The sequence below is a fragment of the Girardinichthys multiradiatus genome, chromosome 21, assembly GCF_021462225.1.
Source record: "Girardinichthys multiradiatus isolate DD_20200921_A chromosome 21, DD_fGirMul_XY1, whole genome shotgun sequence".
NCBI lineage: Eukaryota > Metazoa > Chordata > Actinopteri > Cyprinodontiformes > Goodeidae > Girardinichthys > Girardinichthys multiradiatus.
The window spans coordinates 25,343,015-25,631,372 of NC_061813.1; the positions used below are offsets into that span (position 1 = coordinate 25,343,015).

General features: G+C 39.5%; 7 protein-coding genes across 14 annotated transcripts; 4 read left to right on the forward strand and 3 right to left on the reverse strand.

Moving 5' to 3' along the window:
* Positions 1 to 417: 417 nt before the first annotated feature.
* Positions 418 to 54,178, forward strand: map3k22 (mitogen-activated protein kinase kinase kinase 22). Of its 2 annotated transcripts, none has more exons than XM_047349762.1 (18): positions 418 to 818; positions 15,320 to 15,403; positions 15,727 to 15,771; positions 23,943 to 24,040; positions 25,764 to 25,801; positions 32,247 to 32,346; positions 34,127 to 34,243; positions 34,427 to 34,541; positions 36,309 to 36,442; positions 38,057 to 38,130; positions 39,068 to 39,129; positions 41,144 to 41,215; positions 41,601 to 41,765; positions 43,229 to 43,377; positions 43,493 to 43,624; positions 46,085 to 46,214; positions 48,537 to 48,714; positions 51,753 to 54,178. In XM_047349762.1, the coding sequence occupies exons 2-18, from the start codon at positions 15,385 to 15,387 to the stop codon at positions 51,979 to 51,981; spliced, it is 1,857 nt and encodes a 618-aa protein (XP_047205718.1). In that variant the 5' UTR covers positions 418 to 818; positions 15,320 to 15,384; the 3' UTR covers positions 51,982 to 54,178. The 2 variants fall into 2 exon arrangements, with proteins under 2 accessions (XP_047205718.1, XP_047205719.1); XM_047349763.1 differs by lacking the exon at positions 418 to 818 and adding an exon at positions 10,675 to 10,906.
* Positions 54,179 to 56,340: 2,162 nt separating this feature from the next.
* cry-dash (cryptochrome DASH) lies at positions 56,341 to 66,228 on the forward strand. The gene is made up of 14 exons (XM_047349598.1): positions 56,341 to 56,555; positions 58,522 to 58,694; positions 59,588 to 59,681; positions 60,539 to 60,669; positions 60,785 to 60,933; positions 61,253 to 61,341; positions 61,445 to 61,518; positions 61,633 to 61,722; positions 62,818 to 62,897; positions 62,981 to 63,040; positions 63,148 to 63,305; positions 63,475 to 63,594; positions 63,733 to 63,909; positions 64,726 to 66,228. The coding sequence occupies exons 1-14, from the start codon at positions 56,493 to 56,495 to the stop codon at positions 64,831 to 64,833; spliced, it is 1,566 nt and encodes a 521-aa protein (XP_047205554.1). The 5' UTR covers positions 56,341 to 56,492; the 3' UTR covers positions 64,834 to 66,228.
* Positions 66,229 to 66,394: 166 nt separating this feature from the next.
* On the forward strand, positions 66,395 to 73,829 carry myd88 (MYD88 innate immune signal transduction adaptor). Its single transcript, XM_047349599.1, has 5 exons — positions 66,395 to 66,859; positions 69,609 to 69,740; positions 71,084 to 71,261; positions 71,655 to 71,746; positions 71,845 to 73,829. The coding sequence occupies exons 1-5, from the start codon at positions 66,550 to 66,552 to the stop codon at positions 71,997 to 71,999; spliced, it is 867 nt and encodes a 288-aa protein (XP_047205555.1). The 5' UTR covers positions 66,395 to 66,549; the 3' UTR covers positions 72,000 to 73,829.
* A 2,655-nt stretch (positions 73,830 to 76,484) lies between these two features.
* Positions 76,485 to 150,483, forward strand: oxsr1b (oxidative stress responsive kinase 1b). The gene is made up of 18 exons (XM_047349441.1): positions 76,485 to 76,622; positions 92,765 to 92,877; positions 107,680 to 107,788; positions 118,211 to 118,352; positions 129,239 to 129,294; positions 129,495 to 129,604; positions 132,155 to 132,256; positions 132,340 to 132,473; positions 132,772 to 132,820; positions 134,340 to 134,405; positions 134,494 to 134,616; positions 139,050 to 139,085; positions 139,264 to 139,440; positions 140,962 to 141,017; positions 141,110 to 141,162; positions 143,414 to 143,482; positions 144,335 to 144,399; positions 146,014 to 150,483. Exons 1-18 carry the CDS (start codon positions 76,553 to 76,555, stop codon positions 146,086 to 146,088), a joined length of 1,605 nt encoding a protein of 534 aa, XP_047205397.1. The 5' UTR covers positions 76,485 to 76,552; the 3' UTR covers positions 146,089 to 150,483.
* Positions 150,484 to 150,704: 221 nt separating this feature from the next.
* LOC124857880 (solute carrier family 22 member 13-like) lies at positions 150,705 to 161,191 on the reverse strand. Of its 2 annotated transcripts, XM_047349440.1 has the most exons (11): positions 161,049 to 161,191; positions 158,659 to 158,727; positions 158,314 to 158,571; positions 157,513 to 157,616; positions 156,467 to 156,615; positions 156,036 to 156,207; positions 154,152 to 154,373; positions 153,855 to 154,069; positions 153,654 to 153,762; positions 151,504 to 151,698; positions 150,705 to 151,414 (listed from the first exon to the last, which is right to left on the reverse strand). In XM_047349440.1, exons 1-11 carry the CDS (start codon positions 161,106 to 161,108, stop codon positions 151,351 to 151,353), a joined length of 1,617 nt encoding a protein of 538 aa, XP_047205396.1. In that variant the 5' UTR covers positions 161,109 to 161,191; the 3' UTR covers positions 150,705 to 151,350. The 2 variants fall into 2 exon arrangements, with proteins under 2 accessions (XP_047205396.1, XP_047205395.1); XM_047349439.1 differs by having other exon boundaries at positions 158,314 to 158,727.
* An 8,516-nt stretch (positions 161,192 to 169,707) lies between these two features.
* Positions 169,708 to 174,793, reverse strand: LOC124858230 (solute carrier family 22 member 13-like). Of its 2 annotated transcripts, none has more exons than XM_047350152.1 (10): positions 174,343 to 174,793; positions 172,619 to 172,722; positions 172,367 to 172,521; positions 172,080 to 172,251; positions 171,273 to 171,393; positions 171,102 to 171,196; positions 170,819 to 171,033; positions 170,539 to 170,647; positions 170,228 to 170,422; positions 169,708 to 170,150 (listed from the first exon to the last, which is right to left on the reverse strand). In XM_047350152.1, exons 1-10 carry the CDS (start codon positions 174,715 to 174,717, stop codon positions 170,075 to 170,077), a joined length of 1,617 nt encoding a protein of 538 aa, XP_047206108.1. In that variant the 5' UTR covers positions 174,718 to 174,793; the 3' UTR covers positions 169,708 to 170,074. The 2 variants fall into 2 exon arrangements, with proteins under 2 accessions (XP_047206108.1, XP_047206109.1); XM_047350153.1 differs by lacking the exon at positions 174,343 to 174,793 and adding an exon at positions 172,834 to 174,322.
* A 956-nt stretch (positions 174,794 to 175,749) lies between these two features.
* LOC124858240 (xin actin-binding repeat-containing protein 1) lies at positions 175,750 to 195,270 on the reverse strand. Of its 5 annotated transcripts, none has more exons than XM_047350171.1 (10): positions 195,189 to 195,270; positions 194,797 to 194,947; positions 194,603 to 194,690; positions 194,167 to 194,511; positions 190,580 to 190,658; positions 187,086 to 187,237; positions 185,582 to 185,629; positions 179,008 to 179,138; positions 177,671 to 177,854; positions 175,750 to 177,555 (listed from the first exon to the last, which is right to left on the reverse strand). In XM_047350171.1, the coding sequence occupies exons 2-9, from the start codon at positions 194,922 to 194,924 to the stop codon at positions 177,686 to 177,688; spliced, it is 1,140 nt and encodes a 379-aa protein (XP_047206127.1). In that variant the 5' UTR covers positions 194,925 to 194,947; positions 195,189 to 195,270; the 3' UTR covers positions 175,750 to 177,555; positions 177,671 to 177,685. The 5 variants fall into 5 exon arrangements, with proteins under 5 accessions (XP_047206127.1, XP_047206126.1, XP_047206122.1 ...); XM_047350170.1 differs by having other exon boundaries at positions 179,008 to 179,141; XM_047350166.1 differs by lacking the exons at positions 175,750 to 177,555; positions 177,671 to 177,854; positions 179,008 to 179,138 and adding an exon at positions 179,190 to 184,461.
* Positions 195,271 to 288,358: the final 93,088 nt, after the last annotated feature.

Consider the following 288,358-nt stretch of genomic DNA (forward strand, 5'->3'; position numbering starts at 1 on the left):
TGTAGCCACAGCTGCCCTGGAGCACACCTGGAGCAGACTGACAGAAGCAAGGCTGCCATACAATCGGCGCCACCTGGCCCTCTGAATACCCCCAGCAGGCAAGGCGGTAAAAGTATTTTGCCCAAGGACACAACGACTGAGAGGGACGGAGTGGGGGTTTGAACCGGCAACCCACCGGTTACAGGACGGACTCCTACTACTCAGGTGGATTTTTTTATTTAAAAAAAATGTATAGAGTTTAAAAGACTAAAACATCAACGATAATCCTCAGACTAATGAAAACAGACATGCAATGGTTGCAGTAAGTTAAAACGTCCATTGGGGGGCAGCACTAGCACCTGTTTGGCCCCGCTGCCTTGGTAACGCACCACCGGAGAGCGTCACCACTTCCCGGAGCTCACGTTGTTGCTGACATCAGAGAGTCGCAGCTCTGAGAAGAAACTCGCCTCTTGTGGATAGTGTGTTGAGACAAGCCGAGCGCGGGTCGGGAAAACTTTACTCTGCATCCCATCGGGTTCCCGGCGCAGTTTATCCCCCCCCATTTCCTTTGAAGACCGGGGCCGACTCTGGATTTGTGCACCTTTGAGAACAGGAGCTGTTTCAGCCAAAGTGCGGCTGGTTCGCTGTTATATCTGCGTGCAGCTGAGCGCCTAGTGCAGTTTCCGGATTTTATGCTCACTGTTTTTGGGAAGATTCGCTCTGCAATTGTTGGAAATATTCCGTTTTTTATCCTTTTTAAATTATAGCCAAGAACAAAGAAAGTCACCTTCATAAATCCTGCAGCCACATCCATAAAATGGGCACTCTGGGACAACAAGGTGAGGGTTTTGTATTGCTTTGGATTACTTCTTTATTGTTTATTTTCCTTTTTAGGGAATGAAATTCCTCGACACCAAAATAGATGTTAAGGCATTTGTTGATTTGTGATCAGTGTTAGTATATGGATTGCATTGGCAGCAGGATTACAGAGTAGCTCTTCTTGCAACTTGAAGCTATTAGTTGGACAGATTCCAGTTACTTTCAATGCAATTGTTACTGTGCTGAGTTTGAATTGGGGCAAGCCCACAGTTATGCTTTACAGACTAAACAATATTTGTCCTTGTCTATTTCACCCTATTTAGTTTTGTTTGCCGGAAAACGTGCAGACTTTCTTTCAGCACAAATGTCCATCAGTCTTAAATGGCATAATCAGGATGGGTTCGGATCATTTTGAGTTCATTTTTGCTCCCTTTACTTTTTCGTTGTCATCCCCACGAAATCTTGATTCAGGATTCCTACACAGTCTTGGAAAGTCTGGAGAAGCGTTGAAAACCAACTGAAATGTTTTCTGAGTCTGGGCAAGAATGTCGTCCTGCCATCTGTTTCCATCCATCCAGGTCCCGTATTTAAAACCTGAGCAATTTAGAAATATCCGCAATAAGTTCAAACTGAATATTTATATTGATCGAAACGTTTTCCCGCTGATCAGAGATCAGCAGTTCAAATACAAAAAACAAAACAGATTACCAAAATAGTTAAAAACATGAAAACTAAGAACTTTAATAGGGTGTTTAGTTTATCTTACTGAAAAGCAAGAATCTCATCAAAAGGTACATTACAAGTGATGTTTTAATCCCAACTGTCTTCCTGGTCCAATTCAGGCCTTTAAAAGGCAAAAGCTAGGAGATAGTGCTTCAACCTCATGCCTGAGGTTCATTGATCCCAGAGATGATGCTGTACAGTGAAAGAATCAGTCTTATGAGATGTATCTGGAGAATCAAACTGATGGATGAGTTTATCGGCACTTTGACATGCTCTTGTGCTCACAAATAGTCCTAAAGCCATAACTGAACTAATGGAAAAAGCTCTCAGATATGGCTGCTGTGCCTCTGGCAAAATAATCTGCAGAGCTGATAAAGCGACAGGATCTCACTGTAAATCCCAGCAAATACGGGTGTAGGGTGTTAATACGTGTGTTTTGGAGGCTGATGGAGAAAGAGCTCTGGCAGAGAAATTCATAACTGATCTTTATGTTGTATTTGTTAAATTGTTACAAATGTTGATGAGTAATGGAAAGGATTGGTTTGGAATGTGTTTTCTTTGTAGAGCGTTTGAGAGCATGGAAATCTGGCATGCAGATCACATTTTTGATTTCCCACTAGATTCCTTTCAAGAAGAAAAGCTCTCTTTAGTAAAGACTTGGTTCTTGGCTGAGTGGAATAATGGGAGTGAATGTGACCTGGTATCTTATGCTGCGTGGTAATTCGTCGGACGCCCACAAAGCAGACCTGTGGTCAAAGTTTACAGTGAATCATATGGAGGGAATGTTTATGTCCTCATAAAAGCTCACTTAAGTTGTTTCTTAAAGAGTTTAGAGCAGAAAACAAAAAGACAAATGTTTTCTATCCACTTATGAAAAATGCATCTTCTTCTATTATTTTGATTCTTGATTATCAGACCGTAGATACTATAAATCATTAGAAGAAAGAGAAACACCAGAGATGTGTTAGTATACATCGCCTTGCAACGTGTCAAACATTTTCATGTTTTGTTTCATTGCAACCACAAACTTCAATGTATTTTGTTTGGATTTTATGTGACAGACCAACATCAAGTGATGCATAATTGTGAAATGGAGATAAAATGATACAAAATGTCCAGCAAAAAAGTGACCCTCTGCCCAGTCCCAAGCCTCTAGTAGCCTCTAACCATCCATCTTTCCACCAGCCTCCTTTTTTGTGCTGTAGAAAAGCATCCCCACAGTGAGATGCTGCCCCTTTCTTCTCCTTCTACCACGTGTTTGCTGTGTCCTTTACATGACTTGTGAAAAATTGCAAAAATGACTTTTTTGTGGCTTTCTCTTAACAATTGCTTTCCTGGCACTCTTCCATAAAAGTCAGATTTCTGGAGTGCAAGTCTAAGAGTTGCCTTGTCAACAGATTATCCCACCTGAGCTGTAGATCTCTGCAGTTCATCCAGAGTTACCATGGGCTTCTTGGCTGCTTCTCTGATTAATGCTTTTCTTGCCTGGCCTGTCAGTTTAGATGGATGGCCATGTCTTGGTAGGTTTGCAGTACTCTCATACTCCTGGTGCAGTTTGTTGCAATGGATTTTGTTTAGGGGTATAAAAGTAAATGGAGCTGAATACAGAAGTAGACAGTTTTTAAAAATGTTTTTGTTGTAAAACATTTTGAAACAATGTGTCGTTTTCCTTCCCCTTCATGCATAATTTTGTGTGGGTCTATTACGTAAAATCCCAATGAAATAGTGTAGTTATTGCATATAAATAACAGTTTATTTGTGTTCTTGTTAACTAAACTATTTTTGGTGTTATAGAAGCTGGGGCACAATTCTATTCTGAGCTAAGGGATTATGCATAATTGTACCACCTTATTGACCTTTTTCAAAGTGTGCCATACTAGATGATGTGATTACAGTCCTTTTGAGGCGTCATGATGAATACAGAACTGGTTTGGCTGTTGTTCTCTCGGCAATTTTGATCGGACCTCTGGCCTAAACTCTGGTTACCCTGGAGAACTAGATGTCAGTTGAAGCCAAACATCATACCACTGATGTTTTTTGCATCACCAGATGAATGAAACTACCCGATTGGAATGTCAAAGTGTTATTTTGGTCAAAACTGTTGAATAAGCCGAATCTCTGTTTATTTATAGAAAGTAATAGAGAATGGTGAGATGGCACATATAGGATCAGTGAATCAATGAAAACAATATTTGCCAGAATTTTTCAGAGACCCAACGTTCATAACTGTTTTGTACAGATATGTAAATTTTCTGACTTATATTCCCTGTAAATCTTTTTGACATCATCTTACATAATTTGAGTGAAGTCCAAAAGATGCAAATGTAATCAAATTTGAACTGAGCCTACAACAGGGCTGCAAGTTGAAGGGTTTGTGTGCTCTGTAGAGTCAGTCTGGGTCTCCTTTCTTTATCTGTGAAAGGGCAGCGAGGTCCCAGCGAGGTCGGCGCCCCAGAAACTTAGAGGAAGTTGTCTCGATTGAGCTTTGTCTGTGAGGCTTGTCTGGCTGTTAGGACAATGCCATCAGCAGCAAATGGAGCCCTGAGGCTGCAAGGACAGCCGGATAGACTACATAGACTGTGGGTCACACAATAACATGGAGGACAAGCATGTCCTCACAGTCATAAAAAAAACCAGCAATGGGATAGGCATTGCAGTTGTTCAGGAATAGAGCTGATTTTTCAGCTCTGTGGTGCAGGACTAAAATCATCTTTATGGTTACAAAGCTCAAAGTTTTCCTCGCCTCTTCCTGAAGTGCAGCTGTTTTCAAACACTTTGTTTCGTGCAACGGGTTCAAGTCTATGAGCTGTGTCTGTGCTCTGCTTGGTCGCATTTGGGTGGAGAAACACAATGAGTGAATGTGCTTGTAATAGCACATCATCTCAATGGAAAAGACAGCTTACTTTACAGATTGCTCTGATTCCCCAGAGAGTTTCGTGATGAAGGTGAGTTGTGCACGACAGGAGCTGAAGAAATTATACATTTGGTTATTTTTAGATGTTCTTGAGCAGCTGTGATTGTGGTTCACTTTAATTTATCTCTTTCTGGGGCTTTGGAGTCTAATTGGGATCTCTGGTTGTTGTTAAGGTTCCATCTTTGGTATTGAGGTCATTGTAACTCCACTAAATCCAAATTCTCCTAATTTTGTTAGTTCAGAAAAAGACCTGAATAAGTTAATGATAAATTAAATAAGAGAAATGGATAAGAATGAGCATCATTTTCCATTTTGCTCACCAGCAAAACTGTAGATTTCAGTGTTTGTTATCATTTAAGTTGAGCAGAGAATAATGAGCAAAGTGCAAACAAAAGAGTTAGACCGCCTTTTGTCTTTAGAACTGCCTTAATTCTTCCTAGCATAAATTTCTTAAACAGTTTGAAATATTTCTCATTTAACATGACGGCATCTTTTACTCGCTGCAAATTTGTCGGCTGCACATTCAGGATGGGAACTTCGCGCTACACCACCTCCCAAAGGTGCTCTGTTGGATTGTCTAAGAAACCAGTTTAAGATAATTTGAGTTTTTGAATATTGTGCTGCTGGAAGCAGGCATTATAAGATGGGTACACTGTGGTCATAAAGGGATAGACATGGTCAGGGGCTAAAGGGGCCTAAAGAGCGCCAAGAAAATATCCTCCACACATTATACCACGTCCAGCAGCTTAAGCTGTTGTTACAAAGCAGAATGGATCTATGCTTTCTTGAGGTTTGTGGCAACGTTTATCCAATCTGTGATTGTCCAATTTTAGTGTGTTCAGAAAAGATTAGTAGCCTCTCATATCTGTAACACAAATGTTCTTGGTGCTACCCAAATAAAACAGCTTTTCTTATTCTCTGGTTTTGTGTGATTTACCTTCAAGAATTAATCAGCCAATCAGTTACAGAGTACATTTTGAAATCCCCCTGGCTTGTCAGAATTATATTTTACATCATAGATCCAAAGGCTGCATGTAGCATTAGATTTAAAATAAACAGAACAAGATATTTGTCCATTGGGTACTATCAATCTATGTCTAATTTGGTGATAAACCAGCCATATTGTCTGGTCATAACCAAACGCTGTCCAAACTGTCCAACTGAATATCCATTTTTGCCATCTCAAGTATTTGGGTCTAATCGAAAACGTTTTTCTGGTTCCAGCCAAGCAAAGATCAAAAAAAGGGGTTCTTATTGAGCTGGAGATTTAATGGTAGCACCTTCGTAATGCTGCTCCTCTTCCACCATAACCCAAAGGGGTTGGATGGGAAAGGAGGCTGAAGATTTTCAAACCTTCCCTTGAGTTTTCTGATTTCCCTTGATTTATTCCAACACCCCCACCGCCACGCTTAACCATTTATACAAGAATGGAAGGAATCAAAGCTTTAATGTTACGCCAAGTTCTGACTCCACAACATGAATGTCAAGACTCATTGGAGCATGCTGCATTTTCCAATGTGTTTATGTCCAACTTTGGGGAGTTTGAGTGAATTGTAGTCTCAGTTTCTTGTTCTTAGTTGACAGTAGTGCCACCCAGTGTGTTTTTCTGCTGCTGTAACCCATCATCTTCAAGCTTCAACATGTGTTGATAGATGGTATTCCACATACCTTTGTTGTACTGAGAGGTTATTGGAGCTACTGTTCTTTAATTTTATATCAGCAAGTTAATTTTTTTCTGACCTTAGATATTAACAAGGCAGTTTTGTCCACACTAGTGCTGCTCAGTGAGAATTACCTCTTTTTCAGACCTTTTTCTGTAAACTTCACTAAGTATTCATCATGTCTAGATGCCTAAATGTGTAGGGTTGCTGGCATTTTATTTGCTGTTTTCCTATTAGTGTTGGTGTACTTAATACCTACCTAAGTTGTTGATGAGTGTTTAAGTTTCAGTCTGAATAAGCAGCGGACATTACTCAATGGAAAATATATTTATATTAATGTCAGTCAAATCTTTTTCCTCTGACTTCATTTTGAAACACCTCGCTGACATTAGACACAGCTCAGTCTGTGTCTTCTCCAGACAGAACTGATATTACAGAAATGAATTGGCCACTTGGCTTTTGTTTGTTCACCCATTGTAAAAAAAATAAAACAAATCTGATTTTGGGTATCTTAACAGGTTCTGTCAACTGCTTTACATGGATTTTGAGTCCTAGTGTTAGAGCTTTGGGTCCCTGTACAGCAGTAACCTCTGTGGACAATGCAATGGGAGGAAGGGTTTAGACAAGAAATTAAAGCTTACACCACAAACAAAATCAGCTCCTCATAAATGTTTACATATATAAACACTTCATTGGGTTTATTAGTGAGTAAAAGGACATGCTGTACAGGTCCTTCTCAAAATATTAGCATATTGTGATAAAGTTCATTATTTTCCATAATGTCATGATGAAAATTTAGCATTCATATATTTTAGATTCATTGCACACTAACTGAAATATTTCAGGTCTTTTATTGTCTTAATACGGATGATTTTGGCATACAGCTCATGAAAACCCCAAATTCCTATCTCACAAAATTAGCATATCATTAAAAGGGTCTCTAAACGAGCTATGAACCTAATCATCTGAATCAACGAGTTAACTCTAAACACCTGCAAAAGATTCCTGGGGCCTTTAAAAAAGTGGTTCATCACTCAAAACCCCAATCATGGGTAAGACTGCCGACCTGACTGCTGTCCAGAAGGCCACTATTGACACCCTCAAGCAAGAGGGTAAGACACAGAAAGAAATTTCTGTACGAATAGGCTGTTCCCAGAGTGCTGTATCAAGACACCTCAGTGTCCTTCTGTGGGAAGGAAAAATTGTGGCAGAAAACGCTGCACAACGAGAAGAGGTGACCGGACCCTGAGGAAGATTGTGTAGAAGGGCCGATTCCAGACCTTGGGGGACCTGCGGAAGCAGTGGACTGAGTGTGGAGTAGAAACATCCAGAGCCACCGTGCACAGGCGTGTGCAGGAAATGGGCTACAGGTGCCGCATTCCCCAGACCTGGGCTACAGAGAAGCAGCACTGGACTGTTGCTCAGTGGTCCAAAGTACTTTTTTCGGATGAAAGCAAATTCTGCATGTCATTCAGAAATGAAGGTGCCAGAGTCTGGAGGAAGACTGGGGAGAAGGAAATGCCAAAATGCCAGAAGTCCAGTGTCAAGTACCCACAGTCAGTGATGGTCCGGGGTGCCGTGTCAACTGCTGGTGTTGGTCCACTGTGTTTTATCAAGGGCAGGGTCAATGCAGCTAGCTATAAGGAGATTTTGGAGCTCTTCATGCTTCCATCTGCTGAAAAGCTTTATGGAGATGAAGATTTCATTTTTCAGCACGACCTGGCACCTGCTCACAGTGCCAAAACCACTGGTAAATGGTTTACTGACCATGGTATCACTGTGCTCAATTGGCCTGCCAACTCTCCTGACCTGAACCCCATAGAGAATCTGTGGGATATTGTGAAGAGAACGTTGAGAGACTCAAGACCCAACACTCTGGATGAGCTAAAGGCCGCTATCGAAGCATCCTGGGCCTCCATAAGACCTCAGCAGTGCCACAGGCTGATTGCCTCCATGCCATGCCGCATTGAAGCAGTCATTTCTGCCAAAGGATTCCCGACCAAGTATTGAGTGCATAACTGTACATGATTATTTGAAGGTTGACGTTTTTTGTATTAAAAACACTTTTCTTTTATTGGTCGGATGAAATATGCTAATTTTGTGAGATAGGAATTTTGGGTTTTCATGTGCTGTATGCCAAAATCATCCGTATTAAGACAATAAAAGACCTGAAATATTTCAGTTAGTGTGCAATGAATCTAAAATATATGAATGTTAAATTTTCATCATGACATTATGGAAAATAATGAACTTTATCACAATATGCTAATATTTTGAGAAGGACTTGTATTGTCTGGCTTCCCAGAATCAGCTAGCATAAACCTTCTGACTCATGTGGGAAGCCACACTGCATTAATGGCCTGTGTTCAGGATGCAGAACACCCCCACCGCTGACCTTATTGAAAAGAGTAAGTCACTTAAATAGCCTGGCTTACTAATCACCCTTCACTTCCTATGTTGTATCTCCTGGATAAGCATGTAGCGACAGTGGGCAGCCGCTTGCATCGACTTTGCAACAATCCCACATACTGAGCATGCATGTAGCGACAGTGGAGAGGAAAAACTCCCTTTTAACAGGAAGAAACCTCCAGCGGAACCAGGCTCAGTGTGAGCGGCCATCTGCCACGACCGACTGGGGGTTTGAGAGAACAGAGCAGAGACAGAAAAAGAACACAGAAGCACTGATCCAGTAGTACTTTATCTATAGGAAAGAAATTGAAACATTAATTTGTATTGCTCCTTCAGTGGCTTCATCTAGGAGAAAAAGACAGCTAAGCAGATGAAGCCAGTTTTCAAGTCTAGAGTATGAAAGAGAGCACATACAGTTAGTCACAGTAGACAATCAGTGAGATGTCAAGCAACAGTCGCAGTAAAGTCTCATCCAATAGTTACATCTAGGGGACAGACAGGGTAAGAACTGAAAGACGTGGTAAAGTGTATCATCCGATAAAGGTTAGCATTAAGGTGTTGGCAGCAGCAGCTCAGCCGATGTCCACCTCCAGTAAGGTGCAACAGCTAAACACAGAGTCAGGCCAGGTGTAGCTTTCAGGAAGAGAAAATGCAGAGAGAACATAAAGGTGAAAACTTAAAAAAAAAAAAACATAAAATAAAGCAAAGTTGGAGAGTAGTATGAGAATGTAGAAGAGAGAGTCAACGTGGTCATTATGTCCTCCAGGAACCTAAGCCAATAGCAGCATAACTACAGAGATAGCTCAGGATAACCTAAGCCACTCTAACCATAAACTTTATTAAAAAGGAAAGTTTTAAGCCTAGCCTTAAAAGTAGACAGGGTGTCTGCCTCACGGACTGAAACTGGGAGCTGGTTCCACAGGAGAGGAGCCTGATAACTAAAGGATCTGCTTCCCATTCTACTTCTAGAGACTCTAGGAACCACCAGTAAACCTGCAGTCTGAGAACGAAGTGCTCTGTTAGGAACATATGGAACCATCAGATCTCTGATGTTTGATGGAGCTAGATCATTAAGGGCTTTATATGTGAGGAGGAGAATTTTAAATTCTATTCTGGATTTAACAGGGAGCCAATGAAGGGAAGCTAAAATAGGAGAAATATGATCTCTCTTTTTAATTTTCATCAAAACTCTATTTGCAGCATTTTAATTTGAAGGCTTTTAACTGCATTTTGTGGACATCCTGATAGTAAAGAATTACAATAGTCCAGCCTTAAAGTAATGTGGACTAGTTTGTCAGTGTCACAATGGGAAAGAACTGTAGAACTACTTCTGGCTTCTTATTGAAAAGACTTTAAACCCTAGTAAATCTATGACAAAACTTGATGTTTTTTGAATGTCTTTCCTTTACCAGCACTTACCAGTTTTCATGATTCTCTGTGGATCATCTGGTTTGGCCATTGCTGGGTAGTGGAAGCCCTAAGAGCCCCATGGTGTTCGGATGCTTGACCTCAGAAATGTTGATTACTCTGGGACTCCACAACAGTGATGTCAGATATGAGGCCATACTGCTCAGGCGGCTGGAGAGCAGGCTAAAGAAAGAGGGGGGGGGGGGGGGTTCCCTTGGAGACCAAGGCCAGTGTTACAGTGTTTGCTTGGTTGGAGGGTGATGTAAGAGAGCTGAAAGAGCTTAGTGTGTGCTCACAAGCATATACATGCTTACCCGCATACTCCTGGCTGCAATCTTTGCAACAAAAATAAAACTGGAGTGTGGAGATTCCAGAGTTTGGCTCCACTTTTTCTGTCTGGTTCAGAAATCCCATGCAATGCTGTCTTGTTTTTTTTTTTTTTTTCTTATTAACTTTGGATTGGTGTTTCATGCTACGACAAAAGGGAGAAACCTTATCCCATTGCCTGATTTTTTTTTTCCCATGTGAAATGTGTCAGTGTTTGAAATACTTCTGAAAGTGTTTATCTTTTGGTGGCTTGTTTCTCGGTAGCGCAGGGTGGGAGGGCACTATTTAGTATTTGATCTTCAACAAGCGGGGCTGACACATTGCCCACTTGTGTAGAGAACTGGGCTGGCGATCAGTGGGCACCTCCAGCTCGGCATCATGCTGTACAGAGGGCCGAAGCAGATGGACCATCTGGTGACTGGCAGCTGAAGGACAGAGGCCTGTGTGTGTGTGTGTGTTTGTGTGTGTGTGGATGGCATCGGCAGACTGAGCGGTATGGTGTTGGAAGACCACCTGTCATGTTCTTCATCTCTTTCATGCGTTGTCAGCAGCAGATATTTGCTATGAAGATGTCGGATTCCCTTTTCTATTCGCATTGTAGAACTTTTCGTCAGATGATGTGTTACTTTTCTTTATTGTCTTCACATTTACTCCTGAATACATTTTGGTGAGTCAAGTCTGCTCATGCTGTCTGTTTTTAGCTTTCAATCCATTTAGCCCTTCTGTTAATTGCTCGTGTGCCCTATTGCTATTGCTGTTGTGAAAAGTTTTCTTGCTGACCCAAGAAGAGAATGTTCTTATGCCTCCACTGACACCAGGGCCATTTTTCTGTCCTGAATGTTAGAGATAAACTCATGCAACAGTGACACTGGACAAAGCCAACCGATTTTGAGAAACTGAATCTGCCTGTACAAATTTAAGAACCACCCCTCCTTTGGTCACATTTCACAGATATTTCATCTGAATCAAATTTTGGATCAGCTTTACTTTTTTTGCTGCGAACCAACAGCAAAACCAATGCGAAGCTTTTATATGAAATATTTTTTTGAAAAACCAAACAAATGAGCTAAAAATAAAATGCGCCATAAAAAAAAAAAAAGAAGGTAATAAAAAAAAAATGTAGCCCTTTTTTTCAGTTTTCTGTATTTTACAAAAATGTAGTAGCCTTCTTTTGATTTTATTGTTGTGGTTTGTTAAAGAATAGTTCAACAACTTTATGGTTTACTCCCCAAGGCTCTTCTCCTAAGTAAAATATTGATTCTCATGTTGTCTGTAAAACTCTTATTAGTGTCTGAGTGACAGAGAAAAAATAAATTCATTACAATGTTTGAGCAGCTCTGGGTCAGTTCACCCCTTCTCCACTTTGTAGACCAATTTTCTACACACAAATTGCTCTTTTTTGTTCCCTTAAATAAGCTCTTTAATACCCATGCACTTAAACCATATCAGTCTATTTCTCTTTCTTGTGAAGTATTTTCATGAATCATGGAGATTACCTGTAATAAAAATGTTTAAGTCTTACATATAATTCAATTTAATTTTATATTCTGATTTTAAAACTTTGTATTACACACTGTTTATATTTATTTTGGTTCTGATCCCCGTTGGAGCTGGTTGAGTGACATGAAGTTTATGCCCCCCCATGAAAACCAATATATCTAAGTAACCTCCTCCTGGTAGATTTTGTTTATTGGAGTCCTAAAACCACATATATTTAAATTTACGCATGTGTGGCATGGTTCTTAAAAACCTTTGTGCCTCAGGAAGCTTGATGCAAAATGACCAAAACTGCATAAGTATGGCAAAGAGGTGAATTGTATGCTTTCATTGTGTTCACTGAAACGATTGCTTTATACACCGGTAGGCAGAAAACAAGCCTGGTTTGCCGCTACATATTTTTACTTTAAACAAGGCAAGAGTAATTCAATGTTGAAATGATTTGCATCACTAGGAAGAGTATAACAATATCATTTGAGTGATACCCGCCTCATCTACTTGTATGCAGTACAAAACATGATGGCATCACAAATTCATGAGACCTGCTGTGACTTATAAAAATGTGAAACTAAAGCTACACTCTACCCCCTGCTACAAAAATGAAAAGTGGTCAATTTTTGGATAAAAAAAAATTAGCAATAGATTAGCAAGAGATATTTTTTAGCCCCCAAAATACACGGCCGGTTATTTAGATGAAAGTATATGAAGTTTTCAAAACGTTCAACACTTTAGAATCAGATTATACCGTTCCTACAGTTTGTAGTCCTTCTAAGAAGATGCCAGAGAATCTGGAGGAGTGGCCAGAAAATTGTTTAACTGTATGGAATAACAGAAAGCTCCCCTCCCCCACCTGTTGCTATTGGGTTTCAGCTAACTGAAATAAGAATAGTACACTCTTCCAGTGCTTGAATGAAAGACAAATGCAGCTGTTTTGAAAATGGTTCGGGCCTTGAACAGTCCTGATGGAAAAAACATATGAACAGTCACATTTAGGAGAGTGATCTTCATTGCTTATGTGCAGATTTCCAAATCCTTTCATTTCACTCTCTGCTTTAGCAGGAACAGGAACGGTACAGCAGATGATCATGATGTCACACTAGAATCTTTACACATTAGATGAAGCAAAGTTACCTAAAACTAGGCTAAAAAGTGCTGCAGTATTTTTCAAGTTTAATAGAACAAAAAAATTGTGTTATTTGGAGTCAAAAGACGAAGATGAGTCTGTAGATTAGCTTTCCAACGTTTTATTTTGAGTTATTTTCATCTACATGTTTTACACAAATGTGTGTCGTTTTTAAAAGTGTACAATTGTTTAGCTGACTAAAACCATAGGAATAGATATTAAATATATCCAATATATTCAATATTTAGTAACAACTTTCATATTTTAGTCAAATGCCAAACTAAAGGAGCTAGACTACTTCTAATCATTTTGAATGAGGCTGAATATAAATGTGTTCAAGGCATGTGTCTGTATGAGACTCTTTGACATGGTAACCTTGAGTAAACACACAACGACTCACAGTTTCAATTTATTTATATACAAATTTAAAACAAGAATGTATAATGAGTTCCAATTTTTACTGTTTACAATTACTGCTGGGAAAATAAACAAAATAATTGGTTGCTGAATGTTTATCAATGTTATCGAGCATTTATTTTAAATGCTTAATTCGTAACATAACATTTATCTATTAAAGCAATCCAGATCAAAAACTGTCTCATCTTGGTAGTAAATCCCGAGTGAAAATGTTAATTGTGTAGAGTATTATTATTATATTTCCAGCATTGTGCTCTTTTTTATAGAGTAACCCCAGTTTAACAAGCTGATATTAGCTGATGAATTAGTCAGGCTGTCTGCTCAGGGAGAGAGCCTGCAGTTTGCTCTTAACAGACATATCACTCGTAGCGACTCTGCCTTTAAATTGGACTGGATCTAATTGTGCGTTGAAGTGTTGAGCTAAAGGTTCATCCTCAAACATTTTTGCATCAACATAACTGAGGTATTTCACCAAAGTGGCCCTGACACTGTGATTGAAACAACAGAAAAAAGTAGCTGTTATCCTGGGTGTTTAAACACAGGATAACAGTGGATGAGAGAAAAGCTGATCAGGATTGTGAAGCATTCATAAATAATATTTAATGTGTGGTTAAATTGTCTCCATGCATTACCATCCTTCATAAACACACAATAAAACAAGGGGAGAATCAGATATTTGTGCACACAGACAATGACTTTAACTTCGGTTCCACTTTGCTCTAGATGAAGACAAAGAAATATATAAAAAGGGAAAAATAACAAAAAAGTTTTTTGTAATTATGTTATATGTTATATACACTATTTTTTCAGAAGGTCGTGGTTGGGTTGGTGCGAACATGCAGGGTATCGATCTGATCATTGACTGTCAAGTGTTCGTCAGAGAGATAGCCTGGGGGAGCAAAATGTCTCTGTGGTGGCTGGTTTTTACAAATAGTGTCTGGAGCACCACCCTGAAGGTAAAAGTTTAAACAGTTTTGCGTCCAGAATGTGTGGGGTCAGCAGAGATGTTAGCCGCCCTTTTTCTGATCATAGACCTGTACATGTCCTGGATGGAGGGAAGGTCAGCCCCGATGATGCACTCTGCAGAACTAATTGTTCGTTGTAGTTTGTTCGTTGGTGTTTATAATGATGCAATGACACAGCACTGACCTGGCTCTTGGGTGGTGGAAAAACAAGCCAGTTCTTTTACAGAACCACCAGCCTTGATGCTAGAACCAGAACTGGAACCTGTTTAGTGAAAAACCCCTATCAGAGTATTCTGTTTTATCAGCCAGCTTATTTAGGTCTAGGATGAAGGGATTGTCTAAATACATGTTGGTTTCATCTGTAGAACCTGTGGTATTTTTCATTGTAAAAATAGTTCCACCCTAGGCAGTTTGTGGTGGCTGATATTGACTTTCACCTTGAGAATTTAATTTTCCGTAAATTAAAAATACATTTAGATCAGGTCTAAGCTTATAGATTGCTTCATTTGCTTTACCGAAGCACACAAAAAGCTTTGTGTGGGCCAGCGATTGATACTGTAATGAATAACATATAAACTCATAAACACAGCACTGCACTCTAGTGCAGCTGTTTTGTTTTTTAAAGTTCCTGTTCCCCTTTTCTGTTACTGCACTCACTCAAAACGCAGACAAATGTTTAACACACAATTTGCTGCAACATGGGATCGCATCAGCATGCGGCTCCATCACTAAACGAGAGTTATTCCCTCAATGAGGCTCTCTTGCAGTTTTGATGGAGGCAATAAAGATACGCATGCTACCAGCCAGCATCAGATGCACGTCTTGGCCGCTGTGTTGTTATTTTTCACAAAAGGATATGCCGATCTCAGGAGAACAGGTTAAAGAAAAGATTAAATAAATAACACAAGCTTGGAGAGCGATTTAGGAAATAAAACCTTTGTGTCCGTACCACCACCTGCATCCTGTTTAGCCATTGGTTTTGTGTAATCACAGAAATATAATGCAGTGAGCTTAAAGAGAAATGGCACAGTGCATTGATGTTGAAAATGTGTTTTTTTGTTTTTGTTTTTGCTCTCAGGGTGAAGTCTTCGTTTTCAGAGAGAAGTTGAGCTCTGTGCTCAAGTTCAACTGGGCCACTTCCTGATGATGACAGTAAACATGGGTGAGTTGCTTTTGAAAGCAGGTTGCTGGATGTGTGTTCATTTAGAAACTTCTACTTTTGCGCAGAAAACACACCCATCTCTTACGCTTCCTCTGGCAGTAACAGTGCAAATAAGAGCGATACAAAAATAGATTAAGAATTTTGTTTATTATTTGAAAATGTGAGTTTTATACTAGTACGTCCAACAGCTGTGAAGATTAATGAACTTTACAGGAAAGCATTTGACAGTTTCTTATTTAATGAATGAATGAATATAATCAGTCGTTAAACTAATTGCTTTGGAGCTGTTTATTGTGATCCTAAACCAGTGTTTTTTTCAACAGATGACGGTCTCCAGAATGGACCTGGACAGTACAGGAACACACAAGGTGAACTTTAAGAAATGAAGCAGTATTGATTAAATTAAAAGAAGTGGCCAATGTGTTTATTGCAAGGAAGGGTTAGGACTATTAACATAACACAATTCATACATAGGATAAAGGAGAAATGTGAAAATAAAAACCTTGTTAAGCATTGCATGCAAAGAAACAAATGTTAAAATGCAATTTATTCTCTTGCTTTAATCACCTATCAACGATCAGGGAAACGGTTATCAGTGAGACTCTTTGATCGAAAGCTGCAGTAAACATAATGCTTTCAGTTCTGATTTAAAGGAGCCAACACTTTTTGCACAGCTAAAGTTTTCAGGGAGTTTGTTTCTGAGATGAGGGGCATGAAAACTAAATGCTGTCTCCCCTTGTTTAGTTCTGATCCTGGTAACACTGAATTAGCCTGTTTCTGACCAGAGGGTTCACGTTTGAAGAATTATATTTCGACCCAAGACCATTCAGTACTTTATACTACAAATTTAAATACTAAATACAGTTAAAGTTGTCATTTGGTGCTACCTTTGTTTAGCTGAGCTTAATTTATCCTAATTTGGCTAAGTTTAAATTAGCTTAGTAAAGCTTATAACTATGCCTATTTTAGCTTAGTTTATCTTAGTTCAGGTCATGGTTCGTTCTCTTTGTGTTCGTAAGTTAGATATTTTCAATTCCTGGTTGTAAAAATCAACAAGAACGCCCCCTGAAGTTGGAATTCTGGCTTGAAAATTTTGAGCTTGCCAAGTACTGCTTGTATCCAGTATATATAAATATAGTAAATGTTGCCACTATGAGCTACTTATTTGCCCTTCTGATGCATTCTAATCTCATTAAACCAGTGGCATATACAGTGCTGCAAAATATCTGTATATCTTAGCTTAGATTAGTTTAGCATACCTCACTTTTTCTTTGTTTATCTTTGCTTAGCTAGACTTAGTTCAGCGTAGCTTAGCTTAGTTAATCTCATTTTGGCTTAATTTAGCTTAGTTTATCTTCACTTAGCTTAGTTTAGATTAGGTTAGTTTACCCTATCTCAGCTTATCCTATCTTGGCTTACATTGGGATGCCAGTGAAGACGCCAAATGAAATTTAATTGTGTTCCAGTTTGAAGTGGAACAGAAATTTTAAATTGTTCAGGCCATATACTACTACCAACAGTAGTATCAGTTGCCCCTTTTCCTGTAGTTCCTAATTATAGTTGTAGGTATTTATTGAATACAATTATTTGCACTCTGTAGGAATGTCTTCAATGTCTAGTGAACAGCGTAAGAAAGAGAAAAGTGAAAGGGAAACTGCAATGACACATTGTTGCTGATCTTTGAGAGTCATTGCCTGATGCTAAAAGCCCAAAGACAAATAAGATATTTTTTAATGTCAGTTCACTCTGGGAAAACAACCTTTTCTTTTTTATTAATATATTGTTGCACTACGCATTAAAGAAAGGAACAAAAATAAAAATACAAAAAATTACTAAGATTGATTATATAAAGGCATTATATAACAACATGGTGCACCTTGCCATTGAAAGGAATTACTTCCAGTATCAGGTGCTTGTTGAAACTTAGATAAAGAAGCCAAGGAGGTTAAGCAGGAGCTTTTAAGCATTAACTGTATGCACAATATTTAATTATCGACATTTAAAACATTGTCATGCAATATGTAGATCTGAAAAACCTTAGTTATTAAGCAAAAACTAGACTTTTGGAAAACAAACCTTATGCAAACATTGCTTGTGCAGCTAGTGTTATTTGCCTACAATACCAAGCATTACATCAGAGTTATCACCCTTAGTGAATGATTAACCCTAAACATTTAAGCATTACATCCATTACGCCTTAAATTGACTGTGTTTTATTTATCGGTAACTTCAGCAGAGATTTGTGTTTACAGTGGGCCTTGCTTATGATAGCTGGCGTGTGTGCATTTGAGCGTGTGTTGTGCATCAGAGATTGGACCTGGCTGCTGCTGGGGAGTGAGGACACATTTCGGCTCCGGATGCCCTTGCCATGATGTGTTTGTCAGCTCAAGGAAATCCCCTCAATGTATTTTCAGGCAGCTCAGCTTGCCTCACTCTTCACTAACTTACTGGTCTGGACAGAGTACAGACGTGCAAGGAACAATACTGGTCTCCTAAAGCAGGGGCTATTCTCCAGCCAGACCCGAGGCAAAAATGTGTGCCTGCATTTTCGGTTAGCTTGAGCTGCAGTTGCAAGCTAACATCTCATTTTATATTCATTGTCTTGGACAGTAGTTCCATCCACTTTCAATGTTTCCAGCTTAACCCTGAGAAAAAAAAGAAGATGCAGAACGATGATGCAAAGTCCTGAAATCAGTCTCCATTGTGCAACATTGCTCACTCTCCTCGGCTTCCTGGAATTCCCCCTGTTCTTTTGTGGGTCACATTTCACCCAAGACAGAAGGAGGAGCTCAGGAAGCAAACTCCAGGTGTCCTGAACTGTCAAGCATATCAGATCCAAATCCTTGGTCACACTCACGTGGCTTCCTTGGAGTTTCTACAGCTAGTTTCCGAGTCAGTGACACTGTTGCTGTGTGAGTTAGTGGCTTCCCACAGGGCTGGTGGTTAGCCTTGGCTAGCCGCTGCTTGGCGAGTGGCCGTGAATCAGGCCCGAGTGAGGTAATACTCTCACTTATAGGCCGGCTCTGTGCACCACCACTTATTTCTCACAAGCCGACTGCCCCCTGCACCCAACGCAGCCTCCTGCTCTCCCCATGCTGCTATTATCCGTAAGCAACAAACCATGCCTCATCCACAGAAACACACATTAATATACACTTGCAGGACTGTGTTTGTTTTGTATCCTTGACTGCGAGCTCTGAGCCTGTGCAGGCCCAACAAATCACTAGAGAGAGGCAGTGATAGTTAAGCAGCATAAAAAAAAATTTCGTTGATTTATTGAATGTTTATTAAATGAATGCATACAAAAAGACCAATATTTATACAATATATGGATAAATGATGAAGAAATTGGTTGTAACACCATTATAATGAAAAAAGCATTTGTTAAAAAGTGGAAAAAAAGCACATTTACAAATAATCTAAAAAGTGTGTTGTGCATGTCTGTTCAGCATCCTAAGTCAGTCTTTGTGCTACCTATTGCTGCAGTTACAGCTGCAGATCATCTGGGGAATGTCTTTTGCAGGCTCTAACAGCTTTTCTTCCAAGATTGCCTCATATTTAACTGCTTTCATCTTCCCATATGCTGTGACCGGCTTCCCTCTCCCTGCTGAAGAAAAGCATCCCCACGACATGATGCTGCCTCCACCATCTATCACCATGAGGGTTGCGGTTGCAATTTAGTCATATTCCTAAGTTTCACATGATGAATTGAACAGTACTCTTTGAGATGTTCTAAGTTGCTTTACAGTCTCATCCTTCTTTAACCATCTCAACAGCTTTATTCTTTTCCTGTCTGCTGGGTTCCTTGCTCTTCTTGATGCTGATGTTCTCTATCAAACCGATGAGGCCTTCAAAGAATTTAGATGTTAAATTATACACAAATGGACTCCATTTACCTATTAGGTGATCTCTGAAGGCAGTTAGTTGCAGTAGATTTTATTTAGGGATATCAGATTAAAAAGGAGCTAAATGCGTGTGTATCTCATAAATACATGGATGCTTTTGCTTCTATCATGACAAAATTTTAAAAACCTTAAGTGGTGTGAACACTTTTACAAGTGACTGTCTAAGCAGAGAGATTTGTGTAGTGATAGTTTAGGGTTGTCTTTTATTGCTGTGCGGTTTATTTCTTTACTGAAATAAGCCATTCATTGTAGAGAAAGATTGCACCCAAAATAACTGATGTACAATTAGAGTCGCAATGGAAAAAAAGCCAGTTTTTCCTGGAGTCAATCAGAAATCCATGAATTTCCTGCTGTGGAGTAATAAACCAGGTTTGTCCACTCACATTCAGAACACACAGTGATTCAGTTCCTTCCTGTTCGGAGAGGACAGGCTGGGCCGAGCTGTTAGTCCTCCACCTCTGCTGACATCGTGGATTATAACCTGCCCTGCCTCCTGTGTTCCTGATAGCATTGAGGTTTCAGCGCGTAGCGTTGCACAGTTTTGCAAGTAGGAGTATGGGGCTTATTAACACGTGTAAGTGTTATTTCCTTCCTTTCTTGTTGCCCTGTCTGTTAAACAGACTCGGATAGGAAGACATAGAATGTGAAATGTCTGTCTCACAGTTGGAGTTGTTTACACAAATAAACACTTAGGGTCGTAGGAGTAAAGTTGTCTGCTACAGGAAAAACACATAAACCTGGGCATATTTTCTGCACAACAGGAAACGCATCTTGTTCCATACTGTTATTTTTAGTGCCCTGACTTAATGAATCCACAACTGTTTGACTGGGTAATTATACAGTATTTTTCCGGACTTATCGCCATTTGCTCTAAGAATACCAGTCCACCCCTTGCACTGTTTCCACTATTTGCACTGAAGCTGAGATATGGTGGGTGTAACATTTCTTATCGCTCTGCATTATTTAGTTTGTCTATAAGTGAAGGAAGTGTGCTGTTAAGCAGAGAGCTGTGGGTCATTCTTTACCTCACTCCAGCTGCTATAAGGGGATTGGGATAAAAAAGAAATAAATAATGCAATACCAGATTGACTGAAGTACTGCTGACTTTTGACTGATAACCAACACAGCACAAATTCAGTGAGGTAGATCCATATTTCGCTTGTAAGACTTAACCCAGTAGGTCTGCTAGACCGATTGTGGACAGTTTGAGTTTCACTGTTTGACTTGAAAACCGAGAAATCGTTATATGTGGTGGGAACAATCGACTTCACAGTAACTCTGTAAAGAGATTGTCTTTTACTTTTACTTTAAAGTTAAAAGTAAAAAAAGAGCTGAAAAAGATAAACGAATTAGTGAAGTACTTAAAGAAAACATGAATCCAGGACTAGAATTGTGAATTTGTCTACATTATCTTGGTTTTTACACTTTTCCTAAACTGAGGACTGGGTAAAATAATTTGGACTGCAACTGTTGCTTTATGTTAAAGTTACACAGGAAGTATTTTAACTTTTAAGCCTGGCTCCAAACAGTATAGTGTGTCCAGTTTACAACGGGTATCCGACATAGCTTTTTGGTATGTAAAATTTGCGGACCAACACCATCTAGGCTGGGGTTTCTCAAGCCTGGCGCTCAGGGCCCCTCTCCTGGGTGTTTTAAGTATTTCCCTGCAGCCACACATCTGACTTAAATAAATAACTGATTACCAAGGTTCTGCAGAATTTGAGGGCAAGCTGAGGAATTAATGCAATCATTTTAATCAGATGTGCTGGAGCAGAGACGCATCTAAAACATAAGGGGCCGTGGGCTCCTGAGGACCAGGGTTAGGAAACACTGATCTAGGCAACTTTTAATTGCTTTGCAGCTTTGCTTTATTTACAGAAACAGGTACAAAGTCCTCTGCATTTATAGCCAGGGAAAGCTGTGTAAAAATAATTCAGATAATTTCATCTGTTTTTGCAGCAACTCTGGAAAAAGCTTTAATCTGAGCTGAATTAATCAATGGGAAAACATCCTGCCATGAGATTTATATATCTTTATACATTCAATCATGTGTACAATTATTTGCACCACTTTTTCGGGTACTTTTTAGATTCCCCGTTTCTTACAAATGGAGAACTAGCAAAGTTTGAGCTTACTGAGATAAATATCTTTGATTATTTCTCTTTATACTGGGGGCTGAAATAGCCTGAGGAGAAGGTTAATTTTGTGCCATGTGAACCATTTATGTGTTGATTTGGACATGTTTTTTTAGATAATTATCATCCTGACCCAGTAGTGACCCCTTTTCATTTTCTTAGTGAAGTCCACCAGAATAAAATCTCCTTGTAACATAAAGAGTTCTTGATGACATTCACTCTAACAAGGTTCACCAGGAGCTTTGGAGAAGAGATAGGCCCACAGTATCATCAGCATTCATTTGGTCACATGGGTAATCAGCAGTCATCCCTATATATGGTAGGAACCATTCTTTGTGAGGTTAGGTGTTCCACCCGCAAGGGGGGGAAACAGTTTTTGACCGCTGAAGCAACAAGGTGCCATACAGGTGTGGATGTTTGCTCTGTGTTGGAATTAAGTTGGATTCTGGATGAACTTTGCTGAGAAACAAGAGCAATAAATGGATGAATTGTTCAACTGGCAATGGCGAGTCAGATTTTAATTCATCAGTCAAGGTAACAATCAACATCTATTCTACTACTAGCGGTGCAGCACCTCAGGGACCTAAATTGTCGGCTTGGCTACTACACTTGTGGTTGTTAGTGTAGGACAGAAGATCCTTGTCCTAGCGTGTGTCCCATTGCTGGAGTTCTTTGACTGTGAGCTTTGGAGAATGTGTGTTGAAGGCATGCATGGTGACAAGATAAACTTAGTCCCTTATCCAACATTTATCCCAGTTTGAGTTTCTTGAAACACTTTTATATATTGCTACTGTAGATAACGACTGGTTTAAGCGAGTAGATTTTTTTTGTACACACATTTGTCTTATTTAAATGCCATGCTATCTTGTCTTTCCCGTTTTGATTGTTTCATAGAATTTGGCCTTTGTCCTTCATCATATTTATACTCCAACAAAAGAAGAAGTTATGATTACTTATTGACTCTGATCTGGTCCAGGAAGGAAACCTAGACACATCCCCTTGCTCACTCACACAGCATAGCTTATTTTGGGGAATTTTAAAGTATTCCAGGCCAGAAAAGATATACATAGTTCCTACAACATGTTCTGAGTGTACCCCGGTGTCTCCTACCAAAGAGGGATGTGCCCTGATAACCTCCAAAGGTAGGTGCATGAACAACCTCACCTGACTCCTTTGTTGTACAGGAACAGCAGCTCTACTCGGAGATGCCCCGTATGTCTCTGTCTATAAGGCTGAACCCACTCACAGTACAGAGGAAGCTAATTTTAGTTGCTTGTAATTGGGATCTCTCCTGTTGTGATCTCTACCTGAGAGTGAGAGTCTCACTTATAGGCTCAGCTCTTTTCTTTACCACAACAAACTTGATCAGCGCCTTCATTTCTGCAGACGAGGAACCAATCCCCTGTCCATCTTTAGCTCCATCCTACTGTCACTCCTGAACAAGATACCACAACTCCCTTAAGTGTAAAGCTCAGGGTGTGATTTCATCAGAAACATTCACTTGTATTCAGTCATACCTGGCTGCTTCTAGTCCCTCTGTGTTGTTATGTGAGAAAGTGTCATTGATGCCTCTGCAACATCATCCTAATGAAAGGGTGTCCCGTGACCTTGGGGTGAACCTAGTGAACTGAACTTCTGCCCCCGAACAGCCGGCTGCAAAGATGAAGCGAGATCAAATTGCATCTCAGCCCCCATCTGCTGCCTGAGTTAGCCGTTCTGCAGACATCCGCAGTGGTCTTCCACACAGACACACTCTTAAAGAGGTTTTCTTCATCTGAAAGAATGCAGTCTGTCCTGCAGGTGCTGTTTGTTCTGCATACACCTCGCCTGTTTTCTGCACCAGAAAAATAGGGTGTGTATTTTGTCATTGCTCATTCATCCAACAGGCAGGCTTGAGTGGAGGTCAACCACCTCTTTATATCATAGGCAGGGCTCGGATAATCGCTTCCATTAACCTCTCTTGTTATGGTAATGTCTGACATGGTCATCTGCATGATTGCTTCCTTTACATGTGAGAGTGTGTGTGTTTAAATGGCAGAAGACAGAGATTTTGTTCCATTTAACTTTTATATTAAGTGTGAGTTGTGCTTTTCATTCTTAATTTTGCAGCCATTCAGAATTTTCCTGACAAATGTCGCTGTTATTCAGAAAGGAAAAGCTCAGAACCTCACAGCCTTGTGCAACAGGAGCTCATGAAATACATATATGTAGTAGTCATCAGAGATAAAGATCCCTTTGTGTGAGTGTGAGACATTGAGAGACACATATGACTTCAAAAAATCTAAATGAGTGAGCAACCACTGGAATTTTCCCACAAGTGGAAACTTGGCACCTGGTGTAAGAACAGGAAGTAGCAGGCCAGGTGTTGTCTGATGACCCGGTCTGAGCCAACACAAACTGCAGCTCAAACTGCATGATAATAATCGAACCAAACTCAAACACAGCCATAAATGTCAAACAAATGAAACCTGAAGTTGCCTCTGTTTCTTCTGGCTGCAGACGACGAGGAGGCACTCAACTCCATTATGAAGGACCTGGCCGCTTTGGGCCGCTACTCCAGCCACAAGCACAAGAACAGAACCTTACTCTACAAACAGGTACACATCACATCTAAATGCACTCAGATCTCATCTGCTACTGCGGCTAAAATATCACTACTGGCATGAATCACCCAGAACCTCAGAGTGGCTTAAATCTAAGAATAAAATTGATTACATGTATTTTACACGTGCAGCTTCTCTTGAAACAGAATTGACTATGAGTTAATGGCACCTTCTAACAATAAAGGAAATTTCCATTTAAAAACCTGTTTATATTTTACAGAGGAGCTTCTTCGATTGCAGCTAAAATAATAATAGAAACCAGTTTAGTCGGTAAATGAGGATGGATGACCGATGGTGACTTACTAATGACGTTCACCAATTGACTTTACAAAAGGTTGGTTATTGCTTCTAAAGCTCACAGTTGTTGTTTTAGTGGTTTAATCCTCTGACTGTATTCCTACACAGTCTGGAAAAGCCTGGAATTTGCTTTATCAATTTTCAGATCTAACTTACTACAGAACAAGAAAGTTAAAATGTTTGAGTTTCAAGACTTTGTTTCTCATCCTATTATTTAAACAGAACCAGTCAAAACAGAACCAGTCCTTGACTTATAATAAAAAAGCATGAATGAAAGCAACTGAATCCGGCCAAACCTAGTATTGTTTCGTTTCACCGTTTGTTGAACGTTTATGCAGTAAAACCCAGATAGGTTAATGTGTTGCACTCAAATGCCCAGAATGTTACAGAAATTTAGAAATACAGTTAAGTCCACAATTATTCATGCGCCTGGCAGATTTAGCTTCAAAGCGATATTTGAAATTTACCCAGATTTAGGGAGGTGCTGTCCTTAACAGGCACACCTCAAGCAGCGAGGTTGGTTGATACTAAAATATATCCTTAGATTAAATCTGACAGTGATTCTTTTTCAATAGCAGTTTATTAACTTGTTCCTTTAATCTTCACTGTCGTTCATGTTCACTCCCAGCACCTCAGCCACTCTGGCGTTGTGATTTGTTTATCTAGACTGAGACGTTGTGTGCTGCCAAAGTCGGGTGAAGGTGACGCTCTGGCGATAGGGCCAGCTCAAAAAAATGTGCTTATTGTGGGTGCAATGTGAGAAATTGTTTTTACTTTCATTCAGAATAAAAAAAAAATCAACTCAGTAAATGAAGGATTGGTTTATTTTAGCAGTGCAGGAACCAAGCTGGCACGTTTTGGCCTGCTTATCATGGAGAAACCCACGTTTTCCTGAGATTTAATTTCCGTCATCTTGTGTCGCTCTCAGAAGTTACCTCCTGTCACGTTTGTTCCCCGTCCGAGGAATGATAATTGGCAAATCCTCTTAAAGCAGCAGTGTTTATGATGAGACATAAACAAGCTGTGAGGAGCAGAGAGAGTTTCCGCCTGGACAGCTGCTTTCCTCTGCGAGAAGGGGTAAACCAACCCCCACCCCTCCCTCTCCCATCCACCCCTTCCCCCTAATTTTCACCCAATCTCCTGCGCTGATATGATGACAGTTTTAGTTTATCAAAATGACCTCATGCAGACTTACAGGCTCCTCCAGATTCCTGCCCCCTTTGGTTACAACTTTCACAAGAACACACACAGACTGTGTCATGTCCTCCTTTTTATTCCTGAGCAAAAACAACCGACATAATGCTATACCTAATTTCTTTCCCCAGCTTTATTCTGCAGGCCAGATCCCTTGTAAAGCAATGAATCATTTTAACTTTCCACCTCTGTAACTTCTCTCTCTTGTTATTCTTCCCTTTAACAGGATTTAAGAGTCAAGCTGGAGCATGAGAGAGAAAAACGGTATGTTGGAAAACTCATTGTTTTTCTTTCTTGTTTTTTTCTTACTGAACTGTCCAAATCCAAACTGTAGTTTGGATCTCTTTTGTTTTGCTTTGCCATGCCGGGGATTTTGCGTCTAAGGGAGGAAATCGCGGTTACATGCCAGACTGGCAGAAAGAGAAGGAAAGTTCCTGCTTGGAATCGGGTTTTAGAGTGGAAAAGATGGAGGGAGGTCTGAAGGAGAGAGAGTGATCCATAAAAGAGCAGAGAGAATGGCAAGTGTTTCAGTTCACTGTCCTGTCTCATCTTCTGCTGTGTGTGCTGCGTCCATTCATGATGGCTTATTTTGGCCTTCGTTTCAACTCACATAAAGCTCTGGTGTGAAGCTTGCATTCAGTCAATATGAGTATTACAATATATGTAGCAAATGATAAATGCTACGTTTAAATTATTAGTTCCAAAATTATGCATTCTGATTTTTAATAGGAAATGACACAGACATTTCTCAAAACATAATAAAAAATGTAAAACCAGTATTAATTTTTAATCAAAGTAATTCTCCAGTTTATTTACATTTCATTAACAAATGGCATGACAAAAATTATTTATACCTTCTTCAGTGATAAATGGGAAACCCTTTTATTTGGCATTATAGCAGTCAAACCCTTCTTATATTTGCAGAGCAGCGTTTTGCAGGTTTCCACTAGTGTTTTGATCATTTATCTTCGGTGATGAGCTCCAAGTCTTCGAGGTTGGAAGGCCTTCTTGCCATTACCCTAATCACAGATTCTCTATCAGATTCAAGTAAGGACTCTGGCTGGGCCAAAAGTTTAATATAACTTCCAGTCAGACAAAACATGTTGGTCAAAGTAAAAAATTACCTTAAGCCTAACTCTGGTCGCGGTATGATAAATTTTGAGCTTAACTGTATTAAGGTCTCACAAAATAATTATTTTTATTAATCTTGAACAATCAAAAAATCAATCTGAAGAAGTAGATGCTCTTACGATTTATAGATTCTAAAATATGTTATTTTTAAAATCCCAGTATTTACAGTTCAGTTGGAAATTAAATCAATATTGAAACTATTTAATAAAAAAAATAAAAAAGTAGCCTTTTAGTAATCACACTAATATATGTTTTTATGATTAATTAAGAAAATAAACAAAAAACAAAACACACTCCCACTTTATCAAAAGTTCTATTAAAGTTAAAAAAATGTAGGTTGTGCCCATTATTTGAATTTCTTTTGGTGATTTAAATTTAAGGATCAGGACTATTTAAGGAAACTGTTAAGGAAAAGAGAAGAAGAAGGAATGTTCTCCAAGTTAGCCAACTTTTGTCCGTCACCTTGGCCACCACCGAACCACCACAGTAAAACTGATTGGAGGACTCCTTTCTTTGGTCTAGAATCAGACTGTTGTGTCACCTCAGTCTAATGACCAAAGTTGGACCTCAGTAGATGCACATCCCATACCTGTCTTGGGTGCGACCACGAAGAATATATAAACACACAGCTGTTGCTCAACAAGGAATATCATCCTCTGACTGACAAGTGGCTTCTCCACTGGAGCTGACCTCGCTGAGTTCCTCACTTGGACTTCGTAGCCGAAAACAGTACAAAAATAACTGGCTGTTAAAGCTGCAGGTGTGTGAAGGCAAACAAACAACATGTTGGAATTTAAACGGCTCATAATTTTTAAGCATTGTCCAGATATTTTCAATAGGATTGAGGGCAGTTTATTCTGTCAGTGCAAAGAAACACTGGAGGGACAACTAACCAAATCCTACTAGAATCCCCACTACCTTCATTCATAGTAGTATAGACCAAAGAAAGAGGCACTGGCTTGGTGATTAGAAAGCTGCAGGCTCACCGGAGTGGGAAGGAGAAGGGAAACAGCATGTTGTTCCAGCAGAATACGGATCCACAATGAGCCTCACCACTTTTTCACAGCTCTAATTGGCTGTTGCTGAGGAAAGGACAAGTTTTTCACGTTGCTGTCTCTGTGTTACAGCCTCCCTCTGTTTCCTAAGCCTCGCGGCTAGATGCTCTTCCTCATCATCCTCCTCACATCACTCTGCTCTCCCAGAACAGACAGCTCACTTTGGGAAGACACCATCCATACATTGAAAGAAGCCATTTCCTCTTGCGTTGTCTCTATACACGTTCACTAGGGGTGTAATGGTGCACAAAAATTTATGTTCAGTACGTATGCTCATTTTAATGTCACAGTGCGGTACATTTTCTGTAGACTTACGTGAAGAAAAATAAATAAAAATATATGATTTTTTTTTTTTTTTATATACTTTGGTTAGCAGGAAACAATCTTTTAGATTTTCTTATGTTCTAAAACTTAAAAAAGGAGAGCTTAGGAAAAAATTGAAAATATTTTTTTTTTTCAATGAATAAACTGGTATGAACAGACATAGCCAATGCCTGGATAGACAGATTATACAACAATATAACCACTTAAAAACAGTTATTGTTAATCTTTGGAAATCCTTAAATAGGACTGTTCCCATATTTAAGAATAAAACAGGTTTAAATCACGTTAAAGTTGTCTTGATGTTTCGACAGACTAGTGTCTGAGCTGTACCTGAATGCAGCATGAGCAGCTGTTGGGAAAATCTCCTCTCATCAGTGGAGATTCCTCCCACTTGCATCTCATATGATGTTTGGAGTTTGTGCTGATTGGATGCTAGAGGTAGCAGGATTTGGACGTCAGCTGATTTTCCTCCAGTATCAGTGATGTTTACATTCAGCTTGTAGTTGTTTCAGGTAAGTAGTTAAGTTCAGTGTAGAGCGAGCTTCTCTATGTATGTCGTCGCTGTTGAAAAACGCTGACGTAAAACTTGGGTTCAGTCCACCTTTCTTTCTCTATCGTCATTGTAGCTGAATAAGAAATGTTAATGTTTGTGAAGATGTGCGTACCGGACCAACAGGGCTGTACTTGGTACAAATACTTGTTACACCCCTAATGTTCATTCTCCTCATGTTTCTGGCTGGCCTGCTCCAGGTCATACACACCCGGATTTCACTTAGATTATCGGCTTTCTGGGTAAAATATTAACATGACAATGTAGCATCAGCAGGAAATACATATTTATTCAAAGGGAAGCCTGTCAATATTTCTTTATAGTAGCAATTGATCAGAAAATGGCAAGAATGCAAGAGTGAGAAGTTTCTTGTTAGGCAAACAGAACACATTTTTGTGTGATTCTGCTGTTTTTAGCTTCACTGCAGAGCGTTTTAATACTTCTTACCTTATATTTATAAAAAAAAAAAGGATATAAATTTGTTTTGATCAAAGTAGCATAATCTCACATTGAAGAAAATTGGAAAAGGCACCCTTTAATTTGCGTGCATGTATTTAAATGTATTTCTGTCGTTTCTTTTAAACAAAAGAAGCAGTGCCACTCTTATCGGCATCCTAACAATTCCTATAAAGTAAAGATAACAGAGGTATTTTTCTTGTGGCAACGTTTATTTGTGATCCACAACTTTTTTTTCCCCTGTAGTATAAATATTACCTGAGACAAAGAGCTATTTGTCTAAGAAACTCTTTAAAATTGTTAGACAAGAGAGCATAGCATTTAAGTGAGGCAGATGTACTGTATGTTGATTTTTATAGGTCATAAAACAGTTACAGCACTCCAAGCAAATATATAAAAGTTAAAATGGCTAGAAATGTGACTAACAAGACTGGACAAGGACCCAAGTTTATTTTCACACAAAGAGTGAAAAGAAGGGTAAGGGAAGTAAAAAAAAAAAAAAAACTTCCCGTAGCTCATTGTTGGATGATTCCTATAGAGAGTAGTATCTTCGAGTCACCAGGTCTCCATACCAAATTTGGTGGCCTCTGGCAGAAAACTGAAGATTGGTGTCTTAATGGGATACATGATGACCACATGGCAAAATCAACCCAGAAATGGTTCACCATAGACAAATTCAACCTTCTTCTTTGGATATATCAGTCCCTGGGCCTAAATCCTGTGGAAAACCTGTGGGGGGAAAAGAAGAGAACAGAATAGAACAGAAGAGAGTACCCCAGACTCTAGATGATCTAGAGAGGTTTTTACAAAGAATGGGCAAGGATCCCTCTCACTGTATGCTCCAACCTTGTGAAATGATGTAGAAAGGGGGTTGTATGCAAAGTATTACCAGCAGGGGGCAAATAAGTGTGGGGGGGGGGCCCTGTTTCAGGTTGGTTTTCGGATACTAAATTAAACATCCCTGTCTCATTCTTGCTTTCACGTCTCATTCCATACTACTGTTACTCTAGTTCTTAACACAAATGTTAATAAATCACAATAAATGGCAAATTCATCCTCATCAGTTTATCCATGTTCACAATATCAAAATTGCACAGAAGTGCTCAGACTACAGTAAAAATTATCTAATTATATAAACTCAATGCATCCATGCTCTGTATACCAGGAATATATTTGGTAACGTTTGTTACAAATCAGCAGAAAATGTTTTAAGAGGGTACTAAGTTGTTCTGGTAACTAATTAAGAAGCTGCATTGCCATGCAATCAGGTTGTTTCATTGCCAGTACAGGAGCTGTATCCAAATGCAAGTTCATCAATAAAATCATGTTGTCAGAATGGAAATAATGTATTTCATTTTTTCCTGTCGGGCTACACCACTCACTATCTGGGGCATGGGTTTCCCAAAGCAGAAAGACGTCACACCTGTAGAGTTAGCTTTTTGTTTAGCTATCGCAACATTTTTACCAACTTCATTGCATGTTTTCGAGATATAGTGAAGCCCTATTAATGAACCATCATTGACTGGCATTTGCCGTACAAACATAAAAGATTTTAGTAAACAGAAGCTTTGGTTACGCTTGCATTGAAAACATTAAGGCAATTAAACTGAGACGAAACTGAAACCACTTCGAGTATGTAAAGCCAAAGAGCATTTTTTTTTTTAAATCCAAAGATTTATCTGTTTTAGTTCGGGTTAAAAACCAGCAAAGTGCTACCAACCTGCAGCTGCAGACTTTACGAGCCAGCAACTGTGGACACATTTGAATAAAAGAGAAAAAAGAGCAAAACTTTCTTGTTAAGATAACTGTGTTGTGCAGAAACTTTGTAAATAGAATACTATATCCCAACAGCATCTGCAGCACTCGAGGTATTGGGAATCCATGAGTCAGGATAATGATGTCTGTCCACAATGGAGTCAAACTGGAAGGTTTCTCTTTGCATTGGCAGGCAGTGACGGTTCTAGGCAGGAAATAAGCGCTGCAGAGTGTCTCTCTCTTCCTTTGGCCAGAAAGTGAAGGACCAGAGCCAGACCTTTTCTCTTTTGTTTTCTTTTTGTGCATTTATGATTGTGACTTTGAGGGAAAGAAAAAGCCAGAGCGCTGTGTGAAGGCAATCTTTCATCTGCAAATCTGTTTTTTTTTCCTCTGCAAATGTGTTTCCACATGCTTGCTTGCAGAGGAAGGAAAGCCATATCTTTTAGTGCAACATCCCCTTTTTTAGTCCTCCTCCACATCCCCCCAGCTCTTTATCACACACATCATCGCTGAATCTAAACAGTCGGTGAGCGTTTATTTGCACCGCTGCTCGCCTCTGATCTGCAGGCCTCCTGATTCCCAGAATCCTCTCCTTTAAACGAGGGAACCAATAAGAAGTCATTATGATAGCCGGAGCTTTGGCCTCTGATGAGGAAGCGATGGGATAAAAACAAGCTCTTTTATCTGGATACTATAAAGAGTTAGGGGCGGGGGGGTGCAGATTCTTCAAAAGCAAAAGGAGACTGTCAGCAGGGAAAAAGAAGAAGACATGCTGCTGAGAATCTCTAATTTTCTCAGGCTGTCTCCTTTATTTTCCATCTCACAGTCTGTAAATATCTCCACGTCTCTGTATCTTTTGCTCTGTCACTCTCTAAAAGACGAGGGAAAGACACACATCCTGCTGCTTTAGCTGCCGCTCCAGATCTTTTTCACCCCCTTCTTCCCTCACAGGAAGTTTCCCATCTGCCTTTGTGCTGGCTTAGCGAAGAGACCCCGGTGGTTATTGAAACAGCAGTCGATGCACACACTGATTGGGAAGCACTCTCATGCATGTAGAGTTTTACAAACACACAAGTCCGTATATACTCTCTTGCAGTCAGACAGACGGACAAAGTGATTTCTCTGAGTAGATACGCGAAGATATACTGTAGATATCTCTCCGAAGGTTTATTCTTTCACTTTCTATTTCGTTGATTAATCTTTTGTCAGCATCTTACACGCCTTTGCTCACTTTTCTCCTTGACCCAGCTGACCTGAACATTTTCCACTCTCTTTGCCACAGAAACGCAGTCGTAAAATTCTAGAAATAAATGAATTATTCTGTGGCCACACAGTCCCACCAAAACACCAGAAAAGAAAAAGTTCATTCCTGCAGCCAGATACGACATAAATGTCTTCCCTTTGATTTCTAACACTGGTGGTGTTCTCACCATTTCAGGATCATCCCGTTTCAGAGGCCGTTGAAGATCAAGGAGCTTCTGCAGAAAGTCACAGAGGCCTTTGGTCAGCAAATGGACCTCTTCTTTATGGAAAAAGAGGTAAAAGAAGGAAGATTTCTCAAACTCTGGATGTCCTTATAATGACAAATAATATGACTTATTTACAATTATTTACAAATTTTCCAGCTAAGAAAACAGACAAAATGGATATTCTGTAGCTCTTTTATATCATTATGTTGTAAATCCTTGACTTTGTGACGATCTCACTGATTAACTCTGCAAAATGTTGCAGGATGATTTGGTTAATGATGTTGTAGGAGAGCTGTGTGACTTGCATAATCATGTTTTCTTTCTCCAAGCTGTTAACATCCTAATTACTCAGAAAAGCCTTGATTTTAGATTTTAATAAGAGACAAACAACCCACACAGAAAGTAGTAATCAGTACCAAGTTACAGAATGTGACTGAATAATAAACATTTATTTGTTAATATGTTCGTTTAAGTTGGACAACAGTTTAACACTTCATAAGACAATTCAAATCAAATTATATTTAATCCATTTCAGTCCAGAATCCATATTCCTTTCATGCATTCCAATACAATCAAATCACAGTCAGATTCATATAAAATCACATACAGTAAAATACAATACAGTATAGTAAACTTCAGTTGATCGTGTAATCAGTAAACAGTTATCTCTCTAAAGAGGACCATTCCTCGGGCGCCTGGTGGCTCTGTTTGTGGAGCGGGCGCGCCATGTGTGGAGGCTGTGGTCCTCGACGTGGTTGTCCTGGGTTCAGTACCCGGTCTCGGGACATTTGCTTCTTGTCTTCCCCTTCCCTCTCTGTCCTCTTTCCTGTCAAACTATTGTTTAGTGGGGGACGCTAAAAAAAATCTTTAAAAAAAATGTACCCCAGTCCTTAACCCCCAACAGGAAGGTACAGGAAGAAGCCTGGAAAAATGTGACTTCCTTATAGATGGTAGTCCTTGCTCAGTGCAGCAAAGGGAACAGAAAGTGTATGGCAACCACAGCTCCATCAATGGCTTTGTGCAGCAAGGAGACAAAACTAGGAGCAATGGGCCAGAAGTACTTTCCCAAAGAAATTATTCCAGCCTCAGTGCAAAGAAGAGAACATCTAATTAATGAGCCAGGAGTACTTTCCATAGGAGAGAAAAATAAAGAGAGTATACATAGTTAATCGCAGTAACAGTTCTGTCTTTGGCTTTGTCCATAAGAGACACAGTTAAACACAGAGGCACTAAGCTACAAGAACTTTCAATGAGAAATAAAAACAGAATGCACAAAATTAATAGCAGCACTGGCTGTCAATAGTTCTGTCTAAGAAAGAAAAACACAAAGGCATGGGTTTGGAGTATTTTCTGTAGGAAAATAAATAAAAAGAGTACACGTAGTTTATGGTAGCACATGGACTATCAGCGGCTCCATCCAGAAGAGAGAGACAGTGAAACACAAAAGATGGGGAGTCCTTCCCGTTTTATTTTGTTTCAGGTTAAAGGACTTAAAATAAATGCAAAAATGAAAATGTTTGCTTCTTCCGTTTTAATTTTGCTTCATCTCCCTGTTAGACTAATGTGCAGTGATTCCCTGAACAACTTGGAAACTTGTGTTCTAGCATTTAGAGGGAGACATCACAGTGCCAATACTTCAACAATACTTTCCATCAGAAAAAGAAAAATGGATGAAAACATTTATGTAGATCATAAAACTGAAACAACTACCAGCAGTTGAAATGCTTCCATTGTCAAACTCGACAAGGCATCTGCAACCTAAAGATGGATTTTGAGCTTAAGTGCATAGAAAAAAAGTCTGTTTACTTTTCTTTAAAAAAGTTGGGATTGTGTTTGCTTGTTCCTTTAGCTGATGCTGCCCCTGAAGACCCAGGAGGATCTGGATCAGGCGGTGCTGTCCCTGAGCAGCACTTCTGGAACTAACGGGCTGCTCAGGATACTGCTGAAGACCCCTAAAAACAACCATGTAAGTCGCTCACCACGTTCACTGTAAATGCAGATCATTAAAGCCTCTGATGCTGTCATGAATGTGAGATTTGAATAAGGTCATGTGTACCAAAATGGGTGATGAAACTTCCTGCTGTTACACAGTGACAATGTAATGCTGCCCTCACTTCCTCTTCTGATCCCTTCTTCTTCCTCTTTGCAGTATTTACAGGTGAACAGCCGGGACAAACAGAGTGAGATGAAGTCATCGCGATCATTAGGAGACCTTAAGGGTTCTCTGCTCAAAGGCTCGGAGAGGGTGCGCAAACACTCCACAGGTGAGCTACCATCCACCCAGACCAGCAAGTAGCTGGTCAAAACTCAAAAACCCATTTTTTTTTTCTGTTTGGTGAACGTCGGACACCTAAGCAGCACCAGGTCGCAGCAAAAGGAAACTGTCCAGTTAGCCTGCAAGTAAGCAAGAGAGAGCGAGACTCAAAGCAGATAACAGGAAGGCTGAAAGGAGTACAATAAATGTGTTTAATCTTATCCTTTGGAGTTTTCAACCTCTGTCTCTCTAAGAAAATGCTGATCTCAGAGTAAAGCTAAGATTCTACATTCCCTAGGGAATACACATGGAGACTGCTAGCTGAACTAACCACGCGTTTTTATAATCGATATAAGCCAGTTTAAAATCTAAACTCTGTAATCACTTTGTCTTTGTTGTAAAATAGTCAAATCCTGCTTGTCAGTGACTGCTCTCTGGCACACATGTTGTCTTTGCTCCTAATATAAATATGTAGTGGCCGCTCATCGCAGGAAGGCTAAAAAAATATTATAAATGCTGTTCTTACAACATGTCAAATTATAACTTATGGAGAAATCTGCGTTGGAAACTGGTCTCTGAGTTCTCTGATCAGTGCCTCTCTACTCATGGGATGTTAGGCTTAATAAATCAGAAGCTGTTATTAAGAAGCTGTTAGGTATAAAAGCTCAGATCAGTACAGTTTGCATTAAATTATGCGGATCACAGGATTTTATTCTATTATTGCCCATCACACGAATGTTAATGGAAAGATGAAGGCTGCTGCTGCTCAGAACAGAAGATGCAAACTGTGTGCAAAGGCAGGGAAACGTCATGTCAAAGCAGGGACACGTTTTTTTTCAGAGCAAGCAACCCTTAGCATCTCTTTTTACTTGGTTAATCCTTACGTATTAAAAATATTCGTTGACATTTTATGATTTTTTTCAAGGAAATATACAGCTGCTTACTGTAGATTTAATCTTCTAATATAACTTTAAACGAGACGGATGTTTCCCCAAAAAGTAATCCTTTCAGACAGATTGGTGTCATGTCAAACTCTGTGTGGCTAGATAGCACAGTGCATCCCAGGTCTGTTGTCCATCCTTGGCAGGTCTGGTAACACAGCATGAAGGTTTATTCTGCTCTGCGGAGCAGCTTTTTTCTCTCTCCTTTATATCGGTTCTGTTCAGAAGGGTCAATGCTTCAACTGCATGCTCCAAACCTTAAACACAAGCATGAACAAATCATTTGTATTATCCAACAGCACTCAAATTTCATGCCAATCTTTCTCCTACTGAATGTTGTTTCCATACCGAGTCCCACCAGTTATATCTGTTCTCCTGCTATAAGCCTGAAAGGAGAAGGAGGAGAGGAAAACAGAAGGAGTGGTGGGAGGTAGCGGTCACAGTCTATGCTTGAGCAAAGATATGATATGAGCCTGGGTACCTTGAAGACATTTAACAGCAGGAGAGGGGAGGGAGACAATGCAGTGACGGACACAGAGATGACAGAGCTGAACTATGCTAAACACAGATTTGTAGCTTTAGCATTTATGATGGTTAGCTGTAGGCATTTTTTTCTCTGTGAATTTCCTCAAATCCATCTTAGCTCAGTTGGTGATAGTTTCAGTCTCTGTTACAAGGACAAATCCTCAGTCTCTGCAGCAGCTTGGCAGGGGGAGCATTTGTCACAATAATTAAGGCTAGAATCCAAGAATAGCACACTGAATCTATTTTCTCTCCCTTCTTATCCATCTTTCCCTGATCCACACTCTTTATCTCCTCGCCTTCTCTTTTCTTAGGTTCCCTCCACACTGGTCGGACATCCCCTCCTCCAGGCAGCGTCCCTGAGGAGCAGCAGCAGATTGCTCGTCAGGGCTCATACACCAGCATTCACAGTGAGGGGGAGTTCATCCCAGAAAACCCGGACCAGAATGTAAGAGACAATGTTTATTTAGAAACATTTTTCACATTAACTGGGAAGTCTTAAAAGGTCATTCAATTTAATAATCTTTCTTTTAGGTCCTAAAAGCACTTCAGTGTTTTATGCTAGGTCTGAAATTACATTTAAAGAGCTGTGAAAAGTTGTTGACCTCTAACATTTCTTCTGTTGTACTTTTTTGTCACTCTTCAATGTTTCTGATCATCAACCAAAGCAGTTTTAAATGATGATTTCATTTATTAAGGGAAAAAGCTATACTGCTCCAACAGTGGGTTAAATCGGTTAGAAAAGCTACTATAACGTTGTTACAGTGCATCATCTAAGACACACATAGCTTTATCATCTGTTTCTAATTATCTATCTGACTGTAAAACATAGACCCACATTCTGCAGTAAACTCCTGTCTTGTTCCATCTGTTGAAATTGTTGGCGTGGCAGTTTGCTGAAGTGCTAGGCTAACGTTAAAATCTTCCTCTTTGCTTCGATATGACTCATTGATAATGCATGTAACATTGACAATGTAATGTAGTCCAGTGCCTGTTAATCATGTTTGGACAAAACTTAGAGAAAGAGTTGTTCTCCTGCTTCATAAACTTCGTGCTTCTTGTTTTTATCTGAGCAAAATGTGCAGGACAAGTTACATAACACAGACAGCGAGCTGCAGCGGTCAATACAGTCTCTGTTTCACTTTGGAAGCCACTATAAAGGGTAAAACCCCTTAGAAACGCTCAAGATTTGTTTAAACAACATGTGCACGGCCTATGGTGAAGTTTTGCGAGCTGTGCTGTCGCAAGTTAGCAGTGCGGGGGCTGCTGACATAATACAAAGAACAACAACGATTTTAGTTGTCAAGTTCATTTAGACTATAATATCAAACCTAATATGGCTCTACCAAGGCCTGGACCTGATACATTGGATTAGATCCAGACATAATATAAAAAAGATATGAAATATTAAGCTGCACTACTTCTGAAAACATGGTATATGTGAATTTATTAGTGAATGTCGCAATAATGAAATCACTTGCAATAAATAAACAAATACTGTACAGTGTTAAGGTTAGTCTGGTTTGGTTTTATTGCAATGACAAACGATAGATACTAAGTAACCTGCCATTTATATTAATTAGCTAATATTTACTGCCATCCCAGCAGTTTTTTGGGTTATTAATATATGCTGTGACCTTTACATTTATATCTTTTATAATATCAACATTAAATCAAAAAAGCCCTCAAAAATGTAGATCTAAATAAAGTTTTCTGATGTCCGCTTCAAAAGGTTCGTTTTTTTTTGGTAAGTGAAGGTGCGTTTTTTTTTCTTTTTGCTATTTCTTAAGTTTCTGAAACAGCATCAGTTGCATTTAATGCAAAGGAAAGCCAAACCCTCCATAGCTTCAGTCTTTTTTAAACTTACACAATGCTGTTTTTTTCATGCTTTCCAGAAGGAAATGTTTACTTTAAGGTATGTTCATTGAACAAAGCCTGCTGTGGTGAAAGTTGAATTCTGCTGTGCAATAAAATGTTAGACTCCAATCCATCTGTCTCCATCTCCACTACATGACTGTCTGCACTGTGACCCTTGCTCTCTCTGTGTCATTGTATCTGTCAGATGCTGGATGCCTTCAGCAGTGCAGGCAACTCGCTCTCGAGCAGCTGTCAGTCAATAGACCAAGCTCTGGATAGGTGAGTCTCGGTGCAGATGGTGGAATTCATGATCATTGTTTATGTAAATTCATATTTATCTTTCCAAACAAGGGTTATTTACAGAGACACATACAAACAAAAGCAGCCGGGGAGCCAAGTTTGTATATCTGACCCTTCCTAGGCTGACTGTGTGGAAACAAATAGGAATCAGATCATTTTGCTGTTGCTATAGTGACCAAACTTCTTATCTGGGCGCCTGGATTCCTCTGTTATCACGGGAGCAAGCGAAGTGGTCACTGGGCTGGAGCTGTGACGGAGGGTGCGACAAGATGGAAAAAAAAAAAAAAGCTGAGCAAGAAGACATGAAACAAAAAAGAAAAACTGACATGAGAGAGAAAATAAATCTGAGTCGACAGGAAAGTAAAAAGCAAGCGAGAGCGAGGTTTGAGAGAGCGGAGGACGGAAAGGCTTCTACCTGCACAAGGCTTATCAGTGCTTCGGGCTGCAGAACAATGGCAGGAAACAAGTGCATGGAACTTTTCCCCACAAGCGGGCATGCGTGCCCCTTATCCAGGGTCTCGTGGCCCCACGCCGCCCTGCGGTCAGCAGAGACGTCACTCTCTGGAGGGGCTGCTCACAAACACCCAGGGAAAGTGGGAGGCTTGGAGGCTAAAGAATGGGGGGATGCACATTTCAAAATATACAATACAGTTAATCTGGCAGCCAGTTCAGCAATGCAGCACCACAAACTGTTCTGTCATTGTCTTATTATTCCAAAGAGGTCCCAGCTTATCTGCTCTAATTAGGAACACTGTTCTTAAACACCCAGCTCAACCCAAGCAGTACTCTGAGGCTATGTTGCTGCACATTACTGTGAATCTGCCGGCCAGACTCTGTCTTGAAGATAAGGGGGAATTACCAACCAAACTAGCAAATGATTTCTGAATTTTTCCTACCATGTTCTTTATCTTTTCAGCCCTCCTTTCTCACAGAACAACCGGGACAATAATTACCTGAACCTCAACTACGAATACAAAGGTAAGAGAGACCCAATCTGCAGCAGTCTCTCCAATTCATAAAATAATATGCTTGTTTCATGCTGAGTTAATTCGCTGTTAGGATGCTGCAGAGAAATAAAACTTAGTGAAAGGAGCTTAAGTACGAGAAAGCTTTTTTTCCTTGTAAATATTATAACAGATTCAGTTCTACAGGAAGTACTGTGCTTTAACTACACAGTGATTCCTTGTTAAAGAATTCACATTCCTTGACCTCTTCCAAACTTTTAGAACCGCAAACCTAATTTATAGGGGATTGATGCACTAGACAACACAAAGTGGTACACGATTGTGAACCAGAATGAAAACTAAACAGGATTTTGTTCATTTTTACAAAAAAAATTTGAAAACTGTGGCTTTCATTTGTATCCCCTTTACTTTGATACCCCAAAATAAAACTAGTGCAACCAACTGTCTTCAAAGGAAGTCAGATGTTTTCAGCCCTTTTGAGAGATATTCTTCCAGGATTACCCTGTATTTAGCTGTACCCAACTTCCAAGAAATCCCACAGTATGATGCTGCCACCACCATGTCTCACAGTAGGGAGGATGTGATCAGTGGTGTGTAGTGTTGCTTTTTAGCTTTTTGCATGTTAGCAAAAAAGTCTCATTAAAGCAGAGTACCTTATTCCACATGTTTTCTGTGTTTCCTGCATAGCAAGTGCCAAACTGAACCATACTTCTTATGACTTTCTACAATGCTTTCTTTCTTACCACTCTTCCATAAAGGCCAGATTTATAGAGCACATGTCTAATCGTTCTCCTGTCAACAGATTCTGGCCATGTTTGGTAGATTTGCAATTGTTCCATTTGGATTGAACAGTACTCTGTGAAATGTACACAGGTTAGGATATTGTTCTATAATCTAATCTTGCTTTACATTTCTTCACAATTATACCCCTTACCTGTCTGGTGTGTTCCTTGCTCTTCTTCATGCTCTATGTTCACTGATGTTCCCTAACAAACCTCTGAGGCCTTCACAGAACAGCTGAGATTTATTTCCAAGGATGTTATTTACTGTTTATACGACTTCTGAAGGCAATTGGTTTCAACAGATTTAAATTTTGGGTATCAGGGGTGTCACATTTATGTGCTACTCTGTGTTTGGACTTAGTTAGTTGTATAAAAGTGGTGTACATTTGTACCTTTTCAGTACCCCTCATCGGCCCTTGAGGCCCCGCTGCTCGAGTCCCTTGAGTTCCCATTTGTTTTTTCAGAACGGGGATCAAAGAAAACAGGATGGCGGGTAACGCCACACTAACCCTTGTGAGCGGAGGAGCTTTCCCAATGTGCTCCGTTCTTTTTGTCTCACACTACTTGTTCCCCTCGTGCACTGAATTAAAAAAAGAAAGAAAAGCAGCAGATTGTGTGCACGGTACATGAACACACAACTGCACACACATGCTCTCCTCTCCCCAGATGTGAAGCCCAACCCCCTCCTGTTAGGGCCTACAGTGTTTATCATTCCCTGTGAGTAGATTTTTCCTCTCCATCCCATGTTGCCAAACTCAAAAAATAACTCCCGTCTCCATGGGGATGCAGTTAGAATAACAGCGCAAGAGCAGGCTGTTCATCTGACAGAACAGCTGCTTTCAATTGAGATGGGAGTCCCCCCTCCTATTCTTGCTGCAAGGCTCGGCACTCGCGTGCGTCAGCAGGGCTCCCCACCTGCCTTTAATACTCCTCCTAAGTGTGAGGGGCTGTTTTCAGTTTATGCCTCGGATGCAGCAGGGCGTGGCAGCATCAAGGCTCCGCCTCATTCTGCTGACACGCATGGATGAGCAGGAACAGTGTGTTAAGACTTGTCAGATATGATCTGTGGAGATTCTCTCATCAATACTCTCTATCAGTATGTCCGTGAACATGCGACTTTAAGCCCTTAAGAGAGCATAAACACTCGGTTTTAAAGTAAGAAATTCTGTTAGGGCATAGGTGAGATGTAAGGCAACACTAAATGCTCTGCGAATAAAGATTTTTCTTCTTTCCTGCCTTTTTTAGGTCGACACGGGAAAGGAGGAACTTTCCCACGCCAGTTCCAGTTGCCCAACCGCAGCAAGGATTATGGAGATCGTAAGAAATCACCTTTACTACAGATTCAACAGATTATTATGCTTAAATGAAAAAGCACAAAGCCAACTAGTCAGATTGACAATTTCTGAAAATGCTTCCCCATTTTGTCAGCCCCTGATGAAATGTTTTTCTCATATAGATTTGGTGCGTTAAGTGCAGCAGACAGCTGCAAGTAATTGCTCACTCAGAGGCTAACCTTGGCTAGCTGTGATTTATGTTTCCCTGTGGCGTATCCAAACTTATATAAAAACACAGCGGCCTTCTTCCTGTCTGAAGGGAAGTGGGACTGAGTGGCGAGAGACTGTGGCCAGTGTTGAGTCTTGGCCTCTAATAAGTAACAGAATGAGAGAAAAAAAAAAAGTCATCAATGTGTTTCTGCTTTCAGGTCGCAGGACACTCCCACGCAGCTTCATGCCCCAGGAGAACCTTTTCCAGTTGGTTCCCTCCAGCCGCACACGCAGTTATAACGGAGACAGCTCGCTGACATTCAGCGACCTGCGCTCGCTTGGCCGGACTGCTGAGAAAAGCTGCCAGCGGGGCACGGCCAAATGTAAGTTGATTTAACCTGAAAAGTTTTATGCAAAACGGTGTCCAACAGATCTAAAAAGACATCATGAAAACACTGCAGATAAAATTCTGATCAAATAAAAGGCTGTAATCTGGGTTTGTGCACAATATAAAAAAACTATAGAATTCCAGAAGTAGTTTTTAGGCCTGGAAAAGAAAGGGAAAAGGGCTAAGTATGTACAAATATTTGTATTTCCAGTTTGTATTCCACATTCCATTGTCTAAAAGTTTAATCTCTGCACCCATCCATTGTTATTCTATCTATTTACCATCCATCCATCCATCTCTGTTTTTTTTCAGGTGTTAATGGCGTATTTATATTTTAAAAACTGGTTAACAAGTTTCATCTACAGTTCCTGTTTGGTTAGGAATTTCAGGATAAATGTTGACAAATTGAACTTTTCCTCCTCTTACCAAAACTGAGAGACAAATCTTTTGGCTTTTTTGTCTACCTGCAGATCAGTTGATTATTAGTTATCCCAATAAAGTGATTGGCGGTTTTATTTTTTAAGGCAAACAAGTAGGTAACCTAAAGCCATGGAAAATGTTTGCACACGTTGTTTAAATGCACACAGTTTAAATGTTGTAATTCTAAACATTTCGGATATCTTAGCAAGTTCTTTAATAATTGCACAAGTCTTTGTTTAAACTCATAAATAAATATTATTTTACTCAGTGACTAGGCCAAGAAGCTTTATAAGCTGATCAACTTAACCTTGCTTTAATATTTAAACAGTTTTTTCAGCTAAACTCCTTTCATTAACACAAGTCACAAATGGGGAAAAAAAGAGTGGATAGTGCCAAATCAAAGATAATCCATTCTCCCTTCAACCTTCTGTCAGCCTTATTTTATTTCTTGATGATGCAGTGTGTGAAGGAGCAGCAGTGATGTACAGTAATACTGTAAGTCTCCCTAGGCATAATTCCCCTCTCATTACGCAGACCTGTCCATGTCGCAGGCTCACTGAACACATCTGCAGTTTGTTGAGAAACCGTCTCTGTCGTCCTGCCAGAGCTCGGCTCAGCAGACTGTGGTTGATGTCTCTGTCTCGTTCTCACCCACGCACATCCACGCAGCCTAATGCGACCACAAAGAAACATGCTAATTACAAAACAAAATCTGGAGACTGGAGAGGATGAGAGCTACTGAGACGATCTTTCTAAGGTTTTGACAACTTTGCGTCAGAGGGTGGTTTTCACTGCCTGGCTGTCTTATTTGGGGTTTCCCTTAATCTTAGAGGGTCTGCGGTTGGAGTTATTTGAAAAACTGAAGTGAATCTGACGTCTTTTATTATGGGGTTTACTGTCCGAGTAATATTTTATTACATTAGACTCAGCCCACACTCAGATCAGTTTATCACAGTGTTGTTGTTTGTCTTCAAGGGGCTTAGTTGACAAAAAATTTGTGAGTGGTGGGTTTTCATCATCTGGTGTTGTTTTCTGCAGCACCACGGGCGCCAGTCAACTGGCGGCAGGGAAAGCTCCTGGGGCGAGGGGCCTTTGGGGAGGTCTACCTCTGCTATGATGCAGACACGGGCCGCGAGCTTGCTGCCAAGCAGGTGCCCTTTGATCCCGACTGTCAAGAAACAAGCAAGGTGAGATTTGTGTTCACATTTGTTTAGAATAACTGAATGCATGTGTTTTTGGTTTGTTTTTTGCAAAAGATTAATGTAGGTAATTAATTAAAAGTAATTTTTTGTTTTTCTGTAGGAGGTGAATGCTCTAGAGTGCGAGATTCAACTGCTGAAGAACCTGCGACACGAGAGGATCGTTCAGTACTATGGTTGTCTTCGGGACCTGGAACAGAGAAAACTCACTATTTTTGTTGAGTTCATGCCTGGGGTGTGTATTCTGCCACGCGGTATTTGTATTTATGTAATGTTTTCTTTTCTTTGTTTTAACAAGGGATTTGCAGTGTTGCATACAGACGCCTTCAATTAGCTTATTCGTAGATGGGGAACTTTGAATTTATTAATGCTGCTTCGTACATGACAAACTTGGACAGAGTACATTTTTTACCATTTGACCTTAAAACTGCTCTCTATTTGAATGTGAATAAAAGTTTATACTGAGAAATATTTTGCTCAAACATAACTACTTTATGCAGAAGAGAGCTGTAACATTTACCCTAAAAGGTGAGAACACTGGGACTGTTGTGTGCATGTTCAGGCTCTTATGCACATAAAGTATATATCTGTGCTTGTGGGAGCCCATCATTAAAAATCTAAGCACCTCCCCTTGTTTTTAACATTACTAAAATTATTTCTTATTTTAAATCTGGTCGAGGGGCTTTAATTCTGTACATAAAATGTTTTGAAAGGTGGGTACAATGGTTTCTCAATTTGGGTTGCTACATTAGAACCCTCATTTGCACTTCAGTACACTTAGTATCGGTTTGCGCATTAACAGTATTGCAAAGGACTGATTTATAATACATTTTTCGTTGGGTGTTTTTCCAGTTGTCAAAGGTACACATTTTGCATGTCAATAAGATGTCCAGCCTGTTAAACGGAGTCTCGCTAATTTTGATCAATTATTTTTGATGAATTGTGCAGCCATACAGCTAAATAAATATTGCTCTATACTGTTCAATATTGCTTTTTACAAGTCAAAAGCAAAATGGCTCCATTTGTGGAGAACAGACTGCTGCTCTAAGGGATTACAGTTAGAATTATCATGACCTTGAATATTTCATATTTTTGACAGTTTGTTTTCCAAATAATAGTTATTTATAGTAAGAGAATAGAACATTTCATTTGTCCACATGGCTTGTCAGATTTTATTATTTCAGTTACCATATCTACTTTTATCTGCAGTTGATAAAAAATCCCATTTATTGTCATGTCAATTAAATATATTTTACGAATTAATACATTTAGAGAATGGTCTGACTTTCAACAACAATCATAGCTAACCATGATGCTTTGTGGGAAAGTTTAAGTGCCCACTCTGCTTCAAATTTAATTTGAACTAACCATTAAAACTGAGATTTTCCTGGGTTGTGTCTGCACCCCGGTTCTGTTGTTACTGAACAGTTATCTGTTTGTGGACGCAGCAGAGATGAGTGGAGGAATTAAGCTTCAGTTTGATACTTTCTGTCATTTCTAACTTTTTTCTCCAAGCATTGTGTAAATAAATACAAAAATAAATAGCTTTTATTTATGCAACTATTTTGGCAGCTGACCTGTTTAAATGGAATCACGATTTAACGAAGCGGGGAACATAAACGATAATGAACTATGATGACTATTTTTCAGACCTATATATTGTGAAACTTTGTTTTATGGATGCATGAATCAATGGCCCGGCGATCGGTATCATTAGTCATTTAGTCATTTTCAGTCTTTTAATGCATAAACAAAGTGTGTACTTTGATACACCCTTTGAGTTAAATAAAATAAACTGTAATCCATAAATTGGAATAATCACATTTTTGCATTATTTTCAGTAGGATTAAAAAATGACTACCTCTATCAAAGATGGAACATATTTTATAAATAATGATGAATGAACGAGAAGGAACAGTTCATAATGTTTTAGATGAGAAACTATGGGCATCAGTTAATTCAGCTTTAACTTAAAGGCGTTTAGAAGTAGTTTGTGATAAAAGTGAACTTGCACAGCATGCGTTTAATCTCGACTGCATTAAAAAAAAAACATGCAGTCGATTTCAGCTGGAAAACAGTCTGAAAAACATCTCCAGCTGTCAACAAACACGGTCTCAGTGGTTAATTTGAGCAGAACAGCCTGTTTTATAAGATCATTTTCTCAGTAAATGAGCACTTTAGTGAGAGACTGTCGCCTGTTGACCTTTTTTTTTTTATTTCTCAGTCTTAGTCACACATTGTCTGAAAATGGAAATGTTTTTTAGTGTGTTGGAGTTCGCTGAGGTAAAAGAGGATGTGGCAAGGGCCAAGGTTTTGTGTGACTGTGCCTGATAAAACTTGGATGGCTCAGGGGAGGAGGTGGTTTTGAGGTGGAAGGGCTACGCTCTAGGTTTGTCTTAGAGGTGTGTTGTTGACAGCTGAAAGTGAAGAGAAAGCTGTTTTTTTTTTTTTGCATTTAGGCCTTCACTCCTAAGATCTACTTTGGAAGAACATAAAACAAGTAATGAAAGACAGTTTGGACTCAGCATCAGGCAGACTTCTTTCAGCACATTGTGTGTTTACATATTTGGTTTTTGCATTTGGAATTTGTCATTGGCGGCTTTTCCAATCACAAGAATAACAATGCGAGCGTGTGATTAATTGTTTCACACAATCTCATTGAAGCTGTTGTTCTTCTCTCATGCTGTTCTTCCAGGGCTCTATAAAGGACCAGTTGAAAGCCTACGGGGCTCTGACTGAGAAGGTGACGAGGAGATACACCAGGCAGATCCTTCAGGGAGTTTCCTACCTGCACAGCAACATGATTGTACACAGGGACATCAAAGGTAACTGAAACGAAAACCTTGCAAAGGTCAAAGTGGGATTTTAATTGGATTTGTGAATGCTAAAACACCCACACTTCAGAGAAATCGAATAGTCGCTTGGAAAATAATAAAACTTTGCAACAGTAATAATTCCCCCACATTACAACCACAAACCTCAGAGCATTTTTGGGGAATTTTGGTAGTAGACCAAAACATTGTTTTTGATCATGATGGGTTAGGGTTAGGGTTAGGGTTATGGGTTAGGGTTATGGGTTAGGGTTATGATGCACAGTTTTCTAGACTCTTTACAAATAAAAGTGTGAAAATGTGGCATGCATTCGTACACATTAGTAACACGGCAGACAAGTCAAAGAGAAAGCTGTGGAGAAATAAAAATTTTAAGCAGGATAAGGTTATAAAACAAAGCTTTGAACATTTCACAGAGCAGTGTTGAACCTTTGATCTGAAAATGGGAGAAATGGACAGAATTTATTTTTCGCTTTTTTAGTCATACTGATCTCTCAAAGCGTTTTACACTAGATCCACATTCAGCCAATCATATTAACGAAGGCGCACATTCATTCCCAGATCAGTGTGCAACTTTGGGTTAGGTGCCTTGCCCAGGGGCATATTGACATGTGGTAGGAGGAAGCTGGAATTGAACCCACAACCAACTTGGGGTTAGGTGCCTTGCCCAGGGGCACATTCACTTGTGGTAGGAGGAAGTTGGAATTGAACCCACAACCAACTTGGGGTTAGGTGCCTTGCCCAGGGGCACATTCACTTGTGGTAGGAGGAAGTTGGAATTGAACCCACAACTTTCAGATTACAAGACGACTACCCACCGAGCCACAGTCCCTCAATATAAAAGGTATGGTACAATTGTAAGCCTACCGAGACATGGTCATCCCCCTAAACTGACTGGCTGAGCAGGCATTAATCAGAGATGCAGTTTAGAGGCCTCTAGTGGCTCTGGAGGAACTGCTACTCAGGTGGGAGCATCTGTAGACAGGACAGCTATGAGGTTAGCACTTCACAAATTTTGCCTTTATGGAAGAGCAGCCGTTGTTGAAAGATGGCCACAAGAAGTCTTGTTTGCAGTTTTGCCGAAAGCAAGTAGGGGACACAGCAATCTTTTCAGATTTTTATTTGTAAAAACCACCTATCATTTTCCTCGGACTTCTCAAACATGCACCACCTAGTGTTGGTCTATCAGATAAAGTCCCAGTGAAATATATTAAAGTTTTTGGCTATAACATAACAAAATGTAGAGAGGTTCAATGAGCACTTTGCAGGGGTATTGCACATAGTTTTTCACTTCTTGTTCCCCTCGATTACCTATTCAGAATGAGGCTGGAAAACTGCGCTATTTTAATTTCTCCTCTGAGATATATTGGGCTTCACGCTGGTGAAACTGGCGAGTCTAAAAATGCTCAACACCGAACGGAAGGACTTCGGTTTTTTTGACCACAGGTGTGGGAGTCACTGTTTCAATAAGCTGCAGCAGCCAAGAAGAGGGAAACATCCCGTCTGATGGTGTCAGTAGGGGGCAAAAAAAGATAGTGGGTCTCCTGGGACATATCCAGGCTCCATGAAAGCACACGTGGGTGGGATTTTCCACTTGGAAATGCTCTGCATGTTTAATATATGGCGTGAGCTCACCTCACCACACAAGAGCAGCTCTTTCTACAAAAGATGTCAGCTCAGATGGTATTTGACTATAGGTTGCCATAACAGTAAGGTTTTTTTATTTTTTATTAATGTTCCAAAAGAAGGCAAACAAATGGAAACGCCTGAGTTATCAGATGGCTGAACAACAATATATATGCTGAATGTGGAAACAAGTAAGTAAGTGTTACAGTTCTAGTCTGGCAACATGTTCTCTGCAGCCATCTAATCCCTCTTTGGGTGTGGAGGGCAAGTGTAGTGGCAAGTGGTGCATATTAGTCACTGATCAAACAAGTGGCGTGCTCAAAGGAAATGGGACGGAGATGTTGGAAAATAACTACGGAAGGAGGACAAAGGGTGCTGAGGTCCAATTTGTCTCATGTGGAGCATTTTATTTAGAATTTGAGCTTCTGATTTGCATAAGCCCACCGGGCATTCACTCCAAAGGGAAAGTAAGTAAAACAACCTTAAATAGGAAGGAATGTATTTATATTATTATAGCCTCAAGATCTCATTTGCCATTTTAAAAGTCTGCCAATATTGCACCACCTCAGATTAGTCAAGGTCTTAGTATTGACCTTTTCACTGTGCGATGTTGGCTCGGGTAAATTAACCCCCCCAGGCAGCTCTCTGAGGAAATGAATAACTGAGCCCATTTTGCTTGGTCCCCATCAGGTGCTAACATCCTGAGAGACTCCTCGGGAAACGTCAAGCTCGGAGACTTTGGAGCCAGCAAACGGATCCAGACCATCTGCATGTCTGGAACGGGAATCAAGTCCGTCACTGGCACCCCCTACTGGATGAGCCCCGAAGTCATAAACGGGGAAGGATACGGACGGAAAGCTGATGTTTGGTAAGGATACTGTTAGATGGAGAAGGAAGGAATGACGCCAGAGGGGATATCAGTCTGTGGCAACATAATAATACAATGCAGCATTAAATGCACCCAAATAACCTCAGGAGATTGTTGTTAAAACCGTGCTGCTGCATACTGTCTGTAGGCATTTTCTGGCTAAAGCTAAAAGCAGTTAGACAGGGTTAAACAAACTGATGTGAACACATTTGCTAAATTTAAAATGGTATAATGATTTTTAATTATCTTTTAATTTTTTATTTTACTGTTTCATCAAACAGAACACATTAAAAGTTCAAGTTAGGACCCTGTGGGGTCAGAATTACAGGTTAACTGTGGTATTCAACACTTAAGAGTTGAAACGCATGATTTCAATTTGCTTATGAGGACAGAAAATTACAGTTTGTAAAGTAACTGTGCCAAAGTATTAAACCACCTCTAAGTTCTTTGTACGGTGCTGTCAAGTGGCATGATTTTATGGTAATAATGTAGCTTTGAAGCTCAGAAGTTTCTATTTGGACTTGGCTTGGACCTTTAATTTCTTCTTTAATTTTCAAAAAGATATTGCACTCTCCAACCTCATATGTGTATTGATATCAGGCATTTTTTAAGATTATTGTTTGAAAGTATGAGAAGGTTCTAAAAAAGGACAGAATAAGCTTTAGATCAGATGTTGTCTTTATAAAGTAAAACATCCAAGTTGTTTCCTCCTGGTTGAAAGAGTAACTTTTCAGATCCCAGTATAAAAAAAGGATGGTCTTTTTCTCCAAAATGTGCTACTACTGAATAATTCATGTTCTAGCATCTAGAAATATTCCCACATGTCCTGATTTGAGTGTAGGTGAAGCCTAAGACTCAAATATGCTTTGATCTGAATAATTTCATTGTAGCTCTGTTGTAGATTTAGGGTTATTGTCCTGCTGGAAGGTGAACCTCCGCTCCAGTTGGAAGTCTTTTGCAGCCTTTAAGAGGTTTCCCTCCTTTGATGGAGACTGACAAGCTTTCTTGTCCCTGCTAAAGAAAACCATCCCCACAGCATGATGCTGGCACCACTGTGTTTTATTATTGATGTTTTATAACCTTATCCTACCTTTAAACTTCATCACAACTTTATCATGGGCTAAAGTTGGGTTCTTTGGTCTTCATGATCATTTTCCTTATACTTCAGAACTATGCACTGTTCTGTGTTACACAACATTGTGTTGGACCACTTGTTTGATGAATATTGGACTACTTGCACGGTGCGGGACGTCACTATGCCTTTCCAACGGCATCGGCCATTTTGTATCCAGGACAGTCCGCTCCGACATATCCCGTCGAACACTACGACTGATATTACGAGGCGTCCCAAGTCTGACGTCACAAGACGCTATATAACAGGGCCTCCATTTTGAACACCCCGCCTTCAGCTGGAGATCGTGACCCGATCCCCAACATCTGAAGCATCACCTGGAGAAGAGTCCCGAGTGGATCTCATTTATTCTCTCTCGTTGGCCAACGAACACTTCATAACTGAGGTTTCTGGACTAGGAAGGCCAGAAATTTCACTTTGCCGATCGAAGACGTAAGTTTAACACGTAACTAAAACACGGAGTTTTGAGGAGACGAACCGCCACCGTGTTTCATCCGAAGTCGACATTGATGGTCAGATTATAATTTTCCTTTTCGCCAAGGAGGCCAGAGGACGAAGATTGACCGCTTACCCATCCATTATTTTATTTCTTTCTTAGAAAGTCTGGGCAGAGTAGGAGGTCTTAGTGCGATGAGATTCGCTAGTTAGAATCTAATGTGTTCTGAACGATATGTGCATGGAACCTTGTTATTGAAACTTTGATGTGCTGTGTTGATGTCTGGAAGCAGTTGCGCTCCCAGCTCTGTGCGTGTTTTGTGGGGTATTTACCACCTGAGAGTCAGCGCAGGTGCGCTGTGAGACTGGACTGCTAAAATAACCTCATGGTGAAATTCCCCATTTGTCTTTGTCTTCAACCTCACTGCTTGCTAGCTTGCCGCCAAAAGTTGTATAACTCCTTGTCTGCTCAGGAGTTGGGGGAGGTTTTATGACTGAGTATAACTGAGTTACAGTTGGAGCTGCGCCCCACCCTCCACTCACCTCCACACCCCTTCGTCATATTCTCATTTTTGCCATAACTGCTTGTTGATTCAATACACACCCACTGCTGTTTTGCTTTATTTTTGCTTAGTTAGATATTTTACCCCTTTTATGTAGAACTTTGCATGTTGAGTAGGTGATTTAATAAATATTCACATAGATAAACAGAAGGCGTTCTGTGTTTATTTTGTACAAGAGTGATTCGTCAGTCAAGATAAGGTTGAAGTTCCACACGTTTCGGCAGAAACGGTCGATTAAACAGTGACATCTCTGGTAATAGTTATTAATTATTACGGAGTATTTAACGGTTGTAATTATCAAAGGCGTTGAGCCACAATTACAACACCAGAAACATCTCTGGTCTCGATTCATAAATGAGGATTTTGGTGAAGAAATTGATTTAGTCAAATTATGATTTTTAATAATAATTATTGATCAAGATTAATCAATCAATAATCATAACTCCCAACAATCGCAATAAAATACATTTAGGTTTCTGGTTGCAACATGACAAAATTTGAAAAGGTTTAGCTGGTATCAATACTTTTGAAAGGGACCTGTAAATGGCTAAAAACCCTAAGAAATAAAGCTTAATGGTCATGAATCATTGGTGATTTGTGGTCCAAGGTTTGTTAGCATGTTGCTAATGTAATGAAATTTGAGACTCAAGTCAGAGTCAAAACCAGGTTTGATTAAATAAAAGGACAGAAAATGAGAGATAGATCAGCTTAAGTCCAAAGAATAAGTTCAAGACCTTCCAGAAAACTAAAAAAATATTTCTTTATTGAAAGCTTAGCCTCTTAGAATCAAAATATTATGGAATGAGGGGTGAGTCAAACCTCCTGTTCAGTACCGTATGATATAATGTTTTGTGATGAAGTAATGAACGTGTAAAACTAAACTGTGTTCCTGTGATGTTCTTTTTCAGGAGTGTCGCCTGCACTGTTGTTGAAATGCTGACTCAGAAACCTCCCTGGGCCGAGTACGAGGCCATGGCCGCCATTTTTAAGATCGCCACCCAGCCCACCAAGCCCATGCTTCCGGAGGACGTGTCCGACTCATGCAGGGATTTCCTGTGGCAAGTGTTTGTGGAGGAAAAGTGGCGTCCCACGGCGGACGTTCTGCTCAGCCACCCATTTGTCCAGGGTATCTTCTGAGCCCTGAGGGACCCCTGCCAGAGTCCCACCCCCCTCCCTGCCTGGCTGCAAGGCCTACATGGTCACGGCTCCTCCCCCTCCTACCGTCACCTGGTTCCAGGGGTCAGCAACACTAAAGCTTCCCTGTTCTATTATTGATCAGTGTCTGCCTTGTCAGGAATCCTTCAGTTCTTAGCACCCGGCTCAACACATATTGTTTACTGAGAGGCAAGGTTGGCTACGATCAGTCCTCCAAGGCATGCATTGCTGGTGCTTAAGAAGAGGGCCGCCTGCGAAGATGGCACTTCGCAGTCCCAAAGGATCTGGGTCAACATTCTTTAAGGAGAGAAAGGGAAAAGTGGCCAAACTTGGAGCAAAGAGAGGCTTTAAGCTTTCTGGGTCTCTCTTTATGTCCATTTTACTGTCTCATCGCAGCGTCTCCACATTGATTTGACACTGTGACTGACTGGTGATGCAGCCTGATAGTTATGTAACGTATTCATCAGCTTAAAACAGCTGGATGAAATTAAGATGGAAAAATATTTTTTACGACATGCACGGTCATTTTAGATCAGATCTCTACTGCCACCTTTAAGACAAATGTAATGCAATTTTTTTGTCGCCGCCTTACAATAACAATTTATAAGTATGAATGTCTTTTTTTCTAACGGCCTTTCCTGTCTTTATTAGCACTCCAAACCCCATTCAGAAGGACTGTTATAACGTTGCACTTTTGATATCATGCATTGAAACATTTACATGTGCGAGATAATCTACCGAGGAGATATTTTTCTAAGAGTTTTTTTTTTTATGTCGATATGTAACGAGAACCAAACATTTGCATCTGCGTGCAATGCCTCTTAAGCAATAACAACACTGCTGTCTGTTTCAGAGACCGTCTGTCCTTTTAATCCGCCTGGTGAACCTTGTTCCACTTTCTGTTCCAAAGACAATTCGCAGAACATGCAGTATTAGTCACAGTGGACTTTTGGTCACCTCAGAGCCCTGAAGCCTTTTTTTCCCTTACGGCAGCTTTGTGCACTTTGGACTACACAGACCAAATCTAATGCACTGACGTTACTGTGGTGTTTTAAATGTTCGCAGGGTTCCTCAACAGTTTTCATTGCAAAGTTTCAAACTCTTCCAGGCTCATAGTCCTTTTTAGCCATTTTACAAAAGTATAAATATACAAGTTCAGCATAAACTAGTGTTAGATAGTTCTACGGATGGATGGACGTAAAGGTGGGTGGATTGGTGGACACTCAGATGGATGGACAGATGAACGGATGGATGGTATCATTGAAGGTTGATTGGATGGAGGGAGAGATCAATTGACCAACAAACTGATGGACCAAGGGTTAGCTGAACAGTTGGTGGACAGACACTTGGATGGACAAACGGATGGACAAACGAGCCAACCGCTGGATGGATATATAGATATATGGAGTTCTTGTGGACAGTGGACTAAGGAATAAAATGTAGAAATACAAACATTTTTTCCATACTTGTTTTTTTCCGTATCAAAACCTGGAAAATGCTTAAATCAAATTCCATATTTTTCCAGTCTGTTTATAGCAACCCTGCAATGAGGAAAACAGCTTGAAGTTCTGTTTTTGTGTGTAAGCTCAGTATAAATCCACATAGACCATTTTACGAGTAGACAGCACATCTCTCTGTGTGACGCCAACAGAACTGAACACTGCCTTCTTGAGATGAAACTTTAACTAGGCGGATGACTGATGTCGGATGTAGCTATGATACATTGGCACTTAAGGAACGATCAAATGTTTTTAACCCTTATCAGTGCCTTATCTGTTTCTCGTTGTAAACAAAGACCTCCACTGCCAAAGCCAAGAGCTTCCCTGTAAGGTTGCTCTGTTTGAGAGCACACCCGGGATTTACTGAAGTTCACTTATTCTGTACATACTCTGTTCTGCACTTTTATATGAAATCTCTTTTACATTATAAACAGATCTATTTGACGAGTAGAGTCTATGTATACAGCAGACTGTACTGCAGTTTTTAAAAAAAAATAAAAACATTTCAACCAGAGTGTGTATGACTGTCCGAGAGCTGGCAGGCAAAAATGAGAAGACTGGAAGACTTTCAATTGAGACAGAGATTGTTTTGTGTGAAATGACAGAGCCTTGAAACATGAAATGTATCAAGTAATCATTTTTTTGTGCATTTAACTTAATAAATCTAAGGTCTAAGACTGTTTGCTGGTGTGATATTTGTTACATTGCACCAGCACTGATCACAAAATTTTCTTAATTTTTATGTTAAATGTGAGATTCTGTACAAAACAAATACAATTAAAACATGATTTGTATGATTGTTATTTATTACAGTAAATGCATAATAAGCAGAGTAGCATCAGTAATATACACTGCTCAAAAAAATAAAGGGAACACTCAATTAACACATCCTAGATCTGAATGAATGAAATATTCTCATTGAATACTTTGTTCTGTACAAAGCTGAATGTGCTGACAACAAAATCACAAAACAAATCATCAATGGAAATCAAATTTATTAACCAATGGAGGCCTGGATTTGGAGTCACACACAAAATTAAAGTGGAAAAACACACTACAGGCTGATCCAACTTTGATGTAATGTCCTTAAAACAAGTCAAAATGAGGCTCAGTATTGTGTGACCTCCACGTGCCTCTATGACCTCCCTACAACGCCTGGGCATGCTCCTGATGAGACGGTGGATGGTCTCCTGAGGGATCTCCTCCCAGACCTGGACTAAAGCATCCGCCAACTCCTGGATAGTCTGTGGTGCAACGTGACGTTGGTGGATGGAGCGAGACATGATGTCCCAGATGTGCTCAATCGGATTCAGGTCTGGGGAACAGGCGGGCCAGTCCATAGCTTCAACGTCTTCATCTTGCAGGAACTGCTGACACACTCCAGCCACATGAGGTCCAGCATTGTCCTGCATTAGGAGGAACCCAGGGCCAACCGCACCAGCATATGGTCTCACAAGGGATCTGAGGATCTCATCTCGGTATCTAATGGCAGTCAGGTTACCTCTGGCGAGCTCATGGAGGGCCATGCGGCCTTCCAAACAAATGCCACTCCACACCATTACTGACCCACTGCCAAACCGGTCATGCTGAAGGATGTTGCAGGCAGCAGATCGCTCTCCATGGTGTCTCCAGACTCTGTCACATCTGTCACATGTGCTCAGTGTGAACCTGCTTTCATCTGTGAGGAGCACAGGGCGCCAGTGGCGAATTTGCCAATCCTGATGTTCTCTGGCAAATGCCAAGCATCCTGCATGGTGTTGGTCTGTGAGCACAACCCCTATTTGTGGACGTCAGGCCTTCATACCATCCTCATGGAGTCGGTGTCTAACCGTTTGTGCAGACACATGCACAAGTGTGGCACAAGTGAGCTGCACTACCTGAGCCACTTGTGTGGGTTGTAGAGTCCGTCTCATGTTACCACGAGTGTGAAAGCAGCACCAACATTCAAAAGTGACCAAAACAGCCAGAAAGTATAGGTACTGAGAAGTGGTCTGTGGTCCCCACCTGCAGAACTACTCCTTTATTGAGTGTCTTGTTAATAGCCAGAGATTTCCCCCTGTTGTCTATTTCATTTGTACAACAACATGTGAAACTGATTGTCAGTCGCTGTTGCTTCCTAAGTGGACAGTTTGATTTCACAGAAGTTTGATTTACTTGGAGTTATATTGTGTTGTTTAAGTGTTCCCTTTATTTTTTTGAGCAGTGTATTTTGGTACTATTTATTATAACTGTGTTTCTAGTCTGGATTTTTATTTTTCCATGACTATAATGATAAATTAATAAAAAACGAAGCTTTTACTACACATACTTTTATATTATTCTAATTAAATATAATTATAAAATAGAAAAATCGGAATTAGGGTAGAGTTGCAGCTGTTATATATTGTCATAATAATATGAATTTCTGGACTATTAGTATTTATCATAAATTAAATTCTGTCCTAGATGGGTTTTTTTTATAGTAGGAGGGATTACAGATGATTGTTAGTAGTTTAGTTTTTGTTTAAAATGTTTCTCATCTTCCTCTTTTCAGAAAAGACATTTAAAAACATTTTAGAAGCTAGCAAAATAAATATCTAAAAGTAAATCCCTTCTAAGGAACAGCTTTACGAATAGAAATGAGCATGTATTAGTGCAAATTTGATGTATTTTGTGTTCATTTGATAAAATATCTTTTGAAATGTCCAGGTTTTGTTTCGCCCTTGAGGACCACCCCATGAAGAAGTATTTAAGTGCTCGTCAATCTTTTGAAAACAGCCAAAAAGAAAAATAAATGGTACAGACGGATCCATAAAAAGGCGGTTTATTTAGAATGATGCTCCTCAGCAGCTGTTAGAAAACCTTATAAAAGCGGTTTGGTAACTTCGTGCCTGGAAACGTGACCGTGAACGCAGCAGCAGCAGCAGAAACAGAGACGCGGAGGCAGCTCTTCCAGTCGGACTGGAGTTTTATTGTTTTATTGTTAACTTATGCTCCTCTGTTAACTAAACTATAATGTCAGCCTCTCGTACGGTTATATGTTTGCTAAGAAACGACCTGCGTCTTCACGACAATGAGGTAAGAACGTAAATCTGTAACAAATGCATGGTAATTTATTCAGCTTCGGTTTTACATGTTGAGTTAAATTAACTTCTAGCTAACATTATTAGTTTGATATTATATTTTACATTTGCTGTGTTTTACGGGCGAATTGTGTATGTTAAGTATCTCCAAACAGCATAAAATTACACAAGGAGTTGAGCGGCTTACTTCCGGTACAATTTCCTTCCAGAATAAAAGCCTCCTCTTCAAAGTTAAATAAAACTAGTCGTAAGACTTCTCTATTGGAAACAATTGGGCTGAATTAATCTGATTAGTCGTGATTAATCGATTATTGAAGTAATCGAATAATCGTTAACTGGAGCATTCAGATTCTAAAACATGTCATTTGCTGAAAGAAAAATCCACTCAAATCAGTAATTTGGCCAAAATTGTACAACAATTATATAAATTTTGCATTTAAGATGAAAAACATTCTTTGTCTGTAAATATGCTCTATGCAGAATTCCTCAAGTTGCAAAGCTTTAGCTTCACCTGGTTCAAATTCTGTAAAACGGAATAAAAATCTTTTTTAAAATGTTTTTTCTTTTTTTTTTTTTTTATGATCCTGGCCATAAGACGGTGCTGCCTATGTGTACTTCTTCTGATGTCATCAAACCATATGCACACAAAATCAAATAAATTTTTTATTCTTCCATTGAGCCTTTTAAATACGGTATAAGAAATCCCCCAGATATATGAATATAAATGCAGACATTTTATTACCCAGCTGTGTTTTTTTATTATCAGTGTACATTTATTAGTGGAAAGTAAACATACCACTACGTACTAACTTCATACGGAGAGCTGATTGCCAAAATTATTCCTGCTGGACCATTTAGATGTTAATGTGCACTTTTTCTGTCAAGTTTGAAATAAGTTATAATATGAAATGAAATACAAACATTGCTCTACAGTGGCAGGTGTTTTAAAAAATCTTGGATAACGGCATTTTATGTATCAATTCTTCAGACATATTTTGGTTTGGATGATTCCTCTTAATCACTGTACACAAAGGTTAAACAGGATGAAGTGGGAAATTGTGATAACTACTGAGTAAAATTTTTAAATAATTTTAATTGAGAAAATTAATGCTTTAAAGATGGCCCAAAAGCAGTGTATCATTAAAAGACAGGGATTCATATGACCTGATTATTTAAATCAGCAAAGCAAATATTATGAGTGTGTCTTGAACTCAGCGTCTCTGCTGAGTCTGCTGCCCCCGCGACCCAGTCCCGGATAAAGCAGAAGACGACGAGTATGAGCAAATATTATTACTGCTGCAAAAATATTTTAACATTATTCCAATTATAATTAGGTATTACATATTTCTAGTTAAAGCTATTATAATTAAGCTTTGGGCAGTTATAATGATTTTTTTTCATCATATTTATTGTTATTTTCATACATAGACCTAAATTTAAATAATATAATAAACAACTTCATATTGCACAGAATCTTTATACCTTTCTGCTTTTCTGGATTTGAATCTGATCCGAGTTCTTTCTGCATGGAGCTTGCATGTTCTCCCCTGGTACCCCAGCCTTCTCCCACAGTCCAAAAACATGACCGTTGGGTTAATTCATTACTCTAAACTACCCTTACGTGTGTGTGTTTACTTGGTTGTTTGTCATGTAATTGATGGATGTGCACATTACATGAGTGTTTGATGCTGCTCCATTGGTTTCCGTGGCGTGACTGTCCGTATTTTTTAAGAGTGGAAATATTTCCCATCAGCCAGAGTATTTCTCTCTGGGAAGCGATGAAAAAGTGTAGTAGCCTACTTTTAACCATCTATCCAACAACTGGTCTAATATGCAAAAAAAATAAAAAATACTTTCAGATTTTGGGTTTTAAATGGCAACTGAAGACATTGTTTAATGTGTTTTTAGTGTTTTTCTCCAGAGATATATAACAATCCTAACACTGTGTTGTTTTATTGCAGCTCTTCCACTGGGCTCAGAGAAATGCTGAACACATAGTCCCGCTGTACTGCTTTGACCCGAGACATTATGCGGGAACGTACAACTTCAACCTGCCAAAGACCGGGCCTTTCCGTCTGCGCTTCCTGCTGGAGAGCGTCCGAGACCTCAGAAACACGCTGCTCAACACGGGCAGGTTGGTTATTTACTGTTTAGCCTTACATGATTTATCTGCACTAGAGATTTATTCAGGGTTCCTACATAGTCTGGAAAAGGATGGAAAAATAAAATAAGTAGATAGAAAAGGATATGTCTTTCCAGACTTTAATCCCAATCCCATTGTCTAAATGTTTTGTTCCTCTCTTCTTGCCCAATTGGTTCTATTATTAAATCTTTCTGTCGTTTCTTCCTGCTTTTCCTTCTTGTGCCATTCCTTTATTTCCTTCCTCCCTTCCTTGTGTCCTATCTCCTTTCTTTCCTTTCTTCCTTCAGTTTCTCCCTTTGTCCTTGTTCTATATTGCTTCCTTCCTTGTGTCCTTAACTATTTCATTCCTTGAGTCCTCCTTTCTTCCTTGTATTCTACCTCATTTTCTTTTTCCCTAAATCCCTTCAGTCTTTAATTTTACCACCCCTTCTTGTGTCCTACCTCCCTCCCTTCCTTTCTTTCTTGTTTTGGCTTCTTCTATGTTTCATGTTGAAAGCCTGAACACAGCAAACTGCCATAAGTTCATAGTGAACTATAGTATTTTTATATTACAAAATGTACTGAAAACTCTGAAATGCCAAGTCTGGAAAAGTCTGTAATCTTTACTCGAAAGATGTAAAGGAATCCTGTTTAGACAGATAGTTGCCTTACTTTATTCCGAGTCGTACTGTGTGCAGAAAATGTTCTTAGCTTTCGAGGACTGCGTTTTTGTAACAGATTTTTAACAGGATTAGGATACACCTGGATCTAACATTGCTGTTGCTGCACACATTGTTCCCAACACGTTTCCCGCCCAGCGATCCCCCTGCCCAGGATGCAGCTGCGTGGTGTTATATCAACTGTGACTCGTGTGTGTTTATTTTTATTTTATTTTTTTGTGACAGCAATCTGGTGGTGAGGAAGGGTAAGCCGGAGGAGGTGGTCGCTGACCTCATCAAGCAGCTCGGCTCCGTTAGCAGCGTGGCTTTCCATGAAGAGGTAGTCTGATGTTCTCTTCAGCTTCCATGCATTTTAATGTGATTTTATGTGATAGACCAAGATGAAGTATTGTACTGTAAAGTATTGTAACATTATCCAATCATAAATGGAATCCACCTGTGTGTAATTAATTAATCTCAGTATAAATGCAGCTGCTCTGTGAAGGCCTCAGAGGTTTGTTAGAATATTAGTGAAGAAACAGCATCGTGAAAACCAACGAACACAGCAGGTCAGATATAAAGTTGTGGAGGAATTTAAGCAGGTTCAAGCCCTGCTGCCCTGATTTGTTGTAATGAGAGCATTATTCATAGAGGCAGTGAAGATGTCCCAAAGTTGTCCCTGAGGAGCTGCAGAGATCCACAGCTCAGGTGGGACAGTCTGTCGGCAGGACAACTATTAGCCAAACACTTAGGAGTAACAAGACAGGCATGGCTGAACTACATTTGCAGTTTGCCACAGCCATGTTGTGGACACAGCAATCATATGGATGAAGGTTCTCGGGTCATATGACACCGAAATCGAACTTTTAGGCCCACATGCAAAACACTGTGTGGGGCGAAACAATGCACATTGCTTTGACCACACCATCCCCACCTTGAAGCATGGCGGTGGCAGCATTATGCTGGGGATACTTTTCAAATAAGAAAAAAAAAAAAAAACTTTGAACTGTAACTCAGTTTCCTTCCACTTCACAATAATGTGCCACTTTGTGTTGATCTATCACATAAATCCTAATAAAATACATTGAAATCTGGTTGTAACGTAACAAAAGGTTAAAAACTTATGAATCCTTTTCTAAGGCACAGTGTATGATTGATGATTACAACCTAATTTTACCTTCATGTGTTCAATTCCAGGTTGCTTCGGAAGAGCTGAACGTGGAGAAAAAGGTGAAGGAAGTCTGTGCTCAGCTGAAGGTGAAAGTTCACACCTGCTGGGGCTCCACACTGTACCACATGGAAGATCTGCCATTTCACCAAATATCCAGGTGTGGGAGGATGTTGCTTGGCTGCAACAAAATAAAAATTCTGATTTCTGCTAGAGAAGCTCCTTTAGTAGGAAAGCATTTGAGAAATGCTCCTTAATGTTTCCCGTGGTTGCAGGCTGCCTGATGTGTACACGGAGTTCAGAAAAGCAGTGGAAAGCCAGAGCAGGGTGAGGCCTGTGCTTCCAACCCCTGAGAGGCTGAATCCCCTCCCCCCAGGGTTGGATGAAGGAGCTATTCCCACAGCAGAGGACCTGCAGCAGACTGGTGAATGATGGGAATGTTGTATCTGTTCAGCGGGAAGGGTTTAATGCCAGTCCTTTCCTGCTGTGTCTTCATATTCCTCCTATCAAACTAGGTTTTACTTTGTACTACACATTACTGCACATAAGCAAATTCACATCTCCATGTCAACCGTCAGCAGGCAAACTGCTGAGCCTGAATCTCTTCGTTAAAAGCCAGTGAGGGTGTGGATTAGCTGGATTTCCTTGTGTAGAACTGAGCTTTTATGACTCTTTGTGTTTTTTAACATACATCAGAGAGTTTTTCCATGATGCAGAAATGGACATGCTGTTTAATCATACAGAGCCTGTGAGTGATCCTCGCTCAGCTTTCCCTTGCACTGGTGGAGAAAGTAGTGCCCTTGCAAGACTCAAACACTATTTCTGGGACACTGTGAGTGCAACATGCCATACAGAAATATACAGTCTGCTATTTAGCATACTGAACAATTAAACTGTAGGAAGAAATATATAATGGGTCCCGCCTATTTCTGTAGGATGCAGTGGCGACTTACAAAGAAACTCGTAACGGCTTGATCGGGGTGGATTACTCCACAAAATTTTCACCATGGTGAGATTGTTTTTTAATATAATTTTCACTGTGCCTTATTTCTCGGATGATTTTCATCTATTTCATGTTGCTTCTCTAACATGTTTGTAATAAAACCACATCGGTACTGTGCAGGTTGGCTTTGGGATGCATTTCTCCAAGGTATATTTACCATCAGATCAAAACGTATGAGAGGGAGCGGACAGCCAATCAGAGCACCTACTGGTAAGTATGCATAATGGTGCTCATGCTTGTTGTTTTATTTGTTAGGAAGTTAATACATAGTAATAAAATATATTTTTTTTTATTTATATCATTTTGATACAGTGCCTTGCAAAAGTGTTCATGGTGCTTAAACGTTTTCACTTTTTGTCACATTACAACCACAGACTTCAACAAATAGAAAAGTAACCCCACAGCATGATGCTTCCATCACCATGTTGTGCTGTAGCGATTGTTAGTTCAGGGTGATGCACAGTGTTAGTTTTTCCTCTAAGCATGTGGGTTAAACGTTCAGCTTTAGTCTCGTCTGACCAGAGCTTCTTCTTCCACAAGTTTCCTGTGTCCCCTACAAGGTTTTCCAACCAGGTCTTGTGACTTTCTTTCAATGAGGGATTTATTCCTGAAACTTCCATAGAGACCAGATGTGTGGCGTGTACAACTAGTAGCTATCAACAGATTTGCCACCAGGGTTGTAAATCTCTGCAGCTCCTCCAGAGATGCAATGGGCCTCTTTGCTGTTTCTCTGATAAATGCTCCCCTTGCCAATGTCAGTTTGATTGGACGGCCATGTCTTGGTAGGTTTGCAAAAGTGCCATACTCTTTCCGTTTTCAGAGAAAAGTAGCATGCCAGTTGTTAAAGCTTGGAATATTGTTTTATAAACCAGCCCTGCTTTAAACTTCTCCACATCTTTCTCCCTGACCTGTCTGCTGTGTTCCTTGGTCTTCTTGATTCTGTTTGTTCACTAATGTTCTCTAACAAACCTCTGAAGCCTTGACAGAGCTGCTGGATTCAAAAGACTCGTAATGCCTTGATTGGGGTGGATTAATTTGGATAAAATTACATAAACAGGGAATCTTTATTTATGAAATACAGGTTTTATTTATGGGTATCAGAATAAATGAGGCCAAATGTGAATGAATGTCACAGTTTTAGATTTTTATTTCTAAAACAATTTAAAAATGATGTATCATTTTCTATCTTTTTGTAGTTATGTGACAAAATGTTTAAGTTTAAAGAATACTTTTGTAAAGCTCTGTAAATCAACTACACTACAATCTGGTCAGGATTGTTTGATGATCTTTACTTGTGTTTTGCAGGGTCATTTTTGAGCTGTTGTGGAGGGATTACTTCAAGTTTGTGGGCATTAAGTATGGAAACAAAATGTTTCAGGTCAAAGGTGAAACAATAAAATGTTCAGTCTGTAATTAATGCTGTAAATATAGTCAGAAAATCTAAAGATACATACGATTTTAAATTCAGGGCTTCAAGGAAAGTCTGTTCCATGGAAGATGGACATAAAGCTGTTTGACGCATGGAAAGGTTTGAGTTCACATCATGCAGTTTATCATAAATGAGTCTCACACTTGAAGAAATTTGCTTAAGCAGTATTTGCACCTTGTTTGTGTTTGTGACATTTGCACTTACAGAGGGACGCACAGGGGTGCCTTTCGTGGACGCCAACATGAGAGAGCTGGCGCTGACAGGCTTCATGTCCAACAGAGGGCGTCAAAACGTCGCAAGCTTCCTCACAAAGGATCTGGGCCTTGACTGGAGACAGGGAGCTGAGTGGTTTGAGTATCTGCTCGTACGTTGTGTAGACATTCAGTGTATCGTCTATCAGTTTAACCACAAAACATTTTGCAGATCAGAATGATTTTTTTTTTTTTTTTTTTGCACTGACTTTTGAGCATTTCAGTTATTTTAGACATTATTTCTTGCATGCTTACACTAGTTTTGTATTTCCTCATGCAAAGATTGATCATGATGTCTGCAGCAACTATGGAAACTGGCTTTACAGCGCAGGTATAGGAAATGACCCAAGAGAGAACAGGAAGTTCAACATGATCAAACAAGCCCTTGACTACGACATCAACGTATGTTGTTGGATACGTTTTTTCTTTCATATTAGCCTGGGGCTGGACAAAAAAATATCTGAGTCACACTTTGTTTTGCAGTCACAAACAGAAGTGTACCTACTGATGCGTAAACTGTGGCTCATGCTCCTTCTTCAGGGGGAGTACGTGCGACGGTGGGTCCCAGAGCTGGGCGGCATCAGAGGGGCAGACGTGCACACGCCCTGGAACCTGAGCTCAGCTGCACTGTCGCACGCTGGCGTGTCGCTCGGTGACACTTACCCAACCCCCGTGGTCACTGCGCCTGAATGGAGCCGACACTTTAGCAAGAAACCAGTGAGTGATTCAGTGAAAAGGGAAGTGGAAAGTAGGAGCGAAAGTCACTCCTGTCTAAACAGCTGCACACCATAGTAAGGGAAAGAGAGTGCATTTGCTGAATCAGTTATTGGAGTAGTGTTTAGAAAGATTCTTTAAGAAAAAATAAAGATATTTTTATTGTGAAATAAGTCACTTTATTCCTCGCAGAAACCAGTTTTTGTAGGAAAGGATTTTATTATCAGTTTGGTGTTGGATAATGTAACCTTTTTTTAACTTTTTTCAATGTTTTTTTTAATCTGTTAACAGCTCAGATTTCTTATTAAATATGATACAGTGTAGGGTTCCTACAACATAAATTTAGTTTTTAAAGATTCATGCATTCATCTCCTATACCGCTTATTCCATCGTGGGTCACGGGGGGAGCTGGTGCCTATCTCCAGCAGTCTATGGGCGAGAGGCAGGGGACACCCTGGACAGGTCGCCAATCCATCGCAGAGCAACACATAAACAACCACACACACACTCACACCTAAGGGCATTTTAGAGAGACCAATTAACCTAACAGTCATGTTTTTGGACGGTGGGAGGAAGAACCCACGCATGCATGGGGAGAACATGCAAACTCAATGCAGAAAGAACCCCAACCGAACCCAGGACCTTCTTGCTGCAAGGCAACAGTGCTACCAACTGCGCCACAGTACAGTCACGTTTTTAAAGATGAATCATGAAAATTTGCTGTGTATCTTTTAGTCCTATTGTTTTTTCTTTTCTGGGTTTAACTATATATGATTAAGCAGGTCAACATTTATTAACCTTTTTGTTGTTTGTTTTTAGAGCGGCGCAGGACCATCAGCAAAAGGAAAGAGAGGCCCAACTCACACTCCCAAACAGCATCGAGACAGAGGCATCGACTTCTATTCCTCTAGGAGTAAAAACCTGTGAGATTCGTCACTGCAGAGGATGGATGCTCCTGGGATCTAAATGCTGATTCTGTGATGCACATGCTGTAAATGTTTACAGAGTTAATAAGGGAAGTTGTCACAAGAGAGTTTGCCTGTTTCTTTGCTACTGAAAGCTGAACTGATATTACAGTGCCTGGCAAAACTATTCACACCCCTCTAGCCTTTTCACATCATTGTATTTTATGTGGCGTGCCTACATAAAGTAGTGTATAATTGTGAAATATATTTGTATTTAGCATTCTCTACAGCAACATCTCTAACATGTCTGGTGCAATTACCTTCAATTTCCCAAGATTTCAACATTTTACAGGGCACTGTCAAATTTGAAACCTACCAAGACATGGCTGTCCACCTAAACTGACAAACCTGAGGAGGAGAGAATTAATCAGAAAACCAGCAAAATGTCTATGGTAGCTCTGGAGGAGCTGCAGTAAAACACACCTCAGGTGGCAGAAGTTGTTGACAGGACAACTATTAGTCATTCACCCCACAAATCTGGTCTTTATGGAAGAGTTGTAAGAAGAAAGCTACGGCTAAAAGAATGCCAAAAGATTAAATGTGGAGGAAAACTCACAGTGCACATCACCCTGAAAACACCGTCTTCATGGTGGAACATAGTGGTGGCAGAATCATGCTGTGGGGATGCTTTTCTACAGCAAGAAGTTTGTAATTGGAAAATTGATGTAGCCAAATAAGGGCAATGGTTGCAAACAACCTGTTGGACGCTGCAAAAGACTTGGGTCGGAAGTTCAACTTCCAGACACTGACCCCAAACAAACAGCCAGAATAACAATAGAAGGGTTTAGATCAAAGCAAATGCATACATTAGAACGGCCAAGTCAAAGTCCAGATTAAAATCCAATCCAGAAAATTAGGGATATAACTTCAAAAGTAGATGTGCACAGATGCTCTCCACCCAGTCTGACTGAGCTTCAACAACTTTGCAAAGCAGAATGGGTAAAACTTTTTTTGTCTTTAGTTGTGCTGAATGAAAATGCACGCCACACTTTTCAGATTTGTATTAAGTACATTGAAAACTATCATTTTCTTTTCCTCTAACAATTGCATGCTACTATGTGCTCGTCTTAACACATGAAATACATAGACGTTAATGGCTGCAATGTGACAGAGTGAAATAGTTCAAGGGACATGACTACATTTACATCTGTCTCATGTTGCACCTTTCATCGAATCTCTGCAGCAGCTGAACACCTGCGAGAAATGTTTCTTTCCTACTTTTTTTCCTCTCGTCATCGTGCCTGTTACAGCCAGGAGAACATGCAATATGGTTGCTTTTTGCTACAAGACTGTTCGATGTTGCAATATCTTTATTTGAATAAACGTGGATAATAAAGTTGGGACTTTTTAAAGAACAGAAATGCGTTATTTTTTAACCTGATTATATAAAGGAGGACCAGAAACCGTTGTGCCAACATTATTTGTAACATTTCTCCGCAGTCAGATAACTATGATGAATTTGACTGAAAAGTAACTGATTAATCTGGTATACGATTCACTTCCTCCCAGACGTGACGCAGTCGGCCGCAAACACTTCCTTGTTCCACTAAAGCCAGGTGGGCTGCGCCTATCTGCAGAAACTGGCTTCAAAATCACGCAAGTCGCCACTTATGATAGTTTTAAACTCATTTTAACACGGATCCAAGAGGGGGAAAAAAAAACAAAACCTCTGTCCAACATGGAGGGTACCGACTCCAAAGTCGATCTGTGCTCGACCCCTCTGGTTGCGCTCAATGTAACCGTGAGGAAAAAGTTGGGACTTTATCTGAACCCCAAACACACGGTGGCTGCCGACTGGACGGCTGTTGCGGAGACCATGGGCTTCTCTTACCTGGAGATAAAGAACTACGAGACTTTCGGGAACCCGACCAAGATCGTCCTAGACGACTGGGCGGCTCGGAATTCGGATGCTTCGGTCGGGAAGTTGCTGTCCATCCTGGAGGAGGTGGAGAGGAAAGACATCGTGGAAGATCTTCAACCTTTGATAGGTGCGCAACTCATACAAAGATTTTATTATTAGTCCTTATTGGTGAAAATGTGTAGTGTAGTATTTACTGGTTTGATTGCTTAACAGAGCCGACCCGATTGTTGTACGGGGCCCTAGGTAAAATGTCGTTTGAGTCCCACTTTTCATTAAGGTTAAAAATGCACAGATTAGTTTTCCTGGTCATTACCGATTTCCGGTTTTCTTTGAGGTCTGACCTTCCGATTGAGATTTTAGTTGAGATTCCAACCGTAACTATAATAAAATAAAAACTTAAAAAAGGGGCCGCAGGCAGTTGTAGTAGTTTTAAATCCAGCAGAATATGAAGAAAATGTTATATATGCCCATTTATGCTACCGAGTGTATCCTAACCATCAGATTTTTATTCTATCCATCCAGGGTGTCAATTATAGCTCGACCATAAAGGCATGTACTTCACTAAACTAAAGCCTAATTTAGACATGCAAATAGATTGCATTTAATCATATCTACTCCAGCAGATCATAGATTCTTAGACAGACCAACAATCACCAACAAACTATTCTGCGCCAGAACAGACCCTCCGCTTTATAACAGCAAACATGCACACTGTATTAAAAACATGACAAACAGTTCACCCCAAACAAGAACAACTTCTAAATTTAGTTAAACCACGTTAAAATGAATTATGTATAAAGGTCACAGCAGTCACAAATTAGCTCATTGATTGGGTCACCCCCTGGCATTTGTAACCTGGACTTTTCCAGCTTATTTTCATCTGTTTTTATTCTGTCCTGTTGTCTTTCATTAAATAAACTGTATTTCATAAAGACCAAGTTGCCAACACATCAGCTCTCACGTATTTTAATGCTTTCGTTGTGTAAAAGCCATTTAGAAGCTTTTGAAACAGGGTTGTTAATCTTTAATGAAATCCTGATTCTGTTTACTTGCATTATCTGACAAAACTCTTAATCCTGTAAATAAAAGACAACGTCTGTGCTGTTATTTCAGCTACTTACCTGCAAGGTGGTCTGGTAGTAAAGTAAATCTTTTGTTGAGCCTCTAAGGGTACCATTATTAAATGTTGTCAAGATGATTGTTTGGCTTAAAGTTCTCAAAAAAAGGAAGATCCACTAATGCACAATATTTAGAGAACGTCTGTACCTTGCTGTCAATAGATACACAGACCTACAATTTAAAATTTCATCTGTGGGGGAAACTTTTTTTATGCTGTTTCATTTAAATTTCTATTATCCTAATTTCTATTATCGTAACAGTAACAAAGTGCTAGACCAACAGGACCCAAAATTCATATAGTCCACTTTAGAAGGTGCTCTAAATTCATATTAAAAGATTCTTTGACAGTTATTTTTAATACCTGTAATGTGTTTTTATACACCAAAAACCTGCTATATTCACCTCTTTTGGGGATTTCCAAGCCTTTTATAAGGCCCCACTTACCTCCGCTGTAAATCACACAACCATGATTTTATCCATCCTTTGTCTTCCACAAGACTTATCTGAAATTGTCTCGCAAGGTAAAAGTCCCAAATGTCTGTCTCTCCAGGAATATTTCTCTCTTTTGACCGGCAGGGGTTATTTTTCTTACGTGTCTTCTCTGGTAATTGCCTGGATTGATGGTAATGATATAGACTGATACAGACTTTACTCCAGGTGCAAGCATGGTGGGACTCACTGGTAGCACTGGACTCTTTTCAAGCGTGACGGCCTGGTGGTCATTTTCGGTGGAAGTCGCGGATGGTGCAGGAGTTCTGCAGGAAGCATTGTTCAAACCTGAAAGTTATTGCTCAAGATCTTTAAAATTTCAGGAAACAAGGCCCTGCCTTGGACAAAAGTAGGGGAAATCATGACAAAACTATAAAACACTCGATTTTTTTTTTTTTTTTTTTTGTATCAGGCCCACGAGAGGTCCTTAGTAGGATCCAGATTTACGTGTCTGCCTCAGGTCGGCTCTCTTGCTTTAGAACCTCTGAGGGCAGAGTGATCAAGTGATCTGCAAGGTTGCCAGAATGGTGTGGTTTTCACTCTGATACCAGAGGTTTGCCAGATTCGTCAGGTTTTTATCTCAACAAGATAACTTGGTTTCAGTGTGCATACAGAAACAGCATGAGTTGAGTCAAAATGGGTCCCAGACCCTTTGTGGTGAACTGGGATGTTGAATTTTCTTGAGAAAATGTTTTTCTAGTGACTAAGAAACCTTTTAGAAATACTTCCATTAATATGTGGGTACTATTTCAGAAAAAAAAAGAAAAGAAACAACTTATTGTGAGCGATGTTTGTTTTTGTAACTACAGTGTTGTGAAAAAGTATTTGCACCCTTATAGGTTTAATCTGGTTTTCTTGCGAATCATTAAGATTTTTGGCAAATGTGACAGCAGCCTTTTGTGTTAGTTTGGTAAGGGGTGCTTTTTATCTTAGAACTCTCCGATGGATTGATGCCATGTTTGCCCAGCCTACTTCATGTTGTCAGACAGGTTCTATTTTAAGTGATTCCACAGGTCTAAAAGCGCCTTTTTCACATAGGAGAAGTGTGCTTTCGATAACATTTCTGCTTTAATCAATGAAATCATTACTGCTTTTTGTATTAACTCGGCTTATCTTTGTCTGATATAAAAAGTTTTTTGATGATCTGAAATTTTAAATATGGCAAAAAGATAAAAGCAGAAGAGATTCATGAGGGGAAATACTTTTTGACAGCTCTATATGTTTGTTTGTCTTTTTATTTTATGTATAAATACGTGTTTTGGCTCCAGATGAGGATGTGAGGAAATACCTTGAGAACCAAAAGAAGAAAGCGGAGCCGCCAGTTCAGGTTCCTGAGGTGGACAGCTGTGTCCCTCGAACACCAGAGAGGTCCGGAATCACTGTGGACGATGTCCCAGGAGGTTTGGCTTTCTCTAAATTTACTGTTATGCTTTCTGTTTTTACAAAATCAGAATCTCTATGTAAAAAAACAAAAACAAAATCCATCTCGGGTGTTTTTGACACAATCTAGATCCTTTTTTATGCCTTATATGAGACGGCGCTCAGATTCACTGCTCAGTTTTCCTGTTGGCTAAAAGGTACTGAAGAAACCTTCATCTTGTGCGACCACGTTAGATGAGGAATGCTTTTCACCCAAATCAGAAGAGACATACAAAGACAAGTGCCTTACAAAGTATTCATACCCTTTGAGGTTTTCTGACATTACAACCACAAATTATTGTTTTTTTTGTTTTGTTTTTTAGGTTTTATGTGATAAATTAACACAAGGTAGTACAAAAATGTGAAGTGAAATGAAAAGGTCATTATTTTTTCAATATGTTTTACAGATAAAAATCTGGAAAGTGCAGCATCCTGCCACAGTTTCTCTGTGTGATTTCTGACCGGCCCATTCTAACACATGAATATGCTTTGATCCAATCTCTTCCACTGTAGCTTTGGCTGCATGTGTTCCACTGTCTTGTGAACCTCGCTTCTAGTCTCAAGTCTTTTGAAGCCTCTGACAAGTTTTCTTCCAGGACTGCCTTGTATTTAGCTCCATCCATCTTCTCATTAACCTCCTGGTGGAAATAAACAAACCCCACAGCATGATGCTACCACCAGGGCAGGGTGTTCAGGGTGATGTGCAGTGCTAGTTTTCTGCTACACCAAGAGTTTTGCACAAAGGTAAAACAGTAACATTTCAGGTTTTTCGTGGACCTTTTTCCAGAATATTGCATTTTATTGTATTTTATTATTTGAAACAACCCTGTTTTGTTTTTTTCCGCATATTACATTTCATGCTTCCTGTTGCAATGTTCTCAAGGGATAAAATTCATCTGTTTAAAGTCTAATCATAACTGGTAATTGTGGCAGTATTTTCAGTAGAAAGCATCAACACAGGAAAACCTCCAACCTATCTCAGACTAAGATGCTTTATCTTAAGGTTTGCAGTCTCACTTTCCTGCACAGCCTTGTGGGTTTTTTGTTATGCACTTCAGCCATAAATTAAACAGTTTTGGACTTCTGTGAAAATCTTTTTTCCATGTTTGTGTGGGCAGACATGATGCCTTTGATTGCAGCTTTGTTAAGGGGTGGGGCGTAGCTAGAGGATGTTCACAGTGTTTTCCTATAATTGAAAAAACGGCTCTTTGAAGAAACCTTCATAATGAGCTACGACAACATTTAATTTCCCTTTGGGATTAATAAAGTATTTTTGAATTGAATTGAAGTTTTGCTGAATGTAATCAAGATGCATTGAACCCAGGTGCCCCAGAGACATTTGATGCCTTCATCTGCTACTGCCAGAGCGACTTTGCGTTCGTCCATGAGATGATCCGGGAGCTGGAGCAGACCGAGTACAAACTGAAACTCTGTGTGTTCGACAGGGATGTGCTCCCGGGCTCGTGTGTGTGGACCATCACCAGTGAGCTGATCGAGAGAAGGTGGGCATCATGTTAACAACCTTCGTCATCTGTTCATCTGGCTTTGCTGTCTGCAAGTAGATGCAGTATGTTGAACAAAGACCTATGCAGTCTGGAAAAAAAGTCTGGAATTTGGTTTCAGTATTTTCTATATGTAGAAAAGTATAGAAAGAGAAAATAAAAATATATGTGTTTCCTTCCTTCCTTCCTCCTTCCCTCCCTTCTTCCTACCTTGCTTCCTTCCTTTTATAGAGAGCTAAATAGGCTAAAACAGTTGTATTTTAAAATAGAAAGTCCCCTGAGAACAGAAGAAAACACCCTATCTTTCTGTGAGCTGAAAGCCTTCAAATCTCCCTTCTTTCAGTTTGTGTCACATTATGCACATGACTGTAACATGCCTTGTCATGTGTGCAGGTGTAAGAGAATGGTGGTGGTGATTTCTGACGAGTATTTGGATAGTGATGCCTGTGATTTTCAAACCAAGTTCGCTCTTAGCCTCTGCCCTGGTAAAGTAGATTTAGTTTTTTAACCAGTTAACAAATTTAACAACTTAAATCTTTAAGTTTGCTACATACTATTTAACTAAAATGTGGTTATTTTCCAGGGGCTCGAAGTAAACGCCTCATTCCAGTGGTCTACAAGTCAATGACGAAACCGTTCCCCAGTATCCTGCGCTTCCTGACAATATGTGACTACACCCGGCCCTGCACCCAGGCTTGGTTCTGGGTACGGCTTGCCAAAGCGCTCTCATTGCCCTAACCGCGGAGCAGGGAGTGGATTTGTATTTATGGGGGCCTTTTCTTATTGCATTGAAAGTTTACTGTTGGACAAGGGCTGAATGTTGCAGATTCAGATGCAGTGCTACCACATTTATTGACACTTCTGCTAAGGCCATGTTAAAAAGCCTTAAAATAAATAAATAGCTTTATGCTGAAAATGTTACAAAAAATAAGCCTTTTTCAGCATGTTTCATCAGTGAGGAAAAAAGAGAGTGTTTTTGGATGATTCTTCGGTCTCTGATGTTCTCTACAACTCAGCCCAAAGATTTTCTGCTGGATTTAAGTCCAGGGACCGAGATGGCCTGGAAAGAAGGAGATTTTAGTTTTTATGCTGATTTGGCCATAGGTTTTGGATTATGATCAATCAGTGTGTCATTTATAGAGTGCTTTTCACGCAGTCAGGTGTAACACAAAGGGCTTTGCAGAAAAAAAGGAAGAAGTATGCAAACAATTTTTAACAACTAGAATAAAACGTCAAATGATCACGAACGTTAATACTTTGGTTTTTTGGTTTTTACCTTTGGTAAAGAAAAACCCAATGAAAACACATTTTCATTTTACTAGTAGAGTCCACCAGAATTGTATTTAAAATGTCTTTTTGTTCATGATTCAGTTCTTTCGGGGGGGTTCAAAGTGGACATGAGTTACTTTTCCACAGGATCATCATTTTCAATGTCCATAAGCACATGGAGTGTTTGTTCAGTTATATACATGCCATGTGGATTTATTTTTGATTTTATGGCTGCAGAATTATCTAAGAAAGTGAGTGTGAGCTTTTGTTCCTTTTTTCAAAACAACTTCAACTTTCAGTATTTGACAGGTTTCAGTATTAATGTTGTTTTGACTTTGCAGTAGCTGTTTAAAGGGCAAATCAAAGAAACGAGACGTGGTTAATTGGTCACTCTAAATTGCCCTTAGGTGTATGAATGAGTGTGTGCTTGGTTGCTTGTGTGTTGCCCTGCGATGGACTGGCGACCTGTCCAGGGTGGACCCCGCCTCTCGCCCATAGACTACTGGAGATAGGCACCAGGTTCCCCGCGACCCACTCTGGAATAAGCGGTAGAAAATGACTGACTGGTTTTACTGTTTGTAATTGTTTTATTGCAACTGTGTCCTGTTTTACGTGCTTGAATGTTATTGTTTTGTGTTTTTACAATATTGGTTACTTGTATATTAGTTTTAAAAGCAGTTTCTCTTTACAATGAACCCATGCATCTTTCAGGTATAGCTCTTTAAATAATGGTAAATAAAAATATTTGTTTTCCCTTATTTTTATTGTGAGATTGTGCTACTGCAATAAAATATTTATTTTAAGGCTTTTTACACATATTAACCAGGGATACCGCTGGGACACTGATGATTTTATGGTCCATTTTAATATACTTCCACTTAAAATTCCTTTATCATGATTAATTTCTGCCTAAACAATATTAAAATGTTCAATGCACATAGTTAATAATATGTTACTTAAGTGCAAAAGTTAAGACTGGGTCCATCTGTTTTGATGCAGCACAGGATGTACTAAGCTTTCTGTAAAAGCTTTAAGTGTCCATATTTGAACTCTTACTTCCTCTGTTGAGTCAACATTTAGACGAGATTGGTGCTGAACAGGAAATAATATTCTGGCGGTAATTGTGGCACAAGCTCAGCAGCGTTTTGCCTCTTGTTTTTATGTTTCGCATTTATACGTTTATAATAATTGTTTTGCAACTGTTTAATTTTAAGTAAGTGTATATTTTACCTGCAAAAATGTTTAAAAATTATTATTCAAAAAATGATATGATTAAAACCGCGTGTTTTTTTCTTCTAAGGGGTGTGTAGTTTTGTTGAGAGTGCGTGTGAACACATGAAAGCACTGGATGTTCTCGAGTTGTGATATTATGAAATTCTTGCATGCGATTAAATAAATCACCAGCAGAGGGCGCCGTTAAGCCCTGAAGGTATAAACGGAGCTCACCGGAAATCAGTTCTCTGCTTTTCCTACGTTGGGTTTTATTTTAACTTTTAAAACAGGCTTGTATTACGCATTTTGGGTCTGCCAATGGCATTGTATGTTAAATTGTGAATATGAAGATTTTGAAAGGATATATGTTTGTATTTCCAGTCGTAAGGTTGATTCAAAAGATTGTTCGCTAACCCGGAAGTTGACCTCCGATTCGCTACTTCCGTGTTGACACTTGATTAAAGGGCTAGTTCACTGTTATCTATCAATAGTTTCCCTAGATTACACAACTGTATTTTTAAGAAAGTATCTTTAGTTCAGAATAATTCAATCTACATTTAACTGCGTTAACTATCGTTTTAACCGTAGTTTCTAAGATTGATCTAGTTAAAGGTGACCCAAATAGGTTAAAACAGAAACTTTCATAAATAGAATGGTTTCACAGATGACAAATTGTTTTAATTTTGTTAATTTAGCATAGGATGATCCAGTTGAGGTTTCACCTGCACTGCTGGAAGTTGCTTTTATATATTTTCCCAAATGATGTAAAAGATTAAAAAATGTACACGTTGTGTTTTAAAATCTGTAAGCAGTCTAAAACAGACATGGTTTGGTTAAAAAAAATCAATAAAAATCAGAATAACTGATAAAGAGTGGAACAATACAGAACTATAATATTCTAGTCCTAAATTGGGTTGTTTTATGTGATGGTATCAGAATCAAAATGATAAATATCTCTTATATCATCATAACTGAGTAATGGCCAATGTGGGAAATTAACATTGACTTGTTTTCAGACTTGACGTATTAGAAGATGGTAAAAATTACAAAAAAAAAGTACTGAAAACTGCATTTGTATGTAGGTTTTCACAAAGCAAGTAAAGCGTTCATATATAAATGATGTTTTGAAGGGTCTTTAGGTAGTGATGAATGTTTCAGCCCAGGTCTGGCCACTCCTAAATATGCTAGATTTGTGTTTTAGAGGTGAACAAATTTGGACCAGATTCATTAAAATCGGTGAAAGAGCCTGTTACTCATGAGCTCAGCACATAAGAGGCCAACTCCAGCGTTGTGATTTCACCTCCTTTCAATCCCCGAACAGTAAACAACCCGAGCGAGCCGTGCTCCGATCGGGACATACATTTACTGTGTGTGTGCAGCAGTGGGACCTTCCTGGAGTTTTTTTTTCCTCACAGCTTTGCAACGCGAGGCTTATTTGTTTCAGCTTGTGGTGTCGTAGTTCCTGGCTGTATTGTTATAATGAAGAGGAGAAAAAAAAAAGAAGGTTTTTTTGGTGTAAACTCTGATTTACAGGGTAAAGTTTGGCTCCCATGCCACAGTTATTTGTGCGGTGCCTTTGGATGGCTGGGGGTCCTGCGTAGGCAGATGACGTCTCCGCTTCTCTGCATGGAGTTCTTCATATCGCCACAAAGCCCTGGTGTCTACCAGGTTTCCACATCAGCAGACCTTCGTTTCACGCTAAAATAATCTTGTAACTTCAATGGATACAAACTAATATGAAAGAAAGCTACCTTGACAAGGAGACTTTGATGTTATAGTGTCAGTTATGTTAAACATGTATTTTACTCTATTAAATATTTAATTCGTATTTTTGTATTATGTTGAATTTAGTTTAGATGTGACCTTATTTGTTAATACGTGAATTTATTTTCATTCGTTTTTGTTGATTTTGTTTATAAGTTCATCAAATAACAGAGCTTAATATTAAACTGTACTTTAATAGGAGAGGAACAAGTTTTGCCTCCAGCCATCTTAAAATGAATAGAAGTTTTACATTAATAGAATCTAAAACGCTTTATATTGTTACAAAAATGTAAAGTCTTTAATGCAAGGTATATTATGTATGTCTTAAAAGAAAAAGATTGTTAAACTCATAGCATGGTGCTACTTTTTTCACCTGCAATCTGTTTTGGTCAGATGTCTTTAATATTTTAAGACCAAATCTTAGAGAATAACTATTCATTCACTGGGAAAATGAGTTCAAACCAGTTCCCTGTGGGCATGGAGTTAAGTGTTTTGTCATGATTTTACCTATGTCTGATGATGTGTTGAAATATTCATTTTTAAATGGGTTGTACTCAAGAGGCATAAACATGTAGTATTTGTAATAACATTCTAATTATTAGATTATGCAACAAACAATGAAATCAAGAAAATGACAACTATAACAAAAGATACAAACATATTTTCTTATCCCTCCACTTCTCTGATCTCCCTTTAAGACGTACACAAACTCACGCAGCACGCACGGAAGTCCAGCCAATCATAGCATGTAACTTCATCTTGAAGCGCAGGACCCCGGGTTGATCTGGCAGGCCGAGCCGAGCCTATTTGGTAGCTGCACCGCCACGAAGGTCCAGCATTTTCTCGGGAGGAATGCGGTAGGCGGGGCCGCGCTCGGCTGGTGTCAAACTTTGGGAATGACAGGAGTGCTGCGGGATTCGCAAATAAGGGGAAGTGTCGCCCTTGCTGGCTCTGTTTGGATTACTTTGACTTGTTCTCATTTTCAGTTCTTGGTGGATTTAGCACTTTTCCACAGATAGTAACAGCCTTAGCAGACTCTCTCAGCCATGTCCGAGGACCCGAGCTCCCAACCCTGGTCCATCAACAAAGATGATTACGAGCTCCTGGAGGTGATTGGTATGTGATTATTAGCTTGTTAGCATTGTTGTTAACCGGCAGATAGTAAACGTCTCACTATTAGCTTACCCAAAGCGGAATTTACAGCGCCGCACTCCAGCTTAGATATCTGGAAGACGATAAGACAAGCGAAATGCTTCTATATTTCTCCAGCTAGGTTGAGTGGAAGGGATTGGGAGAGTTGTCCAACCTAGCCGTGTTTTGAATTGGTCACAGAGTAATTTACGAGGCTGTAAACGGACATTTACAATGTTAACGTTCTGCCAGAATCAGACTATTTGCTGGAAGATAACCGCTTTCGTTTATCAGAGCGAGCTGCCCTCCTGGTACTTTCCCAAAAGGTCAGTTTAAAAAAAAAAAAAAAAATCAATTAGAGAAACCCGAAACAAGAACAAATATTTCCTGCCTGAGTTGACTTCAAAAGTTAACAGTTCTACAGGAAACGACGTTGCATTAAGAAGGCTTCAGTATCATCCGCGTCTTTAATGCAGCATGAAAAGACAGAAACTTGAATTGTGTTCACGCCCATCCCACTCATGAGGGGGGGGGGGACCGACTCACATGTTCTGACGTTAGCAGTGACTACTTGACTGAACGCAAAATACAAATTCATAGAGTAAAATAATATATACACTGACAACAGAAGCCATGTTAAAAGTATAGATATGGAAAGCGCTATCTGACATACTTACAAATGATCGCAGGTTCCCAAAGCAGGGTTCGGGATCCCGCTGTGGGTCGTGAAACATCCTTTTGGAGGGTTTTGAGATGAAGTCACATAACATTTGAAAATATTTGCTGCAACAGATTAAAAGCACCATTCAATAATGGTTACTAACTATAAAACTTGTTTAATATAAGCTAAATATTGTTCCCTTCATACCTTGATCCCTCCAAGGCCCCGTGTGTTGGCGGCTCTGGTCACTGAATGCTATATCACAATTGCGAAGATCTGCTTGGTTGCAGTATTTGGTAGAATACTATATTTCAAGTGTCATGCACTCATACGTTGCATATTGATGACAAATTTGATACTACTGGATAGACGGCCCCTTAATGCCCACATCTGATGTATATTTTTAGTGACTAAGATGCTGAAGCTCATGGAGGATGGTTGGGACATTTGGTAGTGGTAAAGAAAGAAAAGACTCTGGAAAATGTGGGTTAATCATATCATTATCAAAATTTTCAGCATTTATATATTGTCCCAAGGTTGTGCAGCTCTAACATGTATTTATAAAGCTAGCATCATCTAGGTCTAAATCGAACCTTTTTTTTTTTTTATAGTCCCAGACAGATGGCTGCTGACAGTTCAGGCATGTTTACATTTAAAACAAAGGAAATTGGTTGAATAAAACACTGATCTAACATTAAAACTGCTTTGCGCCTGTGCACGGAGCAGCGGCGGTCAGGTCTACTCCAAGTCGAGCAACCTCAAGTGGACATTCTTGAAATGTCAGTGTTGTCAAGTAAAACCATGTTTGGCCTTAACTGTTACAAGAGATTAAAAACATTTGGTATAAATAGGTAAAAATAATAAAATAGGCTGTGATACCCATGTATATTTGCTTTAGCAATGCTTGTATGTTACAACCAGCTAAAGCATGAGCCACAAGCTTCTGGCAGTGTTATTTTGTGTTGAAAGGTTTTGTAGTTGCTGCTATTCAGTTATTGCCAGAGACTAACTAGATGTGCACCGATCATTGATTTGTGGCCAATTCTGATCTCTGGCTTCCGTTCCACTTTGACCTGCTTATACAAATTCAGCAGATTGTGTTTACTCTTTTTATTTTTATTTTCTATTTATTTAGCTTACAAAATAAACAAAACAATAGATCAGGCAAAATAAACATCTGTTCATATAATAAAGTTAAGACATTTTTACCAGCAAGTGCAACAAGTGCAGGGCTGACTATCAGCCCAACGTTCAGTCCTTGGCTGTTTAATGGCATTTTCCCACAATGCACTACACCTGGACCATGAGCCGGCCCAGCCCACAAATTAGTACCAACAAAGAACAGGAACTAGATAAATAAGATAAAGTAATATTTATAGTTCTTATTGTGAAGATGCTTTATACACAAACTTTGTTGTCAGGATATCATATAAAGTCTTCCCTTGCTGGGGTTATAAACCTTATCCATTTGATCCAGATTCTTTAAAACCCTTCCTTAATGCATACAGTACCATCATGTCTGGCGTGCTATTACCGTAAAGTTTGGTAATGGCTTTTTTAGTGTAGGAGCCAGTGGCCAAACTCTTTAGTTTCATGACAGACGAAAGTTAAAAGCTCGAAAGAAATAAAAGAAGCAGCTTTACTCTGATATGTCAAGCTTTCCTGACGTCTGTTGTGGTCTTTCCTTTCTGGAAAGGTTTCCCATAAATGATCGGGGCTTTTATTTATTGTTTTCTAACTTCATGAATTCTCCTTCTGATGTGTTGACATCTGCTAGTTTGCTAATGCGGTAACGCTAATGCTAGCAAGCTTCCAGTCTGTTTTTAAATGGGATTAAAAAACATTTTTACTCACTAGTGTTTCAGACAGATGGGCCCTGTCATTCGTTACGTTTTACAGCTTATTTTAGCGAAACATTTCAAGACTTATCCAGCATCAAACTAGGGCTGAAACAATTAATTGGATTGATCGTGATTAGTCGATTATTGAAATAATTCTCAACTAACTTAGTAATCGAATTATTATTATTATTAACTGGAACGTACATGCAATTTGCTGAAAAGAACAACCCGCTCAAAGCAGTAATTAGGCCAAAATTGTACAAAAATATATATATTTTGCATTTAAGATGAAAAACCTTTGTCGGTAAATATGCTCTATCCAGAACTCCTCAAGTGGAAGAGCTTTGGCATCACCTGATACAAATCCTGCAACAAATCTCCTATTTAGCGCATTTTGCTACCTGATAATCGATTTAATCGAAAAAATAGTCAACAGATTAATCAATTAGGAAGATAATTGTTCGTTGAAGCCCTACATCAAACCCACCTGCGCTGACCAAACTTTATTTTGACTACACCCTCACCCTGCAGGTGATGAGTAAAATATTGATTTTAACCATCCAAACAGCAATGCAGTTTAACCATCCTTAGTGGTGAGTTCTTCCCCTCTGTAGTAGATTTTATGAATTGCTTGACGGGTAAATTTGGGCAGTCTCTTTGATGGCAAGCTGTGAATGACTTTCCTACTGAATACAGAACAATATTTGATCTATTGAAACCTGACGCCGTCTTCTAAATGCTGTGTGTAATTTGAAAGTTGTCCAGAACTATTTGGTAGCTCAATATAAGACATTCTTGCTGTCTTTACGGTCAGATTATCCACTGTCTGAAATATGCCAGTAGAAAATAATTAGCAGATTCTCTTAATGAAATCCTGCAAACAGCTGATCGATCTTGCTTTTTAGACTAAGATGCAATCAAAGTTTTTGACATATAAGCAAGTGAGATAATTTGTGCCGTTTCATGTATTTTACCCAACAGACGGGTGCTTCCTCTGCAGAGAATTGGTATGTTTTCAAAGAGGTGCATTAATACAATGTCTATGTCATCCTTCTTTTAAAAAATGTCTTTGCATGTTTGAAATACTTGTAATTTTTCCTTATAGTTTCTTGGAAAATTTAAGCTCCTCTAGATAACGCCCAGCACTTTTAGCTTACACTCAGAGATAAAGCCTCTCATTTATAAGAACCAGTTCTGTGGCTTCTTCCTGTGGTGTGTTAAGCACAACTTGTCTGCTTAGGTTTGAAGCGGCTCAGGCTGTTACAGAGTTGGACCTGTAGCACGCTTGCTTTAAAAGGATTTAGGGCAAGTGATCATTGTAATTATGCAGCGCTTTATAAATGAATAGGGCAGTTAGACTAGTTCCTTATTTCTATTTTCAACATATACTAAAACTAGTCAGGATGTGTGTTCCTTAAATGTGAAGAAGGTGGTTTAGTTCATGTCTCATCTAAATGGGCACAGCCCATTTTGCTAAATTGTGTCCCCAGGGATCATGTAAGCACATTAAACAACAGAACTGCTACTGTCTCTTATCTCCCTCTCTTTATGTTATTCTGATTTCCTTGAATGTTGTAAATTTTTTTTTTTAAGTTTGAGCTAAGATGACCATCTTTCTCTGTTTAGTCATTTAAACCTGCATCCAGAGTTCAGGATCTGTCAGATATTTAGCTCTATTAATTGTTTAATCATGATCGTTTTGAAATGAGTAACAGAAATTATGTGACGACTAAGACCTGAAAGACTTTAAACTCTTATATAAAATGATGTGCCTCAATGTGCTAAACCAGGGGCCATTTTACACATTTCATCTTCTTTACATACAAGGTTAATGATTCTATATTAAATCAAGGTTTAACTCTGTTTTTAGCTTTTTTTTAGATGCATAGAAATATTTTTTTTACAGGAGAATCCCTGATGAATTTGCCACAGATAATTAATACAATTTCTCTTTAACAGTTATAAAAACCAACAACCCTCGCCCCTACTTTTTAGATGAACTGAAAATCTGTCAACAGTAGCTGTTAACAGTTAATGTATATTGTAAAATAAACCAGGTTCTTAAATTTGACTAGAAGTTGCACAGCTGTCTCTTTCGGCATCACAGAAAATCTGCAAATACAATAAAGTCCTCCACTTCATGGATACTTGTAGATAAAACCAGACTAAAACGATTTTTCTTCAACAACTTCATTTTAAAATCAGTAACAGCAGTGTCCAACTTAATATTCAAAAATAAAAAGCTCGGATTTACAGTTATGTGTCAGATTGTCGAATCATTAATTCTTGTATCTATGCGTTAGCCTGAAGAAGCCTGTCTGGGATCGTTCATTACTTATTTATATCAGCATCAGAGGCGACGTCACACTGTGTGTGAGAGAAGGAGCAGTCAGTGTCGCACAGCTCTGTAGTTGAACAGAGTTTTGCTAGTGTTTAATAACAAAGACAGAATGTTTAATCCCAAAGGGAAATTTAGAAAAAAATTCCCTTTGGGATTAATAAAGTATTTTTGGAATGTATTGTCTTTAGCATTTCATATTAGCGGTTAGTACAATTATCACAGTTACCATTGCTAAACATGTCTGTGTGTTCCCTGTAGAAGGTCCATTTCAGAAGGTTCTTGCGCTTTTTCTTCTGACTTCATTCTCAACTATATCCTTTATGCTGAGAGTATTTAATGATCATGGTTGATCAATACTAAATTCAGCCAGCTGGTCAGCAGCTGATTTCCTGGTTCATCTCCACTTATAACAAATCCTTTGGTTTGCATATATTGAGGTAAAAAAGTTAGAAACATGCCTATAACTATCTAGAACCAGAAAATACAGAATATCCTAATTTGTTTTCTAAGAGCATTGAGCATTTTTGGCAATAATTTAAGGCCTTCATCAATGAATGTATAACATCCAAATTGGTATTCTTGTAACACAACTAAATTGCAAGGCCACAAGAAAAGGGGATAGGCATTCCTCACATTATTCCCTACTGCTCCTCCTGTATTACTGAAGCTGTGGGTTTTAGAAACAGTTTCATCTCAGGCAGATGTTGCCTGGAGTTTGCCTTCTCATGTATGTGTATAAGTGTTGGAGTTGAAGATGGGTCTGTATACCCAGAGTCACCAGCAGAGCTATTGTTTTGGTAACTTCCCCGGGGAAAAGGGGACTTGTTATTACATGGTTCACAACCCCATTCTTTTTCACCCCACTGAGCTCTGGATCATACCGTTCAGAGCACATTGGAAAATAGCAGAGTTGTCTCTTCAATCTTGATCATACTTTGGATCATTGGTCTTGGCCAATCTGCTATGGAAACTTTATGCTCCCACTGTTTGTATCCACTGGCAACCACGTCTCCTCTCTGTTACTCGCTCAGCCCTAGCAGTTAACCACGGCAAAAGGTCCCTTCTGTTGTAATGTGAAGGTTAAAGCCACGTCAGGTTTTTAAATACTGCATCCTGCGCATTCGAGGAACACATGCTCAAAGGAATGGACGCTGGCGTGTTTGGTTTCACATTTGGAAGCTGAAGCCAGCTATTCGGAGGACATGTAATATAAAAGACATTACGTCAAACTCTAAACTGGCTTGTGGATGGCAGGAACGAAGCTGAAAGCTTTTGTCACACTGCTTGTTGCTTATGTTGGACGAAACTGGCACAAAGTTCACCGCAGGCATTTGTGGATAGATGGGGTTCATTTCCACTATGTGAACTGTGACCTTTTTCTCTTGAACTGAATTTCTAGGAACCTTGTTTGACCTGTCAGTCCACAGTGTTTGTTTCCACTGTAGAGTCCAAAACTGGGCTTTTTTCTGTAAATCATGTCCACTGATGTTGAGTGGGTTCTCCTGCAACCCATTGCAAGAACCCAGTGAGTCCAGAATGCGATCAAACACTGTGAATTCAGAGCAATACACTATTAATTTTGTGTTCGTTCATAGACGTCACATTTTAACAGCCAAGTCCTGTCGCCCAATCTGTGTTGAAATATGCAACAGGAATGGATTTTAAATGAGCTGTTTGGAGCCTGATTCCCAAGTGAGAGCAATGAAAGGACCCTATGTTCAAGATATGTTCTGGCATAATGAAATTAAATGAGTGTTACAAATATTACACTTTATAACTTATGGAGTCATAATAAACCTTATGTAAAGGTGTAGTGATTTGCCAAAAGAGACTTTGTTTACTTGCCTTCTGTGTAAGAAAAAAGGAGAGGAGAGCTCAGTCTGAGATTACAACTGAGTTACCTAAAGACATAGCATAGGTTATTTTAGAGCGGTTACGTATGAAACTGAATCAAAATCTCTTCCAATGCACAGGACGTTTGAAATAATAAAGCTTTAAACCTTATCAACGGACAGATATGCAGCAGCCGTTGTGTGACGGCTTTAATTCAAAATTAAAATTGGTTAACTTGTTTAAAATAATACACAATCATAAGGTGTTTTGTTTGTTTTAATTTGTATGTTGAAGCATAATGGCTATAAAATGTCATAACATTACTGGTTTTAATAATAACTGTTTTAATACATTTTTTTACTAAAGTTAAAAAATGTTCTTAATGTATTTCAATGTAAACGCTGTGAAACACTGTGATGATTAACAAAAATGACTGGCTTTAAATGTAGCTGGGAAACAATAGCAGTTACTCCTGGTTCACGAGAGAAGACTGGAAAAATGCACTGAATATTTAGCACCTTTCCACCACAAAACTACATCTATATTTGAAGATCTATGCAGAAAGTGCTACTTCTCTAGCAGGATGGTTTCTCTGGGTTGTTTCTACTTTGGTTTTATATAAAATATTTGACCTGTTTTTAACTACATATGAGGGTCATTATGAAACAAATTGTTTTTATAAGCATTGCGTTAACTTTGTATTTTGAAAGTGCAAAAAAGTGTATGAAAATTAGAGAAAATAATTTGACTACTTGGAAAGAAATTAAAGACGCAACTTTTAATGAACTCTAAATAAATGTAGATTATTAGAAGCTTTAATAAAAAAATAAAAATAAAAGAAGAACATGCATTATTTTTCTGAAAGAATCGCTGTTGTACCACATGGCAATTTTAAAGGTCACAACCAATTCAGTTGGTTAAAAAAGCCAATAAATAGATATTCAAAAATCAGTATATGAATACCCCTAAGGGTATTTAAATATTTTATGTTCTGAATTGGCCTCTAGAAAGTACTTTCACATCATTGATCCATATGCATTATTAGAATACAGTTTTGGATACTTAACTCTCTGTAACAAAATGTCTTTTTAGTTGCAAAATTAAAATACGTCCTGGCTAATCGGTTTAAACGTTGCTCTAAAATAAGACTGCATCAGGAAAACATGTAATTGCGTTAGTGTTGCTGAAGATTGAGATGACGACTTTGATTAATCCTCATTTTCACGAGTCCTTTTTTTCTTTTCTATTAATGCAGTTTCCCCACTACTCTCTGAGGTTTAGCATCTCAGCCACTAAAACACACATGTGGTATCCTTCAAGGGCATTTAGAGAGCATCCAAATGACCACACATATTATTGGCTTACAGAGTGTAAATGCATAGCACTTGAAATCTGATATTCAACCAAATATTGCATCCAAGCAGTCCTCTGCGATAGTGATAATGCAAACATTCATATTGCAAATCTGTATATTATGCAGGTCTGGTTTAAAATATGAATGTGTATTAGCAAAGCAGCACGTAAAAAAACTAAACATTTATTTTAGCCAAGTGAAAGAAAAAAAAAAAACTATGAAACACATTGAAAGTGTATTTTAAAATATTATATACAACATTGAAGCTCTATTGTTGGTCCAGGAAAATGTTTAGACATTGCTTGAGCTTGATCGCCAATGGCTTTAGCTGGGACAAACAGGTCAAGGTGCACAAGTGAAGGTATTGAAAGTGAGTACTGATGCTGTTTGACCCGCTTCAGACAGTTTCATATGAATGAAAAAAATCCTACATGTTTAAAAGTCAATATGTTTACTTAGTCTCCTAATAACTTTTAGTTTTAACTGAAGAGTCATATGCAGCTTTACCAACCAGTTCTCTCTCTTGCACAGAACCTTTGAGCCAGGGTTGATGTGGCTTTACTGTGCATCAGCATCATGAGCCAAAGTGCAGAGTCTGGGCCAGCAACAGATGTTTTTTTGGATTTACGTTGGGTTTTATGTGTGGAGTGGAGCACATCACTCTCACCAACAAAACTGTTGTCACTCAGCTTTTTATTTTTAAATAACGCTGGCTCATTCTGTTTAAGTACACACTGATGTGACGCCAAGCTGCCTCACTTTGTTCTGTGTGAAAAAGACCATTGTGGCTTTGACTCTCCTATCTTATTGGACATCTCTTCAGGTTTATCGTTCTGCTTTCCTTTTATTGATCTCTATCAGTGCTTGCAGCAAGACTGCAGCTCTAAATGCACAGGCCTTAACGACACCTACAGTGCAGGCCACATTTAATGGCAAAATCCTGTTGCAGTTTTATAATAATAAAATCCAACTTTTAATTTAAGGATATTTTTGTGTTGGGGGGGAAAAATGCTAGTTAAGCAGTAGTTTTATATAAAAATACCTGTAATGCAATGATTGTTACCCCCAACAGTGCATTGAAAATAAATTGGAATTCAAGGATGTTTTTATTATATACATTTTAAGGTAATGAGCATTTCTAGGAACTTCTAATTGGAAGAAAAAATGGTTTTAGTTATGTTTCGACTTAAATCTTCAAAGCTTTTTATTACAGAACTGCAGCAAAGAGGGCCATCTTGGAGTCACCAAGTCTTAAAACCCGAAAATGCTATCTGCATGCCATCCGGTTGTTTCAGAGCCTTTTTCTGTCTGACAATCACAAACCTAAGCACGTGGATATTGCTAAACTCTGCTGGGACTTCCCTTTTAAACCATGTGCTTTGATCAGATGAGAGTAAGCTTGAGTTTTTCGTCACCAAACAGGATGAATATGTGAAAAAATACCTCATGCCCACTGTGATGTAAGGTGGAGCATATGTAATGCTGCGGGCCTGTTTCTTTTCCAAAGACCTTAGGAACCCTTACTTCAGATGACTCATAGATAGATTGTATAAATAGCGATAGACAAACATCTCTATGTATTTGCTTTAATCTTCTCCTTTGATTAAACCGGTTTACTGTATGCTCAAGCAATTGCAATGAAATTATTATTAATATTATTACATTCTTCGTTAACTAATTGTTTACTGTTATGAAGTTTGCTGCACTGTACATGTAACCTAACAGTTATGTTCCAGTTACTAAAGTTATGATGCAAGTTAAATATATTTTATCAAACCTTTAAGTTAATTTCAGTTGTTTTTGTAATGGGTGTAGGTCTTAAATTTAAATAGTAAAGCTCTCAAAAGTTTTTAAATAGTCTTAAATGAAATTTAGCAAAGCTTTCAGAAGCTCTGCACATCACGAGGAGCAGTGCTAATAAACATGGCCACCACTGCATTAAGTTTAAAAAAAGCTCCAACAGGAGACTGGACAGGTGCTCTTCAAGACAGAGGTCTGTGCTCCATCCTCTGTTCCACACCCAAATAATGCTTCAGACCTTTGTATTCTGAGCAGAAATTCTATCTCTGATAATAATCTTTAAGATGCCTCTTTTTGATATAACTGAGTCTATATATTATAATTTTAGTCTATTCACTATTCCTTTGCTATTTACTGAGATAACAGCCTGCGATGAGAAAGGTAGAATAATAGGACTCCAAACTGGCGACTCCCCAAAGAGCAAACGTTAGCTGGGTTAAGCCCTCACCAGAGGGCACTGAGGCTGAAACAGTCAAGAACGCTGTGGCTCCATTCGTGTAGCGGCAGGTTATGATATTATGTTGTGAAGGGTTTCCATGTCGAGCACAATTTGTCTGGAGGAAAACATGCTTACAGAAAATATTGACTACATTTTGAAAAGTTCATGATTGCTTTGGCAATGTTGCTCCAACAAATGTGTGCATGTTTTCACGTAATCTGCAACTCTTTTTCTGCACGTGGAACAGGGTTTTTGGACATATTGGCAGAAGATGCATTACAAATTAGATTTAAAATTGACTTAATTTGGCTCTTGCTCTTTCAACTAGATTTAGTCAGCTTTATCTTTACTTTTTCATAGGCATCACTACAAAGCATGTCCGAGGAGAGAGAAACAAGAAACGAACGTGAAAGCCTGTATAACATATCAACATATATTAGATTTTTGCCTTATGAAGTAAATCAGTACAGAGATTAAATGTAGTCAACTCTCTCCCAGCATAAATCAAATTGTGTTGCGCACCTTAGAATATAAAATAACCATGAATAAACTTTAAAGATTTTATTCAGTTTATGGGTTTAATCATACAGTTTAAGGATTTAATTATTGATTATTAGAATGGCTTTCTGCTTTCCATGTTGCTTTTATCTCTGTGCTAGACTGGTGTGCAGATTAGATGTCGGCCTCGGTCCTTCAAAGCGCTGGCACAGCTGCACAGCCTGTCTTTATGAATCAGCTCCATTTTGCTTCCTTCTGCTCTGATAGAAGAGATTGGTGATCTATTGTCAGTGTTTTTTCCATCTGTGAAGTTAGTATACCTCTTAATAAAGTCCTTTTCTGAATTTACTTAATATATAGCGACTGCAGTAGTTTTCATACCTTTTTTAAAATGTAAAATCTTCAGTGTATTTTATTGGGATTTTCTGTAATAGACCAACACAAAGTTGTGCATAAAGTGTTTAAAGTGTTTTAATAACAGATCTAAAATTGTGGCATGCATTTGTATCCCACCACCATGTGTCACCGTGGGGATGATGCGTTCAAGGGGATATGCACTGTTAATTTTTGTCCAATAATGGATTTCTTTCTAAAATAGCTTTCTTTTTGCCATTTTTCCATAAATGTCTGCTTTGTGGATTGCTCAACTGTTAATTGTCTTGTCAACAGATTATCCCACCTGATCTGTGGAACTCTGCAGCTCCGTCAGAGTTAGCATGGCTGTCTTGGCTGGCTCCTTGAGTAATGCTTTCCTTTCCTGCCTTGTCAGTTTAGGTGAACGGTCATTTGGTTGCAGGTTGGCAGTTGTGCCATATTCTTCCCATTTACTTAAGATGGACTAAAAGATGCTCTGAGATGTTCAAACCCTGTGGTTCTGCCCCATCAGCGGCAAGTCTCCAGTTGCTTGTTTGGTGTTGGTCCTGGCCAAAGGTGCTGAAACTGGAAGCTAAATTTACAGCCCATTAGTTCTTGACCTGATGAATGCCGGCCAAATAGTATCAGGAGAATAGATGGTGCTGATCTTAAGACATAGGTTTCACATTTTGCAGATGTAATGGGGGATAAATAAATGACTGTTAAGTTTGGATTTTACAAGGAAATTGCTGTTTTATTAGATTATTTGAATCAGCAAACATTTATTTTTACCCCCCGCCTGTATTTATTTATGCTCTGAATAACTTTAGCCTCTTTTATTTACAGTGCTGTCTTTTCACCCGAAGTCATAATTAGATTGAAACTAGCTGCAATAAAGTTGCACATTTCTACAGGGACTTTAGTTTTATTTTTTTCAATAGGATCTGCAAGCTTTTTAGTAAAACTTACTACTCTTTTAAGCCTCACTCCATTTTGGACCAATTAAATCCTTTAAACAATGATCACTTTGTTAATGTTTTGCCATAGCCATTATGAAGTTAGGAAAAGCTTACCCTGACACTGACTGAAGCCTGCTTCCACAGCAATGGGGCTCCCAGCACGTTTCAAGCAGAGATCCATTGAAAATAGCCTTAAGCCCGTGGTGTTGAATATGAGCCATGAGGGGGAAGTTAAAGGCCCTACCACGATGTAGAAACAACAGGCGTACATCTCCTGCAGAGGGTTTTATCAGCTTTCAACTCTATCAGATGGTGTTTCCAAACAGTGAACAGCCTACTGTTGCAGGATTTGCAGAAAGCTTCCTTCGGATAGTATTTGTCATCCTTTGTTTTGCAGCAAAAACTCTTCATCATTCATCTTCAATCATTTTCTGCTTAACTTCATCAGTCTTTCACCACATTGTGGAGGGGTTTTGGCCCACTCCTATCTACAACGTCGCTTTAGCTCATTGAGGTTTGCGGGCTTCCATTTCTGCACAGCATTACAATCAGGTTGACGTCCATTGAAGCACTTTGATTCTCTTCCTATTCAGCTATTCTGTTGTAGGTCTACTGCTGAGTTTGGGATCATCGTCTTGTGGATGACCAAACTGGGCCGAGTCAGAATACTTTAACTCGAGAGGGAAATTGCCTTGCCGCAGTCCTTCAGTTTAAACGTCCGTCTGAAATATTGAGATGTGATTCAGATTCAAGTAGAAACAACATTTTGTTAAATAAATAAAACTGTCTGTATTCTGTTAGCAAAACTGTTTAGAAATGACATTAAAGCATTGAGTTTGTGATGTTTTTGGGCCTGGCCAGGAGGTTTACAGTTTAATGGCCATACCTGGGAAGAATTTCCTGCACATCGTACAGAGGGTGTGGAGCATTTGATAATCATTTGATCAGCAACACAGGACTGCCACCTTCCCTTCTAAATCCTAATGAAATGGCAAGAGTGTAACTGGTTTTTCACTCTAGCTTCTCCATTTTGGCTTTGTGATTTAAGGCTGTAGGATCTGCTGTATGTTTTCGGCAACCTTATGGTCAGATTTAAGTCATTTAAAAACCAAGTAAAAAGTTTTTGTGTTATGTCCACATACAAAAAGCCCTGGAATTACATGAGGGTGTTTTTTTTCTTTTTCGCATGACTGTAATGATAACCTAACCATGGCCTGACATACATAATTTGTCTAATGGTATAAAAAGCTTTTTCCTTTTTTACCAGACTTGGGTCTACTACTGAGTATTACAGACATTAAATGAAAATGTAATGTGAAATTGGGGGCAGATCTGACTTTGGGCGTTAGACCAAACCCTCCAGGTTCTGTTCTTGGTTTAGCAGAGTCACGCCTCCATCAGGCTTGCTTTATTAAACTGGGTTTGGAGAAGCTGATTTATAATTGATGAACACACGGTGCTGGTGTTCCAAACACAAGTCAGATTAACTACGTGAGCAGAATTTGGATGAGCCCCAGCAACAAGCTTTGGGAAAGCTAAATTATTTTACTGATGAAATGTTTTCCGGACTATTCGGATATTTGGCAACTGGAGGCTCTGTGTTGACCTGGAAGACACTAGTGACGGTGTGAAGTGCAGAGATTGCAACCACATTGACTGAGTACAAGCCAGCAAAACAAAAATAGTACTAATTCGATATAGCTTTGCTTTTCTGTGTGCAGTAGCATTTTTCTTTAAGAGAGAATGTGCACAAAGATCCAATCTGGTTGGGAATGCACAGGTTGACCCAGGCATTAATTGAAAAGGGCTATGAGGGTATCCACTGCATTAGACCTTTAACCTTACCTTATTTAATCTATGGAAATTGACTCTAGTGTTGTGCCTTGCTTTCATCCACTTTTCTTGCTTTACATTCTGCGTTTGTAGTTTGCCACATATACATAGTAATGTTTTCATATTTTTCCTTTTCTGATTTATTGTAGCTGTTTGTCTCATGTCATTTTGTGTGTAGCTGCAGTAAAATAGGTTTACAGTGGGTTGGACAAAAAAATAAATAAGACACATTAAAAGGATTTTTGAAATTCTGTAAGGAGTTCAGATGAAGCTGCATCTTTCTCCCTGTAGGATTTAATATGCTGGATTTATCTACATTAATGTATATAAATAATCTATCAACAATCTATCAAAATTCAATTTGTTCTGAAGGGCAAATCCTTTTAATTGCAAATAGATTCTGGATGTGTATAAAAAAAAAAAAATGATTTATTTACCATAAAATTTCATCACCCTTAGGTCTATTTCCTACTGATTATATTTAGCAAAAGAAACATTAAGAGAAGAAAAAATCAATATAATAACACTAATTCTACCATCTATTTCTACAAAACTAACAGGAAACTTTTAGAAAATTAATATCAGGAATATTAAAGTTGCTGAACAAATTTCTGGCTTTTCTCAAATATTTACTTGGTCGTCATCTGAAGTTTAAAAAAAGAGATTGCAGCCTAATTTTTCTGTTTTTTTTATTTTGAGGGGAAATTTTCCATATATATATATATATATATATATATATATATATATATATATATATATACATACACACAGGGGTTGGACAATGAAACTGAAACACCTGGTTTTAGACCACAATAATTTATTACTATACTGTAGGGCCTCCTTTTGTGGTCAATACAGCATCAATTCGTCTTGGGAATGACATATACAAGTCCTGGACAGTGGTCAGAGGGATTTAAGCCATTCATCTTGCAGGATAGTGGCCAGGTCACTACGTGATACTAGTGGAGGAAAACGTTTCCTGACCGCCTCCTCCAAAACACCCCAAAGTGGCTCAATAATATTTAGATCTGGTGACTGTGCAGGCCATGGGAGATGTTCAACTTCACTTTCATGTTCATCAAACCAATCTTTCACCAGTCTTGCTGTGTGTATTGGTGCATTGTCATCCTGATACACGGCACCGCCTTCAGGATACAATGTTTGAACCATTGGATAGACATGGTCCTCAAGAATGGTTGGGTAGTCCTTGGCAGTGTTGTGTTGTGTGCATTTCAATATTTTGAGCAAAACTATGCTCTTACCCTGCTAATTGAACCTTCACACTCTGCTCTTACTGGTGCAATGTGCAATCAATGAAGACTGCCTACCAGGCTGGTCCAATTTAGCCATGAAACCTCCCACACTAAAATGACAGGTGTTTCAGTTTCATTGTCCAACGCCTGTATATATAAAAAAAAAAAAAAAAAAGGCCTTCTCGTAAGTATCGGTGTGCCTTCCTGCGGTCCGGATCCCGTCACCTCTCAATGGGCCTCTGGACCTTTGGACTGTCCTGTTTCTCAGCTTAGCTGATGTGGGAATCTCATTACAGCAGCCACTTTCTGGCCTGAAGTCCGCTTTGTGGCAGGGAGTTAGTGGCTGGTTCATCCGGCCCAGCTCATCGGATGTCTGGATGAATCCGAAGGAAAACACGCTCTTAAAGAAAGTCACTTAGCTATGCTTAGCTGGTCCAGGCATACTTTACAGGGTTTTTACACAAAAATTAGACAAATTCAACAAGGAAGTGTACGATGCACAAAAACATTAATTGCTACTGAAATCTGGCATGTTGGTCAAACTTCTTCTTGAAAACCTTTTTGTTTGTGGTAGTCCTGATTCTGCCTTTTTTTCTGAGCCGGCACTCCAGCCCCCGGAGCTGGGAGCTTTACTGATCTGAGTCTGAATCCTTTTTAAGCTCAGAGAGATAGTCATAAAGATTTGGCTTGGAATTAGTGGTTCGTGGCGCCAATTTATGGTTAATTAAGCTATTTGAAGAGATGGCAGTTTTAATCTTGCAATGATAAAAAACATGATTGTATATATCACTCTGTCACAGTTTTTTTTATCTAGTACCGAGGGAGTTCTCTTGGTGGTGGAGGCTTCTTCATTGCTTTGTATTAAAGCTTATAGTTATCACAACACAACAAGACAACTTCAGGACTGCTTCCTTTCTTTCTTCAAAATAAGAAATAATAATGAGTTGTTCTCTTTTTCCAGGAAGTGGAGCCACAGCAGTGGTTCAGGCCGCCTACTGTACACCCCGAAAGGAGAAGGTCGCCATCAAACGCATCAACCTAGAGAAGTGCCAGACCAGTATGGATGAACTCCTGGTAAGTTGGGAGTTGGCGCTGCTTCTTGCTGCTCAAGATTGACTTTAAGGACTCTGCATTGTTTGCATCTGCATGGAATTTCTTCTACCGCTGCTTCTCATTACTCATTTTCTCTGGGCACGCATCCAATCAATCGTGTCACTTTAGACACTACTCCAGTTGTTCTCTTAAGGACGGCTCCACTTACAGCCAGGAAAGTGCTGGAGCTGCCTCTCATAGCAGCGCTTTGCTGTATCTTTATACCAGGCTGTTTCATTCAGTCTTGCGCTGCAGCTAAACACATCATTTATTGAAAGACATGTGACTAATGATTTGGCTCCAGAGGTGGTGGCATTACGTCCCGCTTCATAAAAGTCCGTTTGCACGTAGAAATAACCGGATGCTTGTTTGTGGCTCCAGTTCATAAACAGGTGGTTATCTGTATTCGTCCATTCATCCTGTGTTTAAAATAATAATAAAAAAAAATATTTCTATTCAAAGCCAATCATTTAGAGCTTATGAATGTGGTAATATGATACAGCATTTGAAGTAGGTACAGTTTCAGGTACTATGCTGTAGTAACGGTTAGATTTACTCATCCAGAACCCTGAGAACGGATTTCACAGGAAACAAATATTGTGTAAGCCTACATGCATCCTTCGAAGATCATGGTCAGAGAAATCTGGCAGCCAGGTTGCTCAGCACTAGTCGGCAACACTAAACCCTTCCCCACCCCCTTGAATTATGCAGGATGAATCAGGCGAATGGTGCTCCCAGATTCCTGGTGCAGGAGGTCACATGGAGTACTGGGCGATCGGATTTCCTGCATGCGGTTTCCTCCCACAGCTCCACAGCATGCTGGGTGCGCACTTGAAAGACGAGGATGCTCTAAATTGAAGCCAGATTGCCCCTTCCAAGAACTCTTCTTTAAAGTAGGCTGCAGAGAGTTTTTAACAGAGCCTGCAGCTATTTAACCTGGTCTCTGAAGTTCTTTGATGCTGGAAAAGCAACAGCACCTCATCTCTGGGTCACCTTTTGTAGTGTTTCCATGTATGGGAGCGTAACAGACTGGGTTTCTGCAGTGAGTCGTGACATTCTCTTGCAATTATGGTAACTTGGAAAAGTATTCATACTCCTTGAACCTTTTCACTGTTCATTACATTGCAATCACAAACTTCAATGTATTTTTGGGGGGATTTTATGTGATAGACCAACACAGTGTGTGGATAATTGTCAAGTGGAGGGAAAGCATACATTTTTTGAACAACCTGAATGTGATATGCATTTGATGTCCTTAAATAAAATCTATTGCAACTAATCTTCTTCAAAGCTCAGCTAATTAATAAAGTCCAACTGTTTGAGAGAGAACTCTAGTGAAAAACTGCATCATGAAGATCAAGGAAAATCACAGATAGGTGAGGAAGAAAGTTTTGGATGGATTTGAAGCAGAGTTAGTTTATTAAACAATACCCTAAGCTTTGAATATCTGACAGAGAACGCTTGTATCCATCATCTGAAAACGGAAAGAGTATGGCACAACTGTAAATCTACCAAGACATGGCCTTTCACCTAAACCGACAGGCTGGGAAAGGAGAGAATTAATCAAAAAAGCTGCCAAGAAGTCCTTGTTAACTCTGGAGGAGCTGGAGGGATCCACAACTCGTGTGTTGAGAGGACAGCTGTTAGTAGCGCACAAATCTTCCAGCCAGGCGACACGAAATGGCCTGAACGTCAATGCGATGTTTTATATCAAAGTATATTCATGTGTTAGAATGGTCCAGTCAAAGTCCAGGCATGGATCTAATCAACAAAATGTGGCAAGCCTTATAAATAGATGTGCAAAGCTGGAAGAGACAAACCCAATAGGTTTTAAAGTTGTAAGCAAAAGCTAGTTCTATAAGGTATTGGCTCGGGGGGGGGGCTGAATACAAATGTGCAATAGCTTTAAGACTTTGATTTTTAAAACCGTTTGAAACTCATGTAGCTTCGCTATTAGTCAGTACTTCAGTAGTCCGTAAATCCCAATCAAATACATTAAGTTTGTAGTTTTTACATGAGAAATGTGGAAAATTAAAGGGGTCTAAATACTCTGGCAACTGTATTATAGTTGGTTTAATAAAGTGTGAATGAGTTGGTTGCTTGGTTGCTTTATAAGATGTAAAAAAAAAAAAAAGCTCAAAGTGACATTAAAAGATAAGATTAATTGTGAAAGGTAAAAAAGTCAGAGTTCTCACAATAGAACAGGACTGCACTTGAGTATTGGGGCTGCAGAGTGAAATATTGTCCTTGATTACATTTTTACCCTCCAAATAAGCACTCCCAATCATCCCAATATCATCCCAATATTAAAACTGTTTCTCCATGTGAACGCAAAGCAGAAGCAAATCAGGTGCTCTTTGAATCACTAATCTGAGTCAAAGGTTGCCTAGGTTGCTGATGACTTAGCATTGATGTTTTAACTCTGTCTGAAGGTCCAACTCTGCTGACACAGTGCCAACTAGAATCGCAAGCTCTACTTCAGTATTTACTGTGGTGATTTTGTTGTCCCGATGCTGAGAAGACTCGTTTTACCAGGAGGAAATCCAACTGTCGGCGCCAAACAGACACTCGCGATGCAGGCAGAACTGACCGAACTCTAGTCTAGACACTCTTCAATGTGCCATCGGCATCCATAGTGGTCAGGGGCTTATTACTGGGTACTGCGCTTCGTGACAGTTTCTTGGTAAATCACACGCCTTTTTATAGTGTAATTTTCCTTTGCTTTAGGATGTTCAAATGACGGGCATAAAACTTTACCCTGCCAATAACAGACTTTTTTTAAATTATAGATTTATCATGATAAAACCACAGAACTATCTTAAGAACGATCAGAATCCCAAATCATCTCTGCGATCATTTTTGTCTATAATTATGTGACCATAGTCAGCACATATTGGGTTATATATTTATCTATCTATATATATATCTATATATATATATATATATATTTATATATATTATATATATATATATTTATATAATATATATATATAATATATATTTTATATATATATATATATATATATGCAACTTCTTTATTTCCTAATAGTTTTTTGGTGTGCATGTGTGGAAGCTGCAGAGGGACTGAGTCATAGCGAATGTGGATGTGAAGCACTCTGAGCAACCAGAGGTGATGTAATACGGCTTCTATAGAGGCCTCTCTGTGCGTGTGCCATCTCTGTGGTTCTGTGGCACCAGTTTGTAACCCTGCACTCTATTCAGTTCGTTACAATAGGTCAGTTATTTTCTGATCGGTTTCAAAGTTCTCAGATGTGGCAGTTTTTTAACAGATCTTTCTCAGCTGGAAAGTACAACAGTGAAGTTCTTTTTTATGGGTCTTTCTTCGTCCGCCTCCGTTAAATATCCTGACTCTGCTCCGTTAAATTTCAAATATAAGCTGGAAAGACTTAACGACTTAAAGGAAATTATATTTTTCTGGGTTGGTTGTGAGTTATGAGACCAATATTTGCTAATTTAAATTGTTGAACAATTTTAATTTCTAACCACATTTGTAAATTTTTTTATGCCACGTAGTACAAATGGACAGATGTAATAGTCTTGCTGCTTTTAAGAGAATTAAACATTTCTCTATTTGTTTTTTTTTTATTTCAGTGTTTTTATTATCAGCATTTGAAGAATCCTCATACTTGGCACTGCTTCAACCATGACCAGAATCATCATCTTTTAAAGTCTGAAGCTGCTGACCATGACTAGATACGATATTTCTTTATTATCAGAACAAGTCTGAAATGTCTTGCATCACAGAAATATTGTTTACAGACATATATACGCAGACAGAATCAGAAAGTCCACATTGTAAAATGAGCAGATTAAGGCATTCTGGCATGCTGTTTATTGTTCCATGTTTAGTGTCAGGATTCACTGATGTTTTTTCAGTTTAACCTGATTAAACTGCACGGTGGTGCAGTTGGTAGCACTGTTGCCTTGCAGCAAGAAGGTCCTGGGTTCGATTCCCGGCCGGGGGTCTTTCTGCATGGAGTTTGCATGTTCTCCCTCTGCATGCGTGGGTTCTCACTGGGTACTCCAGCTTCCTCCCACAGTCCAAAGACATACCTGTTAGGTTAATTGGTCACTCTAAATTGCCCTTAGGTGTATGAATGAGTGTGTGCATGGTTGTTTGTGTGTTGCCCTGCGATGGACTGGCAACCTGTCCAGGGTGTACCCCGCCTCTCGCCCATAGACTGCTGGAGATAGTCACCAGCTTCCCCGTGACCCACTATGGAATAAGTGGTAGAAAATGACTGACTGACCTGATTAAACTCTGGAACCCTGTATCTTCGACCTGATGGTAACTGTCTGTATTCCTGATTCAGAGCATAGTCAGGGTTAAAGGTGATGTTATTGGCTAATCCCACCATTTTATTATGGTAGGAGGATTCAAAAAGGTTTTTCAACTGGGTGGCCTAAAATCTTTGAGCAAGTTTCATTTGATGAAGCAGTTTTAGATTTTTTTAGCAATGGACCAACTTTTATACCACATGGTATTACAGTTCTGCAAAATGCTCACTATTACTTCAAGATGGTGCTCATCTTATAGAGGCCAAATTAGGGGAATAAGTGAATCACGTGTTCATTTTGTTTCTTTAAATGTACTTTTTTCTTTTTTTCTAAAATGACAACAGAAGTGGGACACCGTTTGTCTTTTTGTTTTATTCAAATGTCTTTCACAGGCTATCTGGTTAATGAATGACTTGAAGCCTATAATTTAATCAGGGGATATGAAAACTGTTTGCAGCGTGGAGGTCTCCATGTGCAGAGACCGACGGGTGTGTCTGGTCTACTTTCCAAGTTGGATGAACAGGAAAAACAACTGCTGTGAATGCCTGGGTTAGTATTCACAGCAGTAGTTATTGCAGCACGCACCTATCAAACAACAGCTGCATAGAAAACTGTTAGGATGTGTGGGAAGATGCGTTACAGTCATAGAAAGTTTTTCTTTTTGTTTGTTTTAATAAAACGCCAAAACATTTAAACAACACAATATAACTCCAAGTAGATCAAACTTCTGTGAAATCAAACTGTCCACTTAGGAAACAACACTGATTGACAATTTCACATGCTGTTGTGCAAATGGAATAGACAACAGGGGGAAATTTTTGGCGATTAGCAAGACACACTAAATAAAGGAGTGGTTCTGCAGGTGGGGACCACAGACCACTTCTCAATACCTATGCTTTATGGCCGCACGGCCCTCCATGTGCTCACCAGAGGTAGCCTGACTGCCATTAGGCACCGAGATGAGATCCTCAGACCCCTTGTGAGACCATATGCTGGTGCTGGGTTCCTCCTAATGCAGGACAATGCTAGACCTCATGTGGCTGGAGTGTGTCAGCAGTTCCTGCAAGATGAAGACATTGAAGCTATGGACTGGCCCGCCCGTTCCCCAGACCTGAATCCGATTGAGCACATCTGGGACATCATGTCTCGCTCCATCCACCAACGTCACGTTGCACCACAGACTGTCCAGGAGTTGGCGGATGCTTTAGTCCAGGTCTGGGAGGAGATCCCTCAGGAGACCATCCGCCGTCTCATCAGGAGCATGCCCAGGCGTTGTAGGGCGGTCATACAGACACGTGGAGGCCACACACAATACTGAGCCTCATCTTGACTTGTTTTAAGGACATTACATCAAAGTTGGATCAGCCTGTAGTGTGTTTTTCCACTTTAACTTTTTGTGTGACTCCAAATACAGGCCTCCATTAATATATTTGATTTCCATTGATGATTTTTGTGTGATTTTGTTGTCAGCACATTCAACTTTGTAGAGAAGAAAGTATTCAAAGAGAATATTTCATTCATTCAGATCTAGGTGTTATTTGAGTGTTCCCTTTATTTTTTTGAGCAGTGTATTTGTTGCTGCAGCCTCAGTGTTTTACTTGAAAAAATCTGTTTCCATTCTCAGTGCACACCTAAAAAGATGGGAATTATATGCTCCCTGTTGTTCCATATTTCCTTTTTTTGGGTTCACTTCCCTGCAGAGCTGTCGCTTCACTGTACTGAAGGTTTAGGGTGAACTGACAGATCATGGAGATTTAAAGAAAAAAAAAAGCACAGTCTGTTCTCAACCTTATTTTGGTCCTATCTTGCTTTTTTGTTCTTAATGTACTGTGCATCATGAGGTCATCTCGCTGAAGGGATTTCTCATTGAAGGGGCAGACTGAGAAGCACAGCTCTGATAGTGATGACTCTGCAGCACAGCCGCTCTGCAGCTAATGTACAGCGTGTGAGCTAAGCATTTATTCTGATGGAGTATCTGACTTTGATTACATGCATTTTTATCCAGTGACATCTATTGACTGATGTCTTTAACAAGTCTGCTTAGCTTGAGAGTTAAGATGCTTCTTAGGCTTGTGGTGCACTTTTCATGATTAAAAAAACCCCACAAATGCAGTAACTTTCTTGACTTGCAAGGCTCCATCAGTAATAACATACACCCAAAACATATTTACACATTAAACCTTCTTGCAGTATTTACAGTGCCTTGCGAACGTATTCGGCCCCCTTGAACTCTTCAACCTCTTGCCACATTTCAGGCTTCAAACATAAAGATATAAAATTCTAATTTTTTGTGAAGAATCAACAACAAGTGGGACACAATCATGAAGTGGAATGAAATTTATTGGATGTGTCAAACTTTTTAACAAATAAAAAACTGAAAAGTGGGGCATGCAATATTATTCGGCCCCCTTGCATTAATACTTTGTAGCGCCACCCTTTGCTGCAATTACAGCTGCAAGTTGCTTGGGGTATGCCTCTATCAGTTTTGCATATCGAGAGAATTCTTGCCCATTCTTCCTTGCAAAACAGCTGGAGCTCAGTGAGGTTGGATGGAGAGCGTTCGTGAACAGCAGTCTTCAGCTCTTTCCACAGATTCTCGATTGGATTCAGGTCTGGACTTTGACTTGGCCATTCCAACACCTGGATATGTTTATTTGTGAACCATTCCATTGTAGATTTGGCTTTATGTTTTGGATCATTGTCTTGTTGGAAGATAAATCTCCATCCCAGTCTCATGTCTCTTGCAGACTCCAACAGGTTTTCTTCCACAATGGTCCTGTATTTGGCCCCATCCATCTTCCCATGAATTTTGACCATCTTCCCTGTCCCTGCTGACGAAAAGCAGGCCCAAACCATGATGCTGCCACCACCATGTTTGACAGTGGGGATGGTGTTGTGATGGAAATTCTGTTATTAAGTGTTCCAAAGTGTATGACGTTTGGTTTACCTTACTCCAGTGAACATCTGTGTTAGAGGGGGAAGCTGTAAAAGCCATTATCAGAAGTTTAATGGTTAAGGATATTTGTTACGGTGATGCCTCGGGGAGAGTAGATGGTTGTTCCTAGGTAACCTTCTCACCTCTGAACCCGAGAAGGGTCTGGGGTTGTAAAACACAGACTCTTTGAAGTTGAGATAACACTGTCATGTTCTGGTATAAATACTGTGTGTAAATGTTGTTCGGGGCTCTGTTTCACTGACTAACCTCGGTGTCAGGGTCTTCAAACGCTGAATGCCTTTGAATAAAACTTATAAAGACAAAGTCCGGATTTTCTCTTGTTATGAGTCAACTTCTACCAACTTTGATAAGAAAATTCCACAACAGTGTGTTCAGGGTGATGAGCTGTGTTGCTTTTACGCCAAACATATCATTTTGCTTTGTGGCCAAACAGTTAGATTTTGGTTTCATCTGACCAGAGCACCTTCTTCCACATGTTTGGTGTGTCTCCCAGGTGGCTTGTGGCAAACTTTAAACGAGACGTTTTATGGATATCTTTGAGAAATGGCTTTCTTCTTACCAGTCTTCCATAAAGGCCAGATTTGTGCAGTGTACGACTGATTGTTGTCCTATGGACAGACTCTCCCACCTCAGCTGTAGATCTCTGCAGTTCATCCAGAGTGATCATGGGCCTCTTGGCTGCATCTCTGATCAGTCTTCTCCTTGTTCGAGATGAGAGTTTAGAGGGACAGCCGGGTCTTGGTAGATTTGCAGTGGTCTGATACTCCTTCCATTTCAATATGATTGCTTGCACAGTGCTCCTTGGGATGTTTAAAGCTTGGGAAATATTTTTGTATCCAAACCCGGCTTTAAACGTCTCCACAACAGTATCTCGGACCTGCCTGGTGTGTTCCTTGGTCTTCATGATGCTCTCTTCGCTTTGAACAGAACCCTGAGACTATCACAGAGCAGGTGCATTTATACGGAGACTTGATTACACACAGGTGGATTCTATTTATCATCATCAGTCATTTGGGACAACATTGGATCATTCAGAGAGCCTCACTGAACTTCTGGAATGAGTTTGCTGCACTGAAAGTAAAGGGGCCGAATAGTATTGCACGCCCCACTTTTCAGTTTTCTATTTGTTAAAAAAGTTTGACACCTCCAATAAATTTAATTCTACTTCACTTCCACTTGTGTCCCACTTGTTGTTGATTCTTCACAAAAAATTTGAATTTTATATCTTTATGTTTGAAGCCTGAAATGTGGCAAGAGGTTGAAAAGTTCAAGGGGGAATACTTTCTCAAGGCACTGTATTTTCTAATAAAGGTAATGTCATGTGTATATACTACTAATGGTACTATTTTGCAGCTTTGTGTTTCTGATCCAACTGCATTTCATTATTGGCAGCCTGTTTTTTTTTCGTGTTTTTTTTCCCTGTGTCACTTCTTTCCTTCTTCTGTAACTCTTATTTATAATAGATTATTTATGCTGTACTGATGGTGTGCTGCCAAAGGGATTTCTATTGGTACCTTCAGTGTCTTTTAACTTCCATCATGAAGAATAAGCATTTCACCAGAAACATGTTTTAGCTGTCTGAGGGTTTAAATCACCAACGTATCACATAAATACTGCAGATCTTTGGTGGTAGAAAAAAATGAGGATGACATTTAAGTCAAGTTTATTTATACAGCGCTTTTCAGCAACAAGGCACTCAAGGTGCTGTACATAAGAAAAAACATTACAATGATACAGAAAATCAAACAACAACAAAAAACAAAGAGAATAGAATGATGGATAAGAAAATGAAAGGTTAATTGGCCTGAAAATGTAACTAATAATGTTTAGATGGCACAGTCAAAGGCAACTCTAAACAAATACGTTTTTAATCTTGATTTAAAGCCACTTAAGGTTTCAGCGCTTTTACAGTTTTCTGGGAGTTTATTCCAGATTAGTCGAGCATAAGAACTAAAAGCTGCTTCTCCGTGTTTAGTTCTGGTTTTGGGTATGCAGAGTAGATTTGAGCCAGAAGACCTAAGAGGTCTGGCTGGTTGATACACTGACAACAAGTCTTTAATGTATTTTGGTGCTAAGCCATTCAGTGATTTATAGATTAACAGAAGTATTGAAAAGTCTGTTCTCTGAGCTACAAGGAGCCAGTGTAGGGACTTTAGAACCGGGCTGATGTGCTCCACTTTCTTAGTTCTAGTGAGGACGCGGGCAACAGCGTTCTGGATCAACTGCAGCTGTTTGATCGACTTTTTAGGCAGACCTGTGAAGACACCATTGCAGTAATCAATTCTACTAAAGATGAACCCATGAATTAGTTTTTCAAGGTCCTGCTGAGACATTAGTCCTTTAATCCTAGAGATGTTCTTTAGGTAATAGAAGGCCGACATAGTTACTACCTTTATGTGCCTCTGAAGGTTGAGGTCTGAGTCCATCACTACACCCAGGTTTCGAGCCTGATTGGTGGTTTCTAGCTGTATTAACTGAAGCTGTGTGCTAACTTTTAAACACTCTTCCTTAGGTCCAAAGATTATTACTTCAGTTTTATTTTGATTCAGCTGAAGAAAATTTAGGCCCATCCATGCATTGATTTCTTCTAAGCATTTACCCAGCGCTTGAATGGGTTCATAGTCACCTGGTGACATCGTAACATATAGCTGTGTGTCATCTGCATAGTTATGATAACTTACGTTGTTGTTTATTAAAATCTGATTTAGGGGGAGCATGTAGATATTGAATAGGAGGGGCCCTAAGATGGATCCTTGGGGAACGCCACATGTGATTTTTGTGCTCTCTGATGTAAAGTTACCTACTGACACAAAAAAGTCCCTGTCCTTCAAGTAGGATTTAAACCAGTTGACTGCTGTACCAGAAAGGCTGACCCAATTTTCCAGGCGCTCTAATAAAATGGAGTGATCAACAGTGTCGAATGCTGCACTAAGGTCCAATAATACCTGCACTGTGGTTCTTCCACAGTCTGCATTTATACGGATGTCATTGAACACCTTGACAAGAGCAGTCTCTGTACTGTGGTGAGCAGGAAGCCTGACTGGAAGACATCGAAGCGGTTGGTCATTGTTAGGAAGTTGTTTAACTGTTGAAACACAGCTTTTTCAATTATCTTACTGATGAAGGGGGGGGGGTTTGATATAGGCCTGTAGTTCTGCAGTAGCAGCTTGTCCAAGTTGCTCTTTTTCAATAGAGGTTTGATAATTGCTGTTTTTAGGGCCTGGGGGAAAACACCTGATAAAAGGGACATGTTTATTATTTGTGTTAAATCAGATATTATTACAGGCAAAGCTTTCTTAAGGAAAGGATCGAGACAGCAGGAAGAAGAGCTTAGTTGGTGTACGATTTCTTCTATGTTTTTGTAGTTTATTTGGTGAAATTGGGAAATTTTGTCAAAATCAGTTCTAGTTGGAGACAACATTGGTACTGGAGTGGATGTGCTGACTGCCCCTCTGATCTTTTGGGTTTTTTCAGTAAATAATTTAGCAAATTCATTGCAGGCCCTGGTAGAGTGGAGTTCAGATGCTACAGTTACAGGATGGTTTGTTAACCTGTCGACCGTGGCAAATAATGCACGAGCATTGTTAATGTTTTTGCTGATGATCTCAGAAAAGAAAGATTCCCTTGCATTTTTCAGTTGCAGGTTATATCTGTATAGTCTCTCTTTATAGATAATATAGTGAACCTGGAGTCCAGTCTTTCGCCACCTGCGTTCAGCTTTTCGACACTCCTTTTTTTCACTTCTGACTGGTGGAGCACTTCTACATGGAGACATTTTTTCCCAGAAACGACTTTCACTATAATTGGACCAATTGAATCAATGATGTCCGAGATTTTAGAATGAAAGTTTTCTACCAGCTCATCTGCAGTGTTACAGGGCAAAGTGGAGGTAGAAGAGTAAATCTGGTTAAAGGTTTCAGCAGCACCGTCCTTAAAGATGCGTTTTCTTATAATATCGCTTTGGCTAATTGAGCCATTGGAGATGAAGCTTTCAAAAATAACAGAAAAGTGGTCAGATAGGGCAACATCAGGTACAGACACCTTGGAAATGTTTAGACCCTTAGTGATGATCAAGTCCAAAATATGTCCCTGTTTGTGCGTTTGCTGTTTAACATGTTGAGTCAAACCAAAATTTCTAAGAGTGTCACATAGATCTATTGCACTTCTGTCTTCAGGATTGTCCATGTGAATGTTGAATGAAGTCTCCCACAATAATTACACAGTCATAATCAAGACATATCACAGATGAAAACTCATCAAAATCACTGAAAAAGTTTGTTTTGGACTTAGGAGGCCTGTAAATATTCAAGAACATGGTTCAGACCGGGCTCTTCACCTGGAAAGCCAAATATTCAAAAGAGTCAAATTTGCCCAGAAATACTTTTTTATACTTTGGTAAATCTTTAAACAAGGTGGCCACCCCTCCACCTTTTCTTTGCTGTCTGCAAAGAAAAGGTGGAGGGGTGGTGAAAATTGTAGTTCGGAGGCGTCGACTCTATCAGAATGGGAGCTTCATTAAATTCATGTAACCATGTTTCTGTTAAAAACATAACATCATGATCGTGGTCAGTAATGAAGTCATTCAACTATTTTCCTGACAGAGATCTTATGTTCAATAAAGCCAGTTTATATGACTTAATTGCTAATATTAAGTCTGTGTCTGATTGTACCTGACGGTTTATGGCTTTTTTTTGATTGTTTATTACATTTAGGCTGTCTTTCTTGAGTTATAGTAGAAAAGATCACTGGTTGTTAAAATTGAGTTTTGCTCCATCAACACAGACAAAGACACAGACTTCAGTTTCTTCACCTTTTTTTTTTTTGTTAATGGATGGCACAGGAAGCCTGGCCTGCCCTATATACTGGGTCTTAACTGTCTGGAAAAATATGGAATTTCCTTTAGCCTTTTTCCAGGTTTGTATATGTATGGAAGAGGAATATTGACCATAAAAATGTTTACCAAACTTTTCTCATCGTTATCTCATCTATAAAAGGTTTTTAAATTGATTTATATTTAAATGACCTGTTTTGACTTTAATTTGCAAAGTTATTCCTCAAGTCCAACAATTGACCTTTCAGTAATTGTTGACTTATTTAATGAGGCAGGTTCTGTATCCCAGAGATGCACATGTTTTAGTGTGAAATCTGCATATACACCAGTTAGCATCTTGTCAAGATGTTAAACGCTTGGGGACAAATAGGTCCTACAAGTAACCCAATGACCCTAAACATGCCACCAAATTAGTTTCAAATTGGCGTAAGGACAACATAGTCATTTTTTCGAAGTGGCCAATCAGACAGCTCCAATCTTATTCATATGGTAAACATAGCTGGGTGAGAGCAAGGTGTGACCTACAAACCAGACTCGGTTACCAGTTCTGTCTGAAGGAATGGACCAAAGTTCCTGCAAACTATTGTGTTGAGAAGCTTGTGGAAGTGTAACCAAAATGTTTGACCAAAGTCATGCAGCTTAAAAGGCAACAAAAGAAAGTTATAAATTATCTGAAACTTTCTCTTGCTCGTTATTTTGGCATTAAAATAGTTTTTATGCAGTGTATTTAATTCATCTGATTTCACCGGTGTGTTTTTGTTTAGCCATTAGGTCAAACACTTCTAAGTATTCCAGTACACAAACAAAAGCTGCACCTCTTTAGTGATCGCACTGCTGAAAGTCAACTGTATTTTCTGTCTCAAAGGAAGCTTGTCTCTCCCTGAATGGCTTTTGGTGTGGTGGTAAAGTGATGGATTAAGACCGCTATGCCAGCATTACCTCAGCTCTGCTGCTGTCCAGACACACACACACACAGGCAGCAACAAAGCTTTAAATCTGTCTAACGAGCTAAGTGCTGGCAGTTTTTTTTTTTTATACCTCTGCATAGCTGTGCATTACAGTGACATAGCAGGTTTCTTTTGTGTACTGTTGTCATATCATTCCCAATCATTGCATTAAAGTAAAGTAGCAGCATCAATGATGATCTTTTGCTGTATCTGGTTTATTTCTCCTGGCCTTGCAGTGTAAAAGGAGATGTTTCTGTATCTGCACTGTTTTTTTTGGTGCTTCATATATTACTGCCAAAATTCTTTATTTTAATGCCCTAATCACATATACAGTGGGGAGAACGTATTTGATACACGGCCAATTTAGCAAGTTTTCACTATTGCATGACTATTTTCTTGCATGACATAAATATTTGATGCAAAACAAAGCTTAATATTTAGTACAGAAACCTTTTTGTTTGCAATTACAGATATCAGATGTTTCCTGTAGTTCTTGACGAGGTTTGCTCACAGTGACGGAGGGATTTTGGACCACTCCTCCATACTTCTCCAGATCTTTCAGGTTTTGGGGCTGTCGCTGGGCAATACGGCCCCATCCATCCTCCTCTCAATACGGTGCAGTCATCCTGTCCCCTTTGCAGAAAAGCATCCCCAAAGAATGATGTTTCCACCTCCATGCTTCATGGTAGGGATGGTGTTCTTAAGGTTGCACCCATCTTTCTTCTTCCTTCAAACACGGCGAGTGGAATTTAGATCAAAAAGCTCTATTTTTGTCTCATCAGACAACATGACCTTCTCCCATTCCTCCTCTGGATCATCCAGATGGTCATTGGCAAACATCAGACAACCTGGACATGCGCTAGCTTGAGCAGGGGGACCTAGCGTGCGCTGCAGGATTTTAATCCATGGTGGTGTAGTGTGTTACTAATGGTCTTCTTTGAGAGTGTGGTCCCAGCCCTCTTCAGGTCATTGACTAGGTCCAGCTGTGTAGTTCTGGGCTGATCCCTCACCTTCCTCATGGTCATTGATGCCCCACAAGGTAAAATCTTGCATGCAGCCCCAGACCGAGGAAGATTGACCACCGTCTTGATTTTCATATAATTGCACCAACAGTTGAGCTTCTCACCAAGCTGCTTGGCTATCCATCCCAGCCTTGTGCAGGTCTATTATTTTATCCCTGATGTCCTTACACAGCTCTCTGGTCTTGGCCGTTGTGGAGAGATTGGAGTTTGTTTGAGTGTGTGAACAGGTGTCTTTTATACAGATAATGAGTTCAAACAGGTGCACTTAATAGAGGTAATGAGTGGAGAACAGGAGGGCTTCTTAAAGAAGAACTAACAGGCCTGTGGGAGCTGGCATTCTTACTGGTTGTTAGGTGATCAAAAGCTTATGTCATGCAATAAAATGCTAATTAATTACTTAAAAATCACACAATGTGATGTTCTGGATTTTTGTTTGATTCCGTCACTCATAGTTGAAGAAGACCTATAATATAATTTAAAGACTTCTACATGCTTTGCAAGTGGGAAAATCCTGCAAAATCAGCAGTGTATCAAATACTTTTTCTCTCCACTGTATGGGATTTTTCTTTACACTAAGTGAAATATTAAGATTCGGGGTCGTCTCTGATTTCAAAATGTAAATTACTTGTAAATACCTGAACAATGACTATCTGTTGCCAGGAAGATTAGTACATTTCAGATTAGTTCTGTGTTTTTTAAACTTGGATTTCTTTGTTTTTCTTCTGACAGAAAGAGATTCAGGCAATGAGCCAGTGCCACCATCCCAACATTGTGTCTTACTACACTTCATTTGTTGTGAAGGATGAACTGTGGCTGGTTATGAAGCTGCTCAGTGGTGGTAAGTGCATCTCATTTGTCTTTAGTGTCCTTCCTCCTAATTTGCCACAATCCTTGCCACACTCTCTGCCGAGGGGGCTAGATTATAATCAAACATTTGCTGATGAAAATCAAATTATTTCAGAAGGGGGATCAGGATGGTTCGTTTAGGCTTGTTGGTGTTACTGTGATGATCCTGGATTCTTCATGACGACCGGGTGCCAGCCAGACGAGTGCGTTGACTTGCTGACTGTGAGTTAACTATTATTACAGGGAACGTGACAACACGAATTTTCATTTTTCCTAGTGAGCTGCAGCTCTCTGTGGTCTTTAACTCGTTTCAGAGCTAATGACGGTGCAGAGGTAATAACAGCCCACATGGCAACCCTGTGGCAGTGCTGCAATTACCAAGTAAAAGGAGCATGAAGAGGAGGGCCCCATAAGGAAGACATAATCAAAATTAGACCGTTACATCTGGTTGCTTCTGGATTTATTTATAAAATTAAAAAAATATAGCATGTTATACTTGTAGTTTCCCATCAGTTTGTGAAGAACAAAGGGGTTTTTTCCAGACCTGTTAGAAATAGTACAGATTGTTTCTTCCCTGATTTCTATCTTACACACTTGATTATAAATGCAGACTCTTGCACCAGTATTCAAACAGCGCCTTTTTACACACTTTTGTGTTTTAACAATGAAGCAGAAGTAAAATAAGACACCCTTTTTAGGTTTTTTACTAATAAAAACTCTTAAAGTAAATTCAATTCATGCCACACTTTTCAAACTTAATTTGAAAGAAAAAATTCTGAAACCCGTGTATTAATTTCTTTCCACTTCACAATTATGCACTGCTTTGGGTTGGCCTGCCACATAAAATTCCCTCCAAATACACTGACGTTTGTGGTTCTACCTTTTACAAAATGTAAAAAAGTTCAAGGGACTTTGTTGTACCTCCCAGCCCTGTGGTCCGCTCCAACGAGTCATACCCAGGTGGCGTGCCAGGCTTACTCACATACAGGCCGCTTGCAGCCGCCTTGCAGCTGTGCTCAGGGCACCATGCCTGCCAAGCGACGCTTGATCAGACAACCAGCCTCACAGCAGGGACAGACGCAACTTAAGATGGCCTCATTGCCTCTTATCCCAGTTAAATTGAAGCTCTTGATGTTGAGCTTTATTGAGTGGAGTAATTAAACGATAGCTGCTGCGATGTCTGCCATGGAAACAGACCTCATTGGGGTTAAGTTTATAGAGCATCACTCCACAGGGTAGAGCATACCAGACTAGAGGGAGAGCAGCTCTTGTGTGATCGTTTGGCATGATGGAGCGCATGAAAGCGTCCACCCTCCGACCCCATCCCGGCTTTTTCCTTTTGCTTTTTTTTTTAAAAATAGCTCAACATTGAATCAGACAATGCCCAAACTTTTGTTTTGTTTTGTTTGTTGTAATCATGGCATGAGAGATCGTTCCTCCAGGTGTGATTCCTGATAAAAAAGGATGTCAGACTACATTTTGTTTTATTTACTCAGACTTGTAGAGAAATATTTTTGATTTTCTTTTTTTTTTTTTTTGACAGATGAATACAAGTCGAGACTCATCCAAAATACTTGAAACGGCCCCAAAACTTAATCTGAAAAACTGCAGTTTCTTATTATAGATGCGGCCTTGTTCCCTCTTTTGAAATATTCTTCTTCTTAAAAAAAAATGCAATTTTGTCATCTATTATTTGTTTGCCGTTATCTTTTTTTTATTACCTGTTACTTTTCTCTGCTAGCTTGTCAAAAAATTGCTCAGTTTCCTTTAGCAGGTTTTAAACATGTCTGCTACAAAGAGTCTTGTTTATTTTACTTATCTTTTTAAGCCAAAGTTATATTAAGTGTTGATTCTTAACAGATGGTGTGTATATATATGTCTCTGTGGGCTGAGGTTATCATACTCTTCACTCAAATCAGTGAGCTCTAACTACAGACCAACCTGCTCTCTGAAAAACTCATTCAAGTCAAAACCTGCAGAGATCAATTTTGAAATAGGTGCACTAAGACCTTTCAGGAAATTCCTGTTCTGAACTTGACATGTAAACAAGCGTTTTGTTAGAGGGCTGCATAACCCTCCACTGTGTGAATTCACATCTGAGATGTAGTCATTGAAACGCCCACAGACTGATCAGGAATCATATCAAGCACAGGCATGTATTTTCTAGAGATTACAGACAGCTGCTCTTGACCTGCTACCTCTTTTATAGACATCAATCGGATGCCTTCTTGGAAGAATTTCAATAAAAAAAACGTGATCTACAGCTATTTTAAAAATTCTGACTGGGAGCTTTTGAATCGGTAACAATAACTGTAACAATACTGTTCTGGGAGTTTATGCAGTGAAAAATGAGGTGGTGACACGAATCTTCTAATTATCAGCTTGATCAGCATTGACTGGTGATGGACAAATCAGAATATAAAAAAAAATCCATCAGCTAACACTCCATAGCAGGAGCTACAGTACCAGGCCATGCTGACAACAACCCTCTTTTGTATGGATAATGTTACTGAATGAAGAAAATTTCAATTAAGCCATGTTCAAGATATATCTGTGATTAATTTAGGCTGTGAGACAGGGAGAGAGAGCAAGACTTTTAATAGATAACCGGAAGAAAATAGTGTATGGGTGTTTTTCTGTTTTATCTTTTTCAGTTTTTAATCTCTGTCATTTGACGTGGATGGATTTGAAAATCTCTTAAAAATGGAGACAGAGGCCCTGTCTCAATACTCGCACTTCCACCCTTGTGTCCCTGAATTGCACGTTCTCGTTGATGGGTTCGAGTGCGTAGTGTGTCCCAATTCTCCAGAGGTCCCTAGCCCCGCCCCGTTTGTGCCCTCAATCCACACTTTGGTTAAGCCCGTATCTAAGCGGACTTCGCCGAAGTGTATTACCCACAATTCACTGCTGCAGATGATGTTCTGAGCAAAAACCAATCACAACCATCAACATAACCAGCCATCAAATCAGAAAAATAAGAACTGCGTAAACTTTAGACAGCAAGCTGACAGATATATATATTTTTACTGGTTTTCCAGGCTCAACATTGTAAGATACCAGTGGGTTCAGAGTGAGTCTGGGCAGTCAGTAGGTCATAACACTGAAGTTACCTTTCAAACAAACACTGGCGTGGCGAGAGTCTGGTGTAAAAGCCTCCTTCGCTTCCTGCACTTTATTCTCCTCATAACAATTGCTTGTTGCAGTTTTAAATAGTTTTTTTAGCAGCAAGGCTGTGAAAACAGCGCTGGTTCCCGCCCTTTTTGATGTTGCAGTTATGGTGCAGAGGTGCAAGTCGATGACGTAACCCCTACTGTCCCAATTCTCCAATTTTGCACTTTTGTAACCTGCGCACTTTAACCCCTACATGCACTTTTACAAAGTACACACTTCATAGAGGGGCGTAGGGTGTAGTGTGGGTATTGGGACAGGGCCAGATACTGCTGTTATCGTCATGCTAGCTGTGCTAACCGGCTTGCATGACGGCTAATAAAACAGTGTTTTACATTGGCTGCTCTCTCACTTACACAGTGTGATGTTGCCTATGGTCCTGTCATAAACAACAAATGAACTTGGGGCAGGGAGTTTCATAAAAAATGTTTTCAGTGCTCTTCTCTTATCCAAAATTTGAATCGGCAGGTCAAAGGTTCATAAAATCTGAAGATCTAAAATAGTCTGCTACAGAAGTTCTGCAATACTCACAGTGCACACTACACATTTCAGCTATATTCTTGCAACAAATAGGGTTTGATGATATTTTTTATAGATCGCATAAACATGGAAACGTATGCCTCTTGGAAGTGTGCCACAGGTGATATAACACTGTTTTTGTGTATTTTTCATTTGTAGATCTTTAACTCAACATGTTGATTTTAAAACTAAACTATTGCACATTTTGAATAGATTTTGTATGGAAAGAGGAACTGAGAAATGTCAAACCAAATCTTTGCCTGTATTATTCATGCTCCTCTTTTTGTTTTCCTTTATTATTGCTCTTTGGCAGGATAGCATTTAACTCCAGGCTTGCAGACTGAGAGAACACGCTGAGCTAATAGAAATCATCTCTGCCTGCTCCTGCAGTAGATCGGTCTCAGAAAATTGATGCAACTTCAATGAAGGCTTCCTTCAGTCTGATCCAACAATGATATTTTTACACCATCCACGCCTTGCTGCAGTTCTTCCAAAGCCCCACCCTCGCTTTCCTCCTACAGCTTCACTTGGCATTCCACAAAGGCCTTTAGCACAGTTGGCACCAGGTTTCATGTCCTTCATCTACTTCCTCATCCTCCCTCCCTCATATTCTCCAATCCTCTCCCTTTGTCTCACAGCTGCTGCTCGGTTTTAAAGTACAGAGCAGTTAGAAGATGATGTTCCTGTATGAAGCTTAAAGTTCTGCCCTGTTGCAGTTTGTTTAAAATTCAAAGAAGGTGAAATATTTGCTTAATCCAGCGTGTAACTGAAACTATGATTTGCCATTTTCCAGAGTATTTGCATGTTTTATGCTGCTCTGCCCTGTCAGGATTTCATTTACTAGCTGTGATTTGTATAAACTCTTCCTCAAGGGTTTTAGAAAAGTAGCTTTCAAATTAGGCTTGCAGGTGTTTTGACTTTCCCATTTTGAACAAACCTTTTCACTGTTAACCTGTCAGTATGTGTCAGCTTGCTGAAACAACTTAATGAGGCATGAGGAGTTCGATCAGATGAGTTTAATTTGAAGAGGGCTGACAAGGCTGGCATTTAGTGAGACTCCAAAGCCTGCGTCATGCTGTGTGCTTCTGCGCGCTTCTGCGCACGTTTTCCTGGTGCCACTGCAAAGCAGCCTTTGCTGTTTACAGTCAGTAAAAGTGTTTAGCGTGCAGGATGGGTTTTTGTTGACCTTGTAAAAGTATGAACACATTTTTTCACATTTTGTCATAGATCAACGCAACGGAGTGCAAAAATATGAAGTCGAAGCAACATGATGCATAGTGTTGAACATTTCTGCATATGCATATCTGAAAGTGTGGTATGCACGTGGTGTGTTCACCCCACTGTTTACTGCAATTACAGCTGCAGTCCTCTGGGGGAATGCCTCTACTAGCTTTGTACACATAGCAACTCAAAGGTTTAACCATTCTTCTTTGCAAAACAGCACAAGCTTCGTAGGCTGGATGGAGAGCATCTGGAAACATTCATTTAAATTATTGCAACATATTTCCACATGGATTTAGTTCTGGACTTTAACTGGGCCATTTTAACATCCTCCATAAAGTCCAGATCTGTGAATACTTGAATGGCCGTCAGTCTCTGGAGCAAACGGAGAAGTTTAAACATCTACAGGTCCTTCTCAAAATATTAGCATATTGTGATAAAGTTCATTATTTTCCATAATGTCATGAATGATGAAAATTTAACATTCATATATTTTAGATTCATTGCACACTAACTGAAATATTTCAGGTCTTTTATTGTCTTAATACGGATGATTTTGGCATACAGCTCATGAAAACCCAAAATTCCTATCTCACAAAATTAGCATATTTCATCCGATCAATAAAAGAAAAGTGTTTTTAATACAAAAAACGTCAACCTTCAAATAATCATGTACAGTTATGCACTCAATACTTGGTCGGGAATCCTTTGGCAGAAATGACTGCTTCAATGCGGCGTGGCATGGAGGCAATCAGCCTGTGGCACTGCTGAGGTCTTATGGAGACCCAGGATGCTTCGATAGCGGCCTTTAGCTCATCCAGAGTGTTGGGTCTTGAGTCTCTCAACGTTCTCTTCACAATATCCCACAGATTCTCTATGGGGTTCAGGTCAGGAGAGTTGGCAGGCCAATTGAGCACAGTGATACCATGGTCAGTAAACTATTTACCAGTGGTTTTGGCACTGTGAGCAGGTGCCAGGTCGTGCTGAAAAATGAAATCTTCATCTCCATAAAGCTTTTCAGCAGATGGAAGCATGACGTGCTCCAAAATCTCCTGATAGCTAGCTGCATTGACCCTGCCCTTGATAAAACACAGTGGACCAACACCAGCAGCTGACACAGCACCCCAGACCATCACTGACTGTGGGTGCTTGACACTGGACTTCTGGCATTTTGGCATTTCCTTCTCCCCAGTCTTCCTCCAGACTCTGGCACCTTGATTTCTGAATGACATGCAGAATTTGCTTTCATCCGAAAAAAGTACTTTGGACCACTGAGCAACAGTCCAGTGCTGCTTCTCTGTAGCCCAGGTCAGGCGTTTCTGCCGCTGTTTCTGGTTAAAAAGTGGCTTGACCTGGGGAATGCGGCACCTGTAGCCCATTTCCTGCACACGCCTGTGCACGGTGGCTCTGGATGTTTCTACTCCAGACTCAGTCCACTGCTTCCGCAGGTCCCCCAAGGTCTGGAATCGGCCCTTCTCCACAATCTTCCTCAGGGTCCGGTCACCTCTTCTCGTTGTGCAGCGTTTTCTGCCACACTTTTTCCTTCCCACAGACTTCCCACTGAGGTGCCTTGATACAGCACTCTGGGAACAGCCTATTTGTTCAGAAATTTCTTTCTGTGTCTTACCCTCTTGCTTGAGGGTGTCAATAGTGGCCTTCTGGACAGCAGTCAGGTCGGCAGTCTTACCCATGATTGGGGTTTTGAGTGATGAACCAGGCTGGGAGTTTTAAAGGCCTCAGGAATCTTTTGCAGGTGTTTAGAGTTAACTCGTTGATTCAGATGATTAGGTTCATAGCTCGTTTAGAGACCCTTTTAATGATATGCTAATTTTGTGAGATAGGAATTTTGGGTTTTCATGAGCTGTATGCCAAAATCATCCGTATTAAGACAATAAAAGACCTGAAATATTTCAGTTAGTGTGCAATGAATCTAAAATATATGAATGTTAAATTTTCATCATGACTTTATGGAAAATAATAAACTTTATCACAATATGCTAATTGTTTGAGAAGGACCTGTAGGTGTCTTTCTCATGAGTGTTGGTAGGATTGAGTGGGAGATGGACAGACAGATAATGCAGGCTCTGCTCAGGGCTGTTGTGATCAAGAAAGAGGTGAGATACCAAAAAGCAAAGCTTTCCATTTTACCTATTTGTCTTCATTCTGACCCTCACTTATTGTCAGGAGATATGGATCAGGTCCGAAAGGAGGAGATCCCAGGTACTTTTTAGAATTTATTGGTAAAATATACAGTACAGACCAAATGTTTGGACACACCTTCTCATTCAAAGAGTTGTCTTTATTTTCATGACTATGAATATTGTAGCTTCACACTGAAGGCATCAAAACTATGAATTAACACATGTGGAATTATATACTAAACAAAAAAGTGTGAAACAACTGAAAATATGTCTTATATTCTAGGTTCTTCAAAGTAGCCACCTTTTGCTTTGATTACTGCTTCACACACTCTTGGCATTCTGTTGATGAGCTTCAAGAGGTAGTCACCTGAAATGGTTTTCCAACAGTCTTGAAGGAGTTCCCAGAGATGCTTAGCACCTGTTGGCCCTTTTGCCTTCACTGTGGGGTCCAGCTCACCCCAAACCATCTCGATTGGGTTCAGGTCCGGTGACTGTGGAGGCCAGGTCATCTGGCGCAGCACCTCATCACTCTCCTTCTTGGTCAAATAGCCCTTACACAGCCTGGAGGTGTGTTTGGGGTCATTGTCCTGTTGAAAAATAAATGATGGTCCAACTAAACGCAAACCGGATGGAATAGTATGCCGCTGCAAGATGCTGTGGTAGCCATGCTGGTTCAGTATGCCTTCAATTTTGAATAAATCCCCAACAATGTCACCAACAAAGCACCCCCACACCATCACACCTCCTCCTCCATGCTTCACGGTGGGAACCAGGCATGTAGAGTCCATCCGTTCACCTCTTCAGTGCCGCACAAAGACACGGTGGTTGGAACCAAAGATCTCAAACTTGGACTCATCAGACCAAAGCACAGATTTCCACTGGTCTAATGTCCATTCCTTGTGTTCTTTAGCCCAAACAAGTCTCTTCTGCTTGTTGCCTGTCCTCAGCAGTGGTTTCCTAGCAGCTATTTTACCATGAAGGCCTGATTCACACAGTCTCCTCTTAACAGTTGTTCTAGAGATGTGTCTGCTGCTAGAACTCTGTGTGGCATTAACCTGTTCTCTAATCTGAGCTGCTGTTAACCTGCGATTTCTGAGGCTGGTGACTCGGATGAACTTATCGTCCGAAGCAGAGGTGACTCTTGGTCTTCCTTTCCTGGGGAGGTCCTCATGTGAGCCAGTTTCTTTGTAGCGCTTGATGGTTTTTGCAACTGCACTTGGGGACACTTTCAAAGTTTTCCCAATTGTTCCAACTGACTGATCTTCATTTCTGAAAGTAATGATGGCCACTCGTTTTTCTTTACTTAGCTGCTTTTTTTCTTGCCATAATACAAATTCTAACAGTATTCAGTAGGACTATCAGCTGTGTACTGTATCCACCTCCTGCACCACACAACTGATAGTCCCAACCCCATTTATAAGGCTTGAAATCCCACTTATTAAACCTGACAAGGCACACCTGTGAAGTGAAAACCATTTCAGGTGACTACCTCTTGAAGCTCATCAACAGAATGCCCAAGAGTGTGCGTAGCAGAAATCAACGCAAAAGGAGGCTACTTTGAAGAACCTAGAATATAAGACATATTTTCAGTTGTTTCACACTTTTTTGTTCAGTATATAATTCCACATGTGTTAATTCATAGTTTTGATGCCTTCAGTGTGAAGCTACAATATTCATAGTCATGAAAATAAAGACAACTCTTTGAATGAGAAGGTGTGTCCAAACATTTGGTCTGTACTGTATATTTTACCAATAAATTCTAAAAAGTACCTGGGATCTCCTCCTTTCGGACCTGATCCATATCTCCTGACAATAAGTGAGGGTCAGAATGAAGACAAATAGGTAAAATGGAAAGCTTTGCTTTTTGGGATCTCCCTTCTTTCTTGATCACAACAGCCCTGAGCAGAGCCTGCATTATCTGTCTGTCCATCTCCCACTCACTGAATGAGGTGTGTCCAAACTTTTGGTCTGTACTGTAAATACTGGTAAACATCTATCCTTTTCCTTCTGCATTACAGCTCTTCACCACTTTCTGTTGAACAGTCAGATAAAGTCCCATCAAAATACACTGAAGGTTATGGTTAGAACATGACACAACCTGGGAAAGTTCTGGGGCTGTTTATATGCAACATTTTCTCAGCCTTTCCTTGTTTCTGGCTCAGTGAATGCCAAATCATGAAGAATTCATTAAGCTCCCCTCTAGCCTTTCTTGTTTTATCTGTGGCTCTGCAGTAACATCATCTAGTCTAAGGTGTCCTGCACTTGTAATGCTGCAAGTGCTGAAGGTGAAGACATCCTGGTTTTCAACACAATTCAAATCTTCAAATTCTGAGCCAGACATTGTTGATTTAAAAACCACAGAGAAACCCAATAAATTTGATCCTGGAGTTTTGTCACCTCTGGACCATTTCCAGGTGTTGTTTGGCTGTGCTGCAGCTGATGTTGTTTGCAAAAGAGAGGCAGAGAAAACATAGCAGCAGTGTGATGTTTATGCTGTTGTCTCAGTCACAATAAAGCTTGTCAAGCACGTCACATTCATTTCAACTTCTCTGCTTTGTCTCTATTCACTAGTGTTGCACAATTTTCTGTCAAACCTAAAGCAAAAAGTGGACCTCTCGTCAGAGGCTTCCCATTTGTTTGCTTGGAAAGGTGCACAAAGGAAATGGCAAACTGACTTTTCAGTGGGAGTTCTCCTTTGTGGAGCTGGAGCCAGGCTGGGAGAGACGGGGCGACCTGTCTCTCTGGGCCAGGTTTAGTCAGCATAGCCCCCCTGACTCTGCATTCAGTGAAGACAAAGACGTCTGTCTGATTTGTAGTCACAAATCGCAACCTGCAATCTTGCTGGTTTTTCATTCATTGATTCCATTTCATTTTTAATATTCATCACTGTATCATGTTTGTAATTTAGGTGAAATATCCCGTCTTAATTACTAATCCCTTTTAATTTCTTAGTTTGTAAATCTGAGTCCTGTAGATGAATACTGTGCTGCTTTGACATTCAGATCTTAGATATTATTAGCAGGAAAAGGAAAGTGTTTATTAAACTTGAATCTAGGCCTTAATCAAGTGCTCTTTTTGCTTGTTTTCTCATGGCCAAATTAAATAATTATGATGCTGTTTACAGTAAAAAGAGTCTAGATTTTCCTCCAGAGTAATCCATGTTTTGGAAAGAGGAAATAAAAGATCAAATTAACAAAATAGGATTATTGATAAATTATCTTAACTGTATGCCCAGCCTAACCAATCTAAGATGACTTTTTCTACACTGGTGTGTTGGCTGTATTTTATTTTTTCACAGTTACAGCTGTGCAATTTTAACAAAGCTTGTTAAGGTTGGCCATGTTTTTGTCTCGTCTGTTTGCCAGGCTCAGTGTTGGACGTGATCAAGCACATCATCTCACGCGGCGAGCACAAGAACGGCGTCCTGGACGAGGCTAGCATAGCCACTGTGTTGAAGGACGTGCTCGAGGGATTGGAGTACCTCCACAAAAACGGGCAGATCCACAGGTAGGCCGTCCCCGGAACTGGGGCCAAGATAAACCTGACACTGGGGACATTTCAGCTCTTATTAGTACATGTTTTATTGGACTTCACCTTATGCCTTCTACTTAGGGTAAGAATCCATCCGTTCATTGTTTTTGCTTTAAGCCTGACCCCAATAGAATAGGTTATTTTGAACTTCTCTAAAAAATGACAAAGAACTCTGGAAATTTGAGTGTACTTGAAAAATGAGTAGAAACCCTGCAGTCAAGTTTCAGAGGGGTGTTATGTACCTTTACAATGTTAAACATTGCATCTGAAGGAGGTTTTCACTTCTAAACCACATTAGGTTTCATGATGACAAACTATCTGGAAGTAAAGATTATTAAGATCAATGTGGGGATCTCGCAGTTCTTTCTAAATAGGTTATTCAGTATGATGAGTGGCAGTGGTCATTCATCAGATCACAGATTATTAACCATTTTGACTTTAAACATTCCAGTTACTTTGGGATCCAAATGAAGAACTGGTGTTGTTTTTCTGTCAGTAGTTTGTTTTAATTTGATTGACTTGTCATAAAATGTCCATGATGAAGGTTATTCTATTCATATGCTTCAGGTTAAATGTGTTGGTGCTATAGTTGGGCATGTCCTCAATGAAAGCCCTGCAGTTATACTCGGGGTCCCTTTGAAATCTGGAAAAAGATAGAATTTAATTAGTAATTTCCAGGTCCGGATAAATTTTGAAAAAGAAATAGAATAAGGAAAATTCTTTGTATTTCCAGTTTTCATTCTGCGTGGCTTTGTCGAAATGTTGTTTCCATCAGTTCGTTCACCCATCTGTTTATCCATCTTTTCTTTCATCCTTTTATTTTTCCAACCTTTCATCCATCAACTCTTACCTGTCATCTATTCTATCATCCATCTTTTTATCTATCTGTTCACCTACCTCTTTTTTTTCATCCTATTGTCAAAATATTTCATCCATCCATTTGTCAATTCTTCCAACGGTGCGTCCATCTATTTACACCTAAAGCACGGAAAGCTTTGTGTTTAGATTAGTATGAGAATCAAACATGAGAGCTGCATAGGAACCCTGTGTACAGAGCAACGGCTGATTCTCTTTTTGTACTAGCATTTGTCTGCTTCTTAATATTATAACGCATACACCGCGTGTGCACAAAACATATTAAAATCAGTAAAATGCATTTTCTTGCGACTCTATAGTACGGAAGACAACCCTTACCCATGCCACTATTGATCACTATAAACAGTTTAATTAAAATGCCAAATAATTTCTATTTGAATCAGTTATGGATAGGCTGTATCTTACCTGCAGCAAACAACAGTAAGGTTATATATAAGTATGTATGTGTGTGTGTGTGTGTGTATATATATATATATATATATATCCATCGGAACAAACATTTCACAGGTAAAGGTTTTTGTTTTTTTTCTTACCACTTTTACATGTAAATCTATGGCTGACAGCTGTCAGGGCGAGGGTTAAGAAGGGGTTTAAAGAATATTACTGATGATGCAAAGCTTGAGACTGTGGTTCATACAAGTACCTTTTGAGCTCTGCTTGAATTTACCTTTTTATTTCATTTCCAGCATTTTCAAGCTGAAATGTCAAGCTTCATAATTGTTAGAATTAAGCACAATGACTTCTGCTGGCTTTGGAGGAAACAAGTGGCTGAGAAAGTGATGAAGATTATGAGTCACTCAGATGCGTCTCTAAATCTGATTATAACTCTTTAAGGTTGACATAAAGTGCTCATGATTTAAAACTAATTGCTATTAATCATTTTTAATTTCCATGAATATCAGGCAGTTCAGCTGAGACAGTGGCCATCTTAAATGATTCCCTCTCCAGCTTAAAGGATTTATTCAAACTCCATTCCCTTATTATTTCGTGGAAAAGCCAGAAATAAACTGCCCACTGTGTTATTGTGGCTCTGGGTCCTTTAAGTAGAAATAAGGAATATGCCTGTCAACAACATTTAAATTACCAGGAAAGCTGAAGGGTAAATTCTCTGCAGATTGCTTCCTCCTCTGGATGCATGTATTCACGTTTATGGCGATAAGCTAACATTAAGAACCAAATAAAACAAAGAGGGCAAAGGAAAACAGTCTTGTTGCTCCTTTTTTTTAAGAAGACATTAAAGAAATGTCAAAAGATCATGTCTCCACCAGATCTCTTTATCCTCAGGCTCTCAGCTGTGTGAGAAAAAAAGGTTGAGGTCGTCCTACAGAACTGAAAATAATTTGCATTGTAACCGAGGAGGGGCCTGTGTGTTAGTTGAATCTGTAGCCGAGTGTTTAATCTCATGTGGAGATGGAGCCTTGGCGTCAGGATGAGGAAAGAGCTCAGGGACTGAGGCTTCACGACAACAAGAAGAATGAGACAAATGTCACATGACTTCTTCCATCTGGCACTGGACAGCCGGAAAGCAATTAGAGCCTCACTGCCTGTGCTGGAAGCCTCAGCTGGAGGCATTTACCACAAGACGGTGAAGTTTTCCACCTCCTCATTCTCAGTAGCTTGGAAAGTCGTTATTGAGGCTGAAATGTTGACAGCAGGTGGACATTATATTACATTTATGGGAGTAGTAGCAGATATTTTCAGTTAAACTGAAGAAAATTAGCCTCCACGCCTCAGCTGGGATTTTGAATTATAAGACGCAGTGCCCCTGCAAACGTATTGATGGTAACATTTTGTCATGTTACATCCACAAACTTCAATGTATTATATTGGGATTTTAGGTAATATACCAACACAAATTAGTGCTTAATAGTGAATCGGAAGTAAGATGGAAAAAAAACAACAAAATGGTGCATACATTGTATTTAGCTCCCTTTCCTTCGATACACCTTCATAAAACTGAGCAGCCGGTTGTTATCAGAAGTTACCAGGTTAGTGAAAGCATCCACCTGTTTGCTGTTTTATCTCTATAAATGCATCTGTTCTTTAAAGGCTTTAGAGGTTCGTTAGAGAATTAGTGAAGAAACATCATCTTGAAGACCATTGACCACATCAGACAAGTAAGGGATAAGGTTGTGGAGAAGTTCAACGCAGGCTTACGTTACAAAACCATATCCCAGGCTTCATATATCTCCCACAGCACACCTCCAGATATGAGACTGGGACTGCTGTAAACCTACCAAGACTTAGCTGTCAACCTACGCTGACAAGGAGAGCATTATTCCGAGATGTACCATGGAGAGCCATGGTAACTCTGGAGGAGCTGCACAGATCATCCTGTCCGTTTGACAGGACAACTAATTAGTCATGCACTCCTCAAATGCAACCTTGATAGAAACGTGGCATAGAAAAAGCCACTTTTAAAGCATAGCCAGCTACAAACCATGTTGGTAAGAAACATTTGGTTAAGTAGGTGCTCTGGTCAGATGAAAACAAAACTAAACTACATGCGAAATGCTCTGTGTGACTGAAAACTAACACTATGCATCTCCATTCTCAACATGAAGCATGGTAGTGGCAGCATCATGCGCAGAGGATGTTTGTCTTAGCACAGATAGGGAAGCTGGTCAGAGATGACATTAAGATGAATGAAGCTAAATGCTTGCCGGGCCCGGAAGAAATCCTTTATAGAGTGCAAGAAACCTGAGACTGGGGGGAAAATGTCATCTTCCTGCAGGAAAACGACCCTAAACATACAGCCGGGACTACAAAGGTACGGTTTAGATCAAAGCTTATTCATGTGTTTGAATAGTTCAGTCCATACCTAAAATTCAGTTAAAAACCTATGGCAAGACCTAAAACTGAATGGTCTGCATCCAATTTGATTAAGCTCAAGCATTTTGCCAAAGAAGTAGGGGCATCAATTTCAATCTCTTGATGTTTGAAGTTTGTAGAGACACACCCCAAATTTTAGGAAATGGAGAAAATCATGTATCATTTTCCTTCCATTTCATGATTATGCAACACGCTGTGTCGGTCTATCATAAAATCCCATCAAAATATTCTTGTAGGAGTAAGGTGCCAAATGTAGAAAGTGTAAAGGGTATGAATAATTTAGCAAGGCATTATACTTTGCCCAAAAGATGTTTGAACAGCAAATGACTGATATTTGTTGTCTCTGTTAGAGATGCTTTATATGTGTCTGTGTTCACAGTGAATAGCGTATGGGAAGGAAATTTAGCAGTGTGAAAAAAGCTATGAAATGTAGTTTGATGGGAAAGATAATTATATGGCCATAAGGGTATTCTTAAACGGGTAAGGATGGAAAAGGTTATTTTATGCCTATATATTGCCCACAAAGCATCCAATAAAACCCTGTTTTACAGCCCTATTAGAACACGGTGAGCCTGGCACTGGGATGTAATGTCTTAGGAGATGACCTGTTGGTGCTGCAAGGTGCATGGCTGCCAGATGAGAATGATAAATCTCCTCGACAGTTTCATACCATTGCCGTTCCCACCTGGCCGCAAGCTGGATAATATTTCAAGATGTCATAACTTTATGACTCGTGTGCTGTTCATTTTTCACCTTCTGAATTCAGGCAAAACTTCAGGATTTTGATTTAATTTGAGTGAACGCATTAAAATCAATGCAGTGCAACAACTATTGTAGGAACAATTCGTTGCAGGACTGCTTTTAAACCCATCTGCTAAGGCTTGAACTTACATGGTGCATTGTGTCAGCAGCTCCTCCTCCATCCTCTTCTTCCTCTTTTGTGAATGTTAATGAATGTCTGCATTCTGCAGCCTTTCTCTCTGAGCATTACGGTCTGCTGCATTAAACCAAAGGCTCCTCGGTTTTTAAATGAACGCACCAAGATTGGATTGATCACTCTTCCTGAATTATGTTTTTACATATATTATAGGGAAGGATATTAAAGCAGAAAGCCACATTAGATTAACAGTTTGTATCTGAAACATTCCTTTTGTTCAATGAATTTTGATAAAGTTAAAAAGAAGCATATCACCTTTGCAGAAATGCTCTTCAATTAAAGATGTCGGTGAAACAAACACACTAAATCTGGGCAAGTCATAACTTCAAACTTTACCATAAATACTTAAATACTTTTGGCTTTATAATTGCAACATGTTTCTAAGTATTATGTGGTGTTGTATGTGTAAAACTGGCCAGAAAAACCTCATCAGTCTGACAAATAAAAAATGCCCTTTTAAACAGTTTTTTCCTCTTAAATACTTTAAGATGAACCTATAATTTAAAGCAGATTCACTAAACCCACTGCCAGACCTGGTACGTTTCTGCTTGATTATTGATTATAACATTTTTCAAAGGATAGCGTAAAGGAAATGTAGGCCCTGGAACAAGTACAGTAGCACATTATTACACATGTATGTTGCACATTATTTGTTTACAGTAAAACCAAAACTCATTTATGCACACACACTTACTTTTCGAGCCAAGCTGAACTATTTGCCCTGTATCAGACCTCTTCTGCTTTTGCTTATTTGTCACACTCAGATGTTTTAAATAATCAAACTGATATTAATATCAGACAAAGATAGCCAGAGCAAATGGCAAATGATTATTTTATTTATAAAGGAAAAAACTATCCAAACCAACCTGGTCCTATGTGAAAACATAAGACCAGGTTGGTCGCTTGATGGCAAATGTTGGCACAATCAGTTATTAGGTGTGGGGAGAAACATTGGGGTTAAGGTAGGTTTGGGTTGTTTTTTGTTTTTTTTTATAGTCTTTAATATTTAAGAACTATTTGTTTTATTTACTCAGGTGTGTCTAATATTAAAATCGGTTTAATGATTTGAAGCATTTAGGAGTGACCCAAAAGCATAAACAAGGAGTCTGTCTACATCTTAAAGCTTAGCTGCTTTGCTTCAAGCTACCCTGACAATAGCTACAGTGAACAAGCTAACTTTTGTCCTCCCCCTCCTTTTATAGCTGTCACATAATCCATCATTTATGTTCATATTTGCACCGATGCGATGCCATTTTACTTTTCACTTAACCTTTAGGGCTGTTTTGGCATCAACTAATTTATGTCTTAATCTACATGATGCTTTCACTTTCCATACAGTTGCTCTTAAGATGATGCTACTTGTACAGCCTCAGCAACATTGTCTATAATATCATACCTGGGTCACTCAATGGCACGGTGTCCAAATGACCCTATTTTACATATTTTTATGCTGAGCTACGGGTATTGAAATGGAAATTGATATACTTGAACTTGTGAATTACCTTCTATAAACTTTAGATTTCCTACAGCTAATGAATGACTGGAGAACTACGTTTAATAGTTTGGCGTCTAAAGTAGATGGAGAACTTGTGGCCTTTTTTTTCCCCGATTTTCTTCTCATTGCACAGTTACGGTATACATAATTTACTAATACAGCGATGTCCAACTATTTTGCACTGTGGGTCAACCAAGTTAAAAGGTACGGAGCCCGCGAGGGGACATGGGGAAATTTTTTTTCTTTTGCATCCCCACGCAATACTTTTGCATTCGCTCGCAAAAGTTGTTAATCACCTTGAGAAAGCTGTGCATTTTGGAACAGCAGCACAGATGACAAACTGCTCACAAAACAAACAGCACTAATATGGCATTGGTATGGTTTATTTGTCATATGCAGGTTAACACGCGGTCAACAATGCGATTAAATGCTTAGGATAAGACGAACTGTTCAAATCATTATAAAAACAAAAGTGGCGTGCAAAAAAAGTACACATAATGCAGCAGTAATAAGCAAAAAAGTATCAGATGTGGTTTCGTGCAGTATTATTGTCCAGAGTTCAGCAGTTTGACAGCATGTGGATAATAACTGTCTTTAAGTCTGATTGAAGATCCTTTTATTTAAGGCCGATTTCAAAATAAAACTCAATAAATCTCAAAAACGGGTCTCCCACAAAGTATTGCGAGATAACGCAAAGACTATTGCGTGAGAACGCAAAAAGTATAGCGTGGGAACGCAAAAGTATTGCGAGCGAACACAAAAGTATTGCGTGGGGACGCAAAATAAAAAAATTCCCCCATGTCCCCTTGCGGGCTCCGTTAAAAAGGACCCACTGGTCATAGTTTCTCCTATGATATATTTTTGTGATTTCTTTTTAATTTATTTACATTTTTTTATTGTTTTACCTGCTCAGCAATAAATTAAACATGCAATAATTTAATTAAATGAAGTAGAAAATAACAATTTATTGTAGGTCTCAGATTTCGTAACTTTTTGGTCTGGATGTTTTCTATTTTTTTGGTCTAGAAAATATTGTTGGTGTTTTCCCAGCAACAAAAACAAGAACTTTCTTTGAAGACCTTTGCTGTATTTAGCCGTGTTTGATCAGTGGGTGTGGCCAAAGTTTGTTTTTGGGTAAAAAGTCGCTGGATGTTTGTGGCTCTACTTACTATGATAAAAAGATAGCAGGAAAAAAGCATGAATAAAAAGAAAAAAATACTTTGTGTTGTACCTAAAAACTTTCCATTTAAGAAGATATAAATTTGTCCTTTAAAATCTCATCCGATGATAATACGAAAAGTTTCTTATCTGCATCATCTGCCATTTGCTGAAGCGTCACATTTGTACTATTCGGTGATGGGTCACATAAAATTAAACCAAGGTCCGTAAATGGCCTCTGGGCTAGTGGTATAAATCATAAACAGATAGATAAAAAGCATATTTGTAAATGGAAAATGTATGCATCTTTTTCAAAAAACAAATTATATAAGATGTAATCAAACGTTTCATTGGCAATATTTTTCATTACTCCTGTCATAAATAGGTTCAACCAAGAATTATGCATGAATACATTTATCTGGTTATACAAATCTCTAGTAATCTAACATAAGCTTTCACTTAAGAAAATTAAATAAAACTAAAGCTCAATCTTCTAAAGATATCTTGTATAGGTAGATGTTATTACCATATCAATTAAATCAAAGATGGAAAATTACCTTCATTATTCAGAGATGCACCAATCTGAATTTTGTGGCCAATTTTGAGTTTTTGTAAATGTTTGAACTGCTGAGGTAGATTTTCGCTGATTGCGGTTCTCTTTTAGAACTACAATAACAGTAAATACACTGTTCAAAACACAAAGGGAACACTTAAGGAGGAGCACTGCCAGAGCCCTGCAAAATGACCTCCAGCAGGCCACAAATGTGCATGTGTCTGCACAAACAGTTAGAAACCGACTCCATGAGGATGGTATGAGGGCCCGACGTCCACAAATGGGGGTTGTGCTCACAGCCCAACACCATGCAGGACACTTGGCATTTGCCAGAGAACACCAGGATTGGCAAATTGGCCACTGGAGCCCTGTGCTCTTCACAGATGAAAGCAGGTTCACACTGAGCACATGTGACAGACGTGACAGAGTCTGGAGACACCGTGGAGAGCGATCTGCTGCCTGCAACATCCTTCAGCATGACCAGTTTGGTAGTGGGTCAGTAATGGTGTGGGGTGGCATTTCTTTGGAGGGTCGCATGGCCCTCCATGTGCTCACCAGAGGTAGCCTGACTGCCATTAGGTACCGAGATGAGATCCTCAGATCCCTTGTGAGACCATATGCTGGTGAGGTTGGCCCTGGGTTCCTCCTAATGCAGGACAATGCTGGACCTCATGTGGCTGGAGTGTGTCAGCAGTTCCTGCAAGATGAAGACATTGAAGCTATGGACTGGCCCGCCCGTTCTTCAGACCTGAATCCGATTGAGCACATCTGGGACATCATGTCTCGCTCCATCCACCAACGTCACGTTGCACCACAGACTGTCCAGGAGTTGGCGGATGCTTTAGTCCAGGTCTGGGAGGAGATCCCTCAGGAGACCATCCACCGTCTCATCAGGAGCATGCCCAGGCGTTGTAGGGAGGTCATACGTGGAGGCCACACACAATACTGAACCTCATTTTGACTTGTTTTAAGGACATTACATCAAAGTTGGATCAGCTGTAGTGTGTTTTTCCACTTTAATTTTGTGTCTGACTCTAAATCCAGGCCTCCGTTGGTTAATAAATTTGATTTCCATTGATGATTTTGATTCAATGAGAATATTTCATTCATTCAGATCTAGGATGTGTTATTTGAGTGTTCCCTTTATTTTTTTGAGCAGTGTATAAAAACAGTATTCAAGCATTTTTCTTACTAGTCTTCCTGCAGGGTTTTAGTCATTTTATTCCTTTGCAGTTTTGGTGCTTTTGTACCTGATTTTTCATGTACAAAATAGCTCCTATTGCGAGTAGCTTTCTGCCAACTACTCAGTTTGTACCTGCTTTGACAACAGATAAATCAAAGTCTTGTTCTCTCTCGCATCCTGAGTGATCCCAATGCATGTTTCAACATGTTGTAGAAAAAAGTCTTTTTAAATGGCACCTCGCCAGTGCTGAAAAAATGGTGACTTCACTGTTTTTAAAAGAGAGTTGTTTTTTTTACAGATTCTGACTGGCCAGGTATATTTAGAAAATCATCCCCCAGTTTCTTATGGAAAAAAATCTTAATGCATTTTTATTTTAATTTTTTTTACTTGATGGGGCGAGGGACAAGTGTGAGCATAGCCAGACAGTGCAAAAAGCTGGAAAATAATGCAACCTGGTATCACCCAGCCTCAAAGTGATAGACTGACACACTGCAAATATTTAGAGCTCAGATGACTATTGCACGGCTGTATCTGTGGTTCTATAAGCCATTTGCAATGGGTGCCTTTTTTTTGTCGTTCCTCCAATCCTCCTTTCTTCTGAGTCATCATCATCGTGACAGCTGTGTAATTAAACCTGTCTAGACATAAATGCTTATCAAAGTTGCTCCACATGTAAAATACAATCAGCTTCTTTTTTTTCAGAAAGCAGTGATACAAGCAGCTATTACCCTGCTTCATGCACGCTCCCAGACTGCCTCCTAGCATGGGAATCCCCATCTTTTGCTGTAAGGGACAGGCTAATGCATTACATGTGTTGCCTTCGTTCCTCTGGTGTTTGCCACTCCCTTCTCTTGTCGCTTAGAGGTGTTGGCTGCGCTAATTTATTGAAGCCCTTCTTAGTAAAAGCGTCTTCTGTACTCAGATATACAGCAGCCATTAAACTGGGATCTGAGCCCTTTGTAAACAATCAGATATCTTCAGTAAATCATGTCCCATTGGTTCTTCTTATGTTGAGGTTACCTCGAGTAAAGTAATTTGTACATATGAAGACAACTACTTTTTTAGTCTTTTATAGGTTCTGTAATATTATGTTTTTCTTAAATGTTTATTTAAATAATGTGTGCTCGAAGGATCCTGCAAGCACTTAATTTTTTTGTTGTTCAGCAGCAGCGTCCATTTTCTTCCTGTAGTGCCCCCATCTGGTGGCAACATTAAATTGTTCTATGGTTTAGATCTATTTTGAGTTATTGTTTTTCTGATAGTGTCCTTTAAGGATCCGTTCTGAACTGATTTCTATAAACCAAATCAGCTGGATGTTGTTGCTGAAGTGTTCTGTGAAGGTTTCGTTCTCTGCTCTCTGGGGGGGTGTTTTTACGTATTTGTTTTCTAAAAGCTGGACAGCAGAGACATGCGTCCATGGTGACACCTCTGCTGTCCTCGCTCTTACGTCCTTGCCTTTTTGCTTGACCCCTTCGTCTCCATCTCTGAAGGTCTGTTGCCATGACGACACTGTCTGGTTGGTGAGATGGCAGTATTCGCTGCGTGTGGCAGACAGGCAGTCAGACAGCTGTCCCTGCTGAATCCTCTTATCACCAACAGGGGAAGCAGAGCAAGGGAAGAACAAATTAACTACAGACTATGCATGTGTATTATAGCCTTAAGGAAGGAAGAAGGAACTATAAGGGCTGTAGAACTGTTTGATGCAGAGATAATATACTATTTCAAGACCAAAAAATTATCAGTATTTTCTGATGTCAACCAATTGTTAGCTTTTTAAGCTACTGTGTGTAAGACATTGGTTTAAATTAGATATTACTTCCTTTTGCAGAGATCTCAAGGCTGGAAACATTCTCCTTGGAGATGATGGATCTGTGCAAATTGCAGGTATTTTTCCAATAAAGCATTTTTCATCTGCCTCTACCTCTGTCACATTAGTTATAAAGAAACAGTTTTGCTTCATGCTGACGTTTCTGGTATTTTTATTTATGCACATAGTACTGTCCAGACAGGTGAATTTTCTAACATTTCCTGCCTGTTTTGGACCCTTCACTATTTTGTTTGTCTCCTATCTCCCTGACCCTCAGACTTTGGCGTCAGTGCCTTTTTAGCCACAGGTGGTGACATGACCCGAAACAAAGTGCGCAAGACGTTTGTGGGAACGCCGTGCTGGATGGCCCCAGAGGTCATGGAGCAGGTTAGTCAACTCTCTAGAATGGAAACGGGTAGAATACATAAAACTCTAAAGGTTTTCAGGAACTAAATCAATCTGTGAGAAAACAATCATTTAGTTAGTATTAAATTACCTGAACACAGTCTTTGGCTGTATTTATCAGTGCAAAGACAGTCATCTGTAAATTATTTGCAGTTTAAAATAAATAACTTTTGCTGCAAGAATAAACAAATTAAAAATGTTAAATCAACTTTTATTATGTTCTACAGCACTGATTCTAAAAAAGTTTGGACATTGTGAGAAATGGAAAAAAAAACAGAATGCAATGAATTTCAAATCTCATAAACCTTTATTCACAAAAGAACATAGTAAACACATCCAATGTTTAGAAATGGTAGCTAGTAATAGTCCAAATTTTAAAAATTTTTCACCATTGTTGAAAAATCCCTCTGCCTTTCAGCAAAAGTCCATAAACGTCTGGTAACTGAGGAGACTGGTTTCTGAAGTTTTTGGCGGGGAACGATGTAGGATTCTGGCTCCTCAACAGTCCTGATTTTAACTGATCAGATTTTTGTTTGACATTGTGCCAAATATTTTCAATTGTTGAGAGGTCTGGACTGCAGGCAGACTATAAGCCAGACAAAGCCATGCTGTTGCAGTGATTCAGTGTGCAGTTTAGCATTTTCATTCTGGAATATGCTGGGTTTTCCATAAAAACAATTTCTCAATCTGTTTTCCTAACACCTGCATGTACTATATACAGGGGTTGGACAATGAAACTGAAACGCCTGGTTTTAGACCACAATAATTTATTAGTATGGTGTAGGGCCTCCTTTTGTGGCCAATACAGCGTCAATTCATCTTGGGAATGACATATACAAGTCCTGCACAGTGGTCAGAGGGATTTAAGCCATTCTTCTTGCAGGATAGTGGCCAGGTCACTACGTGATACTGGTGGAGGAAAACGTTTCCTGACTCGCTCCTCCAAAACACCCCAAAGTGGCTCAATAATATTTAGATCTGGTGACTGTGCAGGCCATGGGAGATGTTCAACTTCACTTTCATGTTCATCTAACCAATCTTTCACCAGTCTTGCTGTGTGTATTGGTGCATTGTCATCCTGATACACAGCACCACCTTCAGGATACAATGTTTGAACCATTGGATGCACATGGTCCTCAAGAATGGTTGGGTAGTCCTTGGCAGTGACGTGCCCATCTAGCACAAGTATTGGGCCAAGGGAATACCATGATATGGCAGCCCAAACCATCACTGATCCACCCCCATGCTTCTTTGGGGCTTCTCCACACCGTAACTCTCCCGGATGTGGGGAAAACAGTAAAGGTGGACTCATCAGAGAACAATACATGTTTCACATTGTCCACAGACCAAGATTTACGCTCCTTGTACCATTGAAACTGACGTTTGGCATTGGCATGAGTGACCAAAGGTTTGGCTGTAGCAGTCCGGCCGTGTATATTGACCCTGTGGAGCTCCCAACGCACAGTTCTGGTGAAAACAGGAGAGTTGAGGTGCACATTATTCTGCCGTGATTTGGGCAGCCGTGGTTTTATGTTCTTTGGATACATTCCGGGTTAGCACCCGAACATCCCTTTCAGACAGCTTCCTCTTGCGTCCACAGTTAATCCTGTTGGATGTGGTTCGTCCTTCTTGGTGGTATGCTGACATTACCCTGGATACCATGGCTCTTGATACATCACAAAGACTTGCTGTCTTGGTCACAGATGCGCCAGCAAGACGTGCACCAACAATTTGTCACCCATAATGTTGTGTTCATTTCAATATTTTGAGCAAAACTGTGCTCTTACCCTGTTAATTGAACCTTCACACTCTGCTCTTACTGGTGCAATGTGCAATCAATGAAGACTGGCTACCAGGCTGGTCCAATTTAGCCATGAAACCTCCCACACTAAAATGACAGGTGTTTCAGTTTCATTGTCCAACCCCTGTATGTGTAAGTTGTCCATGCCTGCCTTAGGCACTAATGCACCGTGTGCCATCATAGATGCAGGATTTTGAACTCTGTGATCCTAGCAGGTCGGGTGTCCCTTACTCTTTAGCTAGGAGGAGGTGACGTCCGTCACTTTCAAATAAAATCTCAAATTTCAATCTCTCTGATTGAAAATTGGGGCTATGAATCTGCATTTCTGGACTGTATTCACTTTTGGTCTCTTCTTCTTTCTTGTATGCTAGAATCTATTTATCTTGCATTCATGGATGGCTCTGTAACGTGTTTACAGTCGCTTATTTGTTAAGATGTTCCTGAGCCCATGCAACAACTTTTGCAGCAGAATCAAACCAGCTTTTAATGTAGTGCTGCCTGAGAGAGCAATTTCTTTTTTAAACCAGTGCACTTTTTTACTTTACACATTTAATATGTTAAATACGTTCTATTTTGAATGGCAAATGGGTTTATGGGATTTGGAAATCATTGTGCTCTGATTTGATTTTTGTCTTGCATAACGTATTGGGTCTATATTTGAAATGTCGAAATGTTTTTTCTTATTTTTCATGCAGTCATAATTTTACGGAGTACTTTATGTACTTTCTCAGGTGAGGGGTTATGATTTCAAAGCAGATATCTGGAGCTTTGGGATCACAGCTATTGAGCTTGCCACTGGAGCTGCACCTTATCATAAATACCCACCAATGAAGGTGAGAATACTGTTGGGAAGTCTGTCATTTATAAAAATAAGGACCAAAAGATCAGTGATTCAAAACGTATCTGGTGTTTCCAGGTCTTGATGCTGACGCTGCAGAATGACCCACCATGTCTGGACACTGGTGTGACAGATAAGGAGATGGTAAAGAAATATGGCAAATCTTTCAGGAAGATGATCTCCTTGTGTCTGCAGAAGGAACCAGAGAAAAGGTGCATGGCCTTTTCATGTAGAACTCTAATGCAACACATAATTCTTTAGGACAGCACACAGTTCAAATCCATCTTTCTTTTTGCAGTGTTCTTTTAAGCTGCTTTATTAAACAGAATGTGGTTCTTAGTTAACAATAGTGGGTTTACTCTGACTAGTACATGACAAGAAAAGGAGCTTATAATTGTGCTCTGACTTTGAGTCATTTTATTACTTTAGAATTCACTGGTTTTATCAATCATAACTTAAAATTGTTCATTGCTGTCAATAGCCCTTATCCTTACAAATGGTGTTTTTCAGGCCAACATCATCAGAGTTGTTGAAGCATAAGTTCTTTCAGAAAGCAAAAGTAAGTGCTTAATACTTTTTTTATTTCAATTCTATTTATATATAGCCAATTTCCAGCAAACACTTTACCAGGTCCAAAACATATTCTGTTCGAATCAGTCCAGTTCATTCCAATGAAATCTAATCAACCCAGCCATTTAGTTATACCATAATACAGTCAAATTGAACTTATCCAAAAATGCCAGTTGGTATAAAGTCATATCAGGAAGCCAAGCCGATTGCATCAAGTTGTGGACATGGCAGCAATCCTTCTCTCTGAGCAAGCATGTGGCAACAGTGGAGAGGAATGACTCCCTGCAGAACCAGGCTAATGAGTAGTTGCACTTGGCCTAGTGAATCTTTGATGGAACGCAAAAGAAAGAAAGAACTCAAAGGTAATGTCGTGAGCTGGTTCCACAGGAAATCTTTCTCCTATTTAAAATTTGAAGAACCACCAGAGAACCTAAAGGCTCAGTTAATGTCCCTCTTCGGGGTGTCGCACAGGACTCCTCTGACAGCACTGGACCCTGAACGAGCGCTATAGGCGTTTATACTTATTGCTGACGTTGCTTCAGAATTCTCTGAAAACACAGGAGGCAGTATGCGAGAAAACCAGTGGAAATGTTGTAAAAGAGAGAAGAAGTACTTCACCTAACACCAAAATGTCTCTGTGCACTATCAGAAACATTTCTAATCAGCGTGATTCTGTTTCTTGCAAAGTTTGATATTCATGAGAGTAAAACCATGAAGAGGAAACCGCCTTTTGACCTCTTTCTAAAGGATCTACAACTGTATTCAGATCTTTAATATAAGATGAAGGAAGGTAAAACTTAGAACAAATATGATTTCCAGACGGACTCAGGTGTGGTTCGCTTATGGTCTCGATACGAACCAGCCCGATCTGACTCAACCCAACTACAGAAAACACAAGTCTCTTTGAACTTAACAAGCCACCATAGCTGGTAGCAAAGGTGTACAATGTACTGAAATCATACCTGATCAGCTGGAAGTTGCTTAGCAACGCTGCTACCAGCATGTTGTGGGACAGGGCATGCAGAACACAGTGTCTCCTTCTGCTTTAGCCCGCATTCTCTGACGGTGTTCCAAAATTATAAATAGAACATCGCAAAACCTGTGTTGAATGAGCTGCTCTTGACCCTCACAATAATACTGCAGCTGTAATAACGCCACAGTTATGCAAAACAGAGGGAGTTGCCTCAACAGTTGTTTTCCTCAATTTCCGGGTCTGTGCTCTGTCCCGCCCTCATCATTTCTGTCCAATGGGAGCAGTGATCGTCACTTGCGTGGCTTTGTTTATAAGTTATAGTTCACTTGCAAAAAGTACAAAACGTTTTGTTGGGTGAAATTCTCTGCAATATTGTGGGTAAATCATTGATTTTAGGCTTTTTCATTATTTTAAAACAAATAGCAAACTGGATTTGCGTAAACCTAGATTATTTAAAGACCTGCCAAATTTTTAGATGATCTTCTTTATCCTGTTGTGTTGATTGGAATCAGTTCACTCTTTCTCCCTATTTCAGACCCATGAATACTTACACGAGAAGTTGATCCTAAGGGCTCCTACAATAACAGAGAGATCAAAAAAGGTAAGGTAAAGCAAGAAATCTGCTGCTTGTGCTTTAAAAAAGCAGAAGAAGATGGATGATCTCAGCTGTGTTCGCGTATGTGCGTCAGGTACGTCGAGTGCCTGGTTCCAGTGGCCGGCTCCATAAAACGGAGGATGGTGAATGGGAATGGAGTGACGACGAGTTCGATGAAGAAAGCGAGGAAGGCAAAGCAGCTGTTGCAGCTTTAAGAGTGAGCTAAGAGCTACCTGCCTCTTTCACGTGCACACAATAACACTTTTTATTAGTCCACATGTCATTTCTCTTAATCGCTGTACTCTGATTAAATTGTCATCCTCGTGTTTGTGTAGTAGCATGTTCGTCCATTGTCTCTCCACTGAGTTTCTCTGTATGTTGTGTCTGACGCAAAGGAGCAGCAGGGGAAGCCTGTTAGTGCCTCGAGGCGACAAGTGCGCTTCTCCCACCCACTCGAGCTGCCTTCATCCAGGGTTGTTCACTTGTCACCGAAATACAGATGGCATTCCCCTAACAAGGAAGGACTCTCACCTGTTAGCTGTCCCTTGCTCCACAGCTAAGAAAGGCAGGAAAGGCAGTTATCCGTCATTAGTGTTAGAGAGCCAAGCAGGAATAATGCTTTGCAAAAGTGTCCATACCCCTTAAACTTTTTCACATTCCACGTAAAAGCTTCAATGTATTTTATTGGGATTTAAAGTAAGAGATCGACACAAAATTGCACATAATTGCAAAATGGAAGAAAAATGAAAAACAGTATTTAGAACATTCTGCAAATAGAAATCTGAGAAGTGTGTTGTACATTTGCTCTGATAAAATCCTGTGTAATCATTTGCCTTTAAAACCTACCTAATTAGTAAATTGAGTCCACGTTTGTGTAGCTTAATCTCATTATAAATACAGGTGCTCAGTAACAGCCTCAGAAGTTTGTTAGAGAACATTAGTGAACAAACAGCATTATGGAGCCCAGGGAAAACAGCAGAAAGGTCACGTATGTTTTAGAGATTTGGAAGGCAGGGTTAGGTTATAAAACAATATTCCACACCATATACATTTCACAGGCCACTGTTCAATCCATCCTTTGAGAATAGAAATGGCACAACTTCAGATTTACTAAACCATCCACCTAACTGGGCAAGGAGGGCATTAATGAGAATAGTAGCCAAGAGGCCCATGGTAGTTTTGGAGGAGTTGTAGAGATGCACAGCTGAAGTGGATCATACTGCCAGCAGGACAACAATAAGTGATTCACTTCTTAAAGCTGGCTTCTTTGGAGAAGTGGAAACAAAAAAGAACTTGTTGAAAGAAAGTCATAAGATGTTTAGGACTTGGTATGGAGGAAACGCAGCAAGCATGGTCGATGAAGGAAATTAAACATATTTGGACCATATGGAGAAAATTAATAAATAAAACACTGCACATCATGCTAAAAAACTCCCCCCACCATAAAACATGACAGCGCCCTAACCCCTGTCACAGTTGATGGAAAGGTAGGTGGTGCTGGATGGAGCTAAATACAGGTCGATCCTGGAAGAAATCCTAGTAGAGGCTGCGAAAGATCTGAAACTGGGGCAGAGGTTTATCTTCCATCAGGACAACAACCCTAAAGGCCAGAGCTTCAGTGGAAGAAGGATTATGCACTACTTTGTGCTGGTCTATCACATAAAATCAGACTAAAATGCATTGAATTTTTTGCTTGTAATGTTACAAAATGTTAAAAAGTTCAAGGGGATTAATACTTATGCCAGGCACTGTAGATTAGAAATGATGGATGTTTTCTGGGAGTTTAAATGTTCTTCACATCTAAACAATGTATTTCTGTTGTTTCTGCTCCAAGCTAAAACCTTTTAAAAGTTTTTGAAGCTTTACCTTCATAAAACGTGTTTTAAATGACAAGTGCCTTTTCTGTGTCTTTAATTAAATGTGTTTCCTGGTTGCAGCTGGTGCTCTTGAAGATAAAGATGAAGATGTTAAAGTACTAATGTGAAGTGGTTGCTAAGTTATAGGGCATTTACAGACGAGCAAAATGAGCCGTTAGAGCATCCATGTACTGGGGAAAATTGTACCTTTGGTCAAATTGTTCAGTTACAGCTTGTCATGCCAAAAATCAGCCAAGCAGTTGGTGCATTTCTCCTCTTTAGTCTTGTAGCAAACAGGAAACAGAAGTGTAGTTTAAGTCTGTTCAACAGTTAAAATAAACTACCTGGTTCTTTCATAAACACCAACAAGTTTGTTATAAATCGTAAACTATTTGCATCATCAGTTTTTTTTAATAGAATATACTATAGATTAGACTCTGCCAGTGAGAGATTCCTTTCCTGGAAGCCATCTGTATTTCTATTTCTTTTTTTTTCTTCTTGCAACACTATTGTATTTACGTTGCCTAAATTTAACGAGAGCAGCAAATTACTCATCATCTTTGCAATGATTTTCAAGCAGTAAATTGACCTCTGAGCAATTTATTCCCAGTCTACCTTGTTTTGTGGTTACATGTTGGCACACTGAACTTTCAGCCATCTATTGTAAGTTGATTGTTGTTAGATCTTCATCTTTATATGTGTGGATACTGAAAAAAAAACAACAGTAACATATTCAATGGTAAAAAAAAAAAGCTTGGTGCCTGGACTGAGCAGCAGTTTCTGACAGCAGATTCCTCTGTTGACCAGTGAAGCCAGTTGGGTCAGTTTGCCTTCATTTAACCCCTAATGCTTTTTTTTTTTTTTTTTTTTATTCCCTTCAGTTTGATTAACCCTTGAGGCGCCTTGGAAAGTGAGCTTCCTTTTTACCCTTTTTAACGTAAATTATGTTTATAATACATGCTCTCTGCATGATGAAAATCCCTGATTTTCTTCGATGGTGAAACACAAATACTTTCCTAAAATAAAATTGGAAAAATTGCAGTCAGGTTATTACAACCTTGACTTGGGGGGAGAATGAAAACGCAACACTTTCTACCCTTAGACCTAAAACTGGTCCTCTTATGAAACTAGAATACAAAACCCATTTTTTTCACTCTCACTGTCACGCTTCATCAAATCTCTTCAGCAACTTCAAACCTCCTCATAGATATAAATATTTTTTCTTCAGGTTTTTATGCAATTGTTTTCATTAAATGTCATGCCTTTTATCCGTTTCGCTTTTAATGACTCAAAATTCACTCACCCACACACACACACACACACACACACACACACACACACAAAACATATTCTTGGCCACGTTCACACCACTCTTTTATATCAATGCCATCCTACAAGAGCATTTCTGTGGTGCTCAGTTTTTTTTTTTTTTTTTTTTGCACCGCATTTAGCAAGGGAAGAGAATAAAGCCTCCATTGAAAGATTATTTGATTGATCTCCGGTAGTCTGGGGGGGGGTCATTACACCTAAAACCTGTTTTTTATATTCAAGACAGAGGCTTAAATGTGTAAATTATTTGTGGGAAAAGCATTATATGTGACGTTGACAGTATATTAAAAATATGTGGTTATACTTGGAGTAATGTTTTTGCAAAATGTGCACATTTGGGCCTCAAGGGTTGAACTTGACTTTTTTTTTTTCAGAAAATCCGTTTGACCCTATATCCACATTACTTTTTCATTTCTTTCATCTCACTTAATACTTCTTCTCTGCTTCTTCTATTAAATGTAATTGTGTGAGATGTGCCATCACTCGTTTACAGCTCAGTTGTAGTCAATATTATAAATTGCTTTTTCACAACATTAAAACAACTAGGTAAAAATATCTTGTTATAAAAAAGGCATCATTAATGTTATAAAATCAACTCTGATCAGATTATTAGGCATTAAAGATCATCTGGGTCAGAACATATCCAGAACACTAAGTCTTGATAGACTCACATGTCTCCAAATATTCATCTGAATTTGCATCCGTGGAAAGACGTTTCATCTCAGCCACTGAGGCCTTGCCATGAGTTTACATGGTACTGTCTTGGTGCTTCACATTGCCAAAAATGGACCCCATAAATCAAAACAGTAGAAGCATTGCAATAACTGACTTTGCTTTGTTAGTTTCAGGTTGTGACTGATCGATTTTTATCTAGAGAAGTAACGTGAAAGATTTTATACGAAACAAAATAAACCAACAGCTTCCATATGTTCAGGATTATTAAACACTGGACCTGATCATTGCCACAATTATGTAAATCAAATCCATATTCGGTTTATTTATTTACATTATCTTTGGACATATCAAGTCAAAGCAAGTGTCTTTCATTCATTCATTCACTTTTGTTTATTTGGTCAGGGACCGCACACAGTTTCCCTGTTCATACAGGCCCTCTTGTCACCGACTTATTTCCAGACCCTGTCCCTGGTTGGGCTTTTCAGGTAAAAATAAGAGTAATATATGGTTTTAGGATGTTATTATGGAGGCTCCAGAAGAGACAAATCTTTGAAATTTTGGCAATAAAATCTCTGTACCAAACAATAAATCTGCGCTTTACTTACTGGAAAGGAAAACTGTAAACTCAACGGCCAAATCTGGAAAGAAAGTAAACGAGTGAGCCATTTTAATGTGGTTATTTTTTATTGTTTGTGTTGTTTCTATTAAAGTATGCAGTTTGCTTCTAAAAAACTGTCTCTCTTTGAAATTCTTGTCTGACTCAGACTTTTCTTCTGTCTGTCATCAACAGTCACCAAGAGTGAAGGAAGGTTTTCAGAATTCAGAGGTGAGTTTAAAATTATTTATTTGACTTTTGGATCATTTAATTGGCATTTTAACCGAATCACAGGAAAACCAAGGAGCAAATCCTTACATTTTGTCTGCCAAAGTGAATATCTTCAAATTTAACATTTTGAGTGTTGTAAAAAATGTTTCGGTCAGTGTGAACCAGAACAATCTTTCAGATTTTCCAGACTCCTGAGCCTTTAAGTAGTCACCTCCAGCCAATGACCCCAGGTCAGGCTGAACTACCTCAGGCTGCAGGCCAACCTCCACTGCAGCCCACGCAAGTCAACACACCCCCTGCCCAGGCTGCATCCACCTCACTCAGTGTTCCTGCTCCTGCTGCTGTTCTTACTCAGGTCAGTACCCCCCATTTAAGTTTATTCTCTGCAAGTTTGCAACTTTATTATTTGTTTGTTTAACTACAGTTGAAACTAGACATTTATATACTCTGAAGAAAAGGCATTTTATTCTCTCTCTGTGACATTAAATCTGAAATTCTTTCTGTACTTTGGGTCAGTTAGGATAACTAGATATTTTGTTAGTTTAATCTGAAAAAAATGAGACTACATATTTGTTCTACTTTCTTCAAATTCAGAAGTTTATATTTAATTAGTATTTGGTAGCATTGCCTCTAATTTATTTTTTGTGGATCAAGCGTTGGGGTATCTTTCCACAAGCTGGAATTTTGGTCAGTTCTTCCTGATTGAACGTGTGTAACTGAGGCCCTGTTTACACAATGTTTTTTGGTAAAATCCTAAAAGTTTTTTTTTAAGACTTTCTCGTGTTTGTCTACACAACAACATGGCATGATTTGAAAACGGGTTGCAGAGTGTAACCACTTGAAAATGTCCCAGTCTCTGTTGTCATGTAGACGGGTAACATTAAATCTTTCTTGTGGTGAAGCCCTGGCTCATGTGCAGTATGACTGAAATAAGTAGAAATTAATGTGCACGCACAAAGAAATTTGAACTGGCTGCTGACCAGTTTTTTTGGGATTATTTCAATTGCAATGGGCACGGAGATGGAAACCAAAACGAAAAAAAGAAGCAAAAAAGAGAGAGAGGAGATCTGAGCCACAAACATCCAAAGGTCCCCCAGAGCACAGGAACCCCAGGAGTGAGCCTTCACACACCAAAGCACCCAGCCCCGGACACCAAGAACCACCAGTACACCAGCGGGCAGAGACACCAGCCACTGGCTGGGAGTGAGGCGGGGAGGAAATAGGCCCCACATTTGATGGGGGACCTAAACTGATTCAGGAGATGGAGCAGCCCAAGACCCAACCGGACAAAAAAACAGGCGCACATAGTCACAATAACACATTCCCACACCATGCGTACACATAAAAACACTCACACCTTCACACCCATTGTAAAGATGCACAACAATGGACGTGGTACACTCACTCACACTCCCCATACATACCCCCAAAAAGCCAATGAAGACACATCCACACAACGCAAGCTCCACACACAGCCCCACTCCAAGCACCCCCGCCGCATCCTGCCCTCCACCTTACAGCACGCCACGACGATCAGGCAAGGGCCCCACACACCACCCCAGCGTCCGCCGACAAGCGCAACAGAACAATTTTCAAAGGATCGTTGTTGTGTAAACAGGGCCTGAGTCAGGTCGGTAGGACGCCTTGCTCACACACACCTTTTCAACTCTGTCCACAGGTTTCTAGGCTTGCAAGGTTCCACTTTTTTCCTCCAAATGTGACAATGGTCTTTAAGGCCAATCACTTTATCAGTTTCATCAAACTACAAAAGTTTGCTCTGAATTAATGTCGGTGAGAAAAAGGTTGTGTGTATTTTTATGCAGTGTATGTGAATAACTGTTGCAGTGAAATGCATTTGTTAAATTTGTTTCAACAGATTTCAGCTGAGTCAGGAAATGTTAACACTCCCATTAGTTTGGTATTAAGGTTAAGGTATGTCATTTTAACTCATTCTCCTGTTTTTATATGTAACATCTAAATACATTCTCATCTCATTTGAATTTTTATTTTCTCCTTCTCATCAGAAATTCAAAGAAGGAGCTGAATGACATCCGCTTTGAATTTATGCCAGGAAGAGGTAAGCATCATTTCATTTTTAAGGCTGTTTATTCACATCTCTAGAGAAGCTAGATTCAGTTATCTGACTGTGTTTTTTATTTTGTTGAAGTCTCCGTCTTCAGGCATGTTTTTGGTTTCCCTCTCCTATGAGTGTCACAAGTTGTTCCCCTCTGTGCTGCATCATTGTGTGTAGAGTAAAATTAGCTTTCTGTACATTTTATGGCTGGATATTCAGTAAAAGTAACAGGCACCTAATGGATTTTGTAAAATTGGGTGTCTGTGTCGGCAGCCAAAACAAAGTACACGGAGACCAAAAAGGTTAAAGAACAGAGTTATCCTAAAAAAACAAAACCACTGGACTTCAGTTCTTCTATTTTAAGACATTTCACTCTTCATCTGAAAGGCTTTCTCAATTCAAAGCTGGGGAGGGAGAAGTTCCAAGCTTTTAAGCTTTCTGGAATGTGCCGTTCTCGTACTCGTTCTCGTACTCGTCGTCTTCCGCTTTATCCGGGACCGGGTTGTGGGGGCAGCACACTCAGCAGAGACGCCCAGACGTCCCTCTCCCCAGACACCTCCCCTCCGGGGGGAGCCCAAGGCGTTCCCAGGCCAACCGAGAGACATAGTCCCTCCAGCGTGTCCTGGGCCATCCCCTGGGCCTCCTCCCGAGGAAGGCGTCCAGGAGGCATCCGGTATAGATGCCCGAGCCACCTCAACTGGCTCCTCTCGATGTGGAGGAGCAGCGGCTCTACTCCGGGCCCCTCCCGGATGGCTGAGCTCCTCACCCTATCTCTAAGGGAGTGCCCGGCCACGCTACGGAGGAAGCTCATTTCAGCCGCTTGTATCCGGGATCTCGTTCTTTGGGTCATGACACAAAGTTCATGGCCATAGGTGAGGGTAGGAACGTAGACCGACCGGTAAATCGAGAGCTTCGCTTTTCGGCTCAGCTCTCTCTTCACCACAACGGACCTCTTCAGGTTGGAGGGGAGTTGGGAGAGGTTGTGCCGTTCTTGACATCTAAATTCACATGTAAATCAGACTTCCCTAGCAACAGTGTGTCGTTTGTTAGCCCAGATCACTGAGAGATGCTTTGGTCACATACAGGAAGGTGTGAATTGGTTTGAAACTGTCTGGGGCACCGTCCACATGAAGCAACAGGTTTGAGAGTATCTAAAAAAACTTTTCGGTCGGGTATAGGGAATCTTGTCCACACGAAACGGCTGTGAAACCGACTTGAAACTTGCCCCCAGAGAGGGAACTTTTTTAGCCACCCCATGGCGGCTCCGTGTGGACAGCCCTGACCACATTGAAGGCTATACACCGGCCAGCTTTCCTTCCCTCTTGCTAAACATACATGCGCTGACTCGCCAAAAACAGCAGCAACAACAGTGGCGGAATTCCAAGTTGCACTTTTATTGAAGCTATTCCTTTTTTTTTTATTTTACACCAAAATCTTTTGCTCCTTTATGGTGAGGTCAAACAGAAACAGAAGTTGGAAAACTAAGTCTACAAAGGCTTAGATTGCCACTTTTGTCTTCTCTTACATCACTCTTCCGCACAGTGCAATGAGACTTATTTATTTAATAGTTTTTACCTCTGTGGCTGCGTAGCACGCAACTCACTGGAGTGGCATAAATATTACAACGCCTAATATGACACCTCCAGCTTCAGGTGGTTTCATCTTCACGGTCAAACTTCTCTGTCCGGATACCACCGTCCACTCCTTGTGGACATGGCCTTGTTATCAGGCTAAATGCTGAGCTGTATATTACTGTAAGATGAAATCTGAGGCCACTGTTTTGAGTGTTTTTTCTTCTCATTTGCCATAAATGGCTTCCTTTACTCCACTCTCAAACCATATATCTTCTCTGTCCATAGTGTGAACATTTTGGTCCTAAAACAAGTGTCTCTAATCCTTGAAGTGTAGGTGCCCAGCTATTTTATTTTATGCATGTCTTCTCTGCTTTTCTTTTTAGCGACTATCAGTTTTTATTGTTGTTGCTATGCAGCACTTTGTTGTAAAGTGGTATATAAACAAAGTTGACACTGACATTGGGTTTTGTCCTGAGGAACGTCTCAAACAGCAGAGAAAACCCTTCAGATGAAGAGCATAACATCTTCAAGTACAACTAAAGTCCAGCTGTTTTTTTGTTTTTTACTTTTTAGAGTTATTTTGTTCCTGAAAGGGGCTGTTTGTAAAATGTTTGCTCCAGTATGACGTTACATGTTTAGAAATTATTAAGCAATATTTCCTTATGTTGTGGCTTTTTCAGACACAGCTGATGGAGTGTCCCAGGAGCTGGTGTCAGCAGGTTTGGTAGACGGGAGGGACTTGGTAATAGGTGAGTTTAGCAGTTTTCTGTCTCAGGTTCTCCATTTTCATGTCTTAGCCTGTTTGTTTGAAAATTAAAAATGAGCTTTTGACCGGAGTTAAGCAAGACTGTTTTGCAAGTTGGCACTTATTTGTATGTATCTATATTTTGTTTACTCTGTATTTTCTATAAATCATGAGTTACCACAATGCTGAAAAGGTCTCTGATTCAGCAGTGTAGTAAAGGGCCATTTCACAGCTTTTTTGTTCTCTAAACCCTTTCAGATAATGATTTTGAACACAAGCTTAAAGTCTGGGAAGGAATGGGTAGAACCTGAAGGAAGTGCATAAATAAAGAGAAAGAAACGTCCCTATATGCCTTCAATTATTCAAGAACGTATTATAACAGCCAAGAGAAAAACCTGTATCGAATGAAGATCTGTTATTTCTATTTTGTTAGACTTACAAATGAACTATTAACCATCAAATATCTATCCTTTAAGCCCTGTTAAATAATTAAGATCAGAGCGTAAGATCAGTAAAATATTTTCTCTTTGAGGTTTTAGAAATGTATTTGTTGGGAATGCTTATTGGTAATGAGTTTGAAAGGCTTTGGACCCATCTAGCTGCTGGTCCTCAGCTGTTATCTCAAATACCCAAGAGGAGGAGGTGCTAAACTGAGCACAGAAATAAGGGATGAGATAACAAGGCTGGTCAGTTATCAAGGACTTAACCTAGTTTTAATTGCATCATTTAGATTTAAATGCAAAAGAATAATGTCAGTGTAGTCTGAGTATAAAGATGGCTGTGAGGCTCTACATTCCAAGGGAAATGTACTTATTTTTATCTGTGCTCTTACATGTTTATATAATTTCTCTTTCAGTTGCTGCAAATTTGCAGAAGATAGTTGATGAGCCTCAAGCTCATAAAAATGTAACATTCAAACTGGTGAGTGAAACCATTTTCACATCTTAGTAATATTATCAGTTGCAGTATTGGTACTTACCAGTACTTTATTCATCCAGCAAAGGGAGGTTTTTCCTCCCAGACACTACTAGAATAACAGATTAATCCTCTTGCTTTGTGCTGGACTTTGCTGCTGTTAAAACTTCACAAACACATTTTGATGTAGTTGACAAACTGACAGTGCAACAAGCAGCTTCTTCTTGCAGCTATTGCATTGTTTCCTATAGAGGCTGCCATGTTGTATTTTGAGGTCCAGTCTGGTAAAGTTCTTTAAGTCTTTGAGATTAGATACTTCTCACAACCACCAACTTTAATGCATTGATTTTTTTCATTAAAGACTAACACAAAGTAGTGCACATGTATGTGGAATGATAATGATGCAAGGTTTTCCAATATATTTACAAATAAAGATCTGAAAAGTGTGGCATACATGTACTGTTAGCCCCTTTTAAAACACTTAGAACCACCTTTATCTGCAGTTACAGGTGCAAGTACTTTAGAGCATGTCTGTACCAGTTCTGCACATCTAGAGACTGAATTTCTTCCAATCCTTCTTTGCAAAAAATCTTAAATTCATTCAGACACAATGGAAAACATCTGTAAACAGCAATTTCCGAGTCATGCAGCAGATTTCTGTTGGAAAATGGGTTTAAACTTTGACTTGGCCATTCTAACAAATCTATACTTTATCTACAGCTTCTATTTCAGGTTCTGAAATTGTGGTACAGGTACCACTGATGTTGTCTTGGGCCTTTAATGATACCTAGAATAAACTTTATTTGTATTTGCATCGAACCCAATGTACCATGTTTCAGTTCCAAGTTTTAAAAATCAGTGGTATATGCTAAGTGATAGGCTAACTACTGTTAAAAATATAAGCTAATATATGTTTTCTTATCTGCATTTTGTCCTTTCAGTGTCACATATTAACTAAATGAGGTTGCGTAGCACTGTATGTGAAATCATCAGAAATGCCGTTAGTCCTAAACTGTTTTGTTTATATGCAAGGCAACCATATTGGTTTTAAAGGTTGACTTTCCTACTCAGAATTCCATCTTCAACAGAGCTTGATGATCATTTTTCCAAATTCAGACTTGGACATTTCAAAAAAGAAGGAAAGCGTCCCCACTGCATGCTTGAGCAATGTTTTGCACGAAGATCAAACATTTCAGTTTTGGTCTCATCTGTGTAAAGCATCTTCTTTCACATGTTTGCTGTGTCTCATTTGTTGGCTTGTGGCAAACTGCAAACAGCATGTCAGGTTGTCTTTTAACAATGACTTTCTTCTTACCTGTCGACAGATTCTCTCGTTTATAAAAAACAAAATCTAAATTAATTTGTCTTCCTCATCACAATTTTCCTCTACTTAATATTGGTCGTCCCATGAAATCCCAATAAATACTTGGAGGTTTGTGGTTTTAATTGGATTTTTTTTTTGTTTTTTTAAGATATGGGGGTGTGACAACATTTATAAAGCAGCAATGTTTTTCCTACTGTCCTCCAAGTCTTGTCTTCCATGAAACACACACAGGCATTGAATAAAACTTTGATGTAATCAAACTGAATGTTTCCTGATTTTGATCAATCTCTTCACAGGCTTCTGGGGTGGAAGGATCTGAAATACCAGATGACATCAAGCTGATGGGCTTCGCTCAGCTTAGCATTAGTTAAACTGTTGCTCTACCTGGAACCATGACTTGCCTAAAAAATGTGAAAATTTCAAAAAAAAAATAGTTTAATGTATTTTTTTCTCTTTCCATGGCTGTAAAGAAACCACTACTGCCAAAGAAAAAGGAACCATTTTACTACCCATAGGATTATACAATACCGCCTTGTTGGATTAGGTGGTCAGATGTAGTATCAGAACGTACAGTGTGAGAATAACTCAAAGTTTACAGTGTACACGTAGAAGGATGCAAGCATCTACAAGAAAATGTTTTCATTTAACACTCTGGGTTCCTTCATCCGGTTATTCTCTCGTTACTATGTGATGCATTTGCACAATCTGATCCAACACCCTCGAATCCCGATGATCCTGATAAGTGTAACAATGCCTTATAATTATGAGAACTACTGAATGCATGTTTTCGGGGGACGCCCCCCCACCTCCCCACCCCCATGGGGAGCATTGTGTTGTTTGAGATGCACAAACGTGGCTTCAGGTGCTGATGCCAAACTTCTGACTCTTAACAGAGTGCTGATGAGATGAAGACTAAAGTAATGCCAAAATATGATTATTATTTTTCTTCAGTCTTTACTTTGTAAGACTGGTTATAGCACCATTGTCTTTTGGTGGTTCTTAGCCCAAAACTCTTTTCTTTAATGGGATAAAGTTATGGAGTCATTCTGAAAACAGGTGATATGGGAACACATTTGGGCCTAACATATTTTGTACATGTGAATCTAGCTTTATAACTATGTGAAATAATGTTCCAGGAATAATAAGTGAGCATCACACTGTAGAGATTTGTTTTTGGGATTCATTTTTGACATTATCAGCTCTTTTCTGTGTGAGCGTCTTGAGTTACAAATGCAAGCTGAGCCTCAATCTGATTGGACAGTGATCAGTCAAAATGGCCAATGAGGAAATTAATATTGTATTTTTAGTTTAGCTGCTCTGCTGACTGTCTTGGCCTATGCAGTCCTTTTATTTTTACATAGTGAATTTAGGAATGTTTCACAGCAAGAATTTGTATGGATGCAATATGGAACCTCAAAAGTTACACGCAAAACCATTGATATTTCATTTCTAAAGTTTAATAGTCTGTGACAGTCGGCTTTCAGGGCTTTACTACTCTGAAAACACCCAAGATTTAAAAGGAGATATACTTTTGAGAAACTGACAGCACATAAAATACAGCAAACTGATTTATGGTTTACAATTATTTTAATTTGACCATGAAGTCTGTTTCTGATTTGAAACGAGACAGCTTCCCTCAAAATTAGTGTTGAAAAAATATTAAACAGCTTTATGCTACACTCAAGAATTAACATTAAAATGACCGGAATCAAACCTTTTAATTGTTAATCATCTTTTTGGTATGCTTTTTTTTTTTTTGGTGAGGAGCTTCACATGATTGGGGTTGGAAGACATTCTTTGCCATCACCCTAATTTTTAGCTCTCCACACAGGCACTCCATCAGAACCAAGTTGGGTCTCTGGCTGAGCCACTAAAAATGTTAATGTTACTTAAAACAGAAGAAAAATGTAGGCGAAATAACAAAATTACATAAAACCTAAGTCCGCTGAGGTACGAATAACTTAGCTTAAGTATTTGTTTGGAAACCTATCTGTTGCTTACAACAGGGGGTCGGCAACCTGTAGCCAAATATGGCTTTTTAACCCCTCAGCTCCACTCCAAAATAATAGGAACTTTAATAATTATATTTAAACAGTGAGCTGTTTGACCTGTGTCACTTTGTGTATTAAATGCATGAAAAGTTTAACCAGAGGAATCATAATGGTACAAAGGTTGGGCTGCCTAAACGTCATTGGTACAATCTGCAAATGACAATAAGCCACTAAAAGTACATTTTGTACACAGCCTTCCAGCATTTCATTGGTAGCGTTAATTATGACTCCTTAAGATTTGATGAGAATATTTTGTTTCATTAACCTGTTCTCTTTTTGTGCACCAGCTTATTTTAACATGGACTACTGTCTTTTAGGATCAAGCAGACAATTATTTTAGCCTATGCATAGCAACAAAAACAGGATATTGCTCACTCTTTTATCTAAAATGCTTGTCCTATTTAGCCAAGTTTATTAAATGGTTGCAGTCAAGTCTGCTTTTGAGGAAAGGTCGCTGGATATTTGTTATATTACATATTTTTGATAACCTTGTGATTTAGCTTTGATTTTAATGTCATAGAAAAAGACAAATGCTTTATTTTGTAAGTAATAATTTCATATTTTAAGATTTTAGATGTGGTAAAAAATATTGCCCTGAAGAATATAATAAATTGATTGTCCATCTGTATCAGCCGCCTGCGATGAAGGTCCAAATTTGTACCATTCTTGAACTGCAGCCACGGGCCGCACAAAATAATTTCAAGGGACAACCTCTGATTTACCTTATTTACATAATTTATATTTACATTACTTATTCGACACTCAACCGAACAACCAGGTTCTGGTTGCATTTTTAGCTCGAGGCTCATGCAAAGGGAAGTGGAGTTTTCAAACCAGCACAAAACTAAATGCAAAACGAAATATGTTAACTCCTCCGACACTTTGTTTCACAGGGTTGCAAAACTGGATTTATAGGTCCAAAAATATATTTGTCCTTAATGTGTGCCCATAATGGGAGATCATTGCTTGAAACATATGAGCTCTGTTTTATTTTTTTTTTATCAAACACGTGTGAATGCATGTTTTGACTGTTTTAAGAAAGGATTTTACACATCAGGTTGACTTAAGGTGTGTATAATAATGAAGGCTGCAGTTTGTGGTTTACATGAAAACTTGAACTACTTTAATCAATTATTTGATTATTAAGGTCCCTGGATAAATAAAATATAAAGGCAAATTCTCTCTTACACAAGTGTTAGTATAAAAATAGCTACACTGGATAATATAAAAGCAATAAAAACCCTTTTTATTTTTACCATTCTAATTATTTTTATCTGGTGCTTGTGCGCCCCTTTCTATTGCCGCTATGGTTAACTCCCCATATTTTTCCAGCAGATAAAAACTTAAAAATTGATCTTCTGTTTTGGCTTTTCCCCTTTTTAATTGAGATGCAAAAACTCGTCACGTTAATTGAGACGATCGTCAGAGAAAATCTGAAAGGTTTCATGTTAAAACAGTCCTTTAGCTTCATGTGATTTGTTTGGGGTTTTTTTTAGCTGAAGTAAAAGTGGAGCAGTTGAAACCTTGTCACCGTCTAGTTTCCGAGCTAAAAATAAGTACTTGACTTAGTCAACTTTAGGATGTAAATAATGTCATTTAGCTTTGTTCTGATGCGGTTTCACCCTCTGCCATTTTTCTGTCTCATGACACAATTGTAGGTTCCTGAAATATGACGCTTAGTACTTGGCTTTGAGTTGTGTACTTTTGAAGGCCTTGATGTCAGCAACAACTAGTCAAATATGATGTTCGTTCATAATTTCCTGTTTAAAAATGTAAGTGTCTTGGGAAATATTGAATATATGTTCTAAATCACCACTTTAAGTTCCCGAAATCATAATGATTGTCTCCGCCGCTCACGAAACACCAGGTGGAGGCCGTTTACAGCTGCACTCACACGCTTTCTCATCTTTGTTTTTGGGTTGTTTTTTTTTTTTGTTTTTTTTACAGCTAATGAATAAAAACTCCATGATTGTAAACAGTTGGAAAATCCCATTTTCTTGCAGATTTTTGCATAAATGACCCAGTCTGAGGAATGTGTGTTTTGCATTTACAACTAAGATGCCAGCGTGGTTCTGTCTATTTAATGAGGTGATGTAGTGTCACAACCCTCCAGATGCCGTTTTGAATGAAATAAAAGAAAATCAAGGGGAAAGCTTTGTATTTTGCCCGTGAAGATGTAAACTTTTGTGCAAGCCTTAAAATACAAAAGACCAAGTGTATTTTTTTAATCATTATTTTTGGTGGGATTTAGGAGGTAATTTTAATTTAGAGGGAGTGAAATTTACGTCCTGGTTCACGTGAAGATTCCTGATATAAACTTGCGCAGGTGAGGCGACAAAAGGCAGCGATACTTCCTGATGGACTCAGGCTCAGCTCTATAAAGGTGGACAGGATTTTTGCATTCAAGCCTTGTGAGATAATTGTGTTTACTGTAGGTGTGCATTGTGTAGACAGAGTCTGGCTTTGAATGGAGACGAAGCTCTAATGGCTTTGTTATTTTCTGCAAACGATCTTCTGTCCTGTTTCCACACCGTCTAACAAAACTGACTGTAGCAACTGAACAGATAAAAAGGTAAAACCATGTTTGTCAAGGACTAATCGAGGTCAGAAAATGATTAGCTTTCCACTTTTGTTCAGTATTTTCCATTTTTTTCTGATTTTGGATTTCAGGCATGTTTTTTGATTATTTTTATTCATTAAAAGAATTCGCTGCTTCTCGGAGTTTTGTCTTTTTTTTTTTTTTTTTATTATATTTGCCAATACTTCAAGTGCATGTAAAGTCACTTGCAAAAGTACTTGTATACCTTGGAGTTTTATATATTTTGTCACAAACTTGTCTTTTATTGGGATTTTCTGAAACAAAAAAACAAAGTAGCACATACTTATGAAATAGAAGGAAAGTGATACATCGTTTTTAAAAATCTTTACAAATGCAATTCAGAGAAGTGCAACATTTTTATTCAGACCCCTTTTACTCTGAAACGCCTAAAATGAAGTCCAATGCAACCAAATGCTTATAAAACTGACTAAATCAGTAAATACAGTCCACCAATTTAATGTCAGTATAAATGAAGTTGTTCTGTGGAGGCCTCAGAGGTTTGTTAGAGAACATTAGTGAACAAACAACTGCACGAAGACCAAGGAACACAGCAGACTGTGAGAAAGTTGTGCATACGTTTAAAGCAGGGTTCGGTTAATATCGGACAGATGCAAACCAAGACATGGATGTCCACCTAAACTAGTCAGAAATAGCCAGGAAGCCTATGGTTCCTCCAGGGAAGCTGCAAAGGGCTGCAGCTGAGGTGGACAAGGCAACAGTCATCCCCCCCCCTCCTCCAAAAAAAAAGGCATTGTTGGAAAATAAAACATATTTAAAGTTTGGTGCAAAAAACTAAATAGAACTGGCTGCTGCAGCTCTTTCATGCAAAGAGACCTGTGTGATGAAACACCAACACTGCACATCTGCTTGAATGCATCATTCTCAGAGTGACAAATGATGATGCCAGCATCATGCTTTTCTGCAGGGATGGGGAAGCTAGTGAGAGCTAATAGATTGGAAGAATAAGAGAAAGAAAGAACCATTTATGATTTGTTGTCAGTGCCTTCAGTGCAACATTGGTCCCCCAGTGGTCCATTGATTGTGTTTCTATAAAAAAAAAAAAAAAATAGGAGTGGTTGTTTTCAATGTAGCAATTAAACTGCTCATCAAATTAACGGTTGCAGTATTCAACTTACTTGATTACAGTGATCTCCTGAAGCTCAACATTGAGGGTTTCAGGCAGCAGCAAACAGAAACCACCAGCAGCCATTGGGATGATGCCATATACCACCATGGGAACACTATAGTGGTAGACCTCCGAGAGCCTGACCAGTGGTGAGAGGATTCCCGCCAAACGTGCAAACATGGAGTTTAAGCCTACACCGCTTTGCCTAGAAAAAAAGAACAAAACTTTCTTTATTATTTTAAAACTTGTCTCAGTATAGATGGACAAGAAGCTGAGTACAGGGAGCTGGTGGACCACTTTGTGGCATGGTGTAGAAATAATCATCTTGAACGTCAATTAAACAAAGGAGATGATTGTAGATTTTAAGAGAAACAAGAACAGGCCAAACACTATTTCCATCATGGGAGAAGTGGAGGTCGTGGAGGAATGTAAAAGCCTCAGCGTTCACCTGGACAACAAACATTGACAACTTTAACTATTCTGTAAACATCTTCCACAAGTGTGTTCATAGTTAGATGAGAAAACCAGAACTGCAGCCTCTGCTGGAATTCATCCCAAAGGTTTTCAAGAAGGCTTAGATCAGGACACTGTGCAGGCCAGTCAAGTTTCTCCACACCAAACTTTACACACCTGCATCCATGGAGGTGATTGGAACACCGCAATTAATTGATTCATGAAGTTCATATAGTGCAACTTTAAAATCCTAAAACCGGTCTTGCTGTGTTATTTTTAAAAATAAGTTATTGCTTTAATTGGTAAAGGCTTGAGAACAACACCCAGATGACTCTGGAGGTCACAGTGCTCTGGCACAGCTCTTAATATTTATGACTCTGAAAACTGTTCTTTGATGTTATCAAAGCCACAGATAACAAAGCATAAAATGGCCCTCTTTTATTTACTTGGCTTTTCCCTACAGTCGTACTTTTACCACTGGACCGATAAAGGGTTCTTCTTCGATTTCTCAACAGCACAAATTTATAGTTTCCAATCTTGCTTATTTTCATCAGAAAACATAACCTTTACAATGCATCCATATTTATAGAATGAAAGTAATTAGCTTGGGTTTAGTTTATGTGATAACACTAATGACAATGCAGTTGTATGAACTGTTTTACATACTGTTTGTTCACTGACACTACAAAAAGTGCCAATTATACAAAACGGCAAAGTTTATGAGCACCCAGCAGACAAGTTGGTCTTTATTTAACATATGAAACCACTGTCTCCAACTGTGAAATGATCCACACTATTTACTTTATTCCATCTGAAAAGCAATCATTAAAACTCAGTTATTTGTTGATCTTCACTAACAACAGTAATTCATGAAGTTCATTTTTAAAAAGGAAATTTGCTGTTTAGAATTTGTTTATATGAACATCCCTTCAATCCAGGTGTAAAAACATTTTTAAGCAATCTGTTTGGGTGTATTTTTGTTGGGTGCCATTTGTAAATCAACACCATTGGGCTAGTTAGTTTACTACAAATACACACAGAACTAAATGGTTAACGTCCATTTTGATTCAGTTCAAGCTGAAAAGGCAAATCTCATCGTATTTTAGAGAAAGAAAATCCAAAACTTTACTACAATGCCTATGCCTGATTCCATTCACTGCTGCTATGTTTTACACAACCAGTGCATGGCAACTACCAAAAATGTTTCTGGAGATTCAGCTAGTTGGAGAAATGGGATTGCTGATGCCTTTTAGCATTGTAGGGACAAATTCTGGTCAGAACTGGGTCAGAAATTATGACATCCAGCTGAATGCTGCTGGAGTTTTATCTTATCGATTTATAATTTTTGTTTAGTGGTCATTCATCACTGTGGTGAATTTACATTGCCATGGCAACTTACTTGGTGTATATGGATGTATAGCGTTGGGAGCTGGGGTCAAATTAGGTAGATAGGTAGGCTTCACCACTGTCCTCGTATACCTTTAGCTTTAATCAGTGTCTTAACATAATTGTATTCAAAAGACTTGTCACACCTTCCATTTACTATCAACCTCAGAGCAGAAATGGCTTAAGTTGAACTGGTTTATTTCAGTTCAAGATGCCACTGAAAAGGCGTTTATAATTTCTAATAGTTGGTACTTTAGACAGATAATTTCTAGGGTAAGATTATTCTAGATTGTGGAGAGAAGGCAGAAGAAAGAACATTACCTTAAATCAGTAGGGTATAATTCAGCTGTATAAACATGGGCTGTACTGCAGGCAGCTGTAGCAGCAAATTTTCCCAGCATCGCTATGACAGTCACCACTGCTGGAAGATCTGATTGGTACCGAAATTAAAATGCAGAGGTGTAAAAGGGGTTTATACTTTAAAACAAAACCATATACGCTTGCACAAAACTTTGAAGCTACCTTTTGGGACAGCAATGGCCACCAAACAAGAGGCCCCACCAAAGACAAGGAAACCTGCTTCACAAATTCTCCTCCCAAAGCGCTGAATCAGAGTCAAGCCAGCAAAGTTCGCAGGAATTTCAATGAAGCCAAAGATGAGCTGGGTGAGGTAGATATTTAGGCCGAAACTCCCAATATTTAGGCTCAGTCCATAGAACAGAAAAGTTGCTGCAAACCTGGAATCAGATGCATCTTTTAGTTTACATGTTTGTATGGTAGCGTTTACAGAGAGATGGACAATATTTCGAAAGAACCCACCAGTTAAAGGCCATGATTAGCGTGAGTTTTCTCAAGTAGGAGACTCGAAAGATGTCCATCATGTTCTTTCTATTTGGAGAAGTTTCCACATTGATGAGGACCTTCTCTAGCAGATCTCCTGGTACACTCCTTTTGTTAACTTTGGCAGCCCGTTGGAGCTCCTTCAGAGCCTCCTCCTTCCTGCCTTGAGACATGAGCCACCGTGCTGACTCTGGGAGAAAACTGAAAAATAAACGTTCAAATTTAAACCTAAAAGACTTTTAGGGAATTATATACACTGCTCAAAAAAATAAAGGGAACACTCGAATAACACATCCTAGATCTGAATGAATGAAATATTCTCATTGAATACTTTGTTCTGTACAAAGTTGAATGTGCTGACAACAAAAATCACACAAAAATCATCAATGGAAATCAAATGTATTAACCAATGGAGGCCTGGATTTGGAGTCACACACAAAATTAAAGTGGAAAAACACTACAGGCTGATCCAACTTTGATGTAATGTTCTTAAAACAAGTCAAAATGAGGCTCAGTATTGTGTGTGGCCTCCATGTGTCTGTATGACCTCCCTACAACACCCGGGCACCTGATGAGACGGAGGATGGTCTCCTGAGGGATCTCCTCCCAGACCTGGACTAAAGCATCCGCCAACTCCTGGACAGTCTGTGGTGCAACGTGACGTTGGTGGATGGAGCGAGACATGATGTCCCAGATGTGCTCAACCGGATTCAGGTCTGGGGAACGTGTGGGCCAGTCCATAACTTCAGTGTCTTCATCTTGCAGGAACTGCTGACACACTCCAGGAACATGAGGTCTAGCATTGTCCTGCATTAGGAGGAACCCAGGGCCAACCGCACCAGCATATGGTCTCACAAGGGGTCTGAGGATCTCATCTCGGTACCTAATGACAGTCAGGCTACCTCTGGCGAGTACATGGAGGGCCCTGCGGCCCTTCAAAGAAATGCCACCCAACACCATCGCTGACCCACTACCAAACTGGTCGTGCTGAAGGATGTTGCAGGCAGCAGATCGCTCTCCACGGTGTCTCCAGACTCTGTCACGTCTGTCACATGTGCTCAGTGTGAACCTGCTTTCATCTGTTAAGAGCACAGGGTGCTAGTGACAAATTTGCCAATCCTGGTGTTCTCTGGCAAATGCCAAGCGTTCTGCACGGTGTTGGGCTGTGAGCACAACCCCCATTTGTGGACATCAGGCCCTCATACCATCCTCATGGAGTTGGTTTCTAACCGTGTGTGCAGACACATGCACATTTGTGGCCTGCTGGAGGTCATTTTGCAGGGCTCTGGCAGTGCTCCTCCTGTTCCTCCTTGCACAAAGGCGGAGGTAGCAGTCCTGCTGCTGGGTTGTTGCCCTCCTACGGCCTCCTCCATGTCTCCTGGTGTACTGGCCTGTCTCCTGGTAGCGCCTCCAGGCTCTGGACACTACGCTGACAGACACAGCAAACTTTCTTGCCACAGCTCGCATTGATGTGCCATCCTGGATGAGCTGCACTACCTGAGCCACTTGTGTGGGTTGTAGAGTCCGTCTCATGCTACCACGAGTGTGAAAGCAGCACCAACATTCAAAAGCGACCAAAACATCAGCCAGAAAGCATAGGTACTGAGAAGTGGTCTGTGGTCCCCACCTGCAGAACCACTCCTTTATTGTGTGTCTTGCTAATCACCAAAGATTTCCCCCTGTTGTCTATTCCATTTGAACAACAGGATGTGAAACTGATTGTCAATCAGTGTTGCTTCCTAAGTGGACAGTTTGATTTCACAGACGTTTGATCTACTTGGAGTTATATTGTGTTGTTTAAGTGTTCCCTTTATTTTTTTGAGCAGTGTATTTATGCTTTTAAAGAAAAAACTATTTGCTGACCAGAACATGGTCAACAGGACAATGACAAGGGGGGTGAAGAGCACTAGTTGTAGGATCCTCCAGTTTGCTGTCAAATAAGCAATCGCAGGCAAAATCATCTGTCCAAGTGAAAAGAAGCTCATGATAGACATTGTGCAGAGAGCAGATTTAGAAGGATCGGTCCATTCCACCACTGAAAAACAGATTAGAAGTGAATAAAAGTGTTTAACATCAATTTGATGTTAAATTTGAGGCTAACATTTTAGATATTTTCTCCATTTAATGTCATAACTTACAAACTTAACTTATTAAAAAAATTTTTTACATGAACCATTTTTTATGAGGTTATTGCAAACCATCGAAAATACCATGAAAAAAGTAGAAAACTTGCCATTCGTGCTGCTTCTGATATTATTCATAAAAATAAATGAGAAATAAAACAGTGACCCTACCCATCACAAATGTGTTCATGATAATGACACCAGTTCCACTTAAAAACTTGAGAATCATATAAACGTAGATGTTTGGCGAGAAAGCTGTGCTGACACCGAACAACAGCAGGATGAAAACTGAAAGAAGGACCCCAAATCTTCTGCCAAACCTGTGGAGATGAGAGTTAGATTTAAAAAACCTTCTTAAATATTTAACTTGTGCTTGACATTCATCTTAATTCATTGCTCCGTTATATACTATTACAAATGTGCATTCTGTTATTCGTTCGTATAAATATTATTTACGGTAATTTAAAGACAACAGTAACTATTTTATTTTAAATAAATAAACATGTTTACTTTTATCTGTGTGTGTGTGTGTGTGTGTGTGTGTGTTTGTTTAGTGGTTCACAGCAGTCAGTATTATATAACAGCAGATTGCCCTCCCAGCAATCTCAGTTCAAAAAACAGTGCATGGTTTCACTGGAGAGTTGAGCTAACAGTTATTTTAAAAGGAGTTCAAGGCCAAATCTGAATTAAGACACTAACAATCCTGAGAATTTCACAGTATAACATGGAGAAGTAATGACATGTAGAGGAAATGGTGAATACTGTATATGTTACATGTCAAATAAAACACGAACACTGTAACAGTCTTTAAAAAATTATTATAAAGTGTAAATCAATAAAGTAGCTGTAATTTCTTCAGTTGGCCATTTAACACAGTTTTAATGGCTGTTGACTCGATATGGTCTTTAGGATGAATGGCCATAGAGTTCTTAGTTAGCAGCTATTTAAGTCAAAAGTAATGATGGCAAGAATTTGAAGTTTTTGTACAGGTAATTTCTCCAATATGAGCTTTGCTCTGCTTATCTAATCTAAAGTTAATGCAGATGTTCAGAGAGCGGTCTCTAACAGGTGAGATAATGACTGAAATTCAGCACTCTTCTTAAGCTTGTTAAAGAAATCACTTTAACTTGCTTTGGATCAGTGCACTTTAAATGTGTAAAGCCTGCATAAACAACAGGACAGGTAGCAATCTGTTGAAGTTAAAGGAAAAGTAATACCTGTCAGAAATCGCCCCAAACACCACTGATCCGACCAGAACACCTGCCATGTAGAGGGACTGTGACGCCTCAATTAAACCACTTTTGTCACAAACTAGATTAAACTGTAAACAGGAGCAATCATTACAGAGAAGAGATATAAATATTTTATAACAAAATAGACATGAATTATCACCAAAGTATGCGGCGGAAATACAGACATACTGTTTAATCCAGACGTTTGCATAAACCATAAAAAAAAATGTGAGAAAAGATTGCCTTTTATGGCTCTCATGGCCAAACTCTTTTGGTTTTCCTCGTGTCTTCAATAATTAAGGTTTCCTCCCTGTGTGTGTTTGCAAACTATCATCTATGTTTTTGTGCTACTTTGAAGTAATGACTTTTTCCTTTTTCTTTTTTGGCCTTTTGATGTAAATAAGGTGGTCCAACATGGTATTAAATTAAATAAAAGACAAAAAGGGCCCTTCTGCATTAAATACCTGTGCTCATGAATCAAATGTTTACCCTCACAGAATTACAAAAGGAAGCCAGAAAAACCCTTCGAAGGGCCCCCAGGCCTCACTTTGGACACGTCTGTTATAGATAGTGACCCTCTCCTGTCAGCTTTAGACATGGGATGATACGTGCATTTCGCTCCAAAACACATTAATCTCTCGGATCTGACCCTTGGTAATCCTAACTCAACTAAATAAATCTTTGTCTGGTTTTGTGAAGATGAAAAAAAACTTGGTTTCTTTTTAAAACAGTATATATGAATCTGGCTTCAAATAAAAATCAATAATGTATATTTTTCTTTTTTACCTCAGTCACGATGTTAGAAACACCATGTTGGACCTCATAGTCCCAGCCACTGATGCATCCTGTTGTGCTGTTAAGACCGAGCTCTTCAATCAGTTCCAAATCCAGATCCACAGGGGTGAACATTTTACACTTTTCAAATCTTCCATCCTTGTCCATTGGGATGGTGAGATTTCTTTGTTTCTCTTTTGTCAGGTTTGATCCTCCCTCCAAGATCCAGTCAGTGTTACAGTGATGCGGGAAGCTCATTCCAGTAAACACCTGGCTGGTCACATCGAAAGCTGGGAAAATGCTGGGTATGCATAATGCAACAAGTAAGCTTTTCTGAAACAAGCCAAACTCCCTGACCTCCTTCAGGACCTGTCCAAAGCTGCTCATCTTGGCATGTGGCTCAGATACCAGCAGCTCCTCAAGGATCTAAAGCAAATGTAGAGACAGTCAAGCTACAACTCTATAATCAGCACACTTAATAGTTAACCAAGCACAATTAAGATAAGCGAAAGAAGTCATGGTATGTCCTTTGTTCTTATAACTGAAATCTCATATTCCACAGCCACTATTAGAAAGACTAATGACACAGGTGTTGAAGAAATTACTCCTCTATAAGCAATACAGTCAAAATGGAGTTCAAATAAAATATAGCTGAATGAAGCAAATAAAACAAGAGTAAAAATGTCTTCAGAGCTGTACTAACACAGCCAATCCAACTGGTACCATGAAATCCACAGCTAATATAAACGACACATTTCCAACCATCCAACTACGTTGTCTGAGATAAAGAAAAATGCAAAAATCTTCAGTCTTTTCTTATTATAACTGCAGGAACAAGTTTCAGAAAAGCGGAGTTACCTTTATCCAACATATGACCGGACTGAAATAAGGAGAATGTTGCAGGTTGAAGAGGACATACTCAACATTTGTATTTGGTCTATAAAGAGACCAACAAAGTTTCTCCAGTTGAACACATTCTTGCTGTCAAAGGTGAACATTGCAACAACAGAGAACAGAGCACACGTTACAGGATCCTCCATTTGTCATCAAATAAGCAATGCCAGACAAAATAATTCTTGACTTTGATTTTGACTGGGCCACTTGAAGACATGAATATGGTTTGATCTGAACCATTCCACTGTAGCGGTGGCCATATGTTTAAGAGTTGCTGTCCTGCTGAAATGTCAACTTCTGTCTCAGTTTCATATTTTGCAGCCAGTAATAGGTTTTCTTCCAGGGTTAAGGTGTTTTTAGCTCCATCCATCTTCCCATTGATTCTGAGTAGGCTCTTTGTCCCTGCAGAAGAAAAGAATCCCCCCAGCATTATGCGGCCTCTACCGTGCTTCATGGTATGGATGGTGGTTTTAGGATGTTGAGCTCTCCACCACAAATGGTATTTTGCAAGTGGGCCAAAAAGTTCAGTTTTGGTCTAATCTGACCTCCTCTACATGGTTTGTTGCAAACCGTAGGTAGGACTTTTTTCGGCATTGATTTCTTTTTACTGCTTTTAAATAAAGACCAGATTTATGAGATTAGGATTGTTGGCTAGTAGGGCCTACACCACATGAAAGAGAATCCAGACTCTTATGTGTCATTCCACAATCCCACTAGTAGTTTATTGTTAGCTCCAATATTAACTGCATTGTTATGTCCTCCTTTGTAAGTCGCTTTGGATAAAACATTATGACCAATAGCGGTCCTATCAACAGATTTTCCCCTCTGGTCATTGTATCTCAGCAGCTCCTCCAGAGTTACCATTGGTTTCTCGGCTACTTTTTGGTTTAATTCTCTTTCTTCCTGCAATGTTTCTTCCGGCCATGTCTTGCTAGGTCTGCAGTTGTGCCATACTCTTTTCATTTTTGGACGATAGATGGACAGTGAGAGCTCTGTGAGATTACAAAAGCTTGGGATATTGTTTTATAACCTAACCCTACTTTAAACCTCTCCACAACATTGTCCCTGACCCATCTGCTTTGTACCTTGGACATTATGATGCTGTTTGATAATAATGGTTCCTCAACAAACCTCTGAGGCCTTCACAGAACAGTTGCATTAAAAACGAGATTCAATTACAGCTGGACTCTATTTACCAGTAAAGTGTTTTAGGTTGCGGTGAATATATTTAGGGATATCTGAGTAAAAGGGGCTGAAGTTATTCATAAGAAACATACTTAAAAATGGATTCCAATAAAATGGAAGAATCATTATGTTATTGTTTCCTGTATCTTCTTGCAGGTAGGCAGTGATTCAAGCAACCAGTATTGTTGCCAATTTTAACACAGCATTACTTTACTATCAAATAGTTGCTCTGCCTGACTTTATGAAAAATGTTCCACATTGCAGCATACGAGCCACCAGAGGTGAGTAGCAACTAGGCACATTTAATTAGTTACATTTATTTAAGTAACTTTTTGAAAAGAAAATATTTTTAGGAGTAGGTTTACTGCTCCGTACTTTTTACTTTTAGTTGAACTAAAGTTACATTTACTTGAGTATAATTTCTGGCTACTCTAACCACCCATTTGCTTCACTGAATGACCAAGCATGTTTTAGCCAAAAATGCACTAAACACACACACAAACAGTTCCAGTTTTAACAGTTCATGTTAAAACTGGAAGTACATTTCCCCTGTTCCAACATACATGTATAATACCTAGTGTAAGTTGTCATAAGTGCACCCCAGTATGCAGACAGGCAAGCAGAAACAGCCCAGGAGAGTAAAAAGTTTAATAAAAAGCAAAACTCACTGCAGGCAGGAGGTAGGAGAAGCAGACATAAACATGACCAAGCTTGGGTTCGCATGTCATGACACTGTAAACAGTATGTATCCACCAAGAGTAGACAGAATAGCAGAGTAAATGAGAGCATAGCGCGGGTGCAAACAGAAAAAACTGATTGGCATTAAACAGGTGGACCAGATGAAGCTGATTATGGGCTGACTGTGGCAGGGGGCAAATCAATGGGGATTTAAATTCTCAGTAGAAAAAACAAAAGTAATGGTGTTTACACAGAAAAGGAAAAGAGAAAATATAAAACTAAAATTATACAATCAAGTTTTAGAACAAGTAAAAAATATAAATTTTTTAGGTATATGGTTTGATGAAAAAATTATATGGAAAGTACATATAGAAAGAATCATAGATAAATGCAAAAAAATATGAAACATTATGAGATGTATGACTGGTATTGATTGGGGAGCAGATCGAACATCATTAAAAAGAATTTATACAGGATTAATTAGATCAAATATTGATTATGGAAGTATAATTTATGGATCAGCAGCAAACACTCATCTTATAAAATTAGACAATATACAACATCAAGCTTTAAGAATTTGTACAGGAGCAATCAGAACCAGTCCAATAGCAGCACTTCAGGTAGAGATGGGAGAGATGCCATTAGATCTAAGAAGGAAACAGTTAGCAATAAATTACTGGATAAACTTACAAAGCAATAATCCGGATCATCCAAGGATGCTTAACCTGCTGCCAGTTTTCAACCATCCCAGCCAATCGGTCAACCTACTGGCCAAGTTCTGCTGAACTTAGTAGAGAAAATCCTAAGTCCACCACATCATTATTTAAAGGAGCTAATGTGTTTAAACCTAAACTCATGTTAAATGTTGGTTTTTGTTAAGATAACACAGTGCATAGTCTGTTACAAACCAGGATTGACTCCTTCACATTTATTTCCCCATGGTTCATAGCGCCTTATGCCAATGCCACAGGGTGATTCCCGTGCCTGACTGGAATTGGACGATTAAGTTATGACCCCATTATTTGGTTATCTTATTTTTTTTGTTTTGTTTGTTTCCTTCTATTGTTGTTTCACTTTGTCTCGGGGTTACCAAAGCTGATGACCAAAAGAATGTGATGATGATGTGAATGTATTGTTTTTGTATTTTTCTCATTGAATGACATGGACAGGTATGAGTTAGTCAGAGTTTAGTCCTGCCCAGTCATAGGCCTTTGAGAAGCGAACTGAACTGTGAACTCCTGTTCCAGCCAAGAGGAACACAGGGACAGTATTTTTGTTTTTTATTTTTGCTTCTTCATGGATCATGGATCATTGAGTTTCAGCTCCTATGATGGATGGACCCGGTAGCTGCAAAGACTGCAATTAATCACACCCTTCGAACCTAGGTAGGATGTTGGAGTCATCCATTTTGGTCGCAGAGTTGAACATGTGCAGCTCAACAGACATCGCTGCTCTGACGTCACCCGGGACGTCAGGAAATAAAGTTTTGTTGCCATTTCCCGCGTGTCTCATGGGACGACGCAACGGAGGCGCATATCTCGAGAGATAAAAGCTCGCAGGCGAACTTTTGCTCCACAAGGCCATTCCCGGAAGAGCTTGAAAGCTGGAAATCTGTCTGATACAAGAAGGTCGGAAGATTCATATACCAATCAAAGACCACACCGACAACCGGCGCAGGTGAAAACCCACAGAGGTTTTATTTCCAAGGAGATGAGTTTCCTCCTTGTTGATTCAGTTGACTAACGGTTCTTCATATTTTCCCCTCCTGGACAGATGAGAAGTTTACCGTTTTTTTTTCCTTGAGGTGATCACGGACGCGTGGTGCCCCCCCTCTCGTTGTTCTTCAGACCTGACCCAACCGGTGGAGAGGAGAATTCAACGTCAAAGTAATTTCGTTCTTTTTATATTAAATTGGATAGGTGCATTTAGAAGTCTGGGCAGGATAAGGCATAGTTAAGGTGATTTAGAATCACCAGTAGTTAATCTAAGGTATTAACTTGTTGCATGCAATACTGATTGAAGTGTTTTATGCTGAGCTGTGTTTTGATTTGCTGTACAAGCGCTGCTGAATCGTACGTGTTCATGTTTTGTCCGGCTGATCCCAAATCAGCCAGGAGTTAGAAGTTGGACTTTTAAAAGTTCTTCATTCAAAGCAACTGCGGTCTGGGCCTCGCCTGACCACTGCTTTGTTCCAGTTTTATCACTGGAGTTTTTCCACTGAGTTCCCGCCTCAGAGTTTTATGACTCTTTGTTCGAGATTTGGGGCAATCAGCTGTATGACTAAAGGGGCGTGGCTCCACCGTTTTAACAGCTGATCGCTGCAATCGAGACATCAGCACACCAGGAGGACTTCTCTTTCCATTTAACCCAAATTACACATTTTCTCCATAAAACTGCTGGTTTGATCTTCATAGACACTCAATGCGCATATATTTTTATTTTATTATTATTGTTAGGTAGTCATTTTTATCCCCTTTGTGTAGAATAGTGCTTTTTAGTTAGGTGAAGGTTTATGGACCAGAATAATGGTATATCAGAATTATTTGGCTTCAATAAATCTTCATGTACTGTATTTAATTAAGAGAAGTGTTTGTGTTTATTTTGTGCAAGAGTGATTTATCTGTCAAAACAAGGTCGAAGTTCCCCCATCTTCGGTGAAGTGGTTGAATAAACAGTGACAGTTTGTGGTCTTGGTTAATAATTTATCAATTATTAATGATGAATAGCTAATTGTCATTATTGAAGAGCTTTGAGCCCATAATCACAACACCAGAGGACATCTCTGATTTCTATTCGTAAGTAATGATTTTTGGTTAAGAAATTATTTTCCTGAATTATGATTTTTAATTATGATTTTTGATAAATTTTAATTAATCAAGAATCATAATTCTTACAGAAAGTGCTGCAAAATCTACAGCAAATATACCGCTATGGAAACAGCGGGATACATCAATATCACACATAACTGCAATACGTATTATCCGATTTTACAGTTGTATTCAATAAGTTAGAATATTATTGAAAAATAAATGTATTTGAGTAACTCAATTCACATAATATTATACAGGGGTTGGACAATGAGACTGAAACACCTGTCATTTTAGTGTGGGAGGTTTCATGGCTAAATTGGACCAGCCTGGTAGCCAGTCTTCATTGATGGCACATTGCACCAGTAAGAGCAGAGTGTGAAGGTTCAATTAACAGGGTAAGAGCACAGTTTTGCTCAAAATATTGAAATGCACACAACATTATGGGTGACATACCAGAGTTCAAAAGAGGACAAATTGTTGGTGCACGTCTTGCTGGCGCATCTGTGACCAAGACAGCAAGTCTTTGTAATGTATCAAGAGCCACGGTATCCAGGGTAATGTCAGCTTACCACCAAGAAGGACGAACCACATCCAACAGGATTAACTGTGGACGCAAGAAGAAGCTGTCTGAAAGGGATGTTCGGGTGCTAACCTGGATTGTATCCAAAAAACAAAACCACGGCTGCCCAAGTCACGGCAGAATTAAATGTGCACCTCAACTCTCCTGTTTCCACCAGAACTGTCCGTCGGGAGTTCCACAGGGTCAATATACACAGCCGGGCTGCTATAGCCAAACCTTTGGTCACTCATGCCAATGCCAAACGTCGGTTTCAATGGTGCAAGGAGCGCAAATCTTGGGCTGTGGACAATGTGAAACATGTATTTTTCTGTGATGAGTCCACCTTTACTGTTTTCCCCACATCCGGGAGAATTACGGTGTGGAGAAGCCCCAAAGAAGCGTACCACCCAGACTGTTGCATGCCCAGAGTGAAGCATGGGGGTGGATCAGTGATGGTTTGGGCTGCCATATCATGGCATTCCCTTGGCCCAATACTTGTGCTAGATGGGCACTGCCAAGGACTACCAAACCATTCTTGAGGACCAAGTGCATCCAATGGTTCAAACATTGTATCCTGAAGGCGGTGCCGTGTATCAGGATGACAATGCACCAATACACACAGCAAGACTGGTGAAAGATTGGTTTGATGAACATGAAGTTGAACATCTCCCATGGCCTGCACAGTCACCAGATCTAAATATTATTGAGCCACTTTGGGGTGTTTTGGAGGAGCGAGTCAGGAAACGTTTTCCTCCACCAGTATCACGTAGTGACCTGGCCACTATCCTGCAAGAAGAATGGCTTAAAATCCCTCTGACCACTGTGCAGGACTTGTATATGTCATTCCCAAGACGAATTGATGCTGTATTGGCCGCAAAAGGAGGCCCTACACCATACTAATAAATTATTGTGGTCTAAAACCAGGTGTTTCAGTTTCATTGTCCAACCCCTGTACATATTATATAGATTATTTGCACAGTGACTGATGTTTTCAAGCTTTTATTTTTATTAATTATGATTTTCCACTTACAGCTAATATAAACATGACATTTAGGATTAGAAAACATTTTAAATACAGAAATGTCGGTTTAATGAAAGTATGTTTAATATCTGCTTAAAGGTTATTTTCCAAAATTACTTTTAGTCTAATAAGAATGCTTATTCTAATATATTTACAATATGAGTACCATGCAGTCAAGCCCTCTATGCCGGTGATATACTTCGTAATGATTATTATCTAATATAGCAGAAAATGTTTAAAGTTTCATTCAGATGTTCTGATAAAATCATTAACAAACAGCAACTAAGGTGTTTCTTTGCCAAAACAGCAGATGTAGCCAGATGCACATTTTTCAGTAAAACAAGTTGCTGAGGTAGAAATAATGAAGTTAATTTATTTCCATTGGCTGCATAGATTATTCACTATGTAGAGTCTATGCTTACAATGAACCCGAAGCAAAGACATTAACACTGATTAGATAAGCATTTGTTTATCACAAGTCATATTATCATTGCAACATTATCACATATTGCATGTTTTCTAGCATCGGGCAGCCCAACACATTTACTGACCTTTCACTCTTCTGACCTAGAGTGTGCTGAAAAGGCTACAGTCATGACTATCCAATGACTTCAATAGCTTTATCTTTAATCCCAGAGATTGTGTGATGGGAGAACATCCAGCATTTTTGATCAGAAACTATTTATTTAGACATCTTTGAACAAGTGAAATATTGTTCTTTTAAGCAATGATAATTTTCTGCTAGTTTGGAACTGTAAGCTTTTCAAATAAATGTATTTTTGTTTGTTTCTGTTAGGTATTATTTAATCAACTCAGAGGTAAGGAATGACACAGAGTCAGTTTTACTTGCGGCAAGGGTAGCTCACACTCTGCAGTGCAGACTACAAAGTGTTGGCACCCCTCTCTCTTTATTTATACATGCTGGTTCACACACAGTTCGCAAACATTCAGGGTGTGTGTGTGTGTGTGTGTGTGTGTGTGTGTGTGTGTGTGTGGGGGGTCAGAAAGGTTAGGGTTCATGTGTCTTGATTATAAACAAAGAGGGAGAGTGGGGACTTGGTACGCATAGCCCCCAGATGCTGCTGATAAAAGCATAACTCACTCCTTTCCCCATCTCCCTTTCTGTGACATGTAAGCAGGGAAAGGCACTTAGAGCAGACATGAGTGATAAACAATACAAAGGTTTTCAAACCCTAACAGTTTCTTAGAATATAAGAAACTCTTAGACCTTGAATAAATTGTCTAATAAATTGTCTCCTTTTTATAATTTGCTTTGGAGCTATCTCTTCCTCTGAAATACAAATAATAAAGTTAGTGAAACCTTCTCTCCTTAATAGCGATATGAAAAGTGGCAGGCTTTCCTAAGACTTTTACCGTTCTGTGAACTGGTTAATGATGACTCAGAGAAGAGAGACAAAAGGGGATGGACTGACTAAGAGATATGCAGAACCACATAATCTTTTTTTCGTTAACCCTAAATGAGGCAATGCCTGCAGGCTAGCTTAGGAAGTCAACTCTGCAAAATATCCATGGAATATCCATATCGATTTAGGTGATGCATTTAAGGTGCAAAACATTCTGCTGCACAGAGATCCAGCTTCTGGTTGGTTCTCTTTAGCCCCTCCACCATCTCAGCACCACCTCAGTCTTTGAGCTCAGAGATGCTCTCCTCATATTCTGACAGATGAAAGACATGATCAGTGATGGAGATGGATTTATGACACTTGACATGATGAGCAGCATGGCAATGGATGGATGACATTGGTGCCTAGACACCAAACTCAAACTTATACTATATTGGACAATAAAGATGCATTTAAATATTTACACTTGTTTTGTAGACACTAATTGTAGACATTTCATCTTATCCAAAGAGCTTACTTTTTTCTACTCTTTTCATTCATAAGCCCAAGTAAGGAACCCACTGAGACATCCAGAGGCCAGTGTCAGGAAAGGAACCGTCAGCCAGTATGAGGATCGGGGTCAAATTTCCCCCCCCCCAGTATTTTGTGGTTTTTATCTTGATAACAATAAAAGTGACAATAAAATGTTATAAAAATGTGTTAATCTTTTTTGCGTGTATAATTGCACACAGTCAGAGACTCGCATTACAGCTCTAAAAATAAAATCTACTTACAAAATAGGCTACTTCAGAACAACTGTTAAATTAGTGAAATGGTGCATCTTTATAACCAAACAGCACACAATAATTACAATAATTACAATGCTGTCATGGAATCAAATTTAAATAGATGGTTCAAATAACAACAGTAACAATCCAAACATTGTTATTTTTTAGGGTTTGCAAACGTTATCAGTTATATGTCTCCAAACTAAGAAACTTATCAGTTTTATCATGACGGTGCAAAGGTAGGTGGTCCTTGCTGACACACCAAAGATAGCTCACTTAATTTCTTCTTCGCCTCATCAAACCTTTCCCAGTTAGCTTAGGTATGTGCAGGGGTGAAAGTAGTTTTAAATTCTTGCCGGTACCTAGGGGTGGAGCTAGAGGGGGGGCTGGGATGCATGCATATATATATATATATATATATATATATATATATATATATATATATATATATATATATATATATATGTGTGTGTGTGTGTTAATTGTTACTCTCATCTGTGGCCCCCTCGAGATCTCTCAGCAAAGTCCAAACTCAAACTAATTAAAATGTATCAATATTTTACTTTACTGTAGGCTGTCTGTATAAGGCAGAAATTAGAATCACTGGACAATGTAGAATATATCTATATATTTCAATTGTTAAAGAACTGCCATGTATGTAACACTGATGAACCATTTTCTGATACATAATTTTTCATCTTCAGTTTCCATCTTTTCTTTTGATCAAATAAGTTATTGTTCTCTGCATTGTGGTCAAGTTTTGATTTCTTTAAATTAAAAAATTTGAAAGTTTGGTTGTTTTCGCGGTTTTTATTTCAAAGTCCGTAGATGGTAAGTGATTTATTGTTCGTCCTGTCCTAATGGAAGCGGTGGTTTTTTTTATGTCTGTGCACCACCTGTGTAAAATCTCCCAGTCCATTAAATCGAACACACCGATCACCTTGGCAACCGATCTGTTTTGGTGGTAAGCACGCGTGGGCTCTCGTGTATCGTATGTGAACTCTCTGGTTGTAAGCGGTGTTTTCGAGCTGTACTGTGTTGTTGTAATTCAGCAACATAACATGAAACACAACTAGTTTCTCTCCCTGTGCTTTTAACTGGGGTATTTAGCAGCGAGCAGACAGACATTAAACGTAGCGGTGCTCGTTTTAAACGCTGGCCGTTCACAAAAGCCTCGACCTCCGAGGGGAGAGAAGCAAAGCAGGAACATTGAGGCTCCAGCATAGCAGAACAGTTCAGAAACTATTTGGAATGAGGGGAAAAAAGCTATATTTATAAACAGATTAAGTCGTGTTTTAGACTGCCTATTGGTGGTGGATCTGATCTTCTTTGTGTGCTCGTGAATTTTTGCAGCCGTAACTGGTTCTGGATGACGGCTGCATAGCAGACAGCCGTTGTTCCCTTTTCCCGTGCAGAATCTTTTAGTGGTACGCAGTACCGGACCGTACCAGCTCACTTTCACCCCTGGGTATGTGTGAAGCCTTTGTGTTTGCATTTCAGAAAGAGATATAGTGATCCATCTAGTGATATATGTATATTGCCAGATATTTAGAGAAGATCCTAAGTCATGGTTGCTAAGTCCAATCCTGGAGAGCTGCAACTTTTAAAGCATCACTCCCTGCTACAATAATGGTAACTAGTTTAGGAGTCTTTACCCTTTTCTACGGGATTAAAACACCCTAATCTCAGGGACTGAACAGCAAACAAACTATTTTAGATAGGATGTTTTGAGACTTCCTTACCATCTGCATGTCACAAAAATGTGATTGTTTCTATTTATTTAGTCTACTTAGTAAAAAAAATACCAAAGGATATCATAATTTAACATATAAAATTGTACTTTAGCATAATCAAAACAATTTATTTCCTGCTGTTGGCTGAAAAACTGACATAGAGCATAATACACTGCAAGATGATGCAACTCTCAGGTCTCTGCCTGATTTCTTTCCTATTTCCTAAAGATGTGGCTTTTATATATTTTTTGTCTGACATACATGGGTTTTAGATGTGGATCCAAGAATTCTGGCTCATTATAAACAAAGTGTAAAGTTTTTACTTTGATTATAATGACCCACAATTCTTGTTTTCTTTGTACTATGAAGAAACATAAAGAATGTCAGAGACCAGATGATTATGAAAGAATAATATAATTGTTACAAAGACATTTTGCTATAGTCAAATATCCCATAAATATTGAACATAGGCTCTCACTTCTCTATCTATTCACACCTACTGTGATTTACGTGGTTTTCATCCATTTTCCACAACTAAAGCAGCTTTCTTTCTAAAGAATGTATTCTGGAGCCTCATGTGCAGATAATAATTATATAATAATAATATTGTAACACACACACACACACGTATACACACACACACATATATATATATATATATATATATATATAAGTATATATATATATATTCTGATAAACTCTACAACTAACGCAATACGAACTAATAACTGTGACCATTATGTGTCAGTAACACTAAAGAATTCACAATTTTGTACACTTTTCTGCTTTGTCTTCTTCAGCCAAGGATCCTTTCTCGGAAGTTTCATCAGATGATTTTCTGAAGTTTAAACAAAAGAACTTAGTGAGTTGTTAGCAATATAAGTGAACTGGTGGGAAAAATATGTGCAAACTCACATGTTTTCAGCAAGGTCCTGAAGTTCGACATTGCGAGTTTCAGGCAGCAGCACACAGAGACCTCCAGCCACGATGGGGATAATGCCGTATATCAACATGGGAATGGTATAATGGTAAACATCCAAGAGACGGATCAGGGGAGCTAGGATTCCTGCCACTCGAGCACACATGGAGTTCAGACCTATACCGTTCTGCCTGACAGGACAGAAGATCAACTCATTAGTGGTCTAATTACTTCAATAAGCTAATACTCTCCCAGTTAATTTTTTAAGTAGATCCTTAGTTTTACCTCAAGATCATTCCTGTCTTACCTCAGAATGGTGGGGTACAGTTCTGCTGTGTAAACATAAACTGTGGCAAAACTGGCAGTGGCAGCAAATTTACCAAGAACGGCTATGACTGTGATCACAACAGGAAGATCTGATGGGCAAGCAAATAGCATTTCTGTAGCGATTGTAGGACTGTTTGCAAACCTAAAAAAAGTGTATAACCCTTGGATGACCTCTGCAAAATTTCCAAAGGGCAATTCATAAAAAAGACCGTTGTGATGATTTGTTTAAGTAAAACATTTAGAAGAAAAAGTCTTTTTACCTTTTGGTACAACAAGGACGCCCAGGCATGCCACACCTCCTAACAGCAGCACTCCTGCTTGGCAAACTTTCCTTCCAAAATACTGTAGGAACGGCAAAATACCCACACGAGCGGGAACCTCCACTACGCCAAAGATGAACTGTGTGAGGTAAATATCCAGACCAAAGTTGCCAACATTGAGGCTGAGTCCATAATACATCAGACTTGTTGCAAACCTGTTGTGACAAATGCATTAAGTGACCCCATAAAGATGAAGCTACAAAAGTGGCAACTGAACACTCACCAGACGCTGCTCATTATCAAAGCCCGTTTTCTGAGGTATGATAATCTGAAGATGTCCAGCATGGTTCCCTTTTTGATTGCACCTTTGGACTCCAGCTAAAGAATTGTAGGTGTGATTAGTGAACATGTGTTTGGTTTTTGCAGAAGTCAGAGTGTGTTTGGTGTGACTCACTTTCTCTAGCAGCTCCTCTGGTACTTTTCTCTTGTTCACTTTAGCTGCTCTCAGTACTTCCTTAATGGCCTCCTCGTTCCTGCCCTGTGTAGTGAGCCAGCGAGCTGACTCTGGAAGAATCCTAGTTCACAAATAACCCTGGGGTCACAAACTGTGTCCTGTGTTTTTTACATCATTTTCTTATGTCGCTTGTATGTTAATAAATGTTTTATGAGGGCCACTTACTGGTGTGTTAAATTAATATATGAAACATAAAGTAATCTCTTCCTAACCTGTGTCTGCACACTGCTCATCAGCTGGCTGAAAGAAAGCTACTACGTATTTCTAATCGTCACATAAAAGACCTATTTGCCTGTTTTGAAATATATTTGGTCAGGGGCATTGTAGCTTTCAGTTATTTAGATGGCATACACATCCTCACAATACTGAGATTACAAGGAAACTATTGATTCTAAATAGGTTATGGTTAATAACTGGGGAAGGGTTAAAACATTGATGCACTTTGAGCCATATGCTGCCTATATTAGCTCAAATTGTGTGTTGTGTTGCTAACCCCTTTTCTCTAAGAAGCAAACATTGTATCTCCTCCTCCTTTCTTTCTTTGCTTTTTAGGTAGTCTGTTTCCCTCTCTTGGGGAAAGACATTTTAAACCAAAGTTGATAGCAATTAGATCACATCATACATATTTGTTTTTATTAGGATGTTCATATCACCATGAAATTGTGTTATTGTTTTACTCAAGCTTCTACTGGGAGAACCTCATACTGGCCGGTGCCTACTTATAAATGCAGTCATATGAATGCTAACCAGTAAAAGATTCCCAGTACGATGATAAGAGGGCTGAAGAGCACCATTTGCAGGATCCTCCAGTTACGGATCAAAAAAGCAATTCCAGATAGTATCATCAGTCCGAGAGGAAAAAAAGCATGACAGATGATGGTACAGAGAGCAAACTTTGAAGAATCACTCCATTCTCCACCTTTAAAGGAATATGACAAATGTAAAATCCATCATACCTTATAAATTGGTTTTGATTTGTCTAATTTGCAGTTATATACTAGAAAGTGTCATTAAATACAGTTGTGAAAACCTACCAATGACAAATGCATTTGCAACAATTCCAGATGTTGAGATTCCACAAACAAATTTGAGAGCAATGTAAACATAGATATTGGGCGAGAAACTGATTCCTACTCCAAACACAAATAAGATAAGGAGCGACAGCAGGACCACAAAACGTCGGCCAAACCTAAATAGAGAAAGGCAGAAATGTTACACCTGTCACTAAAAGTTAATTTGATTGTTAATTATGCTGTAGTTAATGGTTGTATGCAAGTGATTATGACCTGTCAGCCATCTGTCCCAGAACAAAGGCTCCAACGAGAAGGCCGGCCATGTAGATAGACTGGGATGCTTCAATGAGACTGCTTCTATCGCATACCAGGATGAACTGTCAGCAAAACGGAAAAGACATGAAGGAGAGCCTTTTACTTGTTTGTTCCAGTTACTATGATATTTCCTACATTTGTGATTTATTAATTTGTAACAAACAGGAACATACAACACTTTGCAAAAGTGGCTGCAAAAGCAACACTACACATCCCTTTGAAGACACATCTCCAGAATGAAACATGGTGTTGGCAGAATCATGCTGTGGGGACTTTTTTTTTTTTTTACCAGGTTCAGAAAAAGTGGTCCGAGTTGGTAGGACAACAAGATGGACTGATAAAAATTCACATAATACTGGGCAATCCTGAAAGAAAACATAATATAGGCTGTAAAGATCTTGAGACTGAGGTGGACGTTCACCTTCCAACAGAACAACAATCCTAATCAAGCAGTCAGAGCTACAGTGGGATGGTTGAGAGATCACCTTATTAAATGCTACAAACTCAAACTCCAGACCTAAATTCAATTGAGAATTTTCTGCAAGTCTTAAAAAAATGCTGTTTACTGTATTTCTGTTAATTCTTATTCAGTTTGGACTATTTAGCAAAGATGGAACAAACATAGCCCACGAGACCTACAGCTGTTAGTATAGTGTAAGGTGGTTCTACAAAGCTCAATACTATGGTACACCACACCTTTCAGATTTTTGTCTGTGAAATTGTTTGGGAAACCATGGATTTTATTCCTTTCATTTCAAAGTTGTGTACTACATGTGTTGGACCAAGATTTTAATTTCCAATTAAATGCATTGGTTTTTCAGAAAAGGAAAGGAAAAACTGTAATGTTTTCATACTGATCACCACAATTTTTTTTGCAAGGATGCAGAAAAGCACTACATAGATATCAAATCTTGATACTGTACTTGAGAATAATTACGACTTTATAGCAAACACTCTGAATTTACAATATTATTTAATTAAATGTTGGTTACATCAGCCCTGACCCCCACAAACCTTTACAGCTAGGTGGGCATGGACAATTGACAGATGGATGGATAAAACATAACCTGCCAGAACATTCTCTGAAACACATAAGTGGGTTGGTTGTAAAACATCTTGTGTTTAACACTATTTAATTTCCTATTTAATTGTTACCCACCTTCTAGGTTTTACCAAGGACAAACATTGTCACCTTATAATGCTTCTTCCACCCTCTTCCTCATGTTGCTGGAGTCTCCTAGATGTCCTTAGGTAAAACTCAGGTATCTAAAGCCTGAAGTGGTATATTTGGCAGATACTTCAATCTCTTAACTTTAAGCCTCCTTCTATAGGAGGCCAATTTACACCCATTCTGTGAGTTTTGTTTAAATTATTGCGGCTTAACAGATGCTTTTAATTGTGTATTGTTTATGGATTATCCATTTATGGATAAACACTTCCCAGTGTTAAAGTTCTGTGATAATCAACATGTGTTCAGGCACCTGTTCTGTATATTCTGTTTTAAAAAATCATGTCAGCTAACTTTAAAGCACTTTGTATCTTAATCATGTGGCTTTCAGCTGATCAGAGTTCTAAAGTCAGCACTTATTTAGTGTTAGTCAATCATTCAGTGACAAATATGTGGCATTCTGCAGACCAGCCAAAATGATCTCTGTACCATGAGCTGCTAAACATTTTCTTACCTCTGTCACAATACTGGAGGCACCTTTGGGCATCTCAAAATCTGATCCATTTGTGCATCCTGTTGTGTCGTTAAGTCCGTACCTTTCAATGGTTTCCAGGTCCAAATTTACAGGTGTGAACATTTTACACCTTTCAAACTTTCCCTCACTGTTAACGGGTATGGTGAGATTTGTTTGTCTTTCATCAGTCAGGTTGGGTCCCTGCTCCAAGATCCAGTCTGTGTTACACTGGTGTGGAAAGTTCATGCCTGTAAACACCTGGCCGATCACATCAAACGCTAAAAATACGCTTGGGATGCATAATGCAGCCACCAAACGTTTCTGAAACAAGCCAAATTCCCCGATCTCCTTCAGGATCTGCCCAAAGTTGCTCATAATGGTCTCCTAAAGTCTTTAGTGAGTAACAAGGACGAAGGACAGCTTTGGTTTTAAGACATTACCCTCTTAGAATGACTCTCATCCCTCAAGTTAATGTTTAAACAGACAATCACTGTGCTTTTATGACCAGTCAAATCACCGACCAGCAAGCAATAATATCAGATATGAGCCAACATGACTTCTCATTTAATTAACAACACACCTGTTGGTAATAATAATCAATAGACTTTAGTAAAACATTCTTCATTCCTTCCATAAAGATCTAAACTTAACATTGTGGCATAAAAAGTTACAACAGGATAGCAGTATTATACTTGCGTGTGAATGAAAACTGCAAACCCGCTGTTTTGTGATTGGTCACAAACGTGTGGTCTGACATATAATACTCTTCTGAGAGTTTTCATATCAACCATGTGCAGCACCAGTTAAAGAGTAGTCTATAGATAAAAGTAGTGAGTAAAACTTATGACTAACCATAGGAGTACTGAACTTTGTCTTCAAGGGTCTAATCAGTTATTTTGTTCTTTTCATTTAATGTCGTTTTTTCTATATATTGTGGTCTGTGTGATTTCATTGTTTAATTTGCAATGAAAAATATTTATAAAATCTTCATTGGATTTTACACATGTTGCAGAAATGTTTAACAAAAAGTTTTGCAAACTATGCAATTTTGGCATCTTTAGCTATTAGTTACAGGTACCATAAGTGTTATAGTTAGTCCATCATTTGTTTGCATTACGTTTTTTTATAATCCTTTGACTTGGTGATTGACATCCGCCAAGCTCATGTACGCTCCATTGCGCCACCTCAAAATGCTGTAAAGTAAGTTTAACCTCATGTGGAACCTAAATCAGTGAATCTTTGTTTGATTACTCTGTGGCTTTCCCCGAGGACCAGGATTATGTGACACAAAAAAAACGTAATTTTGTAACTGAAATTTCATTATCGAACTGAAAATGAAAGTAGTTAAACTGAATTTTTAATACAAGGAAATATGTTTTCAAAGCACATGAATTCAGTTTCAAACGATTAAATTCAGTTTCAGTTTATTGAAATTGATTTTCAAACCAATGAATTTAATTTCAAATTATGCAAATACAGATTCAATCTGAGCAATTCAAATTCAGTTTCTGATGGAACAAGATTCTGCCCATACTTAAGTCCACATTGCAGAGTCCATCTATTGGTTGTAGATTGCAATATTTATGTATGTATTAAATCTACATTTACTGTTTTGTAAACTCTCACTAACAACCTTTTTCTTTTTTGCCCACATATTTCAGTTAAGGGCTTTAGCCAAGAGCTCGACTTAAACGGTACATTGAATACTACAGTAGTGGAATTACACATCGAGGTCACAATGAGAGATGATACTTGATATTCAGTTCAAAAGAATGAAACTATAGACAATATTTTTGTGAAAACTAAGACAGTAAAGTTTTTACAAATGACTGATTTTAAGTATACCTGTTAAGTTACTTGCTAGCACAAATAGTGATGTGGCCAATTAGGATCAACCATAAATAGTGATGTGGCCAAATAGGATCAACCATAAATAGTGATGTGGCCAATTAGGATCTTGCCAATTAATGCAGTAAGGCCTCTAGACATAGTGAAGGTGACTTTCTGAAGTTATAACCAAGCATCAGAATCAGGATGGTATTTGGTGCCAAGCAGCATGGTCTGATTGTCTCAGAAGCTGCTGATGGACTGGGAATTTCATGCACAACCATCTCTCTAATTAACAGGAAAGTTCACAAAATGCTGCCGAACATATGATATAAACAGAGCGGAGCCTTTTTCAATGCTTTTATAACCATCTGTTGTTGCCCAACTCAATGAAAAGAACTACTTCCTTTCTTATTGCAAAATAAGAGTGTTATAGTATAATATTAGCTGACATTTAGCTCACCAGAGGAGGTCACGTGCTGAGTAAATGAATAGCCCTTTGTGAGAGAGAATTTACTGTGATAGCAAATGTTGGGACACTTAATAATATAGCATTATTTCTTGTCACATGATCTCATTTTACCCCTTTGGAACATTATGTAACTGTTTTCAATGTCTGGACGTTATCAACTAAAAGTCACGGTATGTTTTCTTGAGTTTACAGGGAAGGTCTGCAAGTTCACAAATCTCCAACTGTATGGTTGACTGCTTGGTTGGATAAAGTGAAGTCTAGTAAAAACAGGCTATAAAATAGCAGCTGATTCATGTTTTAAAATAGAGAGAGCAATAAACCTGAAAGCACTGGCAGCAAAGTAACAGATCCAGTTTTAAACGGAGCTGCAAAATACAACCTAACCAACCCAAACATTGAGGCAACAGTTTATAAAAGTCTCTTTGAAATGAAACACAAGGAGTTAGATTACATGCAGTTCATTTGTAGTGATAATGATTTACTGCATTACAAAACAGCCAAACATGTTTACCTTTTTTCTGTGCAAAAATGTACCGAATGAAATACATAAAGTACAATGTTAATTCATAAATCTTCATACATTTTGCCTGAAAAACCTCCTTTTTGTTGATTATCTGGTAATTACAACAAGAAATGAAAATTCTCTCTTATACTCTCCCCAGATTTTTATCCTTACTGTAATCTGTTGCTTTGGCTTTATACATAGAAAAGGACAATAAAGCTGAATTTAAAAGGGAGCCACCGATAAAGAGACGATTACGTGTCTCAACACACTGCAACACATTAAAAAATAATTAGTAGAGCTTAGGATTGGTTGTCTGACATTGATCATCAGGCAGTTTGTTGCCATTGTTAAAAAAACTGCCTCAAGCACATCTTCATCAGGATTTTCTGTTGTCATTGGCACTCATTACCTGAGGATACAAAGAGAGCACAGTTTCAAAGATGATTACAGTTATTAACAGTATACATGACTGAATTCATTAATACAAATAACAGTAATCATTTTTGCCTTGTGTTGTTACTCACTGTCATATTGCACATTTACGCTTCAGATTCATCATTCACCGCGCCTGAGGTATTCTTGAACAGCCATCTGTTCTTGTGCTGAGTGTGTCCAAAGCCCTCATCGTAATTTCCCTTTCGCTTGAACAGTTGTTGGTAGTGAAATATGCAGTAGAATTTACCATTCAGAGGTGTGTAATTTTGCATGCTATAAAGAAGTAAAAGTTAGTAGCAATTCCAATTGTCCAAGCTGTTAAGTTGTCAGAAACTTCATCTGGAACAGAAAACATGAATGGAGGCAAAGTTCCTGCATTTGCAACACTGCATTAAAATAGATGGTGAGGATGGCCTTGAATAGAGTATTATAGGTAGAGCCAATGAAATAGTTTATTCACTTTTTACAAACAAGTTCAGGAAATTCAGACTTACTGAAAGGGACAGTTGCATTGTTTGACAGCTAATTAGCAATTACTGAAATATAGTCAAAAACTTTATTTGGGGTTTTATATCCAGTGAAAAGGTTATAAATGCTACTTTCTTGTGAAACAATGGGATGTTTAAGATTTAAATGACCACTTTTCTGTTTAACTGTAGCAGCCAACTGTGCTGCAAAGACACAACTAGCTGTTTGTAGCCTAAACATGAACAATAGTTGCAGATTTGGCCATAGCTTTGTTGTTATGCTTTCCTCTATAACAGTGCTAAAGCTAACAACATTAGCTGCTACTGGTGTAAGGTATCTGTTGATTTAGGATGCTATCTTCTTCAGCCACAAAAGTGAACTCCACCTCTTTAAGCCCCAAATTATTCATACCCCTGGCAGATTTTGATTAAAATGTATTTTAATTCAACCAAGAAGTTTGTTTTTGATAGGACATGAAGCAGACATCTATAAAAAAGTATTGTGAAAAAAATGTTTTTATAAATATTTAATAAAGAACAGCATGTCAAAGATTCTTCATAACCCTTCTCAATTATCAATAGAAAAATCTTTATCATCATTAAAACAATCAGATCCTTCTTATACTTGCTGACCAGCATTCTGCATGTTTCCACTGTTATTTTGATGATTCCTCTTTAGTGATGAGCTTCAAGGTTAGAAGGTCTCCCTGCCATCACTCTAATCTTCAGTTACCTTCACAGATTCTCTGTCAGAGTCTAGACATAGACTGGGCCACTCCACAATGTTAATACTACTTCGCTTCCATTCAGAAGAAACATGTTGGTAAAATTAAAAAAAGGCTTTAGACCTAAGCTGCCAGGGATATGAACAATCTCTAGGCCTACCTGTAGTTAATTTAGGCAAAAATCTGGAATCTAAAGAGTAAGAAGTGCTCGTGAAATGTACTTTAATATCCCACCTTAATTTTTTCTTGCACTCTTTGCAGCTGAAACACGTTTTATGAAAAATATATTTGTCTGCCGTGATTTTTTCCATTTGATAAACTGGTTTCATACAGGCTGCGCACATCTCTCGAGAAGCTGGTTGAAACTGCTAAGAAAAACGAGACAAGGTTTACTCCAAGATTCAATACCAAGAAAGTCATTTTCACACAAAGAATTTATTCCAAAGTTGCTGAAATTTCAAAAGTTCTAAAATTTAAATGCAATTAGAACAATAAATTCAAAGAGCTCAATGTTGAAGTAGCAACAATAATGATTAAAAACATCAAAACCAAAGAAATATAATAAACTCATAAATGATCAATATAAATACCACTCAAATAATCACTTTGTGGATAATGAATATGTAGTGAAAACATGAAAGTCAAACTTATCTATTCAGATACCCAAATCATTGACCTGATTTACTAACTGCTGAACCTCTGGACATGTTGATAGCTGATATGTTACTGGGTTGGGAGGTTGTGGATGGAAAGACCGGAGTTGTACCAGAGTTATCAATCCTCTAATAATTTTCGACTGTTGTCCCTCCAATACAGTTTCCTTCACTGTCAGTGTGCACCTGGAGCAGTTAGCTCTCAATTTTGTTGAGCTACTGACTGAATAGAGATGAATGCAGGGGAAGATTCAGGACTTTGCCGTTGCTTTGTTGAAAACGCATCTGTGCCAGGAGATGGTGCAGCCCCTGTGGAAGTGCTTCTTTGTGGAAGAGGACTTTCCTGTGGTTCTTGTGGTTTGGCTCTGCTTAATTCAGTTTTGTTGATATCTCCAGAATATGAAGATCCTTGCACGACCCCCAGGGATTCTTTGATCAGATTTGATAAACTTGCAATATCCGAGTCAGATTTTAATGTAGACACAGAAAAAAGTGCCTTCTTAATGGTGTCCTCTATATCCTTAAGTCTGGCTAAAGTCTGCTCTTTTAGATTTATTATTTCCTCACTTGCACGCTCAAGATCTCCATAAACATGCTCCATTGATGACTTGCTTTTTGTTATGTCTGCTGGTGATTGCATTGGTTTGTCTTTGCTTTCTACTTGGACCGTCTTTTTTCTCTTTTTGTCTGTGCTGACGACCCAGTCAGGGACGTTTTCAAATACCCTCCTGAGAGACCTCACATCAACCTCACTCGTGTCGTTTTCAATTTCTTCTACACGACTCAGAATGCTTTGCAGTTCTTCTTGCTTTCTCAAGTGTTCAGAGATTTTTATGGCCGCAGTTACATTCCCTCTCACAATCTTATCCATGTGTATGGACAGTCGCTGTCTGCGTTCATCCTCTGTTTCCATTCTTGCTTTCTTTTTCCTCATCCTAACTTTGATTTCTTCCTTTGTGTCCTTGTAATGTTTGTCTGCACTGTCAGCAGCTATTCCACAGGCGTCAGATAATGGATCGGCCTTAATGTGGACAATGTCATCTGTAGTGTCTCCTTCTGTAATGTCTTTCTGGGTTTTGTGACTAGCCTGAATTTTTTTTACTCTTTTTGGCTTTACTGGGGCAGTTTTTTTTGATGACTGCATTTTACCACCAAATGTCTGGCGGGCTTCATGGAAATTTATATGGGTTTCATCGGTTTCGTATACATTGTAATTTCCTGATGTGTTCTGAGAGATCTCCTTCTTTCCCATAGTTTCGTTTAGATTTTTTACATCTGTTTCCTTACTCTCTGGGAGCAAGGTCAAACTTTGAACTTCAGACTTTTCTTTTATTTGTTGCAACATCTTAGTAGCTTCACCTAAATGGTCATTTCCATGCTGATCCACTGGCTCATTGATAAATCCTTCTTGATTTAAAACCAATGCTGTTGCTGAAGGCTGGGCAACCTGGCAAACTGTTTGCACATTACTGATTTTATGTCCCTCTGGATGCCTAGTGGCAGATGGCTGATTTACTATTTGTTTCCCCATTAAATGTTCAGATTTAGGTGGAATTGGTGGTCTAGGGCCAGTGACCCTTTTGCTTTTCTTTGACATAACATATTGAGTAGGCATACAATGGTTTTTGTTTGGGTGTGGAGGCTGAGCCTTTGCAGCAGTCACTTCAAGATTTAATGGTTCTTCAGAAGGGTGTGCAGGCTCAATATCTGCCACAGTCCCTTCTAGGTTTAGTGGTTCTTGAAATGGGTGTGGAGGCTCTGCATGTGCCACAGTCAGTTCTAGGTTTAACTGTTCTTGAGATGGTTGTGGTGTCTTCACATTTGCCCCAGTCCCTTCTAGGTTTAGTGGTTCTTCAGTTGGGTGTGGAGGCTCCGCATTTGCTACAGTCAGTTCTAGGTTTAACAGTTCTTGAGATGGTTGTGGAGTCTTCACATTTGCCCCAGTCCCTTCTAGGTTTTGTGGTTCTTCAGTTGGGTGTGGAGGCTCCGCATTTGCCACAGTCCCTTCTAGGTGTAGCAGTTCTTGAGATCGGTGTGGAGGCTCCGCATTTGCCACAGTCCCTTCTAGGTGTAGCAGTTCTTGAGATCGGTGTGGAGGCTCTGCATTTGCCACAATCAGTTCTAGGTTTAGTGGTTCTTCAGTTGGGTGTGGAGGCTCCGCATTTGCTACAGTCAGTTCTAGGTTTAACAGTTCTTGAGATGGTTGTGGAGTCTTCACATTTGCCCCAGTCCCTTCTAGGTTTTGTGGTTCTTCAGTTGGGTGTGGAGGCTCCGCATTTGCCACAGTCCCTTCTAGGTGTAGCAGTTCTTGAGATCGGTGTGGAGGCTCTGCATTTGCCACAGTCAGTTCTAGGTTTAGTGGTTCTTCAGTTGGGTGTGGAGGCTCCGCATTTGCCACAGTCCCTTCTAGTTTTAGTGGTTCTTCAGTTTGATGTGGAGTATTTGCATTTATCACAGTCACTTCTAGGTTTAGCGGTTCTTGAAACGGGTGTGGAGGCTCTGCATTTGCCAAAGTCACTTCTTGCTTTCGTTCTTGGTTTGATTTAGGCTTAGCCATAAAGCAAAGATCTGTAGTACAATGCTTTTGAAAATCCCTTTGTGATGTTTTCTGATTAGATTTGTGAATCTGCCTGTATATCATAGCTGCTCTAAAGTCACCTCTAGTGACATTGATTTTGGACTTCTGCAAGGAATCCAAGGCTGTTTGGACTGTACCCTGATAACAAACTTCCTCTTCTTCTTGTGCAAGTGTTGCCTCTAAACTTTGGGTAGGGACCAAGGTAGCTTTAATGTTGTCTTTTTGAACTAATTCTGTAGTTTCTTTACTTATTTTTTTGCAGGTCTCAGCAGTTTGTACTTTCTTCATAACATCTTCATAGGCCGTTTCTGTGTTTTTGTGTTGCCAGTCTGATTCAAGTCCTGAGATAAATTCTTGGGCTAATAAAGGTTGATTCGTTTTTTCTAAGTGTGATTCCACTTTTGGGTTTGTGTTTTCTTGAGGTGATTCTTCTTCTGTTCTTGACAGTGTGACAATATCTGCAGTGACATAGACAATGGGTATTTTAGACAATTCTTCTGTATGGATTTCTTCAAAAGACCCACATAAGGTTTTGGCATCATTTTCAGCCTGGTAAAGATTTTGAGTTGTAGTTTTAGTTTCAGACATCTCACCAGTTCCATCCACAAAGTCTGCTATCTTAGCTTGGTGAACCCTGTTATCAGTTTGACTCTCAGAATTAACTACAACTTCTTTAGGATCTTGACCAAAACATGTGATAAAACTATTCTTAGGTTGTGGAAGTAAGAATACTCCATTATTGCATCCTATAGAAGATTGACTTTTTCCAGATGACATTGCAGAAGATTTGAAACAGTTACCATGATCAGGACTTTTACCTCCAGAGAACATGCCTTTTAGTCTTTTTACATCCACTTGGGTACACTCTTCAGCTGGATTACTTATTTGCTGATGGTGAGGTTCATCATTCACTCTGAAAGCTGTTTGATTTTTTTCACTCTTATGAATGGTGGGTTCGTCATCATGAAGAGATCTTAAATACTCCAAGTCACCCTTTTCAATACAACTTTTGAACAATTTCACATTACCCCTGATTGACCCTGACTCAGACTGGTTTTGAAGGCTCCTTGATGTTGATCCTGTATCTGCCTCAGGTTCATCATGCTCTGCACTTTTCGGAGGGCTGTAACTCTTCACATCGTCTTCATCAACGTACTTGTAGAGGGAATAAACGATTACCTCTGCACATTTTCTGGAATCTTCTTGAATGATCAGTCCTTTTCTCAGAGAGTTGTCCTGATTGAGAATATCCTCAATCATCTGAACTACACTGGCAGTTTTTAACTCAGTGTCTTTGTTTGCACTGAATCGATGCTGGTGAGCCAGTGCATCAACCACTGTGGTCTCCATAAACCCTTTACTATCCTCCTTTAGGTACGTAATATGAGGTTTTAGGTTTACCCGTGGTAGCAGCTGGACTATAAAGTTTTGTGCACCACCTTCGGCCACCTCATCATGTTTTATCTCAGGTCCCCCATCCAATACTGTAAATTTTGTCTTTTTGGCGATCATTGTCTCGTTTACCTCAATAATTGCCCCATCTGAGTGTATGGCTTTTACACGATGAAGAAAATGTAAAGTTTCTTTAATATTTTCCACCAGCGTCTCAATTTCATCTTGATTCTGATGTCTAATTTTGTCAAACGGCATAGATTCAAACAGATGTGCTCTGTTCTTTACGTTGGCAGTTGGATAGTTTTCACCTGCAACACTGCTTTGATTCTGATTTTTTAAAACATGGCTGTATGATTTCTCTTTTTCAATGTTTGTGGAAATGAAAGGGTTATTTTGCAAAAAAGCCGCATTTGTATTTATCATTTCACCTTTTCTTTCTGAATCAGAGAAACATGAATCTTCCTCCAGTGGAGGATTGTGATTGGGAAATGCTTCACTACGAGAAGTGTAAGTCTCAAATACCTCTCTGTTCCCCTTAACATCTATTTTTACCATATCTTCCTCAACCTCTCTGTTAAAATCTGACATTAAATAAGGAGATTTATCACTTTTCATCATCCCTTCAAAACTCTTAGTGTAAGGTTCCTCTTTAAGCCCTTCAAAAACAGCGGATGTTTTACTATAATCCCATCTTTCCACTGCTCCCTCTGCCATATAGATATTTGGGGTGTTGTTGCTGTGGCCACGTTTTTCAAATATCAAGCATCTTGAAAGAACCTCTCCCTCGTATCCGGTTTCACCACCAGGCTCCATATCGGAGCCCAAAACTTCAGCAAACTCCTCATCCACAACATCATCCAGCATTTTTAGCTCTGGGCAGGTATGCTTCAGGAGCCGCCTCAGCTCGCTTTTCTGTCGCTGTTGGTATAACATTTCCCTGGAAAGTTGAGATGAAGTTAACTGTTCAGCTTGTGCAACAGAAATGTCTTCCAGTCCTGTTTGATGCTCTTCTGGTGGTTGTGATGGGAGGACATCTTTTCTGTGTTGGGAGACTTCATTCATCTTAAAAGAATAAAGTGTTGGTTTTACTAATTCCATTTTTTTGACAGAAATAGCCTTCAATGAAAGCCATGCTCCAGAGGACGGGTTAGGGTCAAGGCAAACAGACTTACGGTACACACGTGGGAGCCATGTATTACCACCAAACTCAGGCATGCATGCATATCTTTCCACAAGCTTGGTGCCAATGGATTAGGTGAACTCAAAAAATAAAGGTAAAAACCTTGGAGTTGCAACAACAAATACAGCCAAAAATAAAATTTAAATATGTGCTGATTGGGAATAACATTATTTAATAATGTTAGCAGCAGATCTTTTAAGTTAGCTAGTGTAAATCATGAGACTGGACTTCCATGTATTGAATTTGCAAATCACACAGACGCTCGACTAAGGAATTTGAAGGTCAAGTCACCCACGACTCATTGCTGTGCTATGCGACAAGTTGCATCACACTGAAGAAAGAGACGATTGCCATCAGGGTACATTGCTTCCGTGAAAAGGTGTATATGTTCTGCAAGAGTGCTTATGTAGGTGGTCCATCAAAAGCAACATCCATATTAGTGGCATGATTCATCAGACCAGGACAACTTCTTCCATTGACATGATCCAATTCTTGTTGGTTTGTCGATGGTGGATATGGGTCAGAAGCTGACTGGTCAACAACCCCATATGCAAAAAACTGTGATGCAGAGTTTATTCTGATACCTTTCTATCAGAACCAGCATTGTTGCTCATCTACTGGATCGGACCACGTTGGCCAGGCTTCTCTCCCCATCTGCATCAGTGAGCTTTGACCACCCAGGATCCTGTTCACCAATGTTCCATAATTGGACCTCAAATCCTTATGTTTGCACATTTTACCAAATTCATTTCACCTGTCAGTGTTCATAATGTCATGCCTGGTCAGTGAACATGTAAGGAGTGCGTGACCATCAGGATTATTTTTTTTCTTTCAGAAGCAACTGTGCATGTTGCAACATCCAGAACAAGGAGTCCATTGTTGGTTTTAGTGCTTTTAAGGGAAGATAACTCTGGATAAAGGGTTTATGTTATTGTGATAGGGTAAATGAACCATTTCCACCAACCAAATCATAAAATAGAATCCGAAGACTCTATGCTTTACCTTGGTTAGTTTTCCCCACTTTCCAGAATCTCGTGGTTGAGCCTGTTCCTGAAAGGAAACAACACTAATGTGAAAATAAAAAACTATCCCACAGCCAGACTTTACTTCATTACATTTATGCCCCAGGAAAACAGAAGGAAATTATTACTTACTAGATATTCATCAACTTAAAAAGTACACTATCAACTGCAAAAAAAGGGCTTCGATTATATTTATCTTATAGAAATTATTAGGATTCCACCTACAGGATAAATTCACTCAAATTTGAGGTTGGATTTGAAAGAAAAAGGTTTTGTCTGAATTTATTTACAATCATATATATATAAAATTTATTGTATTTTGCTGTTAAGTAAATGCTAACTTAAACAAAAGTTGTTAATTTCAAAATGGCACAAAAAGATCAAATTTAGGTACGATGCAAACTAGTGACACTAGGTATAACTGAGCAAAAAGTAACCAAAAAAAATTTTCAGTCTCAGGTATGTAGAATATATTATTGAAACTGCTATTGATAAAAAAGGCTTTGAAACAGAATTACAACAAAAATATGGCACAATGTATTCTGCTCCAACACCACATTACTTATGTACAGGCTAATCCTGTAAAACATACATTTGTTCAGATTCTGACTACTAGATGGAGGCAAAGTGCTTCTTGGTATGTTTAGTATACATATCAACAGACACCCAGGTAAGAACAGACCATTACTCATACTTGCTTCTCCTGTAGGTGATGGGGGAGCTGGTACATCCTGGACAGGTCGTTAGTCTATCTCAAAACAACACAGAGACACACAACCTTGCACACACCCATTCACACCTAAGGGCAATTGAGAGAAACCAATTAACCTAACCAAACCTAAACTAACCTAAACTAACCTAAGCCTTTTGGACTGTGGGAGGCTGGCCGGAATACCTGTAGAGAACCAATGCATCTACAGCGAGAACATTCAAACTCATTGCTTGGATACCCCTGGCTGGGAGACAAACCCAGGACCTTCTTGCTACATGGCAGCAGTGCTACCAACTACACCACCATGCAACTGGGATGGACACAGTTTGTGGCAATTTCTTGACAATAGTACAAAACAGGTTAAGTCTTCTTGGACATCTTTACAAAAGGTGCCAACAATTTAAATATCTATAAAATATCTATTTCTGAAAAAAATTTGGTTTTTAATTTTAGCATTTAAATGACTTTTATATTGACATTTTTCCTTAAATATGATGGTACGTTTGATACACCATCTGAAGCTTTCATAATAGTACTTGTACTGTTTGCTGATACAAGTACAAACAGGTAATGTCATAAATTATGTTACAAGTGATATATACATAATGTTTTAGTGTAGATATATAAACCGAATGAATAATATATATGACACAATCATTAAACAAAGAACAATATATTCATAGATGTTGATATTGATATTCAGATGTATGACTAAAACTAGTTAAGTCTGACCTCAAATGAAAAACAAAACCCAGATAATTAACAAACTGACCTTTCCCACTTTAGAAGGACTGTTTGCCGCTTCCTGATTTTCCACTTTTGACATATAGAGAGCAGACATTGCTTTGACCGAGACAGAGAGTATCTCTTCGATTTGGATGAAAGAGCTGTCCCTGAAGTTTGCAGCTGACCACCTCCTTTCATCTGCAGAAACATCAAATGCACAAACTTGAAATTTTAACACACATTGTGCTTAACATGAGGAGAAAAAGGCCTGGTGAGAGATGCAATTGACTAAAGAGGAATTCATACAGTGAGTCATCTGGTAATATAATGCTTAATTCTCATGTGGTAATGTTTACGTCACCAAAGTTTGTTAGCAGGTACTAATTTAGATTCCTACTCAGAGATATTTACCAGCTATCATGTGGCTGAGTTATAAATGTATTCTTGTGGCGGAGCAGGAAAGCTACCTGACTCCAGTAATACACTTTAGCTAAAGCTAAACAAGAGTAGAAGTGCAGTCATAAACAGTAGTAAATCATGTCTTTGTAAATGAAACAGACACAGTTGAGTTTAAATTCAAGTACTTATGGCAACAGCATGATCGAACACAGAAAGGTTTAGAAAAATCCAACTTTTAAATTTAGGACATTTCTATAGTGACTGAAAACAGAATGTTAAAGTATTTTGAACTGATTTAAACGGAACTGAATTAATTGTAGTATCTATAAAGATCAACACAAATCTGCCTGGTTTGCAAGTTTGCTTGTATAACCCATTTTGAAGAGTGGCAATGAGAAATTGCCATATCTGTCACAAAATGTTTCTAAAAGCTCTGATCAAATTAAAAAAAGAAATGCAAAATAAAAAAAAATGTGTTACAGTAATTTTCTGGGAATATTCAGGGGCTTTAATAATTGTGGCACTAGTGATTCTGGTAAAACAGATTTTTTATTTCTTTATAATTCTAAAAGTTAAATGTTGTAACTCATATTATTCAGGTTTCTTCAAAGAGTTGCTGTGGATGGTGATGGCTGTTGGCAGGAAGGATCTCCTAACAAAATAGGATAAGAATACATAATGGTTTAACTTTCTTCTTTTTAAACATGTTAGAAGGGAATTAAATACGTTAAAAAGGTTAAATGTTACAACTGTTAATGTTAACATGTTTGAAGTAAATAAATAAATATATTATCTTCTATTGTAAAGTCACTTGTGTATATATGTACATCTAAAATATATTTCTTATTTCCATTTATTTATATTGTTAAAAACTAAAATCAAAACAATCTTCACTAAGAACAAAGTGTACCGGAGTCAAATTCCTCGTTTGTGTGCACAAACTTGGCAATAAAGCTGATTCTGATTCTGATGCTAATGGCTACAGGAAAAAATCCTCGATTATTAAACTGATCCAATGCTAATAAATTTGAAGGACACTGTATGGACATTCAAGCCTCAAATTATTCATAACAAATCCAGGTTCATTTTAATTTGACCAAAACATTTCTTAAAGTAAAATTAAGGTTTTGGAGTGGCCGGCCAAAATCCTGACTTGAATCTGACAAAGAAACTAAAGATTAGGATGATGGCAATGATGCTTTCTAACCTTTTCAACTTCCATCCTAAAAGACTGCATGAAAAACCAGTGGAAACATTCAAAAAAGCTGGTCAGAAATTATAAGAAGCTGTAATGCCAATAAAGTTTTTTCAAAGAATGAACATTATGTTAAATCAAAGTCTACAAGGGGTATAAATAATATTGCACTTAACTGACTGGTGTCATACCAGTTCTTATTGTATGTTTATAAGAACTGTGCAAGCATTTCAAACTACACATTTTTATCTTTAACTTTTAATGAGGCACAACTTCTAGTGATCCTGAAAGAGGCTTTTTGTGGCTCTGTAAAAACATTTCTTTATATTTAGCACTGTGGTTTTGTAAACAAATGACAGGACAAAGGAAACTTTTAATGCAAAAAATAAAATAAAATTACAACTCTGCAGTTGAACAGTATCTGAAAGGTATGTCTTTGGAAAATAAGTAAAACAATCTGGAAGACATCTGACACATCTGTCAATAAACTGAATAGAATTGAATCTACTGTTCTGATCTTGCTCGAGCTAAAACACAGCTTGCTGTCTGCGAAAATGTGCTGGTGTTGGTGCTTTCAGACATTCAACTAAGAAAATGTGAGAATTGGGTGTCTTTCTAAGAGCCTGCTGGTAAAAATGTTTCTAAAGATCCAATTTAAAACTGGTTCTGTTATCTGTAGAATCATCACAGGTTCCTCCTTTGGGTTTGGGAACAGTTTTTTTGTGTTATACTGTACCTTGACAATGTATTCTCAACACTTTAACTGTTTCACATTTATCCTGTTAAAACAAGTATTTATTTGAATGTTATGTGACAAGCCAGCATAAATTAGTTCATAACTGTGATGTAGCAGAAAAAAATATACAAGGTCCTGAAATTTTAAAGAAAATGGAAATTGGAGAAGTGTAGCATGCTTTTGTATTCAGTCCTCTTTACTCTGGTTCTCCTAAATAAACTCCAGCACAACCATTTGCCTTCAGAAGTCAAACATAGGTCATAGTTAAGTAAGCAGAAGCGGACAATGTCCACGAAAAAGATCTTTTAAAACCCTTCAGAATGCATTAGTGTCGATTTAACAAAAAGGCTTTAAAGGATTACAAGAAAGTCTTTCTCCTTGGAAGCACGTTATTGAGAAAGGAAGAATGGTTCAAGTGCTGTATTTTCAATCCATTCCTGTCAAAACACAAATTTATACTCACAGGCATTGAATAGGTTATGGTTCCTTAGATCCTATCGTCTTAGTTTTTGTGTATAAAATCTTCTGGATTTATTTTTGTTTTTATCTCCTGTAAGAAAGCGTCTGCTTCTCTCTGCTGCTCCTTGGTTCTAGGTCATCTGTCCTGGAGACAGCTGACTGTTTCACCCTCCTATACTTATTCACAACTTGTTGCTTGGCAGCTATTTCTGTCCCTCTCTAAAGTGGACACCTCTTTTCCACACAAGGTTGAGTCAATCACAGCTTTTGCAGAGTCACCGTGTGGACATCTGACATCGTCCAGTTTTATGGATAAAATCCACAGCTTCAAAATATATGTTTTTTCCTTTATTCAAATCTAAGTTGATAACTGAAGTGCCTTTTGCATTTTGATATAAATGGAGTAGGAACACACCCACAATGCATGAGGAAAAAATTTGAAACCTAAGCTCTTCCTTATCTACTGGATTTTGACCCAAGTGTGTAAATTCCGCATACACTTGTGCATGGTTTATTTACAGTCATATGCAGGTTATTGATGAGCTTTTTGATTTTATTGCCAACCAGTCTTGCTTTCCTTTATCTTGCACTTGATTAGCAAAGAGGTATAACTTTGACCTTAGCTGCTCCATCATGCGAAAAACACTTGGAACATTTCACTGATTTCCATATTTACTGAACTGAAAATGGTGATTTGTTTTGTAGGGAAACTTTGATACATCTTAATGAATATATTTTAAGTGAAACTCACCAGCCTCAGATGATGCAACCTTTTCAAAATCAATGGCTGCTATTGTTTTTCTCCTCTCTGTCTGAGTCTGATTCACCACCTGGAGAGAAAAATAGGAAAACATCTCTGCTAATAAGTAGGCTTACAGTCTGTCTGTGCAACTGTGGAGGTGTCAAACAAAAGCCCTCCTGATAAACTGGATGTCTTACTGTTTTATGAAATTAGAAGAAATAAGTGCAGCCACTGCAGAAAGCAGACCTGTTAACTTTCTAAAGAGCTTTAATGCATCTATGCGTCGGTGGAGCAGTGTCTGCAAGCTGTTTTTTGTCAATTTATCTTCGAAGAATAATTTTAATTATTTCACACAATTTAAAGAGTACTTGGGCCACAATTAGCTTTGTTTGGATTAGGGATTAACATCAGAATCAATCGATATAGTCATATTTTATCTTTATTGATCTAATAAGTAAAATGGGCCAATATTAACAACCAATGTTTATTTCCATATTTTTGTTGTTTGTGTGTGTGTTTTTATAGGTGGAAGCGGAGGGGGTTGGCCATGTGTTATTTTTTTGAACATGTGACCGTGAGGATGATGATGGAGGCAGCATTGTGGGGTATTTAACTAAGCAAAGCCAGTATGGCCAGCATGTTAAAGTAGAAAAGCACTGTCAGCGTTGTGTTCGTTTTTTCATGCTGTTGAAATAGTAAGGAAAACATATATATAATAAAATAGTAGTGGTAAATATTAGTTATTAACCATAATAGCAACATTAATATCAGATATTGAAAATTGGCCTAAACTTTCATATCAGTGGATCTCTAATATGGATAGTATGGGTGAAGGGTTCAGGAACAGTAAATGGTTTCATCTAGAGAGGCACCAAATCATCTCCCAGCGATCAGACCCTCGATTGGCTCTGATCAATGATCAACAGGTCAAGTACTCGTTCGTTCGTCGTCTTCCGCTTATCCAGGACCGGGTCGCGGGGGCAGCAGACTCAGCAGAGACGCCCAGACGTCCCTCTCTCCAGACACCTCCTCCAGCTCCTCCAGGGGGAGCCCAAGGCGTTCCCAGGCCAGCCGAGAGACATAGTCCCTCCAGCGTGTCCTGGGCCGTCCCCTGGGCCTCCTCCCGGTGGGACGTGCCTGGAACACCTCCCGAGGAAGGCGTCCAGGAGGCATCCGGTATAGATGCCCGAGCCACCTCAACTGGCTCCTCTCAATGTGGAGGAGCAGCGGCTCTACTCCGAGCTCCTCCCGGATGGCCGAGCTCCTCACCCTATCTCTAAGGGAGTGCCCGGCCACCCTGCGGAGGAAGCTCATTTCAGCCGCTTGTATCCGTGATCTCGTTCTTTCGGTCATGACCCAAAGTTCATGGCCATAGGTGAGGGTAGGAACGTAGACCGACCAGTAAATTGAGAGCTTTGCTTTTCGGCTCAGCTCTCTCTTCACCACAATGGACCAGCACAGCGCCCCCATTACCGTCCGGCGCCTCAGGAGGGGGAAGCAGTGCTTTGCCAACACTGTTTATAGTGGGGGCGGGAGACTGCTGACCTCGACTGAGGACATTATCGGGCGGTGGAAGGAGTACTTCGAGGATCTCCTCAATCCTGCCATCACGCATTCCGTGGTGGAAACAGAGGCTGGGGACTCGGGGTTGGATTCTTTCATCACCCAGGCTGAAGTCACCGAGGTGGTTAAAAAGCTCCGCGGTGGCAAGGCTTCGGGGGTGGATGAGATCCGCCCTGAGTACCTCAAGTGTCTGGATGTTGTAGGGCTGTCATGGTTGACACGCCTCTTCAACATTGCGTGGCGGTCGGGGACAGTGCCTCTGGACTGGCAGACTGGGGTGGTGGTCCCCCTTTATAAGAAGGGGGACCGGAGGGTGTGTTCCAACTACAGGGGGATCACACTCCTCAGCCTCCCTGGTAAGGCCTACGCCAGGGTATTGGAGAGGAGAGTCCGACCGATAGTCGAACCTCGGCTTCAGGAGGAACAGTGTGGTTTTCGTCCCAGCCGGGGAACACTGGACCAGCTCTATACCCTCTACAGGGTGCTCGAGGGTTCATGGGAGTTTGCCCAACCGGTTCACATGTGTTTTGTGGACCTGGAGAAGGCATTCGACTGTGTTCCTCGTGATGCCCTGTGGGGGGTGCTCCAGGAGTATGGAATCGGGGGCCCTTTATTAGGGGCCATCCGGTCCCTGTACGAGCGGAGCAGGAGTTTGGTCCGCATTGCCGGCACTAAGTCGGACCTGTTCCCAGTGCATGTTGGACTCCGGCAGGGCTGCCCTTTGTCGCCGGTCCTGTTCATAACTTTTATGGACAGGATTTCTAGACGCAGCCAAGGGCCGGAGGGGGTCTGGTTTGGGGACCAGTGGATTTCGTCTCTTCTTTTTGCGGATGACGTGGTCCTGCTGCCCCCCTCTAGCCAAGACCTACAGCATGCGCTGTGGCGGTTCGCAGCCGAGTGTGAAGCGGCTGGGATGAGGATCAGCTCCTCCAAGTCCGAGGCCATGGTACTCGACCGGAAAAGGGTGGCTTGTCCTCTTCAGGTTGGAGGGGAGTTCCTGCCTCAAGTGGAGGAGTTTAAGTATCTCGGGGTTTTGTTCACGAGTGAGGGAAGAATGGAGGTCAAGTACTTTTTTACCGTATACATTAAATGCATCAAAGCCAAGAACACTATGATGTTAATGATGAATAAATTGATCTATTCTTGTTATTTTCTCCTCTTCAGTTTAATTCAAAACTACTATCCCACTCAAAGAACCTGCAGAACATTTTCTCTTTTATAAGTTGAAGTCACACGAATAAAAAAACCGGTCAAAATCAGAATTGGCTGGTCAGACCCTCAAAGAAAAGCAAAAATGAGTATCAGCTAGAAAGAGCCCATTTGGATCATTTATGCTTAAATCCTTGTCATTGTTAGTCATTGTTTTTGCTGATTCTGCATGGAAAAGTATTGACTGCTGGACAACAATGCAAAGTATAACTCTAAATCCACCCTAAAACTACAGTTTCACTGACATTAATGAGGTTGTCTTTTATACTGGGAACTGCACCGCCATTTGATGGATATGTTATGTTTCCTGATGAGTTTATAGAAAAGCACCTACTCTTCTCTGACTTCACATACATGTAATCTGTGGGTGCTCGCTGTGTGTGCAGGAAAGCAAAGTGAAGAGTGGGTGTTATGTGATTACTTTTTAGATCATCCAGTCATTAATTAAAAAGTAACAGTGTATTAAAATATAAATAAAAATACAACTAAGCCCCAGATCAATCACCTTTTCAATCCATGACTTGAATCTGAAAGGAAATCTGTGGAGGGAGCTAAAAATTAGGGTGATTAGAGCACTGCATTACTATTTGAGCAGTAACAGAAAAGGAAAGTGTTTGCATGCAAAAAAAGCTTATTTTTTTAAACTTCCAAATTGTTACACACGTAGCCCCTTAGACAAACCTACACTAGAAGAATAAATGCAATTTAGTTATATTTCTGAGGGTATTTAAAAGCAGAACAACAGAAGAAATTTTTCATTCTTAACACTTCTATATTACAAAGTACAATTTGTAATATAGCATTAGAAAAGTAATTACATTTACCTTTTGAGTCAGATAATCATCTTTTGGCTCCTTTTTAGCAGGTTTTATCTGCTCCTCTGCAGCACTCTGCACATTCACATCTTCTCCATTCATCACTGACATGTCTGCAGTGTAACTTAATGCTACATTTCCAGGTCTAAAGCCGCTCTTTGATTTCACAGGTGCTGTTGCCTTTGACTCAAAAAGAGCCTTCAGGGTCTCTATGGACCCAGTGCTGTTTTGAAGGCTACCCACTGATTTACTACGGGTCAGAGTGGCTCTGGCCCAAGCTCGTTCCCGCTCTTCATTTCTCTTTAGCAGAGACTCCAGATCAGTCTCCCTACTTTGCAGGAGAGATGGAGTCATCTGAAAAAGATATTCACAAGAAACACTAGCTTTGGCATGACTGAAGTAATTATTTTCTCTGATTGCCTGATTACTTGACAAATATGTTTACCTCCTTTGGTGCTTTCTTTGTCTTTCTTTGAAAATGATCCTCTGGAGCAGCTTGACTGAATGTACCTTTTTTCACTGTATTTTGATACCTAATGATATACCATTACCAAATTTGAAATGCTTTTTTAACATTTCATAGCATGTTCAATTATCACAGGGACAAAAAAAAAGTGGGAATGATGATGTTTTTCATACCTGGCCACTAAATGGGACACAGATATCGTCCTGTCCTGAAGTCCTGCATCTGTCCAGATCTCCTTGCCAGATTGTGAGGAGAGACTCCTCAATGACTGGCTGCGCCTTAGTTCCCTTTCCCATTCCATAGTCAAGTCAAAGCAGGACAAATCTTCCCAATTTTATTCAATCACACAGCATACAAAACAAAGATTTTTATCAAAACAGTAAACGTTTTAGTCAGAATTTCTGCAAACAACTCACTTTCCCAGCCTAGCACCTTGAGTACGCATTTAACTCTTTTTAACACTATTTTATTGAAACTGCATACTGTTAAACTAATAATCAAAATTTAAGAGATAATACGGTGCTATTAATCATTATTCCAGAGGATATTCTGAATGAATTGTTACCTTGCAGATGTCATGAAGTGCCTGTTCCCTGTGACAACCAGACAGAGATACTTCCGCAGCATCATAAGACCTGCACATGATTAAAGGCGTTTTGGAGCAAAGTCCTTATACTTCCTTATTGCCTCTACCTGTGCCAATTGGATCTATGAGCTGAAACACCAGAGTTAATCTGTAAGTCTCTAAAAGTTGTTACACAAACTTAAGCAGAATTATTGTGTTTAATTCCTCACAAAAGAAAATAAAAACATTTCAACATTTTTGCATCTGACATCATTATTGTTTTTTTAGGACCTCGGAACCCACAGGAGAATCATCTTGTCTGATTTTTAGAGATAAGCCACAGATGTAATTACCTGATCTGGGAGCAGAGGTCCATGACCTGTTAAGATAGAAGAAGATTAACTTTATTTATTCTGAGGACTGTCGGGTACCTTCAGCATAAAAAAAGTAAAATCTAGACATATACCAAGGAAAGAAACACACTTAAAAATTTAAGTAACATGCGTAACCCTAAAGAATTCATTTTTATGTTGGTATTTAGTTAGTTACTGATTAGCAAAAGCCCTTCAGTTTCAGATTTCTTATAACACAATATAAAAGGAGCTCACAATGGTCGCTTTCAGTGTAAATGTGTTGTGTTGCATTAGCTACACTGAACAGTGTTCAATTGTCAGGGAATTAAAAAAATCAGTTTACAGGTACATCTAAAAAAATTGTAAATGCACCTGGTAAAATCAAGGTTTTCTATCTCAAAAAATTGCAACATTACACCAATAAGAAAATAAATAATACCAAAATGTGGGCTTAATGAAAAGTATGTTTAGTACCTGCTTAAAGACAGTTATGTTCAAAAGGTACTCTTAATCTGACAAACGAGCCTCAGTGGAACTGTTATTAAAATTTATTGAAAATAACAGTGTATAATAGTTAATATCACTTCCGGTCAGAAGACAGTTGTTGAAATATTACTTAAAATGTAAATCTGCCAGGAACATTTATAATTGTTGGCCTAACTGTAGAGTTCAAACTGCTGGTTATTCTGTCAGTCTTTTACAACCCCCTCCAACGTCTAAACATTTGACTTCATTCTCTATGTCGTTGTAGCACATTACCAATAAATCACTGCTGCTGGAGGCAACAAGTCAACCTGAAAACATTGGTGGAATAAAACTGAAGTTAAAACAACAAAAACATCACAGTTACACCTCTTTCAAGTAAGTTTCTTGTAATAGTTTAGACACTTTTAACTGCTTCTCAAGGGTTCCTAGTTCCAAAAACACACTACAAATGCCTGAGTTTGTTACTGCAAGCAGCTAAGAGGAACACGTGTGGAGGAAGTCCATCTCTACCCTGGAATTCCAGGAACTCTTTACCCTAAAGGGTGAAATGAGAACAAGAGGAAAGTCTGCTTCCTCATCTTGCTGACAACGGTAACACCAACTAACACATAGTTAAGAAAACATGTACTCATTTGTTCAATATGTATACAGCTGAAACCAGATGTGAATTCAGTTTTAACGGAAAATCTGGTGATTTGGGTCAGTACAAGTAAAATGCCAAGTCACCCTTTCCTTAAAAATGACACGATACGCCTCCAAGCCAATTCATTAGCATCCTTAGCTTTACAATAATTTTCAAAGGCAAAAGGAAACCCCTTTTTCTTCATCCTGTCCCAAATTACCTGCTGTCCCAATATACTTAATCTACCCTAGGACCAATTGGGAATGTATGTACCTGACTTGGAATCTGTGTGACTGGAATGAATTACCTTGTTTTTGTAAAGTGTCTCAAGATGACAAGTATGATTACTAGAACTAGCACTTTAAGAAACTGATTTGAAACTGAATTGCATTGTTTTAAGGTTAGACTTTAATTATTTCTATTTGCTATTTTTTAAAGGTTGTTTTTACTACTTTCTTGAAATTCAGAACTTTACTTTAATTTTCTTAATATTTTGAACTGTGTGGCTTGGTCAAATGTTTTGAAAATCATTTCTCAAGATTCTCTCTGTAGTTTGCTGGAATTTTGGTCCATTTCTCCTGACAGAACTGATGTAACTGACTCCAGTTTGTAGCCAGCCTCGCTTGCACACAACTTCTCAGCTTGCAAGTTTCCTACAGGATTGAGAAAAGGAATTTGTGGACGTCATTCTAAAACCTAAACTTCCTTGTCCTTAAACCATTTTGTCAGGCTCGTTGTCCATTTGAAAGACCCATTTGCACTCGAGCTTTAACTTCCTACCTGATGTCTTGAGATGTAGCTTCAATATTTCCAAATAATGTTTTTTCCTCATGATGCAATCTATTATGTTAAGTGCACCAGTCCCTCCTGCAGCAAAACATCCCCAAATCATGATGGTGCCACTTCTGTACTCTTTACAGTTATAAAGGTGTGCATCCAACCAAATCAAAGTGTGAATTAACGTATCAGGAGCTTATATCCTCTTTGGGGCTTTCCCAAATTGTTTAAATGTATATATACTGTAAACATCTGACCTCCGGCATTTAACACATACAAATAATTTTGTTAACCCTAACAGACCAAAAACCAGAAAAGTTTAGTCTGATGTGTGGGAAAAAATATTTATGTGCCTTTTTATATAGTTTATGTAAATACCTGGATTCAGGTGTACATATGAACATAAATCGCTGTTTTATTTTACGTTGCCTAATTTCAATGTTACACATACTTCGAGGAAATAAGCCTTTCAATTTGTGATTTCTTTGCCACTTGGGGGCAGTAGAACAACCTGAAAATTAATATATTGTCATAATTGTATTTCCTCTTATTCATAATAACATTTTGAATTTCCAGCTGTTTTGCACCAGGACATAATTCGATTAGCATTCTAAATTTATGGTTGAGAGAATTTTTTAGTTGGTGAAGATAATAAAAAAAACATCCTCCTAAAGGGTTACCTACATTACAACACCTAACGTAAGTCTGTGCTTTTGTCTTTGGTACACAACCCGTATCTATTCCCCTTTGGTCTTTTTTGCTGTTAATCAGTCTTCAGACAAAGGGAGAGCAACAGCAGCAGCAGCCCACACCCCTGGGGCAAAAACCAAGAGATTCAGCCTGGCTGCTTCCCCTCCCTCCTCCTCCTCCTCCATTCTCCTGCCCCTCCTCATGCTTCTCAAACCAGCTCCCGTCTCTGTCTCTGAGGCACTGGTGAGATAAAAGGGAATATGCAATGTGCTGTGTATGACTGTAAACTGTGCACTGTTATTAGGAGGAACTTAACTGGCCTTGCCTGCATTTACAACAAGAGTCTTGTGTTTATGAAGAAGGTTAGTGGTTAGTCTGAGGAGGACTTAAATATGTTTAGATTTATCTCCAAGATTGTAAGACGTGAATGAAGAAAAGCACAGAAACATTATGTTTATGCTTCCTGCATGAGGATCCCTTTCTTGAGTGAATACCAATGAGGACCTTTTCGCCAGCAGGGGGCGATACAGACCATTACAACACAGATTTGTGTTTTTAAACCACATTGGGGTTATGTGGAAACATTATGCCGAGTTTATCCAAGGCCAAATTATGTTCTTTAAGCGTCACCAAAATAACCCAGAACACAGAGCAGTTAGAGCAGAGACATAATAATTAAGGATGATAACATTTATGCTGCTGAGTACAGTTGAGAAAGAGATTTATTTAAAATTGCAGAGTTTAGATGCAAGAAAAAAAAATTTTAGGACACAATTACAATTCATGAGGTAAATATTTTATAAAGTGTTTAAATCAGTTTGTTTTTAATATTTAAAGCAATATAGAAAGCAAAAAAGAGGTCTGTAATGCTTTTCAGAACATGTGATGCTGGTTGTAGGATGCGAGTGACAAAAACACACCTCACAAAGCCAGCAGTCATGAGTTGGTCTGAGTTGGACGTATGCATGCTTCGTGACACATGCACGGACAGCGGCTGCGTGACTCAGCAGCGGTGTGTATTCTTGTGTGTGTGTGTGTATGTGTGTGATTCACTCTGCTGCTAAAAGAGATACTGTCCAACATGTAATTGTGGTAATCTAGGCAGTGATCATTCAGAGCCTGTCTGACAAAAAGAAAACAGAGTTGGTGTTGGTGAATGTGGAAGAAAAACCTGATTCATTTAATAATTTAGCACTGTAGCTGTTAAATAATGTTCACATAAGGATTCTGCACACAGGTCACCTCAAGCTTAGTGGTTTCACATTATTTTTGGCACATGAAGGAATATCTTATTCATTTACAATTATTTTCTGACCAGCTCTCATGAATGCCAGGAGGAAGCCTACATAGGTAAAAATGTTTCATAAAAGCACAAAGAAAATCATATGCAGCTCAGACAGTGGGTTAACCTGCACAGGTTACGTTTTAGTTGTAACTATGCTGTTAAGAGATGTCAGAATGACATTACAAAATCAAACATCTGCCTTTTGGTTTAGTATGTTCTCACCTCATGACTGTTACACATTTTTATGTCAGGAATGAATAACAGCTTCCAAAACTCTTCTTAAAAACCCAAACGCCTTAGGTTTATGTTTTAGAAGTTCCACCAGAAGCATTGACATAACAGCAGGCCTTCATTGTATGAATCCAAAACAAGAGATGAGATGAGTTGTTGACAACATGTATACAAAATATAGACTACATGTATTGTATTGGGGTATTTCTGCAATAGACTGAAACAAAGTGTTGTATAATTGTGAAGTGGAAGGTAAATTCTTGTGTTTTTAGCCCCCTTACTCTAATACCCCTAAACAAAATCCAGCGCAAGCTTTTGCTTTCAGAATGCAATGAGTAAAAAGAGTTAAGACTTTGACTGGGTCAGTCTAACATATGAAAAATGCCTTGATCATTGAGATTTAGATCTGTCTGGAAATTAAGCTTCGCATCCCCACAGCATGATGATGCCATCGTGTTTGTGGCAAAGGTGGATTCTATAAACTAATTAGGTGAGTTTTGAAGTCAGCTAATTGCACTAGATTTTATTTAGGGGTATCAGTTGTAAACATGGCCTAAACTTAGACTGGGATAACAAACACATGAATATGCCTTGACCATAGACATTCAATTTTAGCTCTGGCTGTATGTTTTGGGTCTCTCTCTTGTTGGAAAGGGATTATGACACCACCATGTTTAATAGTAGCAATGGCAAATTCTATTTAGTAATTAGGTGACTTTTTGTGAACAGGTTGCACCAGATTTGTTTTAAGGAAATCAGATTAAAGTGCACATCACAGTCTTTAGATTATTTTAGAAAAACATATTGAAACTATGTATCCTTTTCTTTCCATTTCATCACTATGCACCTCTTTGTATTGGTTTATCACATAAAATCCTGATAAAAAATACTTTATGGCTGTGATGTGAAAAAACTTTAATGAGGTATGGATACTTTTGCACTGTAAAGTTAAATACATATCTTTTGTTAATTTATAAATAAGTTACTAACCATTTTGTGTTTGAATAGGTACAGAGTACTGCAGAATGGATCTTTGAAATTAGGTTACATTTTTCATGTCTTTTATCATTCAGTGAACACATTTACATGTAGAGCTGCTTATGCATGTGAAAGTTTCAGAGGATATTGTGGTTGTATAGTCAGTATCTGATAGCAAGGTTTCTAAGTCACTTTTTATCTAAACTTTTTGGATGAAACATACAATTTGCAAATACGTTGGGGGTCACAGTTTTGCTGTATAATCATTTAACATCCAGGCGGAAGCGTCAAATAAGATATGTAAAAGTGTGGAAATAAATCATTTGATGTTTGTTATAGAGTATGGTAAGTCTCAGTAAGCAGTGGCAAATGATTAAAAATATACATTTACGAAATGCTTCGTGTCATTTCTTTCCAGCTAAGTGGGAAGGGCATGCAGAATATGTGGAAGTAGAGTGAAAGTTGTGAGATGAAGGTATATGCATTTATCCTGTAGCTAAGTCCAAAACCAAGGTTTAGAAAAAAAACACCAAGTTTAATTTTTACAAGAAGCGTCAAGACTAACTTAATATTCCAACCGATGGTGTCCTTTTCTCACATTAGGACCACAAACATATATGTATTTTATTAGGATTTTATAGACCAAACTTTTTAATAAAAATCCCAAAAATGTGCCATTCATTTGTACTCAGCCCCCTTTACCCTGCTATCCCTACATAAAATCCAGTGCAACTAATTGCCTCCAAAGTTCAGGCTTATTTGTAAAAGTCTAGCTGTGTGTTCTTTATTCTAAGAATAAATTCATCTGTTCTGTTACGGCCACAGAGGTTAGTTAGAGAACATTAGCGAAGAAACAGTCAGACCAAGGAACACAGCAAACAGGTAGAAAGTTGGTATAATATGGAGAAGTTTAAATCAGGGTTACGTTATGAAACGTTATGAAAGCTTAACGTTGAATTTATCATCTGAAAAAAGAAAGAGTATTGCTGAACTGTAAACCTACCAAGATACTGTATGTCTGACCACCTAAACTGACCAGGAGAGTATTAATCAGAGAAGAAGCCACGAGACACCAAGGGTACCCTGGAGGAGCCGAGGTGAGATCAGGAGGAAGAATCTTTAAACAGGTCAGCTATTAGTTGTGCAGCATACATATGTTGCACATCCCCCTAAACACCATATCCCCACTGTGAAACATGGTAGCGGCTGTGCCATGCAGTAGGGTTGTTTTTCTTTAGCAGAGACGGGGAAGCCGAATAAACACTTCCAATATTTATTTTTAAAATTAGACAACCATATGTCATTTCGTATGGAAGCAAATCGTTACCATATTTCAAATGAAAAAGCATTTTCAGAAATGCTTTTTCATTTTAAGAATGTGGCTGCATTGTTTGACTCATAAATGAAATTAGTAATCAATCATCCTATTTGCATTTTAATTTTCTTCTTCAAGACTGCTCATTCTTTCACTTAATTAAAATGAAAAAGAAAAAGACATTTGAGATTTATTTTTCAAAATGTACCCCAGCAAATAGATACCAAAATTCAATTTGAAATGTAAAATTTGAAAATGAAAAAGCATTTCCAGAAATGCTTTTTCATTTTAAGAATGTGGCTGCGTTATTTGACCCATAAATAAAATTAGCAATCAACGATCCTATTTGCATTTGCATTTTCTTCTTCATGACTGCACATTTTATGCCATAATCAAAAAGAAAACAAAGCAGACATTGCTTTTTCGTTTTCGTGGTCTGCCCGCAAAGTACTGCCCAGAATTCGAAAACGAAAAAGCATTCCGAGTTGCGGGCGCAGAAGAGTGACGTCAGCAGCCGCTCTTCCTCAGCTCCCTGCTGACCGAGCTACCCATCTTGTTCGGTAGGGTGCGCTGTGCACGTCTGCATTGCATTACATTGCAAACGTGCCGAGAAATTGATTGAATTGCAGCAGGACCGAGCTCAATTTGTGGCAGTGGCAGGCAGAACTGGTAGTTCCGGTGGCAGGCTGTGGCATCCTTGTGGCAGCCTTATGGCGTGGGACATCCAGCGTGTTTTTAAGCATTTATTTATATTTTTCTGTGAGTGACGATTCAGAATAGCCGCTCGTGCTCTATAATAAACCGGCTGTTTGTGCAATAAATCGTCATCCTTTCAACACGTCACACATACACATAGTGCTTTTTATTTTCCATGTCAAGTAAATACAATCACCTTATGTTATGGGTCTAAAGCTGTTTATTAAATAATAATCAATAATGAAATCATTATGTAAAGGTAACAGGCTATAACAATAATGACAACCCATGTGCCGATAATCAGCATCAGCTTCCACAAAAACAGCGGCAACCGCATTGGCAAGCTTTTACGGCCGGTCTGGCACCTTCTGGCATCCTCGCGGAATCCCGTGCCACCGTGCGGCAAGCTGTGGCAGTTCCGGTGGCAGCTTCGGTGGCAGGCTGTGCCACAGCCTGCCACCGAAGCTGCCACCCCACCGGAACTGTGGAGCTGTGGCGGAACTACCAGTTCTGCCTGCCACTGCCACAAATTGAGCTCGGTCCTGCTGCAATTCAATCAATTTCTCGGCACGTTTGCAATGTAAAGCAATGTTCGTGCACAGCGCCCCCTACCGAACAAGATGGGTAGCCCGGTCAGCAGGGAGCTGAGGAAGAGCGGCTGCTGACGTCACTCTTCTGCGCCCGCAGCTCGGAATGCTTTTTCGTTTTCGAGTTCTGGGCAGTACTTTGCGGGCAGACCACGAAAACGAAAAAGCAATGTCTGCTTTGTTTTCTTTTTGATTATGGCATAAAATGTGCAGTCATGAAGAAGAAAATGCAAATGCAAATAGGATGATTGATTACTAATTTTATTTATGGGTCAAACAATGCAGCCACATTCTTAAAATGAAAAAGCATTTCTGGAAATGCTTTTTCATTTTCAAATTTTACATTTCAAATTGAATTTTGGTATCTATTTGCTGGGGTACATTTTGAAAAATAAATCTCAAATGTATTTTTCTTTTTCATTTTAATTAAGTGAAAGAATGAGCAGTCTTGAAGAAGAAAATTAAAATGCAAATAGGATTATTGATTACTAATTTCATTTATGAGTCAAACAATGCAGCCACATTCTTAAAATGAAAAAGCATTTCTGAAAATGCTTTTTCATTTGAAATATGGTAACGATTTGCTTCCATAATTTCGCTTCCTCTTCACTATTATTAGCTACTTTGTGTTGGTCTATCACCTAAAATTTAAAATGTAATGATATGACATGCCAAGACATGAAAGACTGTGTATATTCTAATAATAATAAAAATCCTGTTCTGTAGTTAGATTGACCACATTTCGTTTCTTCCTTTGGTGTTCTAATTGATGTGGTAGTTCACCCAGGCTACAAAATGTTTTGGAGAACAGTGAAGGAAAGTAAACAAAACTAAGTATTTCTCATTTGATTTGTGCCAGTCTGGGGGATCTAAATGGGAATCTATGTGTCATAAGGAGAGTGTTCTGTTTCCAGCTGACAAGTTCAGGAACATGCTGCCAGCTTCTCCCAACACATGGCTCTCATTTGCTAGAACACCAGCCCCCACCCTTTCCTAAGGAAAGCATGACGAGCAGAGGAGCAGAATATTGTGTGCGTCCTACATGTTTTTCTGCAGGTGAGTTTGTGCTTCAGAGAGAAAAACGTGTTTCCGTGCAACTGAGTGGGAGGGACCGCGACCAGCTCCATCCCAGCTGCTGTCCGCAAGAGTCTGCACAGGCACAAGCCCGCCTACCTCAACATGCACGGGAACCAGCCAGTGTGCACGGCCAGTCCCGCATGTGTTTGTATGCCAGTGAGAATGAACGATTCACACGTGTGAAGCACAGTGGACAGAGTTGGAGCTCCTAAGCTGCTTTGCAAAGCTTAGGAGGGCAGCCACTCACTGGCTACTTGAAAAAGGGCAGTGCTCTCTACATGCCTGGAGGGGGTGACAGCATAGCTGAGCAATGGAGCTTGGTGCCCAGGGTTTCACATGACAGTGCTGGGTCAGCTGCAGCCCACAGAGGCCTTGCACTGCACTGTGCATGACCACAATTACCGCTTTCTTCCTTTAGTCGATGAAACTAAATCCTTTTCCTGTTTGCTTCCTAATCACAATGTATATCTCATATAAGTGCATCATTTAGCATAACCTGCTGAAGGAGAAAGCTTGGCTGTGCACTGCCACAGTTTAGTTGCGAATGATTAATTGTGGTGCAGGAGTACAGAGCAGACATACACAAATGCATCGTACTGTCCTGTGTGTTGTACGAGACTTAATGTTCACAGCTGTCGATATCACAAACAGGCACGCACTCTTCCCTCCCCTGCAAGCTCAGCACGAGCCAGGAGCTGGAATATCAGGTTTCCAGCCTGTGTGCACAGTTTGTACTCATCACCTCAACCTTTGTTCCTTCTCCGTCAGCCATGGCTGTGCTGTGTCAGGGCACTATCTGCTACTCTCTAAGGATTCACCAACAAGACCAGTGTCATTAATGAGTTTAGGGTGTAATTTCAGGGACTTTTGTCTGCATTTGGATAATTGGTAGCATATGCATATGAGCAACAGTGAATCCTAAAAATGTTTAATGAGCTTTTCTTCATTGCTGCTACTGCGATTCTGCTGGCCGCAGCATTTTGAGCTGCTTTTTGTCTGAGGTTCATTCATGACTTCATTGCATAAAATTTGCAAATCTCATACAATCCTTGTGTGGTACATCTTAAAGAAAGCAATTAAACAAAAGGGGTGAAAATATTTTATAATAAGAGAAAATAATAAAACTGAAGAAAGAGATGACTAGAGCATATTAATAAACGTGAATATCAATGCAAAGTTAATTTATGAAAGTAATTCAAGCCAAAAACTTCATATGCATGAATTCCTGCATCAATGTGGAGTGCCATGGAGATCAGCATGTGGCCCTCCTGAGATGTTATGAAAGCCCTGGTTGCTTTAATAGCAGTCTTCAGCTCATCTGCATTATTAGGTTTGGAGTTCCTAATCTTCTTCTTGACAATACTCAACAGATTTTATAGTAATTACAGTTATTCCTTTTGCATGTGTGCCTGTGTCCCACCCCAATTTTTAACATTTCTGTCATATTCTATTTTTCTGAGAAACTGCATTTACAATAATGTGCAGTGTAATAAGTATAGCACATTTAGCCAGAAGGGAAAACAAATGTTTGGTTTCTATTTTAATTTCTGAGAAATGAATTGGTCCTTCGTGTTTGCCTCCTTTATCTTACAAGCCAGCTTACATTTAGTTAATGTTTGCAGGTAATCATCTCCAACCAGGAAAAGAGTTCTTGTGGATTGGCTCCTTTTTGAAATGTGACACCCCTCTGTGAGACGTCACTTTGCGTAGCTCCTGGAATGTCCTGCGTAGACAGAACAAACTCAAACAGAGGCCAGCACTTATCTCTTATCTCTGCCAGTGACACTTTGTTCTGCAATACCTTCAAATTGGTGCATATCTGCAAAAATGATCAGAGACGAGCCACAATATTGAGAATTTGGATCTGCGGTGTCTTTGTGACTTTTGCATGCTTTATATGTATTTCATGAATTGTCTTGGAGTACTTTTTATTATAAATTTCCAAAAATTTACTTCAACAAGAAAACTGCACCCTTTTAAAATTGATTTAAAAGTTATTTGAGAGAATATTTTCCTATTTGTATCCTCTTGTGTCAACAGATGATTTGGCAGCAGAATTTGCTGTAAAGCTGCACATGCTAGAAAACACCCTTTGCAGCACCAAGAAGCCACTCTATGTCTTTGTGACTGTAAGAGGCTCAAAGGTTTGGAAGCACGTGACCATTGAAAACAATACAGTTATTCTAACGTCATTAGAGCTAAATGGCTGGATTAAACTCTAATTAAATGAATTTACACTTATTACTGCACTCTTAGTAGCTTTTGCACACATATAACATCCTAAACTGGGTGAATGAATAGTACAATCATGTAGTTCTATATAGTCTCACCTTTAATTTAAAAAAACATTTTACTTTTTAGTCCATTTTCCTATGTTACTCTTTGGTTTCCAAGTTGTTTTTTCACCTTACTGTAGCTTGATTGCGTCACTCCACATCATCTGCTTTGGTTATTCCAGCCCCCACCACCAGGGGCAGTACTCTGCAAGCTCAAGAGCAAACCCTGCTATTGAAATTGAAGATGACACAACAGAAATATAATAGAAATGTGGACGATATTGTTGAACTTTTGCAGTTAATCATGCACTTACATATGCATTCCTGTGAAGCCTGTAAAATAAAAAGAAACTTCAAAGGCAAATGACAAGCATTAGAAAAACAAATCTGACTTAAATAACTTTTAAAGATGAACGGCAAACAAACAAACAAACAACAATGTGCAGAGTTATAAAGATTAAATACACTTTTGCCACTGTATAGATATTGCATCGTGACCTCAGGTTGCTCAGTTGCACATGCGATACTTTGCAGCTGCACATGCAGAATCCCTCCTATTGGTTACACAATGCAGTCACTGGATATGTGCATGTATTTGTTAGTGTGAGAGTGGCGAAGTGTTGGGAAACCATTGACCAGGACAGAATTAATGAATTACTGCTTCTTGAGCAGCAACCCAAAGAAAACAGACATTTTAGCTGCACAAATATTTTCTATCTTTTAAAGTGCAAATCGTCTAACTTAGATATCAGTTAACAGGTTTTATTTTAGATTATTTTGCACCAGTTCTGTGTGCATATTTTGCACACATAAATCTAACACAGCTGGGTGTGTATCTGCACATCTGTACTTAGTCAGGGACGATTCTCAAAGTGCACCTGGGACTTTAGCTCTTTGCAATGTTACACATACTCAGTGGCCTCTGACCCCTTGGATCAAAGTGATATCCCTCCATGAGTTTAACCCTTGGACTTTTCACATCAGATTACATAATAGTTGCATTGTTCAGAGTAAGAGCAATAGATAATCTAAGTGAAAAGGTGGCTTAAATCATATCTATTTTCAGATCAACATGCTTCTGTATACTTGCACACAATGGAAAGACGCTGAAGTGTGAGACATAAAGACTTCATTGTTGGAACTTGACTTTAAATAGGGAAGTTGGAGCAGAAATGATGGGCCTGCTGGTTGTGGGCAGTCCTGCTGAGTGCTGACTGTATGTTCCTCTGCCTCTCTTCCCTCTCCACACCTCCGCACCATACTCTCTCCCACTGGTGAGGCACGACTCCGGTCACTGTGGATATTAATACACTGCTGTGCCACTGAGTGTGCTCAACATAGGAGTGAAAATATCTGACAGAGGCTATTTATAGAGCCTGCAGGCGGACAGGCGAATCCACGGCAACTTGGGCAAGTCTATTCAGAAGTCTTGTTTTACAGAAATAGCCTCAGAAGACGGAGCTGCGAGAACCAGAGGCAGGGATTGCAACTTGGTCACAGAAGTGATGATCTTTATTGTCAGCTATGGAAAACTGTTGTGGATAGATGCAGATGTAAGCAGAGTAGGCTCAAGAATGAATGGGGCCCTGGGCAGAATTCATTGTGGGGCTCCACTTCCATGGACCAGCATACATATTTGTAAGTCATTATTTTCCAAATACAAGCCAGGTATTATTTCTGGATAGGTGTCAATGTACCACGGCATTTAAGCTTAGAATATCCCCTCAATGCGAATCACATTTTAAGCATGGACACTAGAGCCAATGTTAGCAACAGTGGTACTAAAACAGGTTCAAAATTTTAATAATTCACTCAACTGATCTACACTAACTCCTGATTTTAGGAAATATAGATTGTTCATGAAGCTTGACTTCCAAATCTCGAGTCTGAGTTAAATCTCAAGTCTTTCGAGCATGAGTGTGTCAAGTTTGAAGTCTGTTTTAGCAACTTGAGAGCGACTCAAATCTAAGTCTGATTCTAAAGTCCCCATCCTTGCTCACCCACCACCACAATGCATATGGTCCGTTCCATTTGTACTCAGAAGTTAGAATTTCCGACCTTCTGGTAGGAAGTTTCAACTGTGACACCCCCGAAAGTCGGAATTACGAGTCAGAAAGTTGGGGCAACATGACCATACCTAACTTACGCATTCAAGATGGCTGCTACTCGCATCAATAGTAGTAAAACCTCTTACTTTGGCTGTTTTTAACAGTTCTTTATTATTCATGTAGGATTTAGTGAGTCATACACGCAGTTTATATGCTCGAAATACCACGTAGAACCATGTTTATTGTCATTGTTATTGTTATTGTTGTAAGACTGCTGTTATAGAAGCAAAACAAACAAAAACAATCAGGAAACTGGAACACTATGAATCGGAAATGATGTAAACTCCAACTTCATTGTCCTAATTGTGCCATTTTCAACTTCCGAGGTTATTGGAACGCAACATAATAATATCTCCTTTAAAGTCTGCAAGCCTGATTTTGTGTTGGGAGTTTAACATTCCTAAATCCAAGCTTTCCTTGTAAGACAATAAAATTACCCCCTAACCCTTACAAAAAATATTTAAGATTAAAACTCCTAATTAAAAATGAATTAGCACAAAATAAATTCTAAAGACACACTCTGTCAGTAGAAATGACGACCAGATGATGAACTAGTGACAATTCATTATAACAAACAACATTACAGAAGTACAGCTACAACTTGTAAATTTGTTTGTTTTTTTAAATTATAAATTACATTTTTAAGAATTTTACATTCTATTAAATTTGGTCTTCATATTCCTGTGATGTACATTTTAAGGTAAATTAATTCTTCATAAACTACAAATTCGAAGCTTTGACAAGTGGAGTTTGCTTTTGTCTTGGGCTGGCTCAGCATGTGACTGATCAAAGGCATCAGCTCATATTGAGGCAAACACCCCTTTTCCGTGAGATGATCTCATACAAACTCACATATAACTTTAGTAATTATTAGCAAAATGAACATAAATGACAAAACTGTGATATGATATTTAAATGTTTTCCACAATTAGTTTTCCAACAGGCATGAATAAAAGATCAGTAACACCAGTTTCAGTCAGTTGTGTCCGCTATCCATAATTTTTGGCTTAAGGAATCCTGCATCATCTTGAGGATTTGGAAATGGGCTGAAAGGTGAGGATAAATGAATAATAAAAAGCAACTTGGGTGCATTCTGGCCTCCATCATCTGCTTGATTATGCAAATCTCAGACAAAGCTACGAGGATGAAGGAACAAGGAGAGGTACAGCATCTCCTTCCCTCTGCAGATTCACAGCAGAGACCTGTGCAGGGCTGATTTTATCTCATTCATCACCACTGACATTTTAATAAGAGCTGCTTGATATGGGAATGCTATTGTGTCCCATCATAACAATTTGATCTGGCTAATTGGGAATCTGTCCATCCTAAAACATGTCCATCTTTATCACCCGAAGCTGCCAGGAAGTGTCGGCACATTTATTACGATTAGGGTGCTTGCAGCTTTTCTAGTCTGACGATTCTTTGTATTCTGGGATATTTGCCAGAGGCTGCCGCTCTGCCGCTCTGTGCAAGGAAGCTGCGAGAGTAAGAGGCCATAGTACAACAGTCACAGGCAGTTTCTCAGTGATAAACAGCATTAATAATAACCGGGATTCTATTCCAGTAACCATGCATAGTTGAGTGTAAATGTCACTGTGCAACATGTAAATGAAATTAATTTTAACATGTAACCAGAATGTAACAGCCTTTGAAAATATTCTGTTAGTTCAATTAAATAGAAAGAGTGAATATAATTTAGGTGTGATCATAATAAAGATGCCTTTATGTTTTGGAAGTGGTCGCAAAACTTTTCATTAAAAAGAAACATGACAGTGAAGCTATGCTAATTGAAGTGACTTGATATTTGTGATTTTATTACTATTATAACTTATATCACAGTGTAAATCTAGCAAGAAACATTATTACCATGCTAAGGCAAAAACTAAAACAAACTTGCTATTTGGCTCTAGGGGTTTTGTTCCTCTGTTATAGTCACTTGGAGAAAGATTAAGTTGCTCTTGTGTTATTCACCCTATATGCCATTTGACATAAATGATACATTGGATTAGTGAACTGTGCAAATGCAGAGTTTACTTATGTCCAACTGATAAAAGTCTCTGCGGTCAAGGGTGACTTCAGAAAGTCTTGTAAGGGGTTACCAGAAGGGGGCCACCTATAATCGTGGGGTATCACAGATTTTTAGGAGTTCAGGTTTGTTGCTATGGTGGAAATAAAAATTTAGTTTTGATTAAAAAAATAATAAATTCTACATTGTCGTGATTTGGAAATACTGCAACTCTGCAAATATTTGACCTTAATATGTGACCCTGGTATCTCACTGGGGGGAGGGCCAGGAGGGAGTAACAGACATTTAAAGAGGACAAATGACAAAAGTATACAAAGAAAATTAATAAAAAAGAATAAACACATAAAAGCTTGTCTTTTGCTCTCCTGAACTTATTCAGAAAAATATTATGCATTTAAGATCATTTGGCAAATTTATGAGGTCTGACCACTGCATCGCTGATGCGGACTCAGTAAGGTACAAAGAAGTACAACACGCAGAAAAAAAGTACAGCCAAAAGGTGAATGTTATTAGTAGATATGTTCCAACATTTTTGACATATCATCATATATAAAAAAACTAAAATCTGTTAAGAACTTTGGTAATTTTCCTAATTTAACTGTTTGTTAGATTTCAGTTTTATTAAATTATTAAGACTGAATTAGAGATTAATCTAAATATACTGGTTTCCTATTAAACACCTAAAGGTCTTGATTAGAAATTTGCACATTTCCACACCCTGACCTCTCTGTTCTGTTTGTGTAGCAACAACTTTTTCTCAAGAAGAGCAGCAAAAGAGGGTTGTTTAATTCCACTCAGGAAAGGTATGTTGCGTGAGTCTGCATTTTTTTAGTTTACTATGCATTGGATCTCAGCTTTGGTTTGTGTATGAGAACTTGATACTTTTGAGTTAACTAAAATATCAGTTGACTTCATTTGAGTTCACTTTAAGTGAGATTTGACATTTCTCTGATTACTTATCTTCATAATTCATTACAATATTTAACTACCAGGACAAATTAACTGATATGCAGTTGCTCAGCTCAAATGTCCAAAATGGTATTTTTACAGGTACAATTGTTTTAAATTGCTAAGATCTGCTAACTAATTGTTAGCCTTCGACCACTATGAGAATTAGTTCACTTTCCTACTTATGCACTATGAGATGGCATCTTTCATTCATCATAGTAACTATGACTGATAATAACTTCACAGAAAATTAATTCATAAATTATGTCTGTAAGTTCAGCAGTTTGGTAATTGCTTTCTAAATCCAAATGTCATGAACAGAACAGATCTGAAAGAAAACCTGCAGACACTCTGCATTCCCTCTCCGCTCATCTTCCAACCACTCATGTTGCTTTGTTAAGCTCAACTCCTCCTGCTGCTTTATTGTCTCCTTCTTACTTTACAACACAAGCACCGCTGCGCTTGATGTTCACTGATTGTGACATATCTTAGACCCCCCACTACCCCTCACCACCCTGCCTCTCGCTCAACGGCAGCTTTCTCTTCTTCTGACCTCCACAAAACTGCATGGTTATTTGTATGTGTGTGTACATGTGTCACACCAAGCTGAGAGACAGACAGAGAGTGGCAAGCAGACGGACCAGCAGACTGGTCATCTGCTTGTCGGCTTCCTAGACTTTCCAAACACTGTTTTTTTGTTGTTTTTTTTGACACTGTGCCGTGTTCTTGCAAGTTTTGAATGGAGGAGTGAGTGTTATCAGTGAGCGTGTGCTGTCTGAGCATGTGGAGGGAGTCACATGTTCTCTGCCGTGCTTTCCAAGCCACTCACCTGGTGGTTGCCATGCGAACAGCCAGACATTGGCAGACTTTGCACCAGCCTCCTTAGGGGATTGAGAGAACAGAGAGGAGGTTTGAGGGGGAGGAATCTGTTCAAGTCTTACAAAAATTTCCTAACTTGGTGCCTTTTTGGGTATTTTAAAGGCTTTAATAAACTTGCTTGATTCTGAAGGGCTTTGTTCTTTTCTGTTAAGGCACAAAGTCGTAAAACACCTCTTGACAACTGCTTTTGCATTAATATTTCTTTGTTTTCCTGCTGCAGAATAACCCTCAGGGAACTTCAGACAAAGATAGTTATGTTTGTGCACAATGATGTGTCAGACCTCTCCAATAGCATTGGTAATACACATCTGAAGTTAAAACACTCATGCTTTGTAATCACTGAATCTGATCATTTGCATTCCCACAAGTGAAGTGGTGGAGGGGGTGGGGGGATAACAGAACAGCACAGTTGTTCTCTCTTTCCTGTTAAAGTCATCGCACAGCTGGGCTGAGGCACCGGGTGCTGCCGCAGCACTCAGCGGTTGTTCTTGCGGTTTTGGGGATTTTTTTTTTCCCTCCTCCTAATTGTGTCTCCAGTTCATTATGCTGACGCCTGAATAGCAAGATGTTCCTAGCTTTATCGCACCAGTTGCACACTTCTCTCCTTTGTGTTTTGCCAGCTGCCCTGGGAGAAGAAGGAGAAGAGGGAAGGGTGGGTGGAGGTTGAGTCAAAGCTGAGTATTTGTGCATGCATGTGCTTGATGTTATGCATTTAATGTCTCATCTGAAATTATATTTGTAAAATGTATTACTAACATTTTTACTAGTGCATGTTCACTATTAAGTGGCAGTTTTTTCTCACTGGATAACGTTTGTTGCTACATTGGTGAAGATTTGCAGCAATGTTTGATTTTTCCACTCACTTTTGATCTCTGCTATGTCTACGGGGAATAAGAGTCGGTGCCTCTGATCTGTCCTTCTCATTTCCCACCTTTCCTTTCACCCCCTCACATCTTTGGTTCCCTGCCACTTCCGCCCCCCCATCCCAGCTGCAAGCCCTTGCAGCCTGGGGTGAATCGGGGAGCAGTGGCATGAATGGAAGAAAAATGAATGAGCATATTCTGATTGGAGGAACAGAGAGACAGACAGCAAATGGATGCACAAGCAAATGCTCAGAGAACGAGAGAAAGAGGGAGACAGATGAGTGCTTTGAGCCAGTATGCCCTATGGCCCGGTCCAGCTGAGCCATGTGAGGCTGTCCAGCCGTCCCACAGGATGCTCGGAGACGCTTACATAAACCAGCTCCCGTTTTCCCTCGGCTAATTCTCACATGGGGAAGCATGTGAGCCAGGCACTCCAGGTTGCTGTTGCAGCTTTTAGTCTTTCTCACTCTTTTGCCTTTGTCACATTTTCTGGATACCACAATGAGAGAGGACTACTAGACTAACAGCAAGCGTTCTCTTGCTGTAATCATTCAATGACCTTAAAAAGTTCTCGATTTTCCAGCTTGTGTCCCTTGAGGTTGTCTGCAGTCTTCCAGGTGCTGGCTCTTTCCCTCCTGGGCCTCACAGAGAATGGTCAAAGGTCAGTGTGTGATGTGCAGCTGTAGGGCAAAGAAGAAGAGGAAGAGGAGGATCAGGGTGGGGGGAGAAAAAAGTGCTGACTGCACTGGAACGGCCACCCACATGACATCACATCACAGTTTCAGCTCACAGCATTATGTTTGTGCTACTCTCCCATGCTGCCTCTGTGGTGTTAGCAAAACAACCAATAGATAAACGCCACACTAACTGCAGAGAGGCAGACAATGTTTGGAATGTCCAATTAATTTTGGTCTTTAAAACCAGTCTTTGAACCGTACCTTTTCAGGTTTAAGCAAGACAATTTGACAAGAAGTATGTTCAGAGGAGTCAATGCGAGGCTTTTAAACCTAACACAACTGCATCAACTTTTAAGCATGGTAGCGACACCATCACGCCGAGGGTCTGTTTTACTGCCAGAGTTACTAGTGCATTGTTAAAGTGGATTGAATAATGACAGAATTGTCCTCAAATTCTTCAATTTGAACTCATAACCTTAATGATATTTAAATATAAGAATTGGATGGGCAAGTTTTACTCTATTGGCAAAAAATTATGCATACAGGGTCAAATATCTACACACATCTCCACTAAATGTGGAGCTAACTGTCCTTTGGAAAGTTGTAGAGCATGTTTTTTGTAGGCAAGTTTTTTGTAGGCAAATTGTTGACAAAATTGTAGCTGCATAATTCTAGAAAAATGTATGTTTAATTAATTTGTTTTAATTAATTAAAATTATTTGAGCTGCGAAAACTGTTACAACTGTCAAGCATGGTGGTGGCAGTATCATGCTGAGGGTCTGTTTTGCTCCTAGTTTTACTAATGCATTGCAAAACATGGATGTAATGATGGCGAAGGAGTATTGGAGGAGGATTGACATACAGGACAAACATGATTTTCCACCAATTTACTCAAATTAAACAGTGAAAAAACTGAGGTTCTCCTAATTGGCACAAAAACCACATTATCCAAAACAAACGGTTTCTGCACTGATATTGAAAACTGCTCTGTTTCCCCTTCACCTCAGGTAAAGAGTTTGGGTGTCATCCTTGACAGTACTCTCTTTCCAATCTCACATCAATAACATGACCCGGTTCGCCTATTTTCATCTGCGAAATATCAATCGTCTTCGCCCCACCCTCACTTCACATACTACTGCCATTCTCCTTCATAGCCTTGTCACTTCCCGTCTTACTGCAATTCCCTCCTTTTCAGTCTTCCACATAAATCTCTTCATAAGCTTCAACTAGTTCAAAACTCAGCTGCCCGTATCATCCCTAGAACCCCTTCCTTCCATTACATCACTCCTGTTCTGTCAGAGCTCCACTGGCTCCCCATCAAGTTCCGTACAGACTTTAAAATCATTCTTCATTTTCAAGGTCGTCCATAATCTCACTCCACCTTATCTATCCCATCTTCTCAACGTTGCTACTCCCTCTCACACTCTCAGATCGTCCTCGTCTATTCACCTGATTGTTCCCTCTGCCCGTTTCACCACCATGGGGGGTAGAGCTTTCAGCCGCTCTGCTCCTCGGCTTTGGAACTCTCTACCGCCCGATTTAAGGAACATAAATTCACTTTCAAAATTCAAATCTTCACTTAAGACTCACTTGTTTAGGACGCCTTCTGCACTTGATTATTTCGCACTGTTACATTTTAACTGCTTGATCGCTGTGTTTATATTTTTATTTTATTTTTTATTTGTTCTTGTTTTTAATATTGATTTGTATTCATTGTAAGGTGACATTGAGTGCCAGAAAGGTGCCTATTAAATAAAATGTATTATTATTATTAAACATCCATGCAAACACAATCTTTCCTAAGACCATTGTAGATTAACCAGTTAACCTAATAGTCACATCTTTTCACTGTGCGAGGAAGCTGGAGTACCCAGAGGGAGCCCAAGCGTGCACGGGGAGAACATATAAGCTCCATGAAGAAAGACCATAGACTGGGATTCGAAAGCAAGACCTTATTACTGTAAAGCAAACGTGCTCATATTAAGTTATGTCGCAATATCTAGAGACTCATTTTAGTTGGATTTGTCTGTTGTCTTTTTAAACCAACAAGTAATCTGCTACAGAGTCCAGAAGCTGCTCTTAGAAGGACCAAGGGGTCCAGCCATCCAGCCCAAAATAATAATAATAATATATCATTTTCCATCACCTGTAGAGTTACCCTCATCCAGTTTACTGTGCAGGGGAAAAGATCTTTTAGATTGTTACCTATTTGTACACATACTCTGGGCAGGCTTCCCAGTTGGCAGATCACCCTTGGCACAACTACACTTAGAGAATAGTGATGCCCTGTCCTTTATCTACTTCAGCACAGCTTTGCTCCATTGTGCAACCAGCAGCCAGAGGACAGAGGCTCCCGGGTAAACAGGCATAGCACACAGTGAACTAGTCAGATTATGTTGGCTAAGGGACGAGATCGAGACAGATTATCGCATAACAGTCTTCACCATCGCTATTTCACTGCCTCTTGGGAACACAACAACCAGTCTTGAACTTATACAGATTATGATTAGCAGAAAACAGAGATGGCTCATTAGAAAATGGCTTAGACTAAAGGGATTGTTTCATGCGTGCAAATTCGATGTTGTACACAGAAGATCAACTGCTTATCTGTCTCTGACAAACTCCAGATTCATCACACTGATAATCTAATATCTGGCTGTCAGACAAATATTGGCTGAGTGGGATAAAGCTATGAATAGGTAATGAAAGTGTAAATTAAAGCATCAGTATTCCCTAACTCACAAAGACCATCTGATATTAACACATTTAGCTTCGCAGATCTTCACCACAGTCAGCCTTTTATCTTGGATACTGTCTCATCTATCTCAGGAACATGCAATTTTATAATGGCTTCATTTGCTGGCACATATTTATCTTTCAGAATGATAAATAGCAACCTTGGAGTCATTGAATTAAGGAGATTGCAACCTAATTTATAAACAGCTGTTTGTGTTCTGTGGCGATTAATAATAAAAGAAAAGTATTTAAAGAATTACATAACTGTCATAAAAGTTGTTGCTAGTGTTATGAAAACTTTTTTCTGTCAAAATCAATTAATCGAGCTTTCAAACACCTCAGATTTAGGTGTTTTCAGCCTGTGGGTGAAGCTAAAAAACAGTTTGCTTCTCCATCTTCTAATTGGTGCTTTGTACAGTGAAAACTATAGGTGAGTTAACAAGGATTTCAATCAAAGCTCAAATCCCTGCTTGTTCTTCCTTTTTACATACAAGCTTTGTTAGAACTGTAGCACAGCTTGCTGTTTAAGGAAGTTGGAAAAGAAATGCACTCAATATATACATCTTCTCACGAGGGAACCACAAACAGACATTTATACACCGATATGCAGATCGGTAGGCAACTCGGGGTTAAGTGCCTTGCTGAGTGGCACATCAAGATGTGGAAAGGGGGAGCTGGAATCAAACCCACAACTTTCAGGTTATAAGAATACTACTCTTCCCACTGAGGCACAGTTGCTCAAACATAATAAAGACCTCTATGAGCCATTGTTTCATAAAACTATTTACAATCTCCTTATAGTTTATTTCGCCAAGTAGCAACCATTTAGCGTGATAAATACAGCAGTGGGTATATTCAGTAGCTTTCATATTGGGAAAGTTCCTTTGGCCTCGTGATTTGCCATAATTCTTCATGGCATCGATTTAAAAAGGTGTTGAAAATATTACAGTGATGTGCGATGGGTTCATAACTAGTGAGGCACAGACTCCTCTGGAGTTGGATGTACAATTAACCGAAAATAAATAGAGGTATACAGGGGTTGGACAATGAAACTGAAACACCTGTCATTTTAGTGTAGGAGGTTTCATGGCTAAATTGGACCAGCCTGGTAGCCAGTCTTCATTGATTGTACATTGCACCAGTAAGAGCAGAGTGTGAAGGTTCAATTAACAGGGTAAGAGCACAGTTTTGCTCAAAATATTGAAATGCACACAACATTATGGGTGACCTACCAGAGTTCAATAGAGGACAAATTGTTGTTCCACATCTTGCTGGTACATTTGTGACCAAGACAGCAAGTCTTTGTGATGTATCTAGAGCCACGGTATCCAGGGTAATGTCAGCATACCACCAAGAAGGACGAACCACATCCAACAGGATTAACTGTGGATGCAAGAAGAAGCTGTATGAAAGGGATGTTCAGGTGCTAACCCGGATTGTATCCAATAAACATAAAACCATGGCTGCCCAAATCACGGCAGAATTAAATGCGCACCTCAACTCTTCTTTTTCCACCAGAACTGGATCAGTGATGGTTTGGGCTGCCATATCATGGCATTCCCTTGGTCCAATACTTGTGCTAGATGGGCGCGTCACTGCCAAGGACTACCGAACCATTCTTGAGGACCATGTGCATCCAATGGTTCAAACATTGTATCCTGAAGGCGGTGCCGTGTATCAGGATGACAATGCACCAATACACACAGCAAGACTGGTGAAAGATTGGTTTGATGAACATGAAAGTGAAGTTGAACATCTCCCATGGCCTGTACAGTCACCAGATCTAAATATTATTGAGCCACTTTGGGGTGTTTTGGAGGAGCGAGTCAGGAAACGTTTTCCTCCACCAGTATCACATAGTGACCTGGCCACTCTCCTGCAAGAAGGATGGCTTAAAATCCCTCTGACCACTGTGCAGGACTTGTATATGTCATTCCCAAGACGAATTGACGCTGTATTGGCCGCAAAAGGAGGCCCCACACCATACTAATAAATTATTGTGGTCTAAAACCAGGTGTTTCCGTTTCTTTGTCCAACCCCTGTATATTTCAATTTTGACCTAAACTGAAACATTTAATAATTTTAAAACTTTTAAAATTGCCTTAATCAATTCTATACTGTTCAACAATACCATAGCAAGAAAAACAAAAGAATATTTGATTATTTAAAATATTTTTATTTTTATTTTGGCTGATGTCTTTTTTATTAAAATAGAAAATTGTGTAGGATCTTATCTTTATTTGTATATGAAGTCAATGGAAACAGTTTGCAGTAATCAAGTCTTTTAAAATCACCCAGTTCTCCCTCACCTTTGCCAAATGGACTCTAATGTTCAGACTGTGCTGCACATTCAATGCCAATCTGTGTACTCCGCACTGTTTTCGGGTCACTCTGTTTGAAAAGAGTATGTTACCTTTCTTCCACTTGTTTGAAGCAGAACTTTCAGCTTCAGAGTTGGTCTTCCTCTCTCTAAAACCTTCTATGTCGGTACGTTGGGTGTGTGGATGTGCTTTTATGTGTGATTGTGACTGTGCGCCTGTTTTTGTGTCAGGTTGGGTCTTGTGCTGCTTCCTCTCCTGGATCAGCTATTTCCTCACCCGCCACACTCCCTGTGTCTGTTTGCTGGTTTATTGGTGGTTCTCGGTGTCCTGGGCTGGGTGCTTTGGTGTGTGCTGGCTCACTCCCAGCATAGATTGCTGATGATGGGGCCTGTGGGCTCATCGCTGCAGCTCCTAGGGATTTCTACACTGTGGCTGCTGGGGGCTCTCCTCTGCTCTTCTCTGGTGGTGGGGTATATTCTCAGCGATGTTTACAGATACACAGATATACTTTATATTGAGCTGCGGTTGCCATTAAATAACCTTGACCATAAAAATGCTGAAATCATACAGAAAACAAATTTATAAAACAGTTAAATGAACAAATTGTCTTTCTCTTATCGTTGCTAGTATTTTATTCATGATGACAGGTGGGGCAGTGCCTCACATGCCTCCCCTGATGGCACGTCACTGTCTTATTGCTATGACAGCATTACATAGTTGCTGCAGATTTGTCATCTATTAAGTAAATGCATGATGTAAATCTCCTGTTCCACCTCAAGGCAGTGATCTGTTGACTGTTGAGGCAATTGACGTAAAATTAACCATTTGTCATGTTCTAGAAAGTAGATGTTTCAGCCTTGTGACCTGGTGCATCATCCTGCTGGAAGTAGCAATAAGAAGATGATCTGGTGTTTAAACAATGCTCAGTTGGTACTAAATGACTTCAAGGGTATGAAGAAAATATTTTCCACACCATTACACCACCACCACCACCATCTTAAACTGCTAATACAAGGCAGGAGTGATCTATGCTTTTATGTTGTTAACACTATATTGTGACTATCATCTGAAAGTCTGAAATTAACATCTTTCCAATCTGAGGCCATTCAGCAACAGTGAGAGTGGAGAAAGAAGGGTGGAGAGAACCAGAGCTTTATGTCAGTGCTTTTCATCAGCAATATGTTCCTTGCTCACTCCACACTGAACCTAAATGAATTAAACAACATCCAGATAAATGTAACCAGCACTGGTATGGAGAAAAATAGGCTAAAGTCCAATCTCAGCAGCTATACTTTAAATAATTAAAAGCAGATGTCACTACAGCCTTATTAAAAAATTCCAAACAACACAAGTGATTTTCAAGTGGTTTTGATGTTGTATAATGACTTTATTTATTGACAAAATCAAAACAAATATCTAATTAGTTCTATACTGGCCACTTGCCTGAAATGTTAGAACATGTTGATAAAACCAACTCATTGTCACAGATAAATAAGGTAAACTATATTGTTTCTTTGCCTTGATTGAAACGTACTGAAAACATCCTAGAATACAAATATATACACTGCTCAAAAAAATAAAGGGAACACTCAAATGACACATCCTAGATCTGAATGAATGAAATATTCTCATTTAATACTTTGTTCTGTACAAAGTTGAATGTGCTGACAACAAAATCACACAAAAATCATCAATGGAAATCACATTTATTAACCAATGGAGGCCTGGATTTGGAGTCACACACAAAATTAAAGTGGAAAAACACACTACAGGCTGATCCAACTTTGATGTAATGTCCTTAAAACAAGTCAAAATGAGGCTCAGTATTGTGTGTGCCTCCATGTGTCTGTATGACCTCCCTACAACGCCTGGGCATGCTCCTGATGAGACGGCGGATGGTCTCCTGAGGGATCTCCTCCCAGACCTGGACTAAAGCATCCGCCAACTCCTGGACAGTCTGTGGTGCAACGTGACGTTGGTGGATGGAGCGAGACATGATGTCCCAGATGTGCTCAACCGGATTCAGGTCTGGGGAACGTGTGGGCCAGTCCATAGCTTCAGTGTCTTCATCTTGCAGGAACTGCTGACACACTCCAGGAACATGAGGTCTAGCATTGTCCTGCATTAGGAGGAACCCAGGGCCAACCGCACCAGCATATGGTCTCACAAGGGGTCTGAGGATCTCATCTCGGTACCTAATGACAGTCAGGCTACCTCTGGCGAGTACATTAAGGGCCATGTGGCCCTCCAAAGACCCACTGCCAAACCGGAAGGATGTTGCAGGCAGCAGATCGCTCTCCACAGTGTCTCCAGACTCTGTCACGTCTGTCACATGTGCTCAGTGTGAACCTGCTTTCATCTGTTAAGAGCACAGGGTGCCAGTGGTGAATTTGCCAATCCTGGTGTTCTCTGGTAAATGCCAAGCGTCCTGCATGGTGTTGGGCTGTGAGCACAACCCCTATTTGTGGACGTCGGGCCCTCATACCATCTTCATGGAGTCTGCTTCTAACCGTTTGTGCAGACACATGCACATTTGTGGCCTGCTGGAGGTCATTTTGCAGGGCTCTGGCAGTGCTCCTCCTGTTCCTCCTTGCACAAAGGCGGAGGTAGCGATCCTGCTGCTGGGTTGTTGCCCTCCTACGGCCTCCTCCACGTCTCCTGGTGTACTGGCCTGTCTCCTGGTAGCACCTCCAGGCTCTGGACACTACGCTGACAGACACAGCAAACTTTCTTGCCACAGCTCGCATTGATGTGCCATCCTGGATGAGCTGCACTACCTGAGCCACTTGTGTGGGTTGTAGAGTCCGTCTCATGTTACCACAAGTTTGAAAGCACCACCAACATTCAAAAGCGACCAAAACATCAGCCAGAAAGCATAGGTACTGAGAAGTGGTCTGTGGTCCCCACCTGCAGAACCACTCCTTTATTTAGGGTGTCTTGCTAAAAGATTTCCCCCTGTTGTCTATTTCTTTTGTACAACAACATGTGAAATTGATTGTCAATCAGTGTTGCTTCCTAAGTGGACAGTTTGATTTCACAGAAGTTTGATTCACTTGGAGTTATATTGTGTTGTTTAAGCGTTCCCTTTATTTTTTTGAGCAGTGTACATAAGTCTATGTATGTCTATCTACACCTTCCTCTATCAATTCTCAGGATACAGTCATTTTCAACAAGTTAGAATATATATATTTTTAAATAATTTCAGTAAATACCTCCTATTTTCAAATTATACTTTTAATCTGACAAATGACCCTCATCGGAACGCATATTCTAATTTACTGAATAAGACTGTATAAAGCATGCTAGTGACACATGCATAACTGCTAAGGTGTTTCCCTCAAACATTAATGCAAAAATTGCTCACAGCTTCCCCTAAAAAAATCACCTTCCTATGAGTATGTAAGTTAATTACTTACTTTTTTCATTGCCATTTATAAGAGTTTATTATGGAGGATGCCTTTAACCTGTGCACATTTAGTATGGTTACTTTTCTTTATATCTGATTTATATATTTTATCTGACATCAAAATAAACTCTTGCTATGTTTCTGAGACACTGCTATACTGGTTTCAGAAGCAGAAAAGCAGCAATAATATGGTCATGGTGTCTATGCCATATGGTTGTTTTAGAAACCATGACATAAATGAAGGCATAGTGAAGCTTGAAAGCGCTAATGGGAGGGTAGATGGGGTTGGGAGCTTTGGGGTGGGGTAGTTGGTTGCTAGGTGACCTGGACTCAAGGAAGTCATAGGGCAGACAGCCAAGTCCTGTGAAGCGTGGGCTCAGTGAAGGATTGGTGGGATTATTTTCTGTATGATTCTTAATGTGCTGCGCTCTGGTTTTAATCTTTCAGAGATAATGAAAGCCAAGCTGAAACTTGTACTTTCAATGTTGCATTCAATATTAGTGTCCTGGCATTTCATTTCCTTAGTGTGAGTAATGCTGTGGTCTTTAGTAAATTCAGACTAAAATGTCTGCTCTTAATGCTGACGAGCAGCAGCATACGTTTGCAATTTTTGCAATTTTATCTGAACAAAATAGTTCCTTTGACCTGTTGTAATGCTTTATCAGATATTAAATGTCTGTAAGGAGTTTTCAGATTAGCCTTCTATGCCATTCCTTAACTATCTCATACTCACGATGCCAGCAGGTATCAAGTTATTAGGCTTGAGGTGCACAGGCAGAAAATTAATGCAAATCACTCACTAACTGGGTCCTGTTCAGGGGTTTCCCTGCTTTAAGGTACGGAAAGAGGAAATAGAGACAGACTTTGGTTCTGAAATTAACTGAATTTGAATGCATTGTTAGTGAGGCTGAATAAAATGAAAAAACAATTCAAATTAGATATTTTTTTCAGGCCGTATCTTGTGAGGTTTAATGCAGTTTGCCTTTTTCTGATATTGTATGCATAGCTTGTAAACTCAGCTTTAATTGCAACTGAGGTGAAAGATGCAGCAATAATGACATAATGTTCTATGGTTCTATCATTTGACCCTGCAAAATCCACTTCTCTAAGGAGCATTGTTAATATTAAAGAAGATAATGGGGTTTAGAGGATGGGTAATACCAAAAATATTAATGCTAGAGGTTTTAAAAAAGTCACTGGTGATGCACTTATTGGCAAGCCTAACAGTTTCTATAAAGTAGATGTAACTGAGGGAGTTGCTTTTTACTCATAGTTTACATTTTAAGTTAATCAAAGCATCTAGTCATTTTAATTGGAAATCTATGATTTCCTGTTTCCCTGTGAAGTAAATATAATCGGACACAGAGGCCCATTTCTTTTAGCTACTAAGCTGGACGAGGGATTGATTTTATTTTGTCAAATGCACAGTGAAGAGGATTGTAAGGGAGTTAAATATTTATTTTCTAAAACTCACTACAGCAGAGTGGCATTTTCAGGGTCAACCAGCCTTTATAACAACCATTAGGAGCTATCTACAACTAGTTGTTTGGAAGGGAAGCAAGAAAAACGTTATTTTTGTCCTAATATCACAAACATAAACATGTTGAGTTTGCAGGACCCTAATCGGGAGACTAAAATCAAAGCTGTGATTTTCAGCAATAACACTTTAAAAAGCTGCGGTTGGGATTACAATTTGTTGTTCTAGCTATAACTTTCTATCATTTCATAGTGTTTATACTGTGAAACTGAACTAGGATCACTTCAAGGCGGAGATTTGTAACATTCATAGATTTTATCAAAAAACATCTGCATTAACCACACATATCAGATCATCATTTCTTATAAATCTGATTAAATAACATAAACCCTAAAATATTACTTTGAATGAAATGTAATCCCTCTTTCAACACAGATGGCTGCAAACGGATGTTGATGATTTAAAATCTATTACAAGGTGAACAGAAATTTTGAGCTGTAGATGAATTTAAACTCATATGACTTACTCATAATGTTCAAAATGTCAACCAATCTGAAAAGCATTTATTTATCCAAGAGTTCACAATCCTTACTAGAACTAAACTGAAGTGAATTGAAGTTTTGATTCCAACAAAATATAAATTTCTCCAATTAAGCACCAAAGCATTTGTCCCAAACCTTTATCTGATTTCTACAAATGTAAACAAAGTATAACAGACAAAGTTATGTTTTGAAAGAAGAAATTGAGAGTTTTTCATTTAATGGCTGGAAAAAAAAGTCTGATTGATAAGCATTTAAACAAGAGAACTGGCTGATTGATTGGTGCATCTCTAATCTAATTAGTTAAAACCCCATTCCAGCTCTCCCCATAAGAAAATAGCAACTTGTTGATCTTAGATTTTAAATTTGCTGCACACAAGCAGCAAGTGGGATTTAGGAACCTGTAATTGAGCTCCAACATGTTAAGGCAACAATATTATGACTCAGCGTGAGATCAACTTCACAGTGAAAAATGGATGATGAAGGTGCTCCGCTCTCCCACTCTTCCTCTGGTAGAGTATACGTGAGTCACGCTACAGGAAATGTGTGCTCCTGTGAATGGTGCCTGTTCAGAAATAGACGCTATTATCGACTTAATTGGAGAAGCAAATTAGGCTCTCGTTCACAGGGTCTGTTTGTGTCTTGACAAAAGTATTAGTCATAACATAGTGTCAAGAGACATCTATATTGGAGTAAGCAAAAGTGATGCATGCAGTTGTTACAGAGTTTGCTTATCTATAACCTGATATCTTTACTTTCTTCACTGAAAGCTTGATTTTATTGTGACATGACTAAAGTTAACCTTTAGCTGCACTATTACTGTCCACCCTATTTATATTAGGATGAAATAAGCAGTGCATGCTTCTCTCCCCCATATGTGGTAATAGATAAATAGAGGGAAGTTAAAAGAGGAAACAAGCACCACTAAGGTGGTTGGAGATACTTATGTCATCTCTATGTCCTCGGAATGAGCCTATTTATAGGAACTGTTGCTTTTTATATCAATGCCAGCAACAGCAGCCTTTTCACACTCACAGCCAGTGCAGCACAGTGTTAGTTACTGCTTGTTGCTGTGGCTGGAACTCACAGTGAGTCACATACGTGACCACAAAAACATGACTCCTAAATAGATATGAAACAGTCTGAGTTCCAGTGGGTATGTTTCAGCCACTGAACATTTACTACAACCATTGCACAGCGTAATTAAATACAGTGCCACGCAAAAGTTTTCACACTACTTGAACCTTTTCACATTGCTTTTACAACCACAAACCTTTATATACTTTATTGAGATTTTAGGTGCTAGACCAACACAAAGTAGTGCACAGTTGTGAAGTGGAACCAGAATGACACATGGTTTTCATTTTTTTATCTCGCGTTCTGTGCCTTTGTATTTAGACCCTGTGAACCAGTCCCTGGCAGAACCACATTTCACTGCAATTTCATCTAAACGTCTGTTGGGGTATGTCACCATCAGCCTTGTATATCTGTAGACTTAATTCCTTTTTCTTTGCAAAGTAGCTCAAGATTAGTCAAAGCCAACCACATCAGAAAACCACAATATTAAAGTATTTCCACAGTTTCGGGTGGAGAGAGGGAGAAGATATGCAGCCAAGGTTGCCTGGGCTGGGAGTCGAACCAGGGACGGCTACGTCAAGGACTGAAGCCTCTGAGTATGGTTCATGCATTTTTTTCTCAGCTGCAGTTAGGTCAGGATTTTGATAGGGCCCATGCTAACAAATGAATGTGTTTTTACCTAAAGCATCCCGGGCTTGCAGCTTTTAACAAATTTTCTTTTGGGAGTGACCTGTATTCAGCCCCATCCTTCATTCCATGAAATCCCACCTGCTTCCCTGTTTCTGCTGATGAAAAACACCACAGCATGATGCTGCCACCACCATGTTTGACATGTGGGGATTGTGTATTCAGGGTGATGTTAAGGCTCATTACTACCTGGCCTTTATTCCTTATATGTAGGCCAAACAGGTTTTTGTCTCTTACCAGACCATTTTACATCTACATGCCTTTATGGCAAACTTTAGGTGTGTCTTCTACTGACTTTTTTCAATGGTGGCTTTCTTCTTGCCACCATTCCATAAATACCAAATATGTGGAGAGCGCAACTAATAGTTTCCATGTCAACAGATTCTTTCACTTGAGCTGTGGATCTCTGCAGCTTTTCCAGTGTTGACATGGCCTCCATGCTGCTTCTCTCTGATGAATGCTCTCCTACAGTTTAAGTGCAAACCTCCCATGTCTTGGTAGGTTTGCCATATGCTATTTACTAATTAGGTGACTTCTGAAGGAAGTTGGTAGAACTGGATTTTGTTTAGGGGTATCGGGGTAAACGGGGCTGAAGACAAATGCATATCTTAATTTTCTGATTTTTGTTTTGTAAGAAAACAAAAAAAAAACATTTCTCCTTTATTTCAGAGTATAAATATACATTTTTTTGTCTAGCTGTTGTGTTTCCTGCTTTGCAACATGCAGAAACAGGTAGGCTTTTTTTTTCCACCCCCAAATATGCCAGAAGCTAATAATGAGAATCACATTTCCTTAAACGATTCCTTCTCAGAAAAAAAAGAGAAATGGAAAGAACTCACAGATCTTTGGAAATGAAAAGTTTAAGCGAGGAGTGATTCCATTGGACCTGTTGGCTTGTTTTTTGCTCTGAAATGTGATAGCCCTTTGGGGCACACCTCTCACTTTTCAAAACCCATAGGGACTTTTTGGGAACAGAGGGGCTGCATCTGCTGAACAACCAGGATGTTGTTCTCTTACTACCGACCTACCAACTACCCTTTTTGCTTATTTGGATGAAAAACCCTTAAAGAAAAGCACTGCTTTAGTTGCAATCCTTAGCAACTTATTACAGGTTTTGAGGTAATAAAAATAGAGTATCAGGTAAGGACTGAGCCAAACAAATATAGTTTTAAAAAAGTTATTGCTTTTGTTCTTAAAGACACCAGGTGGGAGCAGAAGGTGAGGAGCTTTAACCTATAATAAAACACAAAAGGCTCAGCTGCTCCTGACTGATTGCTACATCCCTTCTCCCCTCACCTACAGTAGCCCCCACCGCTGTGAGAGTTGCACAACACCACCTGGCTAGAGTGTCAGTCCCCATGGAGAAACACCACGCAGTGACAAATATTGTTCAGGGGATTGCTCAAGGGTTTCATTCTGCACACTGCTGGTAGCTCCGAGCAGTCTTGACACAGATTGACCAGGGAGCATCTAAATGTGGCCAAATTAAGACAAAGATCAGGCAGTTCACAGTCTCCACAGTATCTTCTGATATCTTTTTTGTTTGGTGAAGAAAGAGCTCTGAGAGTGCAAAGGCAGTAAAACTGTGTCACTCACTGTTTCAGGGTTTATTCTGAGTTCACACTCTGCCTGTCGCTGTGACTGACTCTGTGGAACTAATGTATGCATGACCCAAGACTGTCTGTCTTAAATCTTTGCTTCTGCAGTATTTCGTCTCTTTCTCTCCACCCCCCCTCCACCCTCCTCTCCGTGACTAATATGTGCCTCTGTACGCCCAAACACAGACGGATTCATGACTTGATGATTTCTGGCTATTCCGTGCCTCAGCACATGCCTCCTCCATGGTGGCATGGGCTCAGCGAGTCCTGGCTCTTTGCTTTTCTCATCAGTTCTGCGATTGCTTGGTGCAGGGCGTGACAGAATTAGCAGTGAACAGATTCATTTTTACTTTCCAAGTGTTTTTATTTCTGACTTCAGATTAAAAAAAAATTCATTTTTTATTTACTGTCTGAATGGCCAATAATAGTATGAAGGGCACAAATGCATTTGTAATTGTTTAAAATATTACTATACACTAACAATTATGTATTAAGTATGATAATGTTTTTTTTAAGATAATCAGTAATGATAACAGACAAAAATAACCTTGTAAATACCAAAAGCTGTTTTAAAATGGTGCTTTAATTTCCAAGCCACTTTAAAATATATTTGCCTGCAATTTACCAAATTTATTCGATTGAGTTTCACCAGCCACACCCAGGCCTGGTTACCTTCTCACATGTAGAATCTGACATATTGGGAGGTAACACATGCAGAACTATGAGCAGAAAACCAGAGTAGTTTGTAACTTGTTTATTTCATACACTGGGATGAGTCAGAAAACTGGTACTGGTCGGGGCTGGAACTGATGCTGGTCAGAGAGGAAGGCTGGGAGGAACGGTCACCGATGTGGGGGTTTATTCCAGGAAGGTTTACACGGGGAGTCAAAGTTTAAAAGTCCGTGAGCAGCGTCGGAGAGCGAGTGGGCGGGCACAACTTGTCCGAGAAAGGGAGTCTGTGGGGAGCGAGCAGGGCGTCTGGCACAGGTAGGGGCTGCAGAGTGAACTGCCAGGGCTTGGTTTGTCCGGTGGGTTATGATCTTCGAGGGATGGAAATGGTTTCCAGAATGTAGACAGCTTACAGGACCTGGAGGTTGCAGCAGAGATAAACTTTAGACAGGCAGAACAGAGTTAACAGGTCACTAGACAGGTTTCTTAAATCTTCTAAAACAAAGATGGCTCGTAGGCTTGAGGTTACCACTCATGTGGGATCATCAGGCGATGAATGCATGTCCTGCATGTCATAATGGTTTTTAACAAATTTGACCCAGATGCAGAAAGCAATTCAGGAGACAAAGTTTTACGGTTAAGTGTTTATTTACAGTGCAGTGGCGTGGGCAGGGAAACTGGAACCGGGAAACCAAATAAAATAAACAGGATGGTAAGCAGGGAATACTCAGGGTCAAAACTAAAGAATAATTATTTAGCCTTACTGGGTTGAAGGAATGATCCGCCAGAGGGTGAGAAGCGGAGAGACCAAATAGTTGTTTACCCGTGAGACAGATGATGGTGGATAATGGTGTGCCAGAATGATAAGCAGGTCCAGGGTCTTCAGAAGTAGGCGCAGTTGAAGGAGGAGGGTGGACAGGATTCTTGAATGGTATACAAGGAGCGAAGAATTCAGGAGGCTGCAAACCAGTGAGGTCCAAGAGGTTTGAGTCTTTGTTCATGGAGCTTGATAGCTTCTTTCCAGAAGTAGTAAATCCAGGCAGAGTTCCACACAAAAAGACAAGGTCAGGTTCTGGTAATCCTGCAAGATAACAAATACAAATTACTAAGAGTCAAGGCAAGGAACAAGACAAGGTAATGTGGCTTGATCTGTACCACTAAGGGACAACACTCTGGCAGTGAGTTGCTGGCAGCCTCCTCCTAATATACTCCTCAGCAGGTAATCAAGGGAATGATGAACACCTGTCACCTCTCCTCCAGGTTCCACGACATCTAGGGGCTAAGCACAATACCAGCACCAAACAAACAAACAAACAGACAAAGCACAGATCCTGACACTGCAGCTCCTTATAAGTGCCTCTGGATTGCTCCCAAGTGTTAAGAATTAAGCATTAAGCCACTCAACGCTCATTTGTGGCTCTCCTCATGACAGATAGACTCAGACAAAAACACATTACAAACCCCACATCGTGACAGAATCACTTAAATAGAACCTGTCTGACAACATGAAACAGGCTAAAAGATCTCAAAAAAGCAACGCCATGCCCTGATCTAAGGAAATTCAAGAAAAGATGAGTCATTAATGTTTATCAGCCTGGATAGGGTCAAAACCCATTTCTAAGACTTTGGGACTCCAATAAAACCACACCCTTCAGGTCTCACTCGGTGTTCATGATTCAACAATAAGGGAGAAACTGGATAAAACCATGGGAGAGTTTTAATGTTAAAACCACTGCTGAGCTGAGAAAAAAATCACAAAGCCCTGCCTCACATTTGCAAAAAACCACCTTGATGATCCCCCAAGATTTTTGGGAAAAAAATTCTTTAGACTGACCAGAAAAAGGTCGAACTTTTTGGAAGGTGTTTATCACCTTACATGTGTCATACCAACACCCAACCATGATGGGGTAGTGTGATGGTCTGGGGCTCCTTTATATCTTCAAAACCTCGACTTGCCTTTATTGATGTAACTATGAGTTCTGCCTTCTATCAGGAAATCCTGATGATTAACCTCATTTGGGTTATCCAGCAGGACAATGTTCCAAAGCACACCATCGAGTCCATATCTGAATGGCTCAAAAACACAAAACTAGGGTTTTGGATTGGTTTATTCAAAGACTGGACCTGAATCTGAGGTTCCAAATAGTTTTGTTCTGCTGGAGCAGAACCTTAAACAGGCCTTTTATGCTTGAAACCCCTCCAACGTGGCTGGATTAAAACAATTCTGCAGGGAAGAGTTAGCCAAAACTCCACAGAGATGTAAAAGACTAATTGCCAATTATCGTAATCGCTTAAAGGTAGATGTTGCCACCAAGAATGGCACAACCAATTATAAGGTTTAAAATGCAATTTCTCTTTCACACAACAAATTAAATCATTATTTAAAAACTTTTTTTGTTGTTTTGTTTTTATCTTAGTCTGACATTAAAATTAGTTTGATAATTTGAAACTTTTAAGTGTCACAAAAATCAAAAACAGAAGAAATAAAAAAACGTTTTCATTGAACTGTATTCTCTACTGTTACTCTACAATCCAAAAAGGCATTTGTCCCTCGCTGCTACAAAATAGAAGTAGCAAAACCCACTTGACACCTCGAAAAAAGTTAGACTGTAGTTGCACTCTAGTTGTTCAATAAAAAAATGATCTTCTCTAAAAAGTGTGCTCACAGTGTATTCTTATTTTAACTTCCCAACCATCCAACACATATGTAGCATTAGCTCAACCTGACTTTTTAGTGCCAATATGTTGTTCTTGAGAAACTAACTGTAGATAAACTGGTGTAACAGATGCTATGTTTGTAATAACATTTTGAAAACTATGTTGCTGTAGGGTAATTAAACCCTTAAGTAAAACATGGCCTGGTTATGTGTAGGAAAATTAGACTTGCACATAACCTACTAGTATAAAATATTCGACTGATACATTTGTTAGGGGGAAAATGTTGACACATACCTGTGCATATCAACCTAACAGAACTGGAGTGAAAATTACATTTTTATTAATGCCGCCAGAATTTTCACGTTTCAAATTTGACGTTTTTGCCACATGTGGCCTTTCTGCACTAGCCTCACCAGTCCATCCATAGGGTGCCCATTTGTAAGGTCTCCAAGCTACTACTCTGAGAGAACATTGTTGATTTTCTACACACTGGAGAAATTGCTGTATACACCATTACCAAATTAGTTTAATTACTTTGATCTTGGGTGGTCATTTTGTTATGCGTTGAGGCCCGAGTTCGGCGTTCCAAAGGTATCATCATCCCTCTTCAGCAACTTTCAGCATCGTTCTCTGTAGCTTTGTGCGTGCTTTTATTTTTTTTGTATGCGATTTGACATATTTCTTGATTTCTGTTATTAAAAGAAATAACAAGCTGCACAGCTGAACACAACTGAGAAAGTTATAAGAATGATTCTTTAAACTCTACCTTTATAGGTACCAGTGAGCTTCTTAAAAACATCACAACACTAAATCAGAATCAGAATCAGAAAAGCTTTATTGCCAAGTACGTTTTTGGACATACAAGGAATTTGTTTTGGCGTAGTCGGTGCAATACAATACAAATTAAACAGTATAAACATTAGTGAGCACCATACAATGTGTGTTTGCACGCCTGCGGCAGATAAGTCAGATTGTTACGGGGCTGGTGTTCAAAGGTCATAGTTCAAGCTGGCTGTATCAGGCTGAAGCTGGGAGTGACCTGCTGCACACATTCAGGCACATCTGCAGGCTCACCTAAGCATGTGTGTAAACAGCATTACGCTACACTCACATCATTGAGGTTATCTAGTTAATGTATGTCAATAGCAGATCTGTAACAGTCAGCCTGTCATTCTCCTTACAAGTGATTCTGGACCTTTTTTGGACAGTTGTGTTAATTATATAGAATGGATAATCGACAGCTGTGTATGTGTGGTTTTAGTAAGTCTGTTGGAGAATTCAAAAATGATAGATCTTTGCATCATTCAATTGTGTCAGATCTCAATGGTGTGCCATTATCTCACTGGAAATATTTTCATGATATCCTGGTACAAACTATGAAACAAAAACTGGCAAAAAGTCAGTCAAAATGTTGCCACTATAAATATACTTAGCTTCTCGTTTGTTTTGAACTTTGGTCTACATGCAAGACACAATGGCTCTCATTGGGTGTTTAGCTTATTTTCATTCTCATTTCAGGACTTAGCAATTTGGATCTTAGTGAAGGATTCGATCAGATCATATTGGCATGTTTATGTCAGACAGGTCAGGGCATAGCCGGCCTACGGTTGCCTGAGGCCCCAAGCCGAATTTTATATGGGGCCCATTTCCACTATAGTTTCCTGTTTAAAAATAGCCAGTATATTACTCATTTCTTTATTCTTTGTTTTACTTTTTAGCATTTTCTTGACAGCGGCAGGTAAGTTTAATGGTGTGTTCACAAGCAACCATGGAGAAAACCCTGCTCCTCACTGATCTAGAAACACACAGTTAATGTGTGGATCAAATGTTTTTCCAGCTCATAAACAGCCACAAAAAAGTAGCTTTAAATTTTGTCTCTGTTAACATAACATTCAAGCTATGAACTTTTGCTAAGTACGTGTACAACTGGGGCAATTATCAACATATTGTGTGAATTTGATTCTCTCTGGGCAAAAATGAGGCTTTAGGTTGTTGCAAACATTGCAGATAACTCAAGCAGGCCTGGGTTACCATGACCATGTGGTGCAGAGCGGGAACTTAAGCTGTGATGAGAATTATTAATGCAAAGTGATGTTAAGCCACACAAGCCCTTCAAAAAATATATTGTGGGTTATGTTTATGTCCAATCAATGTACAAATTAAACACAATTTCAAACAAATGCATAAATCTACATGGAAAAATATAACAGCACGTTCGAAAAATGTTGTTTCTATGTTTCAGGGCCATTTCTAGACACCAGATTTATCAAAACCCGACTGTTTGTATGCTGGGTTTGGCCGATTAAAACATGATTTCATTAGTCATGCAAGGAGTTTATTCTACTGGGTCTAACAATCATTACTGCACCTAATAAATTTGGTCCTATTTGTGGTTGAAAACTAAAACTGCACACCTTCTATAGTGTGAAATCTGGTGGTGGCAGCATCATGCTGTAGGGATGCTTTTCTTCAGCAGAGAGAGGGAAGCTAGTGAGAATTGCATCTTATACTGCTCTATATTTACTCTCACTCACTTAAAACTGTGCACATATATTTATATTATATTGTAGATATGCTTATACTGTTTAATTTGTATTGTATTGCACCGACTACGCCAAAACAAATTCCTTGTATGTCCAAAAACGTACTTGGCAATAAAGCTTTTCTGATTCTGATTCTGATTCTGAATTGGTGGAAAGAAGGATTGAGCTAAAAACACACCAGCCCTGGAAGGAAATCTGCAAAAGGCCACAGAAGACTTGAGGTGAAGGTTCACCTTCCAGCTATTTTGCAAACAAGAAAGAACAAAAAATGTCAGTGTCCAGATCTGCAGAGCTGGTAGACACACCCAAAAGACTTGCTGCTGTAACTGCAGCAAAAGGCGTTTTTCCACAGTATTCACCCAGGGGGAATGAAAACAAACTTTCAGAAGTTTATTTTAGAAAAAAATGAAAAACATGTGTTACTTTACACTTATGAACTAGTTATTGTTGGTCTATCACATGAATTCACAATTAAATACATTGATGTTGTAACATGGCAGAGTGCAAAAAGTTTCCAGAGGTATAAATACTTTTTAAAGGGCATTTATTTTTCTGTATTATTGATTAAATATGTACCACCTGGAGAAATAACACCAAAAAGAGTTTAGCAAACCAGCTTTGCAGGCAAAATAAATCAAGTCACTTTCAGAGTGCTCAGATTTCCGATTTCATAACCATCTTTCAAGCAACACAACGGGAGGTGAAACAGTGTTGTAATAACATGAGATTTTTCCCAGCAATGTTGCTGTAAGTCAGGTCTCCCCGAGCTGATGTAAAATATTAGTGCACCATTATTTAAATGGTGAGTTACCTCAATAGAGCCGGAGAAGTGAAGATCCAGTTTTATGAACAGGAGCCACTACAGACCAGCCCACGCACTGCAAATAAAATCTTTTTATGGTCTCCTGTAGATGGCTTCTCAAATATGGCTTATGTTTATTATTCATAAGATAACTTCTTGTGAGAGGAATTGCAATCTTGCGGTTCATAAATCTGTGCAGGCTGTCTGAATACTGATGGCTGAAATGTTTAAAGCTCTCCTGGCTGGGTGCTTTATTCAGCCTGTGGCGCCACACCTGCATGGATTATTTTCTAAATCTGTTTGTTCAGTTTAAATATCTGCAAAAAAGGAATTATTCAGTCTTTTACCTTTAAGTGGAACTGCTCTGTCTCTCCACAGTCATTCTCTTGCATTAAAGCTTTCAGGCCCTTCTGAGTCTTTCAATTAGCTAATCACAAAGAGACAGGTCAGGTGTCAGACTCCAGGTCAAAGGTCTCCCGTCTCCAACAAGAGTCGGTATAACTTTCAATCACCCCTGTCATTGGGGGAATGCTCAGTGTCTCGTAGTAAAGAAAAACATTCATAGCATATAAAGGTGTTTTGTTACCACTTTTGCCTCCTGATTACCCCATTTTTATTTTTATTGCCCAATAAACTGTTTATTTCCACTCATCATGCTAATCATCTAATATTTAAATGCCTGTCCAGACTGGGAGTGCTCTAGCTGGGATCTTCAAACTCCTTTCTGAGGAAACAAAAATTAGGAAATAAGCTCTACTCTCTATCACCCATCCCGTTCTGGACTCCCGTTTCTTCTTCATTAAAAGCTTGCAGAGAAACTGCAACAAGCAGGATAGCTTGCAGTGACGCTCTGACTGCCCAGGTGAGCCTGTTACATCATCACTCTCCTTAACTCTGGAGCATGCCTGGTATGTAAACAAACAGCTACCACACCACTGTAGAAATATGCTCATCATAACCTTTCTTAAAACCTGTGGAAGGTGTGAATCATCAAATAAATCCCACCAATGTGAACCTACACCCCTGGACAGTCAACGCAAAAATGCAGCCACTGGTGTCTCACAACCATTGCAAAATAAAAATAATATACTTGGCAATGACAATCTGAGCTACTCAGAAGTTTTTCAAAGAACATTCAAATGAGTCTCACTTTTTAGTTGTTTTAATGCATATTATAATGGTGAAAAATTGGAAATACAAGCTATATTAACAGAAACCTTTGTTTGGCTGATGCACAATATTCACTTAAAATAGGAGAGAAGATAAAGGTAATATAGAAGGTTTAAATAATTTTATGGTGTTCTTATATCTCTCACTTCACCGAGTTAATTTCCAGGAGGGAAAACAAAAAGGCTCTCTTCAGTAGCACTTTCCAGTTTCTCATAGAGGATCCAGGATCATTCCCACTCTATAGCAATATGTTTACTTCAGGGTCCACCATAGGATCTCCCTCCAGCTCGGAAATCCTCAAGTAGATAAGTGGAAACATCCTGGAAGCATCCCGATCATATGCCTGAGCCTCAATGAACTGACTCCTTTCAATGGATCAGAGTCAAGACACAGATGTTTAACATTTCATTGGTTGAGTATCTGCTGAAACTCAGTCCCACAGAGGGCTCTCTGTTTACAGAAGCAGGAAACCACATAACCGTTGCTTATAGCATGACATCCAAAGAGAACAATTTCTGTCATAGAAAACTACCTTAACTCAAAAGTTACATAAGGTCACCACATTATATAATTACACCCAGACATTTATTTGTCAGTCAGTCATTTTCTACCGCTTATTCCATAGTGGGTCACGGGGTAGCTGGTGCCTATCTCCAGCAGTCTATGGGCGAGAGGCAGGGTACACCCTGGACAGTTCGCCAGTCCATCGCAGGGCAACACACATACAACCATGCACACACTCATTCATACACCTAAGGGAAATTTAGAGTTACCAATTAACCTAACAGGCATGTCTTTGGACTGTGGGAGGAAGCCGGAGTACCCGGTGAGAACCCACACATGCACGGGGAGAACATGCAAACTCCATGCAGAAAGACCCCAGGCCAGGAATTGAACCCAGGACCTTCTTGCTGCAAGGCAACAGTGCTACCAACTGCACCACCGTGCAGCCTACATTTATTTGTGTAAAATTGCAATATGTCATTTTTCTACGTTGTTTATGCTAAAACCAAAAAAAAAGGCAAGTTCGAAGATGATTAAGGGTAACCCACAAGCCGATCGGGCTTGCCACAGAAGGTATTTCATTTTTTAGGGTGTGGGTTAGTTGGATCTTGAAAGTTCTGCTTTCAGGCAATAGTTCTCTTATCATCCTTCTTCCCCCCCACATAAATTACTTTATAAATAGCCACTTCATTTACTGACATTATAGCAGGAAACTTTGCTGTGACTATTCTACTCTTGGCGGACACTGGGTAATAAACCGATATCCAAGTTTAGCATTCAAACGTCATCACTCTTAAGGTGATTTTGCAAATTTTGCTTTTGAAATGGAAAAGATTAAGATTTCAGCTTCTTTCTATTCATTTATGTAATATTTCTCACCTTTTTATTCTATCTATACTGTTTGATGACAAAATAATGCAATGTTCAATTCAACCCATATTACTTTACTCCCAGACCTCATTAAAAGATGTCAGGATGAAAGGAGAGTCCACATTACCTCCATGTGAAAGCTCATATGAAACAAAGCAAGTCTGAGCTACTTTATGCGGCACATAAGCAAATGACCATGCAGTGCTAAGTCAATCAAACGGCTCTGGATAAGACAGCCACTCACCACACACAGGATTAGGTCTACTGACCTACACTCCCTGAGCCACTTACATAAACACACAATAACAAGCCTGTTGTATAAAACAACCCGGCAGCATAACCTACATCTGAGGATGTGACGGCTGCATTCACCTCCTCTGAATGGCATCCATCCCTTGTTGGGACAGAGGAATCTTAATTCAGGATATGAATCTCAGTCAGCAGGTGAACGCTAGTCTTATCAGATGACCATATATTCTCAATATCCCTTAGCTCATTAATGCTTCCTCTCTCCCTTCACCAATAACTGTGTCTGTTGATAAACCGCTTCCCTTGTGAAAAATGCTAATCATACAGTTATGTTGGAGAAAAAGAGAGCCCCGTTTGTCTGACCCTAATGGCGTAACAGGAAGGGTGCAGAGGTTAGGTTCTATTCTGGGCAAAGCTCTCTCCATCTATTAGTAGTTTTTAGAAAGCTATTGTCCTCCCACACGGCCCATCTGTGTAGCTGGGTTAGTCAGAGGAACTGCTCCTGTTTCAATCTCTTTTTGGGTCATGGGAGCAACTCTACTCCGTGAGTAAACAACAACTTGCCAATCAGTTACCAGATCTCGGTCAAATCGTAGAAACATCACACAATCTAATGCTAATACCCCTCCCACACACACACACACACACACACACACACACACACACACACACACACACACACACACACACACACACACACACACACATACACACACATACACACACATACACACACACACATTAACATATCCTGTTTTTGAATTTATCTCACATACTTTAGACCTAGTTTTCCTGCTGCGGAGTTGACGACTGAATTTGGGTCATGACTGTTTGCCTTGTAATCATGTGAGTTTTGTGCCACACCAAGCAAATAAACCGTGGTGACGCCTTAATGCAGCCAAAGCCCCCGGTGGAAATCAGCCACCGTGCGGGAATATCCCATTTCAGCAACTGATAAACATCTGTTCAGCATTAGTGTTTACAGCTTTATGGTCCGTGGTCCTGACGTTACAGTGCAGGACTCAAAGTGATAAAATCCTCAGGTGCAACTGGATTCTGTAAAAGCCAAGAGCCAATTTTCTAATGCCTCCTGTGCAAACTTGTGTTTTAGGCAATATAATGAAATAAATAAAACACTGCTGTATGTCATGCAATATAAGGACATTTAAAAAAATAAAATAAACTGGACAAACTGAAACACTGCAATACTTTTACTTCTTCTTATGCTGTTTTGTCATTATAATGACTTATGCTGACATGCATGGCTGAATTTTCACTTTCACAGTACGTCTCAGCTGGGATCTTTTTGACCTGAATTCATGTTTCATGTTTGATTTTAGGACATAAATGTGATTGCAAAGATTCCAAAGCATGCTTTTTAACATTTACTCTGCAGATCAGAACATATGGTGGACAGTATTGTAACTGGAAAGTTAAAACTTTCTGACTGCCTACTTGAATATTTTTGGAAAAGTTACTGAACCATTCATCACTCCCCATATCCTCATTGGTTCGTGAGAAAATCAGAATAGATCTACTCTGGTGCATGACTTAAACTAAATTCAATGTGAAAGACAGATGCATTGCGTTTGGATGGTTGAATTTTGTTTTTGTTCATGTTTTTTCAGAATACTGCTATACCACTGAAATCTGCAGTGACCTGCAAAAGTATCCTTAAATTTTCTTTGGCATCAAAAACACAAATTTCAATCTTTTTTAATAAGATTTTAATTTGACTCAGCAGACCAACACCAATGAGTGAATAGTTGTGAAGTGGAAAGAGAAGCACATATTGTTTTAATTTTTTTTACTTAGACTCGGACATCAGTGTCCCATCAGGTCCCAATTTCTTCTAATCACAGTTGTTTTTATGTCAGTACAAAGATTCCCTAAAGAGCAGTCAGCGGAGCTTCTTGACATATGCTCCCTGTAAGCACTGGGAAAATTGCTGAAAGTGAAAAATGAGAACAGTCTAGCAGCCACCGTGAAGCATTAATGTGTGCATGTGAGATAATTATGTGGAGTCAGTGTTTTACCTATAGTAAACATTGGTCAAAGGGCTTCCAGCTGGAAGGAGGGAGCTGACTGACTTCTCAGGATAACAGCTGCTCAAATCACAAACATCCAAAACGTATTTATGCTTTTAAGCTAAAATAAGTAAATGCAAACATCATCTTTTGGATCTAAAACAGTTTCTCTCTGGCCTTAAATAAAGAACTTCCATTCTGACCAAGGAATCCATAAATTTCTTCACCCTACAATGCTGCATTCAGGGGAATTGTGGGGCAATAAAGCTTATTATGCGTTCCATTTGGACTTAAAAGTCAGAATTCCTGACCTTCGAGTTGGAAATGTCAACTGGACTGCACTTTTAAGACTTGCACAAAGCTTTTTCTCTGAAAGTCATTTGTATTTATCAATATTTTATAGAAGCACGTAAAAACATTAGGTTCTTTTTCTGCACTGTACTGCAGCTTAGCATGTATATGGAATTATATGTTGTAGTTTTAATGTTGAACAAATCAAAATACAATAAAATCAAATAAACCAAAGGAAAATTAAATAAATAAGAACTAATTAAAAATAAAATAATTATAACAAATTAAAATGAAATGTAAATAGCCGCCTCTCTCCCATTGACTGCTGCACCAACTCTCCTGCAAGGAGAAGCGAGTATAGATAATGGATGGATGAATATAAATCAAAATAAATCCAATGAATATTAAATAAACCATAACTAATAAAAGTAAAATAAACCTGGACAAAATAAATCACAATAAAATTATGTAAATCAAATTGAAATTAAATAAATAAAAGCTGGTCATTAGAAAATAAATACAAATAAAATAGACAAAAGTAAAAAACTAAATCAAAACAAATTTAACTAAAATAATTGTTTATTTAAAACTGATTGGGGCATACCTTTAAACAAGATTATCTCTCTTATACTTTTTTAAAACAAACAAAAAAGTGGCTGTAAAACAAATGACGACAAAAATATAGGGGAAATAATTATAATTTAGAAAATACTTTATAATCCTGTAAATCAGAATTATGAAAATGCAGCCATGATTTTGCTATTTAATTGTGTTTAATAAATATTCCTTTTTATTAGATGTCTGTCTGTTCCTTGTCTCTCTATTCTCTACAAAGCCTCCTCCCAGTCAGTGTTACATATCCTTAAGAGGATATGTCATCACTACTGATTACACACAGGAGCAAAGGCAGGAGAAAATAAGTAGGCCATGTTAGCATTATCTGTTTTTCAAGTGGGAAGTCAGTTCAGATGAAAGCCAACGAAGACTAAGAGACAGGTGAGGAATCTCAGTGTTGTTAAAGTGAGCCAAAGGAGGACACTATTGTTAGATTTACATTTCCTTTCAGTGGAGCTGATTCCCTAATTTTCTAAGGTTTAAAGTCATGTGGCTCCTTGAAATTTAACATGACATTTGCTGTTCACGAACGTATTGCTTTCAGTTTTATTTGTAGATCAGAGCAGTTGGAGGAACTACTTTATTGCACTGATGTTATGGTTGGATATGCAGAAAGCTGTCCAAGATAACAATCAGTCAGCAGATGGTCCACTGACCTCCCCATATGTGATTAGGCTTTTTAGGACAGCCTCTCTGAAGATCGCCCATTCACTGCTTTTCATAACCTCCACAGCTCTGGCACAGATTCCACCGGCTGCATGACGCAAACCATGCATCTGTTCTTCTCTGACGTGTCTGAGATCCTACAGCATAACAAAGGAAACTAAAAGACGTGCCAGCAGTTAATGTTTTTATGTCTCCACTTAGTGCTGTGAGAGTTGTAAAGCCAAATTCATATATCAGTTAAATACTGGGAGTGGGTTTCAACCAGGGAGGGGTACTCTTTTGTCCCTTAATCCTGATAATCTTGGTGAAATCCCTCAGAATGGACTTGGATTAAATATTGAACTGTAGATCCAGCTGGCCGTTATTAAATGTTAAAGGGCTGTAAGCCTAATTAGGCGAAGAAGTCCACTCCTGGGGCAGTGCCGAGGGAGAAACCTTGATGATGGATTCCCGACCACCTTGCAGGAACATCACGGTTTATGCAGGCTATCTTAGCCTTCAGGGATTTTTTTTTATAAAACATTAATAACTTATGGCGCATCAGTTTAAATCGGGGACGGAACTGACCTGTTCCAGTTCACTGTGTTACTTCTATCTCTAGATTTTTCAGTGTCCCCTTCATTTAAACAGTTAGTGATTAAATATTGTTTTGTTACACAGTCATTATGTCAAGAACCTGATGCTCTATCAATTGTCACAGACCCATTTTACATAAGCAGGATTCATGCGTTCTTGGTGGAGCATAATATGTTGTGTAGCTATGTAGCTCGCGATAGTCATAATCATACAGCAGTATTTATTATGCTTGCTGACCCAATTTTCTTGGGTTACCAAATTACTTCGCATCACTTTAGCACGTAATTTAATCTGATACACCAGTTCTTGCTGATTTCTTGTATGTAAACATAATGATATGTCATGTTAACAGCTATACACCCTGCAGCAGGCCTCAGCATACATTATTTGTATGCTTGTTAAGGAAGAACAAAATGCTGTATCAATGTAACCTTATGAAAACATTTTTTTCATGGATTCAAAATGTATTCAGATGATAAATGTTTAGATACTTGAAGTACATCGATGACAACAAGTATACCAAAATCCCTTAAAGTGTTATTTAATACATTTTAAGATGTAATATTATAGATGTACAGTTGAAACCAGGTATTTATGTACACTGTATTAAAACACATATAACCTTTTTTTTCTGTTCTGTTTGACATTAAGCAAGACTAAAAAATTCCTGTTTTACATCAGTCAGGATTATCAACTTTATTTCAGTTTTTCTTAATTTCAGAAGTATACACTAAATTCACTATGTCTAGTCAATTTGCAAAAGCCCAGATAATGATGTCAAAGCTTCTGATAGGTTAAATCAGAGCTGTTTAGATAAGCAGTCACACCTGAATTTTGGGGCAACAACTCAAACTTCCTTGTGTGACATCATGGAAAGAAATCATCAAAGATATTTAAAGATATCCAAAGTTAACTGTGGACCTCCACAAGTTCAAAAATCTGGTTCATCTTGGGTAAAATCGGGCAGATGTTTGAAGGTGGCACATTTATCTGTACAAACAACTGTACCAAAGTTTAGACACAATGGGAATGTTCACCTATAATACAGTTTAGGAAGCATGTGGGCACTGTGTTCCAGAGAGCAAATGTGTGTGTCAACCGCAGAACAAAAACATGACCTCGTGAAGATGCCACTTTGAAACAAGTCTTTTACTGAAATGGGCTGAAATGCCACTCAGCGAGGAAAAAGCCATTACTCTTACAACAACATAAAAAGTCAGAGTAAAGTTTTCAATGCAGTCGAGAAAACAAAATTAACTTTGAGGGGCATATCCCGTGATCTGACTTTATTTAATTTGAAGTTAATGACCATAGTTACATTTGGATGAAAAAAAGACAATGACCATGACCATACTGCCAAAGCAGTTACAAAGTGGCTGAAGAACAACAAGGTCATTGTTTTTGAGTGTGTCACAAAGCTCTGATCTCGGCACCATAGCAAATTTGTGAACAGCTGTGTATAGTATTTGTACATAGTCAAAGTACAGGTTACAGAGGCTCTTGTGTGCTTGGTCTTGTGACAAATATAATTTCTATTTCTCCTTTTTTTCCTGCTGGATTAGCATAAGCAAAAATATTAGTAAGTATGAGACTTCATATTCTAATGGCTGTTGATAAAAACTGAGAAATACTTTATCTTTTATCTTTGCTTTAATAAAGCAAAGATATACCCACTATAGGGGTAGGGGTCACAGTATAGGCAGTGCGATTTGATCTAAAAGTATAACACTAAAATTAATCTCTGAAAACATCATAATAGTGGTGTGGACGATAAGATAATTTTAACTTAGAAAACACAAAATATTTTTTATACTTTTATTTTTTACCGAGAGCCATTTAAGTTTATGACTAAAAAAGTGTACTTTTAATGTGAAGATAGCCCAACCACTCCATCTTGCCCTAAAACAACTGCCCTACCCCTTGGCTAGAAGGTGCTAAACCTAAATGTTGTCTTTGACACTTCAGGGCCAATATTTCGTCAAGCCTTAAACGATAATAAAATATAAAAATCCCAAATATCTGTAAAAGTTGAAAATCAAGGTTAAATGACAAGTAGTCGGTTGGCCAATCACAGCATATAACGTCCAGAGTATCTTTAGAGCATACAGTCAAAGGGAAAGTAGTCATATCCTCATAGTTTCTTAGGAACACAATGATTTTCTGTAGTTAGAATGGCGAATCAGGGTTTCTCTGAATGATCCAATAACCTTACACATTTCTTGTTTCCAGGGAAAGCTTCTGAACAAGGGCTGGAGTGATAAAACATAAGAAAAAAAAAAAACACCATACAATCTCCCTTTTCCATCATAACATAGATACAATGGTGCATTCATCAGACTACACTCAGTGCTAATTTCCCTGCAGGCAACATGCTCTATTTCACTCCCAGTGTCTGCCTTTAAAAAGCCACCCCACCCCTACACACCCCTAAACTCCCCCTCTCCATCCTCCCTACTTCCTCCTGTTAAGCAAAATGCTGATATGCGCGTATAAGAGTGCTTATTTTTCTCATCCATTACTAGATTAATTAAAGTGCCAATGCCCAGACGGATCCTCAATCCTTCAAATGAGCTTAATCACCATGCACTCCCTAATCTTGGGCTAATTTAAAGAATTGCCTGGAACATACTGATGACTGGACTCTCCCACTTTTCTACCAGAAAGCTTTATCTGGAAAATTCCCAGACTGGCTGACTAGTTCCGCTCCGACACCGTCCACAGCTTCACTGCATTTCATGTTGAGCGGAAGCTATTTGACAAAGGGAGGCTTTCACATTTGGATATGGTGCTTAAAGATTTCATAGTGTTCTGCGACATGTTATGCTCCCCATGCATGGGGATAGGCTTGTGTTATGGGGAGATAATGCACTAAGGCGAAGTGTGTTGGTGGTGTGTGAAAGCAAACAATAAGGCAGGCGTTCTTGTAGCTCTTTGTTGTCCACATGTCATGATGGATTTGGTCATTGCCACCAGTGAGTGAGACTGACACGAGAGCATGCAGAGTGCCTCCAGGAACAGCCCAAGCTCAGTCCTATATTGCATTTGTTGCACAGTTCTGTGCATCTTAATGTGTGACATGCTCATTCCAAGATAATGCAGATTAAATCACAATCTGTGCACGAAAATCAGAATACTTCCATTTATTCCCCCCATTTACTAATTTAAAATTAAATGCCGCTTTATCTCTCATTAACTGGTTTCTGTTGTGTATTATTGTAGTATTCCCATAGCTAAAGACCTAAATGGGAGCTTATTCAAATTTGTATGAAGCTTCTGGGTGAATTTGTCAGATAATCCCAGAGGGACATAAATATGCAAGGGTATGTCTTCAAGACCCTCTCTGAGGGAGAACTGAAAGTACTATTAGATAGAAGGCTTAAAAAATATAGCATACATGTGTTAGGATTATTAATCTGAGAATATTATTTAATATTAAATATGAATATTTTATCAAATAATATTTCGGTCTGATAAGGGTTGTCCTGTGAATACCAGCCCAGTAAGACGATGGTATTAGGACAAAATAGAAAGGTGCGAGACGAGCTCTGACATTATTGAACAGCATAAACTCTGCACATATATGGAATGAATTCACACAATTTCTTAAAATACAAGAATTTATTAACAAAAATAAATCAACTCAAAGTCAAACATATTTCAATCAACAAACTCTTTACTATGCTAAAACAATCCAACTAAACTACCAAGCAGAATTAAAGAATAGGGAAGACTAATAGTCTATGTACAATATAAACAAGTTGATGAAAGATGATTGAGAACCATAACTGAAGGAGTGATGCAACATTACCATGACATATTATTTATGTTTGAGAACCAAGTATTATCTTGAAGAACCTGGAAGTGAAGTGAAGTTAGTCTTGGAACTAACTTAGGAGGTAATCAGCATACCTTTAGACAACCATTCACAATGCAAGATCATAAAATATTATTTTGATAAAATAATGTTTTGAGAATGATCTGCTGAATAAAACCAACCTTCTGGATGACTAATTCTCAACGGGGTCTTATTAGCTGCCTTTGTTTATTAAAATAATATTGAAAGAAATATTATTAAAGGAAATAGGAAATATTTAAGGGAATATTTTGGAAAAGAGCCAAATCTTTCTGGGGAAATGGGGCTTAATGGTGTTTATTTAGTTATCAAATTTAGTAAAATGATGTTAGGGACACATTATTTACTGGATTGAAAACTAAACCTTTCTGGGTAAATATTATTTGGCAGCAAGCACGTGTCCTTAGCTGTTAGCAGTCAAAGCTAACAAAGGAGGCTGATAGCTTAGCATTAGAATCAACCCACACCTTTAAAAATACTGTCCATAAAAGGGTTAAAATGCATAAGCGCGGACGGCGCGTTATGATCAATCTTCTGTTTAAAATCACCTTCAAGTAAAGTTTGTCTTAACTTTAAAAACATACAAAAAAAGAACACAACCTGAACACGTGTGCTGCAGATAAGTCGGCTAGCACCAAGTTAGCTGAGTTCAACACAAACAAAACCAAACTTCATAAAATGGAAAACGTTTAGATCATTTCAATCTAAATCACTTCTATTTCTCTGCCCAAACACTTAACCTCATGAACTGTGGTGAGGAACGTTGTCCAAGGCAGCGAAGTTTGAAGAAACGTCCACGTCTTTAAATGGTTAGCATCCAGCTAACCTCCTTAGCTGTGGGAAGTGGTGGCTGTTCTGTCAGCCGGCCAAACTGCACGTTACCGTAACCACGGTGATGCGGCTCCTTTTGTCCTTCTCTCAGGCAGGGAAATCCGCTTCACTCGGCTTGTAGAGACAGCTTCTCTACTGGGGACTTCTCTGGGACAGTTTGCTTCTGCAGACCTCAGAGAGAAAGTAAGTAATGCTTATACCTTAATTTACCCCTTTTTATGAATGGATACTGGATTATTTCAAAAGTAATTCATCAGTACATCAGTACTTAACTTGTGCATATGATCGCGGAATCGTATCCCTTGGATCCAGTTGAAGAGTTTATGTCTGTTTTCCAGCAAAGAGACATTAGCACGCTGTCTCCTCCTATCCTGATGATCACTGGCGTGGAAGAGGTCGGACCATTGGAAAGGGGGTGTTTTCATGGGAAGTCCGCTGCTACAGTTTGCTTGGCTGTGCTGGAAGTAGGTGAATGCAATTTATTTTGAAAGTTCCAGGAAAGTCTCTACTGGCCTTTCACGTTGTAACCATGGCTGTGGGTCACAACACATACAATAAGCACACTCTGCCGAAATTTTAAACCAACTCTAATTTCTTTATTCTGATAGCTGCTTTAAAATATGTGTTTATAACTCAATGAGTCTCATTAGTTGTCATAAAGCAAATCAGTCTTTTTCAATAAATTTCAACTGAAGCATGAATACTTTAACTAGAAATAGTTATAGAGGAAAACTCACACCAGAGCCAAGAATCGAGACTACTCTCATTGCACTAATGTGTAATCACAACTAAGAAACTAAAAGTAAAGAAATTAAAACTTAAACTTAATCTATAGATAACTCATAAATGCAAGGTTGAAAATTATTAAACTAGTACCCAGATTATACTGTAGTAATTAAAGCTGATTAAGAACCTAAATGTTGTCAAATGACCAAAGGTCTATCTGAATCCAAAATAAGAGCTATTTTAAGGCAAAATCTGGGGTTTTAACCTTACTCTGATCTAGGAAATGGTTAATTTTGTCTAAATCATAGAATGCTGGTTAACTTCAGCTGAAGAAGAGCAAAGAGTGTTTGGTTGGTTCACAGTACATACTCTATGTCCCCTTTTACACTGGCTCTTTTTAGGTTTCACGGCTCTGCTCCACTCAGCATGGTACCTGTTGTGTTTCCACAGACTCACTGACGGCTGGAGCTGTGGCTTGAAGCTCCACCTCCAGCCGTCAGTGTAGTGCGCTGTGCCAATATTAACATTACTGTGTGACATTGTCACATTATGCTAGAATGTCTTATATATGTTTTTTTCATGTTTAAAGTGAGCCACTGGGTTAATTAATTGGAACACAGCCCAGCCAGAACTAATAAAATAAGGTACAAGGGTTCTGATGTGAGGAGTGTGTGGCAGGAGAAGCGGAGAGGAGAGATGCTACTGTCTCTCCTCTCCGCTTTGAAACATTATTTGGTAAAGCTCCAAATTTTGCCTGAAGAAGTTAGCATTTTGGGCTTAGTGAGGAAGTTTTTGTAACAGTCATGGCAATAATGATGAAGCACAAACCGCTGACTTTTAAAGTCAGGTGAAGTTAGTTTTAGGTTGGATATTTGACATTCGTGCTCTGCGGATTTAGCAGGGTCTTTCTCCCGTTTGACCCGATGCACGCAGTCTGATTAAGGGGCAGGTGCTCTCTGCCTGCCGCCTCCTCCTGAACATGCTGGTTGGCTTAAGGACCAGCAATACATTTTCAAACCCAACATGTTGTTTCATGGTGGTATTGTTTTGTGTTTTGGGGGAAATGTTTTGTGCATTTGAGCTGATTTTATGTGTGATCAGCTGATTTAGGATGTTATTAAATACAGCGCTGTGTGCAATTCAGCAAGTTGACACAGTGTCTTTTTTCCTTTTCTTTCAGCCTTCAGGCATGGTTTATGATTTGTAAAGAGTACAATTATATTTCAATTTGACCCGCTCAGGCCATTGTGGTACTTCATATTATTGTCACTCTTAAGTTTTATTAGGTTTTCCCTGCACTACCTTGGTGCAAAGAGGATTGGGTGGCAGACGAAGGTGGAGACCTCAGCGGCCCGATCCCCGGATGCTTAGGCTGGCTCTAGGGACGTGGAATGTCACCTCGCTGGGGGGGAAGGAGCCTGAGCTTGTGCGGGAGGTCGAGAGATATCGACTAGAAATAGTCGGGCTCGCCTCCACGCATAGCGTGGGCTCTGGAACCCATCTCCTTGAGAGGGGTTGGACTCTCTTCTACTCTGGAGTGGCCCACGGGGAGAGGCGGCGGGCTGGTGTGGGTTTGCTTGTTGCCCCCCAGCTCAGCTGTCTCGTGTTGGGGTTTACCCCAGTGGATGAGAGGGTCGTATCTGTTGGATGGGTGTGAGGACTTGTTATCACTCATGTAAAAACCTTGGGTTGCAAGGCACCTGCACTATGCCTTCCTCCCTGTGTGTGTGAGATCATTGTTATCTCTGTGTGAACCAGCCTCCTTTCCGTCTCACACACACACACCCTGTCTGAACTGTCTGTTGAACTGTGTATATAAATAAAGAGATAGGGTGTCAAAACTTTGTAGTTTCACTGCAAAGTGGGCTACCCTTGTCACAAGTAACTATGACTGTATCGTTCTTACCTCTGAGTTGACTAAATAATACCTAACATTTATTGGTCCTTCGAAGCCGGATTAATTCAATAACCTTATTTCTCTTTGCTTTAACAGTGACTCTGGGATCCGTGGGGGAAGCCTGACGTCGAGCGAAGCACCGCTGCACAGCCTCCATTAGCCGGAGTGGCTGAAAGTCCCGGTGTGTGTGAATTCACACCTGGCCAGTGGGTTATTGCCTTCCTCTGCGCGGGGTGACTCTCCAGGGTCCAAAGAGTCACCAAGAAGTCAACTCCGAGGTGAGACAGTTTTAAAATACAGTTCATAGGAAAAGTACTTAACAGTCGTTGGTAGTGCGTCGCCGGTAAGGACGCTGCATTAGGATGGTTTTATTCCACCGTGAAAGGAATAGTGACAAATTTGGTACAATTCCGCCGTGAAGGGGATTAAAGAAAACGACTGAGGATTATTCTCCTGGGAGGGAATAGAGTAAGCGCTATATAAATAAAAGAAGAAAAGTACTTAAAAGTCGTTGGTAGTGCGTCGCCGGTAAGGACGCTGCATTGGGATGGTTTTATTCCACCGTGAAAGGAATAGTGACAAATTAAGGTAGGGCCCCGCCAAGAAGGGGGCCAAATAAAACGACTAAGGGTTATTCCCCTGCGAGGGAATAGAATAAGCGCTATAAAAGTAAAAAGAACGGAGTAAATTGAGCTCATAAAATAACACCAAGTTAACTTAGAAAAAATTACAAGGTACCTGAAACTAACTGTGTGACTGTGTTGTGTGTGTATGGAGGACTAAGCATTTTAATAGAATCAGCAGGATTCTGCTAGTCCTGTGTTTTCTTTTGCCCAGATTAAAACTACGTACTGGTGACTTTGGAGATTCAGGTCGGATTTCATTCCAGAAAATTAACACCGCTGCGAATTAGTCGCAGTAGAAGGGCGTGTTAATGTCCTCTCCATAAGTCTCATGCCAGTGACCTTTTATCTGGGACATTTATACTATAATTAAACTAACATAAAACATAATGGGGAAGAAACAAAGTAAACTAATTGACTTAGAAGGGGAGGTAAAGTTTATGGAGAACTATGTAAAAGGAGCAGGTATGATCTGTCATAGATGGAATAAAAAATAAAAAACATGGGTTTTTGGGCAAATTAGATACAAAGGATGTCTTAAAATTACAAGGGGATCTAAAATTAGCAATAATGAAAACTAAAAAGAGAAAAATAACAAAGAACAATGGGGGAAGAACAGAGAAAAAGCTCTGATTTAACAGAAATATGTGCACGATGGCATAAAAATACGGATTTTCAGGTAACTTAATTATCACTGAAATCCTAAAACTACACGGGGATCTTAAACTGGAGATTATGCATTCAAAGGATTCAAGAGACAATAAAAAACATTGCCAGATTATAATTTCAAAGGGGACTTTTCAGTCCCTGAGTGCTCACAGTTGATAAACAGATTAAAACAAAAAGATGAATTAAAAAAACAACAATAAGAGCAGCTTTTAACTGACATAGCCATAATACTGAGGCCTTAAGAAAAGCACAGGAAAAAACTTTCAGCTTAACTGAAAACAAATAAAGGGGGGCGGACTGCCACCCATCCCAGGTTAGAATACCAAGGTAGCCCCAAATTATAAAGACTAAGAGGTGGTTTTAGAGGACGTGGTAAAAGAAGTTAAAAGAGGAGGTGACAATGTGGACAACATGGAAACTGTCCAACTGGACAACCCAGTGAACAATGACTAGAGAAGAGAGAACAGAATGTTGTTAAAGAAGTAATCTGAGAGTAAAAGATTTTGTAGGCAAGCATTAGTGAGAAACAGGTGCTTTAAAAATCATTCTATGGTGTTATACTACCAACAATATCATGATAAAATGCAAAAGATTCATTTTACAGGGAAATAATTCCATATTTGGCTCAGATTGTTTGCATTCTTGATTTTTCCTCTTTGAGAGAAGTTAAATTTCAGCTCTGTGAAACGACCTTGATAAAGAGATGCAGCTGCCTGAAAACAAAGATAAAACTTCTGCAAACAGCAGAAGCCTGTCTCTGCTGAAAGGTCTGAAAAAATTGTAACTCTACCCTGCATGTGTCAAACTCAAGGTCCGCGGGCCAAAACCGGACCCCAAAAGTTTAGTGATTCTCTAGAAGTAGAGCCTTTTAATATGGTGATTGTGTGCTTGAATGTTATTTTGTCAATCAATAAGCAGTTTTGTCTACATTCTGCCACAATCTGCCTTTTGAAAATGTTTTGAATCTTGCTCTTTATGTATAAAAAAAAAAGAAAGAAAAGAAAAATTGGCTAAAGTCTGCAGACACAAAATGAACCTGGATTGAAGCTCTAACTATGTTTATTTAATCTGAGATCCTCTCCAAATGCAACAGTATATGTCAGTCTACATGAGATACTAACAACTTCACCTACTGGTATAATATAAAGATCTGAGTGAATATGTGAAACAAACAATGATGAAAGTTTTTCAACAGGTGATGCTCATCCAGGAGGAAGACAGTGTTCCTAGGAAATGCAGCTCATTCATTAACAATCAATTTTTCTCCTATAGGTGGAAGTTTTGCTGACTAATCATAGGCTGGATCTATGAAACATTATGTGCACAGACCAAATGACCAAGGTTCTGACTGACTTATGAACCTCACTGACCTGACAATGATAACATGACACCCAACAGATAACACCTTTAAGGTGGACCCCACTAAGACCACCTTATTGATTCTTGGTGAATAAAAAAAAAAAAAAGAATTGAAGTGTTCAAAACAGACCTAGTGGAAACAAAAGGGGTTATGAGGAAACAATGTGCATTTTAAGAATAATAGAAGTCAAATTATGTTCAAATTTTTGCAAATAAAAATTACTCTGACAGAAAAATAAGTAAGTAGTGTGTGAATGTGTGTGAATGGGAATGACTGATTTCATTGTAATGCATCTTTGAGGGACATTAAAAGCGCTAATAAAGGTCTGATGTTCTGATGATCTTTGCCAAATTTATATCTTAATAAGGTTTCCAGAATCTTTTTCGAAAAATCATATAAAGATGGCAAAGGTTCTACCTGTATTGAAAATACTGATAACCATAGGAAAGTTCATAGACCCGTCTTGAATTTTTCCTAATTCTTTTACAAACAGGTTATTTAAACTTTCATGTGGCCAAATGTCTGTGTTTGACTTTCTGTTTTTGTGAAATAAATGTCTGTTTCATGTTATGTAAAAATTAGAGTCCTCAACATTACCATAATAATATTAGGTCAGTTCTCTATGGTAAAACAAAAAGATTTTAACAGATGTTTAGACTTTTTCCAGTCAGGTTCAAAATGATTGAATTAGACTAAACTTAACATAAGATGAAATGAACCTTAACAGAATTACTGAACTGGACTGAAATAGATAAAACTTTAGTTAATTGAAACAAACTTTAGTTACTTGAACTAAATACAAAGCTGACTGAAATTGTATGTTGTATCTATAAAACTGGGTAAGATAAACTAAGATTATAAGATATAATATGCCCTTCATTTTTTGTGTTCATCAGTGAGTGAGTTTTTATTTTTTATTTTTAATAAGAACTAAACCAAGCATTATTTATAATAATAGCAACTACCAAAAATAGTGATCTCATTTTTAAATGTAATAAGGACTTACTTTATAAAATATGATAAAAAAGAATAATAAGAATTTGGAAAAACAGAGGGTTTAAACCTCTGCAGGAATAGCACTGACACTGTCAAAAGTGGATCCTAATACAGGAATCTGGAAGCTCATTCTGGCGTGGATAGTCAAAGTCCATCCAAGGATACATTTAGATGAGGCAGAGGGACAAATACAGGGCTTAGCTGAGAGCAAAGAGAGCAACATGCATCCTGCCCTAGCTGCTGTCCCACCTGAACTGTGGTCCCAATCATCAACTGATGTAGGGCTTATAAAGGGGTTCCCACCATACAAGGTTAAACTATTATCTAAAAAAAGGCCATTAGTCCGCCAATACCCCTTAAAGCCAGAAGCTGGAGAAGATACTAAGCCAGTAATACAAGATATGTTGAAGTCAGGAATATTAAGAGAAGCACCTGACGCTACATGCAAGGCATATCACACTGACATCACTATTATTATCACAGCCAAACATAACTCTAAAAAGATGTGCCCTTTAAATCCAAGTACTCTAATACCTACTGCAGAAGATGGAAAACCACATTCTTATAAAGCAAAAGTTGAAGAAGACACCAAACCCAGACAAGACATTTCTCAAACCCTTATACCAGATTCATGTGTTGTGTTTGTAGATGGCTCAGCATCTAAAGATGAATATGGAAAGAATAGAGTTGGTTATGCAATAACAACCATCGATAGGATAATAGAAGCTAAATCTCTACCCAATACATGCTCAGCCCAAACAGCAGAATTATATGCTGTAGTAAGAGCATGTGAATTACATGAGGGACAAATACTTACTATATACACAGACAGCCAATACGTTTTCGGATCAGTACATCACCATGCTAAGATTTGGCAAAATAGAGGTTTTAAAACATCATCAGGGACAGAACTAACTCATTTCAACCTATTAAAGAGAAAATGTCAGATCTGCTATTTATAGACACAGACGTGCTGAAAGACGCCCAACAGTCAGCACCCAAGACAGAAATAAAGGCCTGGCTAAAGAGAGGAGCACAGAAAAAAGATGACATCTATCAGATAGAAGATAAACCAATCCTCCCAAAAAAGTTATACAACACAGCGGCTACAGTGACACATTGGGAAGACCCACGTGTCAAGGGGGGAATATGTCACATCTGGTAAAGCATTAATGCTACACTATAAATATTTCTGACTATGCAAATCATTTTTGCAGATCATGCATAATTTGTTGCAAACACGGGGGAAGAAATATTGCCTAGTTGTAATAGATGAACCTAGTGACACATTTCTTCCCCACATATGGTATCCCACAGATTATAAGGTCAGATAATGGAACTCATTTTGTAAATAAATTAATAGAACTAAGTTCTAAAGCATTAGGGTTTCAGTTAAAGATTAAGGAAAACAATGGAAGAAACAGGGAGGCCATGGCCCGAATGCCTATCCCTGGTTAATTATGGATGAGAATAACTCCAAATCAAACTGGTCTTACTCCATTTGCCACCTACTGTACATCATTGTATGGCTCCACCCACTGTGTTCTGAGCCTGAGATCACATGACACCAAGTTGCTGATGTGAATTTGTATTCTCAAAGAAATGGTACATGGCAGACCGTTTTCTCTGCCCTCTGACATGAATGAAATAGAGAAAGCACAACAGGAACCTTCATTAGCTGAGTGGATGAATAAAATGTTGCAGACAAAAGAAGAACAAATGTCCAGTGGTCTGCCGATAATCTCTGCTCCTATCCCACAGAATGAGGCCTGGAGACCTGGTCCTGATTAAGACACTCCACCGGAAGGATTGGAGCACTCCTTGGTGGAAAGGGCCGTTTCAAATACTCCTGACAACGCCCACAGTTCTGAAAATAGCAGAGAGGCCTTCCTGGATCCATAAAAGCCACTGTAAGCCAGTTTTGCCGTTACAGGAGCCAAACCAACCGACGGGGTAGCAGAGGAAGTCCGGGTTCAAAGATGGCCCAGCATCTCAAACCGGTGAAGAAAACAGCTGATCTGCGCCCAATTATAAAATGGCTCTCTGTAACATGTGGACAGGACTGATAAGCCTGAGCTTAATTCTGGTAGCAGGACTCTTTCTCTATCTAAAGCAGGATCCACAGGAGGTGATACCGAACCAGAAGAGATGGACATCAGACGGATGTCCATCTCAGAACACTGACGGAAGAACATGACGCACATCCATTCCTACAGAATTTCTGGTATTGTTCATGGTGGCATATGCAACACTAAACTAGGTAGAAATGCACAAAAATGAAGGGGACGATTATGATGACATGTTGTAAATAAATCACATCAAAAGCCTGAGTGTACTCATACATTGTATTTCATAAAATAACCTTACAGCAGAAAATCGAAAGAAGTTGTTGCTTAAGTGAAATGAGAAAAAGTACAATGATGACATAAACAGGGCAGATTTTTAAATTCCTTTATTATGTTTCACTGTTTTCATTAAGTATTATTCTTTTATTTTTATGATTTCAAGTATTATTCTTTTATTTTTATGATTTCAAGTATTATTCTTTTATTTTTATGATTTCAAGTATTATTCTTTTATTTTTATGATTTCAAGTATTATTCTTTTATTTTTATGATTTCAAGTATTATTCTTTTATTTTTATGATTTCAAGTATTAATCAACATTTAACTTTTAATGGTCGCCGAGGGCGGCGGGGCCGTATGAGTATTTCCCACAAAATATAATCTGTTTACCGTCCGTGGGTTTTCGCTCATACAAAGTATTTTTCTTACTCGTTTTTATATTAAATGTTTTTACTTGTGATAAAAGGAGGGACTGTTGGATGGGTGTGAGGACTTGTTATCACTCATGTAAAAACCTTGGGTTGCAAGGCACCTGCACTATGCCTTCCTCCCTGTGTGTGTGAGATCATTGTTATCTCTGTGTGAACCAGCCTCCTTTCCGTCTCACACACACACACCCTGTCTGAACTGTCTGTTGAACTGTGTATATAAATAAAGAGATAGGGTGTCAAAACTTTGTAGTTTCACTGCAAAGTGGGCTACCCTTGTCACAAGTAACTATGACTGTATCGTTCTTACCTCTGAGTTGACTAAATAATACCTAACAGTATCCCTGCGCCTTCGGGTTGGGGAGAGGTCTCTGACTATCATTTCAGCCTACGGGCCGAGTGGTAGTGCGGAGTACCCGGCCTTCTTGGCGTCCCTGTCGGGGGTGCTGGATAGTGCCCCTCCCGGGGACTCCATTATTCTGCTGGGGGACTTCAACGCCCACGTGGGGAACGACAGTGACACCTGGAGAGGCGTGATCGGGAGGAATGGCCTCCCCGATCTGAATCCGAGTGGTGTTTTGTTATTGGACTTCTGTGCTAGTCACGGATTGTCCATAACGAACACCATGTTCAAACATAAGGGTGTCCATCAGTGCACTTGGCACCAGGACACCCTAGGCAGGAGGTCGATGATCGACTTTGTTGTCGTATCATCAGACCTTCGGCCGCATGTTTTGGACACTCGGGTGAAGAGAGGGGCTGAGCTGTCCATTGATCACCACCTGGTGGTGAGTTGGATCCGCTGGAGGAGGAGAAAGCCGGACAGACTTGGCAGGCCCAAGTGCATAGTGAGGGTCTGCTGGGAACGCCTGGCGGAGCCCTCGGCCAGGGATGTATTCAACTCCCACCTCCGGTAGAGCTTCGACCGGATCCCGGGGGATGTTGGAGACATAGAGTCCAAGTGGACCATGTTCTCCGCATCTATTGTCGATGCTGCTGCCCGTAGCTGCGGCTGTAAGGTCTGCGGTGCCTGTCGCGGCGGCAATCCCAGAACCCGGTGGTGGACACCGGCAGTAAGGGATGCTGTCAAGCTGAAGAAGGAGTCGTATTGGCTGTGGTTGGCTTGTGGGACTCCTGAGGCGGCTGACGGGTACCGTGAGGCCAAGCGTGCTGCGGCCCGGGCTGTGGCAGAGGCAAAAACTCGGGCCTGGGAGGAGTTCGGTGAGGCCATGGAGAAGGACTACCGGTTGGCCTCGAAGCGATTCTGGCAAACCGTCCGGCGCCTCAGGAGGAGGAAGCAGTGCTTCGCCAACACTGTTTATAGTGGGGGTGGGAGACTGCTGACCTCGACTGAGGACATTATCGGGTGGTGGAAGGAGTACTTCGAGGATCTCCTCAATCCTGCCATCACACATTCCGTGGTGGAAACAGAGGCTGGGGACTCAGGGTTGGACTCTTTCATCACCCAGGCTGAAGTCACCGAGGTGGTTAAAAAGCTCCGCGTGGCAAGGCTTCGGGGGTGGATGAGATCCGCCCTGAGTACCTCAAGTCTCTGGATGTTGTAGGGCTGTCATGGTTGACACGCCTCTTCAACATTGCGTGGCGGTCGGGGACAGTGCCTTTGGACTGGCAGACTGGGGTGGTTGTCCCCCTCCAACTACAGGGGGATCACACTCCTCAGCCTCCCTGGTAAGGCCTACGCCAGGGTATTGGAGAGGAGAGTCCGGCCGATAGTCGAACCTCAGCTTCAGGAGGAGCAGTGTGGTTTTTGTCCCGGCCGTGGAACACTGGACCAGCTCTATACCCTCTACAGGGTGCTCGAGGGTACATGGGAGTTTGCCCAACCGGTTCACATGTGTTTTGTGGACCTGGAGAAGGCATTCGACTGTGTCCCTCGCGATGCCCTGTGGGGGGTGCTCCAGGAGTATGGAATTGGGGGCCCTTTATTAGGGGCCATCTGGTCCCTGTACGAGCAGAGCAGGAGTTTTGTCCGCATTGCCGGCACTAAGTCGGACCTGTTCCCGGTGCATGTTGGACTCCAGCAGGGCTGCCCTTTGTCACCGGTCCTGTTCATAACTTTTATGGACAGGATTTGTAGACGCAGCCAAGGGCCGGGAGGCGTCTGGTTTGGGGACCAGTGGATTTCGTCTCTTCTTTTTGCAGATGACGTGGTCCGGCTGGCCCCCTCTAGCCAAGACCTACAGCATGCGCTGTGGCGGTTCGCAGCCGGGTGTGAAGCGGCTGGGATGAGGATCAGCTCCTCCAAGTCCGAGGCCATGGTACTTGACCGGAAAAGGGTGGCTTGTCCTCTTCAGGTTGGAGGGGAGTTCCTGCCTCAAGTGGAGGAGTTTAAGTATCTCGGTGTCTTGTTCACGAGTGAGGGAAGAATGGAGCGGGAGATCGACAGACGGATCGGTGCGGCTGCCACAGTAATGGGGGCACTGTGCCGGCCCGTTGTGGTGAAGAGAGAGCTGAGCCGAAAAGCAAAGCTCTCAATTTACAGGTCGGTCTACGTTCCTACCCTCACCTATGGCCATGAACTTTGGGTCATGACCGAAAGAACGAGATCACGGATACAAGCGGCTGAAATGAGCTTCCTCCGTAGGGTGGCCGGGCACTCCCTTAGAGATAGGGTGAGGAGCTCGGCTATCCGGGAAGGGCTCGGAGTAGAGCCGCTGCTCCTCCACATCGAGAGGAGCCAGTTAAGGTGGCTCGGGCATCTATACCGGATGCCTCCTGGACGCCTTCCTCGGGAGGTGTTCCAGGCACGTCCCACCGGGAGGAGGCCCAGGGGACGGCCCAGGACACGCTGGAAGGACTATGTCTCTCGGCTGGCCTGGGAACGCCTTGGGCTCCCCCTGGAGGAGCTGGAGGAGGTGTCTGGAGAGAGGGACGTCTGGGCGTCTCTGCTGAGTCTGCTGCCCCTGCGATCCGGTCCCGGATAAGCGGAAGACGACGAGTACGAGTACGAGTACCTTGGTGAAAACCCTCTTATTTCTCATGGTGCCACGGCCAATCAGTGAAACAAAGTCTGTTCATGATACACATAGTCCCTACTCAGCTCCGGTTGTACCTGCTCAGGAGCACGGACCAAAAAACTAGGTACAGGTACGGGAAAAAAAAGTAATCCAAACACCAGCAAAGCGGACAGAGTGGAGTGGAGCCGGGCTAAATGGAGCCAGTGGAAAAGGCGCAGAATAGTTTTTGGAACAACCTTTGCTACAATCACGACTTTGAGTCTTTTGGGGTGTGTCTATACAACCAATTCAGACAGATTGGATGGAGAGCATCTGTGAACATCAGTTTTCTAGGCTAAATATGCTTTTATCTTAACCGTCAGTATAGCCTTATCCTCAGGATTGTTGTCGTGCTTGAATGCCTTTCCAGCCTCTAACAGGTGTTTTTGCAGCATTGCTCTGTATTTACCTCCATCCATCTTATCATCAACTCTTACCAGCTTCCTTGCCCCTGCTAAAGATAAACATCCCCACAGCATGATGCCACAACAACAACTTTCACAGTGGCCATTATGACTTCAAGGTTTTAGTTTTCCACAACAAACAGCATTTTGCAAATAAGTTCAATACTGGCCTTATCTAAGCAAAGCAACTGTTTAACATATTTGGCCATGTCTTAATGACCATGTCTTGGTAGGTTTGCAGTTGTCATAGTCTTTCAATTTTTACATGATGGGTTATACAGTTCTCCATTATATATTCAAATCTTTAGATACTGTTTTTTAACAAGTTACTTAAACTTTTCTACAACTTTGGCTCTGATCTGTCTGGACTTGTTTTCAATTACCTTTTTTCTAAAACTGTAATGAAACTCCATTTACATTTTTGTTAAACACACTTGTAATATAATATCAGATGACTAAACTGTGATTTTTTTAATAAGACTATGACCAAAGCTAAATCAAAATGAACTGTCAAAATGAATATTGTTTTTAAGACAATTGTTTAACTCGATTTTATTTAGGAGCAAATGAGTAAAGATTTGACTGAATACAAATCCATGTCACACTTTGAATATCTTTTTTATTTGAAAACCAAGTTGCACTTTGATACTTTTTCATAGTCATGTCCTACATAGTGTTGGTCTATCACATAAAATCCCAATAAAATAAACTGAAGTTTATTGTTGTCATGTAACAAAAAGTAAAACAAAAAAAAAAACATCAAAGGGGTATTAAAAGTTTTGCAAGGGACTGCATATTTACATTAAAACGACATTGAATAGTTTGTATCCAGATGTCAAGCTGCTCCATTTTGTCCCCTTTACATTCCTGCCTGGAGTCAGACAGCTGATGCCACCAGGCTCAGGGGTATGAAGCCCACTCCCCCATCCCCCCAAAACCACAGTCTTCTGCTTCTGTGTTAGACTCCCTACTGAGAGCTTTTACTGGCACATATTTGCATAAGCTTTGCACTTCCTCTAACCTGTATTTGCCTTCCTATTTTGTTCAACAGCATCAGGATGAATTTGTTTAAAGTAGCAAATTGGCTGGTTCATCAACAAGGACAAAACCCCTATTGATACCATCCATCTTTGACAATCGTTAAGCCTCCTCTCCCCCAGATAAAACATTTGTCTTGCTGTAATGTATGAGCAACATGGAAGCACATGCAACCTAAGGGATCCTCGATGGCGGGGAAATATCAGGAAATCAACCCTTCCTTATAGCCCTGTGACTGCATGTTTTAATGTTTGTCAAGGAGAAGAGCACTGGCCTTGTCTTTGATTTGTGAGTGCTGGACAGTGTTCAGGCCTGAGGGCAGTTCGAGGAGAGAGAAGGGTCACATTCTGCAGGGTGGAAGCTCCTGCTTGCTGCAAACACCCCCCTGCTTCATTCCTCGGGCAGAGGGACAGGAGTATGGGTGTGTTGCCCTCCCCTCTCCATGAGCGCCATCTGCTATGCTGCTACTGAGTCACCCAGGATGGGGCCTGAGGAAAGGGGTGCTTCAGGGTAGGTGTGTGTGTGTGTGTGTGTGTGTGTGGTAAGGGGTATCAGTGTTAGTATTCTGTACACAAAATCCCGAGAAGCAGTATCGGACATTACATTCTGATTAACACAAAGTGGAAAATGAAATGGGCCGTGCAGCCTCCTGCTGAGATCTGGATAGAATTACTACACCAGGGCCGAGACCATGTAATCCCGCTTTCACAATGCAGTAGACAGCGCACCGGTCCTTAACAGCAGCCACAGGGGGAGGCATTGATGATTGTTCATTAGCAAACTCAGTTGGAGTTCACAGTTAAGCAATCCACTGAAGATCCTGGACTCTGCTTCTGCCCTGCAGCCTAATCTTTCAACCAATCAGAGGCAAAAGGACAGACAACATTATGGTGAAAAGGAAACCAGTTGTTCTTTTGTTTGTAAACAAAGGAATGTTTATTTCATGGGATGTGAGCACAATTCTTGATTGTTTCACAGTTGAACATGTGACTGTCTAAGCACCCAAGGCTTATGAGCAGAGCCTAAAGTCATTAATGTTAATGTGCATGAGCATCCCTTGCTATTCCCCATGCGGCTCTATATATAGGGCTGTAATGATAGACGGCACTAGGAGATGAGTGGTGAATAAATAAGCCCTGGTAGAAGATCTTTACACTGTCTCTAGACAATGCTGATATCTTAAGATTCTTCTTTTTCTGATTTCTTTTTTACCACATTAGCCCTGAATAAAAAAAATTAAATAAAAAACAAGAAGACATTTGTAGCAGTAGAAAAGGACTTCCTTTCAGTCAAAATGTTTTAGTCTCAGACGTAAAATTCTAATGCAAAACATCTGATTTACTAATGAGGTCTGGGAGTAAAGTAATATGGGTTGAATTAAACATTGCATTGTTTTGTCATCAAACAGTATATATAGAATAAAAAGGGTGTGAAATATTACATAAATTAATAGAAAGAAGCTAAAACCTTAATCATTACCATTTCAAAAGCTAAATTAGCAAAATCACCTTAAGAGTGATGACGTTTGAACGCTAAACTTGGGCATCAGTTTATTACCCAGTGTCCACCAAGAGTAGAGTAGTTACAGCAAAGTCTCCTGCTATAATGTCAGTAAATGAAGTGGCTATTTATATAGTAATTTATGTGGGGAAAAGAAGGATGATAAGAGAACTGTTGCCTGAAAGCAGAACTTTCAAGAGCCAACTAACCCGCACCCTAAAAAATTAAATACCTTCTGTGGCAAGCCCGATCGGTGTGTAATTTACTAGGGATGCACGATATATCGGCATTAACACCAGTATCGGCAGATGTTAGTCATTTTGTTATCGTATCTGTATTGGTCTGATAAGTAAAACTGGGCCAATATTAATTATCAATATTTATTACCATCTTGTTGCTGTTTGTGTTTCAGAAGAGGGAGGGGTGGCGGTTGGCCATGTGGTATTTGTTTAGACATGTGATAGTAATGCAGTGCAGGGCAGTAGGGTGTTTAACTGATGCAGGGAAGCAATGTCAGCAGTGTGGTCAATTTTCAGTGAGATATATATAATATTTAATGTCAGCAAATATCAGTTATTGGCCATAACAGCGATATTTATTTTGGATATCAATATCTGCCTGAATTTTCATATTCGTGCATCCGTATAATTCATCCGAGTACTAAATGACCACTAAATGACAAAAACTGTAATTCAAAACACCACAATTCTAATAGTATTTAGATAGTCTTAATTTCGGCTCCAGTTCTGAGTAGCATTCTTACTCAGATCATCATGGTGTCAACCCTCCCATTTTCCCCAAACAACTGCGTCCTTAAAAAAGCCTATTTTATATTAACAGGTCATGCAGTAATTGTGCAAGTCTCCTATTTCTTCACATAGTCAATCTGTGTTTCACTTGTGAGAGTTCAACCCCACTACAGTAATGTGGCTATTAAAGCCTCTCTCTAAAGACACCATCTGTCACACTATTAAAACGCTATAGGTCTGTCTGCAGTTAGTTTTCTCTCCACAACTCGGTTCTTGGCCCTAAAAAGTCTCTTTGAGCCAGTGCTACACGGAACAGAATTTAAAATAATCAGATGCTCTCTGCAGTTAAAACTTCTCTTCTTCATTTGGATCAGACATGAAAAAATGACATGTTGCTACCGTATATTTTCTATAAGAGAAAGCTTGTGTCCCCTACTTCCTCATCTTTAGGTCATTGCTTCCTTTTAATACAAGATTCTCCTTGTTTTATAGCCCTGGGGGCAAAAAGTGTTTGAGACAGACACTGTTCATCATAGGTGAAGTGAAATTTGTCCTCTCTACCTGTTTACTTCCATGTATCTCAATCAGATTTTTGGCAAAGCTGATCTTTGCAGAAACAGTGCTGCATATATCCTTTTTCTATGTTGCCAATTCTTTGCCACACATCAATTTGCCATATTCCCAATGAAAAGATCTCTTTTGTCAAGAAAACAAGTTATTGTTGTTCTACAACTATAGAGAGTGACATGTTCCAAGGCAGTTTAGGATGAAATGTCATATGACTAAAGGCTCTTATTGTTTCAGAAAAAAAGTTTTGAGTCCACTTATCCGCCATAAAAAATTTAAAAGACTATTGTCTTTTATACAATATATGAGATTTTCTGATAATATATGCCATTTATTATACTTCTTTGTTAAAAGCAATCTGACTACAGAAATGTTTGAAATTATCAGATGGACATCTATTGGTAAAAGTATTCTGGCTTTAGGACGGGACACCCTCCCCATGTGGCCGCCCTGTGGTTCTGAGCTCATCCAACCACACAGGGTGATCTGGGGATAATATGGCCTAGTTGCCAGGAGTGATTGACTGCCTCTCTGTCCCCTGAGGGAATCTGTGTGTGAATGAAGTGAGGACAGCATAGAGCCCTCTGGTTCCCAAAGCTTTCTGACATCCTGCATTTAACCCCTCAAGCTTCAACAGTTACTGTCCCACTTCATCTAATCTGGCGACCTGGTGACAAATGTTTAGACTCCCTGTTAGAGACATATAACTACAATTTGTGTGTATGTGGGTGGTCACTGGGATTTTCAGTGGGTCACTGACTAACCTCAGTGTTATTGCTAAAAAGATTTTATTCCATGAAAACATTAGATTTAGAGTTCTGACACCTGAGAATTATTATTATTTTTTATTAAGAAGCATTCAATACTTGCCAATTAAAATGTAAAAAATTTATTTCAGTGCTACAAATATAATTCCGTCCATCCAGCCGTTGTCTTGCGGTTATCAGAGATTAGGTCACAGGCCAACAGGTCCAGGAAGGAAACCCAGAGGTTCTTCTCCCTAGTGACACTCAAGCTATATCTTGGGTGTATACAGTAGCATATACGGTCCTTCCAACAAGTTCTGGGTCGGCCAAAGGGGCTCCTCCCAGTGGGACATGGCCAAAAACCTATGAGGACCGGCACACGGGAAGCATCCTGATCAGATCCCAAAATCTAAACTGACTCCATTTGATGCATAGGAGGCATAGCTTTAATCAGCCCACCCCCTATAATGAAGCTCTGCAGTTCATCTCTAAGGCTATCAGAGGGCAAAAGTAGTGGCATCACGAATGGTGGTATAGTGTTATCATGTAGTTTCCTGAAAGGCTAACATTCAATCATTAACATATGCGAAGGTCTGAATAGAACAGGCTGAAAATGTTGGAGCATCAGACACAAACCAGAAACAGCCGGTGTGGCTTGTTTGATAGAAAACAAATACGGAGTATGACTTCAGGTAACATCTGGTGGTGATTCAGGGGACTCTGGCAGCACAGTGTTACCTCAGTGGCATCCTGCATGAGACAATACCCTAGTAATCTCTTTCAGCAAGACAGCATTCGCTCAATTTGAGCTGAATAATGATTTCATTTCTGCAATACAGACATATGACCTTCCAGCATGTGCAGCTTCTTTTCCACTGATCCCTTTGGATCCATGACTAATTTTTTTTCTTGGTGAGTGTATTTGCTATTCTTTAAGCTACAGTTTCATAGACTTAAAATTCAGAAATTTAACTGTAATTAGACAAAATCCTTTTAAAATAATAGCAAGGTTAGAATCATTTTCAAACTAAAGACACATTTTGTTGTATCATCCAGCCAAGAGAAGTGCAATCTCTTAAGTAGGTGGACATTTCATAGACGCATCACCATAGAGACTTCATGAAAGCAAACAGAGACTTAAGAAGTTAACTGCCAAATAAGGCTTGGTCCAGAAAGAAATAAAAAGGACTTTCTTTGGACAATAGGATCAACATGTACCATGATGAGAATTTGGAAAAAGGTAAGGAGAAGACACAGCTTAGTTTATGAAACAAAAAATTAATCTATAAAACACACATACAGGTCCTTCTCAAAATATTAGCATGTTGTGATAAAGTTCATTATTTTCCATAATGTCATGATGAAAATTTAACATTCATATATTTTAGATTCATTGGACACTAACTGAAATATTTCAGGTCTTTTATTGTCTTAATAAGGATGATTTTGGCATACAGCTCATGAAAACCCAAAATTCCTATCTCACAACATTAGCATATCATTAAAAGGGTCTCTAAACGAGCTATGAACCTAATCATCTGAATCAACGAGTTAACTCTAAACACCTGCAAAAGATTCCTGAGGCCTTTAAAACTCCCAGCCTGGTTCATCACTCAAAACCCCAATCATGGGTAAGACTGCCGACCTGACTGCTGTCCAGAAGGCCACTATTGACACCCTCAAGCAAGAGGGTAAGACACAGAAATAAACTTCTGAACGAATAGGCTGTTCCCAGAGTGCTGTATCAAGGCACCTCAGTGGGAAGTCTGTGGGAAGGAAAAAGTGTGGCAGAAAACGCTGCACAACGAGAAGAGGTGACCGGACCTTGAGGAAGATTGTGGAGAAGGGCCGATTCCAGACCTTGGGGGACCTGCGGAAGCAGTGGACTGAGTCTGGAGTAGAAACATCCAGAGCCACCGTGCACAGGCGTGTGCAGGAGATGGGCTACAGGTGCCGCATTCCCCAGGTCAAGCCACTTTTGAACCAGAAACAGCGGCAGAAGCGCCTGACCTGGGCTACAGAGAAGCAGCACTGGACTGTTGCTCAGTGGTCCAAAGTACTTTTTTCGGATGAAAGCAAATTCTGCATGTCATTCGGAAATCAAGGTGCCAGAGTCTGGAGGAAGACTGGGGAGAAGGAAATGCCAAAATGCCAGAAGTCCAGTGTCAAGTACCCACAGTCAGTGATGGTCTGGGTGCCGTGTCAGCTGCTGGTGTTGGTCCACTGTGTTTTATCAAGATCAGGGTCAATGCAGCTAGCTATCAGGAGATTTTGGAGCACTTCATGCTTCCATCTGCTGAAAAGCTTTATGGAGATGAAGATTTCATTTTTCGGCATGACCTGGCACCTGCTCACAGTGCCAAAACAACTGGTAAATGGTTTACTGACCATGGTATCACTGTGCTCAATTGGCCTGCCAACTCTCCTGACCTGAACCCCATAGAGAATCTGTGGGATATTGTGAAGAGAACGTTGAGAGACTCAAGACCCAACACTCTGGATGAGCTAAAGGCCGCTATCGAAGCATCCTGGGCCTCCATAAGACCTCAGCAGTGCCACAGGCTGATTGCCTCCATGCCACGCCGCATTGAAGCAGTCATTTCTGCAAAAGGATTCCCGACCAAGTATTGAGTGCATAACTGTACATGATTATTTGAAGGTTGACGTTTTTTGTATTAAAAACACTTTTCTTTTATTGGTCAGATGAAATATGCTAATGTTGTGAGATAGGAATTTTGGGTTTTCATGAGCTGTATGCCAAAATCATCCGTATTAAGACAATAAAAGACCTGAAATATTTCAGTTAGTGTGCAATGAATCTAAAATATATGAATGTTAAATTTCCATCATGACATTATGGAAAATAATGAACTTTATCACAATATGCTAATATTTTGAGAAGGACCTGTAGACTGTAATGGCATGCAGGTATACCTGACTTCTTGTGTTCCAGACAGAAATTGCACAAAGTGTCTAAGTTTATTGTCTTTGGCCATGGACAACAGAGATAGTCAGCTCAGATTCGGAGGGAAGATAGACTTTACAAAGTAAAGACAGAAGAAAGCCAGAACATACGTCAGACGCCTCTAAAAATTAAATGAAATAAATAAAATGGTGGATTTCACGAAAACTAAAGACAATAAAAGAGAAGAGTTCACTGGGATCATCTAAAGTCTTTGAATGCAGAGGATTCAAAGCAAAATGTTTGATAGGAACAATTGATTAAGTTTTACTAAGTTCTAAAGTATAGAGTGTGCCTAAATACAGATACAGTACAAATTTGCTTCAATAAACACGATTAAAATATCTGCAAATTTTACAATTTCTGTACACATTTTTAAATTTGAAAAGTAAAAGTAGGAAAGATAAACAGTTCTTTACATTTTTGTAGAAGAAATACATACAAAGTCATTCAGTGGCATGTTACAAACAAATTGAATTTAATTCAGAGAGCAAATTAAGACATAAAAAAGCAATTCAATAGCAAGGTTTGAAGCCTTTTACTGCCTCTCAGCAGGAGTTGGCAGCTGACATATTATGGCATTAAACATAGTTTTGTGTGCACCCACCTAACACCCAACCATAATGTTTTCTTTCTAAGCTTAATCCACCTACTGAGAGTGAAAAACATTGGATCATTACTATTTGTTGTATTCTACATTTCAAATTCAATACATATTTAAAAAGCATTATTAGAAACGTCCAGACCTTTAAAGAAGGCTTACATAGCATGTTACCCACTTTCTGTCTCGTCTCACCCGTATTATCTCCCTTCTCGCTTTTATTATCTAAAATCAGTTTTTTATGGCGTAGGTCTTTTTTCTTCACCCAGCTGAGGGTTTTCTTTTGAGTTAGAGCCTCAGTAGGCATTTGTTAGCTACCATTAACATTCAACCGAGCAAAGTCACATTCAGAGGGTAATCAATCAATCAATATTTGCTCCTGTGTTGCATTTACTGAGCCTAACAATTTATAATGTGCTGACTGTTGTGTTTTCTGTGTGTGCACAGTTTGTCCTTAAGGTGGAACAGTAAAGTAAGAAGAAATAGAAAAGCCGTTTTTATTGGTTTAGAGGGTGCAGCTCTATGATTCATATTAATTGTTAAACACACTAGTACAATGGTGCTGCAAAGACTCACTGCAAAACTTTCCTTCGTGTTTATTAGGTGTAAAACATGATTTAATGGTATGAGAGCTCTCAATATGAAAATGCAATATTTCTGGGCTGTACCTTGACTCATTGCGTTTAAGACTCTTTTTGTCAAATAATAATAGAAGTTGTTTTTGAGTTTTGCTGCTGGTAGGGATGGGTACCTTTCACAGTTGACCCGATACAGTACCGATGCCGGTACCTGGGAATCAGTATCGGTACTCAACGGTACCAATTTTTGGTACTTTTCTGTGTGTTTATGTGGTAATAAATGTTGATTTGTTTAAAATTAAAATCTCAAAATGTTTCTATTTAAAATTTTTTTTTGAGCATATAAACTTTAATATCAAAACAACATCCAGCTGTTTGTACTGTACATCTCAGTAGTTTCAAACATTTCGTCTTGCATGTTGCTTGCTGCAGACAATGAATCGCTAACGGATGCAGGAGTTGCAGCCAAAGATCTGAGGTTGACGAAAATTGTGCACTCATCAGCCTTAAGAAAAATCTTGTGCTTAACTAACCTCAGATTAAAAGTATTCTTGCCCCTGGCCTTGCACTTCGTGTCACAAATATTGCAGCAAGCATAATCTACATTGCATTTTGAAAAGTGGAGCCATACTTTCAAGTGCTTTCTATCAGCCATGCTTGCTCTGTTGACTGTAGCAGCGGCTACCTTCACTATTATGTCCATATGCAATGCTTTGTTCATGGAAAATCGGCCACTCTTCCACTCTCTCGGTGTCACGATGTGTTTAGGAAGGCTACCAAAACATGGTACCGTTTGATTTTACGTGAATAGGTACTAGGTAGTGCCGACGGAATTCGGTTGGTACTTAGAAAAGTACCGAAATTGGTACCCATCCCTAGCTGCTGGGTGGACTGTTGGGAAGACTCACTGATAGCACTCAGTTGCATAAAACTTGGGAAAGTCTCCGTTTGTGGGGCAGAGTTCTGGAAACTCTGTAATAAAAAAACCTGACAGACCAGATGCAAACCACTTGTGGACAAGGTGAAAATAATTGGACTGGCTAATAGTTAGCTGCTAACAAAGCATCTGCTTCAAAGTTTCCAATCCGCTTTCAACTGAACTTGAACTGGGCAATTCGACACTGAACAGAGAATAAAACAGTTTTACATTTGTAAAACATTTAATATATTTTTAAAACACAAAACAGAACATTTACAATGCTTTCTTTACATAACCAAACATAAAGGCAACCATAAAACTACTATATATTTATGAACTAATCTAACACAGTCATTTTTTTTAAATGTACATCTTGTGACCTCAGTATTGTGAATATTAGCTCGTCTTGAGTTTTATTTATTATGCTACACTATGACGTAATTTACTGACTAATTCCCCTTTTCCCATGCACTCTACTTTGGCCGGCTCCACTCAGGCTGTTTTGCGACTGTTTCCATTACTGGCTTTTCCTGCCCGATACTGGCTTTTTTGGTACCTGCTCAGCAGCAGGTCCCACTGGGGCTGACCAGGGTCAAAATATGTCTTGAACGGACTGTTGTTCACTGATTGGCCATGGGCATCAAGCCCCACCTCCAGCCGTAATATTTTCAATAAATAAAAGCTTGTTATGGTTTTTGACATTACTGCAATGCCTTTCTTTCTCTTTTGTATGGATCTCTGTCCACAAAGCAGAAACATGACAACAATGGGCAATTGAAAGTGAGCAGAAGCAGCACCAGAAGAAAATAAGCTTCAAGTAGCCTGCTCTCTATAAGGTATTTAAGCCCCATTATTTTTCTGCCCACCAAAGCCTTTTATTCAGGGCCTCCCACTGACTGGAGCCACACCAGCTCTTAGTTTTCAAAGAGACCTTAATCATTTCAATATGAAAGCTGCTAAGTAATCCCAATAATCACTTTGATGAAATGGGAGACATTTTAAGCAGCCCCCCACTGCATTTTAGCTTTCCACCCCAGCCTTTCATCATCTTGTTCATCATTCTAGCCTAACTTGCTAAAGCTGGACCTAGATATATGACACACATTTCAGATTTTGGCTTTTCCTTGCTCAGCAGTGACCAATCTTGTCAAATTTTACCTTGATCTTTCCTATAAATTTCTTCCATTTAAGACTCAGTATCAGATTCACACTTAATAAACAATCAATAAATGACGTTTCTTTCCAAACACACACTGCGCAGAGTGCTAGTAGCATGTTATTCTCCACTGGATCATTCTGTGAAAAACTCACAGCAAAGTACAAATTCACCCTATTTTTCCAAGTTCACTCTCCACCAGCTTGCAGAATCTAGGACAAGGTTTGTCTGTATTTGCACACCATAACTGGAACAGAAGTGGCAGTGACAGAGCTGGAGAAAAGTCTGCAATCATGTTGCACAATACTTCTGTTTTCCCAATGGTTGGAGGTCAGCTGTGTCCTAATACATCCTGAGGTGTGACTCAATAATAAGTTTTAACTGCTGGTTGCAATAGATATTATGCAAGCCTTAAATGAACAAAAACAATTTTTTTGGCTAATTGTTTAACTTTGACAAAATTATGGATAAAAAATGGGTTACATTCTCCGATGTTAGAGCCTCTTAATTCAAAACAGATGTCAAAATGTGTTTTTTGGTTTTACTACAGAGTTTTTATTCAATTTGAAATAGATGGGCTATTATCTGTTGAGAGGTACAGCAAGGGTCTTTATAGGTCATTTTTCCCAAGTCAGTTCTTTAAAATTAACATTCTCACATTACATGCAGGCAAGCTACTCTGCCTGAAACACAAAATGTATGCAGGTTATGAATTTGAATCATTATCCATCAGCCTAATTTAACACATTTATCCTTATCTGAACATTCAATTTTAAAACTGTACAGTAAATTTTCTTATTCTGTAAATTTGTCATTACTGTGTCTTATTCTTACTTTTTGTTTTTATATTTTTTACCTTTGTGTGAATCTGCATGCTTCCATTTTGTCTTTCACTTTGCTGCTAATACATCTGAATTTCCCCTCTAAGAGACAATAAACAATATTTCAATTCAATTCTGACATAAAAACAAATTACTGCAACTCATTTACTGCTATGGATTGTTTATTATTATTATTAATATTGGCAGTATCATAAAAATTGGTAAGATATAAATTCTTACCTCATTAATAGTATAAAAATGCCTTTATGTTCAAAGAAAAGTTGTAGAAGTAGGTTTTCACGAGTTCATGTATAATTTCTGAATACATCAAACAGGATGTGCTTTTATTGTGAAGAGCCGGACGTGTCTTTGTAAAGGCTTAGATGACATTTTATGTCCCTGTGCTCAATTTGTCAAATGCTTTACTTTTTGACCATTATTCAGAGTTTAGAGGCTTTTCTTCACCTCACTTTCAGTAAGAATTTGCAAGAGTATTTATTTATATTAAAAAGATGATTGTTTAAACCTAAGTTTAAAAGCTTAATTGACAATCTATAAACAGCAAGCATGTTCAATGCTATGCAATATTTAGTAAATATTGAATGAGCCAAGATGAATTGAGCACATGAGAAAGAATATTGAATTCCTGAATAAGCTTCAGAGGAAGGGCTTTTATTTTAAAGAAATTGACGAATTTTAGCAATGTCACTAGCTTAACAGCAAGCAAATAAGCTGGAAATGCTTGTTTTTAGTGGTGAAGCCTAATAAAAATAAACCAAGTTGGATGGTGCCATTAACTACTTTGCTTTGTCTAAAGTCTTTAGAGCAGCAGTCTATGACAAGTCTGAAGTGTGACTCAAGTCTAGTTCGCAGCTGAAAATTCCCGTGGCACATTGAAATCTTTCACCATGATCTTCTTTGCATATGGCCTTTAATGCCTCATTTTTTCTGTTTAGTTTGTTTAAATATATGTTTGTATAGTTAACATATAACCATTGTGATGTCTCCTCTAAAGTACTGTAGCCACAGTCTACAGGAGGTCAGTTCGTTTTGTTACTTTAGCAAAAAGAAGCTGTCATGCTCTGCCTTTTTTGGAGTTATGTTTTGTTTACCTTTTTCGTTGTTAGGTGCTTTGTTGTTTACTTCTGTTGGTTTTTACTTTCTACCTTCTTGTGTTTATTTTAGTTCTCTTAGATCTGTGTTCCCCGGGTTTTGTCATTTTTTATTATTTCTTTAGTTCAGTCCTCATGTTTGTTTTCTCGCTCAGCAGCCCAGTCTCATTTGTTGTAATTAGTCACTTGCCCTCAGTTCCCTGCTACTCGGTCCACACCTGTTACCCATTTTCTTCTGATTTACTTCTGATTACTCCCTCTCATTGGTTCACACTCCTCTTCCCTCAGTATGTTTGGTTGTTGTCATTGTTCTTTGCTAGATCCTCCTGTTTACTTCCCTGCTGTTTTTCCTGCTCCATGTGGCTGTCAATGTTTTTTGGAGACCCGTGTAAGTTCTACTATTTTTGTTATTAAAAGAGAGATTCTAAAACTTACCATAGAGCTTCCAAGCATTTTTCTGCACTCCGGCTCCGTTTGACAACCCATTACGACAGACCGAGCCAAGAAACGGACCGAGCAAAGAAGCTAAAGCTATGGATTTATCGGCAGGATGAGGAGATAAAGGCTAGATACGGCGAGGATGTAGAAATCGAGTCCTCTCCCATTCTACTGGCTGAAATGGAGGAAGTGTTTGGAGGTTCCAGGCTGGTTCTGGCTCCCCCTGGGTACAAGCCGAGCCAGAGGTCCTCCACATTTGTCTCGTCTGCTCCAGTGTCTTCCTCCTCCCGCCGATGGTGTTGCTGTCGTCAGCCTTTCGCAGCAGCAGCTGCTACCGAGCCATCCACGCCACCAGTAGCCACTGCCGAGCGATTCGTGCTAGTTACAGCCTCTGCCGAGCAGCCCATGCTGGCTGTGTCTACAAATGAGCTCTCTTCTTATGTGGCAAATCTTCCGTGTTCCCTGGACCAGATGTTACAGATCACCAGAAGAGGCAAGGTGCTCACTGATTTTTTTCTGCACCTCCTTGATTCACCTGGCTCTCCTTGGCAAATGTTAAAGGTTTTGAACCAGCTTAAGGACTGGCAGTAGTAATGGGGGGGTTTTCTTCAAGGTCCATTAACCATGGAGATGATTGAGACCCAGCATCAAAGAACTCTTAAGGGGATTGTTTCTCATTCCACATCATCTACTGAGGTTTCTATCGGTGCCGCAACTCCTGTCTTCATTGTGGACCAACTCGACACCTCAGTCTGCTGATTTTTCTTTTTCAGGAACATCTCTATTCCTGAGCCACAGCCTGATGCAGAGGTTCCAGTTTCAGTTGGGGGTCAGTTAGGCTTTCATCCCCGCTGGAGGTCAGCCAAACTCCCAAGCAACAGCCTATTTTGGAGATCGTCCAGATATTCCAGAGCCTCAGCATGCAGCCAAGCCTCCAGAGCCTCTAACCCAGGTTTCAGAGTTTGCAGAGGGGTCCAAGGGTGGACCGCCTCTGATCCAGGTTCCAGGCCCCACTGACCGTATTCTAGGGCCGACTGACCGTGTTCCAGGGCTGCCTAACCATGCTCCAGAGCTTACAGACTGTGCTCCAGAGCTTACCGACTGTGCTCCAGGGCTTACCGACTGTGCTCCAGGGCTTACCGACTGTGCTCCAGAGCTTAAAGAGTGTACTCCAGGGCCAAGTGACTGTGTTCCAGGGTTTACTGACTGTGTTCCAGGGTTTACTGACTCTGTTCCAGGGTTTACTGACTCTGTTCCAGGGTTTACTGACTCTGTTCCATGTCCTACTGACTGTTTGCCAGAGGCTGCAGACTTACAATCTGACTCCACGCCCGACTCCAAGGCGTCTGACTCCACGACTGACTACAAGGCGTCTGACTCCACGACTAACTACAAGGCGTCTGACTCCACGACTGACTCCAAGGCGTCTGACTCCACGACTGACTACAAGGCGTCTGACTCCACGACTGACTCCAAGGCGTCTGACTCCACGACTGACTCAAAGCCTGACTCCAACCCAGACTTCGAGCCTGATGCCAAGGCTCCTGACTCCCAGCCTGACGCTAAGCCAGACATTCGACCTGACTACAGGCCAGATTACGGGCCTACACACTACGACTTTGACTTTCGACTAGACCTCAAGCTTCTTGACTATAAACCTGACTTTAGACCAGACCTAAAACCTGACTGTACTTCTCCAGAGTTCCTGCCTACAACAAAACCTCCAGATCGCCGGCCTCGAGGGTCCTCTATGCTCCGACGCCGACCTCCAGATCGCCGGCCCCGAGGGTCCTCTACGCTCCGCATCTAAGTAGATCAACTGTTTAGCTAGGGTTTTGCAATCACAAAAAACTGTTTTATTAGATTTCACTCTTTGCAAGTATGCCCTTATTTTGTAACGTCTCCCATTTGATGCGTGTTTGCATCTTTTTTGGAGACTGAACCCACATGCTTAGAGCAGAGTCAGAGGAAGCAAAAATGGCAGAAAGAAGAGGGGAATACAACAGCAGCAGCATTACCTCGGCAGGTATTAGTGGATGCATGGTAAACACAAAAAGTCCTGCAGTAGACTGCATAATTTCATAGCAGGCATGAGTGGGCATTAAATGATCAAACTTGCAAAGGGTAAAAACAATAACCACCACCTGAAAAGAAGTAGTGAGTCTGTTTATTTGTGATGCAACTGTTTCGATTCAGAGACCCAGATTCAAGTTAATAACTCATGATGTGCAAGATTTGCTTGTTGGTGGTGTTTGCATCACTACACAGCACGGCAAATGAATTTTGTTCAACATGTCATTCACAAGTGATTAACTTATTGAACATGTCTGGCCAAAATATAAATAAATGTGTAGGATCTTCCAGTAGCTGCATCAACAACTTATAAGCAAATTTGTGTGTTCAAAATAACTTGGTGTTATTTATTATTGGTTGTGATAATCATCCTATTCATTATTTATAATTTGTTAACATTTGTTTTTTAACATTTTCATTTTTTATTATATTTGTAATGTTTTTATATAATAAACCATATTTGAACAAATTAGTTATTTTAAGAGAAGGTTCAACTAGGAGGTATGAGAAAAATGTTTTGTTTAAAAGCAATTCACTTTTCTCCATTGAAATAGATGCATTGTTTTTCCAAACTCAATGATTCATCATGATTTTAATACTGACCAAAACAGTTCTGATTAAAATTCTTCCCATAATTCAACAGCCCAATGTTTAGACACTAAAACCTGCTGATTGGAGTTGAGCCTCAAAAATTGAATTTGAGGCTTTTATTTTTGAAAACCTTAAGAGAAAGTGAACCCCGACCATTGTGTCATGGTCTGTGCTTGAACAAGTTTGTGAAACATGATATAGGTCTAAAAACAGAAATGAATCAACAGGACCCAAATAACAGAAGTGATTAAAAATAAACAGAATAGCGTAAAGGTGAGTTCCTTTCTCTCTAAAAGTTATATTTAGCAGTTCAGTAGAAGTAAAACACAACTTGGCTTCTTCTTCTTCCTTCAGGATTTTAAGCATGTGCAACAACATACCTGCTACTTCACATCTATTCAATGCAATGCCATAATGACAGCAATAAAAAACCAAGCAGAGCAAATGAGTCCTTGTTGACTTATTTATCAACTCTTGTGTGTTACCTTGGTATCTCTCCCTGCCTTTTGGCAGTAGCACTGCATTGTAGTTTATTAATACCACATGTCATCATTTATTAAAATCTCAGTCAGTGGGGCAGGCGAAAGAGCATTAGGGAGTGGAGTTGACAGGCTGTTTGGGAATCATCTTCCCCTCATGCCAAGTGGGGCTCCCTCTGCCCTCGCGCTTTTCACAGAGCGCCAAAAACCTGCAGAGGCTCAAAAACAATGGGTGGCTGGAGGGGTGGGAGAGAGTTATTAATCGGCGCTCTTCGAAGAGTAAGAGTTGAACCCATCCAAATTAGACACATGGAGAATTTAGAAATCTTGGGTTTTAGTTTGAGAAGAATGCATTTCATTCTGCTTCAGGGGTTTGTGGCCACAGGTGTCACATCATAAGAAAATGAACATGTGCTGCAGAACCACCATATTTTTCTTTTTATTGAAAGAAATAAAAACAGCCAAATTGAGCTTATATTTGTCTGTCCAGTCATGAAATTGAAGTGTGACGTGTGTAATAGTCTGTGAAAGGTTTTGTGGTGCCAAAGGGTGTTTCAGATGGAGTGCCTTGCCAAAGTTTTCACATCACATTACTTTTTCTAAATTTTGTCATGTTACAATCAAAAACTATGTATTTTCGTGGTATCTTTTGTGACAGACCAATGCAGACTAGTGTAGAATTGTGAAGTGGACGAGAAAGGATATATGGTACATTTTGTACAAATAAAAACCTGAAATGTGTGAATTCGTATTTTCTTCCATTACTGGCCTGTATTTATCTCCATCCACCTTCTCATCCACTCCAACCATTTCCTCTGTCTCTGGTGAAGCATTCCCACAGCATGGAGCTGCCACATCCATTATCACCATCCACAATAGGGATAATGTGATCAGAGCACCTTCTTCCACATGTTTGCTATAACTCCTACACGGCTTGTGGTAAAACCCAAGTTGGATTTCTTCTGACTTTCTTCCTCACAATTTTCCACAAAAACAGATTTATTGAGTGCTAACAGAAAAAACAAACTCTCCCACCTGAGCTGTGGATCTCTGCAGCTCTGCTCGAAAATACAAAGTGTATAAAAACAGTAAAATGTCCTTGAAAGTGTACGGACATGACTAAATGTTTATCAAAGTTCCTGTTCAATAGTTCTTTTAGAGGATGGGGTAAACTAAAAAGTTAAATTACTTTTGTATTGAACTATATAATTAAAGCACATCAATGAATCTAAAAGTGAAGAGGAATTATTCAAAACAGATTACTGCTGCTACAAAAATAATGTCCTAATAGGCAATAAGAATTTACTTACAGGAATTTTAAACTGAAAATGTGAGAACATTTAATTTAAAGCATTATTTAGTACATCTGAGAGATGCCTTTTCAATAAGATCTGTTTAAATTTGTAAAGATGTATATGTTTTGAAATACAGTCAATTTAGAAAATTCCACCAAAAACAATACTGGGAAATTCTTTTTCAAAAAACGAATTACTTTCTGAGCTGATAGGAGTATGTGAAAAATATATTCTTTTTAATTTGGGTTAAGTGACCTTGAAGTGATTCAAACATTCCTTTCCATGAGACCCTATTGTTCAAAGGACAACACAGTAAAAATTCTTAAAATCTCCTGACCCGGGGGTAACCACGGTGAGGAATGTTACACAAGTGCTGGTGTCTCAGGAGTGCAGCTGTGAGAAGGGATGTGGCTGTGCCCACTTAAGTGTAACCTGTGACGGTTTAGGAACTCAAAAACATTAAATGTCATCGGTTCAGTGCGAGTACATGCAAATTTGGCTCTATCGGTAAGAATCAGAAGCATGTTCTGGAGAGTTGCCGTGAGAACATGAAACATACTTTAAAATTTGTTTTCTTATGTATGCTTTGGACGCTGTTTAACCCATTCTTTCCCTTAGGGTTCTCCTCTTTAGCTCACACATGACTGACAGAGGCATAAACGAGCAAAATAAATATAGCCTGAAGTAAACACTAAAAAGTATGTAATTGTATATAATTTTATATGTCTATGAACAAAGTAAAATGTTGATCAACCTGAATGTAGTGGCACAGCATATAACCTCTTTTGATTGAGTGTGATATTGAAAGCAGACAAAATGGTGACAGTACTGAAGTGTTCATTAAAATAACTAACCTTGGGAAACATTCATTGGGTCTGTGGAGGAGCTTGTCTGCCCCTAATGCATGGATGTTCGCAGGTCTCCTCCCTTTGATCTGCCTGAATGGCGAGGCATCAAAGGAGCATGAGGGGGGCTCTGTGTCTGTGTGCAAAATAAAAGGGGCAGCCATTCTCATCATAAAGAAGTTGTTTAACACACTGAAGTTGTGCAACATGATACATGAGCCATCCTCTGCATGAATCGCCACAATAACATTTCAGTAATCACCAGTTCCAATTGTTTATCTACTGAATATGGCTTTTTTTGAATGTCACACTATTTCATTGCTGCATTAGTGTCAAAATAGACAGCAGAAAACGGCTTTCTCTGTTTTCTCTACACAATGGAGTTATAAATAAGCCAAGGCATTCCCTTTCCCTCCTCTGTAATTGAGAGTGCTCTAGATGTCATATTCCATTCGTAATGATAAAGTTTTCATCCCTCTGTGGTGCTTTATAGACATGCAGAAACTATGTCTAAGGGTATTTAGACCCCACACTAAACGTTTTATTACATCAAGATGGTAAATGCCAGCTCAGTGTGCTGACAAGAGAGGAGAGGAAAAAAAACGCCAAAGAGTCACCTTTGGTGGTTGACAGCAGGAATACATTAATGCCAGTGAGAGATCACAATCATTTACAACCTACTACTTTCCTATACAACAGTGTTACCTAAAGTAGTGGTCAGGACCCCGGTGGGGTTACAAATCAAGAAGTGTGGAATCTTGAGATTCCATTCAGTAATCTAGTTAAATATTAAAAATGGTAAAAAAAACAAAAAAACTAGCATATTTATGCTGTTAGTTTTAAAACAGATTAGGAAAAGTACTTACTTACTTGGATAAAAATGGGTGCTGGCCAGGGCTGATAATGACCAAAATCACTGCATTGTTGAGCTATAGTTAGCAGCAAAAATGTCCCGGGTTTGTATCCGGCTTGGGGTCTTTCTGCATCCAGTTTGCAGGTTCTCCCCCTTTATACATGGTTCTCTGTGGGTACTCCGGCTTCCTCCCACAGTCTAAAAACATGACTGATAGGTTGAGTGTGTGTATGCTGAGATGGGCTGGCAACCTGTCCAGGGTGTATCCCCACATCTTGCCTAATGACCTCCCGGGGTGTGTGCTTGTGTTTTGATACCTTTCTAATGCATTTTTTGTTGTTTGGTACCACTTTTTCAGAAAGTGGGACTGTCTATCGTGGGACATTTTGTACTATGTGTCAAATTGCACCCTTCAGGGGTACAATTTGACACATAGTTGGCTATATGCAATAGTGTAAAAACTAGTGCGTTTACAAGTACAGGTACCTTTTAAAGCGGTACCTTTTTAACAGGTACCATTTTTTTTAATTGAAAAAAACTTCCTACATGTTTCTTGTTCTCCAACATCATATTTTAACACCTCATTGGTACTGAAAATAACTAAGGTTAAGTCTTTTTACTTCAGTAACAACTTTCATACCAAAGAGTGTTGCTGTAAGTGTATATTAGTAGCACCTACATACAGGGGTTAGACAATGAAACTGAAACACCTGTCATTTTAGTGTGGGAGGTTTCATGGCTAAATTGGACCAGCCTGGTAGCCAGTCTTCATTGATTGCACATTGCACCAGTAAGAGCAGAGTGTGAAGGTTCAATTAGCAGGGTAAGAGCACAGTTTTACTCAAAATATTGAAATGCACACAACATTATGGGTGACCTACCAGAGTTCAAAAGAGGACAAATTGTTGGTGCACGTCTTGCTGGCGCATCTGTGACCAAGACAGCAAGTCTTTGTGATGTATCAAGAGCCACGGTATCCAGGGTAATGTCAGCATACCACCAAGAAGGACGAACCACATCCAACAGGATTAACTGTGGATGCAAGAGGAAGCTGTCTGAAAGGGATGTTCAGAATCAGAATCAGAATCAGCTTTATTGCCAATTTCGTACATACAAACAAGGAATTTGACTCCGGTACACTTTGCTCTTTGGTTTTGTTTTTGTATTACAGAATATACATATTTACAATGTACAATATACACATATATAATAAAAAGGTGCATTTGCAACATCTGTATGCTGTTGTTTTGTACTCTATTGAATGTTCAACAGAGAAACAGCCTGGGGGAAGAAACTGTCTCTGTGGCGGCTGGTTTTAGTGAACAGTGCTCTGTAGCGGCGGCCTGAAGGTAAAGCTCTGAACAGTTTATGTGCAGGGTGTGTGGGGTCTGCAGAGATTTTAGCAGCTCTTTTCCTGACCCTAGACCTGCATAAGTCCTGGATGGAGGGAAGGTCAGCCCTGATTATTCTCTCTGCATTCCTGATTATTCGTTGCAGTCTGGACCTGTCCTGTTTTGTGGATGAGCCAAACCACACTGAGATGGATGAAGACAGGACAGACTGAATGATTGCAGTGTAGAAGATGACCAACAGCTCCTGTGGAAGGTTGAACTTCTGGAGTTGCCTCAGGAAGACAATCTCAGGTCCTCAGAGATGGTGGTTCCTAAGAACCTGAAGTGGTCCACGGCCGATACAGTGTTGTTGAGGATGGTGAGGGGGGTGTATGGGGGTGGTGTTCTCCGAAGGTCCACCACCATTTCCACAGTCTTGAGTGGGTTCAGTCCAAGGTAGTTCTGACCGCACCAGTGTACCAGCCGATCCACCTGCTGTCTGTATGCAGACTCATCACCGTCCTGGATCAGTGCAATGACAGTGGTGTCATCTGCAAACTTAAGGAGTTTCACGGACGTGTCCAATGAGGTGCAGTCATTTGTGTACAGGGAGAAGAGGAGTGGGGATAGAACACACCCCTGGGGGGCACCAGTACTTATTGATCTGGATCGGGAGAAGATGCTCTCCAGTCTCACATGCTGCTGTCGGTCCGTCAGGAAGCTGTTGATCCACTGACAGGTGGAGGCTGGGACGTTGAGCTGGGTGAGCTTCTGGTGGAGGATGTCTGGTATGATGGTGTTGAAGGCCAAGCTGAAATCTACAAACAGGATCCTGGCGTACGTCCCTGGGTGGTCGAGGTGTTGCAGGATGAAGTGTAGACCTAAGTTAACAGCATCATCTGCCGACCTGTTTGCTCAGTAAGCAAATTGCAGGGGGTCCAGCAGGGGGCCTGTGATGTCTTTCAGGTGCTTCAACACCAGCCGCTCAAAGGATTTCATGACCACAGATGTCAGGGCTACAGGCCTGTAGTCATTTAATCCTAGGATGGTGGGTTCGGGTGCTAACCCAGATTGTATCCAAAAAACATAAAACCATGGCTGCCCAAATCACGGCAGAATTAAATGTGCACCTCAACTCCACAGGGCTCAATATACACGGCCGCGCTGCTATAGCCAAATCTTTGGTCACTCGTGCCAATGCCAAACGTCGGTTTCAATGGTGCAAGGAGCGTAAATCTTGGGCTGTGTACAATGTGAAACATGTATTGTTCTCTGATGAGTCCACCTTTACTTTTTCCCCACATCCGGGAGAGTTACGGTGTGGAGAAGGCCCAAAGAAGCGTACCACCCAGACTGTTGCATGCCCAGAGTGAAGCATGGGGGTGGATCAGTGATGGTTTGGGCTGCCATATCATGGCATTCCCTTGGCCCAATACTTGTGCTAGATGGGCGCGTCACTGCCAAGGACTATCGAACCATTCTTGAGGACCTTGTGCATCCAATTATTCAAATATTGTATCCTGAAGGTGGTGCCGTGTATCAGGATGACAATGCACCAATACACACAGCAAGACTGGTGAAAGATTGGTTTGATGAACATGAAAGTGAAGTTGAACATCTCCCATGGCCTGCACAGTCACCAGATCGAAATATTATTGATCCACTTTGGGGTGTTTTGGAGGAGCGAGTCAGGAAACGTTTTCTTCCACCCGTATCACGTAGTGACCTGGCCTCTATCCTGCAAGAAGGATGGCTTAAAATCCCTCTGACCACTGTGCAGGACTTTTATATGTCATTCCCAAAACGAATTGACGCTGTATTGGCCGCAAACGGAGGCCCTACTCCATACTAATAAATTATGGTGCTCTAAAACCAGGTGCTTCAGTTTCATTGTCCAACCCCTGTATGTTTTTCAGTTTCCAACTAGCAAATCAACAGTCAGGGTCAATCAAGCTGAAAAACGCCCCATTCTGGCCACCAGAGGGTTTTTTGGTGTATCTCTAGATGTAATAGTCACTTTAAGGTTAAAGTTACACATTGGACATACTCAAAGGTATTTATTCTCAAGTTGATCTAGATGTTTAAAAAAAAGAACAAAATAGCAATACATTGCCTTTTAACAATTTTTCTCCCTGTCTTGTAGAGATACTACATTACATTCGAGCGATGGTGGCTCAGGGTCAGGACAAACAAGGGTTCGAACCCCCACTCCGTCCGTCTCAGATGTTGTGTCCTTTGGCAAAACACTTCATTTGCCTTGCCTGCTGATGGTGGCCAGAGGGCCCAGAGTCAATGATTGTATGGCAGCCCCGGTTCTGTCAGTTCACCCCAGGGCAGTTGAATATAGTGTAAAGAGTCCTCAGACTTGATGAAGCGCTTTTCAAGTGCAGGCCATTTACCATATTTCATTAAATTTGTTCTTTTTGGCTTTTGTAGGCACATGGAAAACACATGTGCCTTTTTAAAGAAAACTAGAAGAAAATATGTTCATTGATTTATTACCATTCATATTTTCCATATGACCTATTCATTGACTATTTGATTTAAAATTGGCTACAATCACAGTAAAGCTAATAGATCGAATGAAAGTACAAACAATTACAGTAGTATGCTGTTAGGAATGAGGCGTTGCTTCCTGCTCTGCAGACTTCTAGTTTCTTTTCTCTGAAAGTTTGTCATGTTGCCAGGTAGCAGGTAGAGGGAAAACAAAACAGATCCCTTCTCCCTCTCTGTCTTTTATTTTCCAACTTTGAAGTTTCCACAGCATTGACAGAATTGGGAACAAAATTAACAGGGTAGTGTTTGCCGGGAAAACCCCACCTTGTCATGTTGTTGACTTCTTATTAACTTTGGTGGCTTGACATTTTCCAGACGATGGTTTTGCCCTTCATTTGCATGCTGACATCATACATTTCATTTTGTGAAAATCAGATCCAGAAGTATATGCTCTGGCTTGTGAGTGTATCAGAAAGATGTAAGGCATGTTATCATGATTCACTGACATTTTTATCTGCATCATCATGCACATAAAAAACACTTATGTCAAAATTCACATGATGTAATTTGGCTTTTTAAAGATTTTTTCTCATCTGTTTTATTTGTAAATATTGTCATACTATTATATTGTGCATCTGATGTACAGTTTCTCAAGTTTCTTCAACTGTTTTTATTGGCCAGTGTGTTTTGATGAAAGCTTTCTGTAGCTGCGGTATCACAGCTAAAACAGCAGTAATAATTTAGAGGAGATTTAAGGGATAGTGTTGGAGAAGCCATTCAGTGTGTATTCTATTGCCAGAGTGATAGAGTCTTACAATTACAGGCTTGAGACAGGGAATGTTTTCTGCATTTCTTTGGTGTTAGTGCAGTTATTTTGTTTCTTTTTGTGGAAATCATTTTGCATTAACACCTTTAAATTCTTACACAGGTAAAACAATATCTACGCTAAAGCCATGTTACATGACAACGATCCACATCTACACGACAAGGTTTTAATTATAATATATCTTCACATGGCAATGTTAGACATCAAAATTGTGTAATTCCCTGCCTTGCCACTAGTTGGCGGTGTGTCCTTTGGAACTCAGCAACATGCGCAAACACTTCCTGCTTACAAAACTGGGGAGAAAATGGGCTCTTTGGTTATGTCCCAATTCAGGGGCTGGATCCTACGAAGGCTGTATTTGTAGGCCGATTACGTCAGCGCGGCGACGAAGGCTGTCCCAATTCATGCATCAAAAATGGGTCCTTTTCCTATTGGAAAAGTCAGGTAGTAAAGTACTGAAGTTTAGGATAGTGCTTACACAGAAGTACATAGAGTAATTTTTTTTTAAGCATAATTTCAGACCTCAGTTCAGAGCAGGCAATTTTTAAGGCGGTGAAATAAAGTCACTCATATTGATTCTAGCCCTCTTTTCCACAGGGTCTGTCTGAATTTTATTTTTCATTTTTAAGACAAATATTCATAACAGCTTTATATCTAGGGACATATTTTTTGCAGTCTCTTAGTTGATAGTAAAATAAGACACCCAAACATATGCTTTCAAACAAATAAATTATTCAATTTCAATTAACTCAGGTGCAATGATTTGCAACACAACTTGCATGGCAGCAAAATCTGCAACTCTGAAAGATCAGTTTAGTTTCATTTGTGAAACCCTGACTAGGGCAGCAACAGCTGAAAGGAAACAACGTTGCTAATTAGAACTCAGGGATTTTCCCTGAGCTTGTTTCTGAAACTAATAATTACAGATGAACTTACCATCAGCATTTCAAAAAGTTTCAGTGTTTCAACACTTTAGTGTATAAAAACCATGACAGATCTCTTGGCTGCAGGAGGTTATCATTTTAATCTATCAGTACACTTGTGTACAACCGCAGCACAGGGTAATTTACTGTTGAAGGAGCCTGACACTTCAACAGAAACGGTTCATGAGTTGCAGCAGGTGAAAATAAAGCAACTGAAAATTCCACAGAAAAGCCATATACACTAGTTGCTAGGAGATATTTACATATGTAGTTGTGTGCACACCTGCTTTCTGCTTAGCAAGACTTACTAGCAGTAGTTTTTTTTTTTCCACCAACAGGTTCGCTTGCTAAACTGGGGCAAAAGGTGCTTAGCATGTTTCCGCTGGCGAGAGACCAGAAAGGCCGGTTCTATCTTAGCAGTGATTTTTTTGCTGGGCTGGAAGAAAACGACTGTTTTCCTCAGGGGCTGGAAGCGGGCTAATGAAGAACAACACTATGGGAAATGTTCTGAGCACCATGTTTCAGTTGCTGTTAGCCTTACTTTTAGCATCTTATTTCTGTTATATTTACAAAACAGTAAAACACAAAGTTTTAGCATTATTAGTAAGTTAAATGAGCAGAGGAATATCATAAGCTTGAATTTTCCTTATGGCTTTCGTTTCTCTACTTCTATGTAAAATGCTGCTTAGTGCAGATCATAGAGCTGCCCTCAACGGAATTTATAGATGTAAGTTGAATCTTTTAATAAATGCTACTTTTGAAATTGCAAGCTGGCATTTATAAATCTTGCATGAAATGGCTTATGTAAGCCATTTCATAAATTTGCCAAAATCAAACTAATTGTAAAAAGAATAAACCTCAGAAAGGTCCCAAAATAGATGGCAAGATCTCCCTCTGTCTCACTATTCCTAGTTTTTTTGAATTAGTCATCCTCTCCAATTATTTGACAACAGTTTGGCTTGATCATTTTTTCTTAAAATAACAGAGTTTGCATCATTCAAAGGGCACACAGTGCTGCCAGTCTTTTCCTAAACCTTTTGTGAATTGCAGGATTTTAAATGAGCCCTCCCATTTCAAACCCCTGGCTGAGAGTGACTCCCAGGACTGATCCGCTGTAGACCACATGCAGAGCTTGTGTAAGATGGTATTGACTTTACATTCAGCCTGCTTACTCTCCCAGGACTTCCCTCGGAGAGACAAAATAGGTTCAGTAGCATTATTTTAGCTTCTTGCAAAACCTCACAGTGAGTTGTGGCATGTCAGAAGGATTCGAGGATTTGTTTTGATGTGAAGCAGGTTTTAGCATTGGTGACAGTATGCAAATGTGAAAAAGAAATTGTCTAGCACAAGAGAACAATAGAGCCCACGAAGCAGCGCGAGGTATAAATTGACAACTTTGCTTTCATGTCGCTTGTTCCCAAACGCTCCCTGCCAGCCAGAAGACTGTCTCGGAGCCAGAGCATTAGCATAGCGGCTAGACATGTCCACTTTCAAACTCAATCACCCGAGCTGTCATCTTTCTGCCACTGCTGCTTGTTGCTTTAAGCCCCTGCCAGGGCTCGGCCTCAAAATAACTACAAAATAATATTCAAAAGGAATGGCTTCATTCCATAAATATATATCTCTCTTGCAAAGCTCCTCTCTCTGCCTCTCTGTAATTGGGGTGTGACCTAAATATCTGACTGGAGCTGCACTTGAGCGTGTCTGCAGCCTTATTGACCTACATTTTAAGAGAACATTGATAAGCATTTGCAGGAATCAATATGCTATATTTTCCTCGTTCTTGGCTGTGAAACTTCATTTGACTGAAATAAATTGTGTTTTTATTATCAGAGGAGAATAATATTTGGAAACACTTTTAACCCACTTTTAAAGTGATTTAAGAGTTCTGTGGCTTTGTTTTACTTAAAAATCTTGCTGAGAGATCTTATGCGTCTTCTTTGTGTGTTTGTCTCAGCTCAGACTCTGTTTCAGAACTGCTTAAATAAATCTCTCATATTTTTAATTTGTGTTTTTTAACAAATGTTTCAGACATTCCTATGTGGCCAGGTTGTATTCCAATTCAAACAAAATACATAATATGTTTGCAACACACGCAGGAAACTTTCATAATAAAACAGATAAAGAAAACAAACTATGAGGTTGTTTTCAGTTCATGATAAATCATTTGCCTTGAAAAAGCCTTTATCAGTATCATTCCCTAGCTATCTGTAAAAGCAGAGCTAAATGTCCATTACAGGGTTCCTACACATCATGGCAAAACCTCATTCTTTTCCACATTCAAATTTCCACAGTTCTTAAGTATTCTTAATAAATTTACATTGATTGATATTTTCCCCGGTGGTCAGGCTTTAACGATGGATGGATGGATGGATGGATGGATGGATGGATGGATGGATGGATGGATGGTTTTCCATACATATCTGCACTGTGAAAATTTGTGAATAAATTCTAGACTTTTCTAGACTCTGTAGGATCTTTGAAGTTAGAGAAACATAATTATTAACACCATTACGTTGTCATCCTGTCTTATGGGATTTCCATGGTCTCAAAGTATAATAGCAAACATTAAAATTTTATGTTATCCTAATGCATAAAATAACTGAAACTAACAGTTTTTAAGTAAAAGCCCAAATACTGGAACCAAACTTTTTACATCTTTTTTTTATAATTAATCGCAAAAGATCCTCCTCCTACTGATGACTGTTCCGTTCCTGGTGTAGGCCCTCAGATACTGGGATTGACTTAGGATTTCCTTCATGTTCTCCTCAGCCATGGTAACAGCAGTAAAACTTGTTCCTGCCTGATGTCGATGTCCTCGGTTTGCATGTGCCCTGTAATTAGCAACATCCTCTGAGTCATATGATGTTTGTGAATAAGGAATTGTTTTGGGCAGCGATGGCCACCACGGTCATATAGGCTTAGAGGCACAGAGGACATAAAGATTTGTTTTAAAGGATGTGGAACAAGGCTTTAATCATAAACTGTCCTCAGTAGAATGTTTCTTATTGTTCTATCTAGAACGAATTAGAGATTTAGAATCTGTTGCCTGTCATTAGTGAATGTTTGGTGTTGTGTATTATTACATTATATGTTGTACACTGTAGCAAAGACTTGTTCTCGTCTTTATGCGTAATGAAAAGTCACTTAACACATCTCTCACAGAATAAATCACACCAGCCCTCCACTGGATAAGGTAGATCACATTTTTTCTACACATTTAAACATGATTTATACATGAAGAACATACAAAAACATAATTTAAACAGAACATTTTTATTTTGCAGCAACCCAATGCTACAGTTGCCTTGGATTGTGGCAATGTGGTAAAGGCAGTACATAGATTTTTTTGGCACGTGGAAAAATTAGATCAGTTCTGCTTTAAAATATATAATACTGAGACTTAATAAATCTGAACTCGATAATGCCCCGTGAAATGCAAATCCTTTAAACTAAATTTTGTGATCTGTGATAACTTTTGGTTCTCAAAATAGGATAGTCAAGCTTACATGCTTTAGTGGCATCTCAACCAAAACCAGTTTCGGAGCAATGTGTCCAGTATAAAACCCACTGGAAGGGTGAAATGTCACATTTCATTTGGGCATTTATCTGTGGGATCTCTGTCAATAACTCAAAATCATCAAACAAAGATAAACCTAAGTAAACACAAAAAGCAATTTTCACATGATTTCATGTCCAAAATAACCTCACAATATGTAAAAAAAAAAAAGTAATCGACCCCTTCTTAAATGTTTCAAAAATGGAAACTTCCTGTGAAACTTTAAAACGGGTCAAACTTAAAATAAAGATAGTATTACATTTGAGCTGAACAATGAGTGTGTAAGAGCTAAGATACAGCAGAACAGACAGTATTCGAGCATGAAAAAAAGACACCACGGTCACCAACTCAAACTAAACTCGGTGTTAAAACAGAAGGGATTTTTTTTTTTTTTTGGTTTGGAAGCAGAGCAATGATCACAAGGACCCTGGCACGTCCACCTCTGAATAGCTTAAAAACCCATAAAAACAAAGTCAGAGTCCTGACCTAAATCTGTTGCTGTGGCATGACCCTAAACAGAACAGTAATGCCAAAAGACTCTCCAATGTGTCTGAATTACAACAATTCTGCAAATAAGTATGGAGCAGAACTCCATACGTATTTGTGATTTAAAAGGTGATATAAAAATGTATGCATAACAAATCTATATTGCATGCACTAAAGTACTCCACTGCATGCTAGCCAGTGCAGGCCTTAAAGATGAGAGGATAAAGACATAGCACCCTTTTAACCTGACCTGAACCATTTTGGGAACTTGTAGAAGCTTCTTTAACCAGATATTTACAGTGAAGTTAAACAGTCCACCTCTCTGAACAGAGTCTGTGAGGCTGTGGCTGCTGCTCCACAAATCGTTGATTATCAACAGATCAAGAAACTGACAGACTCCATGAATAAAGGACTTGTGAATGTCACTGAAGAGAAGGGTGGTCATTTTGGTTACTGATTTTTGTTTTTTAAATTACATAAATTTACTTCTATAAATATTGAGTTTTCTGCTTAAAATAAACAGATGGGGAAATGTTCACTTTTTATTTAGTTGCATAATAACTCTGCACACATACTTGTAGATATTCGCCAAACAAAATAATTACCCTCATTTCCCTTTTACTTTCTTGGAAACTCATTACTCAAGTTTATTAACATTCACTGAGAGCTTTGTGATTGTTAAATAGTACAATTAATCCTGAAAGGACAATTTTACTCAGAAT

Bases quoted from the DNA above. Each gene is read 5' to 3' on its own strand.
- cry-dash (XM_047349598.1), top strand. From the start codon at position 56,493: ATGTCAGCCTCTCGTACGGTTATATGTTTGCTAAGAAACGACCTGCGT. The intron at 60,670-60,784 runs GTGTGGGAGGAT...CCGTGGTTGCAG, and splicing joins CCATTTCACCAAATATCCAG to GCTGCCTGATGTGTACACGG. The intron at 61,519-61,632 runs GTGAGATTGTTT...GGTACTGTGCAG, and splicing joins TCCACAAAATTTTCACCATG to GTTGGCTTTGGGATGCATTT.
- LOC124858240 (XM_047350166.1), bottom strand. From the start codon at position 194,924: ATGGAATGGGAAAGGGAACTAAGGCGCAGCCAGTCATTGAGGAGTCTC. The intron at 190,659-194,166 runs GTAAATGTAATT...TTTTCTCTCCAG, and splicing joins ATGATTATCTGACTCAAAAG to GTGGTGAATCAGACTCAGAC. The intron at 187,238-190,579 runs GTGAGTTTCACT...ATGTTTCTGCAG, and splicing joins GGTTGCATCATCTGAGGCTG to ATGAAAGGAGGTGGTCAGCT.
- map3k22 (XM_047349762.1), top strand. The intron at 36,443-38,056 runs GTAAGAGACAAT...TGTATCTGTCAG, and splicing joins CAGAAAACCCGGACCAGAAT to ATGCTGGATGCCTTCAGCAG. The intron at 43,625-46,084 runs GTGTGTATTCTG...CTGTTCTTCCAG, and splicing joins TTGTTGAGTTCATGCCTGGG to GGCTCTATAAAGGACCAGTT.
- oxsr1b (XM_047349441.1), top strand. From the start codon at position 76,553: ATGTCCGAGGACCCGAGCTCCCAACCCTGGTCCATCAACAAAGATGAT. The intron at 107,789-118,210 runs GTAAGTGCATCT...TCTGTTTGCCAG, and splicing joins TATGAAGCTGCTCAGTGGTG to GCTCAGTGTTGGACGTGATC. The intron at 132,821-134,339 runs GTAAGTGCTTAA...TCCCTATTTCAG, and splicing joins AGTTCTTTCAGAAAGCAAAA to ACCCATGAATACTTACACGA.
- myd88 (XM_047349599.1), top strand. From the start codon at position 66,550: ATGGAGGGTACCGACTCCAAAGTCGATCTGTGCTCGACCCCTCTGGTT. The intron at 66,860-69,608 runs GTGCGCAACTCA...TTTTGGCTCCAG, and splicing joins AGATCTTCAACCTTTGATAG to ATGAGGATGTGAGGAAATAC. The intron at 71,262-71,654 runs GTGGGCATCATG...TCATGTGTGCAG, and splicing joins AGTGAGCTGATCGAGAGAAG to GTGTAAGAGAATGGTGGTGG.
- LOC124858230 (XM_047350152.1), bottom strand. From the start codon at position 174,717: ATGAGCAACTTTGGGCAGATCCTGAAGGAGATCGGGGAATTTGGCTTG. The intron at 172,522-172,618 runs GTCATAATCACT...TTCTCTATTTAG, and splicing joins CTGGGACAGATGGCTGACAG to GTTTGGCCGACGTTTTGTGG. The intron at 170,648-170,818 runs GTAAAAAGACTT...CTTGCCCATCAG, and splicing joins CGTCCTTGTTGTACCAAAAG to ATCTTCCTGTTGTGATCACA.
- LOC124857880 (XM_047349439.1), bottom strand. From the start codon at position 161,108: ATGACATGCGAACCCAAGCTTGGTCATGTTTATGTCTGCTTCTCCTAC. The intron at 156,208-156,466 runs GTAGGGTCACTG...TCTGTTTTTCAG, and splicing joins CATGAACACATTTGTGATGG to TGGTGGAATGGACCGATCCT. The intron at 153,763-153,854 runs GTAGCTTCAAAG...GGTACCAATCAG, and splicing joins GGCCATTGCTGTCCCAAAAG to ATCTTCCAGCAGTGGTGACT.